Source organism: Carica papaya, chromosome 1, assembly GCF_054855325.1.
Source record: "Carica papaya isolate Zhongbai chromosome 1, ASM5485532v1, whole genome shotgun sequence".
Lineage (NCBI taxonomy): Eukaryota > Viridiplantae > Streptophyta > Magnoliopsida > Brassicales > Caricaceae > Carica > Carica papaya.
Genome location: NC_142309.1, coordinates 26434387 through 26687024, shown reverse-complemented (window position 1 = coordinate 26687024; position 252638 = coordinate 26434387). Strand labels below are relative to the sequence as shown.

General features: G+C 33.9%; 28 protein-coding genes, 1 long non-coding RNA gene and 1 pseudogene across 63 annotated transcripts; 14 read left to right on the top strand and 16 right to left on the bottom strand.

The window, feature by feature from the left end:
• Positions 1-5291: 5291 nt before the first annotated feature.
• Positions 5292-9962, top strand: TIC22-IV (Tic22-like family protein). Of its 4 annotated transcripts, none has more exons than XR_015812907.1 (9): positions 5293-5718; positions 5844-5906; positions 6033-6107; positions 6285-6335; positions 6842-6901; positions 7028-7099; positions 8596-8631; positions 8712-8898; positions 9566-9962. XR_015812907.1 is itself a non-coding variant. In XM_022042952.2 (8 exons), the coding sequence occupies exons 1-8, from the start codon at positions 5320-5322 to the stop codon at positions 8802-8804; spliced, it is 849 nt and encodes a 282-aa protein (XP_021898644.2). In that variant the 5' UTR covers positions 5293-5319; the 3' UTR covers positions 8805-9153. The 4 variants fall into 4 exon arrangements, 2 of the variants coding, with proteins under 2 accessions (XP_088062792.1, XP_021898644.2); XR_015812909.1 differs by lacking the exon at positions 9566-9962 and adding an exon at positions 9155-9530; XM_022042952.2 differs by lacking the exon at positions 9566-9962 and having other exon boundaries at positions 8712-9153.
• A 1649-nt stretch (positions 9963-11611) lies between these two features.
• On the top strand, positions 11612-14943 carry PGSIP3 (plant glycogenin-like starch initiation protein 3). Of its 2 annotated transcripts, none has more exons than XM_022042915.2 (3): positions 11612-12237; positions 12318-12963; positions 13883-14943. In XM_022042915.2, the coding sequence occupies exons 1-3, from the start codon at positions 12025-12027 to the stop codon at positions 14821-14823; spliced, it is 1800 nt and encodes a 599-aa protein (XP_021898607.1). In that variant the 5' UTR covers positions 11612-12024; the 3' UTR covers positions 14824-14943. The 2 variants fall into 2 exon arrangements, with proteins under 2 accessions (XP_021898607.1, XP_088062780.1); XM_088206654.1 differs by having other exon boundaries at positions 11612-12242.
• A 909-nt stretch (positions 14944-15852) lies between these two features.
• On the top strand, positions 15853-22397 carry LOC110815146 (protein WEAK CHLOROPLAST MOVEMENT UNDER BLUE LIGHT 1). Of its 4 annotated transcripts, XM_022042806.2 has the most exons (4): positions 15885-16219; positions 16531-16588; positions 17209-18470; positions 20211-22397. In XM_022042806.2, the coding sequence occupies exons 3-4, from the start codon at positions 17244-17246 to the stop codon at positions 22068-22070; spliced, it is 3087 nt and encodes a 1028-aa protein (XP_021898498.2). In that variant the 5' UTR covers positions 15885-16219; positions 16531-16588; positions 17209-17243; the 3' UTR covers positions 22071-22397. The 4 variants fall into 4 exon arrangements, with proteins under 4 accessions (XP_088062748.1, XP_021898498.2, XP_021898496.2 ...); XM_088206622.1 differs by lacking the exons at positions 15885-16219; positions 16531-16588 and adding an exon at positions 15853-15876; XM_022042804.2 differs by lacking the exon at positions 16531-16588.
• A 270-nt stretch (positions 22398-22667) lies between these two features.
• On the bottom strand, positions 22668-24205 carry LHCA5 (photosystem I light harvesting complex protein 5). Of its 2 annotated transcripts, none has more exons than XM_022042926.2 (6): positions 23859-24205; positions 23633-23765; positions 23453-23565; positions 23278-23382; positions 23041-23129; positions 22668-22978 (listed from the first exon to the last, which is right to left on the bottom strand). In XM_022042926.2, exons 1-6 carry the CDS (start codon positions 24062-24064, stop codon positions 22953-22955), a joined length of 672 nt encoding a protein of 223 aa, XP_021898618.1. In that variant the 5' UTR covers positions 24065-24205; the 3' UTR covers positions 22668-22952. The 2 variants fall into 2 exon arrangements, with proteins under 2 accessions (XP_021898618.1, XP_021898617.1); XM_022042925.2 differs by having other exon boundaries at positions 22668-22967.
• A 3-nt stretch (positions 24206-24208) lies between these two features.
• Positions 24209-27026, bottom strand: LOC110815239 (Vacuolar import/degradation, Vid27-related protein). The gene is made up of 2 exons (XM_022042923.2): positions 25121-27026; positions 24209-24763 (listed from the first exon to the last, which is right to left on the bottom strand). Exons 1-2 carry the CDS (start codon positions 26762-26764, stop codon positions 24482-24484), a joined length of 1926 nt encoding a protein of 641 aa, XP_021898615.1. The 5' UTR covers positions 26765-27026; the 3' UTR covers positions 24209-24481.
• A 562-nt stretch (positions 27027-27588) lies between these two features.
• LOC148270488 (Tetratricopeptide repeat (TPR)-like superfamily protein) lies at positions 27589-30090 on the bottom strand. Its single transcript, XM_088206585.1, has 2 exons — positions 28827-30090; positions 27589-28601 (listed from the first exon to the last, which is right to left on the bottom strand). Exons 1-2 carry the CDS (start codon positions 29886-29888, stop codon positions 27750-27752), a joined length of 1914 nt encoding a protein of 637 aa, XP_088062711.1. The 5' UTR covers positions 29889-30090; the 3' UTR covers positions 27589-27749.
• Positions 30091-30478: 388 nt separating this feature from the next.
• Positions 30479-32150, bottom strand: LOC110815242 (alpha-amylase). The gene is made up of 3 exons (XM_022042928.2): positions 32023-32150; positions 30998-31924; positions 30479-30880 (listed from the first exon to the last, which is right to left on the bottom strand). The coding sequence occupies exons 1-3, from the start codon at positions 32113-32115 to the stop codon at positions 30623-30625; spliced, it is 1278 nt and encodes a 425-aa protein (XP_021898620.2). The 5' UTR covers positions 32116-32150; the 3' UTR covers positions 30479-30622.
• Positions 32151-38373: 6223 nt separating this feature from the next.
• Positions 38374-42087, top strand: COR27 (cold regulated protein 27). 4 transcript variants are annotated; one of them, XM_022042913.2, is made up of 5 exons: positions 38414-38554; positions 39104-39304; positions 39438-39744; positions 41713-41815; positions 41931-42087. In XM_022042913.2, exons 1-4 carry the CDS (start codon positions 38552-38554, stop codon positions 41805-41807), a joined length of 606 nt encoding a protein of 201 aa, XP_021898605.1. In that variant the 5' UTR covers positions 38414-38551; the 3' UTR covers positions 41808-41815; positions 41931-42087. The 4 variants fall into 4 exon arrangements, with proteins under 4 accessions (XP_021898604.1, XP_021898605.1, XP_021898602.1 ...); XM_022042910.2 differs by having other exon boundaries at positions 41710-41815; XM_022042912.2 differs by having other exon boundaries at positions 38374-38554; positions 41713-42087.
• A 9230-nt stretch (positions 42088-51317) lies between these two features.
• On the top strand, positions 51318-54122 carry LOC110815190 (abscisic acid 8'-hydroxylase 4-like). Its single transcript, XM_022042854.2, has 9 exons — positions 51318-51658; positions 51736-52057; positions 52140-52289; positions 52360-52608; positions 52692-52781; positions 52862-52940; positions 53017-53123; positions 53272-53390; positions 53631-54122. The coding sequence occupies exons 1-9, from the start codon at positions 51426-51428 to the stop codon at positions 53734-53736; spliced, it is 1455 nt and encodes a 484-aa protein (XP_021898546.1). The 5' UTR covers positions 51318-51425; the 3' UTR covers positions 53737-54122.
• Positions 54123-54822: 700 nt separating this feature from the next.
• On the bottom strand, positions 54823-57497 carry LOC110815191 (Thioredoxin superfamily protein). Of its 5 annotated transcripts, none has more exons than XM_022042858.2 (4): positions 57345-57497; positions 55963-56332; positions 55677-55730; positions 54823-55169 (listed from the first exon to the last, which is right to left on the bottom strand). In XM_022042858.2, the coding sequence occupies exons 2-4, from the start codon at positions 56308-56310 to the stop codon at positions 55041-55043; spliced, it is 531 nt and encodes a 176-aa protein (XP_021898550.1). In that variant the 5' UTR covers positions 56311-56332; positions 57345-57497; the 3' UTR covers positions 54823-55040. The 5 variants fall into 5 exon arrangements, with proteins under 5 accessions (XP_021898550.1, XP_021898547.1, XP_021898549.1 ...); XM_022042855.2 differs by having other exon boundaries at positions 55963-56609; positions 57345-57487; XM_022042857.2 differs by having other exon boundaries at positions 55963-56347; positions 57345-57486.
• An 888-nt stretch (positions 57498-58385) lies between these two features.
• Positions 58386-59831, top strand: SCP2 (sterol carrier protein 2). Its single transcript, XM_022042894.2, has 4 exons — positions 58386-58707; positions 58837-58897; positions 59250-59352; positions 59457-59831. Exons 1-4 carry the CDS (start codon positions 58585-58587, stop codon positions 59536-59538), a joined length of 369 nt encoding a protein of 122 aa, XP_021898586.1. The 5' UTR covers positions 58386-58584; the 3' UTR covers positions 59539-59831.
• A 1298-nt stretch (positions 59832-61129) lies between these two features.
• Positions 61130-63083, top strand: AMY1 (alpha-amylase-like protein). Its single transcript, XM_022042893.2, has 4 exons — positions 61130-61458; positions 61564-61696; positions 61809-62611; positions 62712-63083. The coding sequence occupies exons 1-4, from the start codon at positions 61384-61386 to the stop codon at positions 62958-62960; spliced, it is 1260 nt and encodes a 419-aa protein (XP_021898585.1). The 5' UTR covers positions 61130-61383; the 3' UTR covers positions 62961-63083.
• Positions 63084-63862: 779 nt separating this feature from the next.
• Positions 63863-70313, bottom strand: LOC110815225 (Protein kinase family protein). 2 transcript variants are annotated; one of them, XM_022042905.2, is made up of 12 exons: positions 69892-70312; positions 69245-69419; positions 68665-68748; positions 67441-67682; positions 66657-66888; positions 66338-66502; positions 66124-66255; positions 65821-65934; positions 65411-65458; positions 65059-65137; positions 64883-64939; positions 63863-64434 (listed from the first exon to the last, which is right to left on the bottom strand). In XM_022042905.2, exons 1-12 carry the CDS (start codon positions 70287-70289, stop codon positions 64379-64381), a joined length of 1782 nt encoding a protein of 593 aa, XP_021898597.1. In that variant the 5' UTR covers positions 70290-70312; the 3' UTR covers positions 63863-64378. The 2 variants fall into 2 exon arrangements, with proteins under 2 accessions (XP_021898597.1, XP_021898596.2); XM_022042904.2 differs by lacking the exons at positions 63863-64434; positions 64883-64939; positions 65059-65137; positions 65411-65458 and having other exon boundaries at positions 66033-66255; positions 69892-70313.
• Positions 70314-72877: 2564 nt separating this feature from the next.
• On the bottom strand, positions 72878-85907 carry LOC110815269 (CD2-binding protein-like protein). 2 transcript variants are annotated; one of them, XM_088206470.1, is made up of 10 exons: positions 85570-85907; positions 84712-84925; positions 83947-84072; positions 83679-83861; positions 82412-82541; positions 81236-81277; positions 80543-80851; positions 80386-80461; positions 78734-78811; positions 72878-73201 (listed from the first exon to the last, which is right to left on the bottom strand). In XM_088206470.1, exons 1-10 carry the CDS (start codon positions 85638-85640, stop codon positions 73141-73143), a joined length of 1290 nt encoding a protein of 429 aa, XP_088062596.1. In that variant the 5' UTR covers positions 85641-85907; the 3' UTR covers positions 72878-73140. The 2 variants fall into 2 exon arrangements, with proteins under 2 accessions (XP_088062596.1, XP_021898661.1); XM_022042969.2 differs by having other exon boundaries at positions 80386-80449; positions 85570-85904.
• Positions 85908-86275: 368 nt separating this feature from the next.
• Positions 86276-92058, top strand: LOC110815263 (DCL-like protein). Its single transcript, XM_022042963.2, has 4 exons — positions 86276-86794; positions 87523-87637; positions 91262-91440; positions 91553-92058. Exons 1-3 carry the CDS (start codon positions 86409-86411, stop codon positions 91436-91438), a joined length of 678 nt encoding a protein of 225 aa, XP_021898655.1. The 5' UTR covers positions 86276-86408; the 3' UTR covers positions 91439-91440; positions 91553-92058.
• Positions 92059-96656: 4598 nt separating this feature from the next.
• LOC110815278 (ABSCISIC ACID-INSENSITIVE 5-like protein 5) lies at positions 96657-100729 on the top strand. 2 transcript variants are annotated; one of them, XM_088206456.1, is made up of 4 exons: positions 96657-98377; positions 99291-99362; positions 99451-99514; positions 100264-100729. In XM_088206456.1, the coding sequence occupies exons 1-4, from the start codon at positions 97256-97258 to the stop codon at positions 100296-100298; spliced, it is 1293 nt and encodes a 430-aa protein (XP_088062582.1). In that variant the 5' UTR covers positions 96657-97255; the 3' UTR covers positions 100299-100729. The 2 variants fall into 2 exon arrangements, with proteins under 2 accessions (XP_088062582.1, XP_021898675.2); XM_022042983.2 differs by having other exon boundaries at positions 96658-98377; positions 99451-99480.
• A 671-nt stretch (positions 100730-101400) lies between these two features.
• On the bottom strand, positions 101401-106059 carry LOC110815282 (THO complex subunit 5B-like). The gene is made up of 8 exons (XM_022042997.2): positions 105832-106059; positions 105425-105715; positions 104533-104869; positions 103896-104221; positions 103526-103782; positions 102624-103218; positions 102411-102542; positions 101401-102070 (listed from the first exon to the last, which is right to left on the bottom strand). Exons 1-8 carry the CDS (start codon positions 106057-106059, stop codon positions 101804-101806), a joined length of 2433 nt encoding a protein of 810 aa, XP_021898689.2. The 3' UTR covers positions 101401-101803.
• A 177-nt stretch (positions 106060-106236) lies between these two features.
• Positions 106237-114578, top strand: LOC110815281 (S-adenosyl-L-methionine-dependent methyltransferases superfamily protein). 8 transcript variants are annotated; one of them, XM_088206433.1, is made up of 13 exons: positions 106237-106399; positions 106565-106616; positions 106719-106773; positions 106891-106967; positions 107132-107230; positions 107372-107465; positions 107544-108231; positions 108598-108746; positions 108834-109065; positions 109567-109702; positions 112882-112976; positions 113067-113190; positions 113268-113505. In XM_088206433.1, exons 1-13 carry the CDS (start codon positions 106317-106319, stop codon positions 113412-113414), a joined length of 2031 nt encoding a protein of 676 aa, XP_088062559.1. In that variant the 5' UTR covers positions 106237-106316; the 3' UTR covers positions 113415-113505. The 8 variants fall into 8 exon arrangements, with proteins under 8 accessions (XP_088062559.1, XP_088062551.1, XP_088062546.1 ...); XM_088206425.1 differs by having other exon boundaries at positions 107132-107239; XM_088206420.1 differs by having other exon boundaries at positions 107372-108231.
• Positions 114579-116895: 2317 nt separating this feature from the next.
• LOC110815255 (Remorin family protein) lies at positions 116896-122453 on the top strand. Its single transcript, XM_022042947.2, has 8 exons — positions 116896-117366; positions 117814-117934; positions 118097-118183; positions 118308-118970; positions 119260-119617; positions 120103-120184; positions 121249-121503; positions 121988-122453. Exons 1-7 carry the CDS (start codon positions 117178-117180, stop codon positions 121453-121455), a joined length of 1707 nt encoding a protein of 568 aa, XP_021898639.1. The 5' UTR covers positions 116896-117177; the 3' UTR covers positions 121456-121503; positions 121988-122453.
• Positions 122454-122745: 292 nt separating this feature from the next.
• Positions 122746-131389, bottom strand: LOC110815153 (alpha/beta-Hydrolases superfamily protein). The gene is made up of 5 exons (XM_088206388.1): positions 130963-131389; positions 130681-130874; positions 130526-130559; positions 123323-123936; positions 122746-123222 (listed from the first exon to the last, which is right to left on the bottom strand). Exons 1-5 carry the CDS (start codon positions 131276-131278, stop codon positions 122989-122991), a joined length of 1392 nt encoding a protein of 463 aa, XP_088062514.1. The 5' UTR covers positions 131279-131389; the 3' UTR covers positions 122746-122988.
• Positions 131390-137033: 5644 nt separating this feature from the next.
• Positions 137034-138485, bottom strand: LOC110815253 (transcription factor HEC2 pseudogene; annotated as a pseudogene).
• Positions 138486-149300: 10815 nt separating this feature from the next.
• On the bottom strand, positions 149301-152507 carry LOC110815213 (uncharacterized). Its single transcript, XR_002539795.2, has 2 exons — positions 152107-152507; positions 149301-151702 (listed from the first exon to the last, which is right to left on the bottom strand). It is a non-coding gene; the product is annotated as an uncharacterized LOC110815213 (long non-coding RNA).
• Positions 152508-154614: 2107 nt separating this feature from the next.
• HSFB4 (heat shock transcription factor B4) lies at positions 154615-156682 on the bottom strand. The gene is made up of 2 exons (XM_022042890.2): positions 155945-156682; positions 154615-155840 (listed from the first exon to the last, which is right to left on the bottom strand). Exons 1-2 carry the CDS (start codon positions 156194-156196, stop codon positions 155016-155018), a joined length of 1077 nt encoding a protein of 358 aa, XP_021898582.1. The 5' UTR covers positions 156197-156682; the 3' UTR covers positions 154615-155015.
• Positions 156683-166187: 9505 nt separating this feature from the next.
• SBP1 (S-ribonuclease binding protein 1) lies at positions 166188-176748 on the bottom strand. 2 transcript variants are annotated; one of them, XR_015812821.1, is made up of 6 exons: positions 176547-176748; positions 176304-176404; positions 175628-175941; positions 173885-174283; positions 172022-173035; positions 166188-171779 (listed from the first exon to the last, which is right to left on the bottom strand). XR_015812821.1 is itself a non-coding variant. In XM_022042816.2 (4 exons), the coding sequence occupies exons 1-4, from the start codon at positions 176630-176632 to the stop codon at positions 173756-173758; spliced, it is 1029 nt and encodes a 342-aa protein (XP_021898508.2). In that variant the 5' UTR covers positions 176633-176748; the 3' UTR covers positions 173656-173755. The 2 variants fall into 2 exon arrangements, 1 of the variants encoding a protein (XP_021898508.2); XM_022042816.2 differs by lacking the exons at positions 166188-171779; positions 172022-173035 and having other exon boundaries at positions 173656-174283.
• Positions 176749-180984: 4236 nt separating this feature from the next.
• On the bottom strand, positions 180985-182678 carry LOC110815276 (uncharacterized). Its single transcript, XM_022042980.2, has 3 exons — positions 182034-182678; positions 181751-181936; positions 180985-181654 (listed from the first exon to the last, which is right to left on the bottom strand). Exons 1-3 carry the CDS (start codon positions 182517-182519, stop codon positions 181370-181372), a joined length of 957 nt encoding a protein of 318 aa, XP_021898672.1. The 5' UTR covers positions 182520-182678; the 3' UTR covers positions 180985-181369.
• Positions 182679-185661: 2983 nt separating this feature from the next.
• Positions 185662-214935, top strand: LOC110815245 (serine/threonine-protein kinase STY46-like). 5 transcript variants are annotated; one of them, XM_088206322.1, is made up of 17 exons: positions 185664-186193; positions 187487-187601; positions 195398-195504; positions 195696-195812; positions 197156-197228; positions 197541-197567; positions 198158-198268; positions 198761-198811; positions 199533-199666; positions 199762-199869; positions 201544-201617; positions 207024-207199; positions 210340-210435; positions 211513-211593; positions 211705-211755; positions 214396-214536; positions 214625-214935. In XM_088206322.1, the coding sequence occupies exons 1-17, from the start codon at positions 186012-186014 to the stop codon at positions 214652-214654; spliced, it is 1674 nt and encodes a 557-aa protein (XP_088062448.1). In that variant the 5' UTR covers positions 185664-186011; the 3' UTR covers positions 214655-214935. The 5 variants fall into 5 exon arrangements, with proteins under 5 accessions (XP_088062458.1, XP_088062448.1, XP_088062452.1 ...); XM_088206336.1 differs by lacking the exon at positions 185664-186193 and adding an exon at positions 187761-187816; XM_088206332.1 differs by lacking the exon at positions 210340-210435 and having other exon boundaries at positions 185662-186193.
• Positions 214936-220252: 5317 nt separating this feature from the next.
• On the bottom strand, positions 220253-221430 carry LOC110815241 (uncharacterized). Its single transcript, XM_022042927.2, has 2 exons — positions 220764-221430; positions 220253-220548 (listed from the first exon to the last, which is right to left on the bottom strand). Exon 1 carries the CDS (start codon positions 221389-221391, stop codon positions 220765-220767), a length of 627 nt encoding a protein of 208 aa, XP_021898619.1. The 5' UTR covers positions 221392-221430; the 3' UTR covers positions 220253-220548; position 220764.
• A 1845-nt stretch (positions 221431-223275) lies between these two features.
• On the bottom strand, positions 223276-234728 carry LOC110824708 (RNA-binding protein 1-like). Of its 4 annotated transcripts, none has more exons than XM_088206273.1 (6): positions 234389-234724; positions 230828-230952; positions 230442-230757; positions 230272-230333; positions 230073-230154; positions 223276-223710 (listed from the first exon to the last, which is right to left on the bottom strand). In XM_088206273.1, exons 1-6 carry the CDS (start codon positions 234474-234476, stop codon positions 223607-223609), a joined length of 777 nt encoding a protein of 258 aa, XP_088062399.1. In that variant the 5' UTR covers positions 234477-234724; the 3' UTR covers positions 223276-223606. The 4 variants fall into 4 exon arrangements, with proteins under 4 accessions (XP_088062399.1, XP_088062401.1, XP_088062410.1 ...); XM_088206275.1 differs by having other exon boundaries at positions 230442-230733; positions 234389-234719; XM_088206284.1 differs by having other exon boundaries at positions 223609-223748; positions 234389-234727.
• Positions 234729-235254: 526 nt separating this feature from the next.
• On the top strand, positions 235255-243924 carry LOC110815155 (Regulator of chromosome condensation (RCC1) family with FYVE zinc finger domain-containing protein). Of its 2 annotated transcripts, none has more exons than XM_088206257.1 (10): positions 235255-235620; positions 235738-235877; positions 237250-237336; positions 238585-238674; positions 238850-238936; positions 239020-239139; positions 239337-241436; positions 242267-242413; positions 242775-243283; positions 243468-243924. In XM_088206257.1, exons 2-10 carry the CDS (start codon positions 235830-235832, stop codon positions 243622-243624), a joined length of 3345 nt encoding a protein of 1114 aa, XP_088062383.1. In that variant the 5' UTR covers positions 235255-235620; positions 235738-235829; the 3' UTR covers positions 243625-243924. The 2 variants fall into 2 exon arrangements, with proteins under 2 accessions (XP_088062383.1, XP_088062381.1); XM_088206255.1 differs by having other exon boundaries at positions 235255-235643.
• A 5938-nt stretch (positions 243925-249862) lies between these two features.
• On the top strand, positions 249863-251827 carry MFL1 (Mitochondrial substrate carrier family protein). The gene has a single exon (XM_022042796.2). The coding sequence runs from the start codon at positions 250045-250047 to the stop codon at positions 251350-251352; it is 1308 nt and encodes a 435-aa protein (XP_021898488.1). The 5' UTR covers positions 249863-250044; the 3' UTR covers positions 251353-251827.
• The last annotated feature ends 811 nt before the right edge of the window (positions 251828-252638 follow it).

Here is a 252638-nt window from a genome sequence, read left to right as displayed (position 1 = left end):
TCTCCAAATTATATGCTTGACTAGAGGCCAAACCCAGTATAATGCTACATATGTTAGTTGGTTTCTTTTATATATACATAAGTCATATTTGTTGTAACAAAGTATTTATGTTGACATATAAGTGCTTTTTAAGAAAGACCATTTGTGCTTGAATGAAAGATATACAAGTTGGTATTCGTCATCAATATAATTCATGTTTTATCTTTCAAATTTTAGATGTGAATCTACAAAACAATTGCTTTTCTTTTCAAGAAAAAGGATTTAAAAAATCTACGAGTTGGTGTTCAAATTTTAACTTCAATTTAATTTGAAGGTTTTCATTTCTCTTTTTCTTTAATTTTCATTTATTCCTTTGTTGTTCGTTCCCTTAGTGTGTTCCTTTCTCTCTTTCGTTTGGCTTTCATTCCATTTTCTTTCCTCCATCGCCAGGGCAGCGTCGTAACAGGTCGAGTATTCCTCTCTTGCATGTCCCACTTCAGTGTTTTCCCCATTTTCCTTCATCAACTCAGCTCACGCGAATTTCTCCTCTGCACATGCCATGCCAAGCCTTAAAAGAAATCTTCCCCTTCACATGGCTCAGCCACCACCTTCCATCTGGTGGAAGAAGACAAAAGCGAGTCTCCCCAAACTCTTGCGTCCGATTGAAAGGTTTCTCCAAAACGACGTCGTTTTGTAGCAAATTAAAAGAATCGAACTGAACGGTGCCGTTCGGGCTTCTTCTGTTAGCATTGGCTCCTGTTAAGGCTGTTAGTTTTTTTGTTTGTTGAATTATATTGAAACGGCGTCTATTTAACCCCTTAGGGACTGGATCCTCTATATCTAGGCCTGAGTCAATTGGGCTCAAATTTTACAAAACCCGCTTTGAATTCAACCTGCTGTTATTCCTAATTACGATATCAAATATAAAATATTTAGTTCAAGATTGAATAAAGTTTATCTTTTTTTTTTAAAAAAAATTTCATTAAATGCACTTAATATAAAAAATAAAAGCTTTTTTTCCTCATAAAGTTATAAGAGGAAAAATAAATAAAGAATATATTGATTTAAAGAAAAATTATTACATTTGGTATAAGATATAAAACTTTAGTACACAGATAATTAATTAGGAAATGAGAAGTAAAATTCATTATTTTGGGAATAGACATTAGTTCTGGTATGAGCTCTCAAACTTATCACAGTTTAATATGATGTTTTTATAGTTATTTTAAATATATATACCATTAATTATACGAATTAAATTGATAATATATTTTTTTTTTCAGATATAAGATGCTTTTATTTATTTAAAATTTTGGGTGTTTGTACATTTTTAAATATGGGTTTTGTCAGTAAGAAAAATTGCACTCATCTTTTTAGAGGAGTTGAACGAACCCTCCCATGAATATGTCTGTGTGGTTGATTGTGATATAGAAGAAGTAGAAACTTTCAAGTAGAATAAAAACAGGAGAAGAAATTCAACGTATACAAATACACACACACACACATATATATATATATATATATATATGGAGTAGAGAGAAATTAGAAACTTTCCATTAGACAGCAGGAAGTAACAAAAACAAGAGAAAACATTCATTATATATATATATAAAAAATAAAGGGTGGGAGATATATTATTGGCTTATTGATGAGTTTGGAAGAAGGGTGCGGATGTAACTTATAAGTTTGCTAGGCCTTAATGGTGTATCCAAGAGAAGAAACGTATTTGATTAGTTTTGGAAGCTCATTTTCATCGACGAAGCCATCTCCGTCGCCATCAGCAAACTTCATTCCACGCCAAGCTCTGAATCCAGGAACTAAGGCACCCAAGTTCAAGAAAGCAATCTTTAACTCTTCTGTACTCAAACGTTGGTCGCCATTGGAATCAAATTTCATCAAGGCAGCCTTTATGTTCTCCTCAGTTGGGCATTTGAGTGGCGCTGGTGCTCCCTTCCCAATTATATGAGGCATCTTAAACTAATTCTTCAAACAAATTTTATACTATTGATTTTGTTTTTGTTGCTATGATCTTACAAAGCAAATCAACAAGGCTATTTATAGATCTTTTGCAAGATAATCTTTCTCATTCAAAATATTCTCGCTTATCTTCAAATGGTTGATGGATATATAGCTAGAATCTTTTTACTTCCTCATGCACTGGCCGTGCGCCAATGGGTATATATATATATATATGCTCAAATCTATTTATATCTACTTGGGCTCCACAGCATGTAATATGTGTTCCATTACTGATTAAAGTGTGTTAAGGGAACACTTACATGTGTGTGTGTGTACATACATATACATATATATATATATATGTGATCACTTGATAATCATCAATTTAACAAGTAAACTAAGTTACAACTTACTTTTATCTTTGGATTGTATTTATACCTTATTATTGTGCACTTGGAGTGTCGGCCTTATTTGAATGCATTAATGCTTAAATGGAATTATTGCATGGATTTCAATATTTTTAATGTGTCATGTCAAAAGATTCGGTAATCCAATTAAAAGATTAGTTTGATTAAGACAATCACGTGACTAATTAAAAATTAATATCACAATTAGAATTATCAAGATATTATTATCATCACTATTATTATTATTTATTTTATTTTAACAAGATTAAATTGAGATATCATAATTAAATTTTTTTTATAAAATATGTATCATCTTCCACGGTATCATTTTAATGAGGCAAGTTGACACTTCAGTTTTAAAGCATTCATAATTAAAAAATCTCAAGCACGATTTAAGATGGAGAATGAATTAAAGTATGATATGAAAAAAATCTTAATTTATCTTATCATAGTTAAAGTACAAAAATATCATTAGGTATTGGCCAATACATTTGGTATCAAGTAATAGTTGATGTGACAAAAAATTTTATATTAATATTAAACTGATATGATTCGTACTCACTCATAGAATATTATATTCAAATAATCTCCATTCAAAATTTTATTTGTTCTTAAAGATTACACTTTTTTAATGTTCATTGAAAAAAATTTCATAGTTTATAATTTTATGACGTTATTTATATTTATAATTATTTTAAATTTGAGAAAGCAGTTAATAGAAATCATTTAAGCATTATTGTCTATATGTAAGAAAGTATAAATGAAATCCATCACAATTAGAGATGAACCAAAAAAAAAAAATTGTGACCCATCAAACCTGTATTTTGAATTAAGAACAAAACATGTGTGTGTGTGTGTGTATATATATATATATATATATATTTGAATCAACACTGAGTTTAGAGTAGATTCTGAGTTTATGTATTATAATTATTAATTAGATTCAAATTTTACAAAAATTCCTTATGAACTTGATCTATTACTATCCCTAATTATAATACAAAATATAAGATCCTTACTTTAAGATGAGAAAAAATGAATGAAGTTTACCTTATTTTAGATATATCAAATTTCATTTTAAAAAAAAGTTTTATCACATTATAACACAATTGTCAAGTTGAAGCTTTTGTAATTATCTAAAATATACGTACTTCTTGTTATAAGAACTAAATTACATATATTCAAGTAAGAAATTTGTAATATTTTTTCGCATAAGATGCTTTTATCTATTTAAAATTGACAGTGTTTACTCATTATTAAATACGTCTTATTCAAAAAAATTTATTCGGTAAGAAATTTTGTACTCAGTCATCTTAGCTATATATTAATTTTTGGGTCGAGTAAGATTTTGAATAGATAATCCAAATTGAAATATCATCCAAATTGAAGAAATATATTTGGTTAATATAATGTATTGAGTTTAGAAAAATCATCGTCAACAATATAATATATTATGAAGGTGTATGAACTATCCATATATTTTTGTGGGTATGTGTGGTATACTGGAAGTAGAAAGAAACTTTGAAGTAGAATAAAAATAAGAGAAGAAATTCAAGGTATATAAATATACATATATATATATATATAGAGAGAGAGAGAGAGAGAGTAGAAAGAAGGTAGAAACTTTCCATTAGACAGCAGAAAGTAACAAAAATAAGAGAAGATATTCAACATATATATATATATATAAAATAAAGGATGCGGGATATATTATTGGCTTATTGATGAGTTTGGAAGAAGGGTGCGGATAGAACTTATAAGTCCTAGGCCTTAATGGCGTATCCAAGAGAAGAAACGTATTTGATAAGTTTAGGAAGCTCATTTTCATCGACGAATCCATCTCCATCATCATCAGCAAGCTTCATTCCACGCCAAGATCTGAATCCAGGAACCAAGGCGCCCAAGTTTGAGAAAGCTTTCTTTAACTCTTCTTTACTCAGACGATGATCACCATTGGAATCAAATTTCATCAAAGCGGCCTTTATGTCCTCCTCAGTTGGGCGTTTGGGTGGCGATGGTGCTTTCTTCCCCACCATATGAGGCATCTTTACTTAATTCTTCAGACAAATTTTATAATATTGTTTTTGTTTTTGTTTTTGTTGGTACGATCTTACAGTGCAAATGAACAAGGCTATTTATAGATGTTATCAACGTCAAACCTTTCTTTTTCAAAATATTCTTGCTTATCTTTCAATGAATGATGGATATATAACTAGAATCCTTTTATTTCCTCATGCACTTGCCATGCACCAAGGGATATATATATATATATATATATATGTATATGTTTATATATGCTCAAATCTATTTATATCTATATGGGCTCCACGACATGTAATGTAGTATGTTAAGGGAACACTTATATTTATATATATGTATAAATGATCCCGTGATAATCTAACTTTTAAATTTGAATTGCATCTATACTTTATTATAATTATTTTAGATATTTCTCTACTAAGATATTTTTATGTTTATAGTAATTTTATTTGTGATTAAAATAAAATTTATTTTTAAAAATAAAAATATCATTTACATCACGTAAGAATATATATAAAAATTGAATATTGAAAATAATTTAAACAATTTAAAAATTTAATAAAGTTTTTAAGCCAAAGAAATTTTAATATAAATTATTTACGTGGTAAAACTTTTTAAAATATTTTAAAAGATAAACGCAACACGAAAACTTCTCAAAAGATCCTGTGCATTAATGCTAATGCCAAAACTTTTAATATTTAAATAATCTGTGTTTAAATTGATAATACTATATTATCTTACTAATGATCAAATTATAAATACTATTACGTGCTAAAAATAAGCCGCATTAAAAATTCCAACACTATAATTTCCCATTGGGCTTTATCAAAGCCCAAGTGGAATACGCTAAAGTCCAGGCCCATTTTTACGAGTCTCTGTCTAACTCTTAACACCGACCCCAAACTCGACATGTTCCTCTTCCCAATTCACAAAAATGGAGTTACCAAAGCCCGCATTTTCCTTCAATCCTCTCTCCTCACTCCCAACATTCATCAATCACCATTCCCACCGACTTGGTACGGAGCTTTCAAGCCGAATCGACGAAACCAAGCGGCTCGCCGGATCCCTAGCCGGAAACTTCTCACCGTTTCCGGCTGTTAACTGGCTTCAGCGTCCCGCTTTTCGGCCTCCCTTCGCTTCACTTGCACAGCCGAAGCAAGCTGCCGTCGCAACACTCAGCTCGGAGCAAGTTGCCAAAGCCCTTGCTGGCACTCCCGTATACACCGTGAGTAACTCGAATAATGAGTTCGTGCTCGTGTCGGATCCCAATGGAGTCAAATCCATCAGTTTGCTTTGCTTTCGACAAGAGGATGCGGAGGCCTTTCTTGCTCAGGTTGGTGTTTTCCAGTAAGAGTAAGGAAAGGAATGGAAAAAGAGGGGAAGTTTAAACTCGTGTGTTTTCTGTGCGTGCCAGTGTATGTGTTTGACTTTTGTTGTTACGTGGCATTGGGTCTTCAGGTTCGGTTGCGAAGGAGAGAATTGAGGAGTAATGCTAAGGTTGTTCCCGTTAGTCTTGACCAGGTAAGGTCTTTAAGCTCACTTACATTCTTATTTTCTCGTGTTAACTCTCAATTTGGTCTCTGTGCATCTTAATATGGAGCCGTACCAAATGAATGTTGAAAGTTTCTCTTTCTGTGCATCTTATAGGTATACTCGTTGAAGGTTGAAGGTATTGCATTTCGTTTCCTGCCTGATCCTGTTCAAATAAAGAATGCATTGGAGGTTAGTTCTTCATATTGTCTTGTATTGACTGTTAATTTAGTCTTCATTAAATAATTAACAAGAATTAAGAAATTGTTCATGATTTTACTTTGAAAGTTGATAAGTTTATTAGTTATCCTACAATTCAGATTGAGCAATTATGAGATCAAACTGACAATATTTTCCTTTGTCTATCAGCTGAAATCTGCAGATATCAATAGTGGGTTTGATGGAGTTCCTGTTTTTCAGGTATACAGTTAACATGTTGAGTAAATGCTGGTGCTTCAAACCGGAAAATAACTATCCTTCAGATGGCATGATCATTACTTGTACTTACAAAAAGAACAGCTTTTACATATGCTTATGCATGCATGATCACTTACATGCAAATACTTGCATAGAGGGGTTAAGTGATTTATGATTGTGTTTGAATGCTTGCAATTCATTTAGTTGAAAAATAGTTTATGAAAGAAGATTTAATAACAGTGTCAGATTTCAATACTTCTCCAAAAAAAAAAAATGTTGGGACTCCATTACATATTTACTTTTCTACAAAAGAAATTAGAAACTATTCCCTGAATTCATTTTATTTGAATGGTTAGACTTCTTATATTTCTTATTTTCCTCTAGCAATTTGAAAATAGTTTGAGATGAGCCTTTTCTTTTTAAGGTGCATTGGTACAAACTGCTGCACCATTTGCCAATGTACCAAAAGATCTATATGGTTTCTTACTTCCTTATCACTGTGTTTGCAGTCAGATCTTCTGGTAGTGAAGAAGAAAAATAAGCGTTACTGCCCAGTATATTTCAATAAGGTTCATTTGTCCCATAAATCACCTTTTCTTAAGCTGTTTTATTTTTGGAACAATATTTTAGAAGAAACAGCTTAGAAGCACAACATATTGATTTTCCCTTCTCTTCCCTCTCTTTCCCCCTTGCAGGAAGATATAGAAAAGGAACTCTTGAAGTCCTCAAGGGTATCAAGAGGACTGGGTGTTTCACAGCATATTATGGTATTACTTTAGCGTCATATCCATTCTTTTTGCAGCTTTTTAAACATTTGGACTATAAAATTTAAGTGGTCAAAGAATAATTACTGTACAGAAGATCTATGCAATATATGAAAATTTTATCTCATTTGTTGAAGGGAGGGTAGCGATGGACTAAAAAGTTTGTGGAGGGAGAAGTGACACTTCTTTTCAACTGTGCTATTCCCAATTTTTAAATCCAATTAGAAGTCAATGTAATAGTGACGATAATAGTTTCAATGTTCTCATTTCAAAGAATTGTATACTCTATTTGGTAGGTGAAAAGACTTTCTAATTTCATTTCTAAATTGGTATGTCTTTATTAGTACAAACATGTGATAGTTAAACATGAAAATCATATTTGGAAAATGGGAATAAAAATGTAACATGAGTTGAAACGAAACAATTAAAAAAGCTGTGTCCAACATCTTCTAGAAAACTGTTTTTATTTATATTTAAGTTCAACATATACATCCACCACCGTACATGTTATTATATAGTAGTGTTTTTTAATTTAATGAAAATTAAAAATGTTTCCTTTATGAAGTGAAGCTGTTGCCTTTCACATCATGTTTCTACACAGATTTCATTATTTATGCATATAGTATTTAAGTACGAAAATAAGTGATTTGGTAAACAAGATAAGAAACTTCTCAAAATAAGTAATTCACAGGTTTTGCAAACTCGATGCGGATTGCATGTTTATGTGGTTATACTGGAATTGCTCTTTTATTTTTATTACCTTGATAGAATCTTCTAGAATCCGTGATCTTTGGTTCTAACCTTTATGTATTTCATTTAAGGGCCATCCTCTCCTCAATGAAGAAGATATAGTGCCCTCTTTCTATCTAGGCCTCTGAGTATCTAAAGTATAAGTAAATGATTTGATAAACAAGATAATGAAATTTAAAGGAAAATAATTCAGAGTTTCACAAAATTCGATCCAAATTGCACGCTCACGTGGTTATAGTGGCATTTCTCTTTTATTTATATTCTCTTAATTGTATCTTAAGAGTCAGTAATCTTTTGTACCGAGCTTTATGTATTTTGTTTAAAAGTCGTCCTCTCTTCAATGAAGAAGACCTAGTGAACTTTGTTGATATTTGACTAATTCTGTTTTCTACTCTCTCCAGAGGCTCACTATCTTGTATATGAGTGATATCCCCTCAGTACCTTTTCTCCTCCAAATGAAATCTTCTTTTTTTGTTGAAAGATATGTGATATACTGGCATGGGTTCAAATCTTTCTTTGTACTTAACTGATAAACATTGGGCATTTCCTGCCTTAATATCCACCATGTTTAGTTTGTTCGTACCTTAGATGAAACCAATAAACTGATGTGTTCATTTGACAAATGCAAGTGCAATTATGTATACAACACCAGGAGTTTCTTATTTTACTTTGATCTATTCTTTTTAAACTTTTATCAGCACTTTACGCTCTGTATAATATTTGTTATCTAATTCAGTCTGTTTGAACAGGTTGGAAGTCTAGAAGATGTTCTGAGAAAAATGGAGGTAATGAGCATGATTAGATTTAGTACATTTCTGATTAGAAAAGGATTAGAATCTGAATCAGTTGCTTTGGTTTTATCTAGATGAGTGAGAGGAACTCAGGTTGGGGAGATCTGATTTTTATTCCGCCTGGTAAAAGTCACTCCCAGCACATCCAAGAGGTGGTCAAAGGATGAGATCATGGATATATTGCTTCTACTGATGATGTGGAGCTTCAGAAGACAGTGAATATCTTTTTTTTTTCTGCTTCCGATCTCCATGGTAAAGCAGGTCAGTCATCAACACTAAATGATAAATTACCTGCTTGTTGACACCCTTTCTCTCTCGCAATGGAGAAAGATTTTGGAAAGTAACAGCCTGTATGGTAACTTGATGAGGATGAATACATTTTTATTGAAATTAATACAAGATAAATGGCTCGCATTTAAGTGGAAGAAGTAAGTGAAATGCTAGCATGTCAATGCTGGTCATTGGAAATTGTTATACTGTACAGTTTGATGTTTTTAATGAGTACTTTGTTATTTAGACATACTGTTGCAGATGAATGGACTTAGTCAATGAAATGCTAGCATGTCAATGCTGGTCTGGAATTTTCTAGTTGTTTTTCAGCATCTGATGAAGCACTACAAAGGAAAATTAGAAGTTGGGGGAAACTTAATCTCAACAATAGGAAGTTGTGATTATTGTCCTTTTCAACACTAGACTGAGTTTTAACTGCTTGCCATTGTGGTTTATTTTTCCATTTAAAAGCTTTTTTTGCCTCCTTGGATTTTTTGTACCCTGCTCTTTCTTGGGAAATCTAGTATGGTATTCCACAAATTTATTGGGATGAGTTTATAATGTGATAGAAATTTAAGTGTTCGTATAAAATTGAGATCTCAACCACTTGGTTTTCTTTTTGTTCTCATGTTTTTCCTATACACTCTTGTTATTGCAGCTGTGAGTATTATCCTGGAGCAGATGAATGCAATTAAAAATATGTGGAATTCCCTTTTTCAAGGCAAAATTTCTATGTTTACAATTCTTTTAGAATTCGAATCGATTTCAAGATGAATTTAGCAAGTTTAAAATTCATCAAATATGATATAATTTGAGAATGACTTTGAAAGACTGGAGGGAAAAAGGTTTCAGATGTCTTTTGCAACTGGTATTCATGCATCACAAAAAGAGACTACTGAAACAACTGGTGAGTATGAAGTAAATGTGCTCATATCATTTCATGATAGTGAGTATGAACGAGGGTTCCAAGCCTGCAGACCCCCGCACCTCATACTTGGAGGGATTCAGACTCTGTTTGGATTTGTTTTTTTGTTGAAAAAACATGCTTTGAAGTAGTAGAATGCCTAATTACTTACGTGCTTAAATTTCAAAAGACTTATCAAAAGATTAGTACGTATTATATTTTGTATTCTTTGCAAAAGAGTAAAGAGATGATCACTAAACAAATGATTGAACATGTTAAGAAAAGAAAAGAATGTTATATGTGAGTACAGAAAAAGTTGAAAGCATACAGGAACGAGTATGTGTTTTTCATTGGTTAAATTTCCTCTAGGTACAGAGGCAGCTTAATGCCTTACCAGACATGTAAATTCGACCTCTGTCGATTGTAAGAACTCGTCGAGGGAGGGTGTTGATTCTAAAAAAAAACATGCTTCCATTTTAAAACATGTAATTAATCTTAAAACAAAAACTGGGAACGTGAGTAAAGAATTGGGTGAGTGAAATGGTGACTGTTCACCAAACCGAAAGGTCATAGGGCGTGCGTATAATAAGCTGTGGAAATATGTTTTAGGTGAGGTGTGATGTCTCAACTTAAATCACGTTTTGAATTATAAATTAATGATTTGAGTTTTGGTGGATTTCTGGTAACGGCCAAATGTGACCTTTGCACGTAGAGGAGGTCGACAGGCCATCCGCAGAGTTGTTGGCGTCCTCGTCTACTTTGACCCGATGAATCTCTTTTACCATTTTAACCTTTTTTATTCATAAATGCTTTTATCCTAAAAATACTCATTAAAACATTATTATGTTTTCTATATACTATTAATATTAATATACTAATTGTCCCGGTTGATATAGTGACTTGTGTTAAAGTTATGTAGACAACATGAAACACCTAAAAAATGCTTATGCAAAGTTATAGTTCCCAGTGCAATTTGTTCATTAAAAATAACAATAATTCTTGTTTATATTTTTATAAAATTATAAAATTATTAAAATATATTTAGAATTAGAATATATGTAAATACACAGAGAAAAAATTTGAAGTCTATTGTCCAAAACATGATAACAAACATGAGAACACAGTTATAAATACCTGACAACACAATAATGTGATTGAAAAGATAAAACGAACTATCATTGAGAATGTGAGATGTATACTCAAAATGACTACCCTACTTAAACTATTTTAGGTCAAACCTCTATTTATTATATGTTACTTACTGAATCAATCTCTTTGGTTCTTTTAAATTATGACATCTTTGAAAGAGGCGGGAGGGCATAGAAAGAAATCTCATACTCTCACTTGGTGGATGAACATATCATCCAAGTAAGTTTAGACCTCAAAAGGAGAAAATTAATAAGCAAGATATATATATATATATATATATATAAATTAATCAGCTGGGTAAAATGAGTTCTCATATAAAGATAAAGATGGGAGATGCCCACTTCTTGATGTTGTTGGTATTTCACTGGACCATGTAGTTTGACTACGGTTGATCTAATGACATGCAGACAGTCAAAACATTTGTGTTTTGATTACAACTTAAATGAATTTTACTTAAAAAGTATATACTAAAAAAAATATTATGTATCTTTCATTTCTAATTTTCTGTATAAATAAAAAGTGACAATTTTTAATAATTAATGCCATGTGTTTAAATTTACTTCTGAAATAATTAAAACACAATAAGACAAGAACCTGCAAGCTAGATGTATATATATATATATACGTGTGGATAAAATTGCGTATACGAATTAGAGAAAATCAAGTATAGACTGTAGAGTAGTTGTTGAAGGGAGAAGGTCAATTGGGGAATTGTAGATTTTGAGTTTCTTTTAAATAAAATTCAAGCCGGACCAACAGGCAGGCAACTGCCTGAAAAGTGAAAACGAAATAAAAGCTTTATTTCCTCAAAACTTCTTGTCCACAAGCCAAGCAAATCCTAAACAAGGAACCTCTTGACACATGTACCTCCCTCGTTGCTCCCATTTTCCTTTTCCCTTCTTTTACTTCTCTCGTGATCTCTTATGTCTATATTTATGCATGTATATATAAAGAGGTGGGTACTGGTATATGCTAGAATATGTACATACATGTACATAACTCATCTGCAGCCGAGAACATGAATAAACCCAGTTCAGCTTTAAATTAAATCATATCTTATTAGAATGGTCATGGGTGATAGTGCAGTCAGCCTCGAGAAGATGATCATAAACAAGGCCAATATTCCTTCCAAGGCATTGATCATCAGACTCAACCTCATTTTCCTTGTTTTCTTCTTTCTTGTCTACGCTGCTCTTCTTCTCAGACCATCTTCGTCTTTATACTTTTACAACGCTGCATCACTTGTTAGGTGCTCTTTGCGCGAGTGCCATCACAAGGTAAGGTGAGCTAAAACCCATTTTCATTCGTATATTGATATTTAGGAATTGTCGTAAGAGGAAGACGTTGTGTTTTTCAGGTGGAGAGAGGAGTTAAAATGCAGGCAGAGTTTGACGGGAGAAACCCCATTATGGACAACGCTGTAGAGCGTAAGAGTAACTTGAGTAAGCTAGAGGTGGCTAGCTTCATGAACGAGATGGGAAGAGGATTAAAGATTGGGATGATTAACATGGAAGACGTGGATGTTAGTGAATTGGAAGTTTATGGAGAACTTATACAAATTCATTTCAAGAGAGTATCAGAGAATTTGGAATGGAAAGATTTATTCCCAGAATGGATTGACGAGGAGGAAGACAATGAGAATCCATGGTGTCCGGAGATACCAATGCCTGAGTTGAGAATATATAAGGATGATATGGACGTAATAGTAGCAAAGTTGCCGTGCAAGTACCCAGATGAAGGGTGGTCCAGGGAGGTTTTTAGGCTGCAGATGCACCTGGTGCTGGCAACAATGGCGGTGAACAAGGGGAAAAGAGACTGGAATAGGAGGACAAAAGTGTTGTTGTGGAGCAAGTGCAGACCGATGATGGAGATTTTCCGGTGCGATGATCTGATCAGACATGAAGGTAACTGGTGGTTGTATCAGCCGGCCGTCGCAAGGTTGGAACAGAAGTTGATGTTGCCGGTTGGATCTTGCAACTTGGCTCTACCCTTGTGGGGACAAGGTTTGTTTCCTTTTTTCATTTCTATTAATTTTTACTTTCCTACAGGTTTCTTCTTACCTCAAATTTTAATAATTTTCTTTAAATAAAAATTTTATATATTAACAAATAAATAATATATAACACTACTTATAATACAATAAAAAATAATTTTTTAAACAAAAATACACGAAATATAATTAAACTCAAGAATTATACCAATTATTTAAATAAATAATTATTAATAAATATTAAAAAAAATTATTTCTCAAAAATTAATGATAAATTGCTTTTAACCAGGGATTATTATGCATTAAATATTTGGAGAATACAATTAATATGGTCTCCATTAATTGACTTTTTGAATTTTTTTATAATAATTTTTTTTAAGAATACTCTTGAATAACAAAATAATTTTTTTCTGTAGATATATTGTTATAGTATTAAAAATGAAGAAACTATAGTAATATATTGTTATAATATAAGGTTTGGTTGTGTTTGATGATGTGAAAATCATAAGTCGTCTCAAATAAAGGAAAGAATATTAATCAAGAAAATATGCGGGTTACAATTATTAGGTACTAACAAATCTTCACATTCACACAATTTAATCTTTAATCATCATAGGCATATTTTCTGTGCGTATTATTTAGAAAGTTATTATATATATATATATATATATATATATATATAGTCTATGTTTGGTGATCACAACATACCTTATTATTATATTGGATTGTATTGATCAATACAAACCCATTTCTATATATTGCTGTATATCATCTTTCAAGCTAAATCAAAATGATGAACTATAAATAATTATTTACTTAAGACATTATTGTAGCATAATTCTTTCTGAAAATTTCAGAACTTTGGTTCTTACCTTGGTCTATGAGAATTAAGAAGAAATTAATTAAATTAATCAAGTTATAATTAATTACAGGTATCCACGAAGTCTACGACACTTCCAAGATCGAAAGCGCCGTAAAAAACCCTAGAAGAGAAGCCTATGCAACGGTTCTCCATTCCTCGGAAGCGTATGTTTGTGGTGCCATAACTCTCGGCCAGAGCCTCCAAAAAACCGGCACCAAACGCGACCTTCTAATTCTCGTCGACAACTCCATCACCGACGCCAAACGTCAAGCTCTGGTCGCTGCCGGTTGGACCATCCGACTCATCAAAAGAATCCGTAACCGCAGAGCAGAAAAAGACTCCTACAACGAATACAACTACAGCAAGTTCAGACTCTGGCAACTCACTGATTACCATAAAGTTATCTTCATTGACTCCGACATCATCGTACTCCGAAACCTCGATCTCCTCTTTTACTTCCCACAAATGTCAGCAACCGGAAACGACGTCTGGATTTTCAACTCCGGCATTATGGTGATCGAGCCCTCCAACTGCACTTTCAAACTACTGATGAAACTGCAAGACGACATCGTTTCGTATAACGGGGGTGACCAGGGGTTTTTGAATGAGGTTTTCGTTTGGTGGCACAGGTTGCCTCGGAGAGTCAATTTTCTCAAGAACTTCTGGGCTAACACTTCGGTTGAGGCCAGCGTTAAGAACCATCTGTTTGCGGCTGATCCGCCCAAGCTTTATTCGATTCATTATTTGGGTTTAAAGCCTTGGTTGTGCTACAGAGACTATGATTGCAACTGGGACATTGATGATCAACGAGTTTATGCCAGTGACGTGGCGCATGAAAGGTGGTGGAAGCTGCATGACGCCATGGATGAGAACTTGCAGAAACATTGTAGATTGACGAAACGGAGGAGGATCGAGTTGGATTGGGATAGAAAGAAAGCAAGAGAAGCTGGGTTTAGTGATGAGCATTGGCGGATCAATATTACTGATCCTAGACGGACCCTTTTGACTTAGATACTCTAATTTTCTTATATATATATATATTTCTTTGTTGAAGATTTTTGCTAGCTAGCTGTATGTAGAGAATTGTATGGAATTCTTTTTCTTTATATATATAATTTATGTGTGAATAGATGATCAACACCCAGGAAACCACTTTATATCCGTTGTCTATTCCTCCTCATATTATTTATTATTATATATTAACATTTATCATACATGAACTGTATAAAAGAATATAAATATATACGTGTTTGGGACTGTTAATTTTGTTGCAGATTCCTTCGCGATGTTCTTTAAAAAAAAAAATTTTTTTTAAAAAAAAGAAAAAGGTGGACCAGCTCCATAACGGATTAGGAAACAAAAGTGTTTTCATTATTTTAAAGGGAAAAAATATTTTTCATAATTGTCTGTTTGACGGTGACAGCATTTTACTTAACCTCTTGTTCGTCGCGCGTGGCCTTCATTTTGCTGTCACATGCATATTTATTTACCAAATTGCCAATCTCCGTTGAGCGTTTCCGCTACGTTTATTTTGGTAATTTGAATAAGTTATGAGGGTAAAAATGTCTTTCGGTCAACGCTCATCTTAACGGACGTTGAAGAGACAACTTTCCTTAATGGACGCCGCCTTTTTTTACTTATTTTCCTTTTTAACTGTAAATAATTTTTTATTTATTCGCTTTAAAAATTAGGAAACCCACAGCCTTTTGATTATACCCACCATTAATTATTAAGAAAAAAATATATATAAAGCTAATCTTAATAAAATATTATAAGAACAACTTTCTTGTATTTGTTTTTAATTGTAAATTTTCAAAACTCTGTGAGAGGTTGAAATGATGGATTAGAAATAAGTTAATTTGGTTAATAGAATGATTAAAGAAGAACCATTTATATAGTTCTTCAAATCCATAATTTGATTTGTTTTATGTCATTGTCTGTCTTATCTCTAATGACGTTGTAAAAAAAAAAAAAAAAAAAAAGGAAGGGTGGGCAAGCTGTCAAAAATGTCTTCTTCTGGTTTAAACATCTTGTGGTCAAAAACCCCGAAAGGGGAAAGAACAAGTATGAAAGCCATTACTATTTTTAAACCCTAAACGAATTTTCTTTTTGTTTTTGTTTTTTTGGTTTTTGGGTGATTTTAATTTTTTTTGTGAAGTTAAGAAAAATTTAAAAATCTCATCTTCAAAGATAGAAATGGCGAGCATACAGATGGATCTAGTCTGTGATAGATGAGCTATGCTCCACGCACGTGTTTCCTCTCCGTTCTTTTCTCTTCCTATTTTTGCCTCTTTAACTTTCCCACCTCTCTTTTCACTAACGTATATATTCTCTTTTCCTTTTTTCCTTCTCTTTTTACTCTCTGAATTTCCCGAAATTCATTCATCTATCTTCTTCCTTAATCCTGGTACGTTCTTTCTATTTTCTAATCTTTCTTTAATTTGCTTGGTTTTGGATTCTCTTTTCTCTTTATCCTTTGCTACCTGTTGATTAATATCGACTTCACGAGTTTGAATTATTGGTGTTTCTCGATCGGATGACGATATATACGTTGGCTTTCACAGCTACAAGATGACGAATCAAGTTTCAACTTCAATTAATTGATGATGTTTATGTTTATCATTTATTTCCACTAACCCTCCGTTTCTTAAATGGTTGCTTTGAGCATGTTGGAATTTATACCAATTGGGTTTTTCTTGAATTTGCCAACAAAAGCAGGTTTTGATCCAACACAAGGTTTTGTTTCCAAATTTGTTCTCAGGAGCTGACATGTTGGGTAATCTAGTTATTTTAAGATAATGAGTAGTCTAATTTACTCCCCTCAAATTAATCAAATCTTGAAAGAGGGTTATTTTCGTTGTTCTATTTTGTTTACTGCTATTCCCTTCTTTTCTCAGCTTGCAAACTTTCATGGAACTTAACATTCAGTTATTTCTATTTGCATATTAGTTTCATAATCCAATAGATAATTGAGAGCTAGTTAGTGATTATAATTAATTTTGTAGCTCAAGCTTATAATAACAGTATTTGATCGCTGTTTGCTTAAAATTCTTGTGAAATCATGCATTATGACTTGATTGCATGTTTGAATCATACCTGGTCTCATTTTGGCAGCATCTAAACGTGGAAATTAACATTAGCTGTGGAAAACAAAGATCTAATGCTAAACTCTTGATACAACAAGGCTGGTTTTCTATATAACATTTTGATTTATTGATTATATAGTGAATTAAATCCAAATCATTTCTTTGGCTATAATATTTTCTTTAATCTAAGAAAGTCACATAAATTATTTTTTTTCGTTTTCCAAGAATTACTTAAATTAAACTATAGTTTCTCTGCCCTCCTTTTGCTGCTCCTTTACTAATTTCATTTCCATTTTGTTGGATATTTCAGTTATCTTACGTGGGCTACCTTGAAAGACTCTTCAAATGGAGGATGTAAAAACTTCTGAAGCAATAGCTCCTCTAGGACCCTCTTCATCTTCTGAGGATAATGCTCATGCTTCTACCGAACCTCCAATGAACCCAATTAATGGTAAACTCGGACCTGACTCCCAGTCATCAGTGGTCGAAAATTCGAAATCATCATCTGCAAAAGATGCTTCTGGTGATTCACTACAAACTCTTCTGACGGATAATTCTACTTCCACTTTGGCACTTCCTCATGAGATCAATCATCATAATATTGCGTTGGAAGGTTCTAAGACTGAGCAAGACACACTTGATGGTCAGAGATATCGAGATACTGATTCTGTTGTCAGTGTTGATGCTCGTCCTAACGAAGTACTTATAGCCTCCACTTCCTCTCCTAAGGGAAGAGATAATGAAACTAATCAACATGTATTGCCATGCTATGAAGTTACCCTGCCTGTTTTGAAGGTTAACAAAATTGCTGTTGGATCACCAAGAGCTATGGGATCAACTAGAGCTGTGGGATCACCAAGAGCTGTGGGATCACCAGGAGCTGTGATAAATAATAAAGGTGTGTTGATGGGAGATTCTGACAGTAGAGGCACAAAAGGTAATTGTCAAGCACCAAGAGTAGCTGAATCACCCAGAGCTGCCGGATTTCCAGGAGCTGCCACAGGGGGATCTGTGACAAAACATCCTGGGTCAGTGATAGAGGATTCTAAAGCCAATTTCATGCTTGATACTTCTGAATCTATGGGAGATGTTTCATCACCGAAAGCTCTTACAGGCCATAAAATTACAGGGACCACAGATTCTAAAACTGAAGGCACACAATCTCATCTTGCTGGTTCTATTAGTTCAACCCGAGTTCGTACAGATGACTTGAATGTACCTTCTACTTCATCTCCGAAAGTAAGAAATTCCAACAATGATCACCAAGCACAGATATCCAATGACCTTACTGAACCCCATTTGAGGGTTGCTGGGGCGACTGTTGGATCACCCAGAAGTTTTGGATCACCAAGAGTCATTTCACCGAGGGCCATGTCACCAAGGGCAATGTCGCCGAGGGCCCTTGGATCCCCTAGAGCTGTTGGATCACCAATAGCTGTTAGATCTCCAAAAGTTGTTGACTTAAACAGAGGCCTTATTGATACAGCAGCACCTTTTGAATCTGTTAAAGAAGCAGTTTCAAAATTTGGAGGAATCACTGATTGGAAAGCCCATAGGCTCCAAACTGTAGAGGTATGTTTTTCTTGGATTTCAATGTAAGATGCTGCTTCGTATCAATTAAGTATAGCACCTTCTAATCAGCTTATGGAGGTATTTTCGTAAAGGGATGTAAAAGGAAATCCTTTCTCAAATTTGTTACTTTTTATATGATGAGTATGTTTGGTCGATTCATATATATTTCTAATAGTATGTTCTTGGAGTCTCAACTTGGTTGCTATTTCTCCAAAACTAAAATTTTGAGCATATTTAGTGAATTATTGTAGGTCTAATTGTATTTTATTGGATATAGTGTATCCTGGATATGTAGTATAGTTAGGTTTATTATTTTGGTTCCCTTATCATCCTATTTGAGTTTACTCTTTAATTTACCACAATTTTAATATTTGAATTAACGTAGTGACACCTTTAACTCATTGGAGGAAGATTGCCAAATCTACTTCTCAAAATAAAAATTGAAAATTCTCCTCCAAAGGAAGTAAAGTGGTCCAAACATTAAAGTGATGATGCAATCATATATCAACTATTTAAGTAATTAGTTTAGAATAAATTAAAAAGTTGTGCGGAATTTATTTTTTAATCCATATTTATTTTGACTAAGATGAGAGGAGTCCTAACTAAAATGATTAAGTTTGAGTTCATATGAAATTGTATATAGAACTTTTTGAGATAAGAAATTGTATATAGAATTAAAATAATACATTTTAAATTTGATGAAATCTATAGTACATTGTCTTGATTTCATATGGAATTCCCTGTGAACTCAATTGTTTGTCATCCTAAAGATTTTACATCGTCTCCTTGTTGATTTAAGTGTAGATTTACAAATAAATTTCTTGACATTTTTAAATTTGTTCCATACATAGTGTTAGCGAACGAACAAGGTAAAAATTAGGAGGAGAATAAACTAAACTGTGGATTTGTGAATGTTTCTTTTGTAATGGAAAGTTATTGCTGTGAGAGAAAGTTTGTTATGGAGAATTGTGGCATATTGTGATTGTACAGATGATTGTGGCGACAGAGTAGTGGTCTTGAAATGCAAGACTTATCTAGATGTAAGGTATTCTGTAGGATCCTTTACAATTCAGCCCTAAAAACATTTGCTTCCAAAGCACTTGCATGACGATGTGCACTATTTTCTATAGGCCTATCTGACTCAAAGTTTAATGGATTTAGTTGCCTTGGCATTTGATGTTCTGTGGTTGTTTAATGGACAGTTTTCAAAGTTGCATCTACAAATCTCATTGGGTCATGATTTGATTATTGTAATGCCTGGATAAAAGCAGCATGGGTCCGCCAATTTTTTCATCCTTCCCTGGCCTTGAAAAGGTCAATTTTATGTTGTTGACTAGAGCTCTTATATCAAATTCTAAAATCACACATTTCTTACGTGAAATTGGAAAATCATGATTATGGTCCCTTGTTGTGTTGGTCACTGAATGTGGTTACTGGCTACTGTACTGCTGTGCCTTGATGCAGATATAATGAAGGCGTCTTTCTAAGCATGCAAGTATTATGATTTAACAAATACTTGGTACGATTAGTAGAAAGAGAAAGAGACAAAGGTCCTAACTCTTAGTGTGAAAGTTTCATCTTTTTCCTATCGCTGCTTTGCTTCTTGAATTGATATGCAAATAGTACAATGGCTTCCCAACTTTCTCCCTAATTGCATTTGATTGAGCACTATCCCTGCTTAAGAGATTTTAGCATCCTCATGTTCAATAAAAGTGACATGAATTTCTTTCTGCCGTATAGAGACGTAAACTTGTAGAACAAGAACTTGATAAAGTACAGGAGGAGATGCCCGAGTATAAGAAACGGTCTGAGGTTGCTGAAGAGGCAAAAATGCAAGTACTCAAGGAACTAGACAGCACAAAGAGACTCATAGAGGATCTAAAGCTAAACCTGGAGAGGGCACAGACAGAAGAGCATCAAGCAAAACAGGATTCTGAGCTTGCCAAGCTTAGGGTGGAAGAGATGGAACAAGGGATTGCTGATGAGGCTAGTGTTGCAGCCAAGGCACAGCTTGAGGTTGCAAAAGCCAGACATGCAGCTGCAGTTTCAGAGCTGCAGTCTGTCAAGGATGAGCTGGAAACACTACGCAGAGACTTTGATTCTTTGGTGGCTGAGAGAGATATGGCTATGAAGAAAGCTGAGGAGGCTATGTCTGCGTCCAAGGATGTTGAGAGAACAGTGGAGGAACTGACAATAGAGCTTATTGCTACAAAGGAATCCTTAGAATCTGCACACTCTGCACATCTAGAAGCAGAAGAACAAAGAATAGGGGCAGCCTTGGCAAGAGACCAAGATTCTCACCATTGGGAGAAGGAACTGAAGCATGCAGAAGAGGAGTTGCAGAGGCTAAACCAGCAAATTCTTTCTGCCAAGGATCTCAAATCAAAGCTAGACACTGCTTCAGCCTTGCTTCTTGATTTGAAGGGTGAATTAGCAGCTTATATGGAATCTAAACTGAAGGAGGAAGCTGATGAAGACTCAAATACTGAATTAGATGCAGCAGAGAAGAAAACTCATACTGATATACAGACAGCAGTTGCTTCAGCAAAGAAGGAGCTTGAAGAAGTGAAGCACAATATTGAGAAAGCAACGGCTGAAGTGAATTGCTTGAAGGTGGCTGCTACATCATTAAAATCAGAGCTTGAAGAGGAAAAGTCAGCACTTGCCACCATCAAACAAAGAGAAGGAATGGCAGCAATTGCAGTTGCTTCTCTTGAAGCTGAATTGGATCAGACAAGGTCAGAAATTGCTGTTGTTCAAATGAAGGAAAAAGAAGCTAGGGAAAAGATGGTAGAGCTCCCCAAGCAACTACAAAGGGCAGCAGAAGACGCTGACCAGGCAAAGTCACTTGCTAAGTCAGCACATGAAGAGCTGCACAAGGCAAAAGAAGAAGCAGAGCAAGCAAAGGCTGCATTGAGTACCATGCGAAGTAGATTGTTTGCTGCTCAGAAGGAAACAGAGGCTGCCAAAGCTTCAGAAAATTTGGCCTTAGCAGCTATTAAGGCATTGCAAGAGAGTGCGTCTGCTCAAAGCAGCAATGATGTCAATTCAAATTCAAGTGTAACACTTTCTTTAGAAGAGTACTATGAGCTTAGCAAGCGTGCTCATGACGCTGAGGAGCAGGCCAACATGAGGGTGGCTGTTGCCATTTCTCAAATTGAGGTAGCTAAGGAGTCTGAGTCAAGAAGCTTGCAAAAGTTGGAAGAAGTGAATCGGGAGATGCTTGCTAGAAAGGAAGCATTAAAAATTGCAATGGAAAAGGCTGAGAAGGCCAAGGAAGGAAAGTTGGGTGTTGAACAAGAGTTGAGAAAGTGGAGGGCTGAGCATGAGCAACGCCGAAAGGTTGGTGAGTCAGGTCATGGAGGGAACCCCTCAAAAAGCCCAAGAGCAAGTTTTGAGGTGAAGAAAGAATCAAAGAACTTTGACCGGACACCATCTGCTGTTGCCCAGCAGATGACAAGCCCAAAGGCATATGGGCATGGAAGTAACCCTGAAATTAATCCCCTCCCTGAAGCAAAGATTGGAAAGAAAAAGAAGAAGCCTTTGTTCCCTAGGATTTTTATGTTTTTGTCCAGGAGGAAGTCACATTCGTCCAAGTGATGTAGCTTTTGCTCAAACCACATATATATGGTCTTTACTGTTATGATTTTATATCTCTCATTGGGCTGGGTATCGTTTAATAGCCCTTAGTATGTAAATGGTGGTTACATTTTTGTCATGTATGATATAGTTACCAGAACATATTTTTACTCAGTGAAAAAGGATGATGTTGTTGGATATTGGTGGCTGTGGAGGAGAGACAAGTTTGTTGGTAGTGTGTGGCTGACGAAGCCATAAGATGGTTTTATCATGTATGTAATTGTGACAGTTTGAACCTACTCATGTAAAAAATTTGAGTTTGGTCCAATGAAATAACTCTTTTTTGCCTGGTTTTTTGTTTAGTTGAAATGCAAAATTATAGTGATCTGTTTCGGATGGCATGATGTGTGGATGAAGTAGAAAAGTTTTCCTCAATATTGTGAAAATGCTATTTTATAAACTATGAAAAAAATTACAGTATAGGTTTTGATTGACTTTACTTGCAGCATCTTGCCAAGGAGCTTAAATCTCTCCCCAATCTGAGAAAGCTTATTACCAAATTCGGAAAATACTATTTCACCAAACAACTCAAGAATGCTGTCATTGCAGACATTGAAATGAATTGGAATAAACACTAAAGTGAGAGATTGAAGAATTAAACTTTCTTGTGTACAAAATCTTGGATGATGAATCTGAAAATAAAAGTTTGCAGAACTTGTTTGTTTCTTACAAGCCAAATGATATTGCAAAGATGCCATTTTACGGAATACATTGAAGAAGCACACTAGTGGGTGAGGACCTGAATGATAGTGTTGTGCCATGGATTTGAGAGGTGCTGCACAAGGTTGTCAATAGGTCCTGCATGAGTCACATAAGCTTGGACAAAAATACCAAGCATTGCAATCATTGCAAGTCTTCCTGCATAAAGACTTTGAGCTTAAAGACAGATAGGATAACTATAATAATGCAGCAGCAAGTGAACAAGCCTCACCATTCTTGATTTCTTTCAGTTTCCAATCATGGGCATTTCTGATGTCTTTGGCAAGACCAAGTGGATTTAGCAGAGGACCTCCAGGGTAGCTGAATAAACAGAGTGCAGTTAAACTCCATATTTTCTCAAGGCGTATATGTGTTGGATCAATTTGGGTAAAAAAATCCTGTGTTCTTATATCAAGAATGGTAGAATCTTCAAGCTGGTAGGATGAGCAAGTGAGGAAGAAAAAAATACCCAGGTTCAAGTCCTTCTAAAGCTGCTTCCAATCCAAAGAAGGATCCCTCTTTGGCTTGAGATCCAGGACTAATGAAATCCATATACCTTTTGGTTTCCACGAATCTGTCCAGAATTCCAATTCAGAATTTACAACGAACAAGACGCAGAGGAAGAATTAACTAAGTAAATTTACCCCATCAACAATAGCTGGACGACAATCAAAGTCGTTGTGCTGGCAAATTCAAATTTCACGGCACCTGCTTCATACCATACTGGTATGTTGCTGATTCCTGTCACACGAAGTATCTGCAAACAAACAGTCACTACTCCCCAGAAAAAGACATATTCATTTAAAGATGCAAATGGCACTTACATCAGTGAACAAAATTCCAGCAACTCCAACCATGGCAAAGCGAGCATGAACTAGCTCTGCCTGCACATACCACTTCAAGCTTTCCGGATCTTCCCCAAGCCCAAGTGGGTCAAACCCATAATCTCCAGCCAAACTTCAACCATTCAAAAAAAAAAAAAAACAACCTCAAACAATAAATCGATTACGCAAATCAACTCCAACCTCAACATAGACAAATGGGGCTCACGTTCCATCGAGATAGGGAGGAGGGTCGAGCCCAGGGAGCCACGTGGGTCGCTGCTGAGCTTCAACTACCACTGCGCACGTCCTTGGCTTAGTAGACCAAGATGTGCTTGTGACACCAAATGGCTCTCTGTGTATGTTGTTGCAGAAAAAAGATGATGAAGAAGACGAGCGTGGCTGGACAAAGAAGCTTACTCCTGCAACCGCCATCTTCTTTCGTCTCTAACCACTTACACAATTGTCATTCAATGAAGAAACTTGGGTCCACTTTTCTAACGCTTAGCGCAACCCATTACAGATAGGGTGGCTGAGCCTGAGGTAGACAACTCAAGTAAATCTTATTTAACAAGAATGTAAAATAGTAAAAGGAATTTATCTTGCACTAAGAGAGTCTCTACATAAATTCTTTTCATACAGAGAAGAGAAAGCAATATCTGCTTTCAGTAATAACTAAACAACCAAATTGAAAAGCTTGAGTTGGGAATCACCCAAAGTACTTGACACAACAACAGATTTATCTGCAGCACGACTACAAACCTAATGAAACAGAGATCTAAAAACACAGTGGACAAGTTCTTCAAAAATCTAAAAATAAAGTGGTCATGACTAGGGTGACATCCCAGCATGTCATCGCCTGCTAGACATGCTGAAGGAGCTGACTTTCAATGGCGTTGCAATCACCAGTGGGGCATCGGGAGAATCAGTGACTGCAAATTTATCGTGCATGAAACGACTATCGACAATTGAGTCATCCTTTAGAACTATCTTGTAACAGTAGCAGCTCTTCAGACCTTCTTGATTACGGTAGCATTCATGAGACCCATTCTTGACCTGTTGAAAGTTCCATATGACACTGAACTTGCCCACTGTTGCAACCAAATGGCGCTCCTGCTTCCCATTTTCTGTGACCTAAGTTATTTAAACATACAACTGTTAACATCCGATGACCTAAGTTTCTAACAAATAAGTACCCTTATAAAATATAATCCTAGAATTCCTAAGTAACAACAGAGAAGAACAAAAATTTAATAGGAAAAAGGAAAAAGAAAAGCAACATCAGTTACCACATAAAGCTTGTCAATGGCACTCAGAAACCATTGTCCAAAAACAAAGCAAATTGCGTAATTTGAAAGGATGGGCAAAGCACTTAAGCACAAAACAAAATGGTCATAGTAGGCAGAATATTCGAACAAATCTCCTAGTTCTAAATTAAATGTTCAGAGCAGGAGATAAAAGCATAAGATATATGTATCTGCATATGCTTACCCACGAAAACTGAGCACTACGGAACTTGTTATTAACTCCGGCTAACTGCGAATCTAAGGGAGACAACTTCAACAATCGTGGAGCTGCAATTCTATTTCCCATACGGCCATTAAAGCCAGTCTTCATCTTACCATCTTTGTCAGTAAAAAGCGTGCAGATGAGAATCAAATATGTGTCAGTTGTACCCAATATCCATTTCCCATCAAAGGTAACATCCACATGAGTGATAGGTGAACCAAGACCAGGAAAAGCTGTCTTTGCCTGTCTCATTGAATTGCTAGAGTAGAGTCTGATCTTCCCATCGAGAGACCCAACAACTATTGAGCCATCACCAGTCGATGCAAAGCATTGGAAGTTAGTCCCTCTGGAAAATTGATGTCCTTGGGCCCAATTCAAAACAGGGGTATCGGCAGTCGCAAGATTTTGAACCATGCCTTTCCGATCACGCATGTCCCACCTGCAAAGTCTGTTATCATCCAGCCCCAAAAACGTTGATCCAGATGGGTCCAGTTGGGCTCCTTTGCTATCATTTGCAATATCCCTCATGGTGATATCCACTCCATCCTTCTCAAATCTCCACTCTGTAACAATTTTACCGGTTTCAATATCAAGCTGATGGAGTCCAGTAGAATGAGGTTTCTTTACATCCATGGGGCTCATGAGCAGCATATTAGTCTCAGCCCTCATAAGAAGAGCCTTTTTGGGTGTTGAATGAACCAAACTCGAGCCACTTCTATAACTCTCCGTATCAAAATTCACATACACACCTTTTCCATGAATCCCGTGACTGAAATTCTTAACAACCTGAATACCAGAATTACCCACCAAGAAACTGTTATCCAAAGCACCCAGCGCCAAGCTTTGTATGCCATCATTCGCTGCCTCTTCAAATTCCTGTCTCAAATCCTGACTTGCCCGAACTGGCGTTGAAGCTTCGGGGCTTTTCAGTAAACTATCGTCAGCATCTTCCCACATTGAATCATCGGCGATTTCAGGGTTTGCCCACCCAATAAAATCTTTCCCATATACCTTAACTTTGTTGACTTCGTTTGATTCAAACCCATATACGTTCTCAAACAAACAATCATTATACTTGGTTACGAAACCTTTATAATCCTCATCAGAAAAAAATTTCATAGCCCAAACACCTTGAGCAACAAAATCAACTCGACGTTGTTCTGGAAAGGTCTTCAAATACGTCTCTTCCGACACTTTCACTCGAATCTTAGAACCAACCTTCAGGACCCACCAAGATTCTCCTTCTCCAGCATCTTCATCATCCTCGTCTTCGTCTTCCTCTTCTTGACCGTCTAGTTTTGATGTCTTGACGAAAGAGTAAGATGCAAACTTCTCTGATGTGATCCATTTGGATTTGGGTGTGTTTGCACCGACGTGAAGGTAAAGCCTCACAGCATTTTTGACAGAAGGGTTCTGGCTTGACGGGTATTTGAGCTTCAAAGCTTTGAGTTTGGCCTCTACTTCATCAAGAGATGAAGGAGTTTTGGCCCTGCGACCTGATGATCTGTCAGGGGTGTCATCTTTGGAATCTTGGTAGTCTTCCTCCTCTTCTTCACCTTCCTGTTCTTCGTCTTCTGCATCCGAGTCTGAGATATCAAGATCTTCGCGACTGTGAGCGCCACCCATTATTGGGATGTGTTTAGAATCAATTAAAGATCAGAATTGAGAGAAGGAATTGTTTGCTTTTGAGAGATCGATGAGACAAATAATTAAAAAAAAAAAAAAAACGGAGATTGAAAAGTGAAGAGCGCCAAGTTCAAATTTTGAAATTGGAGCCTTCAAGCATGGTTTATACAATAATTTAGGGTTTTGAATGAATGATGTTAGCCAATCGAAGCGTTGAGGCTGAGGGGGTTACCGGCTACTCCCGGTGTCCGGGGATCCTACATTTGTCCAATCGGGTTATTCTGTCCAGATCTGGACCCTGTATGTACCCGGACTCTATATATATTTTAAATTGATTATAATGTTTAAGCAACAAAAAATGATTATGGTTCGCAATTTAACTCTTAACTTATAACTATTTAAATTATAAAATTAAATTTTATGATATATTATAAATATAGGCCAACAAGAAGAATAAATAGTAAATTGTATTATTCAATTTAATTGATGTAATTCACTTAATTTTAACTAAAATATATTTAATTAGATAACTTAGGTTATGTTTGGTACATAAAAATATTTTTAAACTTTTATTTTTTAAAATCTTTTTATCTTTATTTATGAAAGCATTTGAAACTTGCATATTTATAGATTTAAAAAATAAAAAAATTAATTATAATTTTCTACAAGCACTTACACAATTTTTTAAAATTAAGAAATCTTCACCATCATTATTTTTAATATTAATTAAATTATAAACTTTTGTAGATGAACACATATATGTTTAAAAAATATAAACTAGTAAGTAATTTCATATACCATGTGGCATCATAAAACGAACAAAAAAAATACAAGGTTGTCTTTTTTTTTTTTTCTTTTTCCAAGTAAAACCAACGATCGTTTTGCCACCCGCTAACAATTTAGTGTAAATCACATAATTACATGTAGGAAGGTAGTTTGCTGTGTGCAATCTATAGACAAGGTTGGTGTATGTATAAATAAGTCATTATGAGAACAAATGGTCAAAAGAATTAGCTTTAAGATAAACTTCCTTGAAATGTAAGTGACTAACTCCTGAAAAGCCATCGCCTCCCATGTCCTTCATCATCTCTCGCACTCTCTCTACATCATCCCACATTCCTTTAACAGCATACAGATTTGACATCAATATATAAAGGCCACCATTTTTGTTATCCAATAAATATAATTTCTTAGCTAAACATTCCCCGAGCTTGACCTCTCTGTGAATGCAACAAGCACTAAGCAATGCTCCCCAAACTGCTGAATCAGGATCCATATTCATATTCTTGATAAACAGAAGTGCCTCCTCAAATAAGCCTGCACGACCGAGAAGACCAACCATGCATGTGGAGTGTTGCAAATCTGGGACTATACCAAATTCGTCTGTCATCATTTTGAAGTACTTTCTTCCCTCATGAACAAGACCCGCATGAGTACAAGCAGCCAGAAGTCCTAAGAAAGTGATATCATCAGGTTTTAATGCTTGTTCTTGCATTTTAGAGTAACAAGCCAGAGCTCTGTGCTCAAATCCACACAAACTGTAGCCTGATATCATTGCATTCCAGGTTGCCAAACATGGAAATTTTATGCACTTGAACACCCTTTCTGCACCCTCTATGCTCCCACACTTGGCATACATGTTGATAAGAGCAGTACCAACAAAATCTTCCACTTGTAGATTATTTCGAAGAAGATAACCATGAAGTTCCTCTCCAACCTGCAAGTCTCCAAGTTGCGAACACCCTGTTAACAAACTGGCAATAGTAACCCCATCTGGACCATGTCCACAGAGATTCATTTGACGGAACACCTCCATGGCATCCCTCGCTTTTCCAGCCTGCACGCAGCCAGATATCAATGAGTTCCAACTAGTTAGAGGCTTCTCATGCATGTCAGAGAACAAACAGACCATAGCTTCAATGTTGTTGAACTTGGAATACATAGTTATCAGTCCATTTGCAACCAAATAGTGAGTGCATAGCCCACTTTTAATTGCATAACCATGGAAAGCAACCCCAATATCCATGTAACTGAGGTCTGTAAAGCCATGGAGAATGCTAACCATAGCAACAGCATCCACTTTCATTTGCAACTGTTGCATTCGTGCGAAACATGCCATGGCCGACTCTGTATCTCCTTTTTCAACATAGCTTGAAATAATTGCAGTCAATGAGACCAAATTCTCCTTGGGCGCTGACCAGTAAAGCCACTCTGCTGAGTTTGTCTTTCCAAATCTTGCATATGCACAAATTAAAGAAGTAAGAACAGAAGCATTATTAATGAGGCCAATTTTAATAGCAAAACAATGAATAGTCTCAGGGTTAGGATTAGCCAACAGAAGGCTTACAAGACTGACTGAATTTACTTCCACACCCTCCTCCAGCATGTAGTTGAAAACAAGCATAGCCTCATCAAAATAACAGTTTTGTCCATAAGCACCAATCATGGTATTCCAAGAAACTACATCTTTGGCAAACATTTCCTCAAACAATAACTCCGCTGCTTCCAAATCCATACACTTAGCGTACATAGAGGTGAAAGCATTCTTCACTTGAGAATCAAAGTGGAGGCCAGTTTTAATTCCAAATCCATGAACGGATTTCCCTTGAAACACAAACTCCCGCTGCGCACAAGAAGGAATCAAGCCAACCAACGTCGTCTCGCGAGGAGAAAAACCCTCTCTGAGCATTTGAACAAAACTCTCCAGTGCATCAAAATCATATCCATTACGTGAAAACCCGCAAATTAGGGCATTCCATGCGACAACATCTCTCTCAGGCATATCATCGAACAACAGTCGTGCAACTTTAACGCAATTCAATTTCGTACACAAGTCAAGGGTAGCTGTAGTTATATAAACAAATTGATCAACACCCGATTTTACCATGTGGGTTCGAATTTGATCGGCTTCTAGCGTTGGACTAATTGAATCATAAACAGAGAATAGTGAAGGAGATGAAGTAGAGGCTTTGAGGAATAAAGAGAAAGTGAAGTCATTTGGTTTCAAATTGAACTGTAACAGTTGGCGGAAAATAATCAACGGGGATTCTGGGTTTTTGCCTTCAATGCAGGATTTGAGTAGAGAGTGGAAAAAAGAAAGAGAACTGGAATTGATCAGATTCATAAGAATAGAATCAAAATATCCTCTGTTAAGACAAGTCCAAACGGAAAAAAGACAGTCCAAGTCTTCCGCCCAGTTTCAGGAAGTGTTTTAAGTGAAAACTACTTTGATATATATACACACACATATATGTTTATATATATATATATATATATATAGTGGCGAAAGTAGAAAATTGAGCTTTTCTTCTTTTTCTGAAGAAAGTACAAAATTGAGTTAGAGAAGAAAAATTTGTCATTCGAAATAAATTTGGGTCTGACATGGTAAAATTTTATATATTTTTTATTTTTTGTTGAATGGTAAATATTGTTACAATTTTGTGTGTTTTTATTAGATGTTGTTTTATAATTAGTATATATGTATTAATTAATTAATGTACGAATTTTTATTTAAAAAACATTTATTTACGTTTTCATAAAACTTTTTTATTAAAAATTAGAGAAATAAGATATTGAAAAATACTTTTGTTTTATTTAACGTAATTCTTTAGTAACTAAAAAATTAAAGAGAAAAGAATAAGGGAATTAGATAAAAGTTTAATTTTATTTGATATTTTATATTTTTAATTTCAAAAAAAGAATGAGATTATTCAGTGATTTTTGAAGAAAATGGAAAATTATTTATTAAATTTTATTACTTTTACATAAACTCATGTTTTGGAGGAATCTCCCCTCCATATTACTAAATTATTATTATTATTATATTGTTATTATTACTATAAGGGCATTCTTGTCATTTCATATCTTCTCCCATACAGCATAGTCCTTTCCGGCGCCGTTTGGAACCAGGTTGAAATTCGGAGGAATAAGATTTCCAAGACCCCCGTTTGGCCCAATTTTCATTATGATTTTCTCATCGATCTCCGCCACATACAGATCAGATTGTGCCGCTAGAATCTTAACCCTGCTTCTTTCATTGATCCCGTGCTTCTTCCTAATCGCCAAAATGTTGGTAATCGGCTCCTTTAAGCCCCACTCAAAGTAATGATCATAAAACTGCAAAAACCAGAACCAGTTAATTTTTTCCTTGCGAATTTCAGACCTACCTAGATACTTTCCGAATCGGCCGTGGAATATGAGTAAATTAAAGGGTAGAGAACAGGAAGAACTTACAATGGTGGGAGTGCCAGGGTGGGTGAGGATATAAACATAACCCAGCATCACTTTATCACTTGGGAATTTGCAAAAATCTTGAGACCAAGTGTCGTGATTGTCGATGAACGTCACCGCTTTCTCCGGTAAAACTCCGAGCAATCCCGGCGGTTTTCCGTCGGTGTTATTCAACCGGAACAACTCTCCCGTCACCGCAACCTGAAGAGATTCCTTCAAAGGAAAATCAAATGCAGCCACCACTCCGCCGGCATCCTGAATCCACTTCCGCAGCTCATCGCGCTTTCTGTTATCTCCCGGAGGGAGCTTTTCGTTACAGGGAGGATGCCAATACTCTGCAACTGCCAAATCGGGTTTTGTCCGATCCACGTAAATTTTGGTAATGCTTGGCGCGAACCCTACTGCGTAATCAATTCGCCATCCGCCATTAAAACCCACTTCTGTTTTCAACCAATTGAGCCAATCCGATAGCTCGTTTTGCACTCTGGGATTGGTATGGTCAATGTCAATGGCGAAAGGGAAGTCATCGCCGGTGTCTGGATTGCCGGTGCCGTGAGGGAAGTTCTTGTCGGTGCTACAGACCATGGCGGGTCCCCAATCAAGACGATCATCTGGTGTCCCTCCTTCGAAGAATATATCGGTCTCTGTCTGGCGCTCTGGGCTTCTGTGGTTAATTACAATGTCAGCCATGCATTTTATCCCACTTTGATGATAAGCTGCAATGAGTGAGCTTAGTTGATCCCGAGTTCCGTAGTTTGAGTCGAGATCATACAGCTTTGCTGGTTTGTAACCTTGGGGTGCATCGGCGCCGGAATTAGAAGGAGGCGGCAGCCAGACATGAGTAATCCCGGCATTAGCAATATCAGTAGCAGAGTTCTTCAAGAAATTGTATAATTCTCCTCGTTTTTCCGATGAGGCCCAAGTGAAACCCTGTTACATTACACAGCTAAGGAGTTTAACTTCGTAATATGGCAATACCATGACTAGAAAGAAACCTAGAGAAAACGAAGAAGAAGATGAAGAGATACCTGAAACAGAACTGCTGGAGATACGAAAGCAGGAAAGATAGAGGATAAGAGGAAGAGGAAGAGGAAGCAAAGTGAAGTGATGGCTGAACTCATCTTGTTTTATTTTGTGTTTGAGTAGATGCATATGATGGTATATTTATAGGCACATGATGGATCCCATGTTGATGACGCTGTAATATCTGTTCGTATGCCACCTTTGGGTTATTTTCCATTGACTTTGGAAATAATTTTTGGTTATATATAATACAATTCAAAAACACATTAATCTTGCCCACATTGAAATTTTACATACATTAAAAATAAGAACCAACAAAAAAGAAAAAAAAGATTTGGATGAGGTTACTCTTGTTATATTTTTGTTCTTAAATCCTAGTTTGTTTTATATAAAATAATTATAGTAATTTACATATTCGATGCATAACGATATCAAAATAATCATAATTCATATTATGTTTTTAGTTATGTTTTACTTATTTAATAAAATAATTAATGTTTGTAAATATATTTATTTCTTTTATATCGATTCAAATTTATAATACTATCAGAGTGAAACATAAGATTTAAAAAAGAATAGATGTTAAACTTTATTAGTGACAAATAAATTTTTTGCATGTGAAAAATCTCAATATAATTTTAAAAATTAAGAATTAATCGCAAAAATTTTAGACGATCTAAAAAATACGAAATTATGATTAACTTTATAAATTGTCTTGGGTACTGAGCATTTACTTATAAGAATTAAATTTCTCGCAATAACTAGCTGCAACAACTTCATAACTAGGAATTTGGTAGATTATTTCTTACGTATAGAATCATTCATATTTTAAATTATATATAATAAATTTTCTAATCTCGTATGTTAATGAACAAATTACAAAAACATCTACTATGAATTTATATAATTAAATTAGAATTATGATTTTATTTTATTTTTATAAAATTTTATATTTTGGATCTTGTATGTTTAGATAAATATATATTTATCTAAAATATATACAATAAGATGAGATCGGTTCAATCTTTTTAGTAACAGATTAAATAGACTTTAATTATAATTTAACTAATATATAATAATACGAACAGTACTTTATTGAAATCATATTAACATAGAAATCTAGAAACAAAATAATAATAATAATAACTAATACATGGATCCTTAACCTTCTGTCGTTCTTCGTGAACGATTAATACACGTATCCTTAAAGTGTTTAATCCATTTTAACTTGCGTTTGATAGTCAAAGTTATGTTTCTAAAGTCAGTATAATCTTCCTTGACAAAACTTGGTTTTAATTCAACGTATTCTGGTTGTAATCTTCATTTAGAAAAACCAACTCTTTGACTAGAGACTGATTCGCAGATTCATGATTGTATAATACTGTAAAAATAGAAAAAGGACCCAAATATATATATATATACATATATGTGTGTGTGTATAAAGGGGCAAGCTTAATTATTTTGAATTTTCACCAACTTAATTCGGCAATTCCTTTCTTGACAAGTTCAATTTCCAAACTCCAGGTCACAAAGTTTGACTCAAGTGTATTACACAAATACAAATTAGATTTATCTTCGTGTCAGCTTAATTTACAGTATAAAAATAATATTTAAATAAATATATATATATATATATATAAGAATTAAATTTATAATCTCTCATAAATAAATTATTTAATTAACCAATCGGTAATCACTTTCTAATCATTTTTGATAAATTTATTATAAATTAAAACTAAATACAATCACGTTATGCTATTCGTTACTAAAATGTTGTATTCACATATACTATGGTTAAACGAATTAACAGAATTTTATTTTTTATTTAAATAAGATGCAATAAAAATAATTTTCTATTTCTATTCCGTGTAATAATATTGATTAAACTATTTACGGAATTAATTAATTAATTTCATTTAAATTAAATGTAATATATGAGAATATATTGTTAATTGTCACAGTAGTTCGGGTTTGATTTGGATAAATTAAAATATTTATTTTAATAATATTAATATTACATATGAGTAGAATTAAATGTAAATTTGAAGGAAGTGTTTAAGGTTTAAACCTAACTATAAGTTATTAAAAAAAGTGTGGATGATAGAAAATTATATGTGTCATTAAAAAATGTTTCAATTTTCTTGAAGGACTAATTTATTATTACGCTATTCGAAAATAATAAAAAGTTACGTATAAGATTTTTTTTTTTTTTTGGTTGATAAATTAAAGACTAGTCAATTCTTTTTATTCGTTGTGATTACTTCGGCCTTTGTTAGGATTAAACTCAAAGCTTCATTTGATAAAGTAGTATAGATTAATTATCAGTAGTTTATGCATCAACAAAATAATGATTTTTTAAAAAAAAAATAAAAAAAAAGGGTATTATTATAAATAAGGTACCAAGGAGTACCATTCGTATATAAAATAATTATATATCTATTAAATGATCAATGACCATTCCAATCTTATATAAATTTCTTATGTCATAACCTAACAAAATAGAATTAAAAATATTAATTAATTTATTTTTAATTTTTATAAAATTATTTTCAATACCTTTAAAAATTTTAACATTATGTTCATTCCATATGACCTAAAAAAATAATAAGCAGAACAAAAAATAAATATTTTTTTTCTTATATATATACCAAACCAAGCCCACAATGTAACGTCATGAATCCTAATGTCAGTGAGTACGGACGTTAGCATAACATTTTTAACTTATGAAATAAATAAATATTAAATATGCAACGGAATTACGCTTTAATGCACATCTCTTGTGATATGAAATTTATTTGTTTTTAAATAATTAAAGGATATAAATTAATTTACAAATTTAAAATAGAAACTAACAGGGTTTAGTTCGCCATCCTCTATTGATCTTGAACTTGTTTCTCATCTCCTCTCACTTGAATGAAGATGAATTGAGGTGAGTTTCACGTGCTAAGTAAGAAAAAAAAAATCTATAATGTAGGATTTACGTACATACATTCACGCAATATATAAAATATAATAATTTTTATCATCAAAAAAATGTCAAATAAGCATCACAACCAAAATACATAATAAAACAAATCATCGCACAAAATATATTTTAATCTTCACTTTTTAAACCTAATTCTTGTTATCTTTTCAAATTACACTCATGCATTCATAGATTCTTCAAACAAAAACGGATTTACTCACACACACATATCACTCAACTCGAATTTATAATTTTATATTATTTAGCCTTTTAAAGCTTAATTAGATTACCATCGCGCGATACCCGTTATATCATTATCGAATATAGGATCCCTCCATCGCATGTATAACACAAAAAAAAAAAAATCTCATATTGGCCACAGAAGTTACGTTTGCTAGGTGACCTACGCTCATAAACACATATCCACGTATAGACTAAGTTTCAAACTCTATCTATGTGCAGGTTCACCATACCAGCTGAACTTCAGCCATACACGCACCTTTCCCTCCTCGATTTACGACTAACAAATGAAGTGTTTTATTTACTCTTTACAGTTTTCTTATGATTGCCTTCCTAGTGGCTTATTAAGTCTATTTCTCTAGCTAACTTACACTTATCAATTTCTTTGGTGTTTGTTTTCCAGATGTATTTAACTTATTTAGTTTTTTATTTAAAAATCTAAAATTTATATTAATTTAAGGTATTAACTTTCCATGCACAATTAAATACAAACATACATATAATATACGATATTATCATGCACATCAGAACTATACATGTCAAAAAACTTTCTGAATCATCATATATCAGATCACACAGCAAGCACAAGATACTCAAATTTTTCGCGCAACTGTACCAGATCATACAGTAAGTACAGTGCACCATACATCTACATCAGATCACACAGCTAGTGCAATGTATCCAAATTTCATAAGTACATACACTGGTTATACATTTTACATACATAACATATGTACACACATTTTAATACACACATATATTATAATACAGATATGTACCATCACTACATGTCTCACACAGAATATATATTTATATTTACATACACACAAACAATTTCTATCGATATATATACACACGTTCATATTTAAACATGTATACACAATCACACACAACATACCAGATATATATATATATATATATTTATTCATGCATTTGTTCTTATTAACTCTATTCAAATTAATTCATCGTATATTTTTATCTATATACACATATACATGCGTAATAACGTATATATATACACTATATAAATATATACAAATACAAATTAAATATACTAATTATATTTATATTACATTACCCATACATTTAAATATTCATACATAATGCATATTATATATACACATTTATATAAATATATAATTTATGTATTTGTACAAAATACGCATAATTTTTACCTATGATATGATCGGAAAAACTTTAAAAATTATTTTTACCTTGATCTACAGTTATATCAGAAATTCGAATATGGATTGAATAATTTTATTCGTTTATAATAAAAAATACATATATTAAATTATGAATAATTTTAAAAATTATACCGAAAAATGAATTTTACCTTGAAACACGTGATCTCGATTGTTAACATTACCACGCGACATCATACGCATGTCACCGAAAATGTTATACAATGATAATCGAATCAACGCGCGTTGTCGCATGTGACACACCAACATTTCGCCGCACTTACATTTTTCTTCCTTAATTTAATTAATTTTTTTATTTTTTGCCCTTTTTTTATTTTATTTCATCATTTTTTTTCTTTTATTCCTTTTTTTTTTTCTCTTCTCCTTTTTCCTTCCTTCTTCTTCTTCCTCCTTTCCCGTAGCTTCCTTTTTTTTTTTTTTCTTTCTTCTTCCTTTTTCTTTTTTTTTTTTTTTTTTTTTCTTTTTTTTTTCTTTTTTTTTTTTTTTTTTTCTTTTTTTCTCTCTCTCTCTCTCTCTCTCTCTCTCTCTCTCTCTCTCTCTCTCTCTCTCTCTCCTTCCTGCGACGTCTCCCCTTCTGCCGCGTCTCACCTCCGCGACTGCCACTCACTCCTCCTCCTCACGCGGCCACGGCTCCTTCCCTCACTCCGCTCTCCCGGTCCCGATCCTCACTCAACTTGGCCTCCTCTCTCACCCGCTCGAACTCAGCTCTCTTCCCCTAGTTCTTGTTTTTTTCTTCTGCTATTTCATTATAAATCTATTTTTTTTTTTTTGCGGCTTGGTTTGTTCTCTTTCTTTTTACATTCTTTTTTTAAAAATTAATTAATATATATTATATATATATTTTTTGTACCCAGCTGGTGCTCGAGCTGACTATTATTACACACAATTATTTGCTAAACAGTTTTCAATATAACGAATTTTTGATAAAATTTGATTTCATAATTTTTTTAAGTAAATAAATTAAAAATTTAACCGTATATTATTAATATAAGTTTATTTATAAAGTACTACACGGATATAATTATGTAAGGAAGATAAGAAATATATTAACTATACTTTAAAAAAAATATTCCCACGCCATCATACAGAATAAAATTGTAGTAAGAGGGAGCTTTAAAATTAGCTGTTGCACATCTATACAATTCTTAATACGAATTACATGAGAAAAATATGTTGGACATTAAATTAATAAATTTTTTTTCAGAGAAAATGGATTGAGATAGTTTCTCCAATTGTTCGCCTTTAAAAGAATAATTGGGTTTTATGTTTGTTCAAAATTAATACATATATGAATTTTGTAAATAATCAAAGAGCAATTTGGTGGCAAAATGACAAAAGATTGACTAGATATAGTGAAGGGTTCTTCTCTATATGTAAAGTTGGGAAAAGTTGAGCTAAACCAAATATGGGCACACCTTCATACGGGTTAGAAGTTTCTATCTCATGGGGTGTCATTGCACATTTTTTTTTTATAAAAAACTTTAATCTAAAAAATATCTCAAATTCATATGAATTTGGTATATTAATTGATGATATTAATATTCTAAAATCAAAATTTTTGGGTTCAGTCAATTTATGAATTTTTATAATAAAAATCCCATATGTATTATGAGGATATTGGCTGATTAAAAAAGGTTGTGGCCGCCGATTTAATGAATAAATAAATATCTTTTTTTATGGCTTTATATTTATTTGCTGGGCCAAAGGAAGATAAAAGGAAGGGAGTGTTCGGGAAGAATGGTCAAAAAAAACAAAGAGCCGCCACGTAATCTCAGACCTCAAGCAAACCCAACAGATATTTTCCATTCCCATACAAAATATCTGAACCTCTTCCCCCCCACCACCACCCTGCGTCTTCACGTGGGACCCGCGCGTCCCCATTCCACGTGTAAAGCGATTACTCTTTTCTCTCCAACATCACTCCCTCCCTCCCCCATTTCCTCTCTCTCCCTCCCAGAGTTTACTCCTCTCTGAGTTCGATTCTTACTTCCGGGGTTTATGGTATGCAAATCGTTTGGATTAGTCTTCCAGTGAAAATATGCTCTTGCGAGTTCGTTAATATCTGAGTTTACCGGGGGACGAGTCGCGCGGATTTTCTCAGCAGGTGGATCTCAGACCTCGAGCATGGTACTGTCTCTACTCGCTATTGATTCTACGTTTTACCTTCCGCATGATTATATACCTAATCACCGCAATTTGTTTTTTCCTCTGCACCTTCTTTTTCTCGAGTCTGAAGACTGAAAAACAAGTATGTCGTGTGAAATTGACCTGTGAAGCCATAAACTGCAAACATTTATATGTTTCTTCTGTAAGCTACGATGGTAGGTTCTCTACTTTATGGCTATCAGACTTGATTTCCATGGAGGAATAATTCTGAATGAAGAAAATTTGGGGTTAATTGGTATATTATCTGAGTTGTTTGCTATTTGATTTATCACTATAGGCAAAAGATCTTGTTGCTAGGGTTATTAGTGACCTCGTATTATCAATGTTAGGTTCTTTGTTTGTTTGTTTGTTTTTTTTTTTCTAAAACTTTTTTTCTGAATCAAGAACGCAATGAATGTAAATAAAAGTTGTTGGTTGACAAATTCCGTTTACCAGTTATTTCTGGAAAATACCCCCCTTGGTTATTAGAATTTCCAGAGTTTCCTGATGATGATTTTAATGGCATGCCAGAATTCTCAGATTGAAGAAGGTAAGAGTGCAGAATGGACCAATGAGAAGCATAGATTATATCTTGAATCCATTGAAACATCTTTTGTTAATCGGCTCTATAATTCTTCGGATCTTCTTAGTTGGCGCCAACAAAAAGGGAACTTGTCAAACATAAAATCGTCCAGGCAAGCCTGTTGTAATCCTCGTGTACCCTCTGGCCAGGTTCAAAATCGACTTCTTATGTTTCCTGCTTACTTCCTTCTGTATTGTATATATGTTTTATAAACAAACAAAATGTTTATTCCATAATGGATGCATTTTTATTTCTATAATGGATTCCATGTCATTACTCCAGTTTAAGGTTCTTCGTCGTGGTTGCTGGCAAAAGGTCAATTTTGAAAGACCTGGAGTTCAGTTAAACAAGGAAGATGAATCCCTTGGGTTTCTGGCAAGTCCTTGGATTAGGCATTTTAGTCCTGTGTACAAGCCCCAGGTTTTAGCACCAGCAAGTCTCCAAGGAAGTTCTGCATTGAAAAGCCAAGCAATTGCTTCAACTGCGAGGAAAGACGTGCCCTACAACCCCGAATCAGCTACTGGTTCAAGGCAGTTTCATGTGTATCGCTCCCCCTTACAGGATCAAGATTTTATTGACTCCACCGAAGGTAATGTTTGCTGATAGACCCTATACTTTTCATTACCACCTTCATGATGTATTGCTCCTGTAGACATGCTTGCTGAAGCCTAAGCTATCAATTTTGAAAAGCAATGAGTATTACTTATGCTAGTTTGTCCCAGTAGATGTGTTGGATTAATACTCTGGTGCCGCTATGAGGATCAGAAAGTATTTACCTGGGGAGTGTGGTAGATCATAATCAGAAATGGTCCAATATCTAATCAGTCAGCGAGCAATAAGATTATTGACTTATCTTGGATTGTTTACCAGTTCATATTTGAAGCGCGTCACTTTGTTTTTTCCAAATCCAATTTATGTTCTAAGGTAGTTTATGGATTTTAAGTAATAATGCTGAAAAATAAAAAATTTTCAGATAATGAGTGCAAGATATTTTTGTATTTACAACTTGAACTATTGAAGGATTGACAAATTCATTATTTTATATATCATGTACTGTAGCTAACAATGCCTGTAGTTATTCTTCTTAGAAAGCAATGATTTATTTATTTATTTTGAGATAAAAGAGAAAGAATATTATTATACACAAAAGTATTAAGGGAGTACCACCCGAAAACACAAAATTACAAGTCCATTAGGTAGTCCATAACAACTCCAATATCTTCCCATTCTAATATGTCACGACTTAACAAAATAGAATTAAAAGTATGAAATCATCTATCCCTAATATTTACAATGTCTGTTTCAATACCTTCAAAAGCCCTAACATATTTCTCCCTCCAAACTACCCACATAATAGAAATCGGAATAAGGAATAATTCTTTTTTCTTTTTACATAAACCAACCCACACCCACAACTCTTCACTAACACTCCCCGCCATGACTCAATTCATCCCCATAATCCCATACACATACTCCCAAATTCTGTACACCATAGGACATTGAAGTAACAAGTGGTTGCAAGATTCTTCATCGACCTTGCACATGTAACACCTATTAACCATCATCATACCTCTTCTTCTCAACATATCAATGGTCAATATTTTTTCTTTAACAGCATCCCAAATGAAAAAAAGCCATTCTAGGTGGAGCTTTTGACCTCCAGATTTGCTTAAACGGTGCTGCCATAAAATTATTCTCACCATTTTTTACAATAAAATTGTATTAGGACTTCACAGAAAAGTCTCTTTTCTTGTCCGGTTTCCATATTCTTTTGTCCTTCAGATTTCCCACCTTAAAATCAGCAAGACAACGAAGCAGATTACATTATTCAACCTCTTCGTCATCCTTCAAATTTCTCCTGACTCCCCCCAAACTCCCCTCTCGAACACCTTCTCCACAAGGATATCCCTCTCCCTAGCGATCTCAAAGATCCTCGGGAACTTGTCTTTCAATTTGAAGTCACCAGCCCACTCATCCTTCCATAAATTAATTTCAGTTCCATTACCCAGCTGCCAGCATATGCCATCATAAAAATTCTTGCTGTCAATGTTAATTCTCTTCCACAAACGTTTTAAATGGAATGTTTTAAGAAAGCAACGTTTTAGTTCGTAAAATTGATTTGTTTATGTTTATCTTAAAATGTATTCTGATTAAATGGAATGTCTGAGTCTTGAAGGTTGAAAAAGTGAGAATATAGTTTATACATGTCTCTAAGTGAAGCAGGAAATTATTGTTAGATTACATCATAATCTTGATAGCTATTAGGAGAGGAATAAAAGGAGAATAGGGGTGAGGAGAAGATACTCTAATCTTTCCCTTCATTCCTTGTCCAAAAACTTGGAGAACCTTCATCACCTTCTCTCCAATGTAGACTTAATTCGCTACTGAATGGTTCTCTTTTCATGGCCTAAGAGATATAATGCATGGCATAATATTATACTCAGCAACTGTTTGCTCATGAATGCTTTGGAATACAATCTTTCTCTGTCTTAGGTTAGTTTTCTTTTTCCATTTTGGGTCTTGATGGTGATGATGGACATGTTTTATATGCCAGCAGAGGTGTCAGACCAGAATTTTGTTGATGAAGAAATTAGAGGCGAGAATGCAAGCGGTATCTGCAGCTCCGAGAAAGACAAGAATGTTGACAACTAATTTTCCAAGTGATTATCTAGCAATATGTCTCTTTATTTCATTGTTAATCAGTTGCCAGAATCGGAATAGCTTCAACAATCTTATCTAGCTGTCTAAATGTTATGCATTTCTCGTTTTTTCTAGGCCTTCTTAAGCCTCTGGTAACATGAACATTTACTTCTCTGGGACTCTGTTAGAAGGTAAGTTACTTGCATGTGGGGAATTTAAATGGTGTATGAAGTGATGAAAGATTTAACGAGGAAGCTGTATGTATTAAAAAAATAGGGGAAGACTTCTGTTACCGAGTTTTGTCTTCATACCGCCTTTTCCTTTCATATTTAATCTTGTCGCAGCCATGGGTGCATCAATATTACAAGGTTGGATGGGCAATAGCTAGTTGTCTACTGCCTTTGTGGTGTAATAAGCTTGTCCAGAATTATTAGTTTTACTTCTGTTGCTCATATGGACATGGTGGTCAAAAATACACTAAAAACCTCTGTTTTAGCAGCAAAGTCAACTCTTGAAAAATATATGGCCAAGTCATCAATCATTCAGATGATCCTAAAACATCTGCTAAGCCTTTAAATTTGCCTGCGATGATGATGACGATTATTATTTTAAATCATAGCCCAAGACGAGCTATTTCTACTTCGCTAAGGGATTCATTCATACGAGGAAAAAGCCCACGCGATGTTGTGATATAAATTATTATTATTATTTATTATTTTTAGTTTGATATTTGAACATAATATCTTATAAAATTATACTTAGACATTTAGAATTTGATTGGAAGATTTGCATAATAGTTCATTAATGTTGGGTATTATATGATAGGTGTAAAGTTCATTAATGTTTAAATTTAATAATGTTTGGATGATAGTTTATTATTAATATTTGATAGTAATAATTGTTTTTATTTGAATTGACAGTATGATATGATTGTATATTTGAATAAATTATTTATTTTGTATCTATTTTATTGTATATAATAATAAATAAAAAATAAAAAATATATAGTGTTAAATATATAGATATATAATTATATATATATATATACACACACAATAAAATAAGAAGAAGAAGCGATTTTTTTTGAATTAGAAGAAAAAGAAGAGTAAAAAATGTCAGGTAGAATAATTTAAAATAAAAGAAAATTTTGTAAATAATAAAAAAAATATAAAACCATCTTAAAATCATTTTAAAAAATAAAAAGAATTATATTTTTAAAAACCACAACTCAACCAACAAAAAATTATATTATGCGATTAAAAATACAAACAAATAAAATTATAAAAAAATCATGATAAAAGAGAAATACAAAGGTATTTTGTATATTCAAAGGTATTTTGAATCTTACTATTCAATTTATAAAATCTAAATTACACCTACCTCTATTATGCACCAAACCCAATTAGGGTGACTACAAACTAAACACTTACAAGTACTTATTATATATATATATATATATGTTTGAGTTATAAAAAAAAAAGTGGAGGTGTATTTGCATGGAATTAAAAAACCATCGACCTAAAATGTTGATATCCATCAATTCAAATTGCAAAGAGGTGGGAACCGAGTGTGTAGTGTTAATGGGAAAAGTGGTGGATTCATGGGTGATACGATGGGGCAACCCCAAGTATCTTGGGGAGATTTTGTTGTCACGTGGACATTTCAGAATGTCAAGTCAGCATCAGCCACGTGTCCACCAACCCAATAGTGGAGGATCGACACGTGCCAGTACCAAAGTGAAGGGGAGGGGACCCTTCGCTATTTTTATATATGTACATATATGTAATACAGAGAGAAAGAGAGAAACAGTGAGTGCAGACATGAACATTACGAGGCATACACGTATGGACGCATATATACATATATATATATATATATGTATGTATACACAGCAGTTAAAGGATGCGGTCAAAATCTATTCATTCAGAAATCATATATATATATATATGTATGTATGTATGTATGTATGTATATGGGTGCATGATTGCAGCATTTGTGGAGATAGTTATATTCTACTATAACCATCATGACATTAGAATGATCATGTTCGATGAGTGGAGATTGAGCTTTGATCCATGCACCAATTCTCTTATTATTATTATTTTTTAATTATGTTTATTATATGCAATTTATAATTTAATTTGGCTATAATCTCTCCATACAAAAAATTAACATTAATAACTTAAATGGTAGTTTAATAATTATATCAGATTTATAGTAATAATTTAATACATTACGAGTTTTAACTTGGTATTTCTCTAATTACTTGGGTGAAGAATCTATTTTATTCTCATATATGAAGCTTAATTCATCAAACCTAAATATATAAATCAACACATTCTCTTTTGTATGTATATGTATTAATATTTGATTAAGCAAGTATTGATACAAAAAAATTGACTTCATATTAGATTTCTAAACGTGGGTATCTATCTTAGTGGCTCTTATGATATATTAGGTATGCAATTGATCAATCTCGTATCTCACTTCTGGTCTATTTTCTTCATAACAAGCAAAACCCTTCGTTTTTTTTTTTAGTGTAAATATTCATCACTACATTAAAACTAAGTAACTAAATTAGAACTAGAATAAGATGGTGAATATCAAATATCACGGATCGTATCGTATGAGTGAGTTGCATACGAGCCATATGTTGTAGTGCAAACCACTCAACATATCAGTCATGTATCATCATTATATATTTGATATAAGTGCATACATGTGATTCTTTAAATTTTATTTTATATTTAAATAATTTGATCGTTTTAATTTATATTTTAAAAAATTTGTCTTTTAAAAATACTTGATTAAATTTATATCAAGAAAAGTTATTTACTATTGTAATACCCTAATTAATTTTAATTGTAATTAAAATTAATGAATAAATATAATTTTTTAATGTTTATTGAATGTAAAAATAAAGAAAATTAAATGGAAGATGAAATTGAAGATAATTCTTAAAAAAATGGGTAAAAATTTATGTTATGTGGGTATTTTAAAAGAAAATTCAGAAATTAGTGGTCAAAACGTAATTTAAGAAAATTATGCAACGTAGAACGCCCAGTCAGCAACCCCAACAAACCGGAGTGCGCAGTGTGGCAAGAAACGATGACGCAGTGTCACGCGGGAGGCCACGCTGGCGATCTGCGTGTCCGCGATCCGACGGTCCAGATTCGTTCCCGTACGCACGGACGGTCCAGATCCGTTCTCTCATCAGATGTGATCGGATGACCAAGATTAAATGCAATGAACGGTTCAGATCAACTTTCTATTTAAACATGATCGGACGGTGCAGATCAAATCGTGATAGACGGTCCAGATTCACTCCCTATTTAATTGCAATTGAACGGTCCAGATGAAACGCGATGGACGATCAAGATTAAAAGAGGACGAATATAAATAACCCTCTTGACACCAAACCCTAACCCTAGTCGCCAGACACCCCCGTCGTAAAAGAAGAGCCAGCCACCGGGAAGGAAGCCGCCCGCCGTCCATCGCCGTGCCAGAGCCACTTCCGATTGCCAAAAGAGGTAAAAAAAATTTCATTGCTCGAAATTTGATTTTAAACACCCTCATGGTCAAATCGGAGTAAAAAGACTTATGGATTAGCTGAAAATCACGGGTAAAGTCCGGCGGCACCGTCGCAGAAAATTGCAAAAACAGCATCTAATGAGGCCCTTTTCGATTTTCGTTCTACGTAATTCTTCCACCATTGTATCACCGTTTCCTTCTCTACAGGTTGACTGAAACAAAACACTTAACTGCAAAAGTGAACCAGCGGAATCGCCACATCGGAGAACTCCGCCACCAGTAAGTTTCAGTTTTTTGACTTTTTTCAGTCAACCGAGACCTCTTAACGTATTTTCTCGTAGGGTGGTCGAATTCGGCCGAAAACGACCTACTCAAGGTAAACCGCAGGTGTGGGCGACGGTGTCGTCGCCGGAGCACGGCGGAGCCGTCGTGCCGGAATTCTGGAATTGGCCAAAAAGAGTTCCTAACACTGAATTTGGATTTTTTTGAGATATTTATAGGTACTTGAAGCGCGTTTTAATCTCCGAAGAAAAATTCAGGGAACCCGAGGACTGCCAGTAGGCGTAGTCAAAAGTTTAGCATTTCGGACATCAATTTGAGTGAGAATCCCTCACCATATTTCCTGTTATAGAATTGAAGTTTAATTTTAAATAATATAGTATTTTATAAAAATTTAGAAAATATTCATAATTAATTACATATTATTAATGAATGAGGAATCAGTTATTTACTATTGTTTGCTATGATTAATCGATTACCTGACTGTACCGGCCCCAGAAATTCAAAAACGAAATACATATAATAATCTGAGTGCGAAAGCGAAATAAAAGATTAAGGTTAATATCCCTTACACAATAACTTAAAAGTACTAAATAACATCACAGAATAAGTTCTCTAAAAGAAATATGAGAAATGAAAAAAATAAAGGAAATTATGAAGTATCTAGCATCTACTCGCCGTCTTCTTGTGGATCAGGCTCGGGAACTAGGTCCTCCTGATATGAAATGGTTAAATAAGGAATGAAGTACACTAACCCAGTAAGAACATCATACTATATTACCGTCACAGAAGTAAAGGTTGGTAGAAAACCGAAAATAACCAATGGAGCATAAATTTTAAACCAATACAGTTATTTAAAATAAAAACACTTACCTTTTTTCTTACCATCGGAGAACCTGTGAAAACAACCTATAAAGACAATAACATCATACAGATCACAATCTCATGTATAATCAGTAACATAAAATACATTATAAACCCGTATTCATTAACAATAACTGACTATCACCATTTCTCATTTTTCACCAGCTTACTAGTATCCATGGGGATCCATAGGGGGTCCTCACTACACGTGAACTATTCCCTTTAAACAATCTTAATTCTAGGGTCATCCCCATACCCCGTCCGGTATGAGCACCAAAACAATAAACCTCAATACCCCGCCGGTATGAGGGTGAAGCGGGTCGTCCCTATACATTGTCCGGTATGAGCACCAAATGACTAAGTCTCCATACCCCGTCCGGTATGAGACAACGTTTACGGTAGGGTTCCCTATGAACCTAGTACGTCCACCATCTTCCAAGATATCTAGTGAGACTGTCATCTTATCCATTTATCAAATCACATCCCATTCCTATTTGTCATTAGTCTCCGTTATCAACTCAAACATAAATATATAAACAAGTAACGTGAATTCAACAAAACAAGCATATCTTAGATTCCCAAAATCAAACAGTAGTGAAGTAAGCAGTGATTCATGCATTTAAAACCATAGAATAGATAAACCAAATACTATAATACATTTAAATTGTAAAATAAATCAAACAGGAATCGACAGAGAATAATGTTCGATTTCGGGCTCCATTAACAACCTTAATTAATTATGCATATATATTAATTACACAAAATACAGTATTACTATTTATTTGAACTTTAATTCCATGATAGGAAATAGAGTGAGGGGTCCTTACTTGATTTGACGCCGAAAACTAGATTTTCATTGCGCCTATGGGCGGTTCCTGGGTTCCCTGAATTTTTTTCAGGAACTGAAACGTGCTTACGATACCTACACATGTCCCAAATAACCTTAAAATCAGACCCATGGCCTACTTGGCCAATTTTGGAATTCTATCCGGCGACGGTGATCTGCTTTGGGTTGGCTGTTTTCGGCCGAATTCAGCTAAACTTACATCGGTTCCTATGAGAAAACACACTTAGGGCTCTCGGTGGGCCAAAAAAATATAAAAAATCGAAACTTACCAGCGGTGGGGCTCTCCGGTGCGGCGGCTCCTCCGGCTCACGTCGCGGTTGAGTGTTTTGCTATGGTCAACTTGTAGAGGAGGAAACGGTGAAAAAAATCACATTGAACGGAAATCGGAAATGGCCTCATCGGAGGTAAAAATTGAGAGACCATGCTGCAGCGTCGCTGAGCTTCGACGGCATTTTTTGACCAACTAGCCGGTCTTTTCGCTCTGATTTGGCTATAGGTGGGTTTAGAATCAAATTTTGAGCAAAGAGTGGAATTTTTACCTCGTTTAGTGCCCGAAAATTGCTCCGGTACCCAAATTTTCACTCATTTTCTCCAAAATTATTTTCAATTAAATTTCTAAATAATTTTTACCTATTTATTATTATTATTATTATTTTCATTAAAATAAATTAAATTCTATTAATACTAAATTATATTTATATAGAATAAATTAAATTAAAATAAAATAAGATAATATAATAATAATAAAAATGAAAAGAAATTTTTGGGTGTTACAACCTGATTTTACAGTTTTCGAATGCATGATAATACACTGAAATTGGTATAATGATTCGATTGTATTCATTTGATGCATGTTTTGCTTATTTTATATGATTACAGTTGAATTGGAAAACTTAAAATTAAAGATAAATAGAAAATTATTTGATTAAGTGGATGGATGAAACGTCAGCTTTACTGGATATCCTGGGAGATGGTGGACGGATCGGATACATAGAAAATTCTACCGTGAATGTTACCTCATACCAGACGGGGTATCGAGGTTTGATAATTTGGTGTTCATACCAGTTGAGGTATGAGGACGACCCTTTTCACCCTCATACTGGATAGGTGTATCGAGATTTGGTAATTTGGCGCCCATATCGGACGAGGTATGGGGGATGACCTGTTAATTGAAAATGTTAAAGGAAAAAGTTTACGTATAGTGAGGACATCCTTATGGACTCCCATGAATACTAGTAGGATGATAAAAGAGAAAATTATTGTTCCACCAATTGCAAATAAAATTATGATATGTGTTATATTATTGACTTTATAGATTGTTTTTGTAAAGCTCGCTACGGTAAGTAGGCGGTAAATGATTTTGTTTAATTAAGAGTTTCATTAGTTATTTTTATGATTTATACTAACTTTCATTTCTGTGTCGGCGAGTAGCGTGATATTCTCACTGGGCTAGTATAGCTCACTCTTTCATTAACCATTTCAGATTAAGAGAACCATGATGCAGAGCCCGATTCACAAGAGGGTTGCGAGTATGACGTTCAGTTTATTCATTTTTAATTTATTTTTTTGGTTATTAATTGTTCTTTTAGAATGGTTATTCCCGTAAGTCCCATTTGATACTTTCATTTATTGTGTAAGTAATGTAAACCCTAATTATTTATTTTGCTTACGTACTAAATTTATTATTTTTCTGTTTTAGAATTCTGGGATCGTTATAACTATAATATATAAAAAAAAAGATGAGTTTTTACAATTAAAAAAAAGGGATAAAAAAATAGTAATATTTGGAATGCTTATAAAATAATTCAAACTTAAAATTTGGGAAAATATGTGTATACTCACATATTTATAAACAGCTGAATTCTAAAGTAATGAAAATATCTTTTTCTTTTTTGGTACATGTGAAGGAACATGGTATCACATTTATAAAACATGATAAATGAAGATACAAAAATATCATATCTTTATTCTTCTAAATAAAAAAAAAGTCAAAATGACACGACACATTATTTGAATTTAAAATAATAATAATAATAATAATTATTCTATATTTATCCAAAACCAAATAATGTTCTTTAAGCTTGCTTAAATTACATGCACTTAAATTGAAGCTTTAGGTCCCCCTAATTATTGGAGTTTTCATTTTTAAGATTCTTTTTTTTTTTTTCTTTTTTCTTGAGGAAATCATTTTTAAGATTCTTACAAAAATTAGGTCAAAGAGGGTAGCCAATAACTGAAAAAGCTCAAAGCTACTTTCTACTCCTACCACCTACAAAATTATTATTATTTCTTATAAAAAAAAAAACCTAAAATAAACTAAATTTAACTAGAATTATATAATGTTTAAAAGGAATTTAATATATATAGAATTTAAACAAAATTCTAAATTAGGTGGCATTTATTTTAATATACTAGAAATACCCATCTTATTTCAAATATAATTTTAATTTTGGTTGAGTTGAAATTCGAGAATTGATATGTATATGTATATGTATATATATATATATATATGTATTGGTTTTGATATTTTTGTGATAAATTTGATTCATTGTGGCTAGCTAGGGCGGCACACAATCTACCTTAGAGGATTTGGGTTCAATGCTTTTATCTTCTCCACCACAAAACAAATTAAAAAGTTACTTCTTTTGGGAATCTACATTTCTCATACGTTCCCTTTACTTTCTTTTCTTTTCTTTTGGGGTCCACACTATATATTATATATATATATATATATATTATATTATATTATATGTATACGTACTAAGTCTTACTAACAAAAGTAATTAGAACAGTAATACAAATAAAGTGTGATTGATAACGATACCTAGAAAGAAATGAAATTAATTTATATTCATTTGTTTGTTAATTTACTCTTTTAAAAACTTATAATCAATCATCGTTTAATTAAATAATTAATATATTTATTAAAAAAATGATATATTATTACAGATAAAATAATACATCTTTTTTTTTTATTTTAATAAAAAGTTATAAATTCAAATCTGATCGTATTTTATTTTTATTAATTTTTTTAAATAAATTTATTAATCTAAAAAACAAAAATAAATAAATATATATATATATATATAAATAGATTAGAAAAGTCAAATAGAAAATTGTAGTTGCTTATTATGTAGTGAATAAAAATTAATTTGTAGATCACCAACTCTAAATCCCTACACTTTCAACTCAATATGTATATTTCAGCCTCCAACTTTCTGGAAATCATTAATTCATCATTCGTTGTATAACTTCAAACTAAGATGCACAAAAAGATCATTAGATTTGTCAATTTTAATATTTTCTAAAAATGGTAAATTAGTTTTTCTTTTTCTATTCCTAATTTTTTTTTTTAACATACCCACTAAAGATAATTCAATAAAAAGAAATTTTATTAGATAAAAAAAAAATTGTAGCAATTTAGTAATATACATTAATACATAAAGCTTTTATTATGTAGATGAAAAGACATCATATTAAAAAAAAAAAAAAAAATTCAAAATAATTCAACACGTGAATATCTTAGAATATTAATTTGTTATTATAATAATTGTTAATGTGAAGAAGCAATGGGCCCGGGAAGCTTCTGGAGGCCCGTGAGTGTTTCTAATAAAATTACGGAAATGTCTTTATAAATTTAAAAAAATTTATCTGTAATAAAATATTTTAACATTTTATTTAAAAGTTTTTAAATTAAAATTTTATTAAGCATGTAAAACTGATTATTTTTAACATAAATGGCCAACAAGAGTTAATTCATATATATATATATATATTTGTTTTAATTACTTTTAATTCGTGTTAAAGAAATATTATTGTTGTAATAAAACATTTTCTGCAGTAAAAAAAAAATAAAAAATTCTAGCGAATATATATATATATGTATATAAAATACTAGGGAATAAACTAATTAAAAATACTCAAGATTTTTTTAAAATAAATATTAATGTTGTAGAAAATGGAATTTGGGTGAATCCTTGAAGGTAGTATCTGCAATATGTGTGTATCTATCGTCGTTGGGCATGTTCGTCTATATATAAGTCAACCCCTCTTCGCTCTTGTACCAAATCATTTTACTATAACGACTACTGAAACCTAAAGTCTGACACATGGAGGAAATCAAAGAGGGAGAGATGAACACAGCTCTGGTGTACCTTATCATCATCATCATCATCATCATCATCTTCTCCTCTCTACTGTTAATCAAAAAGCTTGTTAAAACACACAGAGGCCATGCAGTAGCCAAGCTTCCTCCAGGCTCAATGGGATGGCCTTATCTTGGAGAAACCCTTCAACTCTACTCTCAGCACCCAAATCTCTTCTTTACCACCAAACATAAAAGGTAAACACATATCTGTCATGTATGTACTAACGTTAATATGCGTGCATGAAATATGAAAGGCATGTGGGTTGGTGTAGGTATGGGGAGATTTTCAAGACAAACATTCTGGGTTACCCTTGTGTGATGCTGGGTAGTCCAGACGCAGCTCGATTTGTGTTGGTGACTCATGCTCACTTGTTCAAGCCAACGTACCCGAAGAGCAAAGAGCGGCTCATTGGTCCTTCAGCTTTGTTTTTTCACCAGGGACATTACCATATGCGCCTTAGAAAATTGATTCATTCATCTTTTTCCCTCCACCATATCAAAAACTTCGTTCCAACCATTGATGCTCTTGCAGTTTCGATTCTTCATTCATGGGATGCTGCTCCTATCATCAACACTTTCCATGAAATGAAAAAGGTCCCTCTACTTTTACTAATATAAGTAATATTTTATGTTTATATGTATGCAAGTATTGATGGGTGACTTGAATTTTGTTCAGTTCTCTTTTGAAGTAGGGATAGCAGCAATTTTTGGACATTTAGATATTGGTTACAGAGAAGAGCTGAAGAAAAATTATCGTATATTGGATAAAGGTTACAACTGCTTTCCTACAAATATTCCAGGAACTCCCTTCAAAAGGGCATTAATGGTAAGTCACAAGCAATCCCATTTGAAATTACTTTTGTCTATTCTTAATACTTAATCCTGTTTTACTACAGGCAAGGAAGAGATTAAACAAGATTCTGAGTGAGATTATCAAGGAGAGGAAGGAGAAGAGGTTGGTAGAAAAAGATGTTTTGCGGTGTCTTGTAAACTACAAAGATGAGAAAGGAGAGGTTTTAAGTGATGATCAGATTGCAGATAACATTATTGGAGTCCTTTTCGCAGCTAAGGACACTACAGCAAGTGTCATGACATGGATTGTCAAGTACCTCCATGATAACCCTCAACTTCTAGAAGCTGTTAAGGTAAGAAATTTTTCTCCTTCACTCAATTAATTCATGCGAGAGGATTGTGTTAATTCATTTTATGTTCAAATTATCTTTTGTAGGCCGAGCAGTTGGCGATTCGAAGATTCAATGACGAACATAATGAGCCCTTGAGTTGGTCACAAACTAGGAACATGCCAATCACTCACAAGGTAATTAAATCAAACATAACTTGGCAAAATCTTTACACCCTTACATCTTGATATAAATGGCTAACACTGGACTTATTCAGGTTGTATTGGAGACTTTGAGAATAGCTAGTATCATATCCTTCACTTTCAGAGAAGCAGTGACTGATGTAGAATACAAAGGTAAGAGAGGGAAATCAACAATAAAACTTCATTTTTTATCCCCAATTTGTAAATGTTAATAAAGATTGGGTTACAGGGTACTTAATTCCAAAAGGGTGGAAGGTGATGCCTATATTCAGAAACATTCATCATAATCCAGATTTTTTTCCAGACCCTGAAAAATTTGACCCCTGGAGATTTGAGGTATGAGTTAATCAATGCTCTTATTGGTTCTGTGGTTTACTTCTCTGATATTTTTCTTTAGAGTGATGATGCCCTGTAGATGTCTCTGTTTCAAACCCAGAATAAGCTCTTTTCTGGTATTAAATGTGGGATTTTATGGGTAATGTAGGTCGCACCAAAACCCTATACATTCATGCCATTTGGGAGTGGAGTTCATTCTTGTCCAGGAAATGAACTTGCCAAGCTGGAGATGCTTATAATAACCCATCACTTGGTTTCCAACTTCAGGTATCGCTAAAAAATACATGTAAGAAACATATGAAGATGAATCAAAATAGTAAAACAAGATTATTAAGCAGAGACTACTTACAAGAAACAGATATGCTTAATAATTTTTTCCTTTTTTCTTGAGAAATAAAGAGGGGGAAAATGAGAGAGTAAATAAGTGGTGGAGGTAGAGAAGAATTTGATGATGAGAGGTATAAAAACATGCAAGTGTTGACAAGAATGTTTTGTTTGTTATTGCAGGTGGAAACTTATAGGATCTGAAGGTGGGATTCAGTATGGCCCATTTCCAGTCCCTCTTCATGGTCTCCCAGCCAGATTTTGGAAAGAATCCACAACTCCAAGCTAAAAGGCAGTTTGGGTCGGCGTGATAGATGCCGAGCATCCCCTTAACAAGTTTAATCTGCCATTGATCACTTACCATTATTGTTTTTATTAGCTTTATCACTGTCAATTTCTTAAGTGTAGCCCATCCCCTTCAAAAAGTTGTGGGGGATGATCAGATGCTGCATTTTCCACCCTTTCTAATTTTTCTCCTTCAACCCTTCCCTATCTCACCTTTGCAACCAGAGGTTCTTGTACTATTTAAATATCATATGATTGAATATATATATATATATATATATATATATATATGGGAGCAACCCATAAGATAAACCAACATGTCTTCTTTTATGTGTTGTTGCAAAACATCAAGGGCAAGCAAAATGAAATTGAGTAACATCTCCTTATGAATGTGAGTTATCAACTGTGAATCTTTTGTTTATGCATGCTAGTCTTTTTGAGCTGAAAGAGTAAAACATGCCATGCCAGGATTGTCCCGATTCAAAAGGCTGGATAACTTCAATCTTTGCTGTCTTTCTCACTGACCCTACAAAGGTGTGGTTATTAGAGATAGGTGGCCCTGAAAGCCACCACATCAGACATTTTCAGAGGCTAGATGCACCTGTTTTTGTCTGTACAGTCTTCGGCTGCATATTGCAGCCAGAATTTTTCAAGCTTTTTGCTCGCTAAACACGCGCATACACGACCACCAATTTTCCCTGTTTTCTCCTAAAATAATCAAATTATGTGAATTAGACACTTTAAATAACAAAAGAGTTTTAATGAGTACCATAGAAGCAACTTGCCAATCCCAGAATCCAGTATTATCAGCATACCTACAATTGTTGAACAGGCCTTGATGGTTCATCCAGGCAAAACCATAAGAAAATATTGACACTAATCAGGACTTAATCATTCTCATCCAGGTCGTGAAGAAGGTTGTACGCATGAATTTCTTGTTGGATTATACTGCCAATGTGGTTGACCTCTCAGATGTACTGTCTCATAGATAAGCCATTCTTCCAATCATCTAAGCTACAGCAGCTTTAGGTGAATCTTATTGTTAACCTACAATTGACCAAATGCATATATGAAAATTATACAAAAAAAAGAAAAAAAGAAAAAAATTGCATTTATCATAGAGCAAATAGGACAGTAATAGAGAATCCTCTATGTCCACTTACAGACAATATATCTCTTTCAAGTACACCATATATATCATATAAGGAAATGTATATACTATAGGGCCTGATCATAATGGCATCTCATCCGGGTGCCATTTTTTTTTTAACTTTAATACATAAAAAGCTGATTAAAAACATGACCAAGTTAGCTTAAAGCATCTGGAGATATGGAGGATGCATATTTAAGAATTGCTGCCACAATCTTCTCTTTGTCTCTGGTTGGGAATGCTTCCAACAGAACTCCATTTTTGTAGAAGTGGAAGAGGGGCACCGCCTGCATTAATTGACCGTCAATATTATTATTTTTTCATCTGATAGAGCAGAATTCTAGAAATTTTTTATTTTTGAAAAAGAAATGCTGATTTGTTGGTCAGCTGCATCTGCCAAAATCCTCCCAATTCAAAACAAGAAGTGGCATATCGTAACCACATGTGGACCCAAAAGAAGACAAATCATCTTTATTCTATTCATTGTTTCCTCTTCACAGGTTTAATTGAAAGAAACCTTTATGACCAGCTGGAATCTAGCACATTTTGTGAGGAATGAAGATTATCTTCTAAAATGAAAACAAAAGTAAGGAAGGTAAGCTATCTGGAAAGCTCATATTACTATAAAAATTCCAAGTGAATGAACATATTTGTACCATTTTATAAAACCAACCCAAACAAGTTATCCGTCAATTTGCATTTTTTAACATTCATTTTTCTATTGAGTTTTTAAGATTCATTTGGCATTCATTCAATTAAATGGAACATAAGCTATTAATACTATAGGAAATTACCTTAATTCGAAGTCGTTCAGCAACCTCAGACTGTTCATCATACTCATCAATTACCTGCAATAGAGACAAGATCAATAAGAATATCATGTAGTGAGGACATGCTCAGGAATTAGACTGGTAGGAATTTCTTCAAAGGAATCTACCACAGCAAACCATAAATCACTACCTTTATATCTAACCATTACTGTCCTCCACCAACTTTTTATGCTTTAGAACCTTTTTCATCTTTTTACGTTGATTGCTATGCAGTATGGAAGAGTTCAGTTTATAGATTATTAGCACTCACATTATGTTTTAGGAAGATTACGTCAGCTTCTTGATCACCAGATCCCTTGCACAATTTTGAAAATCCCTGCTCAATGTATTTACAACTTCCACAAGAGGTGCGATAAAAGTCCACTACAACCAAAGAATCAGTTACTTTGGCCTTTTCGAGAATTCTAAGGAATTCTTCATCTGTCTTAAATTCTTTAACGCAATCTACAGGACATAGATCATCATCTTCATCAGCTAATTCCTCTTGCTCTTGGTATTCCTCAGCTACTCCTTTGATTTTTGCATGTCGAAATAAATGGCTAAATTTTAAAATTCCAAAACCCGCAGTTTGACTGATAGATGGAATTTTGGCCCTCATAGAACAACAATTGACCTGATCTCTGCTGGGATGCCAGCTGGGAACCATATAAGTTTCCCTAAAATTAAGTTGTCCACAAATTTTCCTCTCAAAATTGAAAGAGGCCTTACTATAAAGAATATTCTCCTTAGGCATGATAATGTACAGCAAAATCACCAGAGAAATCTATATACCATGAAAATGAAAGGATTTATAAAATAAAATTCGGGTTTCCCACTTCCTTTCTTATTGTTTCATTCTATCATCGGATTGTGATAGACAACACTTTTGTGATAAACATACTCATTATATATCACTCGCTGTTAAAATGAAAAACAATATAATTAGAATCTTCCCCTAACAGAATATAAAAAAATCTATATCTTCTCCCAATGAGAAAACAGTATAACAGCTGTATGTAAGCACTAAAAGATTAATCTACTATACAGCATCAAAAAAGTAGAAATTACAGACTAAAAGTTAGAAGCCATAGATATATTATAGTGCTTTCCGTCGGTTAACTGACCCAAAAGTAAATTCTGCATTTTTTAGGAGCATCTTTCAGAAATAGACAACAGTACCCAACTTTCATTACTATCACCAGAGTAACACCACAAATTAGCAAGAATGAACACTCTATCATCTTAGCCCAGTAAAACAGAAGAAACAGGAGATGTTTTACTTCGAACATGTCTACTCCATGGTAAAACAGATAAGTACCACCAGAAAAGCCACACTAGCAGATATGGGCAGAGAACGTGCATATAGAAGAAAAAAGGAAAACCGAGGAAGACTATAAACTAAACTTAAGTAGCCAATTGCACTTTAAAAAATTCTAACAAGGTAGGCTTATAAGTCACTATTCCACACTCTTGAAAACAATAACCTTGCCAGCCAGTTGACAATCAATCAACCCAACAAAGTTACAGAAACATACAAAAGAGTTTTAAATTACAATCTAACCGATCACAAAAACCCAGAACGAAAATGGATTGAATAGAGGCAGAGAATGATAAATTTCTTCTCAGCCAACCAAGTAATTAATAAGCTGTTACCTTTAGAACTGAGACAAAGGTTTCTGGCAGAAAAAGCTTCGAGCAAGAAACGGACACGCCATATCCATATCCGCTCTGCTGTCCATTCCCTATCCGGAGGAACATGCCTATAGTTCTTCCCTTTTTTTTTTGCCCCCTGCAATGGGCCAAGTTTGTTGTTGGATCGGGCTCAGTTTGTCCGTAAAAGTGCTTAATGTTTTTTTTTTAACAAAAAAAACACCCAGTAAACACTATTCAAAAATAAATCCAGTTTACAAAGCGAAAAAGAATGAACAAAAATTCTCTTCAATGCATGTCTTGTGCAATTAGATATACTTAAACTTTGTATTATACAGTTTCTAATCTATGGATTAGGGTCATATACTCTTATGATTTCAATTAATCAAGTAAGCATTCCACAATAATGAATTTTGTAAAATTAAATTAGCTACAAGAACATTTTAGAATAATTAATAATTAGTTTTGTAAATTAAATTGGTTATCTAATTATCAAAATATACTTTTTATTATTTTTATAAAATAATTGATAAGATAAGAGTATATAATAATGTGTAAGATCTAATTTTCTTTGTTTAATTTAATAAATTAAAATTACTTTTGTACCATATATTGTAACAAATAAGTTATTTATATTTTTTAATTTAAGATAAATTATCAAATTATTTCTAAAATTTGGTAGTTGTTACAATTTAGTTTATAATATATATTTTTTCAAAAAAATTATGGTTTTTAAAATTTTTTATTTATTTTAAATACTTAATTTTTTTAATAACAAATATAAAATAATTAAATTATATTTGGATATTTTAATGATAATATTAAATATATTGTTTATCATTATAATTTTTTAATAATTTTTAAATATAATGCAAGTATTTTAATTTTTTTTTCCTTAAAAAATAAAAGAAATTAAAATTTTGGAATAAATAAAAAAATATTACTGGTAAAGTATTAAAAATTAAATTACAATAAATGCTAAATTTTAGAAAATAATGTAATAATTTTTCTATTAATTTAACAGCAAATTCTAACACTTGTCCTGGCGGGGGTTATTGAGATGCGTGCTCACACTCTCACTTTATCTGATCTCTGACTATCGGGAGAATTAATTTCGTCACCTCCCCGCCCGCCCCATCCTCTTTCTCTCGCTCTCACGTCATCAATCAAGGCTCTGGATGCAGTATAACAATCCTAATCCACACAACTCCGATTGTTCTCCGACCCAATTTCCAACAACCAAATGGCTACTCAGCTCAAGTCCGATGCGTTGTTGGAGCAGATGAAGCAGCATCTCACCACTGATGCTGGCAAACAACTCACCAAGAAGATCGGCCTCGTCTACCAGATCAATATCGCCCCTAAGGTCTTCTCTTCTCTTCTCCTCTCCGCTAATATCTTCCTATATATATACACACGCGCGCGCACCTTTGCATTTGAATATATGTTGTTTTGGTTTCATAATCTGATAGTACAACGTCTGGATTTAATGCAGAAAATTGGATTCGATGAGGTTGTATATATTGTCGATCTCAAGAAGGGAGAGGTCACTAAAGGTTAGGGCTCTCTTTTTTTTTTTTTAAAAAAAAAGTTTTTCCTTGAAATTCGGATTGCAATTTTATTGATCTCTACATATCAAGATTGCAATTTCATCTGTACTCTTGCGCCTCTGCCTTGATCATGCTGTTTGTTTCCTTATGGTAACTCATATAGTCTTAATTTTCCTCTAATTACACAATTTTTGTTTGATTCAATCCATAGATATGCACAAACTGTTAAGACCAGATACTTTGCTTGTGTGGTTTTGTGCTTGTTGCTTGTACAATTACACGGAGTAAAAAAAGGGCACAAAAAGAACTTGTTCAGTTGATTTAGACGTTTATATCCCTATTTTGTTTTGAAATTTAGGGCCGTATGAAGGAGGGAAGCCCGATGCCACGTTTTCCTTCAAGGATGATGATTTTCTCAAGGTTGCCACTGGGAAGATGAATCCCCAAATTGCTTTCATGAGGTGCAAACATTTATTTATTTTCCTTTCTTACCCCAGTATTGCTTTGGGATTTGTTAACTTTGTTTGACACTAATGTGATCTTATGGGGTATGGGGTGAATGTAGGGGCGCAATGAAGATCAAGGGAAGCCTGAGCGCAGCCCAGAAATTCACACCTGACATTTTCCCAAAGCCTTCAAAGATGTAAGAGGATGTGCCACTGGTTTCTCTACATTTGGGTTCTTGTCATAGAAATGGTAATGTTAGGTGAATCCTTTGCTCTGTACCATAGAAATAGAAATGGAGCTTGTCCATGGTAATTTCTTCTTGATAGACAAAATTTATTATCATCATCATCATCAGATAAGTAGGTGATACCCACATTTGAGGCTTTTATTGCATAAAGTGGGTAAATGTTGCAGTTTCCTCTTTGTTCATTAATTTCGACAAATAATTTGTTGAATCATGAATGATATAATATTGACATGGAGTTACAGATGAGTTGCTTACCGGTTAATGTTTTGTGGGGTTTCATTATTATGAGAAATTCTCCATGGGATTAAGCACCTATTTTGCACTTTTTTGGTAATTACCATATGCTTTCTTCAAATAATATGTTGGTGCAGTATGTGCTAGTGTCATGTACTTTCATCTTGCCTGGTTTGCATCTTAGCACTTCTCTTGAGGTCTTGGGTTGCTAAAGCTCGAAGCCATCCATCTGTCTTCTCAGTTGTAGTTTCAGATTCAGTAGTAATCTAAGACTGTGAGGTTCTCAAACACTATCACGAGCTATCCTCTCTTTACCGCTGATTTTGTTAAGAAAGGTTTTGAAATCTGTTTTCTGGTGATTCTAAATTAACAATAAGCAGAGATCAAATGCTGGTTTTGTATCAACTCAGCCTAGTATTTTCCTTGGTTTGAAACTTGTGCTATCCCAGAATATACTGTGAAATCTGGGAGTAGATGTTGATTGTTTAGGCTACTGGTAAAGACTGTTAGATTAGATGAGCTGCTGCGCTTTGAGGATGTAGGAACCCCTCTTCTGCATTGTTACGTATGAGATAAACAAGTTGTCAATTGCTGGAGTGTTACTCAGAATGTTATTTAGGAACGTATACTCAAAATTTTAACTGTGGTTGGATAAATATTCAAGTGGTACGATATGAAAATTCAACTTCAAATAAATAAATCTATTGCAAGAAGAACTAAAACAATGCATTAAGTGGAATTCAAAACATATTGTTGAACTTTCACACAATTATCATGGTAGGAATAATAATATGAATATTAATAAACAGCAGCGTTACCGTGCTGTCAATGAATTTTATACCAAATAGAGTTCAAACCACTTTGTTAAGATGATTTAGGACAGGAAGAAATTTAGTTGATAATTTTTTCTTTTTCAAAAAAGTTATTGTAAGGGAAATAGAGATGACGTATAAAACATACTAAACATACATATATACATATGTAAGTATAGGTTTTATTATCCTTACAATTAGCCTTTCTACAATAATGCAAACTTATCTCAACACCTAATTCTTGTTTCCCTAAATTTCCTTTAAAAAAAAATAAAGGAAAATTCTTGTTTCCCCAAATAAAGGGACATGAAACGCACCGCATAAGGGCTCTCCAGGTCTTGAAAGTATTCTTATCGGGTGATGGTGTTTGTATAAACAGTAACAAAGCTCTAACGAAGAAAATATTAAAATAATAGAATAAAAAAAATTAAAGAATTTTCTAATCCGTAATAAATATTAAAATCTATACATATAACTTTATGCACTACCTGATAATATGTACAATGTGTACAAATGTAAACATTTTCCAATCAAAGTCAACAATTAGTATATTTTCCGGGATAACACAATTTTTTTTTTTTTTTTTTTTTTCCATTCATCCATGAATATAATTCCTTGAGGTATTTTACTTCATCGTCCTCTAATATTTTTTTTCTATAAATGGTTTTTTTTTTTGTCTGCCCTTCATCTTCCTCCTCACAAACAAGTATCAAAGCATTTCAAGTTGCCGAGGCCTGTAAAACCCAACAACAATGACTCCTCTCCTCTCTCTCTCTCTCTTCCTTGTCGCTTTCCCTGCTTTCACTTCTCCTACCTTGTTATTTCAGGTATACCCTTCTCTGACATTAACCAAAATTATACATATATATATATATATATCATAGATGCTTGGACTGCATAGTTTTACCAATGAAAGAATTTATATGTTGTAGGGATTCAATTGGGAATCATGGAAAAAACCAGGAGGATGGTACAACTCACTCAAGAACTCTATCCCTGATATTGCTAATGCTGGAATCACTCATGTCTGGCTTCCTCCTCCATCTCACTCTGTTTCACCCCAAGGTCTTTTCTTACTTTCTTACTCAGTAATTATGTCTGATATTTCTCATCGCAAACATGAATATCTTACGTTACATTACAGTAAAGGATGAATATAAGATTACTGTTGTTTCAGGGTACATGCCTGGAAGATTATACGATTTGAGTGCATCAAAATATGGATCTCCGGAAGAGTTGAGGTCTCTGATACAATCTTTCCATGAGAAAGGAATAAAGTGCTTAGCCGACATCGTAATCAACCATAGAACAGCAGAAAAGCGAGATGGTAGAGGAATATACAGCATTTTTGAAGGTGGAACGTCCGATGATCGTCTGGACTGGGGACCATCTTTCATTTGCCGGAACGATGAATATTCCGATGGTACGGGTAATCCCGACACCGGAGAAGATTTCCCGCCAGCTCCCGACATTGATCATCTAAATCTCAGAGTACAAAACGAGTTATCAGACTGGATGAACTGGTTGAAAACTGAATTGGGATATGATGGATGGAGATTTGATTTCGTAAAAGGTTATACTCCGAGTATTACCAAACTTTACATGGAGAGAACTTCACCGGGCTTCGCAGTGGGAGAGAAATGGGATTCTCTCTCGTACGGAGAGGATGGAAAACCCAACGTCAATCAGGATAGTCATCGGGGAAGATTAAAAGATTGGGTTGAGGTTGCGGGTGGAGTGGTAACGGCATTTGATTTTACAACAAAAGGGATTCTGCAAGAAGCTGTGAAAGATGAGCTATGGCGATTGAAGGATTCAAATGGAAACCCACCAGGACTGATTGGTATCTTACCAGAAAGAGCAGTGACTTTCATCGACAATCATGATACAGGATCAACTCAGAACCATTGGCCATTCCCATCTGATAAAATCATGCAAGGATACGCTTATATCCTAACCCATCCGGGCATCCCATCCATTGTAAAATTAATCTCGTTTCCATTTTCATTTCTTGGATTTGATGTTCTGTTTGGCTTTTTCTTTTGGGAATAAACTGCTAATTAGGGTTTTATCTATACAGTTCTACGATCACTTCATTGATTGGAATCTGAAGGATGAGATAACAAAATTGGCAGATATCAGGAATCGGAACGTGATCGGCGCCGGAAGCAGAGTAAATATTTTAGCTTCAGAGAGTGGGTTGTACGTAGCAGCCATTGATGACAAGATCATTATGAAGATTGGACCAAAAATGGACCTGGGAAACCTCATTCCTTCAGATTTCCTCCTTGCTACCTCCGGACAAGACTATGCCGTTTGGGAGAAATGAAAACAAACAATCAGATCTTCTGCATGTACTACATGAATAAGTAATTACATTAATTATATATTTTAATTAAGAAGAAAATATAATCAATGAAGATATAGTTTATAAAATGGTTATTAAGGATGAGACTTACGATTTTCTTGTTGTGGTGGGTGGGAGATTTGGATGCATTTGTTAAGATTGTAAGGTGGTAAAGCTCGACTGTTTTTTTTTTTTTAAAATTGACCCATTGACTTATTGACTTGGGAATGTCGTTGCCCTTTCCTTCTCCTTTTTGTTCTTTACAATGACAAAGCTTGACTCTAAATATATACACACACACATGCAGATATATATATATATATATATATATAAACCTGTATATAAAGATATAACTATTGGTGTTGATGTTACCATATCAAATTACATCATAAAAAAATGTTAATTAGGAATTAAGTTCATTACCTATATTTAAATTAATTATTTCTAGAACTAATTTAATATATGCATATAATGTGTTCCAAAATTAATTTAATACATACATGTAAACTAATTTTTTTTTAAAAAAGTAATTTAAGACATTCATATATGGGTACGAAATTAAGTTAAGAGTCAACATGAGTTATAAAACCGTTAATGTTGTTGAAATTTTTTCACAAATGCAATAAATATCTAAAATTTAGTCAAACAACTGATAAGTTTTTGTAAAAGCAGTTTCAAATAAGGTGATTATTCATATATATATATATATATTATAAAGAGTTCAGATATATCCTAAAAAAACGCCATAATATTTATAATATCCATATCAGTAAACAACTAAAAAACCACTAAATCAATAAAATGATTGAAAATTTATTTTTAAATATTAAAAAAAAAAGATAATTATAAAACATGACTAAAAACTATATGGTTGGCAAAAAGTCTAACAATTAAAATCTGATTAAGTCGCTTTTGCAACTTCCCCTCGATGAGATACAGAGATCATTAAATTTGTAACGAATTCCAACGAAATGCAAATTGAGTATGAAGTACAGGTATACACGTTAATTGATGAAAAATTCCACTAGCATGTTTCTATGCTGAAATTGGATATACACAAGAAAATTTTGGTAATGTAACTCTCCTTTTTGCTGCTTCAACAGGACCTTTATGAATGAAAATTACCTACCAGGAAAATGGTATGTAGAATTAATTGAACATCTTAACTTTTGGCTTTCCAGTAGCTCTTATGCGTTAATTTTCTTGGGGGAAAACAAACCAATAACAGCCAAGAGTATCTCAACCCTTTGAATTGATCGTCGTCTTATTTGTGTCTTTATGCAGCAATCTTGTCTCCATGTTAGTCTTATCTGACGGCTTCTTCGTCAGGATATATGGACATATGTGCAGATAAAATACCAAACACTTCCTCTCTCAATATGTAGCAAACAAATTGAAACTCAACTTTGTCGGGTTTGTTCATCCTCCAAAGTAGTTTCTTGCAGATCCATCCGACCTGAATCAGAAAAAAGAAGCATATTACTTTAAGCAGTTTCGTATCACTTACTAGATAAGACCAGAGAGTAAATCTAATCTCCAGCTTATTGAAAAAGGAAAAAGAAATTTTGGCTAAATCAAACTCTCTCTTCACCAGTAATTGGAATAATAAACTGGTTCATGCAATCAAAGGAAGAATTTCTAGAATTAAATACACTTAAGAGGAGCCTTTCAACAAAATTAAACAACCCTTGACCATTAAATAATTTTGACTCATTCAAAATGGTAATTTTACATGTATGAATCAGTCCTAAAACAAAATGGTTGTTTATCTTTTTTTGCCTAATTTCTCTGCTTGAGCTAAAAGGTTTTGTAAGTCAGTATGGTAAACAAAAGGGAAAGAAGCAAGACTCATAAAAATCTGTAACACCACCAAATGGCACTTGAGGCAACAATGTTAAACATACCTAACAAGGTAATCAAGGATGGAGGTCTTGATGACTCATTTGATCTTGTGTCTGTACCTGCAATCATTCACACAGTAAGAAGATAACAGACAGTAACTACTTGTCTATGATGCTAATATAAGAATATGTTAAGTGAGATTATGGTCGGAAATCTATCAACTAGAAAGGCAGAATACCTGAATTTTCAAGGGACTTCAGGATGTCTGATTTCTTAAAAGTATATCCGATGAAATTGGTGTCTTTTGAAGTCAACATCTGCGTCAAAACAGCAAAATATATGGAAAACAAAATTTAATAAAAGAAGACTCAATAGGGTCGCTACAAATAGATAAAATCTAAACAAGAAAGCAGATATTAATTGAAGAACATTATAGCAACAAAAAAAAAAGTTTCAACATCTTGGGAAAAGAAAGACTTCTTTTGGCAGAAATCATTCCCGGAAGCAAACATATTCCTGACAAGATTGAAGAAACCATAGACATACAAAGTACGCACACAAATGCAACCTTCTATACAGGCATATATTACCTTTCTCCACGGTCCTACTTGCTGTGAAGTAGATGGCGGGCCTTCTACCTACAAACATGTAAAGGCTTTGTGAGAGACAGTAATAAAAAGGAAAGATACCCAACAAGCATTTAAGAAGATTAAGAAAAACTAGAATGCATTTTAATAGAGTATTCAAACAATCTGCTTTGCACTTTAGCTCTTTAAACAATATGAAAGTATCTATAAATGAGAATAATTTGTTGTCTGATAAACAGAGAAACCTTAACTCAGGGAAGTAAGTTTCAATAGAATCGAGCACCCAGACAAGAGCCCTAAAGCTTAAGCAAGGATTTGTGAAATTGAAAGAGCTTCAAACACGCAGAAGTTTCATGTATTAATATCTTAAAAATTTCATCTCTAAAGCCTATAGTTCTGATCTGCTTACTTACATCAGGAAACTTCTCAAAATTCTGAGTATCCAACTCTCCATTTACTGTAGGTTTATATGCAGCTTCCATTTCATACAGTTTCTCCCAGTGAATGCATCTTAACCATGGATGATCCTGAAAAACAGTTTAACAAATTTTAAAAAGATATTAAACTCCCAACTTAGAAATAGAAAAAAAAAAAAACATTGCTGAGGAATAATAAAATTTCTTACATTGCCTAAGTTTAAACCCAAATAATTTTGTAATTAAAGATGAACAAAGCGGAGCTAAGCATATCTTAATTCTTTCTTGAGAAGCTGTCACCTTTAGCTCTTCTACTCCTCTGGTCCCCAGCCTTTTCTCGACATTGCAGAGCAAGTGACAAATCAAGTCCCTAGCCTCAGGTGATATTTTTGGTTCGTCGGGAAATTTAAGGCATGTTCTCCAATTGATTATCTGATATAGGAAAGGAATATTAAAAATTAGGAAACATCAAGGTTTCCAGTGAAATAATCAAGAAGCAAACAAGGGTAACCACCTTACGGCATGTGACTCGTGGATCATCAGAACAAAAAGGAGGATAGCCTATGAGCATCTCGTACATGATTGCCCCCAAAGACCACCAATCACACTCCATTCCATAACCCTTCTTCAGCAAGACTTCAGGGGCCATATAATCAAGAGTCCCAACAGTTGAATAAGCCTGAAGAAATAGATGAGCTAGTGACTAAGAAGAGCATAGATGACTATTCACGACGTGCAAATAATGGAAACCCTAGAATTTGATACGAGCTTCTCCACAAAGAGTAACCAGAAACTTGATTTGATATGAACATAGGGTCCTGAAGATAGAATACCAGTGCACGGCGATTGCGCTTCCACTGCTGTAATTCCTCTTTGGGCATCATCCAAGGTGATCTAAGTGAACCTGGCTGTCCTTCAGTTTCATTTGTAGAATCCTGGGAGGTAATATCCTCGTCCTCCAATAAAATTGTTGAATATTTATCCTCCAGGGGCTTACACAGGCCAAAATCTGAAAGTTTCAAGTGGCCATTTCTATTTAATATCAGGTTATCTGGTTTAATATCCCTACACAAGGAAAAGAACCTCAGGTTAGAAGTATGGAGAAATAAAATATGCTATTCTATCTTCAACAGTTGGATTGATAGCCATAGATTAAGAGCTTTTATCACTCAATCATTGCTCATTAGGATCCCATGTTCACAAATAGAATATCCTATTTTGGCCCGAACTAACAGATTTACGCAGGTGCACAAAAACAATATACTATTTAAGCATTTTTATCACTTAGAAGAAGCCATGCCTAGCCATTCCTTATAATACATTTCCTTCTTTTGCACTAGATCGGACAAAACCATATTACGGTTTTAGTGGTTGACAGAAAGAAAGCATATTACTCCTTTTCATTCTCGATAGTATGACACCAAATTGGTTGCCCAAATTACCTTGGCTTGAGCACAACAGAGAATCCCAAAATTCAAACATTCAACAGGTACACTAAGCACCTTAGATACCCGAAACTTCCCTCTCAAGCTGAAAGGCTATGTCTCTTCCCTTAACTGATGCCCCTTCTCCTCTATAAACAGTACATATGATATTAGTTTTAGATAACTGTCATACCTATGGATATAGTTGTGTTGATGAATTGACTGAATAGCGAGAATGCTCTCAGCTATGTAAAAACGCGCAACATCTTCAGAAAGAACATCTTCTCGCATCAGTAATGTCATAATATCACCACCAGGTAAATACTCCATGATGAGGTACAAGAAGTCAGAGTCTTGAAAAGAATAGAAAAGTTTCACAATGTAACGACTATCCACCTCCGCAAGTAAGTTCCTCTCAGAGCGGACATGCTCAACCTTAAATGAAGAAACAATGAGAATATCATTATCAATTATTTTATGTCACAATCCACAAAATATGTGCAAAAAGCAGATTTTTGGAGTAAGATAGATTTTTATTCAAATACGAATAAGGTTGAATACAATTTTGCCGTCAACACTACAGTTATTCCAAGTAGGACATAATCAAGGCTTTCATATGCAGAATTTTAAGCATTTGTCAACTTCTGATTTATCCATCCATGTTCCTACAGTAACCAAGTTCTCAGTCCAATCTCTTCTTAACATTCTCTTCTGCAAAGTTGATTATTTGATGCTAAATAAACTTTTACTTTCTTACTGATAAAAAAGCACAGGTTCTTTAGGAAAAAGGCTCTCCAGTACTAGACTAACGAGGCACATCCTTTGGAAGATAAAAACCTCTTTAACAATCTTAAAATTAATTAGTACATTAAATATAATAAATTTAGACTACTGATTTGTCCAAGTGGGTCAGGAGATATTCAATCCACTTCTACAACAGTTGTTATAATGTCTCTTGACTACCATCAACTATCAGCAAATAAAGCCGTTATGTATGTGGAAAGGCCCAATCTCATAAAATCCCAAATTTTCTGGTGAAGCTATCAATAGCATTTTTGAGGTCACTTCCACAGTACAGTACAGCCTATTCTCAGGTTTTCCCTTATACTTGCTATGTATGTGTTTATTCTCCAAAACAGTTTTATGGTTACTTTCTGAAATTAAAGTGTATTAGAACTAGATTTTGGCCATGGGAGGAAAACACGTGATACTCTTGTGATTCTTCTATGATGAATTCTGATTCATGCCCGTCCAGTAGGTTGCATTGATTGAATCACATAAATCTATTTTGTTGATTTAGTTTTATATATTGGTTTGCTTGTTTGTTTTTCAATATCACATAACAGTAGAATTGATGTATAGAATAATGGAGATACAGTTTGAAAGTAGATAGCTCATCTGCTAATGACTGATTCACCTGTCCACGACTAAGCATTTCTGACTTCTTCAATTTCTTCATAGCAAAAATCTCTCCTGTACTTTTGGCACGACATAGTCTCACCTATTTTCAGAAAGGAGCATAGTGATGAGCACCAAATCACCAACAAACATAAATATTTTTCAGGCACAGGTACAAAAATGGGGAAACGAACATAAATCTTCTCCAGGCACAGGTACAATAATGGAAATATAAACCATCAGAAGCATAAAAGACTTCCACTATCATATTAAGTTCATGTCATTGTAACTAACGGACAAGCTCAACTAGGACAGATGAATCCAATCAACTAATGAACAAAAATTTCAATAAGATGCCAAGGGTACCAGAAGTTGATATGCTGGACATCATCTACGGAAAGAGAAATGTCAACAGAAAATTGACAGAAATCCATGCGTACCACAACATTTTTCTTACATATTTCATCAATAAAATCTAGAATCTTGCTTTTTTTTTTTTTATCTGCGAGAATCAATCTTGCTAAACATGCAACAATTATATCAAGAGTAATGGTACTGAATTAAGGTGTGAAAATGCAATATAAGTTTTTTTTATATACCTCGCCAAATGCACCTTTTCCAATCACAGTCAATTGCTCGAAGTCATCAATCCCAACTTTACGTCTTTGCAGTCTCATATACTCTGTCTCTCTACGTTCTAAATTCCTCATCATCTCTTCTTGTTCCTCATTCGATACCTGAGCTTCTTGCGCTTTCCTCTGAAGTGTACGCCGTCTGAAATATAAGAAGGAACCATGTCCGATAAGGTTGTAAACAGGGGAAAAGGACGCAATTAAGTTCACCTCTCTGTTCTCGTTTCTAATTAGTGTTAACACACAGGTCAAAGACCAATATCGAAGAAAAATGGAGCAAACAAAAGGCAAACAAAATAAAAGTCAATAATAATACTCAATACATCTATCCAAATCAATATATATTAGTATAATATATAAAAGAAACCCAATCGGAAAACTAGAAAACTGAAATAGACAAATCTTAAACACGGAGAAATATAAACAATAGCATGACTGAAGTTGACCTTAAATTGAACTCATAAGATACTGATTATACATACTCAAGAAAAAAAAAAAAAGTGAGTGTACAGTTAACACGACGCCAAGTTTTCAAAGGAACGCCAGAATTCAACAGAAATGAGTTCGAGTGGGAGCGGAAATCAAAGAGCATAAAGAGTTACGCAAAATTGCACCTCTCCATTCGATCTTGCAATCCTTGTAAATGGTTTTTGTAGTGATTCTCAATGAACTGCTTGGCGGCGGCAGCTTTCTGTCTGGTGACCGGCGAAGAAACAGAGACATCAGGATCCAAATCGAGACCCCGACCTGGCTTCATGTTCAAAGCCCCTAACCTCACCGTACCATCAGCACCGTCCATTTTGTACCCTCCGAGAAAAAGAACGAGATTAATTCTGAAGCTAGAGAACAGTAAGGAACAGTCGATCAAGTAAACATATGTATAGAAGGATGAAATGGAAGCTTTGGCGTCACGGTTTCCGAGATAGAGATCTGGGAGCTGCCAGTATGTTTGGGAAAATGACAGAGAAAATGAACGTAGGCGTTTTTTAGAGAAAAATGAACTGGCAACCATGTAGCGGTGACTCACTGGGTAATATATCCATATATATATATATATATATGTATGCAGGACTTGCAAGGAGGTCTTTTGAATGAGGTAGTTATATTTATCTTTTTTTAAAAAAAAAAAAAAAGAAAAAAGAAAAACATATTACTGGGAATTGAGTGTTATCGACGGTATCGTTTGAATATATTTATTTTTAATTATTTTATAAATACTTTAAAATTTAAGCCCTGAATATATATATATATATTATTTTTCTGAGGTGTATATTAAACAGTAATTAATTACATTTACCCCCTTAAATTTGTTATTTTTAATTTTTTTTAAAAATGAAAAATAGGAAGTCATTTCCGTCGGCGGAGATCTATAGAGGTAAGAAAGTAGGTGGCTTCTGTGAATAAATATCTAATGAGCTGTCATTGATATTAATAACATAATTATTATATTAATTTAATAATGTTTATGAAATATCCAAATTACCCTCCAACTTCTTCTTAACAAGAATTTTGTTTTTGTAGACCCCTTTTGGTTACAAAAAGCAAAATGTTGTTAGGGAAATCAGAATTGATTTAGCAAGAGAAAGTACAATTTGTGAAGCCAAATTTAGTCTTATAACTAAAGAGTAAAAAGATCAAATTAAATGAAATGATTATAATAATGTTTTGTGAGCTAATGCAAGATAAAATAAAATAATTAATAATTTGCATATTTTTGTTTTTTAATAGCTACCAAAGAAAATTCTATCAACATGTGACATAGAGATGATGCAAGATATTATAAGAAAATATCTTTTTGTGGGAAATATTATATTTTTTTTTGTGTGTAATATTTCCACAAATTGATAAGTTAAATGGAAGTGTAAAACATTTATTACATTTAAAAATAAGAATCACATGTGTCAGATGTAATACAAGTTAAAAATATTGACCAATCAAATGAAGACGTCTTAAAATGAAATGAATGATACATGTAACTAACTCAGTACCTAATAATATCAAAGATAACTAACTTTATTGAAAATAATTAAACGTACCCTAAATACTAAGATTAAAGCTTATATTGTGTTACAATTTTTATGTTATATCATAATTATAGCAACACCATAATACATATTAACATAATATATTACAAGGCATACTACATTTAAGTAGCCAAGATAAGAGTTTGGGAGGATTTTAAATAATCTCTATTTTTTTATGATCAATTCAAAAACTCTCATTTGCTCTTTAAACTTATTAAGTCATTTATTTTATTGACTTCAGTATTAAATAATGCTTCTAAAACAAAATTCGAAATTCGTAATTTGTTTATTTTCTATGTCAAAGTGCATAATCTACATTATCATTTTATCTATTAACTACCGCTTCTATTTGCTAACCTCCATCATCTATCAATTCTTACTTTCGTTTATCAACTTTTACCTAGTTATACCTTATGTCATATTTATTTTATCATATAATTTGTATGTTTTTAACTTTAGAGAATGAGAAAAGAAGGAGCCGTAATTCAAGGAATGTCTAATATTTTCATGTATTCAAAATTTTAGGTTGATTTCTAACACTATTGTTTAAGATCATATGATTCATTATTCAAATATAATAATTTATGATTCAAATTATACTATTTCCTACCATATAAAATAAATTATATAGATGAATAATAATTTACCATTAATCTTATGTGAATAACGTGATTCATAATAAATCATGAAAACTAAATTAAATCATGTTGTTCACCTAGTTTTTCTTAAAACTAGATCTTACCAATTTACGTAACTTTGCTATTTACTTCGAAGTTACAATTTTGGGTATCATATAATCTGTTGAATGTTGTTATTTCGAAAGATAATTTATGTTACGCACATGTACATCATTTTATTCAAAGATAATGCTTTTTAGTTTACTAAAAATGTTAGTAAAAATTTCTTAAAATATTATAGTCAATCATGACGTTTTTACATGCCACAAAACTTTTGATTCATGAACTATGTTTTAAATTTAAGATCCATTTTTATTTGCATTTCTTGATTAAGAAAATTGTTTCTTAAGTTCAGTCTTTTTTAACTTTAATTTAACAAATATGAAGTCTAAAGATTTGTAAAGAAAAATGATGAAACCCTAAACTGACGTTTATGATGGAAATCGTCTACCAGTCTCGTCAGAGTTCAGCACCTTATAAATAATGAGTTGTCAATAGTTCTAATTGTTGAATAATGACCACGCATAGCATGAATGGTGGATTCCAATTTGTTACCACATGCTACATCCTACTTTTATTAGTTAGGAGGCAATTTTGGAAGGTAAGCTGACGAAGAACTTTCGCTTGATTGGACACTCGGCTTCTTCTTCTTTTCCCATACGAAATTTCTTCTTCGTTTCCCATATGTATTTCCAACCGCAACTTTCCATTGTCCCTTCATTCGCTACACCAAACTGCGAAGGGAGAGACCATTTCCTTCACAATAATGCATCCAGAACTATGCTGCCTGGTGGTGGATGAATGGTTCTAACAAGCATTCATCTAGCTTGCCTGTCTCTATCTCAAAAACAATGGTAAAGGTGATATCACAATTATGGGTTCTGTCTGTCTCTGTAACCTTGATAAATAAGCTCCAGCCACCTCATATTTCATTCTTTAAAACTAGAATTAATTGTTTTGGTTCTGGGTCATCACGCAATACATAGCTGAAGTTATAGCCTTTCCTCAGCAAGAAAACTCCACGCAAGTGTAAATTTTTCAAACTTCTCTTTGAAAAATCCTGTGCCTACAGCCTACATTATACCAACCATCAAATCTCTTGAACTGCTGCACAACAATTTGCTCTATACATTGTAAAAAACCACAAAACTTCAATCGTCATTTATGCTGGATGATGCGCCTCAAATTTCTCATACTGGCCAGTCTCCTCGTTAAATGAATACCTGCATTTTAAGGGGGGCATGCACCCATCAAAGTAACAGGACAGAGCATTAGGTATGATAGTAAAACAAAATGGAGCAGTGCTACATACTCTACAAGGAATATTTTCCCAAAAGAAAAAGAAAAAATATCATTCTTTTGAAGACCAGTAAAGGAGCACCAATATGCAAAAACATTTGCAACTCTTTCAAAACAAAAAAGATATCTAAGATCAACAAAACTAACCCCGCCTTTTTTTGTTGGACATAAGAAAGAGAACATATGAAGCCAGTAAGGGGTATGATATACGTACAAAACCAAAAATTTTACAAATCGATCAAGATGGCTATGAGTTCTCCTAAATCCTCATGAGACACAAGAATTGTCGTTTAACAAAATACTGAGAGTCTAGAACCATAAATCATAAGGCTGCAAAAAAAAGAAAAAGAAAAAAAGAAGCATCCTTGAAAATCCTTCTATTCCTCTCTTTGCATACCACCCACAAGATCGAGTCAAGAGGATTTGGATAGTCATTTTTCACCTTCTCTTATCACCACAAATACCTAGCCAAGCCCAAATCTCATCCCTCACAGAGCTTGCTATCACCCTATCATATCCAAGAAACCAAAAGCATCGTACTGGATACTACTGGCAAACTAACAATGCAACAGGAGATGATTGAGAGATTCCGCTCCTACATAAATAGCATCCATGGACCAAAATCTTGTCTCTTTTCCTAAGTTACAATCATGAGAATCCTTTCCCTTACAGCTTCCTAAGCCAATTGCCCTAATTTAGAGATTCATTCACCTTCTAAAATAGCCTTTCATGAGAGGACAAGTTAGAGAGATGAAACTAGAAAAATCTAATGAAAAGGAAAGCCGCAGATTTATATCTGTATTTAGTCCAATGGTAAACCAAGATATTTTAGCGGAAGATAGCTCACCTTGTACACCAGAATACTAACAAAGAAATTCATGTCAACAACAACCTGCATGGCCACCAATTCTAATTTGGTTAACTTATCTTCAAACCTGATACTACTTAGAAACAGAGAAGAAAACATCTTAGAGAAAGTAGAGAATCTCTATAAGGCCCGCAAAAGAATTGGAAATTGTTAGCAATAAACAGGTGTTGCACCTCTACTGTATTCTCTCCTTCACAATGCCAATCCCTTGGTCTTACCTCCTTGTCTCTGATAATCAACTTGTTCAATATCTCCATAATAATAAAGAGGAGGATCACCTTGCACAAAGGCCACTGGAAACATCTACGGAAGCTCCTTTTCCAAAAAACAAAGGAAATGGCAAGGGGATAAAGCAAAAGGATTTCCTCCTAGGCTTAGCAACTGGGATATCATTTCAAGCCCATAATTCATTTTTAGTAGAGCACTAACAACCCAGCTAAAGTTCAGGAGACGGAGGGTATAATCCCAAAGCCTTCTGATCTCTGGAAACCAAAGAAGACGGAGCGGATTCACTCTCATTGTGGCAGAAAAGACACCTACTTATTATAATGTACCTCTCTTCACAAGATTGTTTGTAGTCAGAATCCTAGTGAGGGAAGAAAAAGCAATTCTCAAGGCCACTTCTGTTCTCCATATCTGTTTCTATCGAGGATCATATCCTGCACTAAATGGTTGTTGTAATTGGATTTGACAACAAAGTTTCACTCATAGAGAGGCTTTTGTATATGTATATATATGTATATTGAATACAGAGAAAGGAGGAGAAATATAACCATGAAGCTATTCTCCATAATGGAAAAAAACAAAGAGTACAAGAGGAGAAAAACCTGCCATGTCCAAAAGATGACAGCCAGCCAATATCTATGCAAAGTAGGCAAACTAGTCTTTGAGAAACGCCATGCGCCTTAAGCCACATGGACACTGGAAAACTAACCGTATCTCAAAGAAAGCTAAAATGAGAATCACAATTTCTGAAAATCCTAACAATTTTCTCTAACCATATTCCCACAACCCAGCAAAAATAGCTCAGCACCATAAAGCCTTAACATCTTTTCTCCAATCCACGGCTTGGATAGCTGGAGATAAAAACACCTGAAGGTGAAAAGCAAAAACCCAAGACACACCAGACTACAAAGTAAACAAGACCAGACTCCAAGTCATCTCATAGTGAAACATTCAGCAGCTTTATAACACATCATGAATGCCCCAGGAGATAAAGCACAATTCGACTATCTCGCTTGGACAAATTGTAAGTATCAGCCTATTCAAGAATGCAGTCCAAACAGAGGCTTTAACCTTTAAAGGGCCATGAACCTTCAAAAAACACTTATTTCAAAATATTATTATGAATACAAGGTTGCTGGTTGAGAACGCAAAGGATTTGCAAGAAAAAATGCTAGAAGGAGCCAAAGACCAAATTCTACGATCAGGACCCAAAAAAAACCAAACAGAACTGAAGAGTAGTAACAAAGAAATCATTTCAGCAGCTCCGCAATCCCTGAGATATCTTAAAAAACATGTTCTATGACATATGATCCTTTAAGTAATACAAAAAGAGAAATATGATCACTATGTCTCTGGAATAAATTGTACATCCTTGGGAAATAAGTGGCTAATGGAGTAGTATCAACCTAGGATCTGCCCAAAAACTGTGGGAACCATCATCCACCCTCAAGGAAGAAAAGAAGCATAGAGTCTCAAAATAGTTTTTAGGGTTTCCTGTAAATAGTAGAAGAGCTGATTTTAGAGTCCCAGCCATTCCGAAGTAAACCAAACTTGATCTTGACCACTTTGTGGCCTTAAGAAGCTTCTAAACTGGATATATTGAAATCAAGCTTACTTCAGGAATGCTCTATCTGAGCAAGAAAAGAAACCCAGTCACTAGTTAAGATTTAAGAGGTGAGCATCTCATTGGATTCCACTACTGCATGCCTAAAAATAACCAACAATCCAAGCCTCCTTAAACCAAGAAATAGAGTAGATACAAGGAAAGCCCACCTTCAAACGCCTCCTACCACATCAATGATCATCTAAGAATTTAGCTGTCTGCCATCACCACCTTGAAATGAATATGGTTATAAAATCTACCAAATTCCTCAAAATCTATCCCCAAGAAGTAAAGTCATAAGCACCTCCAATCAACCAGACACACAACCTATCTGCTACAAATCAAACTTGTTAATGCATTTCTCCCATATAGAATGAATATAAGACAAAAACCACCATTTCCATTTAAGCAAGAGCTTGATTGGACCTTTGCAATGACCTTATAATTAAACCCTCATCGCTCATTAGAGCCACAAGGTTATCTTACACTCAACCCTATCACCCCAGAAGAAGTGATACTGACCTTACACACTATAATCTAAGTACATTCATCAGAATTCACTCCCTTCCAAACCAGCACCAATTTAGAATACCCCAATTCACCTTCATGTCCGGATAGGTAGGAAGCACCAAAAGCACACACCTAATGTTAATCAGGGCAGCACTATCTCAGAAAAAGAATGTGGCATCTACAAACATAAAACATGAAATCTCAACATTTTGACCCCCTTCACCACAAATAGCCTGTCCTTTCTAAAAGGAGGCAATTAAAAGCTTCAATGCAAGAGTAAATTGGGGATGGGAGATTGCCTCGTCTGAAACACTAGGAGGACCAAAAATCAAATGGTCCAACATTTGATAAACGGAAAAGAGACCATCAAATTGCATTGAGAAATTCATCTACAGCATTTCTCACTAAAATCCATTTTCCCAAGGATATATGGAAAAAAAAAGAAGCATGGAACATGATCATAAGCTTATCTATCGTCCAATTTCCGAAATAAACCTGAGGTTCCCTTTCAAGTTAGATCAACCATTTAGCAATGAATGATGTATCTAACTTTTTGGGCCTCCCACAAAAGCTTGTTGAGTTCCCCCCACCCCTTCGTTGACTATCTTACCCAACCTTCCAACCAAGACTTTAACAATAAGTTTGCAAATGCTTCCCACCAAACCAACAGATCTAAAGTCTTTAAAAAGTCCACCCATAAGAATGAGCGCTAAAAAGGAAGAACTGACCACTAGCCAACTTTCTAAACATTACAAGTTCCTAAAAACATCAGTATATCATCCTTAACTTTAGTAGGAGAAAAGGATGTCTATGAAGAAGCCACTTGGACCTGGGTCGTTGTCCCTGTTGCAAGAGCAGAGTGACTCATTCATCCCCAAATCATCTAGCTTTGGTCTCGACAGCTTGGTCTCACTACTTAAGTTGAAGTGGAACACTTTGGCAGCCTACTCAGCTCTTTGTTGGTCATAATTTCTCTATTAACCAACACCAATTGGGAATGAAAGTGTTACAGGACCAGAGTTTTTCATCCTATGAAAGTATTTAACTTGATTGTATATTAACATTATGAAATTATTTTACCAATAACATCTTTTTAAAAGATTTAAAAAATAGCATTATATATAAACATTAGTATAATATTGTCTTAGCCCTCCTCTCTTCTCTTCATTAGCATTCTTAATCTCATTCCAAGAATACTAGAACGAGAGCAAGAGCTGAAATTACCTCTTCTATTCATTACCTTCTTCTCTCATCTCTTCATTTTGTTTATTTATTTTTTCTTGACTAGCATGAGTTCATATTTTTTATTTCAGAAAAAATAATACTAGAACGAGAACGAGTCCTTGAAAAGGTAACATAGTGTTACTTTCATGCTTTGTCTTTCATCCTCTAGCATCTTTATCTAAAATGCAATTTTCAAAGAAATAAAAGGATGCCCATTGTTCAGAGGAGGCACATGATGGAGGAGGTGTGCGGGTGAATTTTTTGGATTTTATAAGATTAGGACTTCAAAAGTTATTTTATGGACATTTCAGCTTCACTTGGTCAGCTTGTAGGCTCTCTAACATCAAAGTTGCCCTTAGTCCCTCCCAATACAAAATCAAGGACTATTAGCTCTCTACCAACTGCCAAGCACATCAGCAAAATTTTATGAGCCCTTTGAGAGCTTATAAGCTCCTCTTGACTAAAACATAAACCAAGCCAAACACTCTCTAAGAAACAGAAACATTTGCGGCTACAACAAAAGAATCACCCTATACTAGCACTAGGAGGACCAACGTCACGAAAGAAAACCACTTGAAGACATTGCCAAAGTCATCCAAGCTGCCAACCAAAACGTAAAACCAGAGAAGACTAGAAAGAGGATGAAAATTTGACCAAGCAAGGAGGCTCAAATTACCTCCAGAAACCACCCTGACTAACATGTAGACCTAGTGCGTCAGTGTTCAGTAGCGTGGGGTAATGCTGGTTGGTCACTTATGGCTAGCAATTTTACTTCAGAGTTGGATCCACTGAATTGAAACTCCAATAACAACAGACCTGATTTACTCTCTCGTAATGTTTTAGCACGACTATAATTTTTGCTTACCCTTTAGCTTACTATAGGCCATATTGAAGCAAATGTTGTGGCTTTATTGTAAGGAGAACAAGAAAAAAACTATAAACAGGAAACTAACACTAACTTGTACGGGAGAACACTATATGCGAAAATACCATATAGGAAAATATATTATAATATCTAACAATTACCATTGGCCCAATGCTGCAGAGTAATATAATCCAGTGGATGGGTCATAGTAGTAACCCAAACTGCTGCTGTAATAGTACCTGAACAAGAATTTGCTGCAGTTAGATTGAAAAATACATAGTTTCTAATGGAACTCGTTAAGAATTTGGATTTTAATTTTTCAATTATCATAACTACTATTTAGAAGAACTGTAGCATATGATCTCAGAAACCCACAACGATGGACTGAACATATAAATAGGTCATTTGAACAAGAAAAAAAAGCTTTTCACTCTCATTTAGTCACATCACACGAAATTTGCAGAATCCTATGAACAAATTATGTATTGACCATTATACACTCCAGCTCATGTCAAAATTGCAAAGAATGATTACAAGTTCCTAGTTCTCCAAGAAAATGTTGACCAATTTTTTCCAACAGTAAATAAATTACTAAATAAGCTAAGTAAAATTAACTCCATAATTTTTTCATTTACTTTTTACAAGGAAATAAGTGTTATTAGAAGGGAAAGGGAAACAAGGAGGAACGATAAGATATTCTCCTATAACAGAAAAAACTAAAGAATATACATATACAACAAAGAGACAAAAAAAGAAAAAAAAAAGAAATCAAAATAATAGAATAACAGAAAATGAAGCTTTTAGAGACCTTGGGGGAGGAGAGAGGGTGTGGCAAATAACTATTGTGAGAAATCTCAATGACTGGCTTATTAATGAGTATGTGAAACTTCTTGGCACTTTATCTCGTGTGTACCTGGATGGTAGCAATGATAGTGCAATGTGGTCTCTGACCAAGAATAGGCTTTTTTTGGTGAAGTCATACTATAAGTTTTTGACTAAACATGATCATAACAGCATCAGTTTCCCAGTTAGACAAATTGGAAGGTGAATATCACCCAGAATCTCTTTTTTTGTTTGGGAGGCCAGCAGAGAACGTATTCTTACCATTGATAAGTTGACGAGACAAGACAAGACTCTGGTGAATGGATGTTAATAATACAGGGACAAAATACAGGAAATAATACAGTGGTGGACATCCATTGTATTAGAGACCTTGGGAGAGGAGAGAGGAGAGAGGATGTGGCAAATCATACAGGAAATTTACATGATTCAGCAATGTGCATGACTACATGAAGCCACCCCCAGTTTTTTTTTACAATGAAAAATTCTTATCTGACCAAATAGGCTTTTTCCTTTGTATAAGTGATTAAGGAGAAAATTCAAATTTACAAGCATAATCCCCTAAGGGAAATTCCAAAACCGTATTCTGTAACTTTTCACTAACTTTTTTTTTTTAAATAAGTAATTTTTCACTATCTAGAACAGATAACTGATGTCTTAACAAAATCACCAGCGAACTGAACTAGGATAACTATCAAATTAGTTCTTTTCCTTTGCATGTTTACCAAACCGACACTTTTTGTAGTTGTGGAACACTATTGTTTTGAAAACATTGTCCAGTCATTTAAACCATGCAAATACCTACCACCCGCAACAGCGCAGAGGATGTCCACCATCATACAATACTGGCATACCGAAATGAGAAATCGGGCACACATTTTTTAAAACCACTAACAAAACAAGCTACAAACAATTTCCAACATAAATAATTTAAAACAGCTATTTCTAAGATATAAAGAGTGAGAATGAATACCCAGAAGATTCGTCATAAATATAATCAGAAGATCCATCATTCATGGAGGTTTGTAAGGCTCCACCTACCAAGCAGACTATGTGTCAGAATAATAAAGTTAAAAAAAAAAGGTTAGACTGTTACATCAAAAGATTTTTGGTGGAGAGAGGAAGTTTACTTTCTGAATCCATGTTTAAAGAATTCGATGAAGACTGATTGACTGCATCTGAATTGGGGCCAGAAGATAAATTAGTCCTATTATTTGATGATTTGTCAGTATTGTATTCATCTTCATCCGCAAACATATCATAAGCATCATCGCCACTGCTTCCAATATCTGCAGCCGTTACATCCAGCTTTGAAGTACCAGCAGCAGAATTGGACAATATTGAAGAGCCTACTCCAGTGTCATTTACATCAGGGAGCAAATTCTTGCCCGCATCAGATCCTCCATTTTCCTTTGCTCTAGTTAGCATCTCATATCCTTCTGAAAATATGATAAATAGAGAGAATATAAATAAGTAATCCAGATATAAATAATGCACTTATCATCATTTAACTGGAGTTCTTTTACCCATCTTTACAGACTAAAACTCACCGGGAACAGAAACCATAGAAGCATCTGGTTATCTTACACGGCAACAAACCAAAACAATGAACGCATAGGCTTTGGAACCAAGAAACATTTTATATACATAAACTTCCATGTGACAAAGGATCTCACAGAGCATCCAAAGGCAATCAAAAGCAATTGCACACTTTTTCCCAAAATCCATAAGGATGTGCACCCTACTTGACCAATAAATAAAACTGCTTGAACAACAATGAAAAAGTTGAAGATAAGTAGAAAAACACGAAGCTTTTCACCAACCTGCCTCCCGCTCAAAAACCTCCTGTTTCTCATGATAAACATCTGCAAAAAGGGCAGGTGTAAGACAAGTAAGCACTACAATAAGACTGGGAAAAAATTATTAGCTTGTCAGGGGAGGGAAACCATGATGCGTAGCACAGCCATGTGTATAATACAACAACAAAGTATATTCTGTTTTCTCTTTCTACATTTTTTTTTCCAGGAAGGAGGATAAAAAAGGTTTATTAGAAAAAACAAAGGAATTAAAAGCTAGGAAAGGACTTCCTCCAATAAGGAACAAAAAGAGAGATTACCAAAAAAGCGCAGAAATAAGGAAAATAACATTTTTTTTAGATAAAAATTGTAAGGTATATATTAACAAGGTACCAAAAAGAGGTACCCCCCACGCACAAAAGATTTACGAAATAAGAAAAATAGCCTGTGAAAAATATTAAATAGCATCCTCGTTTTGTAGCATAGATAAAGGAATGTCCCATAAAAAAAAGTTCTAAGAGACAAGGCACACCAAAGGTCATCAACCAAATTAGAACAGTGTTTAAAAATTTTTGCATTTCTTTCCAACCAAAGGACCTACAAACATCCATTGAGCTTCATAATCTTATCCTTAGGCAAGAGAAGAATAATATCATCTACAAATTGCAAAAAAGAAATTTTAGAATCCTCCTCCTCCATGAATAGATTCCTCATCTCAATTTCCCTGCTGAGCACCATGTTAAGAACCCACCACCAAAGGAAATAAGAAGAGAGACACTAGGAATTCCATTGCCAAATCATTAATGACCTTTAAGCTAGGATTTTAGTTACCTGTGAGTAATCACACATAAAGTGACAAAAATAACAAGCATAATCTAATCCAAGATCTCCATCTAACCCCAAAACCTTTTTTTTCTATCATCTTATACTGGAACCAACCCACAGTTGACTCTATCATAAGGCTTCTCAAAATCCAACTTGAAAACAAGGCTAACTCTCTTCATTTTTTTGATGCCTTTAAGAACTTAGAGACAAGGCAAGCATCGAAATTTGCCTACCAACAATTCAAGCACTTTGGTTGAGAGAAATGTTCTCTCTTAAACCTCTCTAAGTAATGGTTGAAATGAGTGACTTTAGCAAATGTGATACTTTTTATACTTTGTAATTCGAGTAAACTACTAATTCGGAAAAAAAAACACTTACTATATTCACCATTCTGAATCAACTTGTCAGCATCCTCAGTAAGCTGATCAAAAACATGCTTCATCTCGGATGACATCTTTTCCTTCTTGTTATTTGAAGTCCCTTTCAACCTTCTCAAGGCGTGTAAAACCTGTAAGGCAAAGTAAATTTAATTTAAATATTTTAAAACCATTTATAGTATCAGTGGAATGTAAAACTGACATCATAATCAAAAGCATTCAAAAGTCATATTATGCAGGACGTTCTAAACTTCAACCATTCCGAACTTAAACCAACCATGCAAGACATGTTATAAATGTTATTTTTTCTAATTCTTCTAAAAAAATACTATTGGAGCTTTACTAAACAATACTACATTTGCTTTTTCATTAAAAGTCAAACTTTGGAGCTGTAATCAATATCATAACAAAAATGATATTAGAACAAGGTAACACCAAGAGTACCACATATTGCTGATCAAAGAAAGCTAGTTTATGCACCCTGCTGTTATGCACCTCTATGATCAAATTATCAATACCAATCTCCCTCCTATACTTGAAAATTAATAAGATATCAGACAATGACCTAATTAGTGAATTAACAGATCAGACCTCAATTAAGATAAAGAAAAATAATAAGAAATTGTGAAATGTTTCACAAAAAATAAATAAAGCATCCATTAACTGATCGTAATTCTAGTTTTTTTAATATTAACTAAGAAAAACAGCAATGATAGTAAGCAAAATTAGTGAAAGGGATAGAAAGATTATATTCCTCCCTATGACGCAAACCAAATACACAGCACTTCATCATGCAACATCAAACTGCGGTAGGAAATAGTTTTCTACGATGACATTAAAGAGATAATATTTCTCTACTGTAAAGCAGCCATCAGCATTTCATGTAATAATGAAACTAAATTATAGAATAATTTTTCTGTTGACATTTGCTATTGGGTTATCCAATAAACCTCTGTTGCAATGTTTTTTTGTTCCTAAATTACAAATACAGCCATTTTCATCAATTAGAAAGATGAGTATTTCCAAAAAATGCACAATAATGCACAAGCAAACATTTCACCCTTGCATCCAACATATAATTATTTAAGGGATAACGAAGATAGCTACAGATCTAGAGAATCCTTTTCTAGAAACAAAGTTTGGTAAATCCTTCACGATTACGATGCCCACAAAGACTGGACCACATGGCTTTATCACGGCTGATGTTAATTCAGAGAACTAAACTTTTACCAAAAACAAACTATAACCGAGGGGAGATTTAAGTGTACCGTTTCTCCTGGCTCAAGGACATTAGCAATGCGCCTTTTTATCATTCCAATGTCTTCTGAGGAAAGATCATGACCTGCATCTTCATTGTTATCTTCTTCGTCATCTTCATTCTCAATATCATTTGTTGCTGAGGCCACTCGAGAATATTTTGGATTTGCTTCAATACTATCAAGCCATGCATCCTGGAAAAGATAACATGGAAGTGAGTTGCAATGAGATTGGTTCTAAATTTAAAAGATCAACAAGAAGATTGATGCAACAACTTACTTTAATTTCATTTTCATTGACATATTCAATGAAATTCCCCTCTGCGTCAAAGTACCCTTCTTCCCTCTCTTTGTTTAGGTTGAATGGTTCTATGTTTATCCCATCTTCAATCAAATTCTCATTATCCTGTCATAAAAAGTTCCTACCATTACTATCCTTCTGATGAATCTGACAAGTCTCTTCCATTTCCAGCAAATGGGCACACTAAAATGCAAGTGCTTTGGAAAAAAGAATCTCAATGTAGATAAGTATGCATTACAGATTCTAAAGTAGGGTAACCTCACAACTTCTTTCGAGAAAACAATAGAAATAAAATTGATAAATTTTCAAGATAACGTTGTGCATGAACTGTTGGATCTCTGATTTGGACACTTCAAGGCTGGACAACATTTGAGTTTCGGGTCATTCAAGTTTGCACAACTTCAGACTCAAAATATTATCATTCAATTAGGACCAGGCCAAGTTTTGGATAGCTGTGGTCAATATTTTGTCACTAACCACAGAACACTTACAGCTAAATAAAATTATATGTTCCTTAATGGCTTAGAGAAAAGGTAACATTTATCTCCTAGGGAAAAAAAAAAAGGTTACAAGCTAGGAGAGGGCAATAAGAAGATGGCAACATCCTTGTGAATACAATAATTCTTGTTTCCTTCTCAAAAAATACAGAAAGAAAGAAAGAAACGGAGAGCGGAAATGGGGTCACACCCAAAACCATGAGAGAAAAACAATGTTCAAGAAAGAAATATGCATTTGAAAATAAACCTCATAAGTCACTTCAGCAGCTGAGACATCATTGAGGCCTTTACTTTCTTCACAGAAAAGTTCAGTAGTCATCTGACTCCGGCGCTTTGCACGCTCTTTGGCAGCAAGACGTGGATCCTTCAAGTCTGCTGGGTCATCTTCAGTATTTCCCTTGCCCACCACTACATTTTCTGCCTTCACCTTTTTACCCTTGGGAAATCGAACTTTCTTCTGTCTGTCAAATTTGATATTGAAAACTAAGCAAAGCCCGAGACAAGTATACAACACATAATTGCAAGTAAATTTTTTTTTGAAATATAATTGCAAGTAAATGATGTACACAAATGAATATGATACAAAATCTCCAGCACCAGTACCTACACACCGGATCATTATCATTTGTTAAGTAATTCATTTAATTAAAAATATAATTTAGATTTCTCATCTTGTGATGCATTGCCATTGAAGCCACAAAGTGTAGTGGGCACCGTAGCCGATCTCTAAAGAAAGATATTATCTATCTATCAGTTTGCATGTGTGCGTATAACATGACAAATCACTGACAAAAGTTTCCACAATCCTATATTAATTTTAATGGAACGGTTGCGATGATTAGCTGAAAGAAAGAATTGCATAAAATAACTTATTAATGAAAAATGAAAGGATACAACAGATGAATGGGTGTGCTAATGACAAGATTTTGCATCTTTAATCCACATGGATAAATTAAAATGAGAGGTATCATGTTCTAAGAAAGAAGGAAACAAATAATTTGGTAAATTAACACAAATAAACCATCCGTTATATTATCCCGCCATAGACAACATAAAGCACATAAAGCACATAAAGAAAGCAGTAGTGGGAAGAAAGCGGTCTTACGCAGGAGGTTTATTGGAGTCATCGTCTTCCAAGAATGGCCGCTTAAGATTAGAGCGCAATTTCTCCCCCATTGAACTCGAAGTAAAGTAACTTTAACAAATGGAAAGGTTTTCGCAGTCTACACCCTAGAAATTCCTGCTAAAAGAACTCTAAACTCTCTCTTTTTTTCCTCTAATTTGATCCCATCAAAGAAGCCCTAAAGAAACAGACGAGACGAGGGACCTGGAAGATTGAAAAACCAAGCAGATAAGAATTAGAGAATACGGAGGCTCGATTTTTCTCGTATGAACCGGCGAGGGGAGCAGAACAGCTCCTCGGCCAGGCTGGGCCGGATTTGGCCGGAGCCAGCTTTTTTAATAGTCGGGCTCAGCCCGATTCGGTAGTTCGTGTTTGACTTTTTTGCCAAGTAATTTTTTTAAAACATTTTTGAAGCCCGATCGGAGAACCTTAATTTTTTTTTTTAAAGACAAATATTTAATTAGTTTCCAAATTATGAAAAATATTATATTTTAATTTTAAATACATTTTATTATAATTTAATTCTCGATTACAATTATAACCAATCTTAAATATTAAATGGAGAAAGAGTTTTTTTGTTTAAAACTGTCAATGGGCCTGAAATTAGGCCCAAATACGCAAATATTGCAGGTTGCTCGCCTTTCGATTATCTGGAGAGGTGTTTATATGGCACTTTGCAGAACCCATGGCTGGCTGTACTATGACCGTTAACTTCTTCACTTCGCTTCACTTCGCTTCACTTCCATCCATTTTTACCCAAAACCAAACAGAATCCCAAAACTATGCTCACATAAAGCTCCCCACTCAACCTTAAAATCCCCATGGCTTCCATTTCTAAACCACCGCCTTGTTTCCATCCTTTCTCTGCCCGTATCTCGTTCACTGCTTCTCCGCTTACCTTATCGTTTCCCCACTGTCACTGGAAAACGCCCCCGCTTCAGCTTCGTGCTTGCGCCATAAGAACCGGTTCCGGCGGTAATAGAATTGGAAGCTTGGAATCTTCAGGCTCTGATTTGCTTAGGAAGCCCAGTATACTGCCGGACAAGGACCCCGGTGGAGTTTCAGAAGAAAAAGAAGAAGACGTGCAAAGGAACGCAAGTTATAAGGAGGAGGCTGAAGTGGACGAATGGGTCGATTGGGAGGACCAAATTCTTGAGGACACTGTTCCGCTCGTTGGCTTCGTTAGGATGATTCTTCACTCTGGCAAGTATGTAACGCCATATTTAGGCTCTTCTCTGTTCCTTCGTTTTTTTCTTTCCTCAATTTACGTGTTGAAATTGAATTATTTTGTTCAGTTTCGTGAATCAACAAAATGTGGAAATAATTTGAGCAAGTTTATGATTAGGGCTTTAGACCGGAATTATCATATCTGCAATCATAATGATTAGCAATTGCGGCTATACTGATTTTTTTTTAAACGCGCTAACTAATTGAAAGTATTTCTCAATAGACCGTAACCAATTGAGAGTATTACTCCTGGTTCTGTCTATCACTAGACAAGTTATGGTTTTCTGGCTCTTCATTAATTTGTTCCCGGGGATTGGTTCCTGGTAATGGCGGTGCTGACCATTTAGGTGTATTTAGGATTCAAATTAATTTATAAAAGAGTATTCATGGCAGTGAGAGAGTGTAGGAAGCTGCCAGCATACCTTGCTCATTTTGCTAAGGCTCTCAAATGCACTGAAGTTCCTGATGAACCTGTTGCCTTTTGTTGGCACAATCTGAGTATTGGCCTCAATCTTCTTTTTTTCATTTGCCATTTGCATTTTCTTGGCTTGAGTTATTGGCGTGACAACTGGTAGATCATGCATCTTTCTTCTCTTCTTTGTTTTGCTTTGCACTTTTTTATAGTAGTTGTAACTAAATTCTTTTTCAAGGCATAGGGATGGTTTTATGATTGTGGCACTTCCTTGCTTTTTGTATATCTTCTTGCAGATATGGGAGTGGAGATAGATTGAGTCCTGAGCATGAGAGGACTATTCTTGAGAGGTTGCTTCCATACCATCCAGAATTTGAGAAAAAAATGGGCTCTGGAATTGATTATATTACAGTACGTCTCTTGCTTTAGTCACTGCCCATCTGATTATAGATGTAGTGAAAGCTTTTTTATTAGGCGCCACTTCCCTATATATACTGTTCTTTAGGCAAAACTATGATAGTAAGTTCTAAAAGAACTCTTCTATTAAGCAATTTAGACAAGTTTTCTTCATACTTTTCCAACAATTGCTTTGTGATTTTATAGCCTTGGGTAGAATCAGAAACTGCTGGATAGGTGTGCCCCTGAGTTCTTTTTCATTGCGTACTGAGAAGTATATGCAATCTGGAGAAGTATTTATGAACTAAAGAGATTTCTTTATTATAGTCCTAGCAGATACCAATAGCCTTCTACTTCACAAAAGTACTCTTTATAGTGAAACCAGAATATGATAGTGGCTGATTTTACATAAACTTCTGTTTGATTCACTAAGAGAAAGTTGGAATTCCTGCTGTACACAATTGCAGCTTCCATTTTTGTTTTATCCACCATGTTTCAATTATTGGGTCAAATTTGCTGTTTCTTTTATTGTTTCCAACCCCTTCTGGAGCCTCTATTGTATCAGTCAAATAGATATATCTTTATACTTCTAATTATTTCTGGGTTTGTTCCTTCCTCTCATTTCATCAAGCAGAATGAACAATATGTGGCATATGCATATAGTGTTCTGGTTCTAAAACTAGCAATATATATGACAGCTTGCACATCACCCATGTTGCTTTTTCCACATGGACTTATTCTGTATTTAAGGGTTATTGCTACCTTCATCGTAATTGTGAGATATCTTTTCATCACAATAGGCAGCTTTTGCTGTTGTGTCTTTTATGCATTTGATTGTTCTATTTATAGTTTTTGAGGAGGATGTCTTATTATCCGCATTTGTATTTTCTCCCTCTTGATTCCTGATAATATTTCTTTTTCTATCAAAAATTACCTTATTTTCCTTTTATTATCATGTATAAAACTGTAAAACTGTTACCTTTTTCTATCAAAGATGTACATACATGCAGTATAAATACCTGTAAGTACAAGAACAAATCATCGAAGCAGATACGGGTCATTTATTTCTCTCCCTATGTCTTTCACTCTCAATCTTCTTGTCTCTCTTTTATTCTATTCTTCTTGTGCTATTTCTCTCTTAACCCCAATTCTACACTTTCTCCAAATTTACCTCTGACTTGGTATTAGAGCACTCCTTAGCATCATGTGCGTCTCAGATAGTACTCGGGCTCAAGAAACCAAGAAAATTGAGGAAGTGGTAAAACAAGAAACACAAAGTAGTTGCAGATGTGGAAAAGAAAATGCATCTTGAATTACAAGGCATCAAGCAATTGACTATAAGTATGGGAAAAACCACGGCAGCTGAACTAACAATGAAAGAGCATTGCTTGACTGGACCTCCTAGAGAAATAAAAGCTGGTACGAGATGCGTGGACCCAAAATAGAATTTCCCAGGTTTGCTGGAGAAAACTTGTATCGATGGATTTATAAAGCTGAACATTATTTTGAAGTGGAAGCTGCACACCAGAAAGTAAGAGTTGCTGCTGTGTATTTGGAAGATGAGGCACTAGAATGGTATCAAATGCTCATGAAGAACAGAGAAAACCGAGGTTGACCTAGGTGGGTAGAATATGTAGGTCACCTTCACATCCAGTTTGGAGATACAGCTTGCTATTATGATTTGACTAAACTAACTCAAAATGGGTCCTGAAGGAATATTTTAAGGCTTTGACACCTTGGTGAATAGAATCCCCACTTTCTTGCTTCCTTGCAGGCTTTCAACCTGTAGTACAAGCTTTTGTAGGAACTGACTGCCAGTGAATGTTCGACATGCATACAGTCTTGGAAGATTGCATGATGAGGTTCTTGCAACAAGACTATTCTCAGTCCATATATCCAGTCAACCGTTATAATCCACCAAAAACCTATTAAAAAAAAAAACTTTGGTGCCACCTAGATCCACTTCTTGTGTACCACCAGAAACCATTCAAAAGCCCTGTTTATCCAACCAAGAACCCTGTTCTTCCTACCAAACCAGAACGCTGTACCAATTTACCTAATTGCGGTGTTGATCTATTCTCAGTGGCAAATACCCAAACAGAACCCTGTAAGTGCTAGAAAAGAAAAGGGTCCAGAGCTTAAGCTATTTTTGTGATGAAAAATACCACATTAGACACCGATGAAACACAAGAAATTAGTGATGGTGATAGTGCATGAACAAGAAAATGAAGAAGAGACTGACTGCAGTCCCAAAGAGGAGGTTGAAGAACATATACATGTGTACATTTCTGCTATCAATGGCTATGACAAGCCATAAAATACCACCACTGCAATGAGGGTAACTGGTACTTATGGAAAAAAAGTCATTAAATATTCTGGTTGATTCGGGCAGCAGCCATAACTTTCTAGAAGCATGGACTGCAAAGTACTTGGGACGCAAAATCAGTCCTACAAGAGCAATGCTGGTAGAAGTAGCAAAGGGGCTATGCAATTGAATGAAACACCTGCTGTAAAGAGTTCACATGGAAGATGCAAGGAAAAGAGTATGTTGCTGAATATTTTATCATTCTGTAGGAGGAACAGAAATGGTGCTAGGAATCAAGTGGCTGTATTTATTGAACAACATAGCCTGGAAGTTCAAAAGAAGGAAGATGGGTCAAGTTACAAGGACAATCAGAGGAGAACATCCAAGAAATACCCCAAGCAAAAATATCCAAACTGCTTCAGAAATAAAAAATACAGTGCACCTTTACTTTGTTCATGTTTTCTCTACAAATTCAGACTTGAATTAGAAAAAATCTAAGCGAGCTGTAGCCAGTTCTAGACTTGTTTCAAGATGTCTTTTCCGTACCTTGCCTCCTCTAAGGCCACCTGACCACAAAATTACCTTGACAGAACCCAACAAGACGGTAAACATCCATCCCTACAAGCACTATAGAGAACAAAAAGACACCATAGAAAAAATGTTCACAGAACTATTAGAATCTGGAGTCATCAAAAATAGCAACTGTTCATTTTCGTCACCAGTTGTATTGGTGAAAAGAAAGATGGAACATGGTGAATGTGTATTGACTAGAGGGAGCTCAAGAAATGGACCGTGGAAAACAAATTCCCAATTCCAATTATAGAAGAACTCATAGATGAATGAGGGGGATCCACCATCTTTCCAAACTAGATTTAAGATCTAGTTATCACCATATCCTAATGGCAGAAAAAGATGTCCAAAAAATAACTTCAACACATGAAGATCAATTTGAGTTTTTAGTCGTGTCATTTGACTTGACTAATGCACCATCAACGTTTCAGTTTCTCATTAACAGTATTTTCGGACCTATTTTATGCAAATTTGTCATTTTCTTCCTGGATGATATTTTGGTTTCTAGTAGGTCTTTGCAACACAAACAACATTTAACAGAAGTGCTCACCATTCTCTGAACATGTCATATATTGTTTACTTGTGCACCAGGAAGGAAATTAGTATCAAACAAGAAATAAGTGTCTTTTTTTTCATCATTACTGAGAACATGCTGGATCATTGTGTTAGGTTTTGAGAACTTTCTCCACATCAAACTAAGCTCATTATTTAACTAATTTTAATTAATTTGTCATTGAATGATAATTCTTGTCTACGATTGACAGGTAGGATATCATCCTGATTTTGAAGGCTCGCGATGTTTGTTCATTGTTCGAAAAGATGGAGAATTAGTTGATTTTTCGTATTGGAAATGCATAAAGGGCCTGATTAGGAAGAACTATCCCTTGTATGCTGATAGCTTCATTCTCAGACATTTTCGCCGGCGTAGGCGGAATGGGTGAGGGTAATATTCTCAAGCTGTCACGCCATATTGTTATTGTATGATGTCAATTTTTTGTTTTGTTCTTATATTTTGAAGTGTCTCATCTCCATTGGGCAAAATTATATGGTTGTAGAAGCAGTTGTTGCAGATTCTTGAAGTTGGGATTCTTGGGGGTAGAATTATTTTCCTGGAAGACAAAACCCAAGGCTGACCAACTGGGATTGGGGTATTTAATTCACACCAAAAAGCTCAGCTGTCTTTCACTCACTATTTTGCTGGATCTTAAATGATAGGGATAATAGTTTACTCATATTTCACTTTTGCTCAGCTGTTGCTTCTGCATATTGGCTGCCTCCCTCTCCACCATGGTCTTCCCCTCTCTTGCTTTCTGTGTGATAGATTTGGTCCCCAGCTACCTCCCTCCCTCTCTGTCTCTCTCTTTTTTTAATATTTGCCTCCAATCATGCTGAACATGCCTATTTTCCAGAGAACTATTTTAGCTCAAATGTTTGTGGCTTTGAAGTCAAGAGGTTGGCCCGAATTCTTTCTTCTGTTAGGAATATTTTATGAGAACAAACTGCCTATCTCCAGTTTATAAATTAAAATACAATTGTGACATGGATACATTTTCCTTCTTAACATGGATAGCAAATGTTAGCTGCCTATGTGAGGTGGTAATTATTGACTGAGACTATATTTTTTAACATCAGGTTTGCATGATTCAGAAAAAAAGAAAAAAGGAAAAAGAAAAAAAGGAGCAGATTTATATGGGGAAAATTTATTTTTATGATATTTTCTCTTCTAAAGCATGCACTGTCTCTTTTAGGGGGAAAAGAAATTGTTTTGTTTCGCTAGGGTAATTATGAGAATTAGGAGGGTTCTATAACTTAATTTGTCAACGCCACAGCTTCCGAAACTCTTCCTAGCAGTAGATGGTACCGTTACCCATGTTCTTTACGTATAGACTAGGTTCTTTATAATATAAAGCTCTACCAGCATCCTTAAAGATAGAAAAAGTCTGTCCTAACTCCATAAACCTGACTTTACTAACTTATAATATTAATTGACCTGATCACTTATCGAATAACTTGAACATTGAAGAACTCAATAAGTAAATGAGAATCTAAGCAGTCTAATGCTAAAAAGACTTCTTATTTGAAGACTCAGAAACCCAAAATATTACTGAAATCCGATAAGATTGATTCTCTCTTTCTAAAAAAGACTATAAATGTAATCACATCTCAAACCTATAGACAACATAATTTCACATGAGATGCAGAAAGACCTGGAAATTAATAATAATCCGAATAGAGAACCCAATTTCCAAGTGAACAAGAAATTGAATTTTAACATAAGAAACTTATTTAGTGATCCAATGAGTTGAATGACTGGAAACTTGATATGAGCAGAACCTGGTATGAGTCTAATGGATTTGGTATATCTACATTTTGGTGGGATGAAGTGATTGATTCACTCAGCATTTTGCTTCCAGATTATGAAGTTCTTAGGTGTATCTCCAGGGATTTGAACATACTTTTGTATCTACCGGTTCAGTGGAAACCGAACTTGAGAGGGACGCTAATAGTTCTGACAAGATTTGTGATCAGTAATCAAAGATTAATATCTTTTTTTATTAAAAGATCAATGATTAACATTTTGAAAGGATATTAATATGATATCCTGCAAGTCCTAGGATAGGAAGCTATGTACATATATGTAAATAGTTTATTCGTGAGTTATGAGATACATTTGGGAGTATAGTGGTTTATATTTTTTTTTATAGATGAGGATGAGGCAGGGTTATGTTTAGAGCGTCCGCGTTTTTCCTGAACTTGCAGGTCCGGCTTGAATCTAAGCTTTTGTTTATAAGATGTTTGCACATGGTCTTAAATTCATCAAACTCAGAATCCAATTTACTATTTCTTGATTCCTCCAGAAAAAAAACATAAATAAACCTAAAATTGTTGGATTGTCCTCGTGATCCTCAACACGTGGATGGTGTAATTGCTAAAGTTGCCTCCAATAATTTGTTCGACAGACAGGGTTATTATATCCTTTGGGTGATATAAATATATGGGTAGACACGTGTTTGTCTTGATGCAAAAATCCAAACCATCTTTGTTGCAACCTAATGGAATCATACACAATGCACAATAATACAAGTGAAAAAGCTTACACTTCGACAAAAGTACAGATGGTGAAAGGAGTTTTTGTCTTCTTCTAACATCAATAAGATCTTCAACTTCCCACTTAGGAGTTTGGATGAAAAGGACGAGTTACCTTCAATATTAGGGAATTCATACCAGACTCAGTCTGATTCCCTTTTTCCTTTTTTAAAAAGTACAAGATATTTTTATCCACTTCCAATCTCTTCAACAAGATAAATATTAATTATCGTTTCCAATTCATTGTGTGAAAAGTACAGCTTGTAGCAGCCCCATCATTCTATTGACTTTAAACCCAAGGAACCCTTATCCTGTTTACTGGTAGAAGTTAGGTGAAAGTCAGAGAGAAATTTCAAATCAAGACTTTAAACACTAAATATATTTTAAGAAAGAAAAAGCAAGACTGTATTGTCATCTTAATAAAAAGTCAACGGTCTTGCTCTGTAAACAGGAAGGTAATTTACACATGGGAATGACAGGAAAGAGGAAGGTAAACATAACACCAAGAATTATAGTAGTAAAATAAGTTTTCTTTTGTCAGCAAATGTGATGTAATTGCAACTGAATCCATATATATATATATATATAATTGGTTATAGATGAACACAATCCCCTAAATTTTTAGGTTATTATCTTTTTATTCTTTTTAATTTTATTTTAAATGTAATTATCTTAAATTTTTGTCATTACAAAAATTATGTATGGATTAGACAGGTTCTTATTTTAGATAGAAAGTGGTCCGTAACTGATAATTACGAACAAATTCTAGTGACAAAATTTCAAATCTTCTTTTAATGTAGTAACAGAATGAAAAGGTTACAAAACTAAAGTGTATAATAGTTGCAACACAAGTTTAAAGATATTATCTGTTTTGATATCAGCTTTTACTATTCTCAAAGATTTTCTCAATAACAACATATTAAATCTTGCACCCAATAAAAGATTTGACAACATATTAATTCTTTTGTCATTTGGAAACGAAGAAAAATTGCTAAGTGGTTGTGTATGCTGATGTTAATGAAACAAAATATATGTTAGTCCTAGATAGAAGGGCATGAGCTCAACTCATTTAATGGATTGGATTGACTGACCTCACATGTATAGATTCTCCTATTTTAGTGTAAATTTTAACATATGGTGATCTAATTCTGTTGACCACAAAATTTTATTTATATATACACATATATATATATGTGTGTGTGTGTGTGTTTGTATAACCAAGCTTACTTAGTGAATTACTTTATGCAATCATAGATACAATAAATATATAAATAGATTAAATATTTTTATTCTTATTTTTTCAAATTGGTGTCGACAGATTTTGTTTTAGTAAAAATTTTAATATGTCATCTTAAAGTAAAAGTAAAATAAAATTATAATTCACCAAAAAAAATATATGTATTCATACATAACTGATATCTAGTTTAACATATTTAAAAAAAAAAAGTATGTTAATGAGAATTATGCATCGTGCAATTAATACTTGATATGACATTAAAAATTGATAGATTTAATGATAAAAATTTCAGTTAAAAATTTTAATTTAATAGAGTTAAGCAATATTTAATACTACAATCTAATATTTAACTTTAACATCATGTTAATAGAAGTAATGTGTCGTTTTTTATATAATTAATAAACAAATTTTAAATTATAAAAAAATAATAAACTGTAATTTACGAATCTCCTACCTAATCAATATAAAAAAAAAAACACATACACACGCAATCCAATTGTTCTTGAGAGTTAGCATAGAATACAAACTGTAGTTAATTATGTTATGAATGTAATAAAAAATACTCTTTATATAATAAGACGACAATCAAATGATCAAGCATAAACCGACGCTTGCTTTACTACAAAAGAAGTGTTTGTGTTTGGTGTAATGAAAGTAACATATTGAATGGCACGCATCAAGATTCAATAAGGTGTAGATCATGTAGATGTGGAGTAGTTCCTTCTAATCATTGCTTGCTCCAAAGTTAAGAAGCAAAAGATATAAACTTACATGATCTTGAACCAATGTGACCCATGATATTGAACCAATGTGACCCAATAATTATTAAGTGTGTTTACATAAGTAAAAAAAAGTGACCAAGTTGAAGGTAATTGACTTTGTTTAATCTCTTACGAGTTTATATTTAGATAGTTAAAAAAAATGGTAGAGTTGTTTGGATCGTTGATTTCAAAAAAAAATTTAATAAAAATATTTAATTTTATTTACACACAAATATATTGTATAAAGAATAGTTAACGTAATTTTTTTTAGAACTAAAAAAAAATGTTAAATTCTTATTTAATACTGCAAAAGTTGAAAATCAGTTAAAAAGATATTAAAAATTAGAGATTAAAACTAAAATATAGCTCATTATAAGTTAATTATTAAATTTAAAATACTAAAATTTATTTAGTTAATATAAGTATTCTTAAGATAAAATTATCAATACGATAATTTAGTAGTTAAAATTTTTATATTTAATTTAAAAATTAAGAATTTAAATCTTATTAAATATTTAAAATTCATTACTTTACAAGTGTATTATACAGTGAAAGATATCGATCCATAATATTGATTCAGTGAGATTTAAAATTTAATTTATTAGTATATTAGTAAGATTACAGTGACTAATTTGAATTTAATTTCAGTGAATTATGATGTATTTAAATAAAAAAATATTTTGTAATAATTAAATTTTATTAATTAGTGAACATTTTTAATTTTTTTAAAAGAAAAATAATAAGATGGAAAAAGAAATTAATTAAAATAGGAATGATTGGTTGAATTTGGATATAGAATTTGATCCAATAGTGTTTAATTGGATTTGCAATTTTGAGATATAAAAAAACCATACAAAGGATAATATCTAATGATTAATTATGCCCAACCAACGACACTCGCCGCCCATTACTGTTACCGTTGATTGTCCGCAAAGCAACGTGGACCGATTGGATTTCTTCCACGTAATCTAATCCGGTTGGCTGAATTTCGCATCTCGAACTCCTCCCTCGTCCTAATTGGTCCACGTACCCTCTTATTAATTGTAATTTATTATTTAATATAAAAGCGAGGAATTAGGAAGAGACGGGTCACACTGGTGCCTCCAGGCTCCATCTTCCACCAACCAAGCCCTAAAAAGCCGAGAACCCATTAAAAATCTCACAAACTTCCACTGTCACTCTTCCTCTCCCCCCTTTTATTTTGAACTTCGGATGTATGTATGCATATCCTTTTCAAATTCGGAAATCCTTTTGGTTTAAGCAGTTTAATCTGTTATCCAAACATATCAATTTGGTTGCCTTTTGTTTTCTGATATTATTTTGATTATCTTGTAATCATTGGATTGGATCTGGTTCCACTCATTTGAGGGAATGGGTTCATGTTCATGTTTTTCCCGTGACTTCGTCTCCAAAATGTTGTAAGTTGGGTTTTTGGAGCCGTTAAGTTCATCGCCTTGCTGAGATTTGCTTGCTTTTGCTATGGATTTTGATTGGATATAACAGTGTTGACTTCTCGCTGATTATCAATACCAGGCTTCAATCAACTTCTTTTATGCTATGGATCTCATTGGTTTGTTTGGATTTTAAGAATCTTAACGCAACGGGACTCGTTACTTCAATTTCTACCTCAAATTAAGCTTTCGGTACTACTGTTCGATTCAGATTTTACAAAAATGGCAACTAATTTCAACTTGAAGAACTTCGGTAACGAACCGCTTGCCGACGGCGGCACTTCCGGTAATAGACCGCTGGCCAATGTTCCCTTGACCCGTCAACCATCCGTCTACTCATTGACTTTCGACGAGTTCCAATCTACCATAGGTGGCGTAGGCAAGGACTTTGGGTCCATGAACATGGATGAGCTGTTGAAGAACATTTGGAGTGCCGAGGAGACCCAAGTCATGGCTTCTACTAGTGGTGCTGTTGGTGGCTGCGGTGGCCAAGAAGGTTTGCAGAGACAAGGCTCACTAACCTTGCCACGAACGCTGAGCCAGAAGACGGTTGATGAGGTTTGGAAAGATATAAGCAAGGAACCTGAGGTTGGGAAAGATGCAAGTGATAGTGGGACAACGAATATGCCTCAGAGGCAGCCGGCTTTGGGAGAGATGACCTTGGAAGAGTTCTTAGTGAGGGCAGGGGTTGTCAGGGAGGAGATCCAAATGGGTGGAAAGGCCAACAACAGTGAACTTTTTGGCCAATTATCTCGTTCAGGTAATAACGCTGGTATGGGAATTGGGTTTCAGCAGGCTGTCAGGGGTCCGAATTATATTGGAAATCACATTTCGGAGAACAGTAATCAAATATCAATTCAGTCATCAAATTTGCCTCTCAATGTTAACGGGGTTAGATCCGGCCCGCACCAGCTATCTCAGCAGCAGCAGCAGCAAATATTTCTCAATCAGTCTCCAGTTGGTTATGCAACTCAGATGCCTTTACAAAGTAGCCCTCATTTTGCAAGTCCTGGAATGAGGAGCGGAATAGTGGGAATCGGAAATCAAGGAATGACTAGTAATTTGGTTCAAAATGTTACACTGCAGGGTCGAGCCATGGGAGTGGTTGGTTTAGGAGTTTCTCCCGGTGCTGCTGCTGCAGGGTCTCCTGCAAACCAGCTGTCATCAAATGGAATTGGTAAGAATAATGGAGATACATCTTCTGTATCGCCTGTCCCTTATGCCTTTAATGGAGGTTTTAGAGGGAGGAAATGCAGTGGGGCTGTGGAGAAAGTTGTTGAGAGGAGACAGAGGAGAATGATAAAGAACAGAGAATCAGCAGCAAGGTCTCGGGCACGTAAGCAGGTTAGTATTCGTTTAGCCCATACCTATTTCTTTTACTTTTGATTAATGTTCTGGTGGAGTACTTTCCATATTATAAAATTTTTGAACCGAACCTGGGCACCAATCCATGTAATGAACTCTTGTATTGTGGATCTAATTTAATAACTTAAAAATGAAGATATTTAGCAAGAAACGAAAAAGAAGTCATGGAGAGTACATAGGAATGAAATGCATTCGTCAAATCAACCAGTAATTTTCCATCTTGCTTTATGCATATGAATTCTGTTGAACTGTTCAGACTCATTCTTGACGAAATAAATCTTTCTTCAGTGTCTTCAATTGGAAGGCAGTTAATAAGCTCTTGTCTTGGATCTAGGGACTTGTTTCATATATTAAAAAACAAACAAAAGGAACAAAAAATCCTATGGTATTTGACTATCTAACAAAAGATCCTATGGTATTTAATTATCTCTGAACTAGTCTGTGAGACATTATGCTGGTTCTCACTTAAAGAAGGTTGAAGCTTGGATGTAGTTTGATGAATAATTCCAGCAGTTAACCTGTTTTTTGGGTCCATAGACATGCATCCTAGAAGTTTAATGAAAAAATATCGAGAATGGGGATGGGATAGCAGTCTGAATGGCAATACAGAGATCCTGAGAGGTCAAGATGATACGAAGTTATAAGATCCACCCAAGATAATGATAAAAGTGACTCAAGGAAAATGCCAGCACATGGAAGTTGTATCAGCTTCCAAGGCAACGACTTATTAAGCTCAATAACCTAGTTCTTAATGCATTCTGAAAAATGCATTAAGGTTAACAAATAGAAGTTATTGTACTTTATTCAGAAAATAAATAGTTTCTTCAGAGTCAGTCTTTGGATACACAATTGATGGTCTTTTATCATCTTCTTCCCTGATGGTCTCTTCCAGGCTTATACCATGGAGTTGGAAGCAGAAGTTGCTAAGTTAAAGGAGGAGAACGAAGAATTGCAAAAGAAACAGGTAATTTTTGTGGTAAAGAAACTACTGTAAGCAGCATGCCTCTATTATATATCTCTGATAAATTCACGTACTCATTTCTGTTTTGCAGGAAAAGATTATGGAAATGCAGAAGAATCAGGTTTTGTCCCTTTCTTTTTCCAATCACTTTTCAGGTTATTCATGATATATAAATATTTGTTTTATGTTCATTTGTTGACGATGTTCATCAGCAAGACATTGTTCTACACTTTCATGTTTATCTGTTTCCAACTATGGAGAGAAACTTCTTATTTTTTTGGATTCAAAAGCAGAGGAAACTGAGAGTTATTAGTGGAGATATTTCTGTTACTTTTACTAACATATACACCAAGAGAGTGCAATTGCAGCTTTAGAAATCTCTCAAAATGTTGACTAGGTCTCTTAAATCTTGTAAGTATAAAGAGGGTGATAAAAAGACATAGCTTTGGAGCCAAACTCTTATGGTCTTAGTCTCCCTCTTTTCATTCTGTGAAGCTATAATGTCGTAGGATGTATACATTTGTCTTCCGCTTGTGAACATGTAACTTCTATGAGGTGGAAGTGAGTGCAATCTTGGAGCAGGAACTGGGTAACAGATTATTTAATAGAAAATTAAACTTGGAAGGGCTATATCATGACCAAAAGAGGTAATGGTGTTGATGACCTTAATTAGGCAAAAGATTACATCATTTAATGGAACATGTAATCAAAGGAATAGGAAAGCAATCCAGACTTGATCCTCTTATGGTCTTGTTCTCCTTTTTCATTCTTTGCTCTCCTCCTTCAATAAACAGCTTAGAATCAAATACTCATGTCATATCGCCTATACATCACAAATAGGCCTAGAAATTAATTGAGTCTTGTCACTGACGGTCTAATTTTCCTGCATCTGCTGATACTGTAGGTGTTAGAGATGTTGAACGGACAGCGCGGATCTAAATTGCGGTGCTTGAGACGAACACAGACTGGTCCATGGTAGAGGGTCCTCAGATTGAGATTGTGTATGATAGGTAGCTGTACATATTACGGCAACAATGTAGAAGCAGAGGTTTTAGGTGGCGTAGAAGAAGCTTTCTAATATTTTGGAATCTACTCGGTTCTATGATTGAAAGGATTAGATAGGGAAGGGAAGCTACATACATATGTTTTGCTTTAGATTCACGTGATATATGAATAGGAGAACATCCATGAATCCAATTCTGGATGTTACATTGCTCTGCTGATGGGCATAGGCCAGAATCACAAATTCTTTATCATCTAATTATGTAACAGAAGGAGAGAAAAAATGAATGTTGAGACAGGTGTGCAATGGTTGTTTGTGTCTATTGGAGATGTATACTGGTAATAAACGTTTTGAAGAATTATGATTACGATTGTCCAGCATACGCCAAACCCATCTTCATCCTCTCCTACATCCTTATTCCGTACTGTATCTTATATTTCATTTACTCCCAATTAAGTCAACAACTATAACCCACCACTACCATCTTTCACGTACTCCCCCATAACTTATTATCCCACTTAACATTGCATCTCCCCAACTCTGAGAAAGTGAATTTCATGAATTTTTTTTTAATCACAATTAAATTTATAAAATTATTTTATTTCGTAAGACTTTTTATACAACTCCAAAAATTTTGACGAAAAATAAACTTTTACTTTTATTTTAACTTTAATGAAAGTTCAAAGTTATACCTAAAAACAAGGTTAACAAACTTAATAAAAATAATTATTTTTTCATTTAAATAATAAAAAATGATAATAACATTAAAGAATAACAGTCTACAATAACTATTTTGTTTTTATTTTTTATTTTTTGTAGAAAATTTTATTTAAAAAAAGATATGTTCGTTATAACAAAAAATAAAAAGTAAGATTAAATTACAACATAATCCATATTTCAAAATTTACCTCACCTTTTTTTAGCGAAAAATATTTTGAATAAGCAGAATTTTGATTACAGACATAATTACTTAATCTTTAATAAAAGATACTTAAATATTTAAGTAATTGAAGTGCCTTACTGTTAACCTGAGAAGGATTGGAAAAGAATTGCCCAGATAGGCTGCACCACAGTTTTAAACGACAAACAAATATCTGAATCTGGGAGTTCAACGGGCACACAAGGAAATTTCTTAGCTCTAACAAGTTTGAGACACTTCAGCCATTCCATCTGACAAGCACTACTCTAGTGGTTCCAAGCTGGCACGATGAATTCTGAGATCCATATTTGCAGGGAGTCAAAATTTCAGACCAGTCCTCCCATTACAGAAACAAAGTGAAACTATGCGGGTCACTAATTAAGGTCAAACATATAAGATCATATCATGCAAGCTGCATATCAAGCAACTGCAGAACCTAGAAACAGCTGGATATAATCAGTTTCGAGATTATGTGTATCCCTAATAAACTTCTAAAGTGCAGGGAATTAATATTGTTTAATTCTAGCATGGAAACCCTGAGGCACATTCCGTGTCCTTCCATGATATCATTCTCCTTCGATCTCTTCCTCTAAATGACCTAGCAAGAAGCTTACCACTAACTGGCTTACATAATCCAACATCAATCACTGAACTACTCTTTTTCACTTCAGATGATGGGGAACCGTCATCCATGTAATAGTCAAACAACATTGCAAGACAGCGCAGTTGATGAGATAATATATAGTTCTCTTGATCTACAGATACCATCTTTAACATATGAAGATTGACCTACATGACACAAAGGAGAATCAGAATAACTAATATATGTTGAAGAGCTTAATAATAAAAAAAGAAAAGGTCAAATCAACCAGACAAAGGAAAGTAATTTTAGCAGGAAACTGTCAAAAAGCAAAAAAAAGAAAGCAAAGGGATCAATCCCTCTTGCAATCCGAAAATGACAGGACAGTTGGGATAAGAGCAATCATATATCAAAACATCAGATTATAAGCAATTGCATTGAAGCATTTCCAGCGTTCAGTTTTTGCAAAATGCTTGAAAATGTGATGAGAAAAGTAATTCATCATGTACGTTGTTATAATATAGCTATGATATTCTATCTGTGAATTACCTCTGCTTCCATTGAACGGAGTTCATTATATCCCCCAGAGTTATTGCTGTCATCATAATCTTCTTCAGAACAAGCATGGAGACTCAATGCCAAAAGAGGAGGCCTCAGGGGATACTCCCTGCTGATCTTGATCTGCCAGAGAGATGCTATGTCAAAATTCCAGGTAGTCAATGAGTGATCAGAATATGAAGTTAATGACAGCACTAATACTACCTTTGCTTTCAATTTCACATCCTTCTCCTTTGCATCCATTTTCCTGGATAAAGTAAGATAGTATTCTCTGACCCCATAGTCCATCCATGAATTGTCAGCTCTTTCATGAAATTCACCAGAGCCTGCATTTTCTATCTCCACCTCACTTGGTGCTGGTTCATCTAGATCACAATCAATATCCAGCATGAGATCTGAGTCATCATATTTCTTGAAACTCTGTGATTTTCCCAGGGGAGAAATAGTGCTCTTTGATATTAAAGTCAATTGCCTGGAATGCTCCAGGTTAGGTCCTTTGTTTGGATTGAGTTTAATATCATTTGCAGAAGATGCAAATGAAACCAAAGAGGGAAGCTCCCCGTCTTCCCTTGCACCTTCTGCCTCTTCCCTTGATGGACCAGATCTTCCATCCATACCAACATCTACAGGTTCCTGTGACTGTTCGATGCTATTGACAGGCAGAGATGAAATCTGATTACATAGGGGCCCTATGGCTGACCATTCATACAAACTGCATAAAGGAGTATGCAGTGCCCATGGAACACTTTCAGAATCCAGAGCAGGCCATTTTAGCTTTGTAAGTAAATCAAGCTGTTCCCTGTAGTTCAATAAAAGAAGCCCCAATTTTCAATCATAAAACACACATCATCAAGGACAAATGCGCTTCTAGAAAAGCTCCAGCATTAGTATTAATAATGTGCCCACAGAATCGACGCAGCAAAACCACATATCATAATCTAGCAAAGAAGAATGAAGTTCCAAAGAAAACTAGGCAATTTTATATCATAAAAGATGCTAACAGCAGCCCTAGGCAAGTGCTATTAAGAGGGAATCTCCAGTTTGAACACATTGTATAATCTTTCCAAGTCAACTCAAGATTGAAAACGGACAGAGCAGTGACTCACACAAGAGCCAGCTGAGCCCTTTTTCGAGAGCGAATTCTTTGCACAACTGTCTGTACCCGGTTCTGCTGGCGATACAATTGCAGACCAGATACAACAGTGTCACTTTTGGCACTCTCAGTGCTAGGTTCTTGGCCAGTAAACAATGGTGGGAGCTCGGGTAAAAAATCGATTCCTGCCAAATGCTGAGCCCACTTATAAGGTCGGGAAACTCTGTTTTCATCAAATGCTGGACCATCACCAACAAGGAGCTTTGCTGACTGCATTTATAACCAGAAAATTTTTATCACGGAATAGAAAATCAAACAATAAGATGCAAGTTAGGAGAGGAGATATGGGTATAAAGGAAAGGAAATGTATACACATTCCATACCTGATGAGGAAGCTCAACACCCATGTCATCAGGAAACAAGTTGCATAATATATCGTTTTCAGATCCTTCAATTGCAACACATACAACATTCAACTTTGACATGTATTCGAACCTCAAAGTGATGAGTTTTACAGACTTGGGATCATACGCCTCATCATCAAATATGTGAAGGAGGACCTTAAGTGGGTGAACTTGATATACTCTTGACTGATCGATACCCTCCTTGCTTGAAATCCTTTTTGGACGTTTTCTCCTTCTCTGGCCATCATCTTCTTCATCAGGTGCATCATCCTCCAATCTGGAGCTCTCTACACTGGAAGATAGGCCTGGACCAAAGAAAAGGCCTTCGTTGGTTAGTTTTGAAATTATATCATGCAGTGGTCAATGAAGTGAAACATTAAATACCACAGAACCTGAGTTAAATTCCAAGACAAGTTGATGGATTAAAGTACTCAAGATCAAGAAAGAAACGGTAACTTGAATGACTAACCCAAAACAATCTCATTGTCAACTAAACGTAGTCAATTGTCCTAACTTGATACTTACAACAACTGAATAGACAAGTTAATTGTGGATTGATTTTCCAGTAAAATGGTAAGGTTAGCATTGCTGGTGGCAAGATCTAGCTCTAACTCACCAGGATCCTTATTTGCTTGCTGGCGGGCTGAAGCTTGAGCATCCTTCAAACTCCCCACAATTTCCAGCTCAATATTTTCTCCAAATGCTTCTTTTTGTGCCAACAACTGTGAGTAGAGAACGTAGAGTGGAGGTGGAAGCAACTCAGTGGAATGGTGCTGCTTTAGTTTCTTAGTGTGCAGGAGGCCCAACTGGTTCTGTACTGGCAAGGATGCTTTCTTAAGAGACTTGAGGTGTGAAGGAAGAGTTGACAGGAACTTTTTCCGGCTTGCAATAGTTTCCAGCAGACTTTTCTTGTGTTGTTCCAATCTTGCACGAAGTTTACACAGTTCTTTGCGCTGAAAAATAAAAAGATTTTAAGTATTTCCATGTCCCAAGCTTTCTGTTTCAGCATATTAAAGAAAGGATGAGAAAAAACGATAACAAAACCAGTAGAACCAGAAATTGCTTTAATAACAACTCGACACTTAAAAAAGCTTGTGAAGAAAAAACTGAAATCCGAAGTTCATCCCTGGCATGTTCAACCCTCTTGTAGATGAAAAGAAAAAGGGACGCAAAGGGAGTGGTAAGTGCTTGCTAACAAGAGTTTCTCGAAAAGGGTAGGAAACCAGTGGTTAAAGAATGTTTCAGTTTCTATATTTGTTGAAGACAACTTAATCTATTATGCGGATCCCCGAAGTTTGGAGCATGCTCTTTTTCGTTTTTGTCTACAACAAAAAAGCATCTCGTACGTTAGAACTATCATGAGTGCCAAAATTCAAAAGCTTCCATCTTGTATTGCCACTTCGTTTGTCCCAAAGTATCCTTGTCATGAAAAAGTAGAATTTTGCAAAACAAGTACAGAGCTTCCAAAGAAAAAGAAAAAAAAAAAATCGATGAAATTGACCAGCTACCTGGTAGAGCTCATAATTAAGCCTCTTTAGCATCAGATCATGCGAAATGTCACTGGACAGCTTTTGCCCTTTAATATCTTCAGGTGCATCCCGCAAAAATTCTTCTTCAGGCACAAGTTCGATATCAGGATACTTCGATTTGAAATCTTTGCAAGCCTTTATAGCTTTAACATAGTGACTCTTCTCATACATTAAATTATGAAGCTGCAGAGTCGTGAGATCAACAGGCGCTTTTGCACGCTCTGTTTCTGCCTTAACACGGTCCTCCTGTAGCAAAATCGACCGATTCGCCTGCAACAGAATCATTGAGGTATAAAAATGCACCAACATTCCAATAATTCCAGAAACCTAAGTTTTCAATAATAGCGGGTGGAAAAACCTAGGGTAGAGAGAGATAGTAATGCTACCTGACGTAGATTAACGAAATTAAGGAACATTTGCGTAAGGATTTCTTTGAGCTCGGATTTGGGTTTGCCCTCTTTCTTCATAGCAAGCATTTTGGCCACAATCTTTTCGACTGAAGCTTTGCTATCTCGAAGCATATCATATGCCGATTTCTCTATCTTTGGCGGTGGAGGCGCTACCTGCTCATCATCTTCTATCACCATCCCTTCCTCTATCTCGTCGTCTTCCATTATCTCCGTTCCTCTCCGCACTCAGCTTCGTCTCGCTGTGCGTGGAAAGGACAAGAAGGGTTATTGAAAGTTCACATTTTAGACAGCGTTACAAAACGGTGTCGTGTCTATTTCGCTTGCTTTGCCGCCTGGCCAGCTTTGAGTCACTGTGTAAAACGACATCGTTTTCCTTCGGTCGTTTTGGTGATCCTTGATATAGTGGCTGCAGACAGAGGTGGAGTCTGTTGCTTAATGTTGACCTAAATTTGAAGAGATCAATGGGGACGGTTGAACTGGAAAGCGAAGCTCCTGCTATCAAGAAACTGGGCTCCCTCTTCAAGCTCACTGAAGTACACTTATGGTAACCTTCCTTCTATATATCATTAGTCACCTTTTCGTTTCCTTAGTAAGACAGAGTTGAACGAATATTTAACGGAATCTATCTCATGAATTCAATCTTTAAAGCACCGAAGTTTATACAATCAAAATCTCTTCCTTTATCTGCTGTGCTTTGGTGGCTTAACAGGGATGATGGTTCAAAGGAAACGCTTGAAGTGTCGCGCTTCGCTGAACGCAATGTTAGTTTCCCTCTTTCAACACTCTCAACGGAGTATTTCCAGAATAGTTTGCTTTTATCTTGTATTTCCTCTCATTCACCCAAGTTCTTTTGTATAATACAGAAACTACCAGATGACGGTGATTGTGTAACTTCAGACATCGTTTTTCCAGATATTGGCAAGTATTCCAGTTGTTTTTGCTTCATCTTTTACCACTTGATGCTTGCCTGGCATTTTAGAAATACATTTTTGCTTACGATATTCTAAGGCTTGCTTACCTTCTTTTTGAGCTTAGATTGTCCTGAGGATATGGAATTGATAAGAGAGATGGATGAGTTGGGGCTTCCTCGTTCATTTAACACTAACAAGGAGGTAAAAGTTGGATAATCTTTACTTATTACAGGTATTTATCTATTTAGGTTTCAAAAGGTTGCATAGTGAACTTTATTAATTGTTCGGAATGAGGTCGTTTTATGTTATTTGGTAGTTTATCCGCTTTAATTGTTGCTTTATCTATAATATTGGCATTATTGCAGAGAAGGAATGGAATTCGTCATGGAAAAAGGAAAGGCACGCGCTGGAAGCGGTATCATAATCACAAAGAAACACATGATAGACAAAAGGAATGCCCCAGAGTGAGTGAGGTGGGGATTGTATCTCCTTCCGTTTTTCATGATAAGAGCAATTCTTTTTGTTGCATGTCAATGCTGGGCCAAGGTGAATACTCTCGCTATAATGTTGCAGTGGATATCAATGAATTGCAATGCTGTACTCAGGAAGGAGAAGATTCAGCTGAGGCGGCTACAATTGCTTGCAGTATTGTGAAGGAACAAATCCCATATGGAATTTCTGATGATTTGTCCAATGATGGTCAGGGTCATAACTCTCTTCCTTATGCTGATTTTATACCCAAGGATGACAAGGATATTGATGTCAGGATTAATTCAGGGGCCGAGCTTTCTTGCAACCATGTTACAGAAGAACTTGACAGAAGTTCAGTCGATTCTGAATGCGTAAAAGGCTCCTTGATAGATTGCCATAATGAAGGGGGAAAAGTTTGCACTGAAAACAGTGCTGAGATGTCAACATTTCATGAAACAGTTTTACATGGTGGGAGTTCTGAACTTTCTGGTTATGATGACACTTGCAGCTATAACTGCTACGAGGGATGTGGAGATTGGAAGGTATTTTGGGATTCTTTCTACTTGAGAAACTACTTCTACAATGTTCAAACACAAGAATCTACATGGTACCTACCCCCAGGGATGGAACATCTTGCAGCCAGAGAGATTATTGATAAGTCAAATGGAACAATTGCAAAGGTTACCCAAATGGATGTCAGTGAAAATTCGTGTGCTACAATTTCTTGTCTCAATGAAAACTCTGCAGAAGTTTGTAATTTGTATGCTAAGCCCAAGTCGGCTGAGGTATTTGTAGATGATGACATACAAGTGGAGCAGCCACACGAGCTTTCAGAAAAAATTGGACTTGACACTAACAACTCTGTCCCTGAAGGGAGTATGCCTATTTTAAGCAGTCACTTGGAGCTGCCAGATGAACTTAATGGGATCAATATAAATCAAACTGATGAAGCTTTCTTAAGCATAGTGTCAGATGACCTGGAGCATATTGACTGGTATTTTTTCCTTATTCCAGTACCTATGTGAAGTAACCTGCACCAGTCTTTGTTTAGGTCTCTTTTGCAATGTTTTTATCATGGTAGACTGAGTTTCATTGTTCAATTAACTTTGTTATATCTGGGGGAAAGGGTGAACCAATTTGGTGCTTATGAGGTCTGCTGCAGTGTTTTCAGTGGATACCGATAGATAGGAACTACTAGATTCTTTTCTGCACACAAATGGATTTGTCATCAAATTACTTAATAATAGTTAAGATTAGTACATGATACATATTTCCTTGTCTAGATGTATCCAGTTCAGCTTATCTGTGTGATCCCTCAGAAGCTGGGAAAACTTGGATTTTGACACTGTCTTGCTTGCAGCTTGTCCCATACATCGTATGAGGCTATTTCTGAGGTCAATGGTCATGCGGAAGATCAGTTGGTTGCAAATTGCGACTCTCCTATGATGGAAGGGAAAAAGAAGACAAGAAGATCACGAGTACGAAGTAAATTATCTAACATCAGGAAAGGTTGAATTTTTTCCATTTGATTATCATCATAGTCAATTAACAATTTGATGATTTAATTTCTCATAATAAATTAGCCTCTCTATGCAGAGCTTCAGCTGGAAGGGATTCTTGAGGAATATCCAGCCAGTATTGGCAAATACTGGGCCCAGAGATACCTTTTATTCTCCAGATTTGATGATGGTATAAGAATGGATGAGGAAGGATGGTTTTCTGTCACTCCTGAGCCGATAGCGCAGCATCATGCTTCCCGTTGTAGGGGTGGCATCATAATTGACTCTTTTACAGGTGTTGGTGGAAATGCAATTCAATTTGCACAGAGGTTAGTTCCCACTGTCATTTTTTTTTTAAAGTATAGTTCCCACTGTCATATGACAGTGCTGTGCCAATCTTCACTTTTATGGTTTATTTATGATATGCTGCGGACCTTTGAGGTAAATATTTTTGTATATAGGTCGCAACGATTGGTGCTTACTTAATACACATTTTCTTTTCTTCTCGGAAAAAACATGTTGCTGCTCTTTCAGATTATTAGGCCAAATACCATTAGCAGTAATCAGTTGATAGTAATGGTTTCTTGTAGTAATGCACTCTTGGTAACTTGGACGAGCACCATAATATGTTAATGCCTTATTGGCTTTGATGGCTGAATGTAATTTTTTAAAGCATTTTAGTTGAAAGTATAGCTACTTAATCTCTAAGACATGCTGAGGATCAGTATTATATTTAATTTTTGTTTTTCCTCTTAAAAATTATTGATGGATGATGTAGTAAAGTTTATTCATTTTCCACTCACTATGGATTTAATATTGTGATATTTCAGGAGAAAGCATGTTATTGCTGTTGATATTGATCCAAAGAAGATTGATTATGCATGTCACAATGCTGCCATATATGGAGTTCGTGATCGTATAGATTTCTTGAAGGGAGACTTCTTCCTGTTGGCTTGTAGGTTAAAGGTATTGAAGGCAGCTTACAACTTAGAATATTTAGTTAATTACTTTCTGAAAAGGAGATTTGTTACTTGACTTTACGAATAGTACTGAATTTTTTAAGAAAAAGAAAGGATGTTATATTAAAATGCACCAACAGCGTGGCATCCAGGTTTCTCAAAAACACAAAATTACTGGGACCAGATAAATAGATCCATCTTGAATGGGATGCCCTCCGAACAAAAAAACAAGGTATTCTAAACCAATGATCTTCAACAGAATTAGAAGGAGATGGATTATTCTTAAAAACTCTCCTATTTTTCTCCTTCTCCATAAGCAAAAAAAGGAAAGGAGTGTGAGATGAGTTTCCTTTTCGACCTCACTGTTCCGTTACCACTCAAGGCCCGAAGCTCATCTTTAGTGGAGCTCATTGTGACCTAACAAGGTTGAGTAAAGGAACGGCAGAATTGTAATCTCTTTCTAGTCTCACATGCCAAATAAGGAGATGGTTGGGGGATTCACATACATTAAAAAGCCACTAACTTGAATTTTTCTCCATATCATTAGATTCTCCAAGGCATTCCTTCTTCATGCTGCCTCCTAAGCAAAAAATGCAATGTAGAGAGCGCCTTGGTTTTCCAAGCTTGTTTCTAGGAAAAACAATATAGAGAAGGTCAGCAATGAGAAGGTGGAAGTAAGATTTTGTAGAAAATTTACCATCACTGACTAGCTTCCACATAATATTGTCGTCTCTTGAAGGATGGATGAGAGATTTTTGCAAAACCAAGAAGAGAAGGATCCATTCATTAGCTCCTAATGATTGAGATTAAGGAGGATAGGGACATTCTACTGGGTTCTGATATTGTACACAAAAAACAGTCCCCAATATTGCCCTCCACGAATCTGCTGCTTGCAAATAGGCCAGTTAAGTACTCCTTGAGAGGCACCCCTTCGCACCAATGGTCATACCAAAAGCTGCTTGTGTTACCATTACCCACCTTTTATAGCTTTGAAACCCCTTAGCCCTGTTCCATCAAGCCATAACAAGATGGACAACACCTTCCACCTTGAATCGCATATTCTTACATTTAAATGGTTAGGTGCCACTAAACACCATTGTCAAGACAACTAAGGGAGTGATCCAAGAAGATGCAGGGAAGGGGCAATTGTTCCTTCTCATTCTTGATAATATTTTTTTACTAAAAAGATTAGCTCATTGTTTTGCCAATTTATCAAATTATTGCATTAGCTAACAGAGTCTATTAAGTCTTAGCAGATTCTTTTCCTCATAGAGTAAATATCTTTGGAATTAGGTCTTAACAAAATATATGGTTCCTTGCTCTGAGAAATAAGCAAACCAGAAATGACAGCTGTTCTTTCTCGGAAAGAGCAAAAGCTGTTCCTGTCTCCTAACAGTGAAACAAAAGATTAAATTGTTGAAAATTCTAAAATTAACAGAGGAATCTTCAACTCTGAAGAAGCAGCAAGCCAATTTCGGAAAAAAAAAAGCAGCTCAAATATTCATTTTTTTAAGAGGGAAAGACAAACTATATGAAACTATGTTGCTCCAATCAAAAAGAAAGAAACAAAACAATTGCTATCACAAACACATTCGAAAATCAGACCTTCTTCACACTCTGTAACATATTTTCTATCCTGCAGCACACCTTGCCCCTCCTTTCCTTCCCACTTCTCAATCAAGTTCACACCTCTACTGCACGGTCCAACCTCCTTTCTTGGTCACAGACATCACCAACTGCCATAATACACACACCGGTTTTGGTCCCTCTCTTCTCCACCACACACAAAACCACCATTTCATCACTTTACTCTCACAAACACCCAAACAAGTCTCCCTCATAAAATCTCAGCCACCATCATAGTCTTGCCAAATCCAAACTGTCTTCCTCTCCCTTCCCTACCGCACTTATGATCCTCTTGTACCAAACAAACCTCTCCAAGCCTTTAAAAAAAGTAGAAGGCAGAATAATTAATAATCAAAATTGACACTAAAAGCTCATTATTAGTTTGAATGTAATGTATACATTTGTGAGTTCAATTCAAGCTATGAGGATAGATAGCTTGGTGCATTCGGTAATGTTGATGAAGCAATAATAAGCTGAAATTTAAGGTTTTCAAGGTTATGTAACCTTGCTGAATCAACAAAAATTTACAGGCTTGGCCTCATGTTCATTTTGAAGGTTTTTTCTTGCTGATGAGAGTTTTTGAGTTTGGGTAGCTTAGGGTTTGAAGTGAACTACATAAAGTTATTATAGTAATTATATTATTAAATATTATATATATGCTCTTTTTACTTATTAGAATTGGATTTTGGTTAAAAATCAATACTAGTTTGATACAATGGTAAAGTATAAGCAATTAATTGTTTTAATTAAAATATCAAGGAGCAATTTGGTAGAAATGATAACATACGGGGTTTATAATAATAGCACGAGAACTATTTACCATTTTGTTGAGATCCTAGAAAATCATAAACAGTTGCAATAGTTGATAAGAATTCTTATATGCTCGAACTGTTACAATGGTTGATAAGGGTTCTTATGTACCATTTCATGTGTATAAATATTAGTTGTAAATCAACCAAAAGATGTAATTTTTATGAAATAAAATCATAGTTTATTATTCTCTCACTAAATTTTCTATCTTTCTCTTTTCCCTCTCTACTATTTCTTCTATCTCTATATTTATCTCTTTCTCTCTCTAATAGCCTCTCTCTCTATATATCTCTCTCTTTCTAAAACATTCTTTCTTTCTCTCTCCATTTCTTTCTTCCTCTAAAAACCAGTCTCCCTCTCTCTATCTCTCTTCTTCTCTCTCCCGGACTTAGTTTCTTCTCTCTTTCTAGAAATTTTTTTTTCTAAAATTCTAATTTTGTCTTGCACTTTCTTAATTCTAAATTCTAATCAATCTTTCAAATTATCTTGAAATTACTCTAAAATCATTCAAACTTTAATATTTTTTTCAAATTATGGGTCCAGTAAATCACATGTTAAAACCGGGTCCTAATACAGTTTGGGACTGAGGAATAACTATGTGACTTTTTTGGTAAGACTACATTGTGAATCAAGTAGGTGCACGTTGTGAATTCTGCCCATTTTAGGTTTCTCTTAACTTGTAGTTGCATATCTCATATGTTTTCAGCATTTATCTGATTTTCTTCTCTGTGAATATCTTCTGTGCCACAGGCTGACACAATCTTCTTGTCACCTCCTTGGGGAGGACCTGATTATGCTAAAGTAAAGACATATGACATCAAGACAATGCTTAAGCCACATGATGGGTATCTCTCTTCATAGGAGTTTCATATTATACAAAGTCTGTTAGCTTTTTTTTCCCCCAAATATCAAATTTTCTGGTTCTATCTGTGCAGATATCATCTATTCAATGCTTCTAAGAATGTTGCTTCCAGGATTGTCATGTTTCTCCCAAGAAATGTTGACCTCAACCAATTAGCAGAACTGTCTCTATCTGCTTCTCCTCCATGGTCATTAGAGGTGATGTTTTATATAAATATATATGTTTCTCTTGCTTTCTTTATTTTTCTTAAAAGTCTATTGCTTTCTGTTTACAGATACTTTTGTTGGCTTTGTTTAATGAACTGTCACGCCTGCTCAACTCTCCAAGAGAAATTGTTTTCTCTTTCAAATTGTACTTTGTAATGTCACTTGGAGGTGCTTTATGCATGTTATTGTGCTCTAGAGTGAAACAGTTGGGCTAAGAATTCATTTGGATGCTTATGGATGTACTATAACACTATAAGTTTATGTAGTATCCTGCCTTACAATTGTACTCATAATGTTGGTGACTCATCCATTTCTGTGATAGAAATTGAGAATTTGACCTCATAGTATCCAAATGCAGATGCATCATGTGCTTCTCTTATCATTGCTCTTCAGTAGGTAATCTTCTTCTGCTTCATATTCCAGTTGGGTATTTGAGCAGTGACCATGCCAAACAACTAAGATTAGTTTTCCTGGTACCAGCATATTTTCCTCAAATTATTCTTTCTTTTGTTCTACACTACATTCTTGAAGCATATTTCTACTTTTTGTTCCCTTTTCTTCCTTCATTATAGGGTGTCTTTAGTCTCTTCATATATAGCCATAAATTAATGGCCTTACCATTTAGAAGTTTCTGACCCAGGCTGGCAGGTGTCTGTAAAGCTGATTCTGAGTCGTAAGATGATCATTAGTTTTTTATTATCTTCTCTCAATTGAAGAAATCTATTTATATTCTTCTATTTGCTAAGGGTTGATGTCTATGGTCTCAGGTTGAGAAGAACTACTTGAATGGAAAATTGAAGGCAATAACTGCTTACTTCTGCAGCATGGCGGTTAACGGCGAAGGGTAGAAATCAGTTTGATCACATCTAGGATTGGCGGAAGGGATTTGAAGTCTCTCTCTCTCTCTCTCTCTCTCTCTCTCTCTGTGACAGTAATATCACACGTGGATGACCATACTAACTGCCACTGGAAATTTCTTTCTTATAGTTTTATATCTAGTCTAAGTTTTCCACAGCCATGCTCTTCCAAGAGGCAGAGGAAATGTTGGTATTAGCAAAACATAGAGTTGGGAAAGACAGAGAATAGTATGTATGGGAAGGTGATGTTTGCAGTTATCTTAAGGTTTTAAAAAAAAAAAAAAAAAAAAAAGAAAACGAAATCTATATCTCGGCATCTTGAAAGTCTACTTCACATGGGTGAAGGAGTTGGTTATTATTTCTGGTGGGACTGATCATCCCTGGAGCATGCTGATTGTTCCTCACTTTTATGGTTTTCATTTAATGTATAACTAACTAGAGGAGAGCTTTGTATATGTAATGTTGCATTCGTGTGGTTGATTTAATGAGAGATGGTTTGAGTTGAAAAAGTGATTGATCAAAGCTGTGTTTATGGAGCTACCTAAACTCCAAAGTTATGTTTGTACTAACATTTCAAATGCCTAATTGTTTTTTCTCGTCCATTCTTTTATCTTCAAAAAATGCTGCATTTCCAAATTGCTTGTTGAACTCTCTACTCACACTGAAGCAGAGTGGAGTGGATTATCTTATGGTTAATAAAATTAAATCTCGTAATTATTATCGTTATTTTTTTCTATTTTTACTGTGATTATTTCATATATATATATACTTTTAGAAAGCAAAATTTAAAAAATTACTAGTTAATTTACCTGTCAAAAATGACAAATTGCAGTGTTGATTTGAAAGCAAGTTGACTTCGTCACTCACTCACATGAGGTTGTGGGTATGATGGCGAGGAGCTGCCCTGTAATAAACGTTGTGGGGCTCTTTCAGAAAGAAGACCTGACATTGGAAAGCAACTCAACGCACCTCAATCAAGGGTTTAAATTGAGTTGGTACCTACTGATACCATCTCATTCAAATGAAAAGTTCTTATAGTGTTTGCCACCATGAATTTTATACAAATTGTAAAAAGAAAACAAAAATTGAAGTCACAAATCAAGTGTATACATACGAACTGACCCTAAAACTTCCCTATGTATGTATAGCCTTCCCCATCTTCTTCTTCAGTCTTCATCGTATATGTATTTATATGATATAAGGTCAAGACGTACCCACCACATTACTTTATTTATCTTCGCACGTCCGTATTTGGCATAAAATCTCAACCATATTTCATTTAATTATTTTTTAAATTCAATACTCTCAAAAAAAAAAAAAAATCAGGCATGGCAACGTTTCTCCGAAAATATTTAAATTTACTTTTTTTTTTTTTTTTTTTTTTTTGTTTTTTACAAATTTTTTTTAAAAAAGTAGTCGTTAAAAGTTTCTTTTTAAATTAAAAGAACTAAAAACTTTTAACACATTTTTACAATAAATGTTTTGTAAGTTCTTTTATACTCAAAAAGTAGCCTTGATTCAAATTTTCATGTTCTTTATTTAAATTAATATTCATATATTTATAATATAATTTTTCCACAAGGCAATAACGTACAAACTATTTATTTAGCATTGACCGTAAAAAAAGGGCACGGTGAAAATAGTAAAGGTCAAAAAAAAAAAAAAGAGGTGAATGGTGGGTCCACTTTACAGCTGTTGATCTGCTATTTTTTTTTTATATATTTAATTCTGAAATTTAGAGATGTGATAAATCATTTCACGCAATAAATACCCACTGACACCATTTACGCCCGCCGCTCAAACTTTTAGGAATATTATATGCTTAAACAAAAATTAATACAAACACACCCACATCAACCATTCAATTTCTACCGTGGCAAATGAAATTTAAATTAAAACACGAGTAAATTTCATGTGGGTTTCATCTATATATATATATTTTTTTATACGAGACATCATTTGACTTTTTACACCATTTTTTTTTTATTTTTTGTTTTCAATTTTAATTTATAGTTCCAAGTGAGTAAAATAAAATTTTCTTAAAACAAAGAGATTTGGAAGGGAGTGATTGCCGTTAAAATGTCTCAAGCAAAAACTAAAAGCAAATAAAAGATATGAGGTGGTTGGTTGTGTTAGTAGCAATCATAAGTCCCAAAGTCAAACTCCTTATTTAATTTTTTTTATTTTTTTATTTTGGGTTCCTCATGGATTTTGATTTTTGATGGCCGCACTACTCGTGATGTTATTTCATTAATACATATAATTAATCATAATCACCCCCCCATTAACTCCTAAATCAAACCCAAAAACATCATTTAGTCTCTTAAATTCAAACAAAAACTAGTGCCTCTTTTTTGACCACTTCATTTAGATAAGTAGTTGTATTTATTTAAACAAAATAATGATAATATATGTCATTGTGTATATTTTATGACTTCAAAATTGTTTTGTATTATTGTTAATTTTTTTAAAAAAATTTTCAAAAGAATAATTAAGTAAATTAATTAGGTAATAAAAATTTAAAATTTGCTTAAAGTTTAATATTTTAATATTATTATAATAATTTTATTTCAATATTAATATTTATCTATGTCCATTAAGTTATTAATTAAAATCAAATTTATAATTTAGGATGATGTAATTTTGTACAAATAAACCACAAATATGCAATAGGGCCAATATTTAGTATCATTAAGTACATTTTAAGTAATTAAATCTATATACATTTTGTTACTTTTAAAATTTGTTCTATCGAATCTTATCATATCCGATTTTATATATTATGATATAAGATTGGAAATAGAATTTCATACTGATTTCTACAAAACAAAATCTTGTAATCTCAACATGATGATTCATTTTGAATTAGAGTTGGCCCATTGGAGAACCTACTGTCCTTTTCCATGGAGTCAAATTTCACGGTCAAGGCAATTCACGTGAAAAGCAGCGTCACATAGAGGAGACTCCATGCTGGTTATCAACATTACATATATATATATATATATATATATACACACACACACACACATATGTTCCTTCTCGTTTCTACCCGCCATATAATTTTTTGTACAATCAATCTCTCATTGAGTGGGATGAGAAGAAGCAAAAGCTGAAAAGGAGAATGCCGGAGATACTACAAAGCGGCTCTCTGAGATCAGGGTACAGAACTCGTGATGCCAGTCCTGACTCTGTCATTTTCACACTTGACTCCAACTTCAGTCTCTTCTCCTCTGCTTCTGCTAGCGTTGATCGCTGCTCCTTCGCTTCTGATGCTCACGATCACGACTCTCTTGCCTCTGAAATCTCCCTGGTACATTTTTATCTCCCACGCTAATCCATCGCTGGTTATTTCTTGTAGTGTATATAAAGATCAATGCCAGAAGACCTATGATGTTTGGTGCTTCAGTTGAGTTTGATTTTAGCTTTTGAACTTGCCATCATTCTCCGTTCTTGACCTAATGTTGCATTTTGGTGACCTGTCACTTTCGTCTTACCCAGTTGAACATTTTTGTCTCTTTCTGTTTTCTGTGCATGAATGAGAAGCGGAGTTGTAGGTTTCTCCTAACTCTCGCTCTCATGGATTCACAATCAAATTCTATCTGAATGTGGGGTTGGAAATCGGGATTTCTAGATTGAAAATGACGGAGAAGATGATAGATTCAGTCTTAATACTTTTTATAAATGAAAACTTGAAAGTAGAGGATTTCTTTATGTGGGTGGTGTTGAAATCTGATCGGTTTTAGTTGTGTATGTGAAGCATTTGGCAGCACATGATCGTGATCAACACGAGAACTTGAACAGTCCAGATCCAGATCCAAACAAACACGCAATAGTCCACAAGCACAGTCGCCTTTCCAAGAAAGGAGAGAGAGTAAAAGGTACACTAGCTTGATTTTCACCTAGGTCGTGAAACAATTTTTTTTTTTTTTAAAAAAAAAACAACAAAAGGAAAAGAATCACAAGGGAGAGACATTTAGAGCTACAAATTTGAAATTTCAAATCCAAGTCACGCACTTACTGTTACCATCTACTCTATGCAGCTCAAAAACAAAACAATGATGCCAAGACAGAAGAGGAGACCCAGCCCTTAGATTCGGCAAGAAACTCATTCTCTTTAGCTCTTAAAGGTACCTCTCTCTCAACCCTCAAAAACTTAAACAAATTCACCTCCTTGGATTAAGCCTTTGTTCTAGCTCAATCTTAGTTTGCCCGGAAGTAAGAAGCTATTAATTTGAACCAATTTCTTTACAGAATGTCAGGAAAGGAGGTCCAGATCTGAAGCACTGGTGAGGAAGGTAGACAGACGAAGACCTGCTTCTCTAGATCTAAACAATGTCACTGCTTCTTCCCCGCGGTTGGGAGCCGTGAAAAAAAGCTCTGTTTCAACCCGGAAGCTTGGTGCCTTTCCCAGTCCTGGAACTCCCAATTACAGGAACGCGAGTGTCGGAATGCAAAAGGGTTGGAGCTCGGAGCGCGTACCGTTGCATGCCAGTGGTGGAAGGCGGCAGGTGGGTGCTGCACTGTTGCCTCTAAATAATGGAAAGGCGTTGCCTTCCAAATGGGAGGATGCTGAAAGGTGGATATTCAGTCCCGTCGGGGGAGATGGTGTTGTTAGGCCCTCGTTTGCAGCGCCACAGAGGCGGCCTAAATCGAAAAGTGGTCCGCTTGGGCCTCCTGGGATTGCGTTTTATTCATTGTATTCACCTACTGTTCCCATCTTTGATGGGTGTAATATTGGAAGTTTCATGCCAACCTCTCCATTTTCGGCCGGAGTGATGGACACAGAGAGAATAGGATGCACTTCTGGTGGCCATGATGGAGGCTTCAGTGTCCGGACAGAACCTTGCATGGCCCGTTCAGTTAGCGTACATGGCTGCTCTGAGATGCTGACCCCACCATCATTGCCTTCCCAAGGTAAAGATTTAACTCTTTCTGGATTAGGAATCAGATTCTTTTCACAGACTCTCAAAAATGGTACTGATCTACTCCTTAATTAGAACAGTTAAAACTTTCCTTGTGTTTTGTACTAGCAAGAATTGTATTGTGCACTGTTGAAACTCATGAACTTCATTCTTTCACATAATTGCTTTCTGTTGTTATGTTATTTTTGGAAGTAAAAGGGTTTTGGAGAAAGATGACTACTAGATATGATGACTAATACTCTCACTTCCATGCATCTGCTGATGTCTAAATAAACGTACAGATGAGAAGCAAGATGGGGACAATGATTCAGCCACCGACATTTCTCGCGCTGTTTCTAGGAGGGACATGGCAACCCAAATGAGCCCACAGGGAAGCACCAATTCATCTCCCAGTAGGAGGCCTTCTTTTTCTGTCTCCACACCCTCTGTCCTACCTATTGTAGAATCACAGAGTATCCAATCTGGTAAATCAGAGGTGAGGGATGTGCAGGTTGATGAAAGGGTTACTGTGACTCGGTGGTCCAAGAAACATAGAGTCCGAAATACTAGGAAGAGCTCAGAAATTGTTGATGATTGGAGAAAGAAAGCTATTGATTCTTCATCATGGGATGTAGCAGAAACGGCGAAGGGCCTTTCCAAGTATATCTTCTGTTCTTAAGCATTACCATTCTTGTGCTCCTGTTATTTATTTGGCAAGTTATTAGGCCGTAAAACATCAAGTCATAGTTCTCACTAAATAAAAAGGTCAACTCTTAAAATTCCCAGAATGTGGAGTTTCACCTCTAAATTACTTCTAGTCCCATTCAATAGAAGCTGAATTCTCTACTTGCTACTAAAAATGCTTCTCTTTTTTTTTCAACTTAAACTTATCTTCTCTAGGAAGGAAGGTTCAACTTGAACTTAAGCTTCAAGCCATGTGGATTTTATTAGCATTTTTGTTCTCTTGCCACATTCCTCCCATCATTTCCGAAAATAGCCTTTCCCAATTTCAAGCCATTGCCATTAATCCACAATTCTAACTTATAATTCAGATAATGTCTTTGAGCCATTTGGATGATTGAAAAGGACAAGGAAATTAACGAGTGTCAATGACTACTCATACTGCAATCTTTTGTCCATTTCAGGGTCAAAAGAGAGGAAGCAAAAATTACTGCGTGGGAGAACCTGCAGAAGGCAAAAGCTGAGGCTGCAATACGGAAACTAGAGGTTCCTTTTTTTTTTTTTTCTTGTTTCTCAACAAGGTTCCAAGCATGCATGTTTAGAATGGTGCTAACTGATAAAATTCGGTGCAGAAAATGATTCTTTCCTTTTTTAGATTTTCATTGTCTTCTTCCTTTAACTTTTTGTTGTGGACACAGTAAAGAATGAAACCAAGAGATACTCTACCAATTCCGGATGTGTCTGATTATGAACTACTCCTTGGAAATCATCACATGCACAACAAGGTCTAATTAGTCATCGTTACAAAAACTAAACTAGAACCTGAGAAAACTAATATAAAAGTGATAGCTCCTTGCAGCAGTTGCTGCAGTTTTGGTCAAAAAGCTGGGCACCAATTATATCAGTCTCAAACTCTTTTCTCTCTCTGACTGCAAATTCTGCTGGCTGTCTTTAAACTATGAAATACACATTCTTATTTAAATTAACAGAAGATTATTCTTATTTAAAATACCAGAAGAAGGAAAGCAAGGTGATGGACGCCAAGGAGAGCACGAAGACAAAACATATAGAAATTTTATTAAGATCCACAACCTTGATATCTTGGATCTCAATAATCAAAACATTATCCTAGTATTTGAATAGTAGTACTTTATTTATAGACACTAAATACAAATAAAAATAGAAAATCTAGTAAATAGAAAAATAAGCTAAATAGAAAGAATTAAGAGAGTATTTGGAAACAGGATATTAAATCTTCCTATTTCTTTTATTGTAGAACTTTCTGAACGTTTTATTTCTACTAGAAAAGGAAGTTAAATCTTCCTATTCCTTTTTCAGTGTAAAGCTTCACAAAATGTTTATATCCCTTTATTGGTTATGCATCAGATCTCTTATCACTGAAATATGCCTACTTTAGGATTACAATATCTAGCAATCTGTAATGAATTCGTAACATTTCTACAGCCATCCATGATGCACCTGCAATATGGATTGATAGTGTTCTTACATGTGATAACCTTGTAAGCTAAGCATGTGTCTTATATATGCTCTGTGAAAGTGGAAGGAGAAGACTATTATCTCAACCCTATTGACCTAAACATGCATTTCAGATGAAGCTGGAAAAGAAAAGATCGTCATCAATGGATAAGATTATGAACAAGCTAAGATCAGCTCAGAAGAGAGCCCAAGAAATGAGAAGCTCAATGCTAGCTTATCAGCCCCATCAAGTTTCAAAGGCATCTCACAAGGCTGTATCTTTTGGTAGAACCCGCCAGATGGGTTCCCTGAGTGGATGCTTTACCTGCCATGCTTTCTAATGCCTCATGTAGACATCTGTAGCTGCACTTCACTCACTGAAATACCTGGTAATTTCTCCTTCTAACAGAATCCTGATTCATTTCTTTCTAATGGTTCTTTAATAAAAAACACAAGGGTCCATTATGTCATGTTTCCAGACATATATATATCCTATTTGTTGCTTCACTTGTTGCGTGCATGAAGTTGAGTTTTTCTACAGAATAGTTGCGGGTTATACATTCGTACTGATTGCACTCATTTTCTCCTAATCTTCTCAACCTAGACTTCCTTCTTTGGATTTTGTTGAAACTTGGTAGAAAATCACCCATACTTTTCATTTGGATGGTTTCTGAAAATGCATCTTGCTAACTACTTCCACGGGCATTTTAGTGCTTCACTTATGATTATATAGCTTTGAATTCCCACTTGATACCCAAACTTCGGTTTTGTTTATTGGATATATTTACTGCATGAATTAACCTGGCGACAGTTAACATTACCTTCGACATGTACATACATTTCATCTGATCCCATATCGGGTTATTATTGTAGATTGACAAAGTGGAGCACAAGATAAACATTGTACAGCTGAGTGCATATACCATATGGAGAGATTGGAATCCTTGCAGTTTTGATCGGTATGAAGAACAAGTATCTGGATCGAAGATCTCATATAAGCAATACCCTGTTGCAGTATTCCTGGGGTTTAGTATCAAACGTTTGACTAATAAATCTTGTATGCATGCATTTTACATATCTATGTCCAATTTTTTTTTTTTTTTTTTAATCATGACAGTTTGCCATAAAAAATCATTAGCTTCCCTTTCATAATTAATACTTATATGAATGATAAGAGTTATATATTTTGTGCAATGGAACTGTTGTGTTTTCCACCATCCCTTAGTTATAAGATGCTTTGTATGGTGCTGTAAACAGTCTTAAATCTATGATACCATCGTGGCTGTTTAGATAACAACAATGTGTATCATATTATTTTGTCACTAAAAAGCTTTTGTTATTATTGTTGTTATAAGATGTTCGAAAAATTAATTACATATCAGGTGATAAATTAATCACAGTAATGAAGATTTAAATGAAATATCAAGTGTTATTTTGATCCTTCTTTTATTGACAAGCCAGAAATATATTTTCATACTGTAGGGTTAAAAAAAATGAATAAACCTGATACAATTATACATCCAACATAGAAATTTTAACTAAATTATACATATAATATCAAGTTGTAATTAGAAATAAAATATATTTGAACTAACAAAGTAAACAAGACACAAACACATAAGAACAGAACTTACATATCTTACATTAGACTTTCTTTAAATACTCTCTTAATCTTTCCACATAATAGTATAATTAAAATGTCCTCATTTCAATATCACAATCCCAAAAATAAAAAATTCACAATAACTTTGAAATTTTGAAAAGTAAACGAGAGTTCTAAATTCTAAAGTAACATTTATAAGTGCACAGAGTATTTTATTTCCAATTAAACCATACAGTAACTTTCAAGGTTAAATGTTTTAGATGTTAAAAAGTTAGAAAGACCCTAAGCGGGTAGCATTCACATAATCTTGGGCACAATGATTTGCTAATCCTGGGGTTACTAATCCAATTACCCTTATCACTCTCAAAAACCAAGTTTCCTTATAATCTGGACCCTTAGCAATCGGAAGGATGAAGCTCCTTATGAGCTCCCAAACTGCGTTTACCCTCTTGGGTATGGCCCATAACAAAGAAAAGTAGTTCTTGTTTTCTTCCTGCCATGTCACCTGCATGCATGCATGCATGCCAGTTATAATGCTATTTACTTTAGGAAAAAGGGTAAACTTTTTTCAGAGAGAGAGAGAGAGAGAGAGAGAGAGAGAGTACCTTGCAATTATAGAAACTATCAACAAAGAGGGAAGGCCCAAAATGCTTGAAAAACAGGGTTTTGTCATCATAAGGTAATCTCGGCACTATATCATTACAATACACACACCTGCAATATCTCACACTGTACTTTCTCAACTTCTCCTCCATGAACTCTCCAAATTTTTTGTCCCCAACCCTTGGCTGCCCAAACGTGTAAACCCCATCTAGTCTCTCCAGCAACCATTCCTCCTCGTGTAACATTAACACTGCCACAAACAAGATTGCCAGTGACCCACCCAAGCTATGCCCTGTGACTATAAACTTGGCCTTGTCATTATCCTGCAATATTCGTTTCAAGATCTGCCTGATTGAATAGTAAGCAAACGGAGGTGAGTTTGTGGGTCGTTGAATCTCCTTGGGCCATCCACGGTCTTTTTGTAAGCCGAGAGCTTTCATAAACCCAGCATGGATCTTACCCACATTCTCTATCTCAAACCACGAGATGTCCACGTCTGTGCTCCACCCGTCTGCATCAAATGGGTCTGTTCCTCTGAATGCCACCACTATGAGATCTGGCTCACTTTTTGTGTCTCGGGCTATGAATGCTTGTGTTGAAAATCGTTGCTGATAATCTGCCCCAAACTTTTTTCAAGTTATTACTAGCTTTTATCTTTGATATTAAAATCAAATTTCACTTTAGTTTAACCATCAGAGTTTCCTGAATTATTTGTTTGCTAATTCTAATTAATAATACAAAGAACTTTAATATTCGTATTGGGTTCCCTGAGTAGATCCACTATATCCTAAAGTCACAACTCTTAATTTTGATTTTTCTTCTGCATATTCTCCCTATGCCCCTTAACATCTATCATCATCTTTAACCTATGGCCACTAAACGTGACACCATCTACCCTCTTCGTTGCTGCCCCTGCTTCCTCAATTATAACCATCCCTAACAAAGCCAAATATTTGTCCCTCCATCTCAAAATGAAATTTGTAATAAAAATATAATTAATTTGTAGCTTTTGCTTAAATGGGATTATGATATATTAAACATAGACTTCATATTTGATCTTAAATAAATTAAATATATGGGATAATGGTGTATCAAATAGGACCTTTTCAAGATCTTAAAATTTATAATTCAAGTTTTTATTTATTAATTAAAATTAGTTAAAATTAAACAAGTTGAAAAAGTGATTATCCCTACTACAGAAAAGAATTAGATAGTATGGTGTGAGGTTAAGTATTAACTTAGCTATTTACGTAACACTTTTACACGAAGTTGACAACTCCGAATTCAAGTTTCGATTGTTTCATTACATAGCCACAGATAAACTTATTATTATTCAACTTCTGTCAATGCATTATGATAAATTTATCTATGTTGACAAAGCTACCTACAATTATGTTCCTCTGAAAATTTGGCCCTAGTTGGAATAGAATCCATAATTTCACCCTCTCGAGTCATGTTATGCTCTTGTAACATCACACATTAACTTTTGCCTATCGTAGCTATTATTACTCCAAACATGGCAAACTGTGACTTTTCATCTAAAGTTTTTTCCAAACTAAGACAAGACCGCTCGAGTTTTGTAACCAGAGGCTTTTGGTATGAAGTTTCTCTTGAGAATTAATCACAGAGGAGGAAGAGGAAGCTACCAAAAAAATTTCTTTACTACTTCAGGATTGCTGGTGAATCTAATGTTCATGCTCCATCAATTAAGTGAAGTTATATATACATATATATATATGGGTGTGTGCGTGTGTGTGTGTATATATATATATATATATATGGGTTTCCCTCATCAAAAAACTGGAAATCCCTTCTCTTTATCATTTTAACCACAGATTTTAATAATTTCTCTGCAATTATTTGTAATATATTTTCCCTAAAAATATCCACAAAATGAAAACGATGATCACCTTAATCAGTTCATGCACGTCTTAAATTCCATATTTTAGACACGAAGTTTCCTAGATTATGTCATTGATCCAGCTCGCCAGGCAAAATAGATTATGATTGACAGGATTTAAATTAAGTTATAACTATCCACCCTCGATTATCTAAAATAATGCTGTACATATATATTATATAAGCGCCAACGTGATTAAACACCATTAGTCTATTACTTTAAAGAGAGAAACCAACTCTACGTAGGTGACTTAACCAGTACTATTATGTTTACGTGATTTATAAATTATTAAGTTAATGCCGTAAATTATTATATTAATTATTAAATTACTATATTAGTGTTATAAATTAGTATTATAAATTACTATATTAGTATCACAATTATAAAAATTTGATTAGTTGATTTTTTTATGTAATAATTTTTAATTCTTTTTATATTATGTAATTGTATTTATATATTACCTATGAATAGAGAAGAATAATCATCCATGAATTATTTACAAACTTTATTGTTTCACATGGTATCAGAGCGTTTTTCCTAAAAAACCTCTTAAATCAAATCTCGTATTTCTCTTTGTAAAATCAAATGGCTGAACTAACTCCTTTCATATCCAACAACTAAATACCACCAATTGTCATCCATCAAGATAACTCTACATTTCCTATTAGTACCATATTAGATGAGATAAACTACTCATTATGGTCTCAGCTTATGGAGATGCGAATTGGTGCTCGAAATAAAGCTGGTTATCTTACTGGAGAAAGGAAAAAAACTATACCTAAAGACTTAATTACAAAACATGAGTAATAGAAAATTAGAAAGTAAAGAATTGGCTTATTGACTCAATGAGTCCATCCCTCATGCAGCAATTTATTTGTCTTTCCACAGCAAAGAAAATATGAGAAGCTGTATCAAGAACTTTTTATGACAGATCAGATTAAACCTATTTATTTGAGTTAAACCTGAAGACATTTTCTACTACACAAAATGATAGATCATTGTCTATTTACTATAATGAACTTGTTGCTATTTTTCAAAAAATTGATCATAGAATTGCCTCTTAAGCAGAAATAGTCAGAGACGTTGTCTAGTTGCATTCTGTAATGGCTAGACTTCGAGTTTATATTTTTTTAAGTGAACTTGATTCTGAGTTTGATCAAGTTCGTGGAGAAATCTTGCGAAAAGATCCAAAACTAGATTTAGAGAGTGCATATGCATATGTAAGAAAAGACTACCAACAACGACAGACAATGGGAGGTTCTCGAGTGATCTTAGAAAGCTCAGCCATGCTTGCCAACCGAAAATTGCATGGATCATCCTCGACGTCAGCAAAAACTCAAAATAATCAATTTATTGGAAAGTCCAACAATTTTATATGCAGCCATTGTGATGAAACAGGTTATTCTAAATAACAATGCTATGAAATCGTTGGTTATCTTGAATAGTGGGATTTCTTAAACAAACCACAGAAAAAGATTGCAAGAAAAGATATGATGATATCGTCTAAGGAAGTTGAATGTAATATGGAGGATAATTTGCAGCCTATAGCAAATGTTGCTCACCCAAGTATTATTAATCAAACAAATATTTTTTCTACAACTTCTAAGAATATAACTTGGATTATTGATACAGATACATCTAATCATATAACTAGAGACTCTAGCGAGTTACAATCCATTCGCTTATCTTCTCAATTCGTTATATCTACAGCTAATGGAAGTATAACCCCTATTACTAGATAAAGATATACTATTTTATCTACTTCTCAATTCGTTATATCTATAGCTAATGGAAGTACAACCCTTATTACTAGATAAACATATGCTATTTTATCTAATACACTCACCTTGGATACAGTTCTTATTGTCCCATCTCTTGAATATAATCTTTTATCTGTGAGTCAAATTACCTTATCTCTTGATTGCACAATAACTTTTTGGCCTTTTTTTTGTGTATTTTAGGATATTCTGACCTGAAAGATCTTGATTATGATATTAAACGAGACAAACTCTACTACTTGAAATTGACAGAAAATGGAAAACAAAAAGTTAGTTGTGCATGTCAACTAGTAGTGAAGAGAAAGCTTGAACAACTACATAATTATGGTATAGAAAATTGTGGCATCTTTCTTTTAGATATCTTCAAAAATTGTAACTATATTTATTTTTGAACTTAGATGTTTCTGATTTTTATTGTGATATTTGTGAACTGGTTAAAAGCCATCGCATTCCTTACTTACCCAATATGAATAAATGTTCTGAACCTTTTATTGTCGTACACTCTGATATTTGGGGACCTGCAAAGATTCCTTCTCTGTCTAAAGCTTTATATTTTGTTACGTTCATTAATGAGTGTACTAGAATGACCTGGGTGTCCTTACTTGAGAGAAAAAGTGATGTTTTCACAGTTTTTCAAGCATTTCATAGTTTGGTGGGAACTCAATATTAATGTCAGATTTCGTGTTTAGCAATCTTACAATTAAAAGAGCTTGTTGATGCAAAGTTTAAAAATTTTCTGAGCCAAAACGGTATTCGACATCACATCTCTTGCACATATACTCCGCAATAGAATGGGTTGGTAGAGAGAAAAAATAGGTAGATAATAGAGTTGGTTAGTGCATCACTTTTTAGTATGAACATGCCTCGATTCTATTGAAGTGATGTTGTAAAATCTACTGCTTATCTAATCAATTGGATACCTTCCAGAGTATTGAATTTCTAAACACCACAACAAAAGATGGAATCGTTTTTCTCCATTCCACATGTTCCAAGTCTTGAACCAAGAGTTTTTAGATGTACTATTTATGTTCACATTCCTAAGAATCTCCAAAATAAACTTGATCTATGTGCAAAAGAATATGTTTTTGTTAGTTATTCTGATTTTCAGAAAGGATATCGGTATTATGATCCTCAAACTCAGAAATTACATGTGACTTTGGATGCTTCTTTTCGCGAGGCAGAACCTTATTACTCAGGAGGAGTTCATGTACCTTCTCTTCAGGAGAGAAATCTGATAAAGAGAATATATTACAAAAAAATAGCAATAAAGAAGATGAAGATGTTTTCTTTAAGGTGGAAAAGATACATGAAAATATTGGGAGAAATAGTCAAGAAAATTTGGCAGAGAATGATAATGAACTTATTGGTTCTTTTTGAAAATATGTCAAAATTACCAGTTGTTGCAGATTTGACTTTGATAACACCATTAACTGAAGAATCAACTCAGAATGTTAAGAATACTTCACCTTAGATAATTATAAATTATATATCTAATGAAACAAATATTTCTTCTGAATTTCTGACTTCTAGATATCCACAAAGATCTAATAAAGATATTCCAAAGAAGTAATATGAACCTGATCCTAAAACTAAAGTTAAATATCCTATTAAAAATTATATCTCTACTCATAAGTTGTCTGAGTCATATGCACTTACTATTAATCAATTATCCGAAGTTTCTATTCCTAATAATGTGTAGGATGCATTGCAGGATCCAAAGTGGAAAAAGGCAATGAACAAGAAGATTAAGGCTTTGCAGAAAAATTCCACATGGGAACTAGTTCTATTACCCAACAAAAAAAAAAATTATTGAGTGTAGATGGGTATACACAGTCAAACTTAAAACAGACGAAAGTATCGATCGATATAAGGCGAGACTAGTTGCAAAAGGGTATACGTAGAAGTATAGGGTGGATTACCAAGAGACGTTTGCACCAGTAGCTAAACTGAATACAATTCGCATTCTCTTGTCTATATCAGCAAATTGAGACTAGTATTTTCAACAATTTGATGTTAAGAACGCATTCTTTAATGGAAACTTAAAAGAAGAAGTTTTTATGGAACTGCCATAAGGATTTATATAAAATTATTTAAATAAAAATTAAGTATGTAAATTAAAGAAGTCGTTATATGGGCTTACGCGGTCACCAATAACATGGCTTAGAATGTTTTCTGCACCAATGTAAACTTTCGATTGTAAGCAAAGTAATTCAGATCATACTTTATTTAAAAAGCATAAAGAAGGGAAGGTAACAGCTTTAATTTCATACATTGATAACATGGTCTTAACATGATATGATTATTGTGAAATAAAGTTATTATAAGAATATTTGGCTGTGGAATTCGAAATAAAGAATCTATGAGAACTTAAATACTTCTTAGGTATTGAAATAGCCATATCGAAACACAGAATTTTCTTTTCACAACGAAAGTATGTGCTAAATATTTTGACTGAGACTGTAATGCTTGCTTGTAAGCCAATAGACACGTCCATGGAAATGATCACAAGCTTAGAATTTTTTCAAACCAGGTTTTAACAGACACTAGTCAGTATCAATAACTGGTTGGGAGATTAATTTATTTGACAGACACAAGGTCAGATATAGCCTATGCTGTAATTGTTGAGAGCCAATTCATGTATGCACCAAGCGAAGATCAAATCTTGATATACTTAAAGGGTACTCCTGGTAGAGGTTTATTATTTTCAAAAAATGACTCTTCAATAATTGAAGGATACACAGATGCTGCTTGGGCAGGTGATTAAACGACTAGACGATTCACTTCTGGTTATTTTGCTTTCATGGAAGGTAACTTGGTCACATAGAAAAGCAAAAAACAAAATATTGTGGCAAGATCAAGTGCAGAATCTAAATTTCGAAGAATGACTCATGAAATATGTGAATTATTATGGATCAATATTATTTTAAAAGATCTGTGAGTTAAATATGAGAAATATATGAGTCTTTATTGTGACAATACAACTGCTATTCAGATTACACAAGATCTTATACAACATGATCGCACTAAACATATTGAGGTTGATAGGCACTTCATCAAGAAAAAGTTAGATCAAAAGATTATACATTTTTCCTCTATCAGATCTGAAAATCAATTAGCTGATATTCTTACTAAAGTAATTACTGGAAAGACATTATCTTAAATGACCAATAAATTCGGCATGATAGACATCTATACTCTAGCTTAAGGGGGAGTGTTGACATGAATTATAATTACTAAATTAGTGCTGTAAATTATTATATTAATTACTAAATTACTACTATAAATTAGTGTTGTAAATTACTATATTAGTATTACAATTATAGAAACTTGATTAGTTGATTTTTTGTGTAATAGTTTCTATTTTTTTTTTTATGATATAATTGTATCTATATGTTGACTCTGAATAGAGAAGAATAATCAACTTTAAATTATTTACAAACTCTATTGTTTCACATATTATTATTATTATAATAGATATACGGAAATCTCTAAGAAAATTAAGCAAGCAAGAAGAGATTTCTTTTTACCGTTCCAAAAGTTGTAGAATCCCAAGAACTCCATCTGCACCAGCATAAAAAACAAAATCCAACATTTAGTTTGATATATATATATATATATGTATGTACATGAGTGTACAGTTATGTTGATATATATATACATATATATGTTGATATATAGTTACCATCCAGTGACGTTGGACAACGGTTTTGACGTGATTTTCAGACTCATATGATAATTTAGCAGCCATGATAGCCAGTGATGGAATGTATCTGACGTCCTCACGTTTGATACTCGCATCTAATTCTATACGCCGGTCAATGTTTCCCACCACAGATCTGAAGGTAGCCGATGATCTGTCCGGCCACTGCAACTTTCCTGGAAACCAAACATTAATTTGTTTATAGACAATGTTGAAACTGACAAGAACAGATTTGGAAATTTGGAGAATATATATGGAGGGAACCTGTGAATAGATTGAGTAGCAGCATGAAGGGACCTCCATTGGTTGAAACGAGATTCAGCCATGTCTCCATTATGTTTCCTGCAAGTTTCATTGGCTTCCTGAACAAGATAAAGAGTTTCTGGAGCAGGAGAGAGACGAAGATGAGCCATCTGCGAGGGAAATCTTGCTGCCACTGCTGGTCGTCGGGGAAGTTGATGAATCTCTTCTTCTCCAAATATTTAGAGGAAAACAGAAGGCAACCCAGATCAAAACACCCTGCTTCTCCTGCATTCACCAACATATAGTTGTTGCAGAAGCTTTCATTTTCACAAGCCATAATTTTTTTTGCTGGTGGTTGGTTAACTTCCACTAATCAACAATCGAATTACGTACTCTCTGCAAATTTAGCAACCCACACTTAATTCTCTTTCTATATATATATATTTATACAGCTTCTCATCCCAGCAAGTTATTCTACTTCTTTATAAAAAAAAAATAATTGGGTCATCAGTCATGTGTCACACGAGTTTATCAATATTGTTATTTTTATGGAATTTAGAAAAATTACAATATTAATAAAATAATTTATATAATGTATTTATCATTGTCTTAAACTACGTTGTATAATTTTACAAATAAAAATAAAAATAAATTTAAAAATTAAAAACTAAAAAAGAAAAACCTTTTTCATTATCCCTAAATCTTAACCTCAACCAAGAGATTTCCAAAGTAATAATAAATTTTTAGTCTGGATCCAACCACGACCTTAATGTGTAGACTTAATTTGAAGCCGCCCATCATAATGGAAGTTACCTACTTCCATTATCAACTTTCTAAAGATGAACAGGGGTTTATAATTGCTTGCAAGGATCGCAACAAATTATTTCTGTTCAATTCTCAATATATATATATATATATAATTATAATATCATTTTTGTTTAAAAAATGAAAGATAATGTGATCGTATTAATATATTAATAAATAATTGTCTCGAAATTCTAACTAAACGTTACACGTTTTACACATGAATTCTTAATTATTTTCTAATAATAAGAGGAAAGAGAGGGAAATTAATAATTAATGAAGTTTTTAATTTTCTTTTAATTAATTCAAAGTGCTAAATGGATGGAATATTTTTCTGCCCACCGTCCACCATGTGTGTTAATTGGGTATGTTTCCCCGTAAACAATGTCACGACTTATGCATATATATATATATATATATAATACTAGTTGACGCCTCTCAATTAAATGCTCTCTTTCTTATATTGGGTATTTTCAAAACTATTTTTCAACAATCGGTATATAATATATATATATATATACATAAAAGGTGCCAAATCAATTGGACATGTAAGTGCCTCGATAGCCCAATAAACTTTACTAGTTGGGCTCATCCAACATTGGGATTTCTTTGGATTGGACTTGTTATTCTTAAGCCCATAATCCAAACATTTATTTGTTTATCAAATGTGCTTAAAGTATATTTTCAAATATATACATATATATGTACATATATAGAATGTTCGGATTAATATAACAAATGTTAAAGCTTCGTTAGCTTTAGTCCAAAATGAAAAAGCTTTTCTTGTTTTATTGAAAATTCATATATATATATATATATATATATATATATATATATATATATATATACACACACACACACACATTATATGATTAAAATTCAGGGTATGTCTGTAACAAATTCATATTTTTTACACGAAATTTATTAATTTTGTAATATTATAAAAAGATTTAATAACTAATTACTAGGCAATTATACTAGGTATTATAATAATTAATTATTAAAGTGCATTAAAATATACTCCCTCTATCGAATACAAAAAAAATGAGTGTGTAGTTAATTGCAAGTAATAATTTCAGTCTCATGAACTGTAAACTAACCAATATAATATAATGACAATTTTATCATAACATTATTATATTTTTACCCAAATAAATTATTACGTTGCAGCCTTCTTCTTCTTCTTCTTCTTCTTCTTGAAAAGTAAAATAACTCATTAAATTACCAGCAGGAGTTCTTTAATTTTCTTGTCAACTCACACCTAAAATATGTATACGTATGTTATAAAGAAATTTAATGAACCTTAGAAACTTCAAAGAAGGGAAAATAACAAAATAAATGGTGCCCTCTGCTCACAAAAAAAAAGGAGTAATTAGGTGAGGAAAGGACCACTTTATCAGTGTGGAAAACTGAATTATGAGGAGGACCAAGAGGGGTCATAATAGTTGACCATTCCAATTGCACAAATACAATGGTTATGGTCACCCAATTTTATTACGGTTTTGAAAGCTTGTGATATTTCCTCTAAGGGGGTCATGGGCATTGAATATTTGCATATATATATATATATATATATAATCTTTATATACATATACATATAGAGAGAGAGATAGAGAGAGAGAAGGGTATGGAAACAGAATTAGGACAAAGCTTGGCATGAGTGTGTGGGTATGCATCCCTCCTATCAAAAAGAGACAGTGAGAGGAAGAATATTGTCACAAAGGATTAGATTGTGTCTCTCTCCAATTGTCCCCTTCTAGATCTAATCCAACATATTTTAATGCTTTGTTCACTTTTATTTTATATTTTTTGTATGTTTTTTTTCGATGCTCTTAAAGATTTTTATCATTACATATGCATGATGCATTCATATTTATACTGAGATAAATTATTATTATGATTTCATTACTTTAACTCATCTTATAATTTAGTCTTAAATGAATTTTTGTTATAATTATCTTTAAATTTTTTATATATTCTAAATTATTAATAATGTTTGGTTTTTTAAAAAAAAAAAAATTAAAAATAGACTTATATTTATTTGAAAAACACAAACAAAACTAAAGCTAGCTTCATCTACTTGTCTCGTGCTCATCTTAATCAAAACCATATTGTTTTAGAGTAAAAAAAAAAATTTAGAAGTTAAATTGAACAAGGGAAATTTTTTTTCCATACTTAGCTCATCAATGAGTAACACATACTTATAACGAGAAAAGTGACAAACCAAGGTTGGAGCTACGACTCATATCTAGTACGTAACTTTTAAGTAGGCCTTTGGACCATCAAGGCCAAAAAAGAAAATATTTTTCTTACTACGACACACAGTTGGTTGTAGCATCCTCGTCCTCCGCTTCTGTTGTGCCGCCTTCGTGATTTTTGCTTCCCTGCATGGCACTACCACCATTACTCATGAAATCTATAGACTTTGTTCATCTATCAAAGACACTTATATAGTCATCCATAGATGATTATGCAAATTCTCATATGTTTTCATCCAACTAGTAGTTTAGCCAAAAAAAATTAAAAATAAAATAGTTTATTTTTTAAAAATAAATTTATATATTCTTTAATTAAATAATATACATTCATTATTGATAACACAAAATTTTATTTTTCGATTGAAACTAAAGACGAATATAAAAAAAAATATACAAAAAGTATGTGAGAAATAAAATATCAAGATCTTACAGTGTGATACTCAAACGCTCACATAATCACAATTAACTAAAATCTGCAATCTCAATGATGTCGTTCTGTAAGAATTAAACAAGTCAAGATTTATAGTTTTTGAAACATGAAAGTGTCTTTAAGTAAGAACGGTGTACCGGCAAAGGGTAAATATTATTAAAGGACAAGAACCCTCATATATTCCAATACCCAAATTTCTTAAGACTCAATAGTGCATTTACATAATTGATCTTGGCAACTTTGGGGGATGTCTCACATGGGTATTCTCTCGTAAATTAGTTGACTCGTCCTTCCTCCTTTTCAATAAAAAAAAAAAGAAAGAAAATCCCCTTTTAAAATAAAGTTATATGATTATATTCCCAAGATTGAGTGGGATTAAAATAGAGTTAATAATAGAATGGAATTGGGTTTGTTGTTGAGGGCATGATTCTTGAGACATGATCACTTTTGCAATTCGACTCTGCAAGGGAAGCAACCTGCCTCCCCTTCGTTTTCTATTTGTTTTTGTTTGAAAAATGCACATCTTAGTTGGATCTCATCATCTCCTTTTCCTTAAAATATTTGCTCACCATCTTTTCAAGTTTTCTTTTTATAAACTTCTTCGCAATTATTGATGTATAATTTTATCTATTTTCCAGGACATAGTGATGCTGTTTATTGTTATATATACACCCATATACATATATATATATATATATATATAAGCTTATTATAAAGAAAATGTGCTCTTGGTGTGGGTCAAAGGTGTGCGTTTGCCAGCTGATGTTCAAGCAGTGTCCCTCTAAGTCCAGCCCATTACTGGCGCCCTACTTAATAACTACTGCCTAAATCTCATCTAAATGATCAAAACAAGTGGTTATTAAATTTAGACAATTTGATGATTTAAAATTTTATGTTTTAATTTACATAAATAAAATTGCAATTGAGATTTACCATTTAAATGTGAAAATTTCAAGAATATATAGTTGAATTTCTTGTTTTGAAACCAATTAAATTTACTTGAACTCGCGCATGCATAATCATATGTGACACAATAATAAAATCTAATGTTTCTATATTCCATGTTGTTTGCCATCAAAGTAACTAGTACATAAGATAGATTTGAATTTGGAATTTATTAGTTAAAAGAAAAATTTAACATTTTACTTATTTCATATAATGGTCGCATAACCATTGGGTCCATCAAAGCGTAAAACACCTTAGAACTTAATTCAGAAAGTGACTGTCCATATTAATGAGTTTGACTTATAAAAAATTTGGAGATACACTTAATGAGTCTAAAGGATAATAATGATAAAACTATAATTTGGTTTCCGCCTCAACATAATTATATAAAATTTAACTGTTTATGACTTGATAGGGAGGGATGAAGGAGTTTTGGAGTTGTTTGTAGAGATCATAATAGTAATGTTATGTTTGCGGGAATAAGGAGTATATCTTTCCTTTCGACAATTGATCTTGTCGAACCTCGAACTATAGTCTATGGATGCATGTGACAACAAGGATGAGAATCACAAAGATGCAAGTTGAAGGAGATTCGCAATGCCTCATCAATTTTTTGAGACCTCGACAATCATTTCACTCGAATGTTAGTTTGCTTGTTGATGATTTATTTTTTTTACGTAATTTTTTATTTATGTTTTTATTTTTTGAATTTTTAAAAATTGTAATTTAGCAATCCATACTTTTCAATATGGAACTCTTTGTAGTTATATGAATAAATTGTACTCTTCAGGAATCTCCAACTTTGTTGTTTCCTCTCTTATTGCAACGTGTTTCTCCTCGGATCTAATTTTAGTTATTATATTATTTTCTCCACATACAAAATTTGTACATTTTATTCTCGAATTACAAACGTATTTATTATTGTTAGATTAAGTTGAAATTTATGATAATTTAAACTCAATTTCATACCGTAATAAAAATATTCAATACTGAAATACTATATTTTAATATAATTTTGTATATGTTTACATCATATTTTTTTATTTAAAAAATTAAAATGAGATGGTGTGGATTTAGTTACATGGGTGAAATATAAATGGAGAGGAAGTTTATTAATTGGAGGTGAATAAGAGAAAGTTGAAGAAGTAGAATGTAGATAGGAGGGATCACGTGGTTGGGTGGTGAGAGAAAGGGACGTCATCACAGCTTGCCACCGCTTTGTCAGTCTTCACGTGGATTTCCCATGCATCATTCTCCCCTTCTCCTTCCCCTTCGCATCTTATAACTGATATACTCACCCACTGCACCACCTAATACACATGCAATTCTACCCTTAGCCAACACGTGTTACAATAAAACCTTTGTCTCGTATGCCTTTCATAAAACTAGTCTCCATTCTCCTAACGCACCGGAGCGGCTATTTTTTCCCTGGTTAACTATGTGTCATCAAGCACGGAATTCTTCTTGTCCCAGCGCTACGACCATCCGCAAAACAAGGTCATCTTCCTCAGCTCTAGATTTTCCGTGGATTGGTTTTTCGAATGTTAGGTCTAGTCTGTCAGTCCACTAAAAAATATGATGGGATTTATATATATGCTATTTTGTTGGGTTCCCCACGCTACTTTTGCCAATTTGCTACTCTGTCAACTTTCTTTTATTTGTAAAATATATAATATATATATAGGACAAGAGTTATGCCATTTCCATAATCATGCATGTCCTCTAGACAGGTGGCTAATGGCAATGGAACTGTAATTATGAGTAAAGATCGACAGATAGAGAGAGAGGACAGATGGTCGTGTGAAGATTAATAATTTGATTTTTGAACAGTTGGCTATCTATTGAGCCTGGATTAATTATTCCATAACATCATAACGTGGATTACAAGAGTAGTCTAATAAAGGTGCAATAAAGATATTAGTTAAAAGCGTACATATATGCACCATGGTGTATTTATACAATCGACCCAAACAGTAGTGACATGTTTAGGAAAATGGTTTTGAGCTAATCAATCAAGCATCTCCATAGTGTTGAGAAGGTTGGCAGAGTTTTCGCAGCTGTAGTGGAGCATAGGTAGCAGCATTGGAGATTGGAACTGGAAAGCCAATCCCAGGGGGAGACCTATTATTAGCCGCAGCTCTCTCAAGCGACTGCACTTGTGTCTTCAAGAACTTGACATAGTGAATTGCTTCATCTAACATGGAAGCTGTGTCCATTTTAGTTCCTCCTGGCACCAGTCTTTGAAGTATCCTAATCCTCTCGCTTATCCTCTCCCGCCTGTGCCTCGCTGCAACACTTTGAGGGTCCTTTGATATCTTCACATTCCTCCTCTTTGGTGGCTTCACTGACTCTGGGTCTATATGAATCGGTTGCATGGCTGCAATCCGGAATATCATCTCCCTCATAGCCGCCATTGAATTCCGCTTATTCTCCTCACCGGATAAATCCCCGGCAGTCTCTCTCCACCTACCGGTGCTCAAGAAAGCAGGCGCAGATGGGTCTTGAACTGGGCTACCGCCTGCAACTGGGATCCCGCTGTGTGGTATGTTTAGGAAGGAGTTGGTGGGTGAAGCAGGATGATCAGGATTATCAGCAAAATGTAGCATGTTATTGATACTGTTATTAGTTGGAGTTGCACCTGGGAGGTCGGTGGTGGGTAACTCATGAGCGAGGTCGTTGTAGGCCCCAAGGAAATCGGAGACCTTGTCCATCTGCATCATCGTCATCATCATCATCTCCATCTGACCTTCTGCTGCAGACTTTAAGGGGTCAATTTCCATACCTTAAAGAAAAGGAGTTGCCGCAGAGAGAAAAAGAAAGGAGAAAAAAACGAGAAATATTAACGGATAGACAGAGGGATGGGGAAGATAAAAAAGAAGAGAGTAGACTAAGAGTTTTATCAGAATTTGCAGTGAAGGAAATGAAGTAGATACAGCAGGGGTAAGAAGAAGAACAGTACTGAGAGATTTTTTTGAAAAAGAAAAAAAGAAAAAAAAAAAAGCAACAGGAATAAAATAGTGATATCGGGAACAGACCATTGCAATCTAGTGGGGTGACTATATATAACAACTCCTCCTTCAATATTTTATCACGTATAAATGCTTTTTACAATAATATAATATTTTTCTTTTCGCCCTTTTGTTATCAACAAAGCTGGTGAGCTTTTCTTTCCTTCTTTTTTTTTTTTTTTCCTTCACGTGAATTTATAATATATAGATAATATTTACGTTTGGTTGTTGGTATTTCTATTTGATTATAATAAAAATTAATGGTAAGTATACAGATTTAATAAAATTTTAAAAAATAAAAATATTTTTTAGTTTTTTAATTTTAGAATAAATATCTTCAATTATTGAAAGTGAAACGTTTTTTTTTTTTAAATAAAAGTCAAAAACTCGTATATTATATTATGATGATTGGTTAGCTTAGGTACATGGCTAGAAAGGCACAATATAGAAGTAAGATAATGAGTCGTTTTTTATATAATTTTAGTTTTTAGTAAAAACTGTGTTACCCTAAAATAAATTATTATTAAAAAAAATCTAATTGTAACACGACTCATTTATCTCCATCAAATCTACGATAATTTAAAAGTTTTTCAAGTTATGATAAGTTTTTTAACTTTCGGGATGGGTTCAAATCTCTTTATGTTGCTCGTAAAAACTTTAATTTACAATGTTTTAGCAAAACTGTAGTGTATAGTTATAAATTTGAAGATTTCAATCATTGGCAATTGTTGAAAATAAAATATTTTTTATTAAAAATAGTCAAAAACTCATATATTATATTACAATGATTGGTTAGCTTATGTACATGGCTAGAAAGGCATAATATAGAGCTAGGATATTGAGTCATTTTTTATATAATTCTAGAATTTAGTAAAAATTGTGTTGCCCTGTCATGGTAAGATAAGTTATTATTAAAGAAAATCTAATTGTAACACGACTCATTTGTCTCCATCAAATCTATAATAAGTTTAAAGTTTTTCAAGCTATGATGAGTTCATTAACTTTTGGGATGGGTTCAAATTTCTTTATATTGCTCGTGAAAACTCTGATTTACAATGTTTTAGCAAAACTGTAACGAAGAACTACAAATTTGAAGATTTCAATCATTGGCAATTGAAGATGAAAAAGATGAATGATGAAAGGAATGAGGTGGTGGCTGTAAATTAGATGGGGTGTATGATGTCTTAGGCTTTATGGTTTTTGTTATATATTTTTATATTTTTTAATATATGTATCAGATCGGATTCGAATAGGTTTTTTAAAATTTAAACTGAATCCTACTCATTCCAATTGAATAGATCAAAAAACATAATATAATTTAATTTAATTCAACTTGATTAAAATTTACAATAGTTGCTAATGAAAATGATAGTTTTAGTACATCATTAATATTTTTATAATCTCCATGAGTAATCATCATTTAATTATTTTCTCAATAAAAATTTTATCATATATATTCATAGGGAATTTTCTTTTTATAAACATATTTGTAATATTTTTTATTGAACATTGCTAGCATTCATCTACATGATTGTAGTTATATCTCATTTTTTTCATCATATACAATTTAATTATTTAAATAATGTGAATAATATTGTTTCTTGAAAATAAAAGTAACTTTTGTTATTAAAACTAATTTTTTAAAGTAAGAAATTTTATTGATATATTATATAGATTTTGTGAAAATTCATATGACAAAAAATGAGTTGCATTAAGCCACTTGAATGTCCATGGAGAACAAGGAGGAACGGAAAGGAGAAGCATTAGTGAAAAAAGTCATGCGTCTAAAGAACATAAACAACTAGGAATTCCACTTTCAAGTTATGATGCGCCTCCCTGTGCACTATGCACATGTGTTACATGCTAAAAAAATCCCCCTTAATATTTCGATCTAACTCTATCTCTTCAGTTTTGTTTAACTTATTATGATTCATATCTACTTAATTTTAAGTTTTCAATACTCACTAATGTCAGGATCATTAGAGGTTTAATTCAAATAATATTTGTGCAAAAAAGACTGTTTACAATATATCAAATTAATGCACACATATATATAACCATGATGTAAAATATGACCTAAAAGACTCCTATTAAAAGTGAGTAAACTCTATTAACATAAGAATTATCACTTTATAAAATCTAATAATTCATATTTATTATATTAAGAATAACTTTTATCAGTAACACTTATTAACAAATTCATTATAAATATTCTAAATTATTATAAGAATTATCTGATTATTTAATGTTAGAAGTGTATTGACTTTTCGCTCGTATATATAATAATTATTTTTATTAATCCCGAAAGATGAAATTTTATTATCATTAATCATCAAAATCATGTGTTTAGAAAAACAGGTAGAGATCGTATGTGCTTATATATTTTTAGAATTACGATTTTTCTATGGTAGGGATTTAATTATAAAGAAACAAAATATATATTTATTTTCTGAAAGCGATGAATTTAAATTAATGTGAACGAAATACATTAAGATTTCCAATTTGTTTTTGACAATAAATTTAAATTAAAAAATTTGTCGTGAGATATGCTTTCAAGTGGGCCAGCAAAACAGTTGATGAAGGGGTAAGAGGAGGTGCATGTACCAATTCACGTGCCAGGTGTCAGAAGCTCCGGGCCGTCAGATTAAGCGGGAGCAATTTACGCTAACGTGGTGAAGCTGCATCCTAGCAAAACCCTCCCTAACGGGGAACGCTTTCCGAGATGGATCAGGTACTGAAGCAACCTGCTTCATGTGCTGGAATTTTGTTTTAACGAACTTTTTCATTTATCTTTTTATCACACAGTTATTTATTTCTCACTTCTTTTTTCTTTCTTTTTTTTTAAAAAAAAAAAATTATTTCTTACTTTTAAATCTTTAAATCTCAAAAAAAAATTTACCCCCCCCCCGGGGTAAATTTCTGATTCCACAACCATTCTTATGTATGTATGTATATATATATATATATATTCACTCTCTTGGTGTAGGTCACAAAAATTATTTGGGCCGATGCATGCATGGAAGACAACTCAAGATTCAACTTACGTACCCTTAATGTTACGGAGTAGTATATATTGTATATAATGATTATGTAGGTATATATATAGATGTAGCAACTAGGAATAATTAAACAGCTGGTTATTTGATTTGCTATTTACATTTTTTTACCGTGTCAGGGAGAACCCAGCAACAACTTAGTGCAATAATACCAAGAGACATTGCAGGTTACTGTCTGCTATCGTTTATATAGCCAGCTCCCGTATTTGTATACATTGATATCATTATAAATATTGTGTAAGTTTGGTATATAGTTAGCACGATTTTAAATATAATAAGATCCTAATTAGCTGCATATGGGACCTATTCAGCACATACGACCATAATATAAAAGAACAATATATTTTAAGTTGATCGATATGTGTTAAAATATAAATAATTATTTTAATAAATTATTAACTTAATTTATTAATTAAGATTATATCAAAATTAGAATTTTAATTGAATCGGTAAACATGTTAGAAGTTAAAATATTTAATTTAAAAAGTGCTTTAAAATAGGTACACTTGCCTTAATTGTCAATATAATTTCGGTATTAAACATGCAATAAGCTCCTTTTTCATGTCTTTGCACGTAATGAGATTGCAAGTCTATGTTCACTCTATTCTGATGATTAGTGGTTGCTTTTTTTTTAAAAATGAGGATTAATTAATTAATTAATTAATTATGGTGTTAGCGGATTAAGAATAAGATAGATGCATATAATGTATGTATATGTATATGGAAGATGTGTTTTACATAATTATATTTATATATATATATATATATATATAAAGTCGCAGGAGGACATGTTCTCTGCAAAGATAGGTTGGATTGGATAAAAAGAATCCAGGGTAGAGAGATCTTGCTGTTGGGTTGTTTTTAACTTTGCATTATCACAGTTGCACCACCTTATCTTCTTCCCCACATCTCATTTATTTTTTTAATTTTTTAATGTTCCTTTTGTAGCATTAAATACTCTTCTATACATACATACATACATACATATATATATATATATTTTAATATTCCTTTATTGCTTCTCCCACTTTCTTCTCCACCCTCCTTTCCTCATCGGGAATTGAAGGCAGCCTGAGAGAAAAAGCAAACAAAACCATCATTTTTATTATTACTCAATATTTTAATACCATTATTAATTAATATATATATATATATATACGCTATATGGTCCCAAATCTCTCTCTACATGATTTTCAACACTTCAAATTGTATATAAATATATATATATATATATATATATGATCAGACAGTCAAAAGCATCTTCTTCTTTTTTTAGCCTGTGCGTAAATTTATCGCTACTACCATACGCCATTCATCTTCTAAGGAAAAGAGTGTAGGAGGAGAATTTTGAATGTCCAGCACGCTTTATTTTATTATAGTTCTTGCTTCCTCCTTCCTCCTCTTCTTCATAGCTTGCGTGATCAAATTGTGTTTTCTCATTTCACAAATTTGCTTGCTGCCTTAAATGCCATGCCAAATACCAAAACATTCTGGTGGAAATTGAATCTGATAAATTACCCTTATGCAACCTTTGGTTAAATATAATAAAAGAACGTTAACCCAATAAACTAAATTAAAAAATAGTTTAAGATCAAGGCAAAATATATTGATATCTTATTTGATTAATACATTTCTTCTATTGAATTGTTTGATAGTAAATTAATAATAGTACAAATTATATGTTATGTGATTATTAAAATGCTCTTTTTATACTTTTTTTTTTTAATTTCAAATTATTAATGTATTGTCCAAACTAATTTTATTGTAAATTAAATTAATTATAAATATAATTTTTTGATTTTTTTATTTTAATTTAGTATAAAAATGAAAAAAATTTGACGAATGATGAAATTGAAAATAATTTTAGAAAAAATGGATCAAAATTTAGATTATACGGGTATTTTTGAAAAAAAATCGGAAACCGGGGGTCGAAATACAATTTAAAAAAGTTTTACCACGTAAGATGTCCGGTCAGCAGCCCCGACGAACCGGGACGTGTCGCGTGGCAGTGGATGCTGACGCAGTGCCGCACGGGCGATCTGCGTGTCCGCAATTGAATGGCTCAAATTCGTTTCCACACGCACAAACGGTCCGGATGCATTTCCTCCCCAAACGTGATCGAACAATCAGATTTAAACGCGATCGGACGATACAGATTAGATTGCGATGAATGGCTCAGATTAGATCGCGATGAACGGTCCAGATTCACTCCCTATTTAATCGCGATCAGACGGTTTAAATCAAATACGATGGACAATCCATATTAAAAGGTGACGAGTATAAATAACCATCTTCATACCAAACCCTAACCCTAGCTGCCAATCACCCTCGCCGAACAAGAAGACCAAGTCGCCGAGAAGGAGAGCTGCCGCCACCCGCTGCCGTGCCAGAACTACTTCCGACTACCAAAAGAGGTAAAAAAAAAAATTTTACTCGAAATTTAATTTTGAACACCCCCGTAACCAAATTGGAGCAAAAGGACCGGTCAATTGGTCGCGCTGCCGTCACGAAAAATTTCACAAAACGCCTCCGATGAAGTCCTTCCCGATTCCCATTCTGCATAATTTTTTCACAATTGTGATTACCGTTTCCTTCTCTACATGTTGACTGGAGCAAAACACCCAACTACAACGTGAGCTGGAGGAGCTGCCGCACCGGAGAGCGCCGCCACCGGTAAGTTTCGATTTTTTGTGATTTTTCGGTCAACCGAGACCTCTTAACGTATTTTCTCGCAGGTATTGATGCAAAACCGACTAAATTCGGACAAAAATTCAAGGCGCCGTGCCGAAAATTCAGAATTAGCCAAAATGGGCCATGATACTGATTTTGGGTTGTTTGGGATATTTGTAGATACGTATAAAGTGTTTTAATTCTCGAAGAAAAATTTAAGGAACCTGAGGACCACCAGTAGGCGCAATCAATAGCTTAGCCTTTCGAGCATCAAATTGAGTAAGAATCCATCATCTTATTCTCTGTTATAGAATTGAAATCTAATTAACAATAAATACAGTATTTTGTACAATTTAGAAAATATTCATAATTAATTACGGATTGCTAATGGAGCCATAACCGAAAATTATTTACTGTTGTTCCATTGATTGTTTTTACAGTTTAAATATATGATAGTGCTTTATTGATTGATTTTATCGTTTTGAATGCATATGTTGTTGTTTTATGTGTTTACGGTTGAATTAAAAAAATGGAGGTTAAAGGTAAACGAAAAATTTTTGTGATTAAGTGAATGGATGAAACGACAGTCTCATTAGATATCCTCGGAGATGGTGGACGGAACGTGTATATAGAAAATTCTACCGTGAACGTTGTCTCATACCGGATGGAGTATCAAGACTTGGTAATTTGGCGCTCATAACGGACGGGGTATAGGAACGACTCGCTTCACCCTCATACCGGACGGGACATTGAGATTTAGTAATTTAGCGCTCATACCGGACAGGATATGAGGATGGCCCGAAATTGAGAATGTATAAAGAAAGAGTTCATGCGTAGTGGAGATATCCCTATGGACCCCCATGAATACCAGTAGGCTGGTGAAAAAATGGCAGTTGTTGGTTTAATGATTTGAATATGGAAGTATAATGTGTGTTATGTTGCCGACTATATATAAAATCATGATATGTATAATGTTATTGTTTCTATAGATTATTTTTATTATTGATAAATAAATTTACTTAATTAAGTGTTCTATTAATTATTTTAATTTTCTATCAATCTTATTTTCTGTGTCAGTGAGTTGGGGTAATATTCTTACTAGATTAGTGTAAATCATTCCTTATTTAATTACTTCAATTTAAAAGGACCAGAATCCAGAACCCGATCCACAAGAGAGTTACGAGTAGAATACTAGTTTTATTTACTTTCCGCTTATTTTTTTTTTTTTGTACTTCTTTCAAAAAGATCATTCCTGTAACACTATTCGGTATTTTAAGTTATTGTGTAAATAATATAAATCTTAATTTTTTATTACACTTCCGCACTTAAATTATTATTTAATTTTTTTAAATATTTTCGAAATAGTTACAATTAATATGACTATGAATAGGTTAATACTTTTTGTTAAAACTATTATTAATTAATTGTTCATCAAGATATATATATATATATATATATATATAATATATATAATGGAGAAAAGTTAGTACTAGGCTATAAGCTAGATTAACTAGAAAATAACCCAAATTAAATACCCTAATAATCTAAATATAGTCTGTTTTTAAGTTTATAATTAAAGAATATAACTGTACGTTTTCTTTAAGTAAAGTAGGATCAATTAAGGTTTAAATGAAACTTTATTTGAGAATTAATTATAATAAAGACTGTAAAGAAAAGTATAAACCTCACTCTTGTTTAGTTAGACAAAGTAAAGTATATTATATACAAATTTGGTCAGTAAAATAAAACTAAACTTATAAAAAATAAAATAAAATAGTTGTGAAGCTGCTGCATACATGGTAGGATATTTTAAAAATATATATATAGCTTTTATAATATTAATAAAATAATCCTAACCCCTTAAAGGAATTAAAGGTAAATTAACAAGTAATCTGCCTTATTAACCAACCGGTATCCATACGTGGGAAAGAAGCACTAACAATCAAGAATATGACATATTAAGGGTATCGTACTTGTAGAATTTGTCAGAAACTTAGAACTCAGCTGTAACTATTTTAATTAGCCAAAAGTATGAGATTTAATTTAACTACAACTAACAGTCGAGATATGACGCTTCTTTTTAGTATGGATAAGTGCCGTTCGGGGCACTTGTTCAAAAGCTTTGGGCCTTGATTTAGAGTCCAATGCTCAATGGTCTAAAGAAGACAAACCAAAGGAGACTGAAAAACGAGAAAATATAAGAATGCTGCTTATGGGACAAATGGACTTATGATTAGCCCCTACAAGCACGAATAGTCTTCATACAACTTAAATAGTTCCAAACAAACCAATGGCAATAACACAGGATTGATTATCCACAGACAAGTTTGCTATCTTATTTTCATTAATGGTATGATAAAAATTCAGATGACTTTCTAAAACTATTAATTTAAATAAAATATTACATTAGCTTATATCCATTATATCAAATTTCTCTAAAAAAACAACAATCCGCTATTCCATGAAAGATGTTGGTACTATCAACTAATCATAATAAAGAAGTTTATTTTGTGGAATTCTCACTTTCCGATAATATCTCCTTTCATTCAAAACTAAATATGCATGAACTTTCCTAATTAAGTCATGCCATAAAAATAAGAGTTAGAAAGTGAGGTAACTGGATTATGGAGATTGGTCATACCAGGCTGAAGTTCTGAAGCTCTTGGCTGCAGTTTAACTTGGAACCTTCAATCCAGAACTCATGCAGTCAACTTAATCACATGACATGACATTTCTTATTGCCAAGAAGAAAAACGCACTACATAAGCTGCATCTTCAAAGATTAAAGAAAAAAGAAATCACCGTGCAGAATAACTGCCACATGCAAATTTAAGGTTGTTGAGGCAAAACATTTTGCATGTCTAAACATGCAAACAATGTTTATGAATTTTGGGATCACAGTATCAAACCATGACATCCTCTGAAGCACGCGGTAGTAAATTTCCTTCTGCACTATAAGTTAGGAAGTAACATTAACCAGTTTGGAAAAAAAAGAAAAGCATGTAAAATCTCTTAAGTGTATAAAATCAAAGAAAATGAGAGGATGATACAGCAGAATCCTGGAAATTTAATCATAGAAGCGAGACAGTATCTTCCACCAATCAATAATCTTGTCCATAATGGAGGAGCTGAAATACTTTTCTCCACAGTTTACAACATACAGAACACAGATTACAGCTTAATGCTAGAAGGTCATTGAGAAGTATGAAATGCTAAGAAAATCCTCAAATTGATGGAACCAGTAATAGTTATTTGGAATAAAGATAATGAAGAATGCATTTGAGAATATTTCCAAGATTGCCAGTGACAAAAAAGACATGCCAAATTGTCGCGGAGTGGTCAAAAAGTTTTTTATAAGTATATCATAGATTTAGATTATTGTCCTAAAACGTCAGCTATATGCAGAGAACCTAGTCAAGAACAACCATGAAAGATGAGGAATTATAGTCAAAGGAGGCCCTATGTGCTTGCGTGAGAATGCATCCCTCAACCATCTTCTTCTTCGTCTCCTAGAGGCTTGAAGGTTATGGAGTTCAAGCATTGTGTTTCTTAATGTGTCTTGGGTAGTTGATCCTTTGTTGACGGATGAGATTTGGGCCTAGAATTGCAAGACCGAAAAGAAGCTTATTTCGGTCTTCCATTTAAGTGATTTGATAAGAGAGAAAACAAGAGGATGATGCACAATAAGATCTTAACTTAGAATACTATTATCTTAAACTTGTTTAGTTTATTTAGGTAAATTTTGAATCTTATTGTGATTTAAAAACTTCTTGTAGCATATCCTTCCTCTTGAAAAGGAATAGAACTTTCTTTCTTAATGAAAAAAGGGAAGAACCCCAAGTCATTGCCTTTTGCTCAGCACTTCCTTTCACCAATTAGAGACCTTCAACTGGTTACTCCAGTAATTCTAATGTTCCAACTCATAAGATTGCCGCTAGATCAATGAAAAACGACATTCTCAATCACATCAACGATCACTAGCCCCAAATTTAAAAATATTGCTTCTAGAAGAAGCCATACTAGAAGCTCAAGCTCTAATCGCCACCAAGAGTTGGAGACATCGACGTACCAGACACCTTTGACTTATTTTTCAGGAATTTAAGCTATGAATTAACCAATTTGCTTCATTAGATGCCTTTGTTCTAACAAACTGGTTCAAACATGGTGCCTAAGGTTTTCCGGCAGGTTTTTATTGTTCTTTTTAGGTTTTTGGTCATATTTGCACCAAATACACATCTTCAAAGCATATTAACTACCAGAGCAATTAAGAATGTTCAAAGGTGATAGCTTTAACATGGAGCCCAATAATTCAACACGTAGTTACCCAATTAGAAAGTATATATTAGATCAAGCTTTTGGCTATATAGATGCATACAGAACATTCAAATACTTCCATCTAATCAAGTTCCACTTCAGTTTCAATGTCTTAAAATTGATATCTATGCCAAAAGCTTTCCAATGGTCACTGCATTTATGAGAATTGTTATCAGCTGGAGATTGAGTATGGTCCAAGTTTAAACTCAAATAAAAAATTTTGCAGATACCGTACAAACTTCTTAACTCGAGCTTAAAGCTTTGCCAATAGTATGTTTGAAGAAGTGAAGATTGAAGTTTCTCCTCCTTTAAGACATATAGGTATTTACAGAGATTGCACACTGACAATAGGAAAACTAAGTAATTGGAAAAATAGCTATATAAGAAAGACCCACACTAGAAAATAACTGTGCAAAATAGATAATATATTGTAACACACCTCTCACATTTGGAGCATATATGTCATATATATCAAAGTTTGCTACAAACAAAATTTACACAAGCTAAGAATATGCAAACATATCAACTAGTTGGTCTCCTAACTGCCCGTAAGTAGTCTAAATCGCATCCTGTCAAAGTTTTTCTTAAATAAAATGATAATTAGGCTCCATGTGTTTAAACCAGATTGGAAGCAATATGTATTGCAACTTCGCCAACACATAATAAATCCATTGATTGTGATTGTAGAAAATCAAGCTCATGAGATAGATGTTTCAACCAAATTAACTCACAAGTGATAGGAGTCAGAGTTTGATATTCTGACTCAACAGCAGATCTGGTAACCACAGTTTGCTTCTTGCTCTCCGAATACACTGTGTCACCATCCACAAAAATATAGTAACCTACCATTGATAAATGATAAAAAAGAAAAAACTAAACCAACCCAATCAGAATCTTATATATTTGGATTTAAAGTATGTACATAACTCTAACAGAGCAATCCACGACGTAATACACCTTTGAGACATCACAAGATACATAAAATGGCCTCCCAATGATTTCAGATAACTATCCCATCTGCCTACAGCTGAACAGGTTAGCTAGGCCCCATCCTTTTCCAGTTTGAAATTAGATAAGTTAAAGATGGAAGACTTTCTAGACCTAATTCTCTTGTGATGAGGTGAGTCGTCGTTGGAGAATTTAGCTAGTCTTCAAATCTCTAAGAAACTAGCCAATATATAAGAAACTAGCCCGTGTGAAATTACGGCTCAGCAAGGAAACTCTTAACTTCAACTTGAGGCTGCCCCATCATATCCCCATCCAAACATAAATAAATAAAATCAGTCATGATCGTAATTTTTTTTAATAAAAGAGAGCAACAAATTGAACAGTTAAGATAAATGAAGACAAGGGAAAACTGAAGGCCTTGGACGAGAGCCAGTAAAGGACAGAGCCAAAGGAGGTGGAGGGATGGCAGAGCTTGGAGGAGGCAAGGAAACATGGCCAACAGCAGACAACCTGTGTGGGAGCAATGCACATGATTTGTAATGGAGTTGTCTGCCCCTGTTTATAGAACCTAGCACCTACTGCCACCATCAACTGACAATGATACAAGCATTAGTGACTCCATGTATTTACCATCAAAATCTCTTCAATAGAAGAGATGAATGTTCATTTATAAGGTGGCCGAATTATAGGTAGTTGGAAGTTGCTGTACCACGTTCGAGTTATCATAAACAACCTCACTTTTTATTAGAATACAACTTAGGTGGAAAAAACATTCATACAATAGATAAACATTTACCCAGTCATGGTGGAGTTAGAAAACCAAATTAACAATCGGTCATACAGAAAGACTGAAGAATAGAAACTAAAATAAAATAAAATAAAATGGTGATAAGCATAGAGTGGACAAAGAAAATTCCTGATTAGGGCCTATATGAAAGTGTCCTAGTTGGGTGAATATGTATATTTGACATTCTCAAAACTAAAACTTACAAAAGACAAAAGATTAATGATTACAAACCATAACTAAGGGGGGGATAACTAAAAACATCCAAAAAGTAATAGGAAATCCTAATCTCTAAAAGTAAAATAAAGATCTCTTTTTCAAATCTGATTTCTGACAAAAGACTCCATTCAGATCTAGTTTATCCATTTCCAACAACCACACAAAAGAAAGGAAATTGGCAAAGAAGAAAACTCAAACCAAATAAAAATGAAGGGACATGATGCAGAAGAGAATTAATACCCATTTTATCAATGAAATAAGATTCTAAACAGAAACACTTCTAAGTAGCAGAAAGAAACTCATGCCCACATGATACTTCATGATTTACTCATTTTCCGAAAACTCAAACCATTCATACAACTCACTATTAATTACAAAAGAAAGTCTGACGATACCAAAACCTAAATGTGCTAGACCTAAAATTGTGGAAAATGAAGAAGAACTTATCCTACTAAATGTTGCTAGCTAGGAAGTTAAATGAGTTACTTGGCAGAAACATGCACAAGAGACTACGTGAATTTCTTGTAGTTTATCTAACTCAAGCAGGGTTGGTTGGTTTATCAAATTTTTGTGCAGAGAAACTAATTACAATGCATGACAAGTACATGAAACTCAAGATTTATTCTGGGAAAAACAACAAATAAGAGAAAATCAGTTATTTAAAGCTCAACCAACCACAAAATGATTCAAATAAACCAACTTAATATAAAATCAGGAAAGCAAGATTAAAACACACTAAACAAGCGAAACTCAATCCTGCAACATAACTCTCGCCAATCCATCATGAGGTTATGATGTCCAATCAACTGAGCCAGAATTGATGAGCCAAGGGACATTACCATACAATGCCATTAAAAAATTAACATGCCTCACACTCCTAAGATTCAAACCCCAATTCTAGTCTACGCCAGACCTAACCTAATGTACATATTGCATCATACTTTGAATTTCAAATTCTCACTTTCTACAAACTTGGGGAAAAAAATCATTAACCCCAGAAAATGCAGAAAGTCTCTTGTAAGAATATATGTAAGACCCGTGCATCCTAATCAAGATCTTTGTCAAGCAAAGGAAAGACATGCTAACTAGACCTAGTACTCACATGACATAGAAGACAAGCTTAGCAATGAAACTGAACTAAAAGTTCGACAAAACAGAGATTAAACTACCTCAAAAGGACGAAACATCACAAAGCTTTTAAAAGAAATAGATAGATGTACATGCCCTCATTTGAAAACGGAATGTCAAGTCAGCCCCAAATTTTAATATTTGACACCTATACAGTCCAGCTTTCACTTCACGAATCAGTTGCTGCTCGAAAATACCTAGGTTTTGAAAGAATAAATTGAAGTCAGCCTACGGCTTATATGTCAGGTTACAACCGAAGTATAAGTATGACCTATGAAAAGAATAAAAGCAAATATCATTGCTGCATTGAACCGTGGAGGATTGAAGGACCCAAATAGATTTCGGCCAAAAACATACATTACAAAGCAAGCACTATTGAATCCTAAAACTCGTGTCAAAGTGAACAAACCACATCTGGTAATGAAATAAGAAAAAAAGATCAAAAGAGGGAAATGCAAACTTCAAGCAAGCTGACAGACACTATCAAACCGTGGACGATTAAAACCATGATAATAACAACTGCTACAGCAACAATAATAATAAAGGAAAATTCCAAGAAACATATTCAAAGGGACATGAATGCTCGGAGATATGATTTTACCTGCTTGTAGAAAACCGAGACTCAAGCTGCAGTTCTGGTGAGGACCGAGACGCACGAATGCGAAGGACAAAAGATCAGAAAGGTAGACATGGCGCGCCTGAGCTCCCGCCGGTTGAATACAAAAAGATGGAGATGTTGGAGTCGAAGATGAAATGAAGATTCAAAAGATAATAGCATCATAAACCAAGAAGGATAGGAGAGGGAAAATTTGCAGTAGTTTGTAGGAGTTAATTCAATTTCCATGTAATGTTCGCTCGAATAATTTACTCAACTCATGTAGTAAGCGTGCAAAGAAGAATAATTTTCGCTCGAGACTGTTGGCGGCAGCTATTGTTAACTGGTTGGGCTTTCGTTGGGCATGGGCTTGGGCTTGGGCTCGGGCTTGGGCTCGGGCATCTTTAATTAAATGATATGGGTTGAGGAATTAAGATAGATTAAAACTCTTATAACTATATAGTTTCTTAAATTATTAAATTATTTATTATAGACTACCCCATATATGAAAATCCAAATAAATTCCATAAAAATTCCAAAAATATTACTGCTGATATCCTCTTTTTGGATGAAAGGGATATCATAATTTTTAAAAAATTTTATTTTTAAAAAAATAATTAGAAGCATGTATGTTGTACCCACAGTGGTCTGCATGGTATAAAGATATATATATATATATATATATATATATATGGAAATTGTCATTAAAGTGGCGTACAAAAAGAAATGTGAAGAGGCGTCAGTAAAGTTGGCATTTTTTATAAATTAAAATAGCTAATTTTTTTTTTTTCTCTTTTTATTATCTTTACTTTATAATTTTGCAAATTCGCTTCTTCTATTCTTTTATCTTCATTAAATTTTGTTTTTAATAAATCACTTTAAATTTTAAGTTGATAATATTTCAAAACAATAACTCAGTTCTTTATATAATATATTAAAAATATAGATATAATATGCAAAAAGTAGTTTGTGGGAAATTATAAATTTTGGGAAAAAAAAAAAAAAAAAAAAGTAAAATGTTTTATTTTGGGGTCCAATACACGGCTGTTGAGAGCAAAGCATTTGTACACAAAAAGAGTTGCTCTTTTAAAGCATCTTTTACCGGATGATCCGTATCCACTTTTGAAGACCCATCACCAACGCACGCTGCTTTATTATTATTATTTTTTTTTCCTCTTGCACACATAAATTATGTATAATAATGAAAAATCTTCATCGAACATCACACGTTCGGCTTGTAGTCACGTGCCACAGCAGCAGCATCACACGAGAAAAGACAATGGGTGAAACGGAGGAGTATCTATAGTGGCAAGAGAACTAGGGTTAGGGTTTAAAAATTTACAATTTAAAAGGAAAGGGTATGATTGCAGAACGACAAAGATATCCTAAGAAATGTGTCTATATACCTACTTTTCAATATCATGACTCTATGAGGACTTTAAAAAATAGATGCTTCTTTTAATTACTTTCGCTTTCCCATCACAGAGTTTCTGTGTTTTATGCGTTAATATCCCCATGAAAATGCATAAACAACAACCGAGAAAAGCAAAGGCCCTGTAGTCAAACTTTATCTGAGAACTTTACTTGTATGGGTATGTTGTACAAGAGACAAGTAAAGCCAATAAAGCAGATGGGTTTTTGGGCAAAAGTGTTTTTTATTGTTTTTTTTTTTTTATCTACCAGTCAAGCCTCTTGTTTTCTTTATTTGTGCGTGTGTGTGGAAGAAGCAAAAAGAGGTTGGAACTAGTAAAAGAAAAAAGAACACAGGAGATGGATCCAAGGATAGTTTTCAAGATGTTGATCGGATATACTTAAAGTAGGAAAAGGCAAAGGTTTCTGGCCTTCTGGAGAAGAGTATAGAAGCATTGATGGAAACCTTTCAATTTTACATTTTTACTCACTTCTCTTATATTTCGCTTTCATTCAATAACTCACTCTCTATTCTCCTTCTATTATTATTTTCAAAAAACCCCAGATTTATTTTTGTTTCTTCCACTGCGTGACTGACAGACAGTTCATAGAAACGAGAAAGATAGAAAATTAATAATAGCATCCATTAAGAAAGGATACATGATAACCTTCTTTTTTTCTAAATCATAAGCATGCTTTCTTTTTTCTTGGCAATAATAATAATCATAATTACACTGCTAATTGGATTTTGAACGTATTATCATTTGGTGTCAGCTGCTTTTTTTTTTTTTTTTTTTTTTATCGGTTTCTGAATTTAAATGCTTCCAGTTTTTATTCTTTTTCTCTCTTCTCAAAGAAAGAAGCCAGGGTTGTACGTATCACCCATTAATGAGACTAATCAGAGAGAGGCCTAGAGAAATTGTCCATGGATATCAACTAGCCCTGAACCTTCTCAGCCTTTTCTTCACTACCCAGAACTGAAAGGAAAGTCATCATCAACATGCTCCCTCTCCCTCTCCCTCCTTTGTCTTGCTTGCATTTATGTGAGTGAAACAAAGATACATATTCAATAACAAATTAAAAATTACGAGAGAAAAAGAGAGAGAGAGAGATCTGCTTCCATCCAAGAGCTAGGAAGCACTAAACTGCACCAATTAAATTGAAGAAACAGGAAAGAGATGATTGATGTTTGGTGATTCTGAACTGGCTAGCTTCAATTTTTTCGATGATCATTCATACTTCTTACCAAAAGCCACCTGCATTCATGGCTGGGCAGGGAATAGAAGACAATGATACCGGCAGCACTAAAGTTATATACACAGCTACAAACATTCAGACGCACGCACTCACATATTTCATCAACAATATTATCATCAAGACTCTCTAAGGAAGAACAAGGAATCAAAAAAGAAAAATAAAAAATGGAAACAGAAAATTAACTAGAAGAAAAAGAAGTAAGAAGCTAAAGATATAATATGAATGGTTATGATGAGGAAATATTTAAACTAACATGTTGAAGGAGGCATGAGATTCAACCCTAGGTCATGATCCTTTTCTGATATCAACCGAGCCTTGTTAGTCTCCGCAGTAGCCTGAGCAGTACCATATTCTGGGTGCACTCTCTTCTTGGATTGCAGAGGAACGCCGAAGAGCTTGGTTTTGCAGTTAGGCTCTTCAAGAATCGTCACAGTGCTCTGTGATGTGTTGCTTGGAGAGTTCAAGACCTGAACTTGAGCAGATGTTTGCTTATTACTGTTAGTAGGATAATACCCAAGAAGATGGTTCATGGGCTTCTGCACCAGGGAACCGTTAACAATGGAAGCAGGCGTGGAGGACGGCGGGTTACAAAGAAGCAAAGAGGAGGGGTAAGAATTGCTAGGAGCAACTGGCTTGACATGGTTCTGAACAAAGTAGATGATATCATTATAAAGCTTTTTCATATGTGCAAGCTCCGACATGAGCATGTTGTTGCTTCTCCTCAATCTCTCGTTATCCTCCGTCAAAGCGGTGAAGGAAGTGTTGTAGCTGCCGGCGAGACCACCGACGGTACGTCCTGTTGGAGAAGAGAGGGGTGGGGAGTCGCACCAGTTGGGTTGGTCGTCGGAGTCGGAGGGAGAGATGCTAACTCGGCTGGGGAAAGGGAAGAAAGTTGGGCCATTGACATGAGGGAGTGGAGAAGAATGGGGATGGTGATGGTGGTGGTGGTGATTTATGGCTACCTGCGGCTGTGCTGTTTTCCTTCGGTGGATCTCACACAACAAATGCTTCTCTCCCTTCTTGAAGAACTCGTTTGCAAACTCCCATCTGTCAGGTACAATCTTCCTAAAACCCTAGTTCCATCAACCACCCAAAAACACAAAACCCAAATCAGTAAAGCCATAGAATTAATATATAGCATAGAAGAAATGTAGGTAGGTGGGTATATATAATATACATAGGTGTTAAGCTGACGAACAAAGCTGGAGAAGTTGTTGTGCTTGAAGTAGTTGGGTAGGAGGTCACGAGCGAACTCAGGAGGACGCCAGACGACGAAGGTGGTGTCGTCTTCACCCCAAGAGACTATATGATCAGTAGATGGATCATCTACCAGCTGATAGGTTTTGGTGAGGAAAGGTGCTGGCACAGATTTGTGTGAATCAAGTGAGAGTAATATGCCCTCACAGTTATCTAACATGAGAGCAGCCATTAATCAAACCTACCAAATTCCTCTTCCTTCTTTTCCTTTTTCCCCGTTGGTTTCTGAATGAAAGGTGAATGTGAAAATGTGAATACTGAACCGGATGGAGATGGATAAAAACGTTCTAGTTGGAGAGAGAGGGAGTGGATGTGTGTATAATTTTTTTTTTTTTTGAAAGTAAAATAAATATAAAACTAAGAAAAGGGTAAATGTAAATATAATGTATAGAAGCGTATATATATATATATCTATATAGATATAATATATTTGTTTCCGACCTCGGTTATGTAGTGAGAGAGAATATGTGTCTGTGTGTCTAGAAGTGTGAAATGAGAAGCTTTGGGGTTTCAAGACAAACCCGTGACTCTGACAATCATCCCGCGCACACCCACTTAAAATCAGGATGGAAATTGACAAATATGCCACGCTTCCTTCTTTCTTCTTCCTTCTTCCTTCTTCCTTCTTCCTTCTTCCTTCTTCCTTCTTTCCTTTATTACTTATTAGTCAACCCTCCTTTCCTATGTCAACAAACTTTCTTTTTTTCTTCTTTCTTTTCCCCTTTCTCATTTTCATCACCTCTCTACTATTATATATCTACATATATTTATACTCCTATACATGTATACATTTTCACCTTTCAAATAAACCTTAAAATTGACCCCTTTTCTTTTTTCTAAACAAAAAAATTAAATTTAACTTTAAATTATTGTTGTAATCATTAGAACCCTCGTAATCATATTGTTTTTTTTATTTAAATACATTATTATTTACTAAAAAATTTAATTTAATTACTATAATCTCAGTAACGCAATAATAAATTAGAATCTAAATTTTTTTAAATCAAATATTATGTATCAATTATAATATATATAAAAAATTATAATTTCTAAGTTTTTAATAGATTTTGAACTTGTTATCTTTAAACAAAATATAAAAATTTTATATTTTTTCATGCAAACTCTTTTTCTCCCTACATCTTTAACATTCAAGTTCAAGATGTACCTAACAATGTATATTATAATAGGATAATATTAAAGTATATAGCTAGAAAGTGGATGGGCGTAGTAGTAAAAATACACTTTAAAATGTTATGAATAAAAAGGAAATTTTATTTGCAAATTTGTAGTCTTGTATTTATTGTCTAACATCACTTGATTTTCTACACAAACAATGTATGTATGTATGTATGTATGTATGTATGTATGTATGTATATATGTGTATATATATATATATAAGTTAAAAGATGCATCGAACTACGTGATGTGATTTAAAGCCTGTTGTTTCGTGACGACATTTCTTCTTCTTCTTCTTCTTCTTCTTCTTCTTCTTCTTCTTCTTCTTCTCCTTCTTGATCTCCTCTTCCATTTTCTTCTCTCATAATATATATTCCAAACATCAACACATGCTCTCTGCTCATTACAAAACCTTTATCCACTAAATTACAATTCTATATATATATATATATATACATATACATATAGAGAGTGTTAGTACCTTTCTTTTAGCTTGCTCTCAGCCTATATTTTTGGCTCTTGTTTTTCTCGGCTCGGCTTCTTGCGCTGACGTGTCTCAGGTGACTGAATTATTGGCCCCAAAAGTTGCTTCCATCAATAACTCTTTCCTTCTTTCTTTCCCATTTTTCGTTTTTAAAAGAACAACTTTGCCTTTCTTTCTTGGAATCACCCGAGAAAAACTATTTGTTTTTCAAGAACGCAACACAACACAAACTATATACATAGAGTCTCCCTCCTTACTTTCTCAGGGTATTTTTCCTCACTAAATTATTATTATATTCGAAAATAATATATGGGTATATTGTAGAAAGTGAAAAAAAAAAAAAAACAACAACATATAATATTACAATTGGGTGTTATTAATTTCAATATAAGAGGGAACTATAAATGATAATAATGAGCTTAGGTTTCCATGAGTGGGTATTGGGGGGGAAATCCCTATAATTAAAAAGAAGTTTTATGTTGATTTACTGAAATGGGGGGCAACCAGTGACAGTAGAAGTAGGGACCCAAATCCAAAGGTGAAACAAATGGAGAAAATGATGACTAATTATTTCACTTTGATACTCAACTTATTATTTTCTGATCATTCTCATGATATATATTCTTAATTTAAACTGTCCCCATATACTATATCATATATATCTCACTATAATAATGACTTCATTCATTTACCCATTATTTTCCTTGATTTTTCCCATCTTAAAATCCAAATTCTTCCTAATAATAACCCATATATGTATGTATATGTATACATATATGTACACACACACCCCCACTTATCTCTAAAAAGAAAAAAAAAGAAAGAATCTTCCTAAACAAGCCAAATCTAACATGACAACAAAAATAATGAAAATAAGAATACCCAAGCCAAAATTTTTCCAGTTTTGCTAGGTTATTTTTATTTCATACAAAAGAAATTATTGGGCAACCGCTAATCGTGCATATTTGTATATATTGAATCTTGAATCTAACTAAATTGAAAAGATAAAAACCAAACTTAAATTTGTTTACAATTTCGTAAAATTTTCTTTCTGCAATATTAATATTATATTTTAACTCTTTGCATCTTGTCCAGAATTTATGTATTTTATTCTTAAAGATGGTTTGTGTTTCATGAATAATATTAATAAAAACTGTGCAGATCTATAGTTACAGAAATATATTCATATGGGTGATATATACAAACGGGAAGAAATCAAGTGACATTATGATTAAATCGCCCTTTACATAATTTCAACTTAGAGAGGGAGTAACTTTACTTTTGATAGTCACTGCAAATTTGCCTTTTCTTAATTTAACTTGTATATTGCAACGGCTCGTTTCTAGCACAGAGTTCTTATGTCATGAGTTAATTAACTACAAAAATAAAAAGGCCAAATTCCAAAGCAAAACCTTGCTTGTATACATACACGATGTAGCTTGTATATATCTAGTTAATTAATAAGCCAAAATAGATCAGTAGTCACATGTGTGTTGTTGGGTGATCAGAGAAAAGATCATCATCAAGAGAAAACAAAATTAAACATTTTAGTTTTAATTTTTGTAGCATGTGACATGATTATGATTTTTAAAACTTAGTATATAATAAAGTTTAAAAAACAATAAGAAGGGAATATTGTCAGTTTCAAGTCCCGATATTCAAGTGTAATTGGAAATGCCTTTGATGGGAAGGATAAATAGATCACTAATTGGCATCCTAATAGAGTAAACATTATGTATATGTATATATGGTTGTGGATTATCATCTTTGTATTCTCTGCTCTCTGCTTCTTCTAATTTCTTAATCCTCCACCAGCCTTGTGTACTGATCTGCAAACATTTCGCAGCGGCTGACAAGGAGACAGCAGTAGTTTCTCTTGTTTATTAATGTTTGATGGGTGTGTTGTGTGCATGTATGCCATTCTCGTGAGTCCTTTTTTGTTGTTTTCCCTCATAAATACCATTTATATATTTATTACTATGCACGTATTTTTTAGATATATATACACACACACACACATATATATATATTCGTGTATTTACATGCATGCATATAATTAATTTCAGCTGGGAATATCTGCCTGGTTAATAGCTCAACACACCCATCGTCTCTAGATGCTTCCCCATATATTTATGCTTATTCTCATCACCTTATCCTTTTTTATGGTTTTTGTAACTGACTATATATATATATATATATTATAATATGTGCTATTTGCTGATTAACCTAATTATGGGGATATAAATACTTATTAGATCTGGTGGGTCCTATGTCATTCATGATCAGGATCAGCAGTTTATCGGGTACTAATTATAGTGGTATATGGTTTTGATGGATGAACAGCTAATTAAGAACACAACAAGAAAGAAGAAAAAGAAAAAGAAAAGGAAAATGATGTACGTTAGAAAGGATATATATATATATATATATATATGCAGTGTGAGACAACTATGATAATATAGAGAGAGAGAAATTAGGGGGCCCACAAAGTATATGGAAATCTAAACCCCCATCTCTCTACAAGTTGTCAGCAACTTAGACAGATCCTACCGAGCCCACGAACATCCATCACTGCCAAAATCCACAAAACAAGACACTCCAGTACTCTACTCTATAGATATACATATACTTCACTATATACACACACATTTACTCTATGCATAAATACTTACTGTATTTACTCATATACAGGTTGATAAGAGCTGAGCTAAGAAGATTCTATTCTAACTTCTAAAACGCAGTGAAAGTGAACCCCACCCTCAATTCTCACATGACCACCGCCGATTCCTTTCAGAAAAGAAGAAAAGAAAACTGCTTGCTGCATGCTTATAATATATATATATATATATATATATATATGCAGATATATGTTCTTTTTTCTGGTAGGCTAGGAAGATGAGAAAAAAACGAGAATTCCAAGGAGAGACAACTTAAAAGACATACTAAAAGTGTATTATATGTAAATTAATTAATGTATAATTTAAGCCAAAAGAAAAAAAAAAAAAAAAAAAAAAAAGATGTTCAGTATAGTATAGGTGTGTGTGTGTGTGTGGGTGTGTATATATATCTATAGGTAGCTCCACGTCTCTGTATTTGTAATTCGAAAGCGAAAAGGAATCAAAATGAGTATTCAATTAAGACAAATGTACAAAGGTTCCTTCTTCTGTCTCTTGTTGCACTCTCTTTTGTCTCTTCCTCTGACCATTTCTTGCACGACGAACAACATACAGCCATCCTCAAGCCTTATTTAAAAATATATTTGTCTGTTTAACCTCATATCTTACAACTTTCATTTATTTATACACGCACAACAAATGGCACCCACCTCTCTCTCTTCTCTCTTTTGCTCACATATATAAATAATGAATTAGCTAGGGTTGAGAGAGAGAGAGAGATGTGTGGAAGGAAGAGGTGTTAGTCAAAAAGAAACATGTGCAGAGAGGGAGTGGGTGGATTTATATGTGAGAATTAAAGAAAATGATGAAGAGAGGTCACGAGGGAATGGAAATTAGATATAAATGAATGGAGACAAGATGATCATGTATGTCTATCGATTTTACCAATGAACTTGAGAAAAAAAAAAAAAAAAAAAAAAAAAAAAAAACATCCCTCGAAGCCCTACTAATTTGTCCTTTTTTATGTTATGTGATTGAAATCTACTCCTTCTAAATCACCCCCCCACTGAGTAAGTAAAAAAAAAAAAAAAAAAGTTTTGGCAGTGCCATGTACTATCACCACAGCATTATTAATAATGCATTCAATAATGTGGAACGTCCTATTCTTTTTGTTTCAGTAATAATTTTACACTGCTAAAACGTTACAATTTTGAATATACTTTTCATATATGTAAATGTCATATCACTCCAACAAAAGGGTAGAATAACTACATAATTTTAATTAACTTAATTCTAATTATGTTTCATTATATTAAATAACTAATTAGTCGTTCTAGTTAATTGGAATAGGCATGGAGAAAAAAATTGCTTTGAATATTTCAATCATATATATATGATTGATAACATGTAGTAATTATTAGATGTACTCAAAAGTTTACTTCTTTACAAAATAACTATGAAAATTCAAAATTTTACCACAACTATAAACCTAAGTGAATAAAAAAGATTCCAGTATGAATTTTAACCTATGGTTAGACTTAGGTTCAGTATATAACTTGGGTGGTGGTGTCTTGCTGCAATTCACAATAAAATTTTTAACCTTTTAAAAACTAGAGTTTATAAAGCATAATGGTTTTATTCTTTATTATTATTATTATTATTATTATTATTATTATTACATTTATAACTACATTTACCAGAAATAAATGTATGAATTTTAACATAGTTATAGAAGTAGTAATAAAAATTTCATGAACAAATTTCATGATAGGGTCTTGGTAAATGAGATATCTGAATTTTTCAGCTACTTGTTCTCTAACAAGTTAAAATTTCAAACTTTGTATTTTTTTTCTAAAGAATTTTTCTTTAGAAAAAATAAATTTTCTCAAAAATATAGTATGTATATGTCCACCAAAAAATTACACCAATATACACACATAAAAATGTCTAAAGAAAGAAAGGTTGTTGAGATTAAAACCACATAAAAACAACATTTTGTGAAGTAAATTTATAAACCCTAAATAATCACCGTATTTACCATCAATTAAAGATATCGTAACTTAAGATAGAAGAATTAGTAGTAAGATAATAAATATCAACTTTATCACTTTTAAGTAACTAACAAACTGATTATTCCAAAAACTTAAACTAAAAAAAAAAACATAATTAATTGTTTATATTCTAATGTATCCCATCACACAGGTGAATAAACTGAGCCCACAAATCGTGTATATGCATCTCAATCATATGCAAAGTTAAATAAAATGGGCTATTAAAATTTAAATATTGAACATCCAATTTTGATACTATCTTAAATAATTGATTGAACTGATTATGTAAAAAGTTTAACTCGATACGAAATGACATAATTAATTAATTATATTTTTAATCACATCATAACACTAGTAGATAATGTAAGAAAAAACTTAATTTTCGCCAAGAAAGAAAGCAATAAAATATTCTCAATAATAATGGCCTTAAAATTCACTTTCAAAGTGAGCAATCTTAGATAACATTCTACTCTTGTGCATAAAGGAAAAGAAAACAAATATATCGAGACCATTCAAATTTATATATAACTACTAATATGACACTCGTTACTCAATGATAAGTGATAAGGTTTGGTGGATTCTCTACTCTATATTTGCCATATAGATCATTTGTTAGTCAAATTGATTAGCTCCTATTATTCTATTCCCCCCATATGATCCCCTCTCCCCATAAACTGCTAGTGCAAAGATCATTCAAAAAAATTTTAACAGTTTACATCCCCTAATCAGACATCCTTCAAAAATCGTATTTTTATCCAATTATTAATTACCATAGAGAAATCTGTTATTGAATTTTTTAATTATCGTATAAAGGAGTATATATTAACTTGATGACATTTTTCCACTCTGTTAAGGTTCTAACTGTTATTTACGATATTGGAAGATTTAAAGCTTATGGGTAAATATAAGTTTTTTTTATCACGGTCCTTGAAAATGCATTATTCTCTGTACGATGAAATTATTTATATATCTTTGTTTCGTATATATGTTTTCTTGAATTATTTGTTTGCACGAAGAGAATTAAACTATTTTGTTAAGTAAAAAAATGATTATTAATTAAATTTGATTGTAAGTTGAATGTCAGTTTTTAAGTTAGGTTTGCCACGATGCTATGCCTTTACTAGATAATACTTGATTTGCAAACCCTTCATTTGTTACTTGGTTGGATATCTAGCAAATGATCTAATATAACACTATTGGATATCTAGCAAATGATCTAATATAACACAATGTAATTTCAATGCTTCCAAAATTTATATAAGCAATAGCTTTTTTGCTTATTCTTCATACTAATTTGCAGGCAAATTTAGTGCTTTGTAGAATTATAAGTTCAACAGTTTTTGAGTCACTAAGAGTTTAGATTTTGAACTACAATGCATGTCGCAATTATAATAAACAATGAAGTGCTTTACACTAAATATTACAATAACTTGAATGGAAGGAACTTAATAGCAAAACGACCCAGAGCAATCAGCTAATTGATCTAATTTTATTTTCAAGGCCCACTACGTAAAAAAATCACTACACTTGGTGTTTATCTAAAATTAGAGACGTGATGGGAAGTCTGATCAAATACATATAAATGGCAAAAAAGGAGGAGGCAGTGAGGTGATCGTTAGACATGGTAAGATAGGGAAGAATGTTTTGGTAAGAAACATTAGAAAAATGTTGTATTTGATTTTAGTTGAATCCATGCAAAAAGTAGTTGTAATATTCCCTGCACAAAAGACGTTAAAAAGCAGCTTCTATCAGAGGCCTAATCCCTTCAAATGGGTCCAGAAAATAATTAAAAGGGTTTCCATATCAAAACATTTAGACTTTCATGGCTTCTTATCGATGCAACAAAGCTCATTTTAACTCACTTTAAGAGACTATAACATTAAAAGGATAGAACAACAAGAGACGTCTTTCCATTCCACTATCCTTCTTCTTTTCTTTCCTTTTCTTTTCTTCCACTTTCATTCACTCTTTGTTAAAGACATGAATTCAAGTTCTACCTGAAAAGGATCCTACAACAAATAAACGTGTAAACTTTGTCATACACACAGCTCATATATATGTACACACACACACACGCACAGAGTATAATCTGCTATTGAGATATTAGTAATTAATAATTAATCGTTCCCCACCAAGCTAAAGACATTTCACTCTTCTTCATGCATGCATGATACAAAAATGATAACATGTGATAGTGGGTGGGTTGTAATTATAATTTATTTGCTTTTAATCAGTGCAATGACCAGGACACGGCCGATCTCGCATGTCCAAAGATGGGTCCCAAATTACATTAATTAATTTTTTTTTTTTGAGTTCAAAAGATACATAATTAGCGTTAAATATATATGAGTTAAACATGATTAAGTACCATAAAAGTAGACCAAAAAAGACAGTGGAAGTGGAAGAAGAAAATGGTGGGTTTTGTTTGGTTAGAAGAAGGGAACATAAAGTCTGTAGGATCACATGCTTATCACCTTCCTTTTCCTCTTCCCCTCAGCTCGTCTCTTCTTTTTATACTGTGCCTACAAATGAATATAATGTAAAAGTGTTTAAGAAAATCAAATTTGAATTAAAGAAAAATAAAAAGAAAAGAAGACCCCACTAGAATTTGAAGGCTGCTTCTGCTGCTAATTCTACTCCTCAATCCAAGGGATTCCCCTTTGATGATCAAAGCCTCTGCATCCATCTGGGTCCCCCCATCATCCTCACCATCATTTCATGCATATACATGAAGACCCACTACTCTCATCTATTACTTACAAAAGCAATTTTTAAGTGCTTAAAAGTGCCATTTTTTCCATGTGACGCCCAATAATTCCGCATACTATATTTGCCAATCTATTTTTTTATATACATAATTTATGTTTATCTTTCTGCCTTATCGATATTCGGTGAAAAGGAAAAAAGAACTGTGTATAATTTTGTATTGATCGGATGGTAATCGGTTCTGGGGAAATGCATTTATCTTTGAATCATTTGGAGTGTTGGGCTGATGCGAACTGTCCAAGCACTCTCATATATATACATACATATATATTCATTGGCCCTTTTCATTTTTTTCTTCAGAAAATATTGTAATATGATTAATAATCATAGAAATATTATTGCCACCTAATTATCCACTGAGAAATCCCTTTTTTGATGGTCAATCATGTCAAGCAAAAAAGATTTTCGGTGATTATTGGAATTTGCTTAATATTAGGAAGGAGCTTAAAAGGCATAAAATGTATAATTGAAAATTAATTTGATAATTTTCTATTTATAGTTGCTATACGTGTGTAGTAATAGGTTTTAAATTTGAAGACTAGGGACAGTAATAGTTCTTTTCATTTCTTCATACAATATATTTATAAATGTCTCAGGAAGAATCTAGAAATTCTTTCTTCTTCTACATCTTTACACAACTTTGACTATAATTTTACATTTATCTATATCTTCTCTCTTTTTCTATATAATTTTATAACCTTGTAAAATCTTTTGTCATCTTTTAAAATTCTCTTTTAGTATCTTCAAAATTTTTTAGAAAATTTTTAGATTTTTCTATACTCATTTAAGTATAACTTAGAAAGATCTCATCGATTTAACATTCCTCCTTAACGGCCTCTTTTGTGACTCCAAGCATAATCTGCAGTTCTTCAAACTTTGCTCGTGGTATTGCTTCATGAAGATGTCTACCACTTATTCTTTTATCTTACAAAATTTGAGCTTTACCTTCTTCGTTGTGATTGTTTCTCGTATAAAATGATAATTTATCACAATATACTTTCTTCAATTGTAGAATATTGGATTTTTCACTATGAACATTAACAAGGCCATAGAACATGGAAAAATATGTGTTTCACACAAGTCACAATAAATCTTCTAGATAAGGTTTTCCAGCTAAAGAGCTAATACATTATAAGTTACGACCACAAATTTGCAGTTGAGGCAAGAGTTTCAAATAAGTACATCTAAGATGAATACTTAAATTTGATCCAAATACAGTTTAAGAGAGATAGGATATTGCATGGCTAAACACATCAATAATGTAAATCTTAGAAACATGGTTGCAAGGATACTAAAAATTTGCTGCTTGAATACTATTATGTCATTAAGCCCATAGAGTTGGCCAATACTCTGATTCCATTGAGCCAATAGACCATCCAATCTTGACACTTTGGTGACCTATTATTTTGAACCGCTTGCTAGAAAACACAAGCTCGAATTTGACTCCTTACTATACACTTCGATAACCATAGGAACTGAGCCCTCAACTAACCCATGAATGCAACTTATTTAACCCTCTTCCTCTCTTTTATTATCTGAAAAAAGAAAAAAATGGTATTAGCATCATCCTTCCTAAGTCCCCATAAGCTTGGATCTTTTCCTTATAAAAGCATTTTCCTCCACCTTAAGAAGCATCTGGCGTTCCCATTTCTGATTCCTAAATTTTCAATACCAAAGGCACCATTACAAGCCACTTCTTGACCTGTAAACTACTATCTAGCTCCTTATTAATTTATAAAGTTTAATTAGTTTTTTTTTTTTTTTTTGTACAAGTTAATATCTCGTGATTCATTATTAAGTTAGAGGTTTAACCTAAAACTGTCATGATCTTCAACCACATAAGAATCTCTTTTTTATTTAATAAGCTTTAGTATTAGATTTATGAAAGTGTTAAATATTCTAAAAAACTTAAGACTTCCATTATTCAAATCCTAATGTCAAATTGTGATAACCCAACCATAAAGCCTTTGTCCATTAACCTATCATATTTGCTAAAGGGTAGATAAATCATTTACATTACACCAAGTGAACCTTCTAGCAATCTTGGTGTCGAGCATGTTTATGGGTGTTTTAGCTTTTGCCTTTTCACCCAAAGACTTAATATAAACTTTAACTATTTCCTTTGTATTAAGATTACTCTTACAGCCTTGAATATCTTTTCTTTCCCTATAAAAATATGTTACTTACATGCTGATAAAACCAAATTAATTAAGCCAAAGGAACTTCAAACTCTAATGTCTTCCTCAACCTCTTTAGTGCCCAATAGTGGGAGTATAGTTACTGATGTAACAAATAACATAAATATACTAATTGCTTTAAAATATATTTCTCTCATTAGATTATATATGGCTTGACATCAACCACTTATCTAAATTCATGCATAGTCATTTATATAGCTTCATTGGTTTACTATCAAGAAAGTTTTGTATTGTCTCAAATGAATAGTTTATTAAGGTGTTCATCTCACTAAATAGACACCAAGTTCTGCCTCCTTGCCTATTTATCATCTAACTCAGACACCAAAATTGTATTTATCTTTATCTTTCCAAGACTCTCATAATCTATTGTCATCTTATACATTAATAAGAGGGATTAAATATATATATATATATATATATATTTATATAATTGATTCTTTCATTTTCTTGGGTCCCCATCTATGGCAATGTTAAGCGTAACACTGATATTTTAGCAATAAATCTAAGTTCAATTTCTTAGTGTATTGACTTTTTTTAGAAAATGAGAGCATGCAGAGTAGTTTATTTTAAGAAGTCAGGATATATCTAATACATTCATGAAAGAAAATTATGCACTATCTTATAAATTACTTTTGAATAAATTAAATTAAAAATAAAATCATATTTAAAATGACGCACTATTTTATATATAACTATGAAAGAAAATGACGCATTATTTTTGAATAAATTAAAATATATATATTTAAGACAATATAATCTCAGATTATACATATATCTCATTTGATCATATTCTCCACTCCAAGATGAAATATATTTTCGATATTTTTACTTGGTCAAGGATAAAGTCAACAGAAGTCAATTCCAATGGTTCTAGATTGCTATACATTGTTAGTTAGCTATCTTCTTATGAAACCTCTTCCATCTTAGCTTTCTCAATTTTTGAAGTCCGAAACATGATAGAGAATAGGTATAATCCTAAATTATACGTATCCTATCCTCAATTCAAAGCAATATCCAAAATGTAAATAGATTAGAGTCATATATCTTGTAAAGCTATTCAACTATAAATATAAGGCTGATCATGGACAGCTTTTCCATCCAACTTATACCTCTTATTCCTTTAAAAAGACAAAACTTAGGTCTCTATATCATATAAAATATTAGTGAAGGAGGACTGAGAAGAGGACCCAGATCTGCTGATCACAAGTGAGCAAGTGATAAGGCTGCAGGCTGGTGCTGGAAGCATGAGGTGTGGGGATGATTATATATGCAAGCACAAGATACAAAAGTTCAAGTACATAAAGAAATAGAATAACTTTATACGTAGAGATGTATGTATCACGTGTATTGAAGGGCCAAAGAAACAATATTAATTCAGGATTAATAATGCATGGTACAAATATATGATGATGAAAGGAAAGCAACCAAAAGTAAAAGAAACAATGGCTAAAAGAGATAATACAAAGTGGAGGCAAGCCAATACAGATATATCCTGGCCCCTTTGACCCCATCTCATCCCATCCCACCTCAAAAAAAAATAAATAAATAACAGCTTTATAGGGAATAAGGAGGATTTTGGATGATTGAACTGAAGTAAATTAATTAAGTCACCTAGCTATTTTCCTTAATTTTGAAAATGTCATTCATATCGCCATCCAATATATAAACATATATAGCTAGCTTTTACCTAAGGGTTTTTCTTTTTTTCTCTTTTTTTTTTTCTTTTTTTTTGTAAGAATAATTAAAGAAGAAGTGTACATAGAAAAGGCGAACTGGACAATTGACAGTACTCTGAGATCGGGTGGGGTTTGCGGTGGGATGTGTAAGTGGATGTGGAGGTGGAAATTGTGAGTACGTGTATCTGTGTGTGTGTGTGTGTGTGTGTGTGTGTGTGTAAGAATAATAATGAAAAGAAGAGAATATAGGAATTCATATGAATAATAATTGAAAGCAGATAGTTATAATCATGGGGGAAGCATATTCACTTTCCTCTTTGTCATCACTTTCCAAGGCATGATTAGAAAAAAGGATCATCTCTCTCCCTTTTCAACTGGTAAAGCATTCTCTACTTTTGAGCCTTCTCTAATTCTAAGCCACAAAAAACTAATCTTGCTCCTCAAGACTCCTATATATGTATGTGTGTGTGTGTAATGTTAAAGCTAAATAAATCAATAATTAAAATAAGGATTTTAGCAGAAGGTGTTCAAGATCCTGGTGATCTAATTGCTGACATTAACGACTTACAATAAGGCTCAAGCTTTTCTGAGCTGAGGCTCACTTGCTAATTTAAGCTTAAGCTGATAAATGATGATTATCAGAATTATAGTACCGCATGGAGGTCGGTGAAAATGACAAGTGCTGTTCAACTACCACAGCTTACTAGATAAGCTTTGTCTCCCCTGATTAAGTCCATTTTGGACCGAAAGTCACACAATTAAAACAGTGATTGTGTAACTATTAACAGCAAATTAGCAGTGAATATCAAATCCTTGGGATTGTGATCTTTTGCATGCGTATATCAAATCCTGCAACATAAATCTAAACCAACTTCACATCCACATGTCATTTTTTTCTTATCCAATTTCTCAACTATATCTACCTACTTAATTGATCAATCTATACTCTCAAAATCAGACAATGTATACATATATATATATATGTATATATGGTGTCAATTCACCAAACTCTATGCAAAAATCAATTTTTAATAAAAATGAAAATCCAACATTTAAACACCCTTCTAACTTTGATACTATGTTCAATAATAAACTGATTGATTATTTCAAAATCTTAAGTTAATAATATTTATTTTTTAAGAGAGCATAATTAATAAATAATATTAAATTTATTAGAGTCAAATTATTTCATTTATATGTGTAAATACCTTAAAGTTTTAAATTATACAATTGTAGAGTAAAAAATAAATCTAAAAGACAGATGCTTGTTGTATGACTCCGAAACTTTAGCAAAGAAAACATATCAATCAATTTTTTTTCAACGTAACTACATATTCCATTATGAATACTAGTGGGGACAACTGCCGCCACCAGTACTATATATATATATATATATATATATATATATATAAATATATGCCCCCCCCAAAAAAAACCTTGGGTTGGTTTCAAGAAGAATTGATCTTGCAAAGCCTAGAATCTTAAAGGCCGCGCCCGATGCAGAAAATTGCCCATTAATTTGTTTGCCAAGATCCAATAATTACTAGATTCAAGATTTTTTGTTACTTCAATAACGTAAAAATAAGTCTAAATTTTACCATACCATGCGTCAAGTACTTGTCTAAGGGTTATATTGCGTACCAGGAAAAATTAAAAAAATGGTGTCCGCCGAATATAAATTTGCGCAAGATAAAACAATATACAATTACTTTAATATTTCTGTACTATTTAATTATTACTATAATTTAAGTTTAAATTATGATTGGTAGTTAATACGCTAATTAACTTTTATTTGCTAAATTTTTAGTCAAAATTAAAATTTTAAATCAATGATGTTAGAGGTCTACTACTTTAAATAGTAGTACCACACGTTTTGGTAAAAATATATATATAATCATATTGGAAAACCAACTACGGATGCGGGCAAAGACGACTACAGCTGCCTCACTCTCCATTAGAACCACCATTAAAATTCAAGCAAAACAACCATCATTATCCTATGCTAGCAGAGAAAAACTAGTGAAATCAGTTTTAGATTCAATCCCTGATTACACCAAATAAACATATTTGCGAAGCCAAACCACTGATTCTCGCATCAGAAGCTGTTGGTGAAATGTACAGACTAGAAGCAATATCATTTTTATCCTAACAGGTGGGATAACTCTGTTTTCCTCGGATTAATAGGTAGTTCAGGCGTAAGGAGATCAAGGATGCTAATGAAGCCTTGGCAAGTGGTTTCCAATCAATCCAAGAGATCGGTCATTATATTGGAAGGAAAATAAGTAAAGATGTTATACATAATATGACTATTCCATTAAAAAAGTTTCTTTAAGTTCAAAATGATCAATATGTAGAATCAGAACAAGTGATTACTGAGTTTAGTGCGGGAACATACATTTTAAATTATAAAGAGAGAGTTAGAAAGCATATTTATTCTACCTCAAATGGAGAAATGAGCGATGTGTACCACGCACCTGAATTTATGTATAGTAATGTCTATCTCTTACCAAAAACAAGCTATTTATGGGTATTATCAAAAGGTTAATCCAGATCCAATCTAGTTCCTTTTTTGCTCCACAATGACCAAGATGAAGAGAGATAATCAATGTTCAACAAACACACAAGAAAAATGAAAAAAAAAAAAATATATATATATATATATATACATATATAGAATGAGATGATTACCAGATAAGGTATGGAGAATTCATGGTGAAAGCTGCTTATTTGCTTGACTAATACACCATTGGTTTCAACCTCATAGACATTCGCCCTCGAGTGGAAGAGTCTATGTACAGCAGAAGTACAAGACCGTCATGAAGTTATTTTGTCATTATAGAGTTATGAAGTGGAGAACAACTAACCAATGTATACCACCATTTGGGAAGACAAAATGAAAACGAAGAGAATGAAATACAGTTTGAATGGTGGAGTATGGAGAAAAAAGATTACAATCATCAAGTCTCAAATGCTCTGTAACTAAGAGCTCTATAGTTCCAGTTAAGGTGGGGAATTATAATGGAAGCTTACCTGGTAGCTTCGATGGAGGGCTGGCCTGACTTTCTCCTTCAAAAACAAAAGAATCTAGATCAGTAAAGCAATTGTTTGAAATTGACCTTCATTTTTTGCCTCCATCGTTGTGGATCTGGTACAGAGAGGAACAAGCTGAAAAATGGGAAAAAAAGTAGTAGCTCTTGAGAAATGGAATCGGCAGCTTCAACGTTCCCTCCACTTTGTTGAAGAAGTGATGCTTCATTACCATCCCACATCCCCAACCAGTGAAAGAAGATATTCATGAGAAGAGAGTCTGTTTGTTACACTGATATCACATCGTCCAAGGACAGAGCAAGAGCAGTGATGGTAGAAATGACGAGGATGGATCTCCTCATTAAACATGAGTGAAAGAAGCTTCAGAGAACCGTTTACAAGTTGAAGATTCAATACATTCAGTGAGAAAGCAATTATTTTGGAGGCTACGGAAGGTATTGTTTAAAAAGCCTAGTGTCAGGATAAAGTGGCTATCTAGAGAATTAATCACGTGAATAGACCAAATGAACTACCCAACAGAATATTATAAATTGGGCAGAACTTTTTCATTTTTATGGCAAAAAAATTTCATAAAAATACAAAGCGAACAATATGCAGAGACGGACAGTGCATAGCAAACTGCATCAGTCAGTAACTACGAGAGCCATTGTCCATATATGATATGTGTGTATGTGTGTCAGTTTAACCACTCATGATAACAATATACATAGATATATAAATATTTATAAGTATACTCTTTTGTGTGTCTAGGTAGACGATAATCTTCTGTTCTCAGCTGCTTTCTATAAACATAATTCAATCACACTACCAAAACGTTCTCCACATCACAGAGGGAAACCTGAACTGCAATTTTGGTTAACAGATGAACCACCCCAGTACTAGTGCAAAGCAGGAGTTAGAAAGAAATTCTCTCTGTATTACCACCTTCTTTTCTTCACTTCTAGCAAAAATCCATCAGTTTCCAGCAGATGGCTGCAGAACCTAATTAACAAGGATCTGCCAATATCCTGTTTTAAACAACATACCAAGGCATTCTAGATGCCACAACACCTAAAAGTAATCTGAAACATGCTGTAATAAAGTGCCATAGCACAGTGGAATGTGACTCAGAGACTTTTTTTCTAAACAAAAAAAGAGAAAAAGAAACAATCAATTCATAATGACAGGTATTAACTTCACGCAAACAGAGTTAGGATTCAAGTACGGAGAATTTCAAGAGTGTGCACGTTACAGAGTTCAGTATTAGCAATCCAAAACCATAGAAATCGAAGGACAACTATAATCAAAAACTAAAAATTAACAAAGTTGTTAAAACACTCAATTAACGGGAAAATATTTAGACAATTATAATCATAACAATATATGTAACGAATAGAGTATCACCTATGTATATATCGGATATCTAGATGCCTATTATGTCTAGGATACTAAAATAGGAAAACAATGAGGAAAATAGAATTTGCAACTAAAAAAGAAATTAATAGAACTAATAAAATAGAGTAAGCCTCTCCTAATAATAATCTAAGAAGCCATTTCTAGACCTACATATTATACACCTTATCATATAAGCCTGATTGTCCCACATCATAGAGAAGGGCCTTTCAAGAGAAATAAAATGATAGAAAAAATACTTTTAAAAGAGCCCATACACAAGCATCCAAGTGACAAGAACAATGCATATCAGACCTATAATATTAGAGCATTAACATATATCTATTACATGTAAACCTCCATTCCAACAAACTTAGATGACTGACACAATGGACAGAAACTAAGCTTACTTTCACAGTCTTTACACACACAAAGATGCTTACAAGGTAACAAAAGCATGCAAATATCATTTACCCCGCAAACCTTGCAAGTCATCAACTCTTTCATGTCACTGTTATCCTTGCAGAGCAGGTGAAAATCAATCGCACGACCGTTGCAGCATGAAGCTGTATCATCTACTTCACTGTCACCACATCCTTCTTTACTATCTCTACTTTGAGCATAAACTTGCTGAAGATTGAACTTGAGGGCAGCAATCATGTTTTCGTTATATCTAGCCTGCTGCTGCCAAGCACCTGCTTCCATAGTCAATTGTTCCATTCGTTCCTCAAGTTCCATGTTCTTTTTGTTAATAATCTCCATCTCTGCTTCTTTTTCCCGCAGTTTTTGGATGACTTTCTCTTCCACGAATGAGACAGTCTGAAGTTGGTCAGCCTGAACCTTATCCAGGACAGCTTGTCGTAATCTTTCACCCTAAAGAACAGCAGAACACGTCAAAGAATTTAATCGAAGGATGGACAGGAAAGCTGAAAATGAGCTCCTTCACAAAAATTTTCACACTAGGATAATAAAATTAAAAGCAAAATACAGTGTAATATTCCGTAGTTCAGGGTCTTTCAGATTCTACTATTTTTAGCAAAATACAGTTTAATATTCTGTAGTTCAGGGTCTTTCAGATTCTACTACTTTTAGCAACTTCAATACTCATGGTAACCATTTCTCAAGCAATATAACACCGTTAATTTGAACACCTGGACTACCTGATATTTTAAAAATTTTGACGCGTAGAAGGTATTAACAATTGAAATCTTCAAAAAGAAAAAAAAAATCTATAAGTTTTATTAATTTTAGTACACGCATAAACTTCCCAAAGATTCTCAAGTGGAAATCTTGTTTTTCTTTTAACTTTATGTACCTTAAGTTTTATTGTCTGGTTTATTTTAGTTCTAATTTTAGAATATTTGACTTTTTTAATTACGAAAATTCTAATATGAGTCTTTCAAGTGTCAATTTTGTAAAGTTCAGACTGTTCAAACTAATTGTTACGTTATCTTATTAACGGCCAACTACAAATACTAAAACAGCTAAAAATACATGTAATGAAGCTTAATAACAAAATATGCTCTGCCCCAAAATAAACAAGCAGACAAAAATATTTCACCTTGGAAAGATTAACAATGACCTACCTCCTCTAACAGCTAGACGTAGAAACCTATTAGAAATTCAAAAGGGGTTCAGTACATTGCCTCAGTTCCTAGTATACTTGGACAGGAAAGAATTTAGAAGATTGCCCCAACTCCTAGTTCCTAGGATTGCTTACCCAAAGCAAGCCAAGATATCCACTGTCCTCAAACATTTAAAGAAAAAAGACTTCAACACCAACAAACACAAAACTTCTCTGATTTGGTGCCAATGCAACATATTCTCTGAAAATTTCCAAATTTAATTTAAATGTTTAGCATAGAGAAGAGAAAGCAACTACTCATTTATCAGTTGCCAATCTGTCAAAATAAGTAATTAACCATTCAGTAACAACAGTCAAAAAAATATCAAAAAAATAATTCCCTATCATTTACACAATCTTGTCATGGCAATTAAATCTTAAAAACCTTGGACCTTGAACCTTTCTACAGTGGAAAATAAAATATGGAAAGAACACGCAATCTCAAGGAACATAATGCACTTAACATCCACATAGCACAATAAACACATTGGACATAATTACCGCAATTACTAACCCAATTTGAAATTGAAGCCAATAAAAAACCAATTTCCCAATTCAACATTACTTAATGATTCCTTGACACGTGGGAGTACCTGAACTTTGAGGAATCTATCAATTTCTGCATCTTGTCTCTGTAACTCGCAGTCAATGTCATCACCAAGGAGTGATAACAGAGCTGAGTCATTGGAAGAGGCCATGCGGTTATTATCAAGTGACAAACCCAACCCAGTTGACACAGACCGTGCTTGCAGAAAATCAACTGATGATATCTGTGAATTAATCTCAAAAAAATCTTGCTCCTTTAGTCTCTTTCTCTTGGATTCTACTCCGTAATTCCACTGCAAATCAGGCCCGTCCCTACCATCTGTCACTGGGGCAGGCCCAGGTGCAAACCCGATCACATGAACTAGAATAACAAATACAAAACACCAAAACATTATAAGCTGATCTATAAAAGAAAGAAAAAAAGAAAAACCAGCTTAAATTAACCAAAACCACGCTGGTGCTAGAGAAATATTAAATATTCTCTCTTATTTAACTTTTTTTCTTTTGGCATAGTTCCTATAAAGTTTCTCTCAATTTAGATGAGTTAAGCTCGTATCAGCCATAAAGCCCCGAACGTACAGACATCCACCTAACAATTTGTTCTAAATTACCTAGAAACTAAAAGAACAAGAACTCCACTATTATTAATTTCTAATTTTTCTCGACTTTCAGCAACTAAGAGCAATGTAAAGAGATTAAATGGATGAAGATAGAAAAACTTACAGGGAGGAATATATGGTGGATGTTGAGACTGATCTTGTAGGTTTGTGGAGCTGTAATAAGCGACTGCCGGCGAAATCTGATCATCGACTGCATATAAATTCCTGAAAAATTGACCCAAAAAAAATTCAATAAGGAATATTTTAAAGTTTATCAAGTAGCAAAAAAATTAACATATCGATTGTTTCTCTTAGCTAGGGTTTTGGAATGATTTAAATTAAAGCTTTAGACATTCAAGATATTTACCTGAAAGTTTTGGTCTGCGGTGGTTGGTGCTGCTGCTGTTGAGGTTGGTAGTGCGGTTGTTGAAAATGGTGCTGCGGTAGAGCCATGTTAAGACGGAGATATCTAGAGAGAGAAACGAAGAAAAATTGAGAGAGAAATAGATTACTCCTGTTGATATAAAATACTGGCGAGGTGACCAAGGAGAAGGAGAAGAATTGTGAATTGTTATATCGAATTTATCCCGAAATTATCATGAATTTATGTTTTTGGACCAAATATTCTGAAATTAACAATATTGTCCCTCCTCGTTCTCGGCTTTATCGAGTAACCGACAACAGTTGAACGGGGCCGAAATTGACAGGCCCAACTTCGGCCTTGTCCAGTTTTTACCCAACCAAGAAACCAACTGATAATATACCTCCAGTTTTTTTTTTTACTACACATTTTTATCAAATTAATAATAAATTTCCTTACCATAAAAAAAAAACAATTATTTTTTATTTAATAATTAATTTATTTATGTATATTTTAAATAATTTATTAATTTAAATATTTACATCAAATTATTGTTGATGGAATCAATATATCGGTGTCCAATAGACAAGTCAAACACTATCACAATAGTTCGTGTGAAAAAGTAAGGAGATCTATAAAAAACTAAGTAAAGGTGGAGTTGTTCATAGGGATATGATGAGTCTGGCGAGTTAGGCAGTCTATGTTGATGTTACCTACACTTTTGATGTAAGATAACTAGATCTTTTAATCGCAACCGACCATTTATCTAATCAAAGTTTTCAACAACATAGGAAGTCGAGGCATGAATGTCTTACTGTTGGAGGAGGAGCTCGACATGCAGTGAGTCCGCCTCGATAATGAATTTCTTGGCACAAATATGTTAGGCAAGCTTTAGTCCCTTGAGGACACCATGAAACTTAGTGAAAGAGGTCTAATGGTAAAATTATTCATGAATCTAGTCATTCATTTGTCATTATTATTCCTAACGAGACCTTAATAATTACATATCCAGGATCACCAAAGATAAAACCATCCATATTAAGCTTATATCAATTTATATGAGGATTTCGTTCGATTCAAAAATACCTTAAAGGACTATTAGTTATTCTGTCAATATTGGTGCTAAACTTTATAAATTGCAAAGTTTTAATAATGATATAATAACTAAATATAATAGTGATATAACATGGATCTTCAAAAATAGTTATCACATATTGATTGTATACATATATTATAATTGTAACGACCCCATAAATCCAAATAAAGTAGATAATAACTTAATTGCGGAAGTAAAATAAAAAGGTTAAGGTTTACATTCCTTACACAATAACTTAAAAGTACTAAATAACATTACATAATTCATCATGTGAAAGAAACACAAGAAATAAGAAAATAAACGGAAAAGAGAAACTATCTAGCATCTACTCGCAATTTTCTTGCGGATCGGGCTCTATAACCTGATCCTCTTGATTTGAAATGGTTAAATAAGGATATCACACTATATCACCAACACAGAAATAAATGTGAGTATAAAAACAAAACACTAATGGAGCACTTAATTTAAACCAATACATTTATTAAAAATAAAACTATTTACCGTTCACTTACCATAACGAGATTTCCAAAAACAACCTATAGAGTCAATAATATAATACATATCATAGTTTTATATACAATCAGTCGGAACACCAACATAGCACATATCATAAATTTATACACATCGTCAAATAACAAAACAATAATTGTCACCTTTTCACCAGCCCATTAGTATCAATGAGAGTTTATAGGGATGTCCTCGCTACACTGACTCATTTTCTTTAACAATTTCAATTATGGGTTGTCCCCATACCCCGTCCGTTATGAACACCAAATTATTAAAGCTCAATACTTCATCCGGTATGAGGGTGAAGCGGGTCGTCCCCATACCTCGTCCGGTATGAGTGCCAAATTACCAAGTCTTCATACTCCGTTCGGTATAAGATAACGTTCACGGTAGGGTTTCCTATGTACCCGATCCATCCACCATCTCTCAAGATATCTAATAAGGCTGTCGTTCAATCTATTTATTTAATCACACAACTTTTCCGTTTTCCTTTAGTCTATATTTTTCAAATCAACCATGCTCACATAAGCAAACAAATATGCATCAAGGAGTGCAATCATATCTCAAATTTTCAATTAAACAGTAGTCACGTAAGACAGCAATTCATGCATTCAAACCATAAAATTGATAAATCAGATACTATCATGCTTTTAGACTGTAAAATAAATCAACAGAAATTAACAGAGAACAATTTTCGGTTCAGGCTCCATTAGCAATTCATAATTAATTATGCACATTTATTTAATTTGCATAAATACCATATTATTATTGATTTAGATTTCAATTATATAATAAGGAATAAGGTGAGGGATCCTTACTCGATTTGACACCCGAAAAGCAAAGCTATTTACTGCGCCTACGGACGGTCTCTAGGTTCCCTGAATTTTTATCCGGGAATCGAAACGCGCTAATAGTACCTACAAATATTTCAAATAAACCCAAAATCAGTCCCGGAGTCCACTTGACCAATTTTAGAATTCCGGCACGGCGGCGGTCCACCTCGGGTCGGCTGTTTTTAACTGTTTTTGGCTGAATTCGTATCTATCCTTGCGAGAAAATACGTTAAAAAGCCTCGATTGGTCCAAAAAATACAAAAAACCGAAACTCACCGGCGGCGAGGCTCTCCGGTGTGGCGGCTCCTCCGGCTCACGTTGCAGTTGAGTGTTTTACTCTGGTCAACCTATAGAGAAGGACACGGTGATCACAACGGTGGAAAAATTACACATAACGGGAATCGGGAATGGCCTCATCGGAGGTATTTTGTGAAATTCTCCGCGGCGCCGCCGCCGGGTTTCGCAGGTATTTTTTAGCCAATTGGCAGGTATTTTTACTCAAATTTGGCCATGGGTGAGCTTAAAATTGAATTTCGTGCAAAATAGAAAGTTTTTACCTTTTTTAGCTGTCGGAAAAGGTTCTGGTGCTGCAGCGGGTGGTGGTGGTCGGCTCCCCGGCGGCTGGGTCGTCTTCTCCGGCGATGGGTTATGGCGGCTAGGGTTATGGTTTGGTGCGGATTAAGATTATTTATGTCCATCCGCTTTTGATCTGTGACGTCCATCACATTTAATTTGAACCGTCCTATCGCGATTAAATAGAGAGTGAATCTAGGCCGTTTATCGCAATCCAATATGGGTCGTTCATCGCGATCCACTCTGTACCGTCCGATCGCATTCAAATCTGACTGTCCGATCGCGTGTGGGGAGGGAACGCATCTGGGCTGTCCGTGCGCGCGGGAACGGATCTAGGTCGTTCAATCGCGGGAACGTGGATCGCCCGCGTGGCGTCGCGTCAGCGTTCGCTGCCACATGATGCATCCTGACTCACCGAGCGTCTGATGTGGCGAAACTTTTCAAAATTACGTTTTGGTCTATATTTTCTGATATTTATTTCAAAAATACTCCTAGAACCCAAATTTTCACTTATTTTTTTAAAATTATTTTCAATTAAATTTTCCATTAATTTTATTTTATTTTTTACTCTAAAATAAAATAAAAATTTAAAAATTAAAAATTATTTTATTACATTTAAGATAAAATTCTAAATTACAAAAAAAAAAAATCGGGTGTTATAATTAATAATAAGTTAAAAAGATTAACTAAATTAAAAAATTTGAAAACTACATTATCAATTTGTCTAAAAATTGTGGCAAATAACAATTTAAACAAAAATTAATAGTTTATCGTTTAAATTATTATTTTTGTTTATATATATATATCGTTCTTATTGTAAATTTTGTAATAAAATTAAAAAATCAATAATAAAGTACTGAGAGTATATTATACAGCGCAATGTCAGTATGTATACATATTATTTTTATTTAATTTATTAAAATAGAAACTATTACACCTTGTTCTTAAAACAAGCTTTACCCCTTATTCCATTGATTAGATTATCATTTATTATGCAAGAGGTGCATGTGCAGTACATGGAATTGCTTCGCACAGGGACAAAAGACATCCATTCAGATGCTTAGGGATTATTGTTGTTGTTATTATTATAATTATTATTACTTTTATATATGCCACACTGTTGAATCACTATATTTATTTTATTAATTTCACTTTTTTTATATTTTAGTTCTAAACAAATTTTCATATGGTCAATGCTTTTTTATCTTATTATATAAGAATTTACATGCTCTTTTTTAAAATAAAATTTTAAAAAGTAAACATTTACAAATAAATCGGGTAAATTTATAAAATTTTAAAATAAAAATTATGTAAATCTACTTATAATTGACATATCAATAATATACCACTTTAAAATTAAAAATACCCATCAAAGGCTCAAATTTTATATAAAATAAACATTATTAAGTAACAAATTTGACGGCATAAGATAGAATTTATAAATGAATGAAATATAATTTAGATAATAGATTATTGACTTGTACATTAATATGAGTAAAAATAAAATAAAATTAAACAAAAGATAATGCAGATGATATGTCTCACACAAGGCACAAATAGAATCCCCGAATCCGATATGCTTTCTCACTATCCGGGCACTTGGGCAGCCAAAAACCTCCCACAACCGCGTTCTATCTATACTTTTTCTCTGCCCGAACAACTCAAAAAGCTGCCCGTCGAGCTGTATCTCATGATCTTCTATCTATTCTCATCTCATCTCCACTTTTCCCTCCGACAAAAGAACCCAAGGAAATAAGAATAATACTGTCACTGCCATAAAAGAAAATATGTCCATCATGTGATCTTAACTGAAATTTTTGTCAATCATAGGTGCAGGACTTCTTGAGTGAAATTGGGACATTGAGTTTCTTGGGATCGAAGGTTATATCGCACTCGATTCTCTTGTAGAATTTGGGCTTAACCAATTTACCCAACACATAAGCTCTGGATCTAACCACGAAACTCAATTTCAATGGCACCGGCAATGCGGTAGTGCCCGTTGAGCTGCTAAGACCTGCTCCACTTCCATATAAAGGGATTTTGTTTCCCATTACGTTCACGGCCACCGATCTGTGGCCTTTCCTTGATTGATAGAACTTCTTCATCTGCAGTACCCAATTGATCATATCAGATAATTGAAAGCCTGAATTCAGATATCTCAGTAATTAACAAGAAATGGCGTAGGGATATCTTAGACTTACGGTTCCCGAGCCTATAACGATTTGAGAATAGGATAGATCTAGCGGAGTTGATGTCACATGGACCCCAAAGAACGTGCCAGTGTTGCGATAGATCATTCTTACAGTCGAGTTCATTGTGATCATATCAGTGGCAACGCCTGTGAAATCTGACCCAGCTTGAATTTTGAATTGCTCAAACGTAATGCTCTGCCAAAATTAACCACAACCCATTTCACTATTCACTCCGTTAACACTTTAAAAAAAAAAAAAGTAGAGCAGAAAAAATACAAATCATCTAACCAACCTTCATAGTGATTTTGGGTTTCTGTGGCTTACTAGCACCCCAGAGAATCAAAGAGAAGAAAGAGAATAGCACAAAGAATCCGAGAAAAAAAGCGAGAATATAGCAGCGACGAGGGAGTCCCTTTCGACGCCCTTCTTCTTCGAGCAGGCCTTCTTCTTCGATCACAGCGCATTCCTTCCATTGTTTCTGGCCCTTCCTGTCGCCCCGAGATCCATCATTAGGGTTGATCTTGCGGGATCCGGGCTTCAATGAGCCGGAGAACCGACTGGAAGAGGACTCCCGCGAGTGGCGACCAACGGAAGAGTGCGAATGAGGAGGTGACCCCATGGGACTGAGCACCGGCGTCGAGTGAAACGACGTCGCTGTCTTCTCCCCATCGTGGGAGTCACGAGACGGGCTCTGCACATAGTAAACTGGTCGGCGAGGAGATCGCGTCGGCGAGGAGGGCGCCAGGCTCGTCACCTCCGAGTCCGTTTTAGCGTGCATCTTTCTGCACGGGCTTTGCCTTTTAGAGGGGAGAAACACTGAATTGTGTATCTACCAGAAGAAATACGCTACAGAGGCTTTGTTCTGCAACCTTTGGATGGTGACTTTATTTTTATGGAGTAGGAGGAAATAAGCTGTGGCTGTAGCTGTAGCTGTAGCTGTTTCATCACTGGAGACTAATTATATTTATCAAAATACGGTTTAGTAAGGGTTAATTAACACTTAATAGCAATAGTTATTCGGATAATTTATTTTACCTTTTTAGTTGAATAACTTGTGGGGATAATATTTCCTCGTCATCCAAGGTGAAATCAATTTAAGAACAACAAAAAAAAAGCGCCGACCATTCTTATTCATGTTAATAATTCTGAAAAAAAAAATAGTAATTTAACTTAATATTGTTTTAATCAAGCTTTAAATCTCGATTAAAAAATAAATTTAAGCTTAAATTAATATAATAATATTTGGGAGGAAGAAACTGGGAACAAGCTGTATAATGACACGACAGAGCACATTCCAGTTGGCACCGTTCCGTCTAGCATTTTGGCTGTGCTTCGCTTTCTTTTCAATTTCCCCTTTTTTAACTACAATTTAAAATTTTCTACACTCGCGCGAGTACCATATTTATTAAACTCGCGTAGGGTCTTTGGATTAGTTCGTTTAAATTTTTTATGCTAATAAAATATAGACGTACGTTGTATTTGGTTTAGATATAGGTCGAATAAAAATACTAATACTAGTATGTTTTAAATTTAAGCTAAATTAAGTTTAAAGTTTTAATTATATACAATAGGTAATACAATCTAAATATGATAAATATTTAAATAAAAGTAGTAATCATCAATTTTAAGTCTAAGTTAAATTATATGTTTTTGTAATTTATTTTTTACATGTAAGAATGGAGATGGTCATCCATCCTTGTTAATGCATACATATTAATCATATTCTAATATAATAAAAAATTACTTATACGGAAGTATAATTTGATTTAAATTAATAATTTTATATAGATAAAATGACATATCAATAATTTAATTAAATAATAATTGAATATATCATGAAAAATAATATGAATTTTTAAAATTTATTTTGTGTTATTTTTACTTTATTTATATTATAATTTTTTTAAGTATTTCTAATTTTTGTATTCTATATAATTTGTAAATGTTATAATTAATAAACTCTTATTTAATTATAAATATTATCATAACGTACAATATAACTAATAAATTATTAGTAAATTACACATAAACATACATAAGTTATTAGTATATATTACAACGTAAGTGTATAACATATCAATGTCTGTGTTATATCACAATTGTAAACATTTAATCCATTATGATTTATATCAATTCATATATTTAGTGTCTGATACTCTTTAATACTAAATGATATCTCAAATTTTTTATTTAATTTAAAAGAGTATATAGTTTTTTGTAAATTTTTAATTTGTATCATATTATAACAATATTTTGAAAAGTACAATAAAATATAAAATTATTGATGAGTAATGTTATAGCTAATTAGAGCTTATTATTTGATCCAGCATAAAACAATGATAATATATATATATATAGCTCAAATGCTTAGTTTGAGGTCTCAGCAACCCTAATGGCCAATAGATGATGCCCATTTAGTAACATAATTGATAGTGGAATAATAACTATAAAAATAAAAGTATTATCAATCATATTAAGTTTATCTCTCTAAGTTCATTGCTCATTTACATATTAAAATTATGAATTGATATGTCATATTTTTCAAAGTAAATTAAATTTTAAGATGATATAAAAATTATATGCACTTATATTTATTGTTGTCTTTCAAATAAAGTGAGTATACATGTGAAGACATGACTTCTCTTATTAAAATTACATACCTTGTTGAAGGGTTTTATTCGAGTTATTGACTGATATAATGTGATATATTTAGGTGAGCTTATAAAAATGTATAAAATCATAAATTTAGATGCAAATATTTGTTAACAGAGTTTGAGAATTGTTACGAGATTCTTAATGCTTATGATATTATTGATTATTTTGCATTATACTCGATTTTTTCTACTGCTAAAATTAAACAATAAATTTTGTATATAAATTTTAATTTTACAACAATATTTTTGTGATATATTAGAGTGTATTATTGTGATATTTTTAAATCACAAAATATAATATAATACGAGAAATAGATAAAATTTTTTAAAATAAAGAGATTGGATATTGTTACGAAGCTACGTCACTAACAATGAGAATAGAGAATAAATTTTTTTTGAGACTATAGGCAATTTTTGACACTAGAAAAGACATTGAGAGAAAAATAATAAAACATTAAATCTTTATTTTTAACAACTAAATCTTGAGATAGAGATTAATAACTACTTATTTTTTTATTATTTTTCACCACAAAATAATTTAAGGATTATTATTTTTTAAGTGTTGATAAATTAGAGGTTTACAGCTATGTAAAGACAAGTCAAGATGTTAATAGGTTAACAAATGCCATTATTTTTGTATTAACGACATTTAAAGAGAAAGATTAAATTAATTTAAAGTTTAAGGCAATAAAAAGTAATTAAATTATCCCTTAAATAATTATTTAAAAATAAAAGTAAAGTTGTTATGTAATCACTTATGAATGTGACAAAATAACTAACAATAAGAGCGTGTGAAATAAAATTACGAAATTGCCCATCCTAGAAATTTCTATGCGGACGCAATCCCTAGATTCTTTCACTTCTCATTTCGTCCGTTTCCAACACTATTAATATAATATTGTTTTTGCCCAACAAAATTTAAAAATACCGGTAAATTCAAAATTCACCATGGCTTCCCTTAGTACATTGCAATTGAGACCCAACTAGAGCCGAACAAGCAGGTGCCGCAGATAAAACACCATCCAATCAGCTAACGCCACGTATCCGAACAAACTCCATGTTCTCCCAAAATCTTGCACGTGGTGCAATTCCCGAATTTCAAATCCCTGTCAGCGTGTCATGGCCCGTATCGGAAACGCGTTTCGCGTTTCGCCAAGTAGTTCCGGGTTTCTTCGTTACGGGTAATTCAATGTGTTATCCAAGGGTATTCCTGTAACTTCACTTGCTTTCCTTTTTTCATAGACACCCAAAGCTCGTAACCCTATCCGTAATCCGCTTCACTTTTTATTAGTCGACAATAAAAAATAAAAAACAGACCTGCTAATCTCTCTCCCCATAATTCTCTTCCCAAACCTGATATTCGCCGAAGTCTTCTCCCTCTAACCTACCCTGTTCTTCTATGCTCCAGTGGCAACTAAAATGACGAATTTGCCCTCCAATGGCAACTCCTTTTGTCCTTGCAGATTCTAACTACAGTCAAAGATCCTCTCTGTTGATCTAAATTTTCTTTCTCGCATCTCTTCACTTGAAAAGCTTTCTCGCACTTCCTCTTCATTTTCCCTCCCTTCTTTCACTGTCCATTCATGTGACCAGCCTTGATCGAGCGAGAGAAGAGGATGGATTTGATCGAAGGAGTTGGAGAGAGTTCGTCACCGCCAAGAAGCTTTGGGAGTTTCAGCAGCTACGACGTGAGGAATGATGTGTATAATCGCTTGATCGAGAGCCGCAACGAGGAGGCTATGTGCAATCCCGAGTTCCGCGAGCAGTTAGATACTCACTTCAATCGATTGCCTTCTAGGTATTTTCATGTGTATAGATGTGTTGCGTGCATATTTATGTATGTTGTTAAGTCTCTATGTGCAGGAACAACTCTGCTTATTTTTCGTTTGAATTTTCCAATGTTTCGCAAAATCTGATATTTCATTATTTCTGTTAGAATTATCTTTGATTCTACGCGTACATGTGTATGCATGTTTGAATGTGTGCATGTGCAAGCATATGGACGTACACATTTTGTGCACAGTTGTGCAGCAGAGTGCATCTGCAATATGAGATTTTGTCAGCGATTTATGATTGCTGAATTTGGAATTTTGAGTGTGAGCATCATATTCAAGTTAGGTTGTACTGTTGAAATGGTATTCCCTGTTTTGTTCTGCTTTTATTGTTTCTATTCTTCTTTTATTTGTCTTGGTGTTTCATCCTGGGCAAATGGATTGCACATCTTATTCTCTCATAACATTGTTTTTTCTCTAATGTTTTTTTCTACCGTTAGGTCGTCGAATAGGATAAGATTATCGGTTCAGATAGTGGTCCTGGCAATTTTGAGGAATCTGAATATCTTTTAACATAGCCTTTTTTCTTTTCATGTTAAAAATGTTGTTTCTCTGATTTGTGCTTCATCTAACCAAAGTTAGCTTCATTTTGTTTCTAGGACATGGGCTGCTTCTAAAAAAGATTAGAGAGAATAGAATCCAACATCAGAATCTAGAATAAATTTGTTGATATTTTTGGTGTCTTTTTCTGTTTTAGTGCAAAAAATTAATGAGGCAGATTCAGGTGCAATTTGTACCCTCTCATGCATCTATAAGATTTTGCTGAATTTCTTTTAGATGTTGTTCTCTTTGTGTTAATTTGGATTTCAGTTTTCGTGTCTTCAATTTTGATCCTAATGAGCATTTTCTGTCAAACAAGTGAGTAGACGGCTAGCTAGAAATTGATCTGTAAAGAAGATATGGTTTTGCACTGGGCACAGCCCATTTTCCTGAGTTGATTAAATAGTTTTTTTTTTTTTGCTTATTTGTATCAGTTATATACCCTCTCATTTATTTAAAAAAAAATGTTATATACCCTCTCATGCATCTATAACATTTTGCTGAATTTTTTTTTTGATGTTGTTTGATCTTTGTGTTCATTTGGATTTCAGTTTTAGTGCTTTCAATTTTGATCCTAATGAGAATTTTCTGTCAAACATTTCTGTAAATATATGGCTGGCCAGATATTTGATCAGTACAGAAGATATAGTTTTGCATTGGACACAGCCCCATTTTCCTTGGTTGATTAAAATAGTTTTCCCTTTGCTTATTTGTATCAGTTATATACTTGATGTTAACATGGATAGAGTGGAAGATGTTTTGTTGCATCAAAAACTTCTTGCATCGGCAAGAGACCCTGAGAAGCGGCCTGTTTACCATATCCGTTTCTTGGAGGTACTACCTTCAATTTCATCTGATTTTAACCTTTGTTGCAAACTAAAATGTCTTAGAAGAAAAACATATTGATTTTGATTTATTTGTTATGAACAGTCTTTATGTTGGAGTTTTAACAACATGAGGGTGCATATTTTTTTTTTTTTTTTGCTTTATTAGGGATTCTGGAACATCCGAGTATCTGATCTCAGGAAATATAGTAGAAAGTTGATGTGGTGAGGGGAGGAAGATACAATGTGCTGGTTAACTTGATAATGATGATTAAAGCATATTTGTTATAGTCTTGTATGCTGAATCAGCTTGTAACACAGTGGAGCATGTGAATATAGTGTCAATTAAAGGTTTAAATTTCTATATGATGACTCCCAAGTTGGCAAGCGAACTTAAATAAAACAACTTGGAAAATATGTTGGTTGTGTGACTCTGTCACTAAAGCATATGAGTGTTGCAGGGCTTAGGTTTGAAAGCATGAGTATGTCTTGACATAATGAGATATAAGCGTACTTGGGATAATGTGAGCATGATATGACATTCCACTAAGATGGTATGTGCATGTTCATGGAATTGGAAGAGCCTGTTATTATAATTGAGCTTAGTATTTTTGAATTATAAAATCCCACTTGGAAATATTGCTGTGCTTAGTCATGAGTGTTTCAATGTTATAGTTGTCCATTAAACAAAAATGAGAAGTTCACTTGGCAGTTTTCTCTGAATTTTGCGTTGCTTATTAATTAAAGTGGAGAGGAAGACCAGACATTGAATTATCAAATTTTCTTCTTGAAGTCATCTCTTGAGGGGTTTATGAACTCTGTTCACCTTCCACTAGTGTCCGTCTCCATTAGTTTGAAAGAAGAAAGTGACAGAAAATGCCATGAGAAATTTTCTCTTTAAGACACATGGTTTAGAGATGAAGTCGTACCTAATTACAGAGGTTAGTTTGTAATTCATCCTGTACAAAATAAAGTGGATAGAGTACACATGAGCAGTTGAGAATAAGAAATTATACTTCACACAATTAGTTATTGTAGGAATTTGACATCTTGTAGAAGTCCAATTTCTATATACATTGGTATCTTCAGAGAAATCTCCTTATAAAGTAAATTCATAGTCGACTTTTGTAATTGGAAGATGTTTTCCTTTTATGGGACTTATCTATATTTTTTTCTATTAAAATTCTCTGTAGTTTTCTCTTATATATATCTATTTGTTGTAAATTAACTATCATAAGTAAAAATTTAACTAACAGAAAATTTAATTACAAATTTTATGGTATTAGAGCAAGATTTTTGTACTCAAAAATGTTTTTTTTTTCACTCTCTTACTAATGACCAAATACGGAATGATTACAATAAAAATCAGTACCTCTCTGAAGTCACATCTCGGTTTGATAAAAAACACTAGAATAAAAAACTATTTATATTCCAATTACTAGGCACAAGCTAAATGGAAGCAATTATATTCAGTGGTCTTAATCGGTCAAGATGTTTATTTGCGGAGGAGGAAAAGAATACCTCATCGGACAACTGAGCACCAAAGACTCAATTCCAAACTTGAAAGTCTGAGGCTAATTTAATCATGTTGTGGTTAATTAACTCAATGACAAATGATATTGATGAAAATTTCTTGTTGTATGGAAAGACACATGAAATCTAAGAAGTGGACAAAGAGTTCTACATGAGCAAAGAAAATACATCAAATTTTTTTGCTGTTGAATATAGGTTGCGCGACCTGTGGCAAGGAGATATATCCGTAACCTAGTAATTACGGTATGCTCACTCGTCAACGACAACGACTTAATGTACTTGAGGAACTTGTTTGGAGTTATCTAGATGATGCAAAACAGTATGGAGAAATTTTAGAAAGAAAAAGAATTTTCAAATTTCTCATAGGATTCAATAAAAATCTAGATGGACTCTAAGAAAGAATGCTTAGAATGGAATCGTTACGTGGTATTTCTGAGGTGTTTTTCGAAGTAAGGAGAGAAATAAGCATAAAAAGGATAATATTGGGAGATAGATTCACAAGTCCTGCTACTGAGCAAAATTCTTCTTTGGTTGCCTAAAGCCATCATCCCAACTCTGACACTCGATAAAGAAAAGGAAGGCATTGGTGTGATCATTATGGAAAACTAGGTAATATTTGAGACAATTGCTAGAAAATTCATGGGAAATCAACTAATTTAAAGATTACAAAATCAGCCACTGAGAAAGAAAGTAAGGCAAATCATGACTCATTAATGAAATTGTCTCCATTAGGGAATCATACCTATTTAGTAAAGATCAGGTAAATGCCCCCCAAAAAATATTCCTTCATCAAAATTCCATTAATAACAAGATGGGATTTGGGGCAACAACCCAAAAATGTAATTCTTTTAGTGCTTGTAATGCTATTTCAGGAAACTAAGATACTTTGGTCATTGACTAAGATGCATCCGACCACATGACATAAAATAAAACATTATATCAAGAATATAATCCTTACAAAGAGAACCTCACAGCAAAAATAACAGAGTATCTCATTAAAAAGTGGGCGGAATAGGTGATTTCCCAATATCAAAGGAGTTAACCTTAAAGGGAGTACTTCATGTACCTAACATGAATTACAACTTGTTATCAGTAAGCAAACTTACCTCAAACTCATGTGAGTTTCAGGATTTGGATTCGAGGAGGACGATTGACAATACTAAAGTGTATTCCTGACTCTTTCTCTTCAAGGATAATGTGTCTTTTAGGAGACAATCCCATAATGTAGTATGTGTTGAGTCTCAAGACAGTCAATTTTACTAAGAAAATTTTAATACAATTATGTTATTATATTACCAATTGGGATACCCAAACATTGTATACTTTCAAAAATTGTTTTTTTCTTTATTAAGAAATAAAAATTCAAAACATTTTCTGGATTTACTGGAGAGAAGATTAGCTGGTTGGAAGATGAACTTTCTTTCTAAAGGGGGGAGGCTCACTTTAATAAAAAGTACTATCTCAAATCTACCAGTGTACTTCCTTTCATTACTCATAGTCTTGACTAGCATTGCTGCAAGAGGAAGTATCGCTTGCTTAGGTGGGAGGAGGGAAAAAGCCCATGAGGGCTGGGGGCCTGGGTTTAAGATCAATTAGGGAGATGAACACTGCCTTACAAGGAAAATGGCTTTGGAGGTTTACCAAGGAGGAAGGAAAATTGTGGAGAAGAGTTGTCTAGGCCAGGTGGGGGTTTTTCACAGAAAGGCAGATTTAGACCTTATGGGTTGAGTATGTGGAGAAAAATCAGAAAGGGCTATAGGAAATTTGCCGAGTGCTTGAATTGGAAATTGGGCAGTGGTGACAGAATCAGATTTTGGGAAGATAATTGGATGGCCGACTCCAAATTAAAGGATCGTGTCCCTTCTATTTTTGCAATCGCTACGAATAAGAAGGCCTACGTGAATGAGGTGTATCTGAGTTCTGGTACGGGTGGGATTGGTGTGTACAGGTAGGAAGAAACCTGAAGGACTGGGAGTTGGAAGAGTATTGCAGTTTGCTTAAATCACTGGCCGGCCTCAGCCTGGGGAACGAGAAGGATGAAAGAATATGGAAGCTGAGCAAAGATGGGATTTTTTCTGTGTCCTCTTACTACAAGCATTTAATTGGTCAGGGGATTGGGGAGGTTGGCTGTTTTTCACATAAACAAATCTGGAAACTGAATGCTCCACCTAGAGTGGCTTTTTTTGCATGGGAAGCTGCTAGAGAGTGCATTTTAACTGTTGATATGCTTAGAAGGAGGGGAAATATTCTGATTAATAGATGCTTCTTGTGCAAACAAGAGGAGGAGACTTGTAATCATATCTTGCTGTAGTGCCCTGCTGCCTATGACATTTGGTCTATGGTTTACAAATTATTGGGTTTAAACTGGGTTGTGGTTGGGAGTGTGAGGGAGGGGTTGTGGGCTTGGGATGGGGTGTGTAAAAAGAACACAAATTGTTGTGGTTAATTTCACTTTTTATTTTTTGGGTGGTTTGGAAGGAAAGAAACTTGAGAGCTTTTGAGGGTATTGAGAAAGATTTTACTGCTATTAGAGATACTTGGATCCATTCTTTTGATTCTATGATTTTGGGTCATGATATTAGGGAGCTCGAGGATTTTGGAGCTGTCTTTGATCTTTTGATTGACTTGTAATTACTTGTATATGGGTGTATTCACTTGGTATTTTGTTAATAATACTCTTACTTTATTTAAAAAAAAAATCAAAATATTTTCATTGTGAAGTATGTCAATTTTTAAAACATATTAGTACTATATATCCCAAGTTGCCCTACAAAGCCTGCAAACACTTTTTATGGTATATAATGATGTTTGGAGACCATTTAAAATCAACAATATTATTGACAGTAGATGTTCTATATCCTTTATAAATGAGCTATTTATCATGAAAGAAAAATCAAAAGTTAGCCATACATTTAGAAATTTCAATAACATGGTTCAAACTTAGTTCCAGACAAAAATACGAGTGTTGAAGATGGACAATGCAAAATGATACTTTGAAAAAGAATTGGGTATGTGTCTTGAAAAAGAGAGAATTGTTTACCAAAGTTCGTGTGTTGGTACTCCTGAACAAAATACAATAGTCGAAAATAGGAATAGAAATCTCTTAGAAGTTGCTTGGTCCCTCTTGTTCACAACTCAAGATCCAAAATCTTTTTGGGGAAAAGCTGTTCTAACTGCAACTTACTTTATCAATAGAATGTCTCGATTGGTGCTTGACTTTCAAGCATCCTACCAAGTTATGCTCAATTACTCTCCTCCCACTCAACTTCTATCTACTCTACCTATCAAAGTCTTTAGTTGTTTAGCTTTTGTTCACATACATAACCATCACAAAAGAAAATTATACCCCGTACAAATAAAATGTAATTTTTGTTGGGTGTTCATCAAACCAATTGTGATATAAGTATTACTTACCAATCACCCGGAAATTCTAAAACTCCATGGATGTCATCTTTCATGAAAACCAATTATACTATAAGATTGGTATTCAGAGGGAGAAGAATATATAAGAAACCCAAGGGAGCCTACCACTAAATATCTTCATCCTCATCAAACTAAACCTGTTCAGTTTCCAAAGCACATAGATCGAGATGAGAGACATGGACTTGAACCTACTTATTAGAATAAAAAACTTGAACTTCGGGTCTATACCAGAAGGAACAAGAAACAAGAAGAGAAAGAGTTACAACTACTTGATCAGAGTCATGAATCAAATCCGGATTCATATCTAGCATAATTGAATACTTCATGTGATTCAAGTTCAAATCTTTCCTTTGACAATCTGTATGATGAGAGACTTATTACTGTAATAAAACAAAGAAGAGTATGCATCGACCATCTGGTTCACAATTTTGTTTTATGCAAGAGTCTGTCATAAATTTCTTAGGCATTTGTTAGCAATATTGATTAAATACAAATACTAATGATAGTACATAAAACACATTAAAAGTACACGGGTAGAAAGTTGTAATCATGGAGGAAATCTAAGTTGTAGAAAAGAATGAGACTTGAGAAATAGCAGAATTATTATATGAGAATCCCTAATCAATTGTAAATGTGTGTTCACGATCAAGTATATTATTGATGATAGTATCAACAGATTCAAAGCTCGATTAGTAGACAAAGACTTTACAAACCAATGACAAAACTTAACATGATCCGGAGACTAATGTCTCTGGCTATCAATTTGGATTGCCCACTATTCTAACTAGATGTGAAGAATACTTATTTAATAGAGAACTAGAGGAAGAAGTTTATCTAGAGATACCACATGACTTTAGAAGTCAAATCACTAACAACAAGGTTTGTAGACTCAAAGAGTTCTTATATGTACTCAAACTATCTCCAAGAGTGTGGTTCGACAAATTATTAAGACATTCAAGAGGTTTGAATATAATCAATGCTAATTAGATTATACTATGTTTGTCAAGTAGGATCCTTTAGGAAAAAGGGCAATCTTCATTGTGTATATAGATGATGTAACAACTACAAGGGATGACACAGAGTAGGCACTTACACTAAAAAATGTCTTAACTAAAGAATTTGAGATTGAACATATAGAAAATCTCAAATAATTCTTGGAAATGGAAATTGTTGGGTCAAGAAAAGGAATTCAGTTTCTTAATGAAAATATAGTTGGATCCTCTAAAAGAGACTGGAATGCTTGGATGCAAGTCCATAGACATGTCCATGGATTGCAACATTAAATTGAGAAAAAAATTGACGGTGTTCTAGTTAACAAAGAAAGATACCAATATTTAGTGAGTATATTAATTTATCTATCACATACCAAATCAAGTATTGGTTCTGCCGTCAGTGTGGTAAATCAGTTCATGAATAACCAATTGAAGAACTTATAGAGACAGTGTTTTAGATTCTCAAGTATAAAAAGACAACTGGACAAAAACAATTTTTTAAGAAAAACAAAAGCCAAGAAATTAAAATACATATTGATGTAGACTGTACATATGTTTCGAGAAACCTAGTTACTTGGAAAACAAAAAGTAGTTAGTGGTATCAAGAAGTAGTGCTGATGCTAAGTTTAAAGTTTTAATATATGGTATATGTCAAAGAATGTAGCTACAAAGGTTATTGGGTGAGTTGAGAATTTCCTCTTTAGAGTCTGTACAAATGTTATATGACGATCAATTCACAATAAGAATAGTAAACAACTCAGTTCATCATGATTGAACTAAGTATGTAAAGATTAATAGACACTTTGTTAAAGAGAAGATAGAGTTAGGAGCACTATCCATGGGGCATATTCAATCTTGCCATCAGACAACGGATATTTTTACCAAGGCATTACCTATAAAAACTTTTGAAAAATTGAGTTCCAAGAGGTTAGTTCAATATCTTCAAACCGGCTTGAGGGGGAGTATAGAAATCCAACTTCTTGTAGAAGTTCAATTCATGCACATATTCTTATCTTTAGGAAAATTTTTCTATAAAGCATAATTATAATTGACTTTTATAACTGAAAGATCTTTTTTTTATGGGATTGATTTATATTTAGTTTTCTATTAATTTTTTTAAAATATTTTTCTATACATATCCAGTTGTGTTGTAAATCAAATATCATGAATAAAAATTTAATAAATAAAAAATTTAATTACAACTTTCACCTATTGTCCCATGAAAATCTGATTATTTGTCTCTTTTAAAGATGACAACTGGCATGAATATCAATTATATAATTTTCATTTACTTCTTTGTATTTGTCAAGATGAAGACTGACATGAATATAATTATCTTCTTGACTTTTGATCTTTTGGTATTAACATTAAAAGAAGAAAGTTCAGCTTCTGTTCTGATTTCCAATGTAGCTTGTATTGGTCTCAACCTGGATATAATTCCATATAGTGAAATATCCTAATAATGTTGGATGTCATGAAAATACTGATTCTTAGTCTGGATCCTTCAGAAAATGAATGTTTAAGAGAGATAGAAGCACTCGAAAGTAGACGATCACTTGTATTGAACAGTTTTATCTGAGTCTAGGTAACACATGTTTGGTGTTATGGAACTCTTAAAACTTTTAATTTTGATACACGTGGCTTCGTTCCTGTTATTGAGTGATACCTTGAAGCTTTCTGAAGTTCTTGGTAATTCATTACTCCTTGGGTTGTTGTGCACCTAACTTGGGTTGTTGTGCACCTATCTTGCTCTTAAAGAAAGAAAAAAAGAAAATCTCATAAGAATATGCACCTCTCAACTTGTTTGGTTTTACTCAATTCTGTCTATTCTTTTGCATTTCTGTGCAATGCTGGGTAGAATATTTGCATCAAAGCTGATGTTGATGGTGATCCTCAATTTGAAAATACTGTTTCTACCATAAGGCCATGTCGCGAGGCAGATGGAGTCATGCCATCGCATAAGAGGTACCTTATGTTCAATTTTTAATATGCTTGAATGCTACATTTGTTATTTGGTGCTCTATGACTGGTCCACTTTACACAAGTACATAGACAAACACACACAGAGGGCGAAATAAGGTGGCAGTGCTGTTTGGGTTCTATATGTGAAAGTTTTTTGGTATCTTATTTACATTTTTTTTTTGTTTTCTCAATAGTACCAGGGATTATGCTATTGACTTTGAACCATGCTCCAAGCTTGAGGACCTAAACTTGAATGTTAGAAAGAATGTGAAGGACACAGAAGAGATAAACCTAATAGACATTTCGAAAAGGTAATTTCACAGCAAAAGCTACTTGCATGCTTAAGTTTCTGTATCTATTTTATTGTGAAAGATGGAATTTGTAAATATTTAATTTAGCTGTAGTTGGGGAATATTTTCATAATATTCCTTGGTAATAGCAGAGTTTACTTCGAAGTAATGCCTTGATCTGTTGTGTCTCTCAAAAATTCTGTTCTGTTCCTTTTCCCCGTTGGCCATTTGAAAAAATTATCTTTCCCATTCTTTATCAATGATCATTTTTTTTTCTTTTTCTGTTGGGATGTGGAACAATGGTTTGCTGCTGAACTAGAAATTTTCTTTCACCAACAACCAGGCAACAGCTCTTGCTGAAACAAAAATGTCCTTACCTTCTCTCCCTCTCTCTCTCAAAAGAAAAAAGTTCTATAGCTTAAAACTTTGCTTACTATGTCATGATTGCAACTTAGGTAGATAGCTGGGAATCCTTATTTTGCTGAGGAGCTTTCTCAATATATGATTCTTATATTTTTTTAGAAGCAGTTGTTGTGCAGCCGAACTTGGCATGAGCACAAGCAGCTACCCTTGCTAACACCGGCTTTTTCTTCTATCCTTGATGTGCCTCTAGAAGATGAGTTGGTTCAACCTTATCAATTGATGAACAATTTGCTGCATTATGGTAGATCTGTTTTGTTCTTCCATTGATTTTGCATATTAGCTAGGTTTTGAAATGTGCATGTGTGCATTGCTTTGAATGTTGACCTCTGCTATCTATTTTTCGTCAAAAATAGCAATGTTAAAAGGCACAAGAAAGCTGTATGTTGGCACGCATTAATGCACTGAGAAGAACTTTCAGTGTCAGGTACAATAAGTAAAGTGCAATATGTGATAAGAACCAGACACTAAGTGAGATAAGCTAGAATTCTTGAAAAAATGTGCATAATTATCTAACAATAGCTTGTTGGAGCTTATATAATTACATGCAACAAGGATAGCAGGCAACTGCATGCTAGGTTGTTGGCTTTATAAATTAGCTGGAATATGTATTTCAGAAAAAAAAAAGAATTAGCAGGAATATGAAGTGTAACATGTGATTGTTTCCATTCTTCACATGTTGACTTCCATTATGATTTTTGCAGCTCAAAAACATATGAAAAGGAAATATCAAAATGAAACTCTAGTGGTGGTTTGTCATAAAAGTATCCTTAATAGCACTCATAACCATATGAATTCAGCAACTTGCTTACTGTATGCTTTTACAATGAATCTGTGAATGCGCATGCGCGTTTGTGCACTGCTGCAAATGTATTTGTGCATGAATATATATGCATATAGGTATTGTATGGGGCATAAATTGATTTCTAAAAGATATAATGCAGGCAAGATATCTTACAGGTACCAATTCATGAAGTGATATTTTCCACTGTTGACAAACCAAAGCTTCTTAGTCAGGTATGTATGAACAATTATATCTGTATGATCATAATAGTTGCATCTTTTACTAAATCTTTAATGGCACTTTTTAGCATCTTATATAATTATATTTTGTTTTGTTTTTTAAATGCATTTGGTTAGTTCTCTGGTTAGCTTATGATAAACAATCCCTCAAAAACTAAGTCTTTTTAAGGTTATGCATTAAAAATGTATTATAATGAACTTCATTTTTATTTCCAAATGATTTTAAGAAGAAATTCACTTGTAAATGAATTCTTCTCTTTGGAATAAATCATGAACTTCTAAAATATTTTATGGAATACCTTGCAGTTTTGGTTCTGCATTTCTAATATACAGGTACTTTGAATTTATTTGTATCTCAACGTATATGTTTATGATTCATAGTCAGTTCTCTTTAGATTACATAAACTTTTGATGGAATTTGAAATATATTGTTTTTGTTTCATTTGAAGTTTTACTTTGAATTGAATTTCATGTTTGGAATAACTCCAAATATAGAAATTAAGATTTTCAAATGAACTTTTTGCAATTTTTATGGAATTCACTTATTCGAGAGACACCTAAATACATTTTTCTCTGTTTGACATTAGTTAGTTTTCTTAAATTCATTTGTCTCTCTCTCTCTCTCTCTCTCTCTCTCTCTCTCTCTCTCTCTGGGAAGGGAGTGGAGAGGGGGATGGGTGATTGCCTGATGTTCATCTCTCACAGTAAATACCAATTTCAAAATGAATAACTTTCAAACTGAGCTTGTCATCTAACTCAATGTCATTTTCTTCTGGCTAGTGAATAAGTTGCCTCATGTTCATCTCTCACACTAGAAGTACAATAAGTTGTTAAAAGCTAGTGAAATAATTTTTAATACCAAGTTCAAAATGAATGACTTCCAAACTGAGGGTGTCATCTAACTCAATGTCATTTTCTTCTAGCTTTCTGCTTTGCTCTCTGACATAGGACTTAACATCCGTGAGGCTCATGTGTTCTCGACAACGGACGGATACTCACTGGATGTGTTTGTGGTAGATGGATGGCCTATTGAGGTACTAGGTCTACAACATTTGCATTGTTTCTCTACGTGAATTTTGGGTTTTGTGTATTATGTGAATCATTGTGACATCATTATTTGTTAAGTATCATCTTCTTTGGATGGGAATAAGAAGTCCTTATGTTATACATCAATCCATATATCGTATCTGTTGTTTCTACTGTTTCTATCTCAAGTTAGTGTCATTATCTGGGCTGTTATGGATAGTACTTATATTAGTGATAAAAACATGTTGCTGAAAATGGACGATTAATCACTATTTTTACTGGTTATGGTATCTCTTTCCTGGATAAAGGCATTCAATTATTACCTTGTCATACTTTTGTTATAATGTCTAAAATTTGTTAGGCCAGTAACTTTAAACAACCTCTACATTATCCAGGACCATAAACCCAATAATATATTAAGGAGCATTATGATTATATTTGCTTTATGACAGGGATCTTGCTGAGTCCGAATGTTGCTGACTTTGCAATGTTATGGCCAGGATACAGATGATTTATATAAGGCTATGGAAAAAGCAATTGGTAGAAGTGAGGTAAACATTCCTTTGTTTTCCTTTGGTTGAGTTTTTTGGTTCGCTATGGGTGCCTTTAAAGTAAAAAATTAGTGTAAAATATGGATATTAAAAGATAGGAGTATATATACATTTTTGAGTCTTAAAAGATCGTAATGTTTGATGTTCTATAGGTTGTTCGGTACATTATGTTCCCACAGTAGTTTGTAGTTTTGAATCACCTTCTTTCCAAAAAAACCTACAATGGTAATCTAGTTGTAAGAGAGTATTTAAAATTTCCTTTCACCCCACCTTCTTGTCTTTTTAATGAGCATCTTTTGAGATGTTTGCCTTTTTCTCTAATTTTTTAGCTCGCTAATTTTCATTTTCCTGCTTTTATCCTGAAGTCGCTTTGTCATCAATGCTTTATATAAAGTAACCTTGTCTGCGTTGCTATTCTTTGCTTAGGTTTAAGAATAATAAAAAGAAATATGATTTTACTCTTTAATGTCAAACCTGCTTTATGAAGCAATTAATGAGCCTATTTAGTATTTTGTTTGACGACCTGTTTCCCATCTCTGGGCTACCATCTCTTCTACATGTTTGTTTTGGTGCTCTATCGTTTTAACTTATTTTCAGCTCAGTGGTGCTTGTTGGCTATTGTTGCTTAACCTTTTCTTTTTTCTACTTGTATGAACTCCATTGTGTTCAAGGAAATTATGACTAATGAGATTGTGTTGACTCACATCGATTCAAAATTCAGGGATCATGGTCTGGTTCTTCACATTCAGCTGGAAATAAGACTTCAGTGACAGATATAAAATCCAGAGACTGGGAAATAGACAGAAGACTTCTGAAAATTGGAGAAAGAATTGCATCTGGTTCTTGTGGAGATCTGTAAGTTGGTCTGTCTAGACTTGTCTCCTTGGTAGCTTTATTTATTTATTCTTTAAAAATTTAGGCTCACCTATTCTTTTATGTTTTTTCTGAAGGTATCGTGGGGTTTACCTTGGTCAAGATGTAGCTATTAAAATTCTTAGATCTGAGCATTTGAATGAAGCCATCAAGGATGAATTTGCTCAAGAGGTGGCGATTCTAAGGTAAGAAGCCATGGAGCTACTTGACTAACATTCAATTTGTACTGGTTTTCTTTTATTTTATATTTCTTAATCCTGCTAGGAGAATGTTTAATTTTACCTGTGAATAAAAAAAGGTTTCCTTATGGTTCATCAGATTTCTTGAAGTTTATCCAGTGAAACTTAACTTACTCTCCTAGTCTTAGGATTAACTATTTGATCTTTTCAGGTTTGTTTTGAAGCAAAAGAGGTGCAAACTTTGTTGTTTGTTTTTATAAATCATCTCTTGCCATGGCAATTTTACGTGGTTGTAAATATAATACTAATTTGTTTTTCTCGCTATGTTGCTCTTCTTATTTAGTGAAAGTTTCCTTCTAGCTGTGAGGCACAGTGGCAGAGATTATGCCATTTTGCGATTTGACATTTATCAATTTCTAAATCTTTCAAAGAAGGAAAGTCACCAAGAATATTCAGTAAAAATTTCCTAGTTTCCAAATCTATACTTTTTAGGTGAATATAAACCTAATCTTGTTTAGTTTCATGAGTTACTTGATGCCTCTGGTGTACAGAAATAACAAATTACATAAACTGGGCAAATTGCTTGGAACTCACTTCATATTTCTTCGTCATATTTTTAAATGTTGAGGAACCAATTATTGTGGTCGCCCCTTTGTTTAATTCCTGTTTAATCCTATCTGGAATTTCTTAGAAACTGTTTCTACCTTCTACCTGGCTAGGTGGGAATTAGAAATCAATTTCTGAAGAATTTAAGATATAACTCTATCTTGTTAAAGTATACCTTAAATTCAAGGAATAATTTTGAAATGATTTAAGCATGAAAATTTAATTTTATATTATTAAAAAATATTGTAATAAGTAAGTAAAGGAACAGAATAGGAATTGAATCAAAAGACCATAAGTAACTGAGTTTGCACTAGGAGATTTTGGCATGTGTGGAGAATAGTGGTGGCAAAATTAACCTTCCCTGCCTTTTCTACAATAATATAATGGTTCGAACTTTGATGTGCAATCGTAAATTTTTATTAGTCAATCATGTAACATTGATTATGCTGGTTCTAGTGGAATTTGGTTGTTTAACGGCAGAAAGTAAATATGTTGAAGGACCTTGGTGACTTTTTAATCTCTAGTCTCTTAGATGTAAGGTTAGGATCTTTCATGTTTGCAGTTTCCCCTTGCTCCTGTAACCGGTGGTTGTGGTTCTTGCATAAGAAACTTCTCTGAGGCTTCTAGCATTCTGTTCTTGTAATTTTAAATTCTCTCTTTTATAAAATGATTTATTGCAGAGGAACTGACTTGAATTTCATCTGCTAACGAGCTTCCTTCAAAACAGTTTAGGTTAGTCATTCCTGTTTAATTGTTTTGAAAGTGTATTCGTTTGGATGACGTCTTTGGTTGTGATGGTTGAGCTCACTACTTTTGGTATTCATTTATGTAGAACTATCTGAAGCGTGTTCTGCTCTCCTTTTGGCTTTCCTTATCATTTCTAGTTTGCAATGTTATGCTCAAGTACAAGCATACACAAGAGGAGGATGGTCCTTAATTTTATTTTTTTGCATTAAATACTAAACTAGTGTTCAGATGTGATTACTTTTTGGCTGGCAGTTGTAGCATGACAAATATAAAAGTGCAATTAATGACTTATTCGATGTTTATACTGCCTTCTTTTCTTAAATGCAGAGAAGTCCAACATAAAAATGTCGTTCGTTTTATTGGTGCTTGCACAAAGGCTCCTCATTTATGTATCGTCACAGGTACAGAACACTCTGCTGACAAATAAATGCTTTCTTTCTCTGAAATATCCTTCTTAATTTGCTCTTCTGTTTCTTTCTTTTATTTTGCAGTTGGATTTTGTATTTAACTAGTTTTTGTTAGCCCCTGCTACACTTGGTCTATAAATTTACCATATTAATTTTTAGTTATGCTATTAGTAAAAGTTTTATTTTGACAATTAGTATAATATTTGGTTTCAAAAAGTTCTATAGCCCGTGCTAGCTTGGATTATAAATTGACCATGTCAATCAATATTTTGTTATGCTCTTAGTAAACGTTTTAATTTGATAGTTAGTATAATTTTTAGTTTAAAAAAATTTTGTTTTAATAATACAGTTAAGGAAAATACAACATATGTGCTCCATGCTCATCCTCTAGTTATTCAGACCATAGAAATTTAACTAAGCAATTTAGTTTTGGTAGAATTTCTTCTGAGACAATTAGTATAATCCTTAACTGAACTGCTCAAAAAAGTATAATCCTTAATTTCACATTTTTTATTTCAGTTAAATTTTCAGGTAATAAAAGTGTGGCACATGTCTTTTTTACTTAACCATTTTTTATTGTGATAGAGAATTTTTAATTCAGTAGTTACTATAATCTGATTAGATAGTTTTAGTTATTATAGAATTTGAAGGTAGCCAGTTATAATATATAGTAAAATTAACTAAACAATTAGCAGAACTGTCATTAGGTTTTTTAATTCAACAATAATAAAATTGGGCATGCCAGTTTTGGTTTAAGTAGAAGTTGTAATAGATAATTGGTAGAATTTTTAATTGCATCAATTTTGAAATCGATAGATTTGTTTTAATCTAGAAAGTTGTTAATATGAGTTTTAATTATAAAACTAATCAATCCTTAAATTTTTAATTGCAAGAGATAGAGGACATTGACAAGAAAGAGGGGGAAGGGGTTGTTTCTAAAGAGGAGAGAGCAAGAAGAAAGGGGTTGAGGTTTGATGTGGCTTACAAATTGAGGATGAATGAGATCTCATGTGCCAGAAATCAAGAGAGAAATGGATTCAAGAGGGTGATAGAACACTTGATACTTCCACTGCTTAGCCAGTCACAAAAGGAGATGCAATTTTGTTGAACAGTTAACTGTGAACAACCGAGTCATCAAGGGGAATAGCGACATGAGGAAAGAGGCTGGTGAGTTCTTTGCAAAGCTGTATAATGAAGACATTTCTAGAAGACTGAGAGTTGACAACCTGAATTTTGAGATGATCCATAATGATAATAGAATTAATATGGAAAGGGAGTTCACTGAAGATGAGGTTAAAGAGGTACTCATGAGTTGCAATGGAGACAAAGCTCTCGGTCCTAATGGTTTCAATATGAGATTTTGGAGGAATTTTACATGTGGTTAAAAAAGATACTATGGAAATGTTTAATGAATTCCATAACTTTGGGTCTTTTGTAAATCATTGAACTCTACTTTTTTGGTCCTTATTGCAAAAAAAGAAGGGGTAAAAAATATCAGAGACTTCAGGTCCATTAATTTGGTGGACTGCATATACAAGCTTATGTTGAAGGTCCTTGCAAATAGATTGTCTGGGGTGTTGGGTATAGTGATTAGAGAGAATCAACATGTTTTTGTGGAAGGAAGACAGATTATGGATGCTGTTTTGGTGGCTAATGCAGTGGTTGATGATTTGATTAACAGCAAGAGAGATGTGATTTTGTGCAAATTGGACATGGAAAAAGACTATGATCATGCTAGTTGGGATTTTGTGAATTACATTTTGAGTAGATTGGAGTTTGGTGAGCGGTGGAGAAAATAGATTTGGACATGTGTAACTACTACATCGTTTGCGGTTATGATCAATGGTGGCCCTTCCCACTTTTTCAAGGTTTCTAGAGGTTTTAAGACAAGGCAACCCATTATCCCCTCTACTATTTATTGTAGTTATGAAAGCACTGAACAAGTTGATTGAGAGGGCGAATGAGCTGGATTTATTGAGAGGGGTGTGGGTTGGGAGAAGGAACCAGCAGATTGAAGTTACTCATTTATTTTTTGCAGATGATACATAATTTTTTGTCAACCAGAGAAGAAAATGATCATGGGTTTAAGCTGTGTACTTATGTGTCTTCAAGCTGTATATGGGTTGGATATTAACTAAATAAATATGAGATGATCAGCATTGGGAGCTGGGATAATGCTGAGTATTTGGCGGACTTGTTGGGCTGTAAATTGGAAAATCTACCTATTAAATATTTGAGTCTTCCACTTGGCTCCAAATATAAAGATGTTGGGATGTGGGAACTGGTGATTGAATCCTTTGAAAAGCGACTTGCTAGTTAGAAGAGAAATTTCTTATCCAAAGGTGGTAGACTCACGCTTATTAAAAGTACTCTTGCTAATCTTCCTATTACTACTTGTCTACAATGACTATTCCGGTGAAGATTGCTAAGACTTTGGAAAGAATTCAATTCCGTTTCCTTTAGGGGGATGAGGAAGGAAATAGGAAATTCTACTTGGTTAAGTGGGAGGAGGTGAAAAAGCCAGTGAGTATGGGCGGTTTGGGGATCCGGTCTTTGATTGAGATGAATAAAGCATTATAAGGTAAATGGTTATGGAATTACTTGAAAGGGAAGAGCGTCTATGGAAAAGAGTGGTCGAAGCGAGGTGGGGTAGGTGGGTGGATTGCTATTATTGGTGCAATTCGGGCCGCTCGCATGGTTTGAGTGTGTGAAGAAAGATTGGCATTAGCTGTGATAATTTCTCCCAAAATATTAAGTGGTAGTTGGCGAGGGGAGATAAAATCTGTTTCTGGTTAGATGAGTGGATTGGTAGCTGGAAACTTAAAGACCAATTCCGGCATATATTTGCTATTGCTAAGAATAAATTTAGCATGGTGGAGAATATCTATGATGGTGAAGGACAAGGGGTGGTATGGAATGTAGAGGTGTTGAGAAACTTGAATGATTGGGAGGTTGGGGAATATGAAGAGCTTCTGCAGCTGTTGGTCAATGTGAAAATGAAAACTAATAGCGACAGTTTAGTGTGGAAACAGAAGCATGATGGAAATTTTACTGTTAAGTCTTATTATGAAGTATTGATGGGTTATAACAGTAATGAGGCTTCACAGTTATTGTGAAGTATTGATGGGGTATAACAGTAATGAGGCTTCACAGTTCCCTTACAAACAGATATGGAAAGTTCATGCGCCTCCTAGAATAGTTTTCTTTGCTTGGGAAGCTGGGAGGGAGAGTATATTGACCATTGATAAGTTGAAGAGAGGCAGAGTGATGGTGAATGCCTGTTATTTATCTATGTAAAAGGGATGCTGAAACTTGCAATCATTTGCTTTTATGGTATCTATTGCTCATAATTTATGGTCGATGGTTTATGGTCTGCTGGATATTTGTTGGGTCAGGGCGGGTTCCATGAAGGAGTTATGGGCTTGGGGTGGGATCTGCAAAAAGAAGAAATTTTTGAAACTTATCCCCTTGACTATCATGTGGGTGCTTTGGAAAGAGAGGAATAGGAGGGCGTTGGATAGGGTTGAGAATTACATTGTAAAGATTAAAGATAGTTGGTATCATTATTTTGACTCTATTTTTTTGAGGCATGTCAAGTATAGATAGAAGATTTTGGACATGTCATATGTAGCATTACTGAGCTGTAAATTCTTTGTTTATGGGTGGCACCCCACTGGTGTTTCACTTTAATGTTGTTTCACATTTTTTATTTAAAAAAATAACTTTAGTTTTAGTAGAATTTTTAATTATGCACTTGGTAAAATTTGAATTAGACAGTTGCATCTTTTTATTTCAGTAGGTTTTCAATCATATAATTATTAGTATAATTGTCAAGTAAATAGTTTTAATTTCGATAGAAGTTTCGGTTAATGTAATTGTGATGTTTAGTAGAATTTCTAATTAGATAGTAGGACTTCTAATTAGATATTTTTTATTTTGGTAAAATTTTCAGTCAATCAATTATATTTTTCCCTTTCTAAATTATGCTTTTCTAAACAGTAAAATTTTTTAGTTAGAAAATTGAAATTTTAATATAAAAAGTTAGAATTTTTAATTAGATAGCTTTATTTTTAATTAAAGTTATATGGTTAATAGAATTTTAATTATTGATTTTCAATTTAGGTATAATTAATAAAAATGTGATGCATGCCCTTTGAATTAAAATTCACTAGTTAGTATAATTTTTAAATAAACAATTAGGAGTTTAACATCAGTCTTAATTCAAGTAGAATTTTTGACTAAATAACAGATTTAATTAAACAGTTAGTAGACTTTTTTACACAATAGTTTTTAATTAGACAATTTCAGTTTCACTAAAATTTTTAGCTTGTACAATTGCAACATTGCCATTGTTAATTTTATCATTTTAATTAAAATAGAATAGTTAGTTAGAAATTAGTATAATTTTTTATTAGCTAATTCTAATTTTAGTAAAATTATTGATTAGACAGTTAATCAGATTATAAAAGTAATATATATATTATTAATTTGATTTTACTTGATTTTAATGGATTTCTAAAATAAGAAAGATTTAAAAAAAAGAGATTGTATTTCTTTTTTTAGATTGATTAATTTTGAACTTAAATTAATTTGTTCATATATATTTAAAGTATTGAAATTTATTTACAAACTCTAGCGATCATGTCCTTAGTGGCAACTACTTTAATAATATATAGATTGAAATGTTTATAGCATGCATGGTGGTATTTGCAACTTCTTCATTTTTTATAAATATTCAGATGACTATTTTGGCAACATTTTTATGTTTAAGTTTGTTTGAATAAGTCAAACCGAGTGTTTTGGATATTATTAAACAGTTGCTGGTCTTGATGAGGGCAGTTTCAATCCCTAAGAAGGCAGTTAGGTTGTAATTGACAGACCTATGTAATGGGCTTCTGTTTTATGATATGTATGCAGAAGGTTGGTCTTAAAGTTTATTAAGTACAACTTAAGGAGATCTTCGGGTTCTCTCTTAATAAGCCCTTGTATTCATCTTCACACAGGTTTGAAAGAAAGGGAAAAAAATCCGAGAAAATCTGGTTCATATCTAATAGTTCACCTTCCAAGGACCCATAACGAGATCCAGGAGACTGGAATGTCCTGGCACTTTTGTTCTTTTTCAATATAGATGGCACCCCCTTGGTGCTATTTAATGTTATTTCCCTTTTTCTTCTGAAAGAAAATCTCCTAGCAGATTGCATTTTGTGGTTGAAACTACTTATTTAATGTCCTTGAGGGCTGGTTAAACTGTGTTAATTAAACATGGGCTTATTTAAGTTTGACTGTCAAAGTTGCTTGGAATTGTGTCTAAGATAGAAGCAACAATATGTTCAGGTATATCATATTTCATGCTTTCTTATTTAACCAAATGCATCTTATGACTTCTGTTCTTGATTGCAGAGTATATGCCAGGAGGAAGTCTTTACGATTATTTACATAAGCATCATAATGTCTTGAAATTCTCTCAGTTGCTGAAATTTGCAATTGATGTCTGCAAAGGGATGGAATATTTGCATCAAAACAACATAATTCATAGGGACCTGAAGACAGCAAATCTACTAATGGATACCCACAATGTATGTACTTACTGTATTGTTTGTGTTAAATGTCAATGCAGCTGCTTCTTAAGTCATAAAACATGGAAACCAATGAATTAAAATTGATCTTTTAATAGTTCCATTTAATAGTTGTCTGATTTGTGGGTCCCAAACGAGCTTAGGTGAATAAATATTTGCATTATAGCTTGTTTTCAAATGTTACATAGTTCACCTTTCGCTTGGAACTTGATTCAAGTTTTTTCCCCTTTTAAGGTTCATATTCAACACCTATTAAATCTAAAAGTTGTGATTTTGGTAAGGAAATGAGCCTCATTAAATTTGCGGAGGAATACACACACACACACACTCATGGACATTTTAAAAAATTGAAGAGAGGAATACAGTTTTGACCCCTATGTTTGTCCTTCCTCAAATTCAATCTCTTTTTTTGGTGACAGTTAAATAGTTTTTCATATTTTATATAAAACACTGCTTTTTAAAGCTCTGATCTGATAACTTTTTGTTTTTCTCTCTAATTTTCATTTGTTTAGTTAAATTTCACATGGCCTTTTTAAAAGGCTAAAAATGTGTTAATGTCCAAAAGAAAAAACTAGTGGAATTATGTAAAGGACTATTTCGAAACTACAGGGACGGGTCATTAGGAATAACCATAGCGTTTAAATTTAAATATGGCAGAACCATGTAAGGCGAAATTGTAATTTTTCAAAAATTAAAGCAGGGAAGTACCTAGATATATAAATATATACGGTGTTGACTAGTGATTCAGTTAGTATGGCAAGGGCTTTGGAGTGTAGATCTGTGAATTTGCTTATCAATTATTTGGGCTTCCCTTTCGGTACTAGCTTCAAAGAGGTAAGAATGTGGGATCCGGTGGTGGATAAATTTGAGAAGAGGTTGGCAGGTTGGAAGAGGGGCCTTTGTTAAAAGGAGGAAGACTCATGCTCATCAGGAATACCTTGGATAATATTTCCATTTACTACATGTCTTTGTTAACCATTCTTAAAAGTGTGGTTAAGAAGTTGGAAGCCATATAGAGCAAGTTTCTATGGGGTAACATAGGTAAAAGACTAAGGTATCATTTTGTGGTGTGGATTGAGCTCAAGAAGCCTCTATATCTTGGTGGGTTGGGTTTGCAATCTTTGTAGGAGATGAACGAGGCTCTATAGGGTAAATGATTATGGAGATTTTTCGTAGAGGAAGAAGCGATGTGGAGAAAAACAATTTTAGCAAAATTTGGCATGGAATGATAAAGGTTGGCTTAACAGAGAGAGTTCAAGGCCACATGGGAAAAACTTGTGGAAAAAGATCACCCGAGAGAAAGGAAATTTTTAGGAGTATATATGGTGGAAGGTTGGTAGGGGAATAAAGTTAGACTATGGGAGGATTAGTAGTTGGAAGAGGGGGCGCTCTGAGAGCATGTTTTCTTCATATTTAAGCAATTGCACAATAGAAAGATATCAAGATTTGTGACTCTCTGGTAGAGAAAAGTAGCGGTGGGAAGGAATGACTGGTGCTTTTGTCACGATATCTCAGTGATTGGGAAATTGGAGAATACGAGGAGTTATTGAGCATGTTATCTTACGTTTCATTGGCTAGAAGCATCAATACACCACGATGGTGCCTTGCCTCTGATAGGTCTTTCTCAGTTAAATCCTTCTATAAGAAGTTGTACAAGTATGGAGATGATGATATACACTTCCCTATCAGGTAGATGTGAATGACTAGTTTCCCACCCCGGGTTTCTTCTTTTGCTTTGGAGGCTAGTATGAAATGTCTTTTTTACCATTGAAAATTTGGAGAAGAGGGGAAAAATATTAGTCAATGCTTGTTTTCTATGTAAGAGGAATGAAGAGACTTGTGAGCATGTTTTGCTTTTGGTGTCCGGGGGTTTACAAGCTGTGGACATTGGTATATGGGCTGTTGAGCATTTGCGGGCTGATGGCAGATTCGGTGAGGGAAGAAATTTGAGCGTGGAAGGGTGTAAGAGGCCGGTGGAAACAAGTGGAAATAATTCCGGTCTCTGTCTTTTACATAGTTTGGACGAAGAGGAATAGGAGGGCTTTCGATAGGTTCAAGGATGTAAATGATTTAGATATCCGTAAGAATAGATGGTCTCAGGCTCTTAGTTTTTTTCATGCGTTCATCCTCTTGTTTCTGTGAGGGATTGAGTGAAACTTGTTGATATGTTAATTTATTTATAAATTTTGTACATGGGTGGCGCTCCTTAGGTGTCCATACTAAGACAATTCACACTTTATATTTCAAAAAATATATTTATAAGTTTGAAGTACATAATCAGACATGCATTCCGGCTTTGTAATCAAGTTGTGGGTTTGCAGTCTGCTTGTTAAAAACAAAGACCTTATATATGAGTTTTGAACTTGATTAAGAGCTTGGTGAAATCAAATTTGATTGGTGTTTGTATGAGATGAGCTCGAACGATTTGGCAGTGGGCTCAGTTCAGTGCGGGCCCTAGGTTGGTTGTTCGATAGAAAACATGCAGCCGAGAATGTGATGATGGAAGGAGTTTTCGTTTTTGCATCCACATGTGAAAAATGGTTCGTGAGAAAAAAATATAATATTAAATGATGCAATGATGAGTTGTCATTGTCTGCTTAGCAATTATATTGCATAGTTCGTGTTCAAATTAGTAATATATCAACTTTACTGGAAATCTAATAGCATATTTTGTTTTGAACTTTTTATGCAAGTGGTCGATTAAGACCAGGGTCTTTTTATCACTGGATCTTGTACCATGTGAGGGAAAGTTTTCTTTTCTTTATGAATGTTAGAAGTTAATTTTCGATCACTAAATCATTATGTTTTGGCTCATTGATTTTGCATTTTCTATTTTAGCAACATGAGGTCTCCTTGGTGTCTAATGATCTATATTGCTGTTGGTTTCTTTGTCAATATGTAATAAGTTTGAATGATTTTGAATTTTTCTTTTAGCAATGTGAGGTCTTGGTGGTATCTGGGGATCTATATTGCTGTCTTCCTAAAAGTGAGGGTAAATGTTGACAGGGTAGACCGTAAGAAAAATCAGCTGAATCAAAGAACCTATACCTTTGGCACTGGGTTACGAGATTTATGTGTAGTCATATTGTTTGCAGATCTTGTTTGTAGTGTTCTAAATATTCGTGCATTTATGTCTTAAGGTGGTTAAGGTGGCAGATTTTGGTGTTGCTCGGTTCCAGAATGAAGAGGGGGTAATGACAGCAGAGACTGGAACATACAGATGGATGGCACCTGAGGTGTGGAAACTCTTCTATTTGTTTCGTACTTTCTTCTGGAGCTCTGGATATCTTTTGCATATATGGAGTTCCACCCATTGTTTCATGGTGGGGATAACACCTCCATTTGTTAGTCTTTTGAGATCCTGTCGTGATCTGCAGATTAGCCTGGGACTTTCTGTTTCTCCAACTATAAGAGAATCAATTTTTCTGGTGAATGATACATGAAACGTGAGAAAGAGAGGAAGCTTTACTTTGAGTTTGATTTTTGTTTTTAATTTTCTTTTCAGTCGTTTAGCTAGTTTTAGCTTATACCATCTTTGCACATGCATGCCCACACATGTGCTCAATCGATGGTAGATGTTCAACTCTGGAGGATAACCTAATGGCCTCTTATTTTCATCCATTTCACATTGTAAAAGGATCTCAGAGTTTATTTTGAAACTAAATATGTAAAAAACGTTACATATCAAGTAAATTAACTTTCATTTCTTGTTCACAAGGAAAACTTTATCCTCAAGAGTGACTCAGCAAATTCTTGATTTCAGACCTTGTTGAGTTTTGCGACATCAATCCCTTTTCTGCAATTTTCCTACTGAGAAGTTGTTTTACTTTATACAACTTGAAGCATGTAATCTCAACTAGAGCCAACCCTTATAAGACCAATTGACTTGGATTGTATAGTTCCCGTGCACTCCTGCATCTTTAGACCCATATTTTACCATCTTCCTTCATTTCAACCTCTTCAAAATTCTACATCTAACTTTTGACTAATTAAATCTGTTTCCTATCTCTTTGAAGTGCTAAGAAAAGGATAGATGGGTTATGCAAATGCTTTGATTTTATTGGCTAGAATACAAGCTTCCTGGTGAAAACTAGTCGTTTTGTAATGACAGGACTAAACCTGCTTCCAAGGTTCCAATAGCATTGATGTCTTAATGATCCTTAATTTGTTTTTGCTGAAGGAAAAGATACCTCTATTTTATTGAGTTACCTAAATCATGCATTTTGTTAATATTTTATTCTAAGTAGTGTACTTCATCCTCTTTAAATTTGCATCTAGTGCAGAATTTACTCACATTATTTCTGTTATGCAAGGTTATAAACCATCAACCATATGATCAGAAAGCGGACATATTTAGCTTTGCTATTGTATTGTGGGAGCTAGTGACAGCAAAGGTAGTTATTAGTAACACCGTAACCAGCGTATGCTTTAATAAAAAAAATTATCTTGGACATGGAAAATATTCTTACGAAAATAATTTTCACCTTTTTTTGTTGGTATTGCAGGTCCCTTACGATACCATGACTCCATTACAAGCAGCCTTAGGAGTGAGACAGGTACAGAAATCTATGTGTATCCCTGTTGCTTGATGTCATATGAAAATTTAATATCACATCAATATCCAAGATCCAGTGATCAGGTTTCTTTTCAATAAATTTCTAGTTGTAGAAAGTCAAGTATAATTTTTCCTCTTTTATTTGCCTCTATTGTCACCTGTGACATCGTATAAAAGTGTTGTATCTAGAGTAGCTTTATGGTGTTCATGTTCAGTTGCTGGACGTATGCACAACTTTAATTTGATGCTTGAAGAGGTATGTAGATTAATAATATATGTCATACAGTATGTGATGTGGAAGATTCCTGTCCCTCCCAAGGTAATGGTCCTTTTTTGGACTGTGGTTCTGCATGACCTGAACACTGATGGTTTGCTCCAAGCTCATAGGCTGAATTGTGCTATGGTGTGTTTGTGTGATATGCTTTAAAGATGTTGGATCTCATAATCAGCTGCTTCTGCACTGTGATATGGCTTGGAGTCTTTAGTCTTGTCCATTTTATACTTTTGGTGTTTCTTGGGTTATTCCTTTTTATCTTGAGGGTTTCTGTTTTCTCTACTCTGTGATGTTGGTGGGAGGAAGGAGATTAGGTTTTAGGTTGTGGGCAACTTTTGTTGGGCTGCGGATAACCTGGTTAGATAGAAATGCCAAGATTTTCAGAGATGGTAAATCTCATATTTTCCTTCTTTTTGGTTAAGGTGTCTTTTCTGGCCCCCATTTGGGTAAAGGCATATGGGTACTATAAAGATTGTTCTTTGTTTGTGCTGAATTCATTTTTTATTTTTTGAAATACAAAATGGTAAGTGTGTAACTTGAGCACCAAGGGGGTGCAACCCATATACAAGTTTACAAGATATTTATTGTGCTGAATACATTGGCTATAATCTTTTTGAGTACGGTAGATTTTTCTCATTTTCTTTTATTTTGTTCTGTTTCTTCATAGAAGATAGCTGGTCCTTGTTGTATTTCTCTTACTCTCGCTAATAATACTTATTTTCTGTAAAAAAAAAATTATATTAGTAAATAGATATATTGATTACACTGAAAATGATAAAACCAAAGGTTAAAATGTATGTATATTAGAGGAGTCTATCACAAGAGGGGCCTTTATCTTTATCCTTTATCTAATGATTGCATGTAGTCTCTATTGCGAGATGATGTGGCTCTTAGACATCAATCTTGTGACTTGGCTGGTGAAATCATGTCTTGGCCGAAGGCTTTGTGAAGTACTGGCTTGTGTTGAACTTTAAGCTTGCCTGTTTTCAATGTCCCTTGACAAAATGATAATTCCATACAGATGTGTGAAATAAGGTTGGTACAGAGAGGTGACACCATTATTGTAACTAATGTTAGTTGATGTTTTAGCTATAGGGGCATGTGAGGCTCATGCAATAAAAACCCCAACCAAATGACTTCGGCAGCAGTAGAGACTGTGATGATATCTTGTTACCTGCCTTATTTCCATTAAAGTAGGCTGTTAGCTTAGGCCAGGGCGGGTGGAGTAAGTTGAAGTCCATGGTGGATGGTGTCCTTCCGATGTCAGGGCAGTCTAGTTTGTTTCAGAAAGATTATGCACAAACTATGGCGGTTCATCCACACCAACCTCATCTAGCTATCTGATAAATACTGAAGTGCTCTAATGTTTGTTGATATTTTCTGGTGTCTGTCTTTGGGAAATCATCTTCAAGCTGGACTTTTACAACGTGCCGAAGGGGGCTAATAGTGTCCAGCATCCACTTTCTTGACAGCATATCAGACATATACGTGCATGGGCTCAGAAGTACAATTTTTATGATTTCATTTAACCTCAACTCCAAGGAAACAAAATGAAGATTGCCAAGGTCCTTTACTAAAGGAGGATTTGGGGAGCAGCATATCAGGCATATAAGCACCTCTTACAAATCTACAATGCACTCCTCTTCATAGGCAGACTGTAAATCAATATATCTAAAAAAATATGACTCCACACTTGCCAATAAATGGTGTGAATACTTCATAAGTCGTACAAGTGTTAGGGCATTGGATAGGCCAAATAACATTCCCAACCAATCATATAGCCTCTCCTTAGTTTTGTGGTACTGTCCTTAGGCTGTCTTTCATTCATCCCTAGACCTGAAGCAAATTTGGTGATACCCTCTTCATAAATCAAGTATAGTATATGCTGAACCATTGAGCTTGTCCAACATGTCATCCAAATGAGGAATCAAAATCGGCATTTGATGATAATATGTTAATACAAACATTAGATGATTATGTTCCATTATTGAGATCTAAGGTCTTGTTGGGGTTGTTTAAAGTATTGTATTAAAACTTTTTTGTTGTGTTGTATTACACTCTCTTTTAAAATAAACCATATCAGGCCTATCAAGTTCTTACCCCAGGGATCATATGTATACAGATAACTGATTTTACATTTATTGAAGGTTTCTTGCAAAATGCAATCTTATCAATACGTGCAAAGAAGTTATTGAACATAATAGAAAAAAGTAGTGAGGTGGTGGTTAAGGTGTCAGTTTGCCGTTGCATTGTTATGTTGCTTTTGTTCCTCTGGACATTGAATACAGAGCATACTCTGGCTTATTTTATGCTGGGAAAAACCGATATATGTCGTGAGTGATAAGGTTTTTATTTGATGTTTTTTAGGGATTGCGTCCTGAACTTCCACAAATTGGACATCCAGAACTCCTTCAGTTGATGCAGAGATGTTGGGAAGCAGTTCCTGCCAAGCGGCCTGCATTCTCTGAAATTACAATTGAACTTGAGAAACTTCTGATAGAGGTTCAGGTATAACTTTGCTGCTTATTCATTTCCTTGCACTCAATTCTCACCCCCTAGGTCTGACTAAGGAGCTGTATGCCTATACATATTTCAGGAAACTTCCGAAGCATTAAATGGAATTTGACCTATTTCTGTATACAAGAGTCTAAATTGGCACACCTTTTGAAGATTTCTTATTTCCTTCAAATGGAGGTTATATTGTAAAAACTAAACGAATATAAAGTTCACACGAGCATCATACAAGCTGGAGAGAGGGACAAAAGTATTTATGTATATGTTCTTTAGCGGCGGTAGATCTCTTCCACAAAAGACATCAGTTTGTGAGCTTGTGTAGTTGTAAAATTGCTTTTGAGCAACGTGATTCCTATCTTCCCAGGTTTAATGAAAGCAATTTGGTTTTGGTTTTGACGGGTACTTCATTGGCTTCCGGCCAACTGGTCCACCGACATGCAAACGGAGTGAAATATTTGTGCCTCATAGTTTTGAGTTTTGAGTCAGTGTTTTATGAACTATCTAGAGTAGAGATTTGATCTTAAGGAAAGTGTTCGGATGCCTGTGGTTATGAGCTGCCGTCTACATTTTGTTTCTTCATTTTGGTAGTCAGCTGCACTCCCTTAATATTATCTGAGGCACATAAGAAGTCAACAGACAGAAGGTAAACGAGGAGGGGGGAGACTCTGGTTTTAATTGAAAAGTCCAGGCAAGTAGATGTTTGATTTAAAGATCTCGTTTAAAAATAATGTACTACTGTATAAATCAATGACAAAGATCACTGGACTTACAAAGCCTGTGGGTTATGACATCGGGGAATTTCTATCATGGTCGTGTCACATGGTGTCTTCATATAACACATCACAGATAAAGTTTATTAATTAATTGAATTTTTGGACGATTATAAGAGTCTTTCCGATATTTTAATGTAAGAACTTGAGCAGAACAGTGAAGGCAACGTATCAGTATTTGTTGCAAAGTGAAACCAGGCTGATGGTCCAAATCTGAAGTTTCTACCGCTCATGGTGTCAGTGCCTAGAAATCGGGAAGTGACAATTTATTTTTGAATTAACAAAAAATCACTATATTATTTTGATTTTTGAGTCAATTGGATTACAAGAATACGTGAAAGAAAACAAGAAAAACAATTACTATAAATGCAAGTGTGATGACACCTCCATAATCGACCTTATTCCTTTACTTCAGCTAAAGAGATAAATGGTTTCCCTATAGTCTTCTATATATTTCGTTCTCCATGGGGAGCAAAAGCTGTTAATATTTTAGGTTCGTCAAAATCATTAACAGAGAAGTCCGAGGATTACAAGGGTTAGCAGAGAAAATTTGCCTTCCCCAACCCCGTTAGAAACAACCAAGCCAACAACAGGATGACTTAAATGATGACAGTCCCTACGTGTGTTCATCATAAAAGGATTATTTTACACTGCAACAAGGGGCCCTAAAACTATGTTAAGACCTGGCTTAAAATAAGAAAAGATATTAAGTGTTTCCCTAATAACCAAATCTCATTGTTATTTCTTGTTATAACTACAGAATTTTTGCTTTTGAGTTTTCTATAACGAATTGAAACCTATAGGCAAGAATCTTGAAATTTTGATTAGAAAAATGCTTGGAGAAGTCACAAAAAGAATGAAAAAGTTAAAAATTGACAACATCAAGACCTTTTTGTGTAAATCAAGCTGTAGTTTAATCTAATTTTTATCCATAAGGGTCTGAGATATGAATTTTTTTTAACAAATGGTACTACCATTAATATGTATATTTCATCTACATAGTGAAATATATGAATTTTTATTAAAAAATATTAAATATAATTTAATAAAATAAGTAATTTACTATTAAAAAATCTATCTTAATTAAATTATGAATTATAATATTTAAATGTATTTTACTAAATTAAAGTATGATAATATTATTTAAGAATTTTAATAAAAAATAAGTGTATAAAATTAAAAAAAAATAAAAATCGGTACGCTCCCATACATAATTTGAACTGATGGTGTTGAAACAATTTTGAATCATTCACGACTACAAGATTGGTGTATGAGTCATTCAATTAACAGCATTAGTTAATTAAATTTAATTAGACTCCCAAATTCTCAAAAGGTTATGAAGAGATAACACTCGTGATATTTATTATTAGACAAAATTCTTTTATGAAGGTCTTCTTGATTTAAAAATGTAATGTATTTCTACGCATGAAACTACATTAGAAGTGTAAAACTACATACAAAATTTATGTATTTCAAGAACCCTTATTATAAGAGTTGAGTTAATTTTAGCAGAACGGCCGTCATACCCTCAGTGCATTTCTTAATTTTTGCAACCATGCATGGAGATCCTAAAGAATCTAGCTACAATACCATTGTATATCTAATGTCCTAAAAACTAAATTTAACATTTAACCAAATTTTTAGCTTAAGAATCATTTTTTTTTTTACACCAAACACTTCTGATTTATTATTAACAATTTATTCAATTAATAAGAAATACTTTACCGAATAATTTCAAACTTATTATTATTATTTTTTTTTATAAACGTATAAACTTTGTAGACTTATAAATCAACATAGAATAACTTTGACAAAACCGCGTTATACACGATATAGATTTAAACCTAAGTTGGGTTTGCATGATTGATTCAAAGACAACAATCTTGACATCATGGATGAATGCGAAAGAGACAGGAAGCACTCAAAAGAGGAAAAAAAAAAAAAGCAAAGGTAAAATAACATGGAGTTGGTATGTTTAGAATTTGGAATTTTCTATGTGGGTTATAGTTTGTCAAAATCTATTTGGTTTTTTCTTCTTTTTTTTTCTCTGTTTAAGCATCTTTTGTCCTTTTGAAGGAGCTTATTAGTCCATATCCATGCATCATGTTAAAAAAAAAAAACCTATTTTAATATCACAAAAGTTTAACTTAATATAAAATGATTCAATCAAATAATTATATTTTGTCGTATCATTTTACGCATAATTGCAACAAAATAAATAGTAATTGAGTGAATAATAACAACGAGAATTTCAATAATCATTGCAGAGGGCTAATTTAAACAATTCCTAATTTTAATCGTAATTAAAATTTGAAAGATTAGTTAGCCGACAAGGATGGTGCTCCAAAAAAGCTAATAACAAAATAAGGAATCACCTAATTAACCTACTACGAGATATGTTTGATGATATGTTGAACAATACACAATATTGAAAGAGGGTATTACCATTGAATTGAAAGGGTGATTAGATTTATTCACAAAGAAGAATAGTCACCATGCACAACATTGAAAATTCTAATCTACTTAAATCTTAATGCATGTAAATATACTGAATGTAGATTTACAAATATATTTTACACTAATAAATTCGCTCCAAAAATATCCTAAAATGAACCCATTCACGTAATTTACTTGCTGTGTACATGGAAAAATTTACTTGTTAGATAATCTAAACACACATAAAATAATTTTATAAAAGATGGTATAAATAATATTTTGAAATTTTTAAGTTTTGTCAATATACATATATATATAAAAAATGTAATAATTTGATGGGATATTTCAGTATGATATTAAAAATTCAACCAGAGTAAAAGAATAAGTTAATCTTTATGTGTCAAATAAAGTTAATGTTTTATACGACACATAAATGTATTTACTCGCCAATTTCACCAATGACCAAATTAATTAAACCAAACCAAAGAAAAAGAAAAGGCGAAAGAAATCTCACTAGAAAAACAAAAGAATCATGAAGGATCTTTCTAGTAGGTGCATTTGAATTGAAAAAAAAAAAAAAACACATAATTCCCATTAAGAACTATATAATCTTATAAGTTGGTAATTAGGTATAATTAACATGAATTAATTAAGCTTATGCTAATTGATTGGTCGCGGGGAACATCATCAAAACACTGTACAGATGGGGGGGGGGGGAACCAAAAGAACACTATGACAAGTTAATTCACCAAAAAGATCATCTGTTTATATATCTATCCAAACGATACTTTGTATAACCATTAAATCAAAGAATTTGGTGGGCAGAATACGAAGAGAAAATTGTTCATGTAATACAAAATTTGTTAGTAAATCTCCCCTAATGTTTCTTCCTCAAAATTTTAGGTGAAGTGGCCCATCGTGTAACCATTACGTTTAATTTTTCATTAAATTATCAGTTTGTCAACTTGTTTATGGAATTACGTGAATGAGGAGTGATTATTCTTTTCTTATTGAATTTAATTTCTGAGAGAAAATTTTCCAGACGACGCCCAGATTCTCCATTAATATAATTTGTTTTCACACACATATATATGGACATCAATTACGTAACCTTCTAGGGTTTATCTATCTCCCAACAAAAAAAAAAAAAAAGAAACCTTCTTTTTCCGGATGATATATATATATATATATATATATATGTATATATCAGCAATTTTCCAGATTGATATGAGCCTAGTGCCTTCTATGATCTGTGTGTGTGTGTGTAGATGTACATATATATATATACATCTACCGCCTACAACATGATATTAAATGAAGAACATCCGGATGGTGTTTTGATTTACTACAAGTCATCTAATTATAAATGCTTATTGTGAGAATTTAGCCGGTAATTTAGTTCATCATAGATTAATGACGATAATTAGTTATAATTATTTACTGAATATTTATTTATTTTTAAAGAAAATTTAGTGAATTATATATAATAAGAGAACAAAGAAATCCTTTAAATGCATTCCGAGTTATATCATATGCATTGCAACAGATTATAATTAGTGGTGTTAGATTATAAACGTGTATATATTTATGTGTATAGTTGTTAATTAATTTGTTCTGTAAAAAGCTCGAATTATTAATTAATTGAAAAAAATTGATAATTAATTAATTAATTAAGATTAAGCTATAGAAAGAATATAATGTGGACCCCAAAAGACGGCAAATGAATAGTAAAAGACAAACTTGTCAACTCGAGTACTCATTTTACTACAAATGTGTATGTATGTGTGTGTGTATATATATATATATATATATATATACTACTATACACCAGATCTTTTCTTTTTGGATTTCCTTAAACTGCTAGAACATGGGTGAAAATTTATTAATAATATATGTAAGTTAATATAGACGATATAGATATGTCTGAAAAAAAAAATATCGATTACACAGATATATTGTACGAATTAATATATAAAAATCGGGATCAGTATAAGGACAATATGTAGTACACATTCAATGATAACGAGAGAGTAATATGTGTATAAATATATATATATATATATATGTGTGTGTGTATTGTATATATATATATATATGTATAAAGAGGGGACCATGAGAAATGGTTGACCATATAGAGTTGATCGTACCACGTAAAAAATAATATTTTCTAATGACGCGCTTTCATTTCATTGATTTTGCATGATAACGTTAATATATCATCCATGCATTCCACATTTTCAACTGGTGTAAAATTATTATTGGTTTTGCTTTTGAGATGGGTTGGTACAAAATTAATTCGTAATTATATACAAATATGCGTGGGTATATCATAATAATCCCCATAAATAAATCATATTATTTCGTAATAAATTATGGGTATTCATTTTAGGGAGAATACTCTCACAAAGCTGACTATTATTTTTAATAAAACCTTAAGAATATTAACTTAAAATGTGTATATATATATATATAAGTTTATAATTTAATTAAAATGAGACCAACCCTTAAGTTGAAATTTGCATGAATTATATAAAATAAAACTGCATCAATCTATATGTCTAAAATTCAGGAGCTCAAAATACATTTAAGCAGACGACTGGAGTACATGATAATGATCAATTAACAGCCCCTCTTTCCTTGTTTGGAGAATTAATTAATTAATTAAGGCCTTCTATAATTGGTTCATTATTATTTATTCAATAAAATATATATCACGTGCAACTAAAGCAGCTTCTTTTTCCTCTTCCTTGTCGGCTTCTCAAGCCTTCTTTTTATTTATTCTGATTGATTCTCTTTTGTCCTGCATGCAAACATATCATTCCATCACTTACGTTGTTTAAATATATATATATATAATATTAACAAAAGAAATATTAGTTAATTACAACACTAGGTACTTTATTTTTCATGTTATTACACTCATCATTATGATAGTTACAGTAGCTAGCTAGTTAGCTTGTGTATTGTACACAAGGGGACATATAACATAGATATGCATATGAAATGGAAGTTTACCTTAGTAATGGTAAGGAGGAGGGGGAGATGAATAGGAGTCGTGGTGAACTGGTGGTGGTGGAGACTTGTACTTGTAAACGGGAGGAGGGGGAGGAGGAGACTTGTACTTGTAAGGCTTCTTTGGAGGTGGAGGAGGAGACTTGTACTTATAAACTGGGGTAGGAGGGGGAGGAGACTTGTACTTGTAGGGCTTCTTTGGAGGGGGAGGAGGAGGAGACTTGTAAACAGGAGGAGGAGGAGATTTGTAGACAGGAGGTGGAGGAGAATGGTACTTGTAGGGTTTCTTGGGTGGTGGTGGTGGCGATTTATAGTGATAGGGAGGATGATTAGGTGCTGGATATTTCTTAGGAGGTGGTGGTGGTGACTTGTAGTGGTATGGAGGAGGTGGTGGTGATGAGTAAACCGGTGGAGGGGGCGGTGGTGAGTAAACTGGTGGCGGAGGAGAATAAACAGGAGGAGGAGGTGGAGGCGAGTAAACCGGGGGAGGAGGTGGCGGAGATTTATACTTGTAGGGAGGTGGTGGGGAGGAGTAATGGTGGAAGTTGGCAGTGCATTGTGAAGGAAATGTAAGAGAGAGTGCTACCACTAAAAGATAAGTGGAAAACACTAAGGCCTTTGAAGACCCCATTTTCTTTGCCTGTGTTTGTTCTATCTGACCATATACGCTTCCTTTATATAGATTTCATTATTTACATTTTTACACTCAACTAATCACGGTAATTATTAATTTAACACTATGAATTAATTTAATTAATCAAGGTTTTACTTATAAATTCTTAGCTCAAGGGCGGGGGTAGTTATATTTATGTGTAAATGCAAGGAATGGGTTGACGGGAGAAATTTGAACTAATCATATATATATTTTTTTGGTTTGTCTTTGACTCTTTGGATTTGTTTGGTGAAAGTACGTATTCTAATTAATTCCACATAAATATTAATTACTGTAACAACTACATATTCTGTAAATATAATTTATTCATAATATTCTTAAGCACTTAATTAATATTAACCCCGGATTAAATGTAGCTCTCACAAAGCCAATAATTTAATAAACCAAAAGTCTTTGGATTTAAGTTTTAATTAGATTATCTCCTTGAAAATATTAGAGGCTTTCCAGACTTTTAATGATTTTGTTCGTTAACGTGGTGGGGTAGGTAGGACCCGGCGGCCATGAACTTGCATGTTTCTATTCCCTCTCTCTGTTTCATGGAAAGTAATTTACTTTTTGTCCTTTTTTATTTTAATCTACTGGTCAAAATTTTAGTATTTACAAATTTAAATTTAATAATATAAAATTTATTATTTTATAAAATATAATATTATCTAATATTTTGTTTTAAAAAATTTAAAATTTAAATAATTAATGTTATTGATGTATTTTTTTTGGTTAATATTTATATTTTTCTATATTATAATTAAATTAAATAACTTTACTCTATTCTGCACATGTAAATTTGATTTGATTTGTTTTTTTTTTTTTTTAAATTCAACAAGACTAATAATAGTGTAACCGATGAAAATTATAAATACAGCTATAAAGCATTAATCAGAAGGAACTAATCAAATCAGTTTGGCAGGGTGGTTGTTGACATATATAAATATAAAAACGAATTTATACGATCACTATAACTATCAAATATATATATATAATTAATACAAGATATATTAATTGTGGAAAATGTATGTGGTCAGAGATTTTTTGTTTTGTTTTGTTTTGGTGTGGATGTAGTGAAATTTACCGTCGGCAACTTCCAGATATTTTATTTAATTAATTATACACATGCTACAAAATTTCATTGTATAAAACATAAACATAATCTTACATGATCTGTCACTAATTTGACTGGGTTAATCAATTAATTTCTTTTATTTAGTAGTAAAAAAAAAATTAAGACCATTGGGACATACGGGTTTCATTTTTCCAGTGATAATTTGTCCTTATACTGACTTACAAAATTGACTCTTATATATATATATATATTATCAATTAAATTAAAATTAAGTAATCAAATTGAATTATTTGTCGCCCTTAATTGTCCACGAGGTTGTAGCTAATATGGAAATAATTAAGGTACAGCAGTAGCAATTGGCTTTCATATATATATATATATGTGTGTGTGTCTGTGGGCGTAACAAGTGTCAATATTAAATGTGTTTGTTGATAAAAATGAATAAATTAAAAAGTTGAAATCATTTATGTGTTCTGATTCCCCTGCCATTCGGAGCAGAAGTAATTAATAATGTTACAGAGTTCATCCAAAATATTAAGGACAAAATTTACACATGAAATTCCAACACTTGTTTATTCATTATTTAATCTGATTATTACTCCAAACATATAAACAATCTCTGTTCTACAAAATTTTACACGTGACAGACTATTTTAGTCCACAAACTACTGCAAGAATTCATTCTAAATATCGAAAATTTAATATCAATCATCTACATATTGTAATACTCCGGATTTAAACCAAGTGTTCTACTGTTCAAGGATACGCTCAAGCATCGGCACTGAAAAAAAGACATATCATGTATTGAATCTACAAAGTCCTAAACTACATGGTATTGAAGTGTTAATTTATCCAAATATTAAATAAAAATCACTTGCAAATGATATTGTACAACACAGCTTTATAGAATTGGGAACTGTAAGATCGTGTCAAGTTCAAGGATCTCTGATGATTTTAATTTTCTTTGGCCTTATCACCTAAATACTCTGCATTTCTATTGCTCTTACCCAGGACAGGCAACAGCCTAAATATAGCATCCTGTCCAAACGTGAACGGCTTGCGGGTGTGTCCTACAAACTGTTGGAGTTCTACCTAGCTTCACAGTCAGATTATTCATCTCCTACTGCGTGTTCCAGAACTAGACCTTGGACCTGGATACCGAGAGAACTGCAGCCTCAAGTACTTGGAATCTGGATCATATTCATCCATTTTATAGCCTGTGCAACTCAATAGGAAGTCAGCTTCTCAAGTCATACTGGAAAGCAGAAGCACAAGCATAATCCATACATTTGATTGCTCTAGATAAAGAGATACAGAAAGACAATCAAATAACTTAATATCAATGAAAGAAGCAAAAAGGATGTGTAATTGTCATCGATGCCTTTTTTAAAGAAAATAAAAGAATTATTTCTAAATCTCTAAAACCTACTGAGGTTGCATTAGGTTCATTTACTATTCAATTTCTAGCAAATTATATTTTTTTTAATATTATAGAAAAAGAAGTACTATTAGGAAGAGATGGGGAAGTACAATGGCGGAGGACTAGATGTAGTTCCAATTAGCATATTAGTCCTAATATGCATAGCTCTCATATTAGTTTCATATGTATGATTAGAAAATAACTTATTTTGTATCTGGATGTAGATCATCCACAAAAACAAGTTTCAGATAGAGATCCATTTGCAAACCAATATTATATCGTGTCTGACACTAAGTGTAGCACTAAAATTAAAGAGGCTAAGCAACAAAGTTGGGAATTCAACCCCAATTTTAAAATATACGAATTGAATTCCAATACTCAACTTAGAAGTAGAAAAAGAACATATAAAATGGAAATAAATTTTTTATCTATGAGCTTTTAAATTTTGTACAAAAAATAATCTATTATATATACTTTTAGTGGAAAAAAGATATAGACAAAAAGCATCAAGGGGGCAACACCAGAGTACAAAAGCAAGGGAAAAAAAAAGAGAGAAGTTACAAAGGATTGGTTACGACGTCGAAGAAGTCCCCAAGACCTCCTAAATTAGTCTGCAAACATATATCTTTGATCCTAGAAAAATTTATATATATGACCATTAAGCACTTCAATTACTTCTTTCCAAATGATCCGAAAGGTAGAGTGGAGATGAGAGAATTAGCTTCTTCTTGTTCCTGTTAACCAGAATACCATTCCAAGACAGAAGCTAACAGGAAATAGCCATTGGCCTAGTAACTGAGTCTCATAATCTTCTCCCCTCCAAGCAACATGAGAAATGATGGCTGGGGCAGTCATTGCCAGACGGGTAAGAGGGACATCTATTGATGACACAAACACCTCTTGTTCTCAATTGTATATCTAACGATGTCAATTTTTTTCATTCACTACAAATATGAGTCTGCAATCTTTTTGTACTAAAGGGTACTACGTTATTCATATGATGTTGTCATTCCTTTACATTAGTTTTATTAATTTTTCATATCAAACAAATCTAAGTCCGATTCGTGGACTCGTTTCTACTGAGTCTCCATATATTTGACTAAAGAAAGAACCGAGTCAAAACTTCCATACTCAATACTGGACACTTGCAGCCAAGGCGGAGTGACAAAGATTCCTACAATCATTAATCCTCGGGGTTGCTTTTTCAGGTACCGATTGTGACTTGGACAATACTAGCAGACGAATGCTTCCTACAATCAAAAGGCTTCTGAATCCTCTGAGGCACCTGGTGTAAAGTTAATCAGGTACTTAAGGGAAAAAAAATAATTGGTGCCAATTTTGACAGGTAACGAAGTGAGGATAATTAGTACGAAGTGATACTTAGCTCTTATCCCTAAAGGTATAAGACTAAAGGTATAAGACTTGAAGACCTCTTATCCCTAAAGGCTCCATTCCATGCCCTAATCTCATTTGCCACAGAACTAGCCATCACTCAAGTAATATCCAACAGACCAAAGGCTAAGGTCCACATGACTGCAACTCTCTTACACAGGTAGCAGCCATTTACTAGTATTTTTCCCTCTGGGGTTTTCATTGACACTTAGCTCCTTCTCTTGTTGACGTGGTTTGGAATCTTTAATTGTCATTATTGAGTTGTCAGTAATGCGGGGTTCCAGCATCATCTCTCCCTTGCTTTCTTCAGCACTAACTATGAATGTTGCTTCATTTAGAGATAACATCTCATTTTTCTCAATATTTGAATTCTCACCTGATCATATTTTTCATTTAGTCATGCCATCAATTGATAGGCTCTGTTTTTCTCCACCATCTTCTTCAGGGTAGCAGCATCTTTGCTGCTTTCTATAATGAAGCAGCAATATTGAATCAAGTTCTTGTTAACAGTTGTTCAATAGGTTGGTATAATTTGTGAATGATTTATTTCTCATTTTGCTAGCCCAAGTTTTTATAGTCAGATCATAGATTAGGGCTGCATCTTTTACCTTAAAGTAAGTTTCTCTTATTGAATCTCACACTTCTCTGGCGGTGGGTAAGAACATAACAGTATTGCTTATTCAAGGTATCATTGTATTTCAAGCTAAACCATTATCATTGAATTCTCTTCATCCCAAAAAACAAAATCTGGGTTCCTGATTGTGGTCCAGCATTCAGAATGCAATTGATTTACCCTTTTTCCTTTAGAACAATCTAGATTACTTGTGACTAATTCAAGTAGTTCTTGTCATTGAAACGATAGGCAGTCTGAATTGGATGGAATTCTCCATTAATTTTTGCTTTGTAAAAATTTGTGCTAGTAATTTGAGACAATCTCCGATATGATTGGAGATTTTAGCGTAATTAGGACAAATTTAAAGTGACCAAAATAGAGATTACAGAACTACGAAATTCCAAACACAAGACTGGACAATGGTGTTGCTGGACAAAGGCGCGACTGGAGGTAGCTGGGATGGACTGGTGTGGCTGGCTGTGTAGGACCCACGACTGGTTGTGTGGAGGAGGCTCATCGCGTAGTTTTCTCATGCGAGAAGAGGCCGGTTGCGTGGTTGTCTCCAACAGGAGGAAGCAGGTCTCACAGCTATTGGTGAGGCGTCTCTCCTGGTGCACAGCAGCTGGTGGCAGCAATCTAGCTTTGGTGGCTAGTGGTGGCTGGCTATAAAGGCTGACCTCTTTTATGGTTTTTTTTATTGCAACAATGAAGGTCGATAGGGTTTATAAAAGAATTTACGGTTTCTTAACCTAAGATCCAATACCATATTAGGAATAATTGTGTTGTATTTCTCATTGAATAATACTTCCCTATATATACAAGTTCTAGGGATAAGAAAAGAAAAGTCATAATTAATTACAAAGAGTGTATTTTATTTTAATATCCTTTAACGAAATTTACCCTAATTACACATAAGGTACAATCTTTAACAATTACAAATACATATATAATGCTTCCTATGTAACATTTTCTAATAAGGCTAAACTAAAAATTATTAATCCTATTAATACAAATAAGTAACCAAATATTAATAAGAATAAAATCCAAAGTTTACTAAACTATTTTCTTTTTTTTTTTGAGATAAAACATAATGTGTATTAAGTATAAGGCACCAAGAGGTGTCTCGAACCATCTACTTTTAAGGATCTCAAAACCATTTATATTCTCAACTCCTTCAAAAACCCTTCTATTTTTCTCCTTCCAAACCATCCAGAAGTTAGAAAGCGAAATTATATCCGCTTATTTCCGCCGGCTGTTAACACCCTTCCATGCCCAAGTTTCTTTTCTATTGAACCGGCTATTGCCTAGCTAATGTCAAGCAGTCCATAAACCAAGATCCACAGCTTATAAAACCCAAATTTCTTTATTTTAAAAAAAACCTAACTAATGCCAAGCACTCCATAAACCAAGATCCACAGCTTATAAACCTCCGGACACCAAAGTACAATATGCTTACAAGTCTCCTCATCCCTCTTACAAAGATAACAAACATTAACCAATATCTTTCCCCTATTTCTCAAATTGTCAATAGTCAAAAAAACATTCTCTACTAGTCTTCCAACCAAAAAAGGAAACACGGGGTGAGACACTAGTCTTCCACATCTGTCTTATAGCGAAACATGTATCATTATCTTCATACTTGTACAGCTTCTTTTAGAAGGATTTTACTGAGAAAGACCCATTGAAAGAGAGGCACCACTGTGGAGCATCAATGCTTCCATCCAATGAAATACAAGGTAACATACCCAATAGCTCCGCATATTTTCCAGAATCCCAATCGTTGAGATTCCTCAATGCAAGTATTTGTTGTTCCTTCTCACCATTACTGTTCTCCACTAAAGAGTCACAAATCTTGATGTCTTTATGCTGGGTTATTGCATAAATTTGAGGAAAACGCTCTCTTAGAGTGCCCCCTTCCACCTGCTAATCCTCCCACAGTCTAAATCTATCCACTCTACCAACCTTCCACTTTATATACTCCTGTGGTCTAAAACTCTTCAGTAAGCCATCTTTTATAATCCATGCCATATTTTGCAACAGTTGTTTTTCTTCACAACATGTCTTCCTCTGTTATAAATCTCCATGACCATTTATCCTACAGAGCCTCATTTATCTCAGTCAAAGATTGCAATCCCAAGCCACCAAGGTATAACGACTTCTTAAGCTTACTCCGTGCCACCAAATGATACCTCCGTCTTTCACCCATGTCACCCCATAAGAACCTGCTCTGTATGACCTTCAACTTCTTTGTCACACTTTTCAGAATAGTCATCATAGACATGTAATAAATAGGAAGATACCTGAAGGTACTCTTGATGAACGTGAGTCTTTCCTCTTTAGACAAAAGACCCCTTTTTCAGTCTGCTAACCTCTTCTCAAATCTATCCACCACCTTACCTTTTTGAAGCTAGCACTAAGAAGTAAACCTAAATATTTGATAGGCAAATTCACATATTTGCAACCGAACGCCCTTGCCATGCTTTCTGAATCACATATTGACCCCAATCGCACCGACTCACAATGTCTTCCTTCACTACAGCCCAAAACTCCTGAAGCAAGCCCATCTTGAAGCCACAATCTCTTTCCTAACCTGTATTACGTGCTTTAGGAGTGATGAATCCCCTTATCATCTCTTCCTACATTATGATATTGTTTGGGATATTGGGATAAGGAATTTTTATACTTTTAAAGTCATGTGGATTTCTCTCCTTTCCTTCAATTGTTTTCTGAATTCGTCCCTTAAGAGAGTTAGGGTTAAGAAGAAAGCTAAGATCCTTTTGAGAGGTGTTTTTTGCTAGGTTATGAGTTTTGTTGGAGCATAATGTTAAAATGTCCAAGGATATATACTTCTTTGTATTCCTTGGGACATATTAAATTATTGGCTTCTTTGGGGGCCAAGGCTCATGGGTGCTTCAGAAATGTCTCTTTAACTTTATTATACAATGCTGAGGAGCAGTTTAGTGTTGTTTTTTTCCATTTTTTTTTTCTCTCTGTTTATTCTTGTAGGCTTTAGAGTTTGTTTTATTCTCTTGATTTGTACTCTTTTAATTTATCTATCTATTAATAATAATTTTGATGCATAAAGAAAGCAAAGATGGAAACTATTAGCATTAAAAGGTGGTTTTATAATAATTTTCAAATTTTATATATTCTTACATTATATAGACTCTCTATAAGGACTATTTAGGAATATTATCTAGATTTATATATTCTTACATTATATAGACTCTCTATAAGGACTATTTAGGAATATTATCTAGATTTATATATTCTTACATTATATAGACTCTCTATAAGGACTATTTAGGAATATTATCTACATTTATGAACTGTTGTGTTCTTTTTTTTGGTGGTTCATCCTCTTTAGGATGAGGTGGCATCCTACTAGTGGTAGAATAATATAGCACTTTTTTTAGGTGCTAAGATTTGAATGGCTCAAAAGAGGTGGTAATCACAGGTTTCCAGCTTAAGCTTTCTTATGAGTCCAAAGATAGTGCTACCCACAAGTTGCCAACTTCTGCCTTCCATAAGTAGATGGTGGCTGGAAGAGCTACAAGTTACCAACTTGTATTACCTCTCATTGGACAAAAGATGATAATGATCTCAAGTGGTCAACTTGTCTAGTTGCTAAGATTGCTATTGGCTCTTCTGACCTCTTTCTTTGCCTATATAAAGACATTGGACGCAATGACGAGGATATTTTCATTGGCATAGAATGAAGGATTTTCTTCTCAGAGTTCTTTTTCCTCTTCCTTTCTTTAACCCCTTTCTTTTTGCTTCTTCCTTGTTTCCCTCTCCCTTCTTTCCTGACCATAGATGAATAAATATTAATCTCTTTTTCTTTTGTTTTTCTCTCTTCTTATTCTACCTTAAAATTTGTTAAAGCAATGCTGCTTTATTTACTTATTGACTACTGATTGTCAAAGTGTATCCAACATGTTCTTTATTCATCTATGAAAACATAGGTTCCCACACTAAAAATTAAAAGTGAATGGGTAGCGAGTTAAACACAATATTGATGTTATAATTATGCATATTAAGCTTAATATTAAAACTAGAATTTGGAATTAACTCGGAATTGAATCAAAATGAACCAAACACAGCATAATAGCTAATACTGGTAACTATCAAGTTTGGTCAAAAGACACCATCACCTTGCAAAGCACTCATTGCAGTTGCTGCACATGCTGGACTAGCAAAATCGACAAAACAAAGAATGAGAGGATCCCCACCACGCTGCATTATTGATATATACAAGGATCAGGTCAACCTTTAGTAACACAGATTTAGCAACAAAGCCAACTTCAAAAAAGAAGACAATGTAATGGTCATCAAAGGACATGATCCACTTACATGTTTGGACTCTTTGCTTACAATCCTCACTTCTCTATATCCCACAAAAGGGCGAAAAATATCTTAAGCTAGTCAAGGAATGCAAACAACTTTATCAGAATCTCTGTGGAGTAAAAGAATGAGATGAAAAATATTGTAAATTTTCAGCATTGCAGCAGCAAAAAGGATACGAGCTACTTCTCTCTTTGTGCAGTCAGGAGGAAGTCCCTCAACATAAAGCGTGCTGGAAGCATCTGGAGGTAGAGATAATATTTCCTGGCTTGACCTACTTGCTCCATCTCCAGGAAGCGGACTGCTAAGACCAACACTTCGACCATTTGGTGCTAGATCCCTAGCAGTAGCTCCAGCACGACCAATCATAGCATCAGCCATTTGAAGACTGGATATTCCACCCCCAACAGCCCTTCCTAAAGCAACTCCACCAAAGGAACTGGCCTCCCCAGAAGTAAAAGGAGAAAGTTGCTTCAAGAGCAATTGTGATGAATGCTTCAGAAACAAATGAGTAAATGCATCAAGAAAAATGAAATGAGTATACTTAAGGTTCATGAGTGAATACCGCATTTTGCAGATATTGGTCATATGCTGAACCAATAGTTTTTGTGTCCTTCACTGACCGACGTGCACCACGATCATCATCTCGAGGCAAATAACCATGGATCTCATGACCGGAAGGAAGGAGATCTGCATAGTTGGAAACACAAAGATTAACATAATTCTCATGTTGAAAAATTCTTATGTGCCAAAAAAATATTATAGAATTCTTTTATTAAAGGCATAGCACTAAAGAAAAAGGAAACATTGTTTTCTAATCAAGATGTCAGCACCTTCATTGAAGCTGATGCTCTTAAAGGAACAGAAAATTTGAAACAGATACCAAGCAAAGGTCTTACTTGTCTTTTTGATAGATCAAACAATCCAACTGCTACTGCCAATGGCAATATTTTAAATATGCCAGAAGCCATTACACACATTTTGAGAGAAGGGTGGATTTTTTTCCCTTTTTCTTGTACTGTTTTGTCAATAGAATGGCTGATAACTACAGCAATCAAATCTTTGACTAAATAGAAAGCATAAAAGATGGGGGAGGGAGAGAGAGAAACAGAGAGAGAGAGAGAGAGAGACTTAATGGGAAACAAATTAAGCAAATACTTAAAAAGTTATGTAGGAGAGAGAGAGAGTTGGGTTGGGGGGGAGAAGGGAGGGAGATACTCTTAACGGAGAAGAGTAACCTTTATGAATCCAAAGGAATATCAATGGAAGCCCAAAAAAAAAAAAGGAAAATTGGATAAGTTAAAAATTGATTGTAACATTGGATACCTATTCTTGTACAATAAATAGCAGATTCCCCACAGATACAAAAAGGATAGGTAGAAGTACAATGTAAAGTATTGTATTCAATGAACAAATAAATGGCAGGAGAGTGAACTAGAGGAGATGCTACCACTGAAAATTGCATCAAATAAAGGAAACAAGAATCACCACCAACAAAGGCAACTCTATGTACTTTAATTAATCAATCTAATTCACTAAGCAAGACAGATATGCTCGCAATGTGAATAGTGCAAACATGACATGATATCATGACAAGTTGTGGCACACCACATTTATGTGCTATGCCAAAATTGAGAGAGGGCACACTTTTCCTTTTCTCGTACGTGGCATAATGGCCACAACTTTTGGCTGTTTTGGAACATTATTTATTTTTTAAAAGATTTACTTTTATTAATGAAAAAAGTTATTTATAGAAATTTAAAAATTAAAATTGCATTGAATTAGATTTTGAAATTATGTTTTTTTCAAAAGGATTTGAAAAATTATCTTGTAAGCAGTTTGTGTTGATTGGAAATACGCAAGTTTAAAAGTTTTTGATATTCTGAAAAATTATATTAGTATAGTGACTTTGACTAATGGACAGAAGTACATATCTTTTCTTGATTAGAAGCTACACAAATTTAGAGAAAATACTGAAAATTGCATCAACTATTTGTTGTATCTTCCAAGATCTGATTTTGGCTCTGCTTCCTTTAGGTTTTCAAAGACAAACAAGATAGTGAAATAACACACTCATTCAATCATCATTTCGCAACAAAAACAGCAGATTCAAACGAATAAGGAAAAAACAGCAGAGTCAATATTGCTCTGCCTGGTCCAGATCCTGTACATTATTTCGAAATTCCAGAGTCAGTAAAATTGAGAGAGCAGAGAGAGTTAAATTTGGGAAAGGGGACTTTTTCAAGGTCATTCTATCTTTAATAGAGTTGTCTAAGAGGAAATTGTTAACTATTTTGGCCAAGGGCCCTTTTGTAATGTTTTGCTTCTTTTATTTTGTACAGCTATTTTACCTGGGGCACCCATTGGTGCCCTTTTATGTTATTTTATGCTTTTTCCTCCCAGAGAAAGAATTGAGAAGGGGAGAGAAGATGTGGAAAACCAGACAGTGGGGGGGGGGGGTGTTATATTTCTATGTTCTATTAATTTCTCCAACTATCTAATTTTTAGTTTTATGTCTTTTTTTTATTTAGGCATCATTTTTCCTTTTAGTAAAAACTATATAATGTGGAAAAATAAATGCTAACTGTCTCATCAATGCCATGTGGCACAATTTTAACAAACTTAAAAATGAATGCAATTGAATTACTACACTGAATTTAATTATGTAACTTAGGTACTCAATTGGATGAGTAAAAAATTACACCAAAAATTGCAAAATTGAGCAAAGGTCACTGAGCTCTCGTAGCCTTTTGGATTTACTGGCTTCAAAACAATATAGTTAACCTCTTAAAGAGAATTATATAAACCTATATCAAAACTGTAGAAGCATTTTCCTAAAAATTATTATTATATTAAACAAATATCATATAAAATAGTGATGTTTCTAAAAAGAAACATCATAACCTAGTGAAAAGTGAGCCTCAAAGGAAAAAGTACCACTCAGATGCCATAATACAAAAATCCATAGGAGGGAGCAATAAATATAGAAAAAGAACATTCAAAAGGGTATTATAATTTGGGATCATTCCCGTTCTCCCTAATAAACCATAATATTAAAATCCATATCGAAGAACCGCTCAGATGCCAAAATTTTACACATCAGTCCATCCTTAAGAACCTCAAAGTTGATGATTAGTAGAGCTAATACTTTATGAACCCCAAAATTCAAAATAGCTTTCCATAACTTCATAACAGGAATGCGAACATTCTTATCTAAAAAGTAACTTCCTTTTGAACAGCTGCATCTCACAGTACTCATTCTCTCCTCCCCCCCGCCCTGCGGGACACTGGTTGATGCCTTGTTCTAAGACAACCAGAAGCAATCATTGAGGCTCTAAGAGAAACATATGACAGATACTCGTAATAAATATATCATTCTGGAAGCAATATGGGGACCTCTCTTTCAAGCTTCTATCCTTGCATCTTGGTCTTAAAAGCTCCATGACAAGGATCATCTTCCATTCAACATCTGCCTATAACAGTGGTCAGACAAAGTTTTGACCACCAGGGTGAGTATTTTTCAAAGAAATTTTCAGAGAAGGTTCCACTGTCAGTCTAACCTTTAAATACCATGGTCTTATCGCATATAATCTTGGCATTAAAATATCATAATTTCAGCCATAATAAATCATGTGTAGCTTTACACACAAAATGCGTAATAGACCTCCATGATTCCCTAACATGACATAATCTATTCATTCTTAATTTTTCATCTACCATCCGACTCTTCAACACTGAAAAACGGGAGAAGAGAAGAATTTCATGTATTGCTAACGAATTCTTTATCTAAGAAATGCTCACTACGTGAGACAAAACGTACGCATTGCCCTAAATTTGGCAGAAATGCATATTCCAGCTATGACACTATTAACAGAAGAAGACTTCTAACCCTCATTGTATCCCGCAAGAAAATCAAGAAGGCCAATAGATCAGAACAATCAGCTCAAAATTCACAGAACAAAAGAAGTGAAATATCAACATGAAACTTACTCCATTCACGCCTCCAAAACTGGAAATTAAAATACTATTTCATAGCGTAACATCAATAGAAGTGATTTGTTAATGGAGTAAACATCAGCCACGGACGTTTCTCTATACTTCTTAGTTGTGGAAAAGAGAAGCGTACCGTAATCAGTACGGGGTCGTTTAAGTGCGCTAGAGGGTTGCAGATGACGAGAAGGAAGCTGTTGCCGATTCCAGTAACCATCCGCCATGGTCGTATCTCTATATTTCTTGGTGTACAGGTTTTTCTGAAGAGGACAGCTGGATTTCCAAAATTGGGGTTGCAAAAACCCTGTGAAAGAGCGCAGTGTGGATGGATTCCCGGAAATTGATAAAACCGAGTCGTCTGATTCGTACTCTGCGCTGTTTTCTCTATTCGTTTTTGTCCGGAGGCTGTGCTCCGAACCCCACACTTCCTCCCGTTATATGGTGAGTTTCGTAGCGGGTCGCGAGTCCAAAAAAAAAGCTCAGGGAGGCTTTCTGACGCGGCACGGCTCATCTTTATTTTCACGTTCGACCAACTGTATGATGCCACGTTTGATCTAAAAACCCGATCATACTACGCTAATAATAATAATAATACAAGGATAAACTGTGAGTCTGTGACTGCCATTAAAAAACACTGTGCTTTAAAAGTGATGAAGCAAAAGAAAATTATGAATCTTCTCCTGAAAAATTATTTTAAAATTTCTTTGAACTTTTTATTAAATAATAAAATTCTAAAATTAAAATCTCCACATTTAATCAGCCAATTACTTGATATATTTTACTAATTAGATTTAATTTAATTGAAATATTTTTTTTAAGGTTTGTAAAATTAAGTAGGATTAAAAAAATTAGAGTAGTGTAATTATGAACGCAGTTGCCTTGGAAATGTCTTCTCACATCTTTTCAATCCCAGGCGATTTGATGCTACTTTTCATAAATAAATAAATAAATATTAATAATAAAATCTTCTTTTCTTTTCTTTTTGTTTTCTCCTCTTTGACTCCCTCTGTACTTTTTTTTTTTTTTACACGGGTGACTTGCTTTGCCTCCGATTCTCTCTCCTCTTTCAGATTTCACATTCTCTCACCTCCTCCTCCTGTTTACTTCGCCTCCGGTTCGTCCGGTTCTTCGGCGTCCTTTCCTGTCGGGATTTTTTTGTCAGACTGCATACACTCTCCGTCGCCACACGACCTCTTCCATCCGCGGGGAAATTGCGTTTGGACAAAGTCAAAGAACAACTCTTCTTAGTCAAAACACTGCTTTTAACGTTTTCAGCTGCGATCACTTGGGCTTTCACTGTGATTCTTCAACGGAGTAGCTAGGGTTTCGGTTTTCGAGGGGAGTTGCAGATCTGCGTTGTTTGCCGAGGTAAAGGAGCAGTTTCGTTTTTGGTAAGGAATTTCTTTTCTTTGGTGTGAGGATTGGAGTCTTAGGTTATGGTGGTGATGATGGGGATTTGAGTGCTGAGGTGGATGGTTCGCGTAGGGACCAAGTGTTGTTTGCCGAGTATATGATGAACGGAGCTCCAGAGAGCGATCGGAGAGGGCGGTGGAGTTTTGGTAAATATTTCACATGGAATGGCAGATCTTGTTAGCTACGGTAATGCCGACCGTGACATTGAGCAGGTTCATCTCTCTCTCCTCTCTTGATACATTTCGTCCCATGAGCATATGCATTTAAATTGCAACCACGTTGACATTTTCTTTTACCAAACAGTCTATTTATTATTTCTTCTCCGCTTTGTTTTTTCATCATTTTCCGTGTAGATAGTTGTTTGATTATCGGTGAAGAAGTAAATAATGGAAATTTTAATGTCAAATTTTGGTTTTGATCAGTCTGTCTGAAAGGGAGCATTAGTTTGTAGTGATTATGTTTCTGTGATGGTATTGTTCCTTTGGCAATCAAGATTTCAACACTTAAGTTTCGGGGTGTTTTATTGGGGTTCCTTTTGGAAAAGTGTAAGGTTCTTTTCCCCCAAAATTTGCTGATAAATTACTGGTTCACCTGGTGGTCGTTGTGAAGCCTACTATGTCTCTCAGATGGGTCACGGTTTGAACTATCTGTATTCTGTCCATTTTGCAGCTGTTGAAAATAGGCTGGCATTTAGGGAAGTAATAATAGCTCAAACCAAGCATTCCACGTTTTGATGGTAGGCACTATTCTTGTAATTCGAAGAGGATGCTGTGTTGGTCATCCAATCATCTTTTTAAAAATAAATTTGGTTAAGACTTTAGTGCAGTTATACGTTAAAATGGTTAACTTAGTCTGTTAGGGTACTTGAAAAACGAGAATAGCATGGGAAGCATGAGCCAATACCTGATAGGAACGTTTCCTTGTTATTGAAAATTAGTTCTGATAGTGCATCTAAGGGAATATCTACTTTTCCACTGACCTGGAACTGGGATTTACTTTTCCACTGACCTGGAACTGGGATTTCTTTGTTCATTACTATGAAGGCACTCTCCTCTGGAAGGATTCATAATTCTGTAATTTTTGTTGGCAGACAAATGTAGATTTATGGTACTTATTTGCACCTCATTAGAATTGATTTATTTGCTAGTGTTTTAAGCAATAATGAGAGTTAGAAAAATGATTAGTCATCTAAATTTATTTCCCTGAAAAATGGTAAAATGATTAAAAAGTATAAATATTGGTTGTTTAGCTAACAATTTGTTAGAATGTAATTTTAAAGTTTACTGGAGGGTAGTTTAGTCTTATGTTGATTAAACAAACTCTTTTCTATCGCTTAGTAGTTCTCCTCTTTTTTAAAAAAAAAAAAAAACAATCCACATAGTTTTTCTCATAAAATAAGCCAATCAAAACTATCTTAGCCAGAAAGTGACTTTGAGACTATCATAGATCATAAAGTTTCAATTGAAATTAGATTCTTCATAGTCTCTGTGACTTTTAAATTTTTGCATGTTCTTTTTTTTTTCTAATACTTAGTGATCTATTATCTTATTCTAAGGTTGTAAATGCTTCTTCCACCTTTTGCAGGCATTAATTGCTTTGAAGAAGGGTGCTCAACTTTTGAAATATGGTCGCAAGGGAAAGCCAAAATTTTGCCCGTTCAGACTTTCAAATGTTAGTTTCCTTTAAAAGCATTTTCACTCTGCTTTGAGCAGTGAGGTGCTCCAATTGCTGCTTTAGATATTCCTTTTTTTTTCAACAGAAATCTGAATGTGCTCCAACAGTGAATTCTAAGTTTATTACTTCTAGTTGTTTAGTTAGCAGCCCGTATGGCGTACAGAGAAAATATAGAATAATTATGAAAACTAGTAGTTATGCTTTATTTATTTCAAATGACTCTTGTGCATATTAGAGGGAAAAAAATTGCTTATTTTAAGAGAGACAAATGCGTGGAAGTTTTGACTTTCTCCTTATTTTATTTTGGGTTCAAGTGGATATCTATTGCGTAAATAATACCAAAAAATAGAGTATAGAAAGCTTATGTGAGAAGAATTTTTTTCAGTTAGGAAAAACATCTGTTATTACTAACAAAATAATGGAAAAAGGACTTTCAATTTCATATTCTTAAAGTGCACATCATGTCCTTTTTCAACCTGTCAAGAATCTACTTATAGTCTCTTTTCATTTACTCTCCAATCAACAGAAATTTTTGTCAGGTCTAGATTGGACTAAAGAGACATTCTTCTTTCCTGTGAAAAGAAGATGGAGAAAGCCATCTCTTTGTCCTTGTTACGAAGGAAGTGAGGTGCTACTTCATATTGATTTTTTGTTTTTTCCCTTTGCTTTGGTGTTCCACCGACTCTTTTAGGAGGTTTCAAGAGGATGTCTTATCCTCCTGTAATAATTTTTCATCTCTTCTACAATGATATTTCTTTTTCTATAAAAATAGTTTACAAAATTAGAAAAATAAAACTCTGGAAAGAGGCTATGACAGAGAGCAATGTCCAAAAACTCCTTTTTCAGGCCCTAATTCAATACGTATTCAGTATAAAGTTGAATGTGTTTGTCCATCCACAATACACAACAGGCATCAGACACAGAAACAACTTGATGCAATCATCATTCAGTGCGTTGGTTAGATGGGTCAATCAGTACAAAGTAGAAGGTTTCTGTGTCTCACCATGCACTTTACTTGTTCTTTATTGGGTTTATTTGATTTACTATATCACTCCTTGATTTAGAAAACTTATGGTTCTAGTATTGATAGGCAACTCATTCGGTCACTTAAAGTTTTGATATATGTTGTTGTTTGTTTAGGTTTGCAATTGATTGCTTTCTGGTCATATTAGTTAGCATTAAATTCAGTTATTTTTTCTCATGTTCTTTGTAATCATCTAACTTTCTGGTGTATAAAAATCTCAGGATGAGACATCTTTGATCTGGATATCAAGTAATGGTGAAAGAAGTTTGAAGTTAGCTTCCGTCTCTAAAATTATTCCTGGACAAAGAACTGTAATATTTTTATCTTTGTTGCTTTAGATCATTGTAATATAGCACTAAGGGCATCTGGACATCTTATGCATGTAAAAAATGAGATGTTTCTAATCACTGTAATTGTCAAAATAGTATGTCATGTGTATTCTTCATTAATTCAATCTAAATTTTTATATCCTTAATTTTCTTCCAGGCTGTTTTCCAACGGTATCTACGTCCAGAAAAGGATTATTTATCTTTTTCTCTTATATACAACAACGAGAAGCGGTCACTTGATTTGGTTGGTGATGACACTCTTAATGTTCTATTTGTTTGCACTTGATTTTACTATTGTAACTATAGACATGTTTTGTTTTTTCCCAGATTTGCAAAGACAAAGTTGAGGCTGAGGTGTGGATTGCAGGCCTAAAAGCATTAATATCCTCTGGCCAAGGTGGGCGTTCAAAAATTGATGGTTGGAGCGACGGAGGCCTCTATCTTGATGTAAGTACTTAGGTTTTCCTCTATTTTCAGGGTATTTCTATGCTGCAGGATAAAATATATATCTGGTATTCATTTGAAAGTATTTTGCCTGGTTGTAAAAAAAGATGTTTCTAGTTAGTTAAGATAATTGTTTATGTCCTTTCTTTAGTAATATCAGTTATTTTATATAAAGCATACGCATTTTCAATTGATTTCAGGACAATAGAGACTTGACATCAAATAGTGCAAGTGACAGTTCTGTTAGTGCTGTACGAGATTTTAGTTCCCCTGAGGTTTCTGTCAGTTTCAATCCAAATACTTCGCCAAAGAGTTTTAGGCCTGAGAATCCTGTGCATCCTGAAAGGTCACATGTAGCATCAGATAGTATGAATATGCAAGTAAAAGGATCTGGTTCAGATGTGTTTCGGGTTAGTGTCTCTAGCGCCCCCAGCACTTCCAGTCATGGTTCTGCACCTGATGATTGTGATGCTCTAGGAGATGTATACATTTGGGGTGAGATCATATGCGATAATGTTTTTAAGGTTGGGGCTGATAGGAATACTAATTATGTGAGCACAAGAACAGATGTTCTGCTCCCCAGGCCATTAGAGTCCAATGTAGTATTGGATGTGCATCATATAGCCTGTGGTGTCAAGCATGCTGCATTGGTAACAAGGCAAGGTGAAGTTTTTACTTGGGGTGAAGAATCTGGAGGACGGCTTGGCCATGGTGTGGGGAAGGATGTTATTCAACCTCGTCTTATTGAATCTTTGGCAGTTACTACTGTTGATTTTGTTGCCTGTGGAGAGTTCCATACTTGTGCTGTTACAATGGCAGGGGAACTTTATACATGGGGAGATGGCACACATAATGCTGGGCTTCTTGGCCATGGCACCGATGTTAGTCACTGGATACCCAAGAGAATTTCAGGTCCTCTTGAAGGACTTCAAGTTGCTTCAGTTACTTGTGGTCCATGGCATACAGCACTGATAACATCAACAGGTCAGCTCTTTACATTTGGTGATGGAACGTTCGGTGTCTTGGGTCATGGAGACAGAGAAAATGTTTCATATCCAAGAGAAGTTGAATCTCTCTCAGGGTTGAGAACGATTGCTGTTGCATGTGGAGTTTGGCACACTGCTGCTGTGGTCGAGGTCATTGTTACACACTCCAGTGCAAGTGTTTCATCTGGAAAATTGTTTACTTGGGGTGACGGAGATAAAAATCGTCTTGGACATGGAGATAAAGAAGCTCGTCTTAAACCTACATGTGTACCAGCATTGATTGATTACAATTTTCACAAAATTGCATGTGGCCATAGTTTAACTGTTGGCTTGACTACATCGGGACGTGTTTTTACAATGGGAAGTACAGTTTATGGTCAACTTGGAAATCCCTATGCAGATGGAAAGTTACCATGCTTGGTAGAAGACAAGCTTTCAGGTGAATCAGTTGAAGAAATAGCTTGTGGTGCATATCACGTGGCAGTTTTAACATCTAGGAATGAAGTTTATACGTGGGGCAAAGGTGCTAATGGGAGGTTGGGTCATGGAGATATTGAAGATCGAAAAACAGCAACATTGGTTGATGCTTTAAAGGATAGACATGTTAAGTATATTGCTTGTGGTTCAAACTATACTGCAGCTATATGTCTTCATAAATGGGTGTCTGGTGCTGAGCAATCTCAGTGTTCAGCCTGTAGGCAGGCATTTGGGTTTACCAGAAAGAGGCATAACTGCTATAATTGTGGACTTGTGCATTGTCATGCATGCAGTTCCAGAAAAGCAATAAGAGCTGCATTGGCTCCAAATCCTGGGAAACCATATCGTGTATGTGATTCCTGTTTTGCTAAACTGAACAAAGTGTCAGAAGCTGGTAACAACAGGAAGAATGCTGTGCCACGCCTTTCAGGTGAGAACAAAGACAGGTTGGACAAGGCTGAGATAAGGTTGTCCAAGTCAGCACTGCCTTCTAATTTGGATTTGATTAAGCAGTTGGATAGCAAAGCAGCTAGACAGGGAAAGAAGGCTGACACTTTCTCCCTTGTTCGCACATCTCAAGCACCTTCTTTGCTACAGTTGAAAGATGTTGTTTTGTCTACTGCTATAGATTTGCAACGAACAGGTCCTAAGCCCGTGCTGACACCATCTGGAGTAAGTTCCAGATCTGTTTCACCTTTTTCAAGGAGACCTAGTCCTCCTCGTTCTGCTACCCCAGTCCCCACAACTTCAGGACTCTCTTTTTCCAAAAGTATAACAGATAGTCTGAAGAAAACAAATGAACTTCTGAATCAAGAGGTGCTGAAATTGCGTGGACAGGTATGGTCACTGAAGTTCTTTCATTTTTTTGTTCCATTTCCTTTTTCCTTCATCCCCCTTCCTTTTCTAGGGAATGGGAGTAATGGTTGAAAATCAGAGAGCAGTTAGAGTCGTTTATTTGGTACTTATAGTAACTGAGTCTTTTCTTCAAATCTTCCTATTTAGTGATGTAATCAGCAGTGTGTCTGTTTTAGGTGCCGAGAAGCAACTTACTGTAAGAAGCACATTTTGTTTAAGATTTATTTATTTCTTTGTATTTCAAATATTGGCTTAAATTGCATATTTTCTTAATATATGTACTTATTATCCCATAGAATTGTTTTTATATAAATCAATAAATATTTTTTTCAATAATTTTATTTTTTTCAAACATGTAACTTATCTTTTAAAAACCATAACCTAGATGCACTTCATTTCTTTATAGCAGTAACAGTGAGTTGGGTTGATTTTTTTATTTAGTTGTTAATCAATTCTTAATTCTATTTCTCATGTTAGTTTTAGCATGCATAACTAGAGGATAGGTTGTGTTTGAGTTACCACCAGACCAACTTTTTCTTAATGTTGGGAGGTAAACACCTACCTTAAAAGGCAGGAACTAAATTTTTGAACAGTGGTAACTCAGGTGTGTAAATCAGGTTTAAGTTATGCATATTATGACTAATATGTGAATCAGAACTAGGAATTGGCTAGGAAATTAATGGAAGATGAACCAAACACAAATTAAGTGTTTTAAGGATATTTGTTTTAGCAATTCCAAATACCCAATTAATGTGGAGCCAAATTGTAAGCACCTTTATTTGAGTGCTAATGCAATCATGGCTCTGATTCAGGTTGAGAGCCTCAGACAGAAGTGTGAGCTTCAAGAATTGGAGCTTCAGAAGTCAGCAAAGAAAGTGCAGGAAGCTATGGTCCTAGCCGCGGAGGAGTCTGCTAAATCAAAAGCTGCAAAAGAAGTTATAAAGTCACTTACATCACAGGTGACTTCTGCTTAATATTGTTTTCAGTTATTAATTTTTTACTACTTGTGAACTGGTCATCTCAAAATTAATTAATATTTAGTTTACGCTTGCCTTTTCTTACAAGTTAGAATGATAATTTTTATTGATTTTAATAAAAATTTGTTTTCCTTGAAAATTAAGACAGTAATGGTTACACGAGTGCTCGTTAGTGTGCCTATCTTTTCCTCTGCAAGACATAATTACATACATCGAGTAGATGATTTATAAGCTTTTTTTTTGGGTTTTAAAACTACTTTTGCAAGTTTCTTCTGCTTGTTTTGGGTCTTCCTCAATGAATTGGCCTTTCTCTCAGCTAAAGATTCTTATTCTATTGTTCCAGCTCAAGGATATGGCTGAGAGGCTGCCACCTGGGGTTTATGATAATGATAGCATAAGACCCATTTACCTACCCAATGGCTTAGAGCCCAATGGTATTCATTTCCTGGATTCAAATGGAGAAAGACATTCAAGGTCTGATTCAATCAGCAGTTCTTTTCTTTCTTCGCCCACAGGAATGGACTCTGCTTCACTAAATGGAACTCGAGGTAGCCACCAAATGCTTAAGGATCCGCCTGGTGCCAATGGAACAGATGATCATCCAGATGTGAGACTTCAAAATGGCAGTGGTGTGCTTCAAGCGAGCAGTAGTAGTCTATCACATGCTGCTGAGGGAAAGGAATCTGTACCTTTCCAAGATGGCGAGAATGGTTTGAAAGCTAGGAGTTCCACACTGACTGTAAACAGCAATCAAGTAGAGGCTGAGTGGATTGAACAGTATGAGCCTGGTGTATATATAACTCTCGTGGCCCTACGAGATGGAACTAGAGATCTCAAGCGAGTGCGCTTCAGGTAATTTTTGTATATTTGAATTGAATTTGGTCATAAGCGGCATGAAAAGGTCATATGCTTGTCGCGTCTGGTCCTCTACCATATATTTGAGATGCTTTTGACTACCATGATTTGGTTTTATTTGGTTTAAAATTTTACTTAAAAGTTAATAATGGCAACTCTGAAATTGTTGTTGGCTTTGCAGCCGAAGAAGATTTGGGGAGCACCAAGCAGAGACTTGGTGGTCAGAGAATAGGGAAAAGGTGTATGAAAGGTACAATGTTCGTGGGTCAGATAGAACTTCCGCGTCTTCTCAGGCAGCTCGCAGATCCGAAGGAGCCCTCTCCCCTTCCCAAGTGTAGCAAGAAAGTGTAGATGTGTTCGTCACTTAGCTCATTTTGTACTAATGATCATGAAGGATCCAAGCACACGGCAGCGTCTAGTTTAAGGCAGAAAAACTTCCCATCCCCTCCCCCATCAATTTTTCTTTTTTAATTTCTTTCTGGGTTCTATTGTTATCGCCCCCGCCCCCCCTCATTTTTTCAGTACCCCTTCCTGATGGTTATTAATTTATTTCGTTTCTTCTATTCAATCTCTGGGTAACGCCCTTCTTACATATCTGTTGTATCGTAGTGTATATAAAATCCTCAACTTTGAGATAAGTCCCCGCAAGAAAAGCTTTTGTTCCTTGCTTTTGTGGGCGCTTTTACTTTTTGTTTTTGTCCGTCCCGTTTTCTTGGCCAAGGAAAAAGGGGATCAAACTAGCAGACTCTAGAGTGCTACGATCATAGATCTTTTATTTATACCTACTGAGGAAAAGAATTATAAAAACACTTCATTTTCACATGAAAATTTTAAATTATGAAGTTCTTTCCCATCAAATTACTGCGAATTTATATTGTATTTTAATTTTAATTTCCACAAAACCAAAATTCGAAACTAAATTCAATCTGATTGTATTCTTTCTTTTAAATAAAATTTTTTAAATTTCTTATATCTATTCTAATTATAAGAATTTACTTATCACGAAATGTTTTTATTTTTCAAAACCATAATAGATTTTACCTCATATTGATTATGCAATTGAACTAATACAGTATTGGAGTAAGTCACTGATCTTATTTAAAAAAATACTATAATTCAATCTATCACTAATCTATATTATATATTTACAAAATCGGATTTACTCTCTCATAATTTTTGTTCTCTTTTAGTTATAATTTTACATTTCTTATTTTACCTCAATTAAGTAAGAAATTTCTACATTTTCTATTAGCTATTATAAAGTTGTATATTCCAGATCTATATAAATAACATTTATATTCACTTGTCAACAAAAAATCAACATCCACTTTTATACATGCTTACAAATATGATATTAAATTATACATTTACAAATGTTTTTTTTTTTTTTTACATTTTTAAATTTATTTTATAGTCGTGTTTATACCAACCATTAGCTAAAGAAAATTGTATCATCATCGGATACTTTAGAATTGAATGCTTCTCCCTTTCGGCTATAAGTTATGACCAAACCCACATAGAAGCTTCCCAGACCGACCTTTGACCTTGTTCGCCATTTTTTTGGTCTTGAAAACAACCATCATGTTCTCATGGCTACCTAAAGGGTCACCTGAATTCCACAACTTTTAACTAATTATCCCTTTTTTTCCAAACTCAAATTAAAGGAAAATATAAACACTATACCCTAAGTTTGTAATTTTCATTTAATTTACCCATAACTTTTACTTTAATTTAATTTACGGTATCCGATGTTCTCTATGTATATGTTTATATTTTCCAAGGCCGTTGAACTAATCCACAAGAATAGAAGAGAAAAGAAAAGGAAGTATACTAGATTGTGATTGACACTTTGATGAAGCACACAAATTTTGATTTAAAAGAAGAAAAACAGAAGTAATTATCAGATTTGTGAATGTAGTTAAAATAAAAATCACCCCCTTTTAATGTCAAAAAATTTTAAAAAAAAATGTTATTGTGTCAAATATGTAATTCAATTAATAAATAAATGTGTAATATTCAAACCCATTCAGAAGATAGATTATGTAACAAGCATGCACATAATATATATATACCACAATTCATGTATATATATCAGATCACGTCAGCTTTACTCAATTCATGACTATGCATATATCCACTGTTTCATGGCAAGCACGCATATTCAGCGTCCAATATCTCTACTCTACGTCCAAACGGCGACGTATTTAGGGATATATAGAGATTTTTCTTTTGATTGATCGACCCAGAAAACTAATTGAAGTAGCAGGAGTTGCTCATGTAATGATCATCATATATATATATATATATATATATATATATATATATATACTGTCTGGCACGTTAAGCTGCATGTTACTCACTCACTATTATTTATCTTATTTAAATATATATCCAATTTTAAATTCGGACTCTTTGTCAAATATTTATTGTTTTTTTCTTTTACAAGAATATTTTGTATCAATCTTGAATATAGTAAAATTCATTACAGCTAACGTGATGCAATTGTTAATATAATCTATATATGTATATATAATTATCATTAGGGCAAAAAGGATCATGGGGTACATATTACATAGATATGACGTACGTACATACCCTTGAAGGAGCACTGCTCCTGAAAACGAAAATGCGGAGGAACAGAGAAAAAGAGAAGATGAAAGAGGAACCAATCCCATATTTACACATATATAAATATATATAACATAGATATGTATATAATCAGTGTACTTGAAATTAATGTTCATGGAAATGATGAGTCTGAACTCTGTAATCCAACGTAGTTGTGATGCTTGGAAGGAGCAGAAGGCGGGATGGGCATTCCTTTTGGCAAGCAGGCTGAGAGAGAACTGGACTGAGTCGTGGACCGAGTCGGACTCACCTTGAACAGTTGAGTAGCAGTGTGTCGTGACCCATGAGTTTCAGACACCAAAAGCACCAGCAGCAATACCACCATTCTTATACTTCCCATAAAATACCTCTGTTTAATCAACATGAACTAGCACAAGAGTTGGAGGAGCAAGAATATCACCCTCAATATTGGTTTGGTCTGTTTTTTTCTTTTTCTCCGAAACAAAGAAATGTAGTAGAAGTGTATGTATATGTGTACATATAAAAGACATTTGAAAGAGAGGACAGTGAGGAAATGTGGAAACATGGAGAAATAAATGCTGGGTCATGTACTGTAACATTGACATCTTATTCACAGGGTTGCCGGTGATCGCCAAGGATGTTCAAATTATAAATTAATATTAACTATAAGAAGTCACGCTTTTGACATATAAATAGAAATATGTCCTGATTGCTTTTTAAGTCTTTTCAATCCGGGTCTTCGGGGATGTGTTTTCAAATATATGTAAATATATATACATATATTATATGAAATCAAAGACCAAAAAGGTAGGCCAAAATTTCACCAGAGGGTATAAACTTGGTGAAATAGCCCATGTGTTTGTTATATTAAAAATTAAATCTTAAATACATGCACCAACTAGATTTGGAGATTATTGCTAACGAAATAATTTCAAACAATTTACAAATTATCTTAAAAACTATATAATATTTATAAAATCAAAATGCACAATGTTAAATTTATCTTAATTGGGTGGCTGTGATAACTACGCCGATAGAAAAAAAAAATTATCGTATTACTTATTTATTCTTTGGTGCATAAATTTTTTTTGTTTTTTTTGTTTTTACATAGGATTAAGTATGATGGTAAGATTTATAGAGCCAAAATTACACACGTAACATCTCTAATTTCTCACTTTATATTTGCTGATGATAATACAATTTTTGATCGTGTGAAAGTACAGGAACTAGGGCAGTATAATATATCTTGAAAGACATTAGGTCGAAATCATAAATTTACAAAAGTTTTATACACTCTTATCAAATGAGTTTACTTATATAAAAAAAAAAAAAAAAACAGCAACTCAACACTTTGTTAAGGGTTTATAGTGTTGATACACATTATAAGTTCTTGGGTTTGTTTACTATGTTGGGTAGGTCTCTAAATGAGATGTTTGAGTATTTTACTGACAGATTGACAAAGAGACTATAGAAATTGGATCGACCAACTTTATCAAAAGCATGTCAGAAAACTATAATTAAACAGTGGCTTACTCTATTCCTATAAATGTTATGGATTTTTCTTATTTCCCAAATTCAAGTCAATAAATGGAGAGATGGGTAACAGGTTTCTAGTGGAGAGCATAAAAGGTAAACCAAGTATTCACTAGTTTCGGTAAGCACTTTCATGCTCCCCAAAAACAGTAAGGGGCTTAGGGTTTTGGGGCTTACACTACTTTAACAAAAGATGTTGGTCAAATAAACGTGGTTTATTGTATAACACTAAACCTCGTTTATCTCAGTTATTAGTAGTCGATATTACCGCCAAAGAGGGTTTATGAATGCATCAAGTTCAAATGATTCTAAGCAAGATTGAAGAATTGGAAACAAGTAAAGATTGTTGCTCTTTTAATAGTAATCTAGGCAACACAATGTCAATGGTTCCTACATCATGATTACCTCCATCCTATGACGTGTATAAGAGTAATTGTGATGTATTTATTGAGGACAATGGCTTATTAAACTTGGATATTGTATATAAAAAATTTGACAAAGTTATTGCTTTTATAACTAAGAGACGTTCGAAAACACCATTATCGATAGATGTGACTAACATTTGGACAAATGTTATGTAAATTACAAGTGATACAGTCATTAGAATTAGAATTTATTCAAAATAAAAAAGAATGCATAGAGAATCTATTTTATACTCATTTCAAATGTATATTTAACTTAGAAGTGAATTTATTGATTAATAATATACTCTTTAATTTTCATTTATTTTTATACGTATCTTCTATGTGGATTTCTAAAGACTTAAATTTGGTTGCTTATGTCTTATTAAATAGAACACATTCTACTCTAAACAGTAGTTTCGTAACTCAAGAACTTCATACTCTCTTTAATTTATTTGCTTGTATAAGATGAAGTTTACAATATTCTAAGTTATGTTATTTTCCATTTTACTATAAAAAATTTGTTTGGTTCCACTCGAGTAATCCGAGACCGAAGACAGATCAAATATTTTAACTTGAAATGTTAATGTAACATTATATTTATCTTATGTAACATATGAAATAAAATAAAGTTATTAGACAATTAAAAAAAAAAAAGTCTAAAGACCCAATTAATGGCCGACTATTAATGGGGGAGTATTTTGAAGGGTGTATAGTTGAAATTAGTCCCACACAACATGCGAAGTTGTCCCTTACAGATCCCTGTAAGTAGGATTATTTTCCTCTCAATTGTCTCCAAAGTAAAGGGTACCCTTCAAATCAACCAGACAAGCTGTGTGTGTCTCTCTTTTCTCCTACTTTTCAGAACCCCCTCCCTCGGCTACTCGTGTTTTATTAAATATTGTCTATATTTTCCTCGAGAAGTAATAAATACAGTGGGGGGCATACCCAACTGACCTAATATTAGGAGCTTCCATCAAGACAAGACCTTACCAGATTCAGATTTTCATTTCAACACCCCGTCGAGCAGAAAGCCATAAATGTTGACGCGAACATGTAAATCAATTGGTCAACTAATAAACTACTAATCAAATCACTAAAATAGTACCTTTAATTCATTCATTTAATAACCAGTTTAGTTATAATAAGTACCAGTGAATAATTTGTTTGTGGGGTTACGAATTTAGATTAAGGCGTGAAGCATGAGAAACGTTGTCGGATCAAATGGACTCTCGGCGCCATGTGTAGTAAGTTGATAATTTATTATGTTAGCATGGTATTGGTAGCTTTCATCTTAATTTATTATTAGACACTAAAATAATTTACTCTTGCATCTACAAGAATCTTTTTCCTTTTTTAATATTAGTCATGAACTAAATTAATTTCTCTACTAACAATAATACCTGTGGTGTAAGTCAATATATTTATACGAGCACACAGCTTAAAGGCAAATACATGAGAATACGACTCATCAATTAAACCATGTATGGGTGCTTCAAATCGAGAACAAAATATTTTTTTATAACGTTAGAAACTAACTAAATCGAGTTAATATCGTTGGTTTAATTACTATTATTTTTTTATTTAAAAACTTATTAAAATGAGATCGTATAAAGTTTTAAATAAGTTTTATTAATATATTTTCTTTGCATTTCAATTTCAAATGACAATAAATATTTTATAAAAATAAAATAATACTTTAAAAGAAAAATTAATGACTCGAGTCACCCATTTATACAAAAATTATATTGATTTTTTATTATTTTAGATGGAATTTTTATTATTTCTTAATTAAATTAAGTATATTTTTTAAAATAAATAAATAAATAACATAATATATTTCAAATTGTTTCAGGCACAGATTAATTGAGGGGTTATAATACAGCTGTAGTGAAAATCTATCTGAAAAATATTTGCTTTCTTTCTCATTTCTCTTGAATGGGGAAGTGAAATTAAATGTAGAATTCATCTGGGAATTCAAAATTCTTTTAATTAAAATATGTGAATTTTTTAATAATTTAAAAATATATATTGAACTTAAAAAAATAAATTTCCTTATGTCGTGAGGCAGCCCTTCTTCCCTTCTAGTTTTAAAACCAGTCATTGAACTCAGCCGATGCCAGACGAGCATGAGCACGGAGCATCTGCTGTTCGATTACCTGGCTCTCTTACGGCCACATCCCATAAAGTCTACCAGAGAGAGAGGGAGAGAGAATCGACCGAGGAAACTTCACCATGGAGGCAAGACTCTCTGCAACTCTTGGCCTCTCATCTCCGGATCCTAATAACCATCTTCTTCTCGTTAGCTTTCCTTCCCTCGTAACTCAATTCCGTGCACTGTCAACTCAAAACTCAAACATTCTTCCCCAGAACAGTTCTCTCGCTTTTGCCTCAATCTCTGTTTCAACAGATCCCCAAATCAAACCCAGATTCTTAAATTGGCTCAGACCCACCTTAAAACCCCGCCCTAAATCCAGAAAATGCGAAGAACCCACTAATAGTTGTAACAGATCTATCCCTCTTGCGTCTACTGCAGTTTCCACAGAGACTATAACCACACCCAAATTCCCGAAATGGCTAAAACCCACGTCAAGAGACAGGCCCCGAATCCAATCCCTCATGAAAAACCTTTCAGTCTTTGAACGAGCCCTCCTCGGCGCAGGTGCCGGTGGTATAGCTGGTGCATTTACTTATGTGTGCTTGCTCCCGCTTGATGCCATCAAAACCAAGATGCAAACGAAGGGTGCATCTCAGCTTTATAGCAGCACATTTGATGCCATCGTAAAAACTTTCCAAACAAAGGGGGTTATGGGGTTTTATAGTGGAATATCCGCCGTAATTGTTGGCTCGACTGCTTCTTCTGCTGTGTATTTCGGGACATGTGAGTTTGGGAAGTCCATTTTGTCCAAATTGGACCAATTCCCCTCTCTGCTGATCCCTCCTACTGCTGGTGCTATGGGCAATATCGTTTCCTCTGCGATCATGGTGCCTAAAGAGTTGATCATACAGCGAATGCAAGCTGGAGCTAAGGGGAGATCATGGCAAGTTCTGATGAACATATTAGAGAAAGATGGTATTCTGGGTCTTTATGCAGGCTACTCTGCTACATTGTTGAGGAATTTGCCTGCCGGGGTGTTGAGTTATTCCTCGTTTGAGTACTTAAAAGCTGCGGTTTTGAGCAGAACTGGGAAGAGTAATTTAGAGCCAATACAGAGCGTGTGCTGTGGTGCATTGGCTGGAGCAATATCTGCCTCTCTAACTACGCCCCTTGATGTGGTGAAGACAAGGTTGATGACTCAGGCTCAGGGGGAGGCGGTGAATAAAGTTGCAGCCGTAATGTACAGTGGCGTAGCAGCCACTGTGAAGCAAATTTTGAAGGAGGAAGGATGGATTGGATTGACTAGTGGGATGGGGCCTAGAGTCGTCCATAGTGCTTGTTTCTCTGCGCTGGGGTATTTTGCTTTTGAGACAGCTAGGCTTACGATTTTACATCAGTATTTGAAGCAGAAGGAGCTGCGTGCAATGGATGTCACTCCTGCATGATTTAGTTGCCCTGACTTGGCTCTCCGATCAAATGGGCTGTACCGTTGGTGATATCTCTAATCCCCATATTATTAGTCTGCATATCTATTTCCTGTCAAAACAAATTTTCTGTTGTTGGATTTCTACTCACAGCATTTTTGGTGGTACATGTTTAATAATACTTGTTCTTTCTGCCTTTTGGTTTCCTAGTCCATTGCGCTGATAGTGTCAGTTGATAAATACATCAAGATGTGAAGTTAGGATGATTGGAATAATATATGATTCATCACTTCTAGGTTTTGTAATATGTACATCACTTGTAGATTTTGTTTTAAACAACTGAACAAGGAAACCTCATTTTATTTTGTAAACAAATTGAATCAGCAATTAGTATGCAAATGAATTGTGATGTATGAAACAGGTCATCATTGTTTGGAAGCATTTTATGGAACTATAGTTGCCATTATATTGTAAAATACAGTTAAGAGCACCTCCAGTTCTTTTCTCCTCTAAATTTTCAAGTTCATTTCCTAGTTTATTGAATTTGATTGTATTGAAATGCATTTGTTCAATTTCATATGCATTATTTAAACATGAGCTCCATAATTTTGGATGGTGCTAACTTAAAATTTGGATTTGCACAAGAATCCACATTTTTTCTTTTGTGGAGTAAAGTTGTTCCAAGGATATTGTGTAAACTAATTCTTCTCACTATGTTGGTCTACTAAGTATCTTAAGTAGTCAATTTGCATAAAAATCTAAGCCATGTCATGAAAGATGAAGGTCTATTTTGTGTTGTCTGTTTCAGTTTTAGAGACTTGTTAGTGGAAGTTCTTGAAATGCCACCGGGAAGTATATTCTATTGAATGTTCATATATTGTGGCCGGTGGCTAGTTTTAATATAGAACATTTTAATGGTTACAAATTGATGAGGGTGTTTGGATTGTTTAAAAACAGCTTTAAGCTGGTTTGATTTTAAAAAACAGCCTGAAAGTGTTCATTTGCACTCTAAAAGACTAAAAGCTACTGGTTTTAAAGTCAAAATTAAAAAGCTGTTGAGACTAGATTTTCTTTTTCATGACTTTAAGTTGTCAATTGAAAGCTCATTTGATGACATTACAGACCGAATTGCCTCCAAATAACCTTGAAATTACATTAGACCAGTTTTTACCTACAAGAGAGATGAATTATTATTCATCATTTTTTTAGATTTGAGGTCAAAATTTTCCTAACACTAAACACTTGGAAATGTATTAGACTATAGAAGTCATGTATACATATATATATATATATATGATGAAGTATCT

Coding starts and splice junctions, on each gene's coding strand:
- TIC22-IV (XM_022042952.2), top strand. CDS start 5,320: ATGGAGTTACCAAAGCCCGCATTTTCCTTCAATCCTCTCTCCTCACTC. Junction 5,907..6,032: donor TTCCCGTTAGTCTTGACCAG/GTAAGGTCTTTA, acceptor TGCATCTTATAG/GTATACTCGTTGAAGGTTGA. Junction 6,902..7,027: donor GCCCAGTATATTTCAATAAG/GTTCATTTGTCC, acceptor TCCCCCTTGCAG/GAAGATATAGAAAAGGAACT.
- PGSIP3 (XM_022042915.2), top strand. CDS start 12,025: ATGGTCATGGGTGATAGTGCAGTCAGCCTCGAGAAGATGATCATAAAC. Junction 12,238..12,317: donor TGCGCGAGTGCCATCACAAG/GTAAGGTGAGCT, acceptor TGTGTTTTTCAG/GTGGAGAGAGGAGTTAAAAT. Junction 12,964..13,882: donor TCTACCCTTGTGGGGACAAG/GTTTGTTTCCTT, acceptor AATTAATTACAG/GTATCCACGAAGTCTACGAC.
- LOC110815146 (XM_088206622.1), top strand. CDS start 17,244: ATGGAGGATGTAAAAACTTCTGAAGCAATAGCTCCTCTAGGACCCTCT. Junction 18,471..20,210: donor ATAGGCTCCAAACTGTAGAG/GTATGTTTTTCT, acceptor TCTGCCGTATAG/AGACGTAAACTTGTAGAACA.
- LHCA5 (XM_022042925.2), bottom strand. CDS start 24,064: ATGGCGGTTGCAGGAGTAAGCTTCTTTGTCCAGCCACGCTCGTCTTCT. Junction 23,566..23,632: donor CTGGAATTTTGTTCACTGAT/GTAAGTGCCATT, acceptor GTTTGTTTGCAG/ATACTTCGTGTGACAGGAAT. Junction 23,130..23,277: donor TTAGAAGGACTTGAACCTGG/GTATTTTTTTCT, acceptor CTGTTTATTCAG/CTACCCTGGAGGTCCTCTGC.
- LOC110815239 (XM_022042923.2), bottom strand. CDS start 26,764: ATGGGTGGCGCTCACAGTCGCGAAGATCTTGATATCTCAGACTCGGAT. Junction 24,764..25,120: donor GTAGTGCTCAGTTTTCGTGG/GTAAGCATATGC, acceptor TAAATAACTTAG/GTCACAGAAAATGGGAAGCA.
- LOC148270488 (XM_088206585.1), bottom strand. CDS start 29,888: ATGAATCTGATCAATTCCAGTTCTCTTTCTTTTTTCCACTCTCTACTC. Junction 28,602..28,826: donor AAGTGGATGCTGTTGCTATG/GTTAGCATTCTC, acceptor GGCTGCGTGCAG/GCTGGAAAAGCGAGGGATGC.
- LOC110815242 (XM_022042928.2), bottom strand. CDS start 32,115: ATGAGTTCAGCCATCACTTCACTTTGCTTCCTCTTCCTCTTCCTCTTA. Junction 31,925..32,022: donor CTCCAGCAGTTCTGTTTCAG/GTATCTCTTCAT, acceptor GTAATGTAACAG/GGTTTCACTTGGGCCTCATC. Junction 30,881..30,997: donor ACCCTGGCACTCCCACCATT/GTAAGTTCTTCC, acceptor TGGTTTTTGCAG/TTTTATGATCATTACTTTGA.
- COR27 (XM_022042910.2), top strand. Junction 39,305..39,437: donor CTCGTGTACCCTCTGGCCAG/GTTCAAAATCGA, acceptor TCATTACTCCAG/TTTAAGGTTCTTCGTCGTGG. Junction 39,745..41,709: donor TTTTATTGACTCCACCGAAG/GTAATGTTTGCT, acceptor TTTATATGCCAG/CAGAGGTGTCAGACCAGAAT.
- LOC110815190 (XM_022042854.2), top strand. CDS start 51,426: ATGGAGGAAATCAAAGAGGGAGAGATGAACACAGCTCTGGTGTACCTT. Junction 52,609..52,691: donor AACTTCTAGAAGCTGTTAAG/GTAAGAAATTTT, acceptor TATCTTTTGTAG/GCCGAGCAGTTGGCGATTCG. Junction 53,391..53,630: donor CACTTGGTTTCCAACTTCAG/GTATCGCTAAAA, acceptor TTGTTATTGCAG/GTGGAAACTTATAGGATCTG.
- LOC110815191 (XM_022042855.2), bottom strand. CDS start 56,445: ATGCCTAAGGAGAATATTCTTTATAGTAAGGCCTCTTTCAATTTTGAG. Junction 55,731..55,962: donor TAATCTTCCTAAAACATAAT/GTGAGTGCTAAT, acceptor TCTCTATTGCAG/GTAATTGATGAGTATGATGA. Junction 55,170..55,676: donor CTGAACGACTTCGAATTAAG/GTAATTTCCTAT, acceptor CAATTAATGCAG/GCGGTGCCCCTCTTCCACTT.
- SCP2 (XM_022042894.2), top strand. CDS start 58,585: ATGGCTACTCAGCTCAAGTCCGATGCGTTGTTGGAGCAGATGAAGCAG. Junction 58,708..58,836: donor AGATCAATATCGCCCCTAAG/GTCTTCTCTTCT, acceptor GATTTAATGCAG/AAAATTGGATTCGATGAGGT. Junction 59,353..59,456: donor CCCCAAATTGCTTTCATGAG/GTGCAAACATTT, acceptor GGGTGAATGTAG/GGGCGCAATGAAGATCAAGG.
- AMY1 (XM_022042893.2), top strand. CDS start 61,384: ATGACTCCTCTCCTCTCTCTCTCTCTCTTCCTTGTCGCTTTCCCTGCT. Junction 61,459..61,563: donor CTCCTACCTTGTTATTTCAG/GTATACCCTTCT, acceptor TATATGTTGTAG/GGATTCAATTGGGAATCATG. Junction 62,612..62,711: donor ATCCGGGCATCCCATCCATT/GTAAAATTAATC, acceptor TTATCTATACAG/TTCTACGATCACTTCATTGA.
- LOC110815225 (XM_022042905.2), bottom strand. CDS start 70,289: ATGGTTGCCAGTTCATTTTTCTCTAAAAAACGCCTACGTTCATTTTCT. Junction 67,683..68,664: donor AAATGCTTAGTCGTGGACAG/GTGAATCAGTCA, acceptor TCTTCATTTAAG/GTTGAGCATGTCCGCTCTGA. Junction 65,138..65,410: donor AAGTAGGACCGTGGAGAAAG/GTAATATATGCC, acceptor GTTTTGACGCAG/ATGTTGACTTCAAAAGACAC.
- LOC110815269 (XM_088206470.1), bottom strand. CDS start 85,640: ATGGGGGAGAAATTGCGCTCTAATCTTAAGCGGCCATTCTTGGAAGAC. Junction 78,812..80,385: donor ATTTATGACGAATCTTCTGG/GTATTCATTCTC, acceptor ATTCTTGTTCAG/GTACTATTACAGCAGCAGTT. Junction 73,202..78,733: donor TCTGCAGCATTGGGCCAATG/GTAATTGTTAGA, acceptor CTTAAAATGCAG/GTATTCATTTAACGAGGAGA.
- LOC110815263 (XM_022042963.2), top strand. CDS start 86,409: ATGGCTTCCATTTCTAAACCACCGCCTTGTTTCCATCCTTTCTCTGCC. Junction 86,795..87,522: donor ATGATTCTTCACTCTGGCAA/GTATGTAACGCC, acceptor ATCTTCTTGCAG/ATATGGGAGTGGAGATAGAT. Junction 87,638..91,261: donor CTGGAATTGATTATATTACA/GTACGTCTCTTG, acceptor TACGATTGACAG/GTAGGATATCATCCTGATTT.
- LOC110815278 (XM_022042983.2), top strand. CDS start 97,256: ATGGCAACTAATTTCAACTTGAAGAACTTCGGTAACGAACCGCTTGCC. Junction 98,378..99,290: donor GGTCTCGGGCACGTAAGCAG/GTTAGTATTCGT, acceptor GGTCTCTTCCAG/GCTTATACCATGGAGTTGGA. Junction 99,481..100,263: donor TGGAAATGCAGAAGAATCAG/GTTTTGTCCCTT, acceptor CTGATACTGTAG/GTGTTAGAGATGTTGAACGG.
- LOC110815282 (XM_022042997.2), bottom strand. CDS start 106,059: ATGGAAGACGACGAGATAGAGGAAGGGATGGTGATAGAAGATGATGAG. Junction 105,716..105,831: donor ATTTCGTTAATCTACGTCAG/GTAGCATTACTA, acceptor ATTCTGTTGCAG/GCGAATCGGTCGATTTTGCT. Junction 103,783..103,895: donor GTGTTGAGCTTCCTCATCAG/GTATGGAATGTG, acceptor TTATAAATGCAG/TCAGCAAAGCTCCTTGTTGG.
- LOC110815281 (XM_088206406.1), top strand. CDS start 106,317: ATGGGGACGGTTGAACTGGAAAGCGAAGCTCCTGCTATCAAGAAACTG. Junction 109,703..112,881: donor TGTTGGCTTGTAGGTTAAAG/GTATTGAAGGCA, acceptor TCTGTGCCACAG/GCTGACACAATCTTCTTGTC. Junction 112,977..113,066: donor ATGCTTAAGCCACATGATGG/GTATCTCTCTTC, acceptor CTATCTGTGCAG/ATATCATCTATTCAATGCTT.
- LOC110815255 (XM_022042947.2), top strand. CDS start 117,178: ATGCCGGAGATACTACAAAGCGGCTCTCTGAGATCAGGGTACAGAACT. Junction 118,971..119,259: donor ACCATCATTGCCTTCCCAAG/GTAAAGATTTAA, acceptor ATAAACGTACAG/ATGAGAAGCAAGATGGGGAC. Junction 120,185..121,248: donor CTGCAATACGGAAACTAGAG/GTTCCTTTTTTT, acceptor CATGCATTTCAG/ATGAAGCTGGAAAAGAAAAG.
- LOC110815153 (XM_088206388.1), bottom strand. CDS start 131,278: ATGGCTTGTGAAAATGAAAGCTTCTGCAACAACTATATGTTGGTGAAT. Junction 130,875..130,962: donor GCTACTCAATCTATTCACAG/GTTCCCTCCATA, acceptor TTTGGTTTCCAG/GAAAGTTGCAGTGGCCGGAC. Junction 130,560..130,680: donor TTGTCCAACGTCACTGGATG/GTAACTATATAT, acceptor ATGCTGGTGCAG/ATGGAGTTCTTGGGATTCTA.
- HSFB4 (XM_022042890.2), bottom strand. CDS start 156,196: ATGGCTGCTCTCATGTTAGATAACTGTGAGGGCATATTACTCTCACTT. Junction 155,841..155,944: donor TTCGTCAGCTTAACACCTAT/GTATATTATATA, acceptor TGATGGAACTAG/GGTTTTAGGAAGATTGTACC.
- SBP1 (XM_022042816.2), bottom strand. CDS start 176,632: ATGGCTCTACCGCAGCACCATTTTCAACAACCGCACTACCAACCTCAA. Junction 175,942..176,303: donor TCCACCATATATTCCTCCCT/GTAAGTTTTTCT, acceptor TTGTTATTCTAG/TTCATGTGATCGGGTTTGCA. Junction 174,284..175,627: donor ATAGATTCCTCAAAGTTCAG/GTACTCCCACGT, acceptor GCTGTTCTTTAG/GGTGAAAGATTACGACAAGC.
- LOC110815276 (XM_022042980.2), bottom strand. CDS start 182,519: ATGCACGCTAAAACGGACTCGGAGGTGACGAGCCTGGCGCCCTCCTCG. Junction 181,937..182,033: donor AACCCAAAATCACTATGAAG/GTTGGTTAGATG, acceptor TAATTTTGGCAG/AGCATTACGTTTGAGCAATT. Junction 181,655..181,750: donor TCGTTATAGGCTCGGGAACC/GTAAGTCTAAGA, acceptor TGGGTACTGCAG/ATGAAGAAGTTCTATCAATC.
- LOC110815245 (XM_088206322.1), top strand. CDS start 186,012: ATGGATTTGATCGAAGGAGTTGGAGAGAGTTCGTCACCGCCAAGAAGC. Junction 195,813..197,155: donor CTAATAGACATTTCGAAAAG/GTAATTTCACAG, acceptor GATATAATGCAG/GCAAGATATCTTACAGGTAC. Junction 211,594..211,704: donor GGGAGCTAGTGACAGCAAAG/GTAGTTATTAGT, acceptor TTGGTATTGCAG/GTCCCTTACGATACCATGAC.
- LOC110815241 (XM_022042927.2), bottom strand. CDS start 221,391: ATGGGGTCTTCAAAGGCCTTAGTGTTTTCCACTTATCTTTTAGTGGTA.
- LOC110824708 (XM_088206273.1), bottom strand. CDS start 234,476: ATGGCGGATGGTTACTGGAATCGGCAACAGCTTCCTTCTCGTCATCTG. Junction 230,334..230,441: donor CACAAAGAGAGAAGTAGCTC/GTATCCTTTTTG, acceptor GACTAGCTTAAG/ATATTTTTCGCCCTTTTGTG. Junction 223,711..230,072: donor TGCAATGAGTGCTTTGCAAG/GTGATGGTGTCT, acceptor TGAGTTGCACAG/GCTATAAAATGGATGAATAT.
- LOC110815155 (XM_088206257.1), top strand. CDS start 235,830: ATGGCAGATCTTGTTAGCTACGGTAATGCCGACCGTGACATTGAGCAG. Junction 235,878..237,249: donor CCGACCGTGACATTGAGCAG/GTTCATCTCTCT, acceptor CACCTTTTGCAG/GCATTAATTGCTTTGAAGAA. Junction 238,675..238,849: donor TTATTCCTGGACAAAGAACT/GTAATATTTTTA, acceptor ATTTTCTTCCAG/GCTGTTTTCCAACGGTATCT.
- MFL1 (XM_022042796.2), top strand. CDS start 250,045: ATGGAGGCAAGACTCTCTGCAACTCTTGGCCTCTCATCTCCGGATCCT.